Source organism: Heterocephalus glaber, unplaced genomic scaffold, assembly GCF_053883595.1.
Source record: "Heterocephalus glaber isolate CG9 unplaced genomic scaffold, H.glaber_assembly_v1.0 deba00001097, whole genome shotgun sequence".
Classification (NCBI taxonomy): domain Eukaryota; kingdom Metazoa; phylum Chordata; class Mammalia; order Rodentia; family Bathyergidae; genus Heterocephalus; species Heterocephalus glaber.
In genome coordinates this window covers 3384391-3646413 of record NW_028258191.1, presented here as the reverse complement: position 1 = coordinate 3646413, position 262023 = coordinate 3384391, and the positions used below count along the sequence as shown (strand labels likewise).

At 39.1% G+C, this 262023-nt stretch overlaps 1 protein-coding gene and 2 pseudogenes across 4 annotated transcripts; all 3 read left to right on the top strand.

Annotated features, from left to right (window-relative positions):
- Window positions 1-24894: 24894 nt before the first annotated feature.
- LOC101714173 (TAR DNA-binding protein 43 pseudogene) lies at window positions 24895-26715 on the top strand (annotated as a pseudogene).
- Window positions 26716-46666: 19951 nt separating this feature from the next.
- LOC110346753 (tRNA-splicing ligase complex subunit ASW pseudogene) lies at window positions 46667-48203 on the top strand (annotated as a pseudogene).
- A 50972-nt stretch (window positions 48204-99175) lies between these two features.
- Window positions 99176-241955, top strand: Lypd6 (LY6/PLAUR domain containing 6). Of its 4 annotated transcripts, none has more exons than XM_087210056.1 (6): window positions 99262-99394; window positions 133523-133626; window positions 212580-212774; window positions 219226-219324; window positions 236756-236886; window positions 239052-241955. In XM_087210056.1, exons 3-6 carry the CDS (start codon window positions 212657-212659, stop codon window positions 239217-239219), a joined length of 516 nt encoding a protein of 171 aa, XP_087066182.1. In that variant the 5' UTR covers window positions 99262-99394; window positions 133523-133626; window positions 212580-212656; the 3' UTR covers window positions 239220-241955. The 4 variants fall into 4 exon arrangements, with proteins under 4 accessions (XP_004870057.1, XP_087066182.1, XP_087066184.1 ...); XM_087210058.1 differs by lacking the exon at window positions 133523-133626 and adding an exon at window positions 217942-218019 and having other exon boundaries at window positions 239052-241433; XM_004870000.4 differs by lacking the exon at window positions 133523-133626 and having other exon boundaries at window positions 99176-99394.
- Window positions 241956-262023: the final 20068 nt, after the last annotated feature.

Below are 262023 nucleotides of genomic sequence, written 5' to 3'. Positions count from 1 at the left end.
CAACCTGAGCAGACACCTGCCTGTTACATTGGTCTTTCCGGTGGAAGAGTGGGAAGCCTCCAGCAACCTGAAAACGACATAGTGCTGAGAGCCCCGGGGGACCCCACTGGGGAATGGTTTTTCCCGTGTGTGGTTAGCCAGCTGCAGAGATCTCCAGGAGGCCGGGTCGGCTGCAGAAGAGGCCCTGCTGAGAGCACCCTAAAGATTGCCCCAAGATCAGAGAGTGAGCTTGTTTAGGTTTAGACTTCAAAGTAGTAGTTTTTATTACATTTTAATGACCAGAGTCATATTTTATTCATAGAGCTCAAGCTGAGCACCTTGGAGTTAGTAACACACAAGGTTTCCATTTCACATTCAGGCCAGTCTGCAAAAAAGTTTGAGATAGGAGGAAGATTTTGGAATTGGGCAACCTTATTAAAATTGAGTATAGAGGATTTGCTGAACACTGACAATAAAATATTTAGTGTAGCATACTCATTATGAAGCCTCTGATAATTTGTGTTGACTATGTGAATAAGTCACATGTCATTTGCTAGAGAACTAACCTTTCATTAACTTGCATTTCAGACCTTTACAATGCACCTCCGGTGGAAATACAGTTCTCCGGGGAATTCATTTTCAACTTGGAAAGTTCTAGACCATCCTCAGTTTTTGCTTTACCTTTTGCTTTTTGGAGAGAAAGGGAAAGGAGGTGGAGTGGGGCGAGGGGGGGCATTGAATTGTGCACTATTTCCCCATACAATGTGGAGGAGATTGAGTGAGGCTCCAATTCATTTTGTAGGAAAGAATGAAGAAGAATTTAATTTCCTCTTTACTCTGCTGTTAGATGCAAGTAATGATAGGAGGGGATTAACTTTTATGTTTCTGAAGCATTTTCACATGAAAGTCATTTTCAGAGCGATAGCAAGCAAGCCTGGTAATTTAGTTTGTTTGAGGCACTTTCAAAGTGACCTCTGAATTTAGGGAGAAATTGGAACAACACTAATGGGAGAAGATGAAACTAGCTCTGACACTGGCATCCAGATGTGCAAGATTTATCTGAAATCTACCTCTGGCCAAAAGACAAACCAAGGTATGGCCAATGTTGACTCTTTCTTTTTCACTTTTAGCAGCTGTACTTGAAAATCAAAGGACAGGTCTGGAAGGAGGTCTCAGGTTAATGATGATGACAGTTACTCATCATCAATTCAGCATCATAAATTTTTCATAATCTGCCTTAATTCATGGCCATATTCCTGTGTGCTTAGTAGGTTTTCTCTAATTATGGAGTGAATAAATGCATGAGTGGGAGAGAAGGAAACATGAACAAACTACTTCCTAATTAACAGATAATCCAAAAGCCATTTTCTTGGCTGTTTCAGAGCATACATGGTTGGTTTTTTTCTGCTATAGATTTACTTCCTTAATTACGTTTAGCTTGATTTAATACTAAAATTCACGTTCTTAGGACTTTTTCACTGATTATGTGAATTTACAAATGCAGAGGGTCCTGAGACATCAAGAGTAAACTAAAAACATTCTAGTGATAATTCTTAAGTGGATAATATAACCACAGTTAATTTTTCTTAATGAGGGAAAATTATTACTGAGGTGTTTAAGCAATTCTTCAGCTCCCTGAAATTGAGACTTTAATAGAAGAAGTGACCTTATAGTTATGGCTTGCATATTGTCAATGCTTTGCTTAAGAAAGGAGGAGTTTAATTTCAGATATTTTCAAACTAGTTTTTGTAGACTCTTTGATTCTTAAAACATTTCAGTTTGGTAGATTCACCAACTCATGATGAAAAGAGGTTACATTCATAAGTTTTAGTTTTTTTATTGGATAAATGGGAAAAAACCAGGCTGTTGTGAGGATTAAAAGGTGTAATCCACATAAAGATATTTGGATGGCGGCTCACCAAAGGCTCACAGCCCTGTTGGGCATTTTCATTATTACTACCACTGGGTGCTCCGGGAAGTCCGCCAGCACCAACTCCTGCTGTCTTGTGCAGCTGTTTGTGATTGGGATAGCTTGGCTAATACTAAGCATCCAGATCAGTGGTTTGTCAACTTTGCAAGACTAAGGAGCTCTCCATGCTTTGTCGCACCCTAAACACAGTCCTTTTATTAAGTAATTTACAATATTAATCAAAGATGTTAAACTACTAATTTAGCTTTTGATTGATGTGACATATAAGTTCTATAATAGATTAATATAATTCCAGCTGTTTGGAAAATTAATACATACTTTCCTTTTGATGTTAAAAACTATGACCTACAATCGCTCAGAGATTCTAATTATTACCTTCAGTAGATGCAGCCACTTTTAAAGACTGATTTATCTGCTCTTTTGCATTTCTCTAGGGCAGAATGTTGGAAAAGAGAATAGTAATAAGTAGTTCAACAACTTTATTTAACAGAAGAACAGAATGAGGTCCAGAGTGGTCATATGACTTCTAATGTTACTTAGAGTCCGAGTTGGAACTGGGATCACATCTCCTGGTAACACATACTATAATTTTTCCAATATACCACATGAATACCCACATAAAGGCAAATGAAATTATCCTGTGATGTTTTAGCACATTTTTATTCAGAAGGCAGAGAATTGAATCCTTTGCACATAATAAAGATAATAGATGATAACTGAGTAGTTCCTGTGTATCAGTCACAATGCTAAGTCTTTATAGGTAAAATATTCATAACAACTTTTGAAGGTGGGTAATATCCCTGTTACAGTTGGGAAAGTAAGGCTTAGAGATTTTTTTTAAGAACTCATATTGTAAATTTGAGTCAGGATTCAAAATGAAGTAGCCATGACTTTAGAATAGTCCATGTCCTCTCATTAAAAATTTTTATTCTGCCTCGCAAGCCCAAGGTCCTGAGTTCAATCCCCAGTAGTGCCCCCAAAAACAAAATTATTAGTAGTACATGTTTGCAGTACATAATAATTACTTTCCTTGAAGGGAGTTGGTACATGCACGTAATGAATCTTAATCCTTTTTTCATCCCCTCCCTGCTCTATGTCCTTTTTGACCACTCTACTGAACCACCCCCATACACTTTGTGTTTGCACAAAAGAGATGGAAGACAGTGTTTGGTGTCTATCACTGTTTGTTTTACTCCATTCAGGCTGCTATAAGAAATTACTTAGACTGGGTGGCTGAAAAAACCACATTTAATTCTCACAGTTCTGCTGGCTGGAAGTCTGAGATCAGGGTAAAAGTGCAGTCAGGCTCTGCTGAGGGCCCTCTTCCTGGTGCGTAGATGTCTGTCTTTTTGTGTCCTTGTGGGATAGGAAGGTAAGAGAGTTCCCTGATTTCCCTTTTATAAGGGTATTAATCCCAATCATGAGGGCTCTACCATCATGACCTAATCATGTCCCTAAAACTTCACCTCCTAATACCATCATTTTGAGATTAGAATTTCACCGTATGAATCTATAATCTCAAAATCTATTTATCTCAAAGAATGTAAGACATTTATGTAGATGAAGACAAAGCCATGGATTCCAGGATATAAAGCCAAGGAACATTAGTTCAGGCCTCTTGTATTGTGTTATCTTAGGTTAATGGAAGCCCAATGTAAATATCACTTCCTCAGTGAAAATCTTTCTTTACTCCTGCCAAATGTAACCATTCGGGAATCCAAAGGGTTGGGAGAGGTAAGAAAAGCATAAAATTACCCAGAGAATAGTCACAAAGACCATGTCCATATGTCTCTTTTTTTAGGAAGGTCCCCCTAATAATTGACAGACATATTACTTTCACGAATTGCTCTTACGTGTTATTTGCATTTTTTATTTGGGTGATTTTTAAGTTGGAACTCTGCATACTAAGCCGAATACTCAGGCTGTCATAAATGTATAGCTATATTTTTATTTGTTGATTGCCTTATTTGAGTTATTCATTCTTTTCTTATTTTATTTTTAATCATCATTAATTTATTATTAGTATATATTTGCAATCCATAATACTTATGTTTGTTCTAGGGAACTGATGCATGTCTATAGCATATCTTGATCATTTCTGATCCCTTTACCTCCCTTCCCCTGATACCCTCTGCATCTCCAATGAGTCTGCCTTTTAGTTTCCTATCATCTCTCTTTTATTTTAACTCTTTTATTTATGATTTATGTTTCTCATATAAGAGAAAACATATAATGTCTTACTTTCTGTGTTTGACTTACACATGTTCAGGTAATACTGGACTGTGGTAGTTTCTAGTGTATTGGTCCTTGGGAAAATACAAGAAACAAGTTTGAAGTCATTATAAGGGAGCCTGACTATATAAAAAAGTGACTACAAGATAGGAGATGGAAAACACTACAAAGTCATCTTGAAAACTCAATCAAAGTGATTACTGTATTTAAAAAGTCAAATTTCTTCCTTTTTTTTTTTGAGACAGAGTCTTGCCATATAATTCAGGCTGGATTTGAACTCATAGCAATCCTCCTCAGTCACCCCTGTGCTGGGATTATAGAAGTGTACCACCACAGCTGGCTAAAGTCAAACTTCTTTAAAGACCTCAAAAACCTCTGAGATTTTCACTGGTTCATATTCATAAAGAACTCAGGCTATAAAAATATATATGCACACACTCATAGAATCAGCCTTGTCCTTGGACTGAACTGGGTCATGGTGAAAGATGGACTCTACTCCTCTGGCAGCTGGATGTTATATACTAAATTTCAGTCCTATTTATGATCTGTGCCGAAGATAGAAGAAATAATGAGAAATACAAATTTAAATCAGCTTGTAAAATAGTTGAACTAATTATTTGGCAAGTGTGCATTCTTCTGTCTGGCAAACTGCTTGTGGATCATTTAGACTATTCTAGTGCGCATCTAAAGAGATTATTTTATCTTAGGTATGCTAGAGTAGCTGATGTAACTGAGCTTTGACATCTCTGTAACAACGAATTCCACCCTTTCTGTAAAGTCCTCTTTCCCCTCCCAGACCCTCTTCATACATGGTTTAGGAAAAAGTAACGACATGTCATACGTTTTGGGAGGGTCACACTCTGCTATGTGCTCATTCAGCTCCAGCCAGTGTTGGGAGAACAGGGAGCTAATCCCTTCTTGTGGGAGAGGAGAAGCCAGTTACAGAGTTCTATTTTAAACGTGGGAAGTTAGTTTTCACTTGATGAAATATGCAGACCTTAAGTGAAGAGTTTGTTGAGTTTTCCAAATGCGTGCACCCATGTAAGCACTGTTGTCACCACAGAGAACGCCTTCATGTTATTTCTGGTCACGTTTATCTCACCAGAGAGCTAACCATTCCTCTGATTTTCCAACAGCATAGATTAGTTTTCTCTATTTTAAAAGTCCATATGAACAAAATCATATTATTGTACATGCTATTTTTTTAACCAGCTTCTCTCAGTCAGCAAATTGTCTTTCAGGGTTTGTTTTTGCAGTGCTGAGGATCAAACCCTTGGTAGGCAGGTGTTCTATCACTGAGCTACATCTTCAACCTCAGCAAAATGCTTTTTTTTTTTTTAAATGCATCTGTGTTGTTCCATGTGTCAGTTCATTTTTATTGCTGAGCAGTGTTGCCTTGTATGCATATGCCAGCAAATGTTTTATACATTCACATATTAAAACCACATTTGAGTGGTTTATAGATTTGGGCTATTGTTAACAAAGCTGCTTAAACATTATTAACATGAGTTTATTGTACATGTGTTTTCATTTCTTTCAGATATCCTAGAGCAGGGTTGCTTTCAAATGGTAAAGGTGTATTTAATTTAACAAAATGCTGTCCTAATTTCTCTAAGGGGTTACACTACCTTAATGTCTGAACAGGAATGTGTGAGAGTTCCAGTTGCTCTACATTTGCATTATCAGGCAAGTTAATACATGCATCACCTCACCAACTCATTTCTGTGTGCATGTGATGCAAGAACGTTAAAAAAGCTATTCAAAAAGTATTCCTGCAGCAATTTGGAAATATACATTATTATTAACTGTGGTCACAAAAACTTATTCCTCCAATCTAACTGAAACTTTGTATCCTTTGATCAACATCTTCCTCTTTCCATCTCTTCTCCTCCAAGCTGTTTCATTTTAGCCACTCTGATGAATTTGAAGCAGTATCTCGTAGGTTTATAATTGTGCTTTCCTGACAACTAATGACGTTGAGGACATTTTCAGGTACTTATTATTTATTTTGATATCTTCTTTTAAGAAATGACTAAGATTTTTTAAAGCCATCTGTACATATTTTCAGTGTATCTTTGATCTAACATATTTACAAATATTTTCTTCTATTCTGAGATTTTTTTTTTTTTTGGTAGCGGGGATTGAACCTGGGTCCTTGCGCTTACACAGCAGGGGGCGAAACCACTGAGCTTTTAAATCCCCAGCCCTCTGAGACTTATTTTTAATTTTATTAATTTTTAAAGACCAGAACTTTTAAAATTTTATGAATTTTGATGTCGATCTCCCTTCCCCAGTGGTTAGTGCTTGTTTTATGCAGTGTAAGAAAATTTTGTCTGTTTCAAGGTGATACAGATTTTTTTCCCGGGTTTACTTTTTTCCACATTAGTATCATCAGTATCAACTTCTCACAGCATTTATGGAAAAGATTTTAATTACTTTATTACATTATCTCAGTGTCTTTGTACAAAATTGATAATGAATGTGAGGAGGGATCATTTCTTGATCTGTTTCCAGAAGCCCAGACTCAAATACCCAAATACCCTCCTTGGTATTTTCATGCAGATGTCCCACAGACATGCAAACACAACACACCTCCCATGAACCCCTTCTTCGTCATCAGACCTCTTCTATGCGGGGTCTTCTCCATCTCAGTTGCTTACACTTCCATTTTTCCAATCATCCAGCCCAAAACCTTGGTGTCATCGTGGATGCTTTTTTAAATACCTGAACCAATTCTATCAGCAAAATACATTCAACCTTCAAAATACATCAAGAATCTGACCATTTCTTGGACCACCATCACCTCAACCTGGATGTGTGCTCGATTGCTGTCCTTACCCTCACCCCAGAGTGTATTTGGAACAACCAGAGTTTCAAGAACATTTGACAACTTAGTCAAATCATTCTTCTTTTTAATTCACTGCAGAAACTTTCCCTTTGTTTGGAAATACAGTAAAAAACCTGAAAATGACCTCTGTATCCTAAGAACCCTCTCTGGCCTCACTCCTCCCACTCACCAGCATTCTCTCCTGTCTTGTTGATATTCCTAGACGGCAGGTGAGGCCCTACCTCATGGTCTTTACTACTGCTATTCGGTCTGCCTGGAATGCTTTCCCGTAATTCTACATTCTCTGTTTCCTTTTTTCCTTCATGTCTTTCACTTTTGTGATGTTTTCTCATTTGATCTTAGGTCTGTCGCTTGAGAGTGGCCATTTAGCCAAGATGGTCACTTGCTAGCAGAGGCTGGGGTACAGGGGAATAGGTTCAGGTGTGTATGTCAATTGAAATGCAGCAAGAAGGTGAAAACCTAATGCATGAAAGGGAAGAGATATATTACAGCTCTGGACAGGTTAGGGGTGCTGAGAGAAGGCTGACAGGTGCCCCCAAAGGGGCTCAACCAGTGGGTGGGAGAGAAAGGGAGCGGGCCTGTGAACGAGGCTTTTACAAACGTCTACAGTGCTGTCCCTTGGGGGTTGTAGATTGGCCAGTCTAAAGAAAACATGTGTGAAGGGGGAATTTATGTGATTCTCTTGTTGACCATTAGTTTTTATCTCTGCTAGCAGCAGGGGTGTATATTGGGTTTGGGACCAGTGGAATGAAGATTAAATGGACTATATCATAAACAAGCATAGCTGGGGGGGAAGTTTTAGTAGGACAAATGTGACTGGATATGACCAGCTTACTGATAACTGGGATTAGGTCTAAAATAGAATGTTGAGCTGGGTGTGGTGGTGCACACATGCAATCCTAGCACTCGGAGGCTGAGACAGGAGGATCACCACAAGTTTGAGGTCAGCCTGAGCTACATAATGAGTTCAAGGGCAACCTGAGTTATATAGTGAGATCCTGTCTCAATCAATCAATCAATAAAATTGAATGTGGAGACAGAAAATATATTAAATAAATTTTTGAAAGTGATCAAATATCACATTATTTTTGAAGCTGTGTCTAATTTATTCAAAAATGCAATCCCTACCCTTCCAATACTTGTCTATTATTGTCATTTAATAGAATGTTTTATAAAACTGCTTATATAAAACTGTGTGCTTTTGGTTTATTATCTGAGTGTAGGTTCCTACCAAACTGTAAGCTCAGTGAGAAGAGAAATTTTTATGTTTTATGTCCTGCACTTTTCTCATCATCTAGAACAATTCTGGGCACATACTAGATACTCAATAGATATTTATTAAATGAAGAAATCAAATATTTTTGTCCAGGACTGGAAAGACAAATAAAGACCAAGATTGAAACAAATTTGGTATTATTAGTCTTGAAACTCTTAGATCAGGACCAGTGTCTGTCTTTTGGGTCTAATTTTCGAAAACATACAGCAACTGAAGATCCAGCGATGAAAGTAAATATACACTATCTTTCCTAGAGAGCCCACTGTGTTCTGTTCCTAGGATAGACCTTACCTCAGTTTATGTAATTAAGCAAACAAATACATGTAACACATTTTAGAAAGATTTTCAACTAATAAAAATTAAAAATGTAAAGTTTTAATAAAAATTAAGCTTTAGTTACTTGTAAAATACATGCTATTTCCAAGCAATGTTGCAAAAAAGGCGAGTATTATATACATTTTCAAAAAGATTATATAGCTCCTCATATTCTAGCCCATGTACTTTGTTATGTAGTGTGTTTAGGGCTTTACAATCATGGTCTAATTGAATACTCACAAAAATACTGTAAGGTAGACTATGGTACTGTAACCATATACATTTTGAGGTTGGAGACGTGAGACTTCAAGCAATTTGACAGCGATGATCGGCTTGTCCATACGTTTCCTTAGGACCATCACCACATTGGAAAAATAAATCTTTTACTGAATTTCCAAGGTTGATTGTATAAGCAGGGGCTCTTTCAACCTCTTGTTGAAAGTTACAATGTGCCCAGACCTAGACTGGTTAGGGCTATTGCTGGATATTTAGTATTTGCCGACAAACTTTTAACCCCAACTTCCTACTATTAGAAAACACTGTCGGGAAGTAATAGTAATACAGCTTTAGGGTTATCTTGCTACCATCCAGCCACTCCATAAGGAAGTCTCCTTGTCACTGTGGAGCCAATAGGAAGACTAATTTCCACCCATGGATCTCCAGACTCAGCTAAAGTTAAATGAAAAGATGCCTGAGTTTCAAGACAGAGAGGAAAAAATTCCAAAGATGTGGGTCTAGTCTAGCTGGGTCTGTCACTTTTAGGATTTATAATAAAGAATCCCAGTCCCACCATATGTTCACATGAGCAAAGAAATAAGTTGCACATTAGCCTAGAGACAATTCCTGAAGTTATGCATTGTAAGACTGAGCCAATGTGGCCTTTGTGAAGGAAGGAGTTAGTCTCAGTTCTGGTTCAGTAGAAAGCTACCAAACCAACACTGGAAGGTTCAATGCTGCGGTGCTTTTTGGTACCCTGGCAGTATTATTTCCTGATCTTTGAAGCCCAGGCTACTTTTCCCATGGGGATAGGTAAACTTCTCTTCAGAATCTGCAAATCATCTGATAATGCAGAAGAAGAATAGAAACCTGTTCACATAGTTCATTGACATCTGATGCTCTCTAGTATTTTCTTCCCAAAGTCTCAGAAAAGAGCTAGGGCTTTATTTTTCTGAGGTCCTAGTGCCAGGAAGGGTAACACTTGTTTAAATGTTTTCATCAGTTTCCTCTCTTCTTTCCTCTCTTTTCAATTCCTCATTCCTCCTAGGTCCTTTGCTGAACTCAATTTGCATGGCCATACATTTCTACTGCCTTTTTTTGGCTTTCTCTGGGCCACTAGTGCCAGCATGATCTTCAGGTTCTGGCTGTGTACATATGAGCATCAAATATTCTTCCATTATATGCATATTCTATTATGCAACATGAGAAGAATGTGCAAAGGGGTTCAGATCAAGGCAGCCACATAGCCATCAGCACAGACTTGGGCCTCTGGCTGTGCGGCACGGAATCACTGGGCCTGATCAGAGTGATGGTGTCATGCTGGGGACAGTGAGAAAGAAGCTTGCTGGGACTAACACTTGATTTCTGAGAGCTCAGCAGTTAGGCAGAGGAATTTTATATTTGATGAAATAGGCAGAACCATTGGAAATGCTCTTACAAGGGGTGAAAGGATGAAAGCAAAACTTTAAAAAGATTCGTTTGGCTATTATGGTATGTCAGATGAATTGGAGGCAGAGAGCCAGCATTTAGCAAGGTTTTATAACAACAAAGAAATAAAAATCCATGGACTAGGTTTATGGGAATAGACAGAGGCAAAACCAAGAAATTCTTTAAAGGAACAGCAAATAAGAGATGGTGACAGAATTTATATGTTTAACAGCTGGGAGAAAATAGAGACATGTAGTTGAAAATCCAGATGTTCTGAAATACATATTCAAGCCTTTAGTATTATATGAGCCACACATTTTAAATTCTTGGAGGTATTTTGCTTTCTGGTGGTCGATAGCTATTTTGTTGATACAAATATGCTATGTCTACTCACAGTCAACAATCTTAAAAAAAAACTAATAAATTTTGATGAGATTCTGGAACTTCTTCATGATGATATTAAATTGTAAGGGAGATGTGAACAGAGATCTAAATATACTTAGGAATTCAGGATAGTTAATGATTTTATTAAAAAGAATTCCTAGCGTTAGTACTCATGAAATGACTTGCTTATCCCCACCCACTTGGGAATAATATATGATGGGCTATTAACAAAGAATGTGAATTCCTTTTATTTATTATTCTGGCTTGGAGAGAGGGTGGGTCAATAAGGCTTGTTCTGTTTCTCGAAAGAGTAGAATTTGTTTGGAGACAAAATGTATGGTATATTATTGACAAAACAGCTATTTTGGAATCAGACTGACCTGGGCACTAATTTCATCTTTGCCATTTAGCAGCTCTATAATTTGTGCATAGTCATTTCACCTGTGAGGTGGTCAACTTTTTATTTGCAAAGTAGAGATAATGGAGATAATAGTACATAATTCATAAGGCTGTTTGCAATAATTAAATGAGTTAATGTAATATAATGACAGACGCATAAAAGGCATTCAGTACGTGTCAGCTCTGTTCCTTGAAGGTTCCTTTGCTTAGCTAAGTACTAGAAAGGTTGCCTTATTAAACCTGGGGTGAACTAGTGCAAAATTTATTGGGTACCAGAAAAATGTATGTGTAGCCAATGGTCTTATCAAATTAGTGTAAGGTGTTGATTCCTGTGGACAAAGAAGGACAAGGAAAGGATGTAAAAGTCATCTTTTACTCTTAAAGAAAAGGGAGAAACTAATCAAGGAAGTCAACCACAGGAATAAATTATAATCCCATTCCAAGTTTAGGCAGATTTATTTCCATTTTTGATGGAAAGTAATTGTATCAGTGAATAGATGGAAAGGTCAACAACAGAAAGACGAAGAAGGGACCAAATCATAGTAATGGGGCAATAAATCCGGAGCTTCTGAGCAAGGCAAAAACTAAAATATAAAAATCAACTGCAGTAATATATCTAATTTTGTGTTAGAAATCAAATGTTATTGTGAATATGGTAAAATCTGAGCACAATGTGAGTGATTACATCTTTTGCTACATAAATGCTGATTTAGTATTAAAGAGATTTTTATTAAGAAATTTAATCTAAGTTTGGTGGAAAACAAGGACAAGTGATTAATAATCAAACTGAAGAATGTAAAAAGAAACAAAGTAAGTTTGAATAAAGAAAGAAAAATGAGGCAGAAATGTATTTAAGGAAGCTGGGCTAAATTATGACTTTCATAATTAAGCCTGCATAAGTAGATCTTCACAGGAGTAGCAGTTAGTGAGGTAATGACCTAGCATTTTGTAAACCAATAACTTTTCTTCTGTATGTAATATATATATATATATATATATATTCACATATATATATTCTTCTGTATGCAACATATATATTCTTATATATATTCTCCTGTATGTAATATATACATATATCTGAAAATGATACAATGATATGAAATAATTTATTGTTAAAACTAAATGAGTTTTAAAAAAAACTAAATGAGTTTTACCTTAAAGCAAGCAAGAACAAAATAAGCCAAATACCTCATGCCTGTGTGTATAAATTGTACCATTTAATTTGTGCATGAATCCAACTTGAGAGAATGAAAGAAAGAAGCAACACTAAATGAGAAGAGGAACTTTGGAGAAAACTAAAGAAGCAGAACACAAGAGGAAGAGTGAAGACTGTGAAGAGATTTAAGAAGGAATGATTCTTTGAAGGTTTTTCAAGACTGAGATCTCCATTTAGCACAGATCAAAGGATCATCTCCCATTCTCATTGCCCTGAATATAAATAACCAATGAGGGTCAAGGAACAGAAGAGAATAATTTGTGAAGTTTTCAAGGACAGCCGCGCAACTAAGTGTGTCTCAAGTGCAGAGATCAAACCTCTTTAGTAACCATCCATATGTGTCTGGGACGCTCAGTACTAGTTCCAGAAATTGAAACTAAAATGAGATGGTACAGAAGAAAAATTCCAGCTCTCTATAATTTGCACAGTGCTGGTCATCATGGAAACACAAAATTAAGCCAATTCTTAAGAACACTACTCTGATATTCTGGATCCTTGCTTCATGCTAGGAATATGTTTCTTTTTCCTACTTTTTTGTCCCCTTGAAACTGAAAATTGATTAACAGAATGACTAGCTAGACAAATGTTTCTGGATTTGTCTGCAAATACAGTATCACATTTTTGATGTTTATCTCTAGAATTTAAACATGTACTTGGTAGAGGGAAAATCTGGAAAATACTGAAGAGTTAATCACAAATGAACTTAGTGAACCTTAAACAAATGGCTATCAGTATCTGCCTGGGTCATGTCATGGAAAAGACATTGGATGACTGGCACACACATCAACCTCCACTCCCTTCACATTCTCACCCTATGCTCCATCTAGCCTCCTTCTAGTGTTTGATGGGTTGACTCATCAAACTTTCTACCTGTGGGGAGGTAGGAACTAATGGGGGAACCACAGGTGAACCTCTCTCAGGTAATGGAGGACTATCAATCAGTGTCAACTTCTAGCTCATAAAGTTTATTGTTTTTAACCTCCTCTGAGGCCAGAGTCTCAAGATAATTTAGCTGAAATAATCTCAAACATTATTTCAGAGAAGTTAGGAAGCCAGGTTTTAGGAGATTTCAGGATGGATTAAAAAACACCAGGGCCTCTTCTGCACATCCCTGAGGAAGTAAGAGAAAAATCTGGCATGACAACCAAATATCATATGTATTTAAAGGGGAGTAACAACAACTATCCCTGCAAATGCCAGGAGATTTAGATTAATAGCTTGTTTATGATGTCACAGAGCCAGCCATGTTTACTCTGCTTCACAGTGAGTTATGGCCACTGTACACAGAAACTCAGCAAAGGAATTCTTTCCAGTGGAGAAACAAATTTCCTTGTTATGTTAAGATCTATGCTATGTGGGGTAGTAGTTTACCTGTCATCAGGTTACTGAAACCAATCATTATTTTTGGGACTGCTGAAATTATTGAGGAATCCCCTGTCCCCAGGCAGACAAACCTAAAGCTTTCGTCTGACCTTCTGCTTCTGCCATTAGAGCAGTAACTCTTCCCTGGAGGCAGATAACATTTGGGTAATTTCAGAGAAGGCAAAAGAGTGGAATTATAGGTTGTCTGGGAAGAGTTGAAAGATTAAACCTCTGAAGAGAAAAAATAAAATGAATCATGTTGAAGTGTAACTACTTCTTAGGGTCAAAGTTTAAATGTCTGTAACCAGTGTTTTTGTTTTTTCTTGCTGCTGAAATAATTAATGCTCCTGGTCTTGAATTAATTGAAAATAAAGTATTACATTTAGGACAGATGAAATTTCTTTCAACAAACAAAAAGAATATTCATTAAAAAAACCCAAACTGTACCTATCAGTCACTGAAAACATGCACATACAAATCTTATTTTTCAGAAATGAGTAATTTCTTCTTTTAAAATATAGAAGGATATGATGGTTTTCATTAGAACAAGAATGGTGGACTAGGCTGTGAAAATAAATTTACATTAAAATAAATAAAAAGAATGATGGAAAAATGTGAGGGGAGATCCACAACTTCCCTCCTACAAATGATTTTGCATGTAGCTTAATTTATATACTCTTTAAACCTTTCATTTAAAGATCTACAAAAAATGGTAGAAGAATTAAAGGTGTTTGATCCGTCTGTCGATGAGGTCAATATAGACCCTGTATTTACGGCAGGCAACTAGCTAGAATATATGACATGAGCTGAGTTTCACACACAGGCTAGCCAACTGTGTGGTGGTTAATGTTGCTTTTCTTCTCAGCAGCAAGTATGTTAGCAAGGTATGTTTAACAATTCACTTGGAAAGATAATAAATATTTGTTTTATTTAAAAAATTAAAACAACACTTGATAATTAGAAAACAAGAATACAAAATGTCTTGTTATATTGGAAAACAGCCAATAATATAAGCACTTGAGTCTTACTGTTATCTGTTAGTCTAAGTACTGGAAAGATAGAGCTAACATTCATGCTTGGCAATGGGAAATTTTGGATATTCAAATCTTTCAGATATCACATTTGGAATTCTGAAAGCATTTATAATCAATTTGATCCTCTATAAATGAAATATGCAAAGCAGAGGTAAAGTTGAAAGCCCTTGTAAAGGAAGATGTGTGAATCATGAAGAGGTTTCTAACACTGGTCATTATTTGTAGATGTTTGCTGAGAATCAGCTGAACTAAAGGACAGTGAACATCATTTTGGATGGCTGATCTCAAGCACTTCTACTGGCAGAGATGCTCCACTGTCCCTGGGATGGATTGCTCTATCCATTTTTCTGACTTTGGGCAAATCATTCTTCTACTCTGATTCACTTTTCTCCTTGTCCACCTTCTCAGGGTGGTTCAGCTTTTCAAATGTCATGTGGAAAAGTACAGTGCAAATGAAACATCTTGCTATTATTATTCTCTAAGGTGATTGTATACTTCCTTCTAAGGCAGAATAGTTGAGGAAATATGTGTCCCTCGCCATGCTCAAGATGGCTGCTTCTGTGTCAATCTTGGGTTCTAAGGAGGTCCCTCTCAGGAATCTGCGAAAGGCCTGAATGTCACCACCAAGACCAGGTAGATGGGATCAGATGAATTTTTCAGATAACACTAAAGAAAACAGAACCAATGGCCTCACCCCCCCCCCAAAATTTCAAAAACCAAAAGATAAAACAAAAACAATATCAAAAAGCCACACACAAACAAAAACCTAAAAACAAAACAAAAAACCTGACTCCAAACAAGCTCAACAAAATACAGCACACACCACAAAACAAACAGCCCACACCACAAAACAAACAGCCCCCCACCTAGCTAATTTCATCAGATATCTTGAAAGGAAATAGTTTCAATTTTTTTTCTTTTCTGCATTATTACTATATTATTTTATTTCTCCACCTTACTTATATCCACACTTTTATAAAAGTAAACTTCCTGGAACCTTCATCTAGTGGTTTTAGCAAATAGAGATTTTTAGCAGCAGCAAAGCGGATCACTCTTTCTCCTTGTGCGAAAGCTGCTCTCCAGGGAAAGACCTAACCCAGGCACACTGCAGCAGTCAGATGAGGGCAGTGATTTCAGTCCTTCCACAGGTTTAACTCACTGCTTGACTGTGTCCATTTGGCAGAATATGGTAGTAAACTTGTGCCAGCCAGTATGCTGCATCTGCTTCTTGTTCCACTAGAGACCTTGCTTCATCTTGTTATTAAAATCACCTTTCTGAGAGAGTAATAACTTCCAAGAATTTAACAGTTAGAGCTCTGGCTCTGAGGGACTTGAACAAGTGGCAAGTAAAGTTTGTCTGAAGCTCACAGAGTTAAGCTCTCTATGCTTATTAGAGCTAATTGTATACAGATACCTTCCGTGTGTAGTGCCTGAAGTTCCATGCCAGGTATGGGATGGTGTTTAAATTAATCCTTTGATAACATGATTATTGAAGATTAAAAAGTAATTAAAATGACTGGCCATGAAAATCAGTTCATCAACAACACTGACGGAAGCTTGCATCTTAAAGCATATAACTGTGTGGAAAAAACTTGCATCTACTTGGTGTTCAGACATTTGAGGGAATGAGGAAATCCTCTCCCTCCCAGAGCAGTAGATAATTTCATTTGGCTGCATGTAGGCCTTTAATTATGGTGAGGCTGTTCAGTGTACCCCAGTGGCCTTACTGCCTGCTTATTCCCATTAATTTGGAAGTTGTAACCCAAGTCCAGAGCTACTTCAGTATGACCCTGAGGTTACTTGAGTTACCCATTTGTGTTTAAGTAAGTAATTGTGATTGGTGATTTCCCTCTGGAATCTTTGGAGTACGGCAATCACATGAAATTTGCTGGCTCTTTCATGCATGCTCAGAGGTAGAAATAAGTACATAAGGCATTTGGAATGATAATTTCCAAGATATGCCTGTCCCCCTCAGTAGCTCTGCATTCCTTCTGTGGCCCATCAATATTCCCATTGTCACTTTTAACTGCAAATTTGAGAAAATGCTAGAAAAAAAAGATATATTCTTTTAAGCCAGAGAGATGAGATGGTTTCTATTCTCTTCCACTAAAATGAAAACTATATTTTCTCTGCATATAAAAGCTAATGCTTAGAGCAGTACTTTACTTTTTTGGCTGAAAAATATATTGATATTTCTAAAGAAAAGTATGCTGTTGTTTGTTAGGGGACAGGTTGAATTTTGGAAATGAATTAAATGAAGTGTTGTGTCAGAGTACTCATTTAGAAGAGTATTCATATGCTCAACAGTTCTTAAGGAAAGGCAATACATAATCAATAGTGATGTACAATGTTTCTTCTAAAAACCAGATCCTCAGTGTAGGAAATCCAGTTTTCTGAAAAATCAATGGGCATTAATTTTAAAGAACTGCAAGTCAAATATGTAACTCGTGGAGAGAAATAAAAATCTTTATATATCAACTTCATAGCCACAGGCTAAATGTTTAATTATGCAGCCTATTTTGTTCTCTCATAGAAACTCTAGAAGATCCTGTATTCCTGAATACAAATGGCACTACAGAGTTTTATGATGACTAAATCATAAACTGATGTTATAAAGTCTAATAAGTTAAGAAATAACAAAAACACAGTAGGTTGGAGAAAATAGGCAATAAAGTAGAAATAGTCTAAATTTGCTTATAAAAAACTGTCAGATATTCTCTATGCAACTTAATAATAACTAGACTTTGAGAAAGTCTTTTAATATCCCTGAACTTCAATTTCTTCATTTTTTTAAATTAAATTCTTTTATTGGTACATTTTAGGTACACAACACAATTACATTTCTCATTGGGAATTGTACCTTTACATAATGCATCTTGGTTCTTATTGTTTCCCCATTCCTAGCCCTCCCTTCATGCCCTCCACCCTTCCCTATTTACAAAGACTTTATTTCCATTTTTTCCATTTCTCAGGACTTTTCGTTTCCCTGCTTTCCTTTCTCCTGCCCCTCCCACTACCCCTACCCCTTTGGACCTTTTCTTCCTATTTTGCATTATCGATTATTCATTCTAATCATTGGTACATTTTAGATATACAATATAATGACATTCATCATTGGAAATTTGCACCTTTACATAGCCTCTCTTGGTTCTTATTTTTCACCCTTGCCCAGCCCTCCCTTCAACCCCTCCATTCCTCCCTATTTACAAAGATTTTATTCCCATTTTTCCATTTTCTCATATTAATCCCATTCCCTTCTATCCTTTCCTCTAGCCCTCCCACTTCCTTCCCCTTTGCCCCTTTTCTTCCTATTTCACATTACCTATTACACATTTAGTCCTTATTTACACTTTCAGTTTCTCACACCAGAGAAACTATTCAGTATTTATACATGTGTGTCCTATTTATTTCACTTAACAGTATTGCCTCAATGTGCATTCACTTAGCTATAAATGTCTCTAATTTCTCATTTTTTATGGTTGAGTAGTACTCCATTTTATAAAAAAAACACATTTTCTTTTTTTTTTTTTTTGGTACCGGGGATCGAACTCAGGACCTTGGGCTTGTGAGGCAGGCGCCAGAAACACTGAGCTAAATTCCCGGCCCAAAAATCACATTTTCTTTGTCCAGTCTCCAGTTGATGGGTATTTGGGCTGTTTCCAAGTTTTAGCTATCACAAACTGTGCTGCTATGAACATGGGCACACATATATCACTGTGGTATGATTCTTTTAATTCTTTGGGGAAGATCCCCAGCAGTGGAATAGCGGGGTCAAATGGGATTTCCAGTCCTAGTTCTTTGAGGTATCTCCATACTGATTTCCACAGTGCTTGCACCAGTCTACACTCCCACCAACAGTAGAGCAGGGTTCCTCTTTCCCCACAGCCCTGCCAGCATTTGTTATTGGTTGACTTCATGATAGCAGCCATTCTTTCTGGAGTGAAGTGGAATCTCAGCGTTGTTTTCATTTCCATCTCTCGAATGACCAGTGATGTTCAACATTTTTTCATGTATTTATTTGCTATTTCTACTTCTTTGTCTGAGAAATGTCTGTTCATTTCAGATGCCCATTTTTGGATTGGGTCTTTAAATTTGGAAGGTCTGATCTTTTTAAGTTCTTTATAGATTCGAGATAGTTGACTTTTGTCTGAGGAAGAGCAGGTGAAGATTTTTTCCCACATTGTGGGTTGTCTGTTCACACTGCTGGTAGTTTCTCTTGCTGTGCAGAAGCCTTTTAATAAGAAGAGATCCCACTTGTTGATTGTTTGTGCTAGTTCACGGGCAACTGAGGTTTTCTTCATCAAATCTTTTCCTACACCGATGTCTTCAAGAGTTCTACCTAACCTCTGTTCCAAATGGTCCTATTTTAATATTTAGATCTTTAATCCATTTTGATTTTAGTTTAGTTCATGGTGAGAGATATAGGTCTAGTTTTAATCTTTGGCAAGTTGAAACCCAATTTATCCAGCACCATTTATTAAAGAGGCTATCTTTCCTCCGGTGAGGGTGTTTGGCTCCTTTATCAAAGATGAGATGGCTGAGTGTGTCTGGCGTTGTTTCTGCATCTTCTAATCTGTTCCACTGGTCCTCAGGTCTGTTTCTTTGCCAGTACCATGCTGTTTTTATCACAGTAGCTTTGTAGTAGAGTTGCAGATTGGGGATTGTGATACCCCCTGCCATGTCTCTGTTACCTAGAATTGCTTTTGTTATTCTGGGTCTCTTCTTGTTCCAAATGAATTTTTGGTTTGTTTTCTCAAGGTCTATGAAGTATGCTGCTGGGATCTCAATTGGAATTGCATTAAATCTATATAGCAGTTTTGGAAGTATGGCCATTTTCACTATATTAATCCTTTCTACCCAGGAGCAGGGTATGTCTGCCCATTTTCTGATATCATCTTCAATCTCTCTTTTCAGAGTGCCATAGTTTTCAGAGAACAGGTCTTTGATTTCTTTGGTTAGGTTGATTCCTAGGTATTTCAGTTTGTTGGATGCTATTGTGAAAGGAATTATTTGCCCTATTTCTCTCTCAGTGAGTCTGTCATTTGTGTAGAGGAAAGCTATTGATTTTTATGTGTTGACCTTGTAACCAGCTACTTGACTGAATTTGCTTATTAAGTCTAGTAGACTTTTGGTGGAGTTCTTGGGGACTTCTATATAGCATATCATGTCATCTGCAAATAATGACAATTTGACTTCTTCATTTCCTATCTTTATTCCTCTTATTTCTTTCTCTTGTCTAATTGCTGTGGCTAATGTTTCCAGAACTATATTGAACAGGAGTGGTGATAGTGGACATCCTTGTCTTGTTCCTGATTTTAGTGTGAAGGATTTCAGTGTTTGACCATTTAGTATGATATTGGCTGTTGGTTTTTCATAGATGGCTTTTATCAATTTGAGGTAGAGACCATCTATTCCAAATTTTTGTAGGGTTTTTATCCTAAATGCATGTTGGATTTTGTCAAATTCTTTTTCTGCGTCTATGGAGATAATCATATGGTTTTTGTCTTTGGCTCTACTGATATAGTGTATTACACTGATTGATTTGCGTATGTTGAACCATCCCTACATTCCTGGGATGAATCCCTCTTGATCAGGGTGTATGATCTTCTTGATGATCTTCTGCATTCTGTTTACCAGTATCTTATTAAGTATTTTTGCATCTATGTTCATTAACTATAGTTCTCCTTTTCAGTTGGGTCTTTCTCTGCTTTGGGGATCAAGGTGATGCTTGCTTCCAGGAATGAATTTGGGAGTATTGCTTCCCTTTCAATTTCATTGAAGAGTTTAAACAGTAGTGGCAGCAGTTCCTCTCTAAATGTCTTGTAGAATTCAGCAGTGAAGCCATCAGGGCCCGGGCTTTTCTTAGTTGATAAGTTTTTAGTTACATTTTCAATTTCTTTGATATTGGGTTGTTCAGAATTTTTAGGTCTTCTTCGTTCAACTTTGGTAATTCATATGTATCTAGGAATCTGTCCATTTCTTCTGTGTTGTCCATCTTATTGGCGTATAGGTTCTGGAAGTAGGTATTGATGATCCCCTGGATTTCTGCTGGGTCTGTTGTAATTTCACCCTTTTCATTCCTAATTGCATGGATTTGGACCTTTTCTTTCCTTTTTCTGACAAGGTTGGCTAAGGGTTTGTCAATTTTGTTGATTCTTTCGAAGAACCTACTCTTGGCTTCATTGATTTTTTGTATCATTCTCTTAGTCTCCATTGCATTGATTTCTCCTCTGATCTTTATAATTTCCTCCCTCATATGAGCTCTGGGGTTGTCCTGTTCTTCTTTTTCTAGAAGCTTGAGGTGCAGCATCATGTTGTTTAATTGGGCTCGTTCCGTTTTCCTAATATGCGTATTCACTGCTATGAATTTCCCTCATAAGACTGCTTTCATTGTGTCCCATAGATTCTGATATGTTGTACTGTCATTGTCATTTAATTGAAGGAACTGTCTGATTTCTTCTTTAATTTCCTCTGCGACCCATTGGTTATTCAGAAGTGTGTTGTTCAATTTCCATGTGTTTATGAAATTTTTTGAGTTTCTTTTGCTGTGGATCTCCAGTTTCATTGCACTATGGTCTGATAATATACAGGGGATAACTTCAATTCCTTTGCACTTACTTAAACATGTTCTATGTGTGAGTATGTGGTCTGTTTTGGAGAATGACCCATGTGCAGCTGAGAAGAATGTGTATTCTGATTTTGTGGGGTGGAAGACTCTGTAAACATCTGTGAAGTTCATTTGTTCAAGAGTTTGATTGAGTTCTAGTATTTCATTACTTATTTTTTGTCTAGTTGATCTATTTGTGACAGTGGGGTGTTGAGGTCCCCCACCACAATTGCATTAGTGCATATATGACTTTTCATGTCCGTTAATATTTGTTTTATATAGTTGAGCGCACTAGTGTTTGGTGCATAGATATTTATGATTGTCATCTCTTCCTCTTGGATTCTTCCCTTTACAAGGATGTAGTGTCCTTCTTCATCGCTCTTAATCAGTGTTGGTTTGAAATCTACTTTATCTGCAAAGAGGATAGCTACTCCTGCTTTTTTTCGGGTTCCTGTCACATGGAGTATTGTTTTCCACCCTTTAACTTTCAGTCTATGAGTTTCCTTTTGAATTAAGTGTGTTTCTTGTATGCAGAATATTGTTGGATTTTGCTTCTTGACCCATTCTGCCAGTCTATTTCTTTTGATTGGTGAATTGAGACCTATAACATTGATGGTTATAACTGAAACGTACTGGCTTATCATTGCCATGACTTTTTCTTTTTGTCAGGTTCTCCCCCTTTACATTTAATTTCTTGTCATACCAGATGGGTTCATTCTGCTTTGCTTCCTGGGGTTGTGATCCTCAGTGTCTGTTCCTAGGATATTGTGTAAAATTCTTTGGAGTGCTGGTTTGGTAGTCACGAAGTTCCTAAGGTGCTCTTTGTCATGAAAGTATCTTATTTCTCCATCCATTTTGAAAGATAGTTTTTCAGGGTACATCAATCTGGGTTGGAGGCTGTTTTCTTTTAGGGCTTGGAATATGTCACTCCAAGCTCTTCTTGCCTTGATGGTTTGTGTTGAGAAGTCTGCTGTGATTCTGATGGGCTTTCCTTTGTATGTGATTTGCTTCTTTTCTCTAATTGCTTGTAGAACTTTGTTCTTCTGTTGAGTTTCTGGAATCTTAACAATTATAGGCCTATGTGTAGATTTTTTTTGATCAAAGCTTTTTGGAGTCCAATATGCCTCACTTATCTGTATGTAAAGTTCTTTTGCCCTGCTTGGGAAGTTTTCTACCATTATTTCTGTGAAGAGTTTTTTTATGTCATCTGGACTCTCTCCTGTTTCTTCATTGACTCCAATCAGTCTTATGTTATTCTTCTTTGCATCATCTAGCAGCTGCTGGATTGATTTCTCATGTTCCCTTATAATTTTGAAGCAATTTTTCTTTTCCTGGTCATTAATTGCAATCTTATCTTCTATATCTGAAATTCTGTTCTCACATTGGCTCATTCTGCTGTGTAGACTTTCAGTGGAGTTTTTCATCTCCTGGAAATCTATTTGCATCTGTTTCAATGGATTCCATTTGTTTCCTATGTTGGGATTCCATCATGTTCCTGAGCTCCTCTCTAAATTTATTAATCGTGTCTTGCACTAGGGGCACAATTTCTCCTGTTATCTGAGAATTTATTTCTGATTTCATTTTTTCCAGATCCCCTTTTGTTTCCAGTTCAGTGGGTCCAGGTGGTTGAGTATCAGAGTGTCCCATCTCATTTCCCTTTGGGGTTTCTGTAGGTGATCTGGGAGTCTGGTTTTGAGACTTATTTACATGTTTTCTCATTTCGACTTGGTGTGTGGGGGGACGGTTGGCACGTGCACGGATTACCTCCTCTGAGCTGGGAGAGGTGGGCCAGGGGCCAGGAGCAGTGGTAGGGATGGTGGCCCAAAAGCCCTTTCCTGTGGGCTGGGAGCAGCGGGAGGGATGGTTTCTGGGAAGCCCCTTCCTCTGGACCAGGAGCAGTGGGATGGCAGCTCAGAAGCCCTTACCTCTGGGCTGGGAGCAGCAGGACTCAGTACCATGGTCTGGTTGTCTGGTGTCCTCTCTGTCTTTGTAGTGTGGAACCAGGTGGCTGTACAGAGGAGCAGGTGTATGGGGGTCCAGTGGATTGTTGTCAGCGCATGGGTTGATTCAGCGTGTTCCGTGCGACTCGCGACCTCAGTAGGGCATCATTTATTTATTTTTCTAAAGATTAAAAATCTTTAGTCAAACATTGTAAATCAGGGATTGTGCATGAATTTATGGAGGATACAAGCATTTACTTTTTAAAAATTCTTTTATTGGTACATTTTAGGTATACAATACATTTACATTTATCATTGGGTGCTTGTACCTGTACATGATGTATCTTAGCTCTTATTTTCTTCCCCCTTACCTGTGTGCCCCTCACCCCCTCCACCCTTCCCTATTCACATAGATTTTGTTTCCATTTTTTTCTTTTCTCATAATTTTTCCTTTCTCTTCTTTCCTTTCCCCTTCCCCTCCCACCATCCCTGCACCTTTGGAACTTTTCTTATTCCAAATTATCAATTATTCATTTTAATCATTTTAATCCTTATTTACACTTTCAGTTTCACACTAGAAAAACTATTCGGTATTTACACATATGTGTCCTATTTATTTCACTTGAGAGTATTGCCTCAATATGCACCCATTTAGCTATAGATGTCTCTAGTTTTTCATTCTTTATGGCAGAGTAGTACTCCATTTTATATATTAAAAAACCCACATCTTCTTTATCCAGGCTCCAGTTGATGGGCACTTGGGCTGTTTGAATTTCCCGCATAGAACTGCTTTCATTGTGTCCCATAGATTCCTGTATGTTATACTGGCATTATCATTTGCTTGTAGAAACTGTCTAATTTCTTCTTTAATTTCCTCTGTGACCCATTGGTTGTTCAGGAGGGTGTTATTCCATTTCCATGTGTTTGTGGGTGTTCTGCGGTTTCTTATGTTATTGACCTCCAATTTTATTGCACTATGGTCTGATAATATGCAGGGGGTAACTTGAATTCTTTTACATTTACTTAGACATGCCCTATGAGCTAGCATGTGGTCTATTTTGGAGAATGACCTGTGTGCAGCTGAAAAGAATGTGTATTCTGATTTTGTGTGGTGGAACACTCTGAAAACATCTACTAAGTCCATTTGTTGAATAGCTTGGTTCAGTTCCAAAATTTCGTTGTTAATTTTTTGTCTAGATGATCTGTATATTCGTGGTAGTGGGGTATTGAAATCCCGCACCACAATTGTATTAGTGCTTATTTGACTTTTCATGTCTATTAATATTTGTTTTGTATAGTTGGGAGCATTCATATTTGGTGCATATATATTTAGGACTGTCATCTCTTCTTCTTGTATTGCTCCCTTCACAAGGATGTCATGACCACCTTTGTCTCTCTTAATTAGTTTTGGTTTGAAATCCACTTTGCAAATAAAATTGCTACCCCTGCTTTTTTCTGGGTTCCTGTCACATGGAGAACTGTTTCCCATCCTCTTACTTTCAGTCTATGAATTGCTTTTTGAGTTAGGTGTGTTTCTTGTGTACAGCATATTGCTGGATTTTGGTTCTTAATCCATTCTGTCAGTTTATTTCTTTTGACTGGTGAATTGAGGCCATTAACATTGATGGTTATAATTGATACATATTGACTCATCCTTGTCATGATGTTTTGCTGTTGTTGGCTCTTTTATTTCTTATTTTTCCCTCCTTTCCCTTTAGCTTCTTACCTTGCCTGGTCACTTCCCTCTGTTGGGCCTCATGGAGTTGTGGTACAATCAGCAACACAATAGCATCAAGTACCTCTTAGAAAATGACAATTTGTGGTAGTTATTAATCTATCACCTTTAACTGTGTGAATTAAATCAAAATCAAGGACCAACCAAACATATGTTTATCATGAATCAACTCTTCAATATAGCAACTCTACCCTTTGGGATGGGGAGTTAGAAGGAGTTGGGGAGGGAGGAATAGGTAAGTAGAAGGATAGGGGAAGGTTAGCAGTGAGGCCAGAGGACAAAGACAAGAGAAGGAAAGAGAAGAAAAGAAGGATAAAGAAGAAATATGAATTAGGGGCATAACAGGAACACAAAGGAGGATGAAGAACAATGTGGGACAGCAAGGGAGTGAGGCAGAGAGAGAGAGAAAGAAAAGAGAAAGAAAAAAGAGAAAAATAAAAATTTTAAAAGTAGCAAAGAAGAAAAAAATTAAAGATAAGAGTTCTCTGGTCTGTCCCTGCTTTATTTTCCCTGTTATGCTTCCTAGTAGCAGCCTAGCGGAGAAAATAAAAGATGTCTGAATATATTCGGGTAACAGAAGATGAGAACGATGAACCCATTGAAATACCAGCAGAAGACGATGGGACAGTACTACTGTCCACAGTTACATGGGGCATGTGGGCTGTGCTACAGGAATACAGTGTCCCAATGTATGAGAGGCGTCCATCTGGTTGAAGGAATTCTGCATGCCCCAGATGCTGGCTGGGGAAATCTGGTATATGTTGTCAACTACCCCAAAGATAACAAAAGGAAAATGGATGAGACAGATGCTTCTTCAGCAGTTAAAATGAAAAGAGCGGTCCAGAAAACATCGGACTTAATAGTGTTGGGTCTTCCATGGAAAACAACTGAGCAGGATCTAAAAGAATATTTTAGTACCTTTGGAGAAGTTCTTATGGTGTAGGTCAAGAAAGATATTAAAACTGGTCATTTAAAAGGCTTTGGCTTTGTTCGTTTTACGGAATATGAAACCCAGGTGAAAGTAATGTCACAGCGACATATGATAGATGGACGATGGTGTGACTGTAAAATTCCTAATTCTAAGCAAAGTCCAGATGAGCCTTTGAGGAGCAGAAAGGTGTTTGTTGGGCATTGTACAGAGGACATGACCTCTGATGAGCTGCAGCAGTTCTTCTCTCAGTACAGAGAAGTGGAAGATGTCTTCATTCCCATACCATTCAGGGCTTTTGCCTTTGTTACCTTTGCAGATGATCAGGTTGCCCAGTCTCTTTGTGGAGAGGACTTGATCATTAAAGGAATCAGCATCCATATATCCAATGCTGAACCTAAGCACAATAGCAATAGACAGTTAGAGAGAAGTGGAAGACTTGGTGGTAATCCGGGTGGCTTTGGGAATCAGGGTGGGTTTGGAAAGAGTAGAGGGGGTGGAGCTGGCTTGGGAAACAATCAGGGCAGTAACACGGGTGGGGGAATGAATTTGGTGCTTTTAGCATTAATCCAGCAATGATGGCTGCAGCCCAGGCCATGCTGCAGAGCAGCTGGGGTATGATGGGCATGCTTGCCAGTCAGCAGAACCAGTCGGGCCCATCGGGTAATAACCAAAGCCAGGGCAACATGCAGAGGGAGCCAAATCAGGCTTTTGGTTCTGGAAATAACTCTTACAGTGGTTCTAATTCTGGTGCTGCCATTTGTTGGGTATCAGCATCGAATGCAGGGTCAGGCAATGGTTTTAATGGAGGCTTTGGCTCAAGCATGGATTCTAAGTCTTCTGGCTGGGGAATGTAGACAGTGGGTTATGGTTAGTTGATACAGAATGGTGGTAATTTTTTCTAAACTCATGGTAAGTATATTGTAAAATACATATGTACTAAGAATTTTTAAAATTGGTTTGTTCAGTGTGGAGTATATTCAGCAGTATTTTTGACATTTTTCTTTAGAAAAAGAGGAGCTAAAGGAATTTTATAAGTTTTGTTACATAAAGGGTTGAAATACTGAGTGGCTGAAAATGAACTGCTGTTTGCCTGATTGGTAAAGCAACACAGTACAATTGATATCAAAAGGTTTCTCTTGTAATAGTTTATCCCTGGACTTAAGTAAATTCTTTGTGTGTTCAAAGTGAAAGCCATTGATTAGAACTACATTCTTTTCTCCTTTTTTAATTTGAACTCCACCATATAGAATTTTCCTTAGGAAAGTCTCCTTTTGGGAGATCATGGTGTCACCGTGTTTGGTTCTTTGGGTTTTGTTTTTAACACTTTTCTCCCCTCATATACAAAAGTACAATATGAAGCCTTCATTTAATCTCTGTAGTTCATCTCATTTCAAATGTTTTTGGAAGAAGCACTTCATTGAAAGCAGTGCTGTAAATATTCTGCCATAGGATTACTTCTGTCTACATGCTTTCTCATTCAAGAATTCATCATCACACTGCACAGGCTGCGTCTTTGACAGTGGATGCCCCATTTTTATCCACTACTCTTTATTTCATGGAGTCGTATCAACGCTATGAATGAAAGGCTGGGATATGGAACCAGAAGGCTGTTTGAACTTTTGAAACCTTGTGTGGGATTGATGGTGGTGCCAAGGCATGAAAGGCTAATTTGAGTGAGAAAAGGAGAGCATGTGCAGAGACTTGGTGGTGAATAATGGATATTTTTTAACTTGGCAAGATGTGTCTCTCAATCCTGTGGCTTTGGTGAGAGTGTGCAGAGAGCAATGATAGCAAATAATGTATGAATGCTTTTTGCATTCAAGGGACACCCACATCTGTTAGAAGACTTTAAGTGAGTTTTGTTCTTAGATAACCCATGTTAGTTGAATGTGTTAAGTGAAATGATACTTGTACTCCCCTCCCCCTTTGTCAACTTCTGTGAATGCTGTATGGTGTGTTTTCTCCTCTGTTACTGATATGTAAGTGTGGTAATGTGAACTGAAGCTGATGGGTTGAGAACATGGACTGAGCTTGTGATGTGCTTTTCAGGAGTACTTGGAAGCAGAGTTCACCAGTGAGCTCAGGTGTCTCAAAGGGTGGAAGTTCTCATGTCTGTTAGCTACCCATAAGAATGCTATTTGCTGCAGTTCTGTGTCCTGTGCTTGGATGCTTTTTATAAGAGTTGTCAATGTTAGAAATTCTTAAATAAAACTGATTTAAATAAAAAAAGATAAGAGCAAAAATATAGTGGTAATTTTGAAAATAACAAATAAAAGATAAAAATGAAGGGCCTCCTTCAGGGTATGTCTCTGTTGTCACAATAGGCAATGTGGGCAGCAGTGTGCAGTTATAAATCAATGAGTCTCAGTAAGCCAGTCATAGACTCGCGAGATTCAGGCAGATTCTGGCTGCAAGTCCCAAGTTGAGCTCCCTGTCCTCCTGCAGCGTTGAACTCTGCAAGGTTTTACTACAGGTTCCAGCTGCCTTTCCCCTGAAGATAGTCCAGGTTCCCAGAGAAGGCGATGATCCCTCCAGCTTACCAAGTATGGTGGTCTGGTGTGCCTTTATTGCAGAGATTCTCTTCACTTTGCCAGTGGGCTTCAGTTTTCATCAAGGAGCCCGAGAGAGGCCCTCTTTCTGTTCACTTCTGCTCTGTCTTCTGGAGCTCAGGACAATGGCCTTTATGCTCCCCTGTAGTGTGGATCCAAGTAGCTGTACAGCCACAAAGCCTGTGCAGCCAAGCTGGAGGCTGGTGAGCTTGCCCGGGGGTCCTAACTGGCTAGGTCTCCTGGTAGAAAGTGGGCAGAGCCCCACTTACTAAGTTTTATAACTATTTTTTAATTTATATATTAATTGGTACATTTTAGGTATACAATCCGTTTACATTTATCATTGGGTGTTTGTACCTGTACATGATGTATCTCAGTTCTTATTTTTTCCCCCATTACCTATGCACCCTTCACCCCTACCACTCTTCCCTATTTACATAGACTTTGTTTCCATTTTTTTTTCTTTCTCATAATTTTTCCTTTCCCTTCTTCCCTTTCTCCTTCCCCTCCCACCATCTCTACCCCTTTGGACCTTTTCCTATTTCAAATTATCAATTATTCATTTTAATCATTTTCATCCTTATTTATACTTTCAGTTTCTCACACTAGAGATACTATTCAGTATTTACTCATGTGTGTCCTATTTATTTCACTTAAGAGTATGGCCTCAATATGCATCTGTTTAGCTATAAATGACTCTAGTTTATCATTCATTATGGCTGAGTAGTACTCCATTTTATAAAACAACCACATCCTCTTTATCCAGTTTCCAGTTGATGGGCACTTGGGCTGTACTAAGTTTTAAAGCAAAGTCCACAGTGGTTTGGCAAAGTTCGTACACAGAGGGGCTAATAACTTCTGTGGCTTATTTGCTCGTAGTCCATACTTACCTGACTTTCTATGACAGAAAAAGCTTTTTATGAGAAAATGAGCAGTGAATTGTCATTGCTGATATTTGATGTCTCTCTTGATTTCCTTTTCTGTGCTGGTAAATGCCACCCCAGTTGCTGTTAGTGTTGCCTGCTGAAAGCTCATGCTCCCAAGGGGAAAGTGTTGTTGGGTGGTTATGCTAGAGGCTCTGTGAATCCTGCCAAAGCTAGACTTCACCTGGGGCACACTTCATCCCATTGACTCCTTCCCTTTCACTTTATCCCTCATGAATTATTCCTGCAGAGGTCTTCCATAGTTGAGGTCCCTCTCTTCATGAAGTTTTGTAAGAAACTGAGACTCAGAAGGGATAGAAGAAATCATAAAACAAGCTAATGGCAGGGCAAGAAAGACATTCTGACACTCTTTAATCTTCTGTCCATTGGTCTTTCCATTCTCCCTTGTTGAGATTTAGCAACATTAGGTCATTTAATAGCTCTCAATTTTGTTTATCTTCAAAAAGAATATGTGTCAAAAGTTTATTGAATCAACTCTGTTATCCACATCCATGATAAGCTGAGTTATTTAGATCCTTAATTACTGTGATCCTTGTGTTGACTATTGACACAAACAATAGGTGTCTTAGTTACTTCCTTGTTGCTGGGACAAAATAGGGAAAGGTTTTTTTCAGCTCACAGTGTGTAGAGGTTTCTGTCCATAGTCAGCTGGTTCCAAGGAAGGGCAGCATGGCAGAGGGGCCTGGCAAAGGAGAAAGGTCCATGGAAGGATAGGCAGAAAAAAGCATCAACAGAGACCCTCTTTTTCCTTTTTTATTCCATTCAGGCTAAAAGCCTATTGGTTGGTGCCACTTCCACTAAGGATGGGTCTTCTGTCTTCAGTAAATCCATCCAGCCATGTCTAGAACTATCTTAATCCAATCAGTGGACTACTTCAGTTACCACACACCCTTGATCCAGTCCCTCCCTAAAGCCTCACCTGGGAGTACACGGGGCTTTGGGGGACATTGTAGATACAAACCATAACAATAGGCATAATACCCATGAAGAAAAATTTCAATTTGTGCTTCCAAGACCAGTACTCTAGTGAAGTCTTTAAAGTGACAGGAACATTACAATCCTTAAAGAACCTTTGCCACATGATATTAAACATTACTAGAATAATATTTGCATTGCACATTATGGATTATAAGACAGTATCATAACTAGTTTATTCACTTTCACAATAGCCTGTGACCTCAGTAAAATATTGGGATCTTTATTTAATAAATGAAGAAATTGAGGAATCAGCCCGCTGCAGATAGGCAGGTCTGCGCACGCCCTACTAAGGTTGTGAGTCATGCGGAACATGCCGAATCAGCCCATGCCCCAGCAACAATCCACTGGACACCCCCCCACCCCCCACTCCTCTGTACAGCCACCTCGTTCCACACTACAAAGACCCAGAGGACACCAGACAACCAGACCACAGTACTGAGTACCGCTGCTGCCGGCCCAGAGGTAGGGGCTTCTGAGCTGCTGTCCCACTGCTCCTGGCCCAGAGGAAGGGGCCTCCAGGCCACCATCCCTCCCACTGCTCCCAGCCCAGAGGAAAGGGCTTTAGGGCTACCATCCCTACCACTGCTCCTGGCCCCTGTCCTACCTCTCCCAGCTCAGAGGAGGTAATCCTCCATGCAGGCACCAACAGCCTCCCGCCCCCCAAGTCTAAATGAGAAAACACTTAAATAAGTCTCAAAACCAGACTTTCAGGTCACCTATAGCAACCCCAAAGGGAAATGAGATGGGACACTCTGATACTCAACCACCTGGACCCACTGAACTGGAAACAAAAGGGGATCTGGAAAAAATGAAATCAGAAATAATTTCTCAGATAACAGGAGAAATTGTGCCCCTAGTGCAAGACATGATTAATAAATCTAGAGAGGAGCTCAGGAACATGATGGAATCCAAACATAAGAAACAAATGGAATCCATAAAACAGATGCAAATAGATTTCCAGGAGATGAAAAACTCCATTGAAAGTCTACACAGAAGAATGAGCCAATGTGAGGACAGAATTTCAGATATAGAGATAAGATTGCAATTAGTGACCAGGAAAAGAAAAATTGCTTCAAAATTATAAGGGAACATGAGAAATCAATCCAGCAGCTGCTAGATGATGCAAAGAACAATAACATAAGACTGATTGGAGTCAATGAAGAAACAGGAGAGAGAGCACATGACATAAAAAACTCTTCACAGAAATAATGGTAGAAAACTTCCCAAGCAGGGGAAAAGAGCTTGACATATAGATAAGTGAGGCATATAGGACTTCAAATAGGCTTGATCAAAAAAAAATCTACACATAGGCATATAATTGTTAAGATTCCAGAAACTCAACAGAAGAACAAAGTTCTACAAGCAGTTAGAGAAAAGAAACAAATCATGTACAAAGGAAAGCCCATCAGAATCACAGCAGACTTCTCAACACAAACCATCAAGGCAAGAAGAGCTTGGAGTGACATATTCCAAGCCCTAAAAGAAAACAGCCTCCAACCCAGGTTGACGTACCCTGAAAAACTATCTTTCAAAATGGATGGACAAATAAGATACTTTCATGACAAAGAGCACCTTAGGAACTTCGTGGCTACCAAACCAGCACTCCAAAGAATTTTACACAATATCCTAGGAACAGACATTGAGGATCAGAACCCCAGGAAGCAAAGCAGAATGAACCCATCTGGCATAACAAGAAAGTAAATGTAAAGGGGGAGAACCTGACAAAAGGAAAAAGTCATGGCAATGACAAGTCAATACGTTTCAGTCATAACCATAAATGTTAATGGTCCCAATTCACCAACCAAAAGAAATAGACTGGCAGAATGGGTCAAGAAGCAAAATCCAACAATATTCTGCATACAAGAAACACACTTAATTCAAAAGGAAACTCATAGACTGAAAGTTAAAGGGTGGAAAACAATACTCCATGTGACAGGAACCCGAAAAAAAGCAGGAGTAGCTATCCTCTTTGCAGATCAAGTAGATTTCAAACCAACACTGACTAAGAGAGATGAAGAAGGACACTACATCCTTGTAAAGGGAAGAATCCAAGAGGAAGAGATGACAATCATAAATATCTATGCACCAAACACTAGTGTGCTCAACTATGTAAAACAAATATTAACGGACATGAAAAGTCATATATGCACTAATGCAATTGTAGTGGGGGACCTCAACACCCCACTGTCACAAATAGATCAGATAGACAAAAGATAAGTAACAAAATATTAGAACTCAATCAAACTCTTGAACAAATGAACTTCACAGATGTTTACAGAGTCTTCCACCCCACAAAATCAGAATACACATTCTTCTCAGCTGCACATGGGTCATTCTCCAAAACAGACCACATACTCACACATAGAACATGTTTAAGTAAGTGCAAAGGAATTGAAGTTATCCCCTGTATATTATCAGACCATAGTGCAATGAAACTGGAGATCCACAGCAAAAGAAACTCAAAAAATTTCATAAACACATGGAAATTGAACAACACACTTCTGAATAACCAATGGGTCGCAGAGGAAATTAAAGAAGAAATCAGACAGTTCCTTCAATTAAATGACAATGACAGTACAACATATCAGAATCTATGGGACACAATGAAAGCAGTCTTACGAGAGAAATTCATAGCAGTGAATACGCATATTAGGAAAACGGAACGAGCCCAATTAAACAACATGATGCTGCACCTCAAGCTTCTAGAAAAAGAAGAACAGGACAACCCCAGAGCTCATATGAGGGAGGAAATTATAAAGATCAGAGGAGAAATCAATGCAATGGAGACTAAGAGAATGATACAAAAAATCAATGAAGCCAAGAGTAGGTTCTTCGAAAGAATCAACAAAATTGACAAACCCTTAGCCAACCTTGTCAGAAAAAGGAAAGAAAAGGTCCAAATCCATGCAATTAGGAATGAAAAGGGTGAAATTACAACAGACCCAGCAGAAATCCAGGGGATCATCAATACCTACTTCCAGAACCTATACGCCAATAAGATGGACAACACAGAAGAAATGGACAGATTCCTAGATACATATGAATTACCAAAGTTGAACGAAGAAGACCTAAAAATTCTGAACAACCCAATATCAAAGAAATTGAAAATGTAACTAAAAACTTATCAACTAAGAAAAGCCCGGGCCCTGATGGCTTCACTGCTGAATTCTACAAGACATTTAGAGAGGAACTGCTGCCACTACTGTTTAAACTCTTCAATGAAATTGAAAGGGAAGCAATACTCCCAAATTCATTCCTGGAAGCAAGCATCACCTTGATCCCCAAAGCAGAGAAAGACCCAACTGAAAAGGAGAACTATAGTTAATGAACATAGATGCAAAAATACTTAATAAGATACTGGTAAACAGAATGCAGAAGATCATCAAGAAGATCATACACCCTGATCAAGAGGGATTCATCCCAGGAATGTAGGGATGGTTCAACATACGCAAATCAATCAGTGTAATACACTATATCAGTAGAGCCAAAGACAAAAACCATATGATTATCTCCATAGATGCAGAAAAAGAATTTGACAAAATCCAACATGCATTTAGGATAAAAACCCTACAAAAATTTGGAATAGATGGTCTCTACCTCAAATTGATAAAAGCCATCTATGAAAAACCAACAGCCAATATCATACTAAATGGTCAAACACTGAAATCCTTCACACTAAAATCAGGAACAAGACAAGGATGTCCACTATCACCACTCCTGTTCAATATAGTTCTGGAAACATTAGCCACAGCAATTAGACAAGAGAAAGAAATAAGAGGAATAAAGATAGGAAATGAAGAAGTCAAATTGTCATTATTTGCAGATGACATGATATGCTATATAGAAGTCCCCAAGAACTCCACCAAAAGTCTACTAGACTTAATAAGCAAATTCAGTCAAGTAGCTGGTTACAAGGTCAACACATAAAAATCAATAGCTTTCCTCTACACAAATGACAGACTCACTGAGAGAGAAATAGGGCAAATAATTCCTTTCACAATAGCATCCAACAAACTGAAATACCTAGGAATCAACCTAACCAAAGAAATCAAAGACCTGTTCTCTGAAAACTATGGCACTCTGAAAAGAGAGATTGAAGATGATATCAGAAAATGGGCAGACATACCCTGCTCCTGGGTAGAAAGGATTAATATAGTGAAAATGGCCATACTTCCAAAACTGCTATATAGATTTAATGCAATTCCAATTGAGATCCCAGCAGCATACTTCATAGACCTTGAGAAAACAAACCAAAAATTCATTTGGAACAAGAAGAGACCCAGAATAACAAAAGCAATTCTAGGTAACAGAGACATGGCAGGGGGTATCACAATCCCCAATCTGCAACTCTACTACAAAGCTACTGTGATAAAAACAGCATGGTGCTGGCAAAGAAACAGACTTGAGGACCAGTGGAACAGATTAGAAGATGCAGAAACAACGCCAGACACACTCAGCCATCTCATCTTTGATAAAGGAGCCAAACACCCTCACCGGAGGAAAGATAACCTCTTTAATAAATAGTGCTGGATAAATTGGGCTTCAACTTGCCAAAGATTAAAACTAGACCTATATCTCTCACCATAAACTAAACTAAAATCAAAATGGATTAAAAATCTAAATATTAAAATAGGAACTCTGAACCATTTGGAACAGAGGTTAGGTAGAACTCTTGTAGACATCGGTGTAGGAAAAGATTTGATGAAGAAAACCTCAGTTGCCCATGAACTAGCACAAACAATCAACAAGTGGGATCTCTTCTTATTAAAAGGCTTCTGTACAACAAGAGAAACCACCAGCAGTGTGAAGAGACAACCCACAAGGTGGGAAAAAATCTTCACCTGCTCTTCCTCAGACAAAAGTCTACTATCTCGAATCTATAAAGAACTTAAAAAGATCAGACCTTCCAAATTTAAGGACCCAATCCAAAAATGGGCATCTGAAATGAACAGACATTTCTCACACAAAGAAGTAGAAATAGCAAATAAATACATGAAAAATGTTGAACATCACTGGTCATTTGAGAGATGCAAATGAGAACAACACTGAGATTCCACTTCACTCCAGAAAGAATGGCTGCTATAATGAAGTCAACCAATAACAAATGCTGGCGGGGCTGTGGGGAAAGAGGAACCCTGTTCCACTGCTGGTGGGAATGTAGACTGGTGCAAGCACTGTGGAAATCAGTATGGATATACCTCAAAGAACTAGGACTGGAAATCCCATTTGACCCCGCTATTCCACTGCTGGGGATCTTCCCCAAAGAATTAAAAGAATCATACCACAATGATATATGTGCATCCATGTTCATAGCAGCACAGTTTGTGATAGCTAAAACTTGGAAACAGCCCAAATGCCCATCAACTGGAGACCGGATAAAGAAAATGTGGTTTTTTTCCTAAAATGGAGTACTACTCAGCCATAAAGAATGAGAAATTGGAGACATTTATAGCTAAGTGGATGTACATTGAGGTGTTACTCTTAAGTGAAATAAATAGGACACACATGTATAAATACTGAGTAGTTTCTCTGGTGTAAGAAACTGAAAGTGTAAATATCGACTAAATGTGTAATAGGTAATGTGAAATAGGAAGAAAAGGGGCAAAGGGGAAGGAAGTGGGAGGGCTAGGGGAAAGGATAGAAGGGAATGGGATTAATATGAGCACATCGAAAAATAGGAACAAAATATTTGTAAATAGGAGGAATGAGGGGGTTGAAGGGAGGGCTGGGCAAAGGTGAAAAATAAGAACCAAGAGAGACTATGTAAAGGTGCAAATATCCAATGATAAATGTCATTATATTGTATACCTAAAATGTACCAATGATTAGAATGAATAATCAAGAATGCAAAATAGGAAGAAAAGGTTCCAAAGGGGTAGCGGTAATGGGAGGGGCAGGGGAAAGGAAAGAGGGAAAGGAAAACTGATGAGAAATGGAAAAAATGGAAATAAAGTCTTTGTAAATAGGGAAGGGTGGAGGTGGTGAAGACAGGGCTAGGAATGGGGAAACAATAAGAAGCAAGATGCATTATGTAAAGGTACAATTCCCAATGAGAAATGTAATTGTGTTGCATACCTACAATATACCAATAAAAGAATTTAATAAAGTGCCAATAAATAAATAAATAAAACTTAATAAGTAAATTTCTCTTCTTCACACACATCCACCTGATGGTCACATCAGTGAGTAGCAGCTGACCTTACAGGGCAGACATCAAAAAGAAAAGTCTATGTTGCAAGAAAAATGCTAAGTTGATTTAAATAACTGAAATCTCAGATATTGCTTCTGCTTTTCATGTCACCCCCCATTACCCATTTTCCATAATTATCAGACTTACTTTCTGACTGATTGTCAAAGTGAAAAGCTGTTATCAAAAACTAGTTATTAAGCACCAATTATGTAAATTTCAGACTAATAGACATAGCCAATAGTCAAGTAAAATTTAGAGTAACCTTTCTCCAAAAGAATCCTTCAGTCCTGAAAGTTTTCCTGAAACAAGGAACTTCAAAGTTATATAACTTCTATTTGGGGTATGCTACACATTTTATTCCCATCCAAGAGTTTCTGACCACTTTGTACAGTAATTAATTAGTTTTTTGCTTCTTGCTTACTTCCTGCTTTCTGTTTACGAGCACTGCAAAATAGTTGTCTTCCCTTCACCATGGTATCCCTAGTGCCTGGCCTACTGTTGAACTCATCATTATTCACAGCAATTATTTATTTAAAATTTGTTATGAATATTTTGCAACTTTGAAAATTGCTGGACTAGCAATACCTGTTTAATGTGTTAAGCGTGTGTTTCCAAAATGAATTTATGTACATGAATCTCTCCATATCAACACAGAACTCCCATCTGGAAAATATTTTGGGAAACACTATCCTAGAGCAAGAAAAGACAATTCAGTAGAGGCCAGCATTTTATCGTGATGTAGAATGTTGATTGCGCTGGTTGTTTACCTTTTGCCCGTCCACAAATCTCTTCTCTGTCCTCTATATCGTCTGTGCTTCATCATAATCTGGTTTCTGTTTGGATTTGGACAAGGAGAGGCAATGTAAGAGACCAAGAGGCAGGAAGGAAGAGAGGTTGAAGGTTGTTTTCCTCACTCCTTCAGCTTTACTGCTTAGGCTTCTAGCAGTACAGAACCCCTCCATGATGACTGCTCCTCCCTGGGGATGGCCTTTCACTCTTAGCTCTCCCAGCTTTCATTAACATGTACATTCTCCTCCCCAACCAGGTCTCAGGTCAGCGATAACATCTCTTGGTACTGACCTTGGAATCTCAGCTTTGATCACACCCAAGCTTCTGCCGAGTCCTTTCATTACAATCTCTCAAGAGCCCCTGTGATAGTATGCCTTCTATTGTCTGTGGCCCTCTGACTACTTCATTGATGATTTTTCTGTCTTGAATGTACTGCCACAAGGAAACCATACATCTTTCTAACAGACTCAGAGCCTCACATAGTGTTTTTGTTATATTGTTTGGAGTTTTATGAATTCCCTAAATTTCATCCACATCTATCACAGTTAACACAAAAATAAATCCTAGAATCATACTGAAGTGCACTTAAGAGTTTATTGTTGAGAGGTGAACTCTGTATTAGAGAGTTTTATTCTATTCCTTATACAGATTTTGAGCTTCAAAGAAAATAAGAACTTATTCCTCAGGGTCATCAATCTTCATTTTAATATAGTTCAGGACATGGTAGGCACTCATTGCACATTAATTCAATTCATGTATTCATTTAGATGATGGCCACAGCTGCTGAGAGTAGATGAAGTGGAAGCACCATGCATTAGCTTCAGACTAAAGGTAACATTTGGCATCACTGTGAACAAAGGCAAAACAGGATTAATATATTACTTTTTATTATTACAGCCTGGCAATAATTAGGATCTGTGCAGTGGTGTTACAGTAATACCTAACATTACCCAAAAATACCAAAGAGCATATCCCCAGTATATGGGGATGACTACAGCACTGCATGAGGTGCTGGTTTTCTAACTAGCATTAGTACCTTTATTTGTATTAGAAATCAATGAAGATGAGTTACAGAAAATTAAATAATGCTGCAAAATAAAATTTCTAAGATGCATAGAGAGAAAACTTTCCATTCTGATAATGGGTTTATAGAAATCTGATCTCTTGTAGAGGCCCTCAGGAACAGCAGACATAGACTTGTTCCACCAAGCAAGTCCCCTAAGCTGTAGCACCTCAGGGAGCCTCCAGCAGCATCAATATAAATGCCTGATTATTGACTGAAGTTGGTATTTTCCATCCAAAATGTCTGAGAGTAGTAAAGCCAATATGAATGCTATCTTTGTTGTGAGGAATTTAGCTCATTTTTTTATCCTAGGCCTTAGCCAATTTGTTCTTGGCATAGTTCTGATCACCTTGGAAATTATTTTGCAGAATAGACCAGTTTCTTTCCAGTTGGGTGGGTCCTTGATATGGATTGTGTGCTTCCTTCTGTGGAACTGATTCATAAGGTTTCAAACTAAACCTGTTTGGGCAGATAAATCTGTGATGAAAATAAATGATACCATGGATCTCCTGCTCCTTTTTTATGATTATTTACCTTAATAATCATTTGTTTACATAATTACCTTCTCACAGTGTTAGTTCCTTTAAAGCATGTCTCTAATCTTTATCTTGTCTAAAAGCTAACTCTTCCCCCCTGGATGATATAACCCAGAGGTGAAAGGTCCAGCCCTACCTATTTGTTTTTCCCAGAAAAATGATAACAGAATACCGAAGACATTCACCAGTATTTGAGTTTTGGAGTCTAAATATCATCTTTAGGATATCAGCACTTAAGGTTAAGCTTTATCCAGCCTGGTCCAGACATGACCACAGTTGCTCCTCCAGAGTGAAGATCTGGGCTTGCATGATTCTTACCTCACACTTTGAGCCTTGGAACCTTTACCTCTTCAATGTTATCTGCTTTGAACATGTAACTTTTGAACAGTTTAGCAATGTATATCCAGAAAATCTCAAAACCTTTATTTCTAATAATGGTATTTACCATTTGCATGAATTAATAGTCAATTCTGATGGTTTTTTCCAGAGCAAACCATGAATGTGGATCCAAGTCTCCAACTCTTGCCCATTGTTTTCACTACTAGTATCTGTATTAAGATTATCAGCTTCAAAATATAAATCCAGGGTACTCTTTGTGTTTCCTACACTGATTTCTGCATTTAATACACCTGTGTAGCCACTGAAAAATCTAAGTGGATCATGGTAAATTATGGCAGACAACAATAAACTTAAGTGGTAGTTTCAGTCAAAGCTGTGCTGATTGTAGTGTCTTTACTGTAACATGTCCACATAGCCACTTGCACTTGGGCATTAGTTATGTGATAGTTATTTCATGTTTATACACTTCGGGCTATATTAAGAACTAGGATGAAAAGTAGTTTCTATTCACCTAGGAGCCATAGATCTATGAAGCAGAGTCTTGCCCCAGAGCAAGATATAATCCAGAGGATTTTAGTTGTCTGTATATTGCACAGAACATCACATTAATCCACTGCTGCTTCATCATCTTGACTTCTCATGCCATAATCTAGAAGGTAGAGAAGTTACTTATTAATAGTAGGAAGTTATTTGCTTACACTGACATCTTTGCTTACACTGACATCTCTATCTTATGGATAGGTTTGCTGCTTCCACAGAGGGGCAAGGGGGGCGTTATCTGAAATACAAGAGGCTGCCTCAGGGAAATATTAGTGCTTCCCTACCCTGGTACATCTGGGAAAAATGGCCCTGTCATGTGCATGGGCACTCAACATTCCCTTACTATCCTGGAGCTTTCTACTCTGAGACCTGCTGCATTCTATCTGAGGGTTTTCTGTGGCTTAAAGCATTCATGGTCCATGCATGGGACAGGCCCAAATGCCAGAACATCAATGCTACTGGAAGAGATGGACTAGAGTTAGTAGAAAAATATACCACCTACATCTCCTTTGGGAAGAGACCAAATATTCCCATAGATAGGTAACTGCTACAGAAGTTTAAAGAGGGAATAGCCTCAATGTTTGGATAAAAAAGGCATCATGAAAGAGGTAGAAGGTTATTCTTAAAAGAAAGACTAGGGTTTGACAAGTGGCAAAGAGAAGGGAGGGTATTAGATCGGAGGAATGTAATGGGCAAAGGTCTAAAAGTATAATAACTTTATTTTACACCAAGAAGAATAAATTAATACTTCTTATCCTACCTTATGTGTTCCAAGCACAGTGCTAGGTTGCTTATGTACTTTATAAAGAAGAAGAAATAGATTCATTTGATTGAGGTAGAAACATTTGAAGAGCGGGACATTAAAAATTGGTTAGGTACAAGGCCCAGAAATGAGTTTTAAGCATACTGGTGAGATGTAAGTAGTGAGAATGAAATGCACACCATTTTAGAAGTTAGTATGACAGCATGAGTAGCAAAGACTAGAGTACAAAGATATTGGAGGGAGACCCTTGTAATAAGCCAGATAAAGTGACATCACATAAGCCTCACCAGAGTGAAGGCCAAGTGGAACAGATAAGAATGTTTAAACATGTAACTGTCAAAGATTTGCAGAGGGAAGAGAGAGAAAGATGATCCCAAGGTTTCTTCCTTGGTGTTGGATGGGTGAGAAGACATCAAATAATTGAGAAAAAATAGGTAGTCTGGAAGATGGAAGAAACAGTTAGTTCCCATCACAACTCTCTTCCTTTTTCTGCAAACCATTTTTCAGATAAGAGCTTCCAAAACCTAATACCAAATTCAGTTTTAGTCAACTAGATTCACAAAAGGACAAAGAGTTCAATCAGATTCTATATCTCCTTTGCATTCTGCATGTATCACAATATTTAACACAAGGGGAACCATATTCTCTAATTTCCATTCCAATTTTCTGTCCCCTTGGGGAATCTTAATTTTACAACAGCAAGGATTGTAGACATTCTCAATTTTGAAATTCCCAACTCTCATCAGAATAAGTCATATCCTTAATATTTATTGAATATAGCACTGGAGTATTTAATTATATTATGCAAAAATAGTAAACAACTATTTCAAGACAAAACCAATTAAAATGTATTTGCAAGGTATGATTTTATTAATACATTTTTGAAGCATGTTTAAGTTGAAAGATGAGTTACACCTAAAAAATTATATAATAAATCTGTCCTGCCACTCCAGGCCCAGGGGAAGTGGCTTCTGGGCCACCATCCATCCCACCACTCCAAGCCCAGAGGAAGGGGTTTCTGATCCACTGTCCCACTGCTCCTGGCCCAGAAGAAGGGGCTTCTGAACCACCATCCCATTGCTCTCAGCTGAGAGGAAGGCGCTTCCAGGCTGATGTCTGTCCTGCCAATCCCAGCCCAGAGGAAGGGGCTTCTGAGCTACCATCCCACCAGTCTCGGACCAGAGGTATGGGCTTCTGGGCTGCCATCTGTCCTGCCACTCCCAGAACAGAGGAACGGGCTTCTGGGCCACCATCCATTCTGCCTTTATCAGCCCAGAGGAAGGGGCTTCTGAGCTCCTGTCCCACCTCTCCAAGCACAGAGGAGGTGGGCCACAGGGGCGCCAATGGCACCCCCCCGCCCCAGGGTCGAAATAAGAAGACACATAAATAAGCCTCAAAACCAGACTTCCAGATCACCTACTGCAACCCAAAAGGGAAATGAGATGGAACACTCTGATACTCAACCACCTGGACCCCTGAACTGGAAACAAAAGAGGATCTGGAAATAATGAAATCAGAAATAATTTCTCAGATAACAGCAGAGATTGTTCTCATAGTGCAAGACATGATTAATAAATCTAGAGAGGAGCTCAGGAATATGATGGAATCCAAACATAGGAAACAAATGGAATCCATTAAACAGATGCAAATAGATTTCCAGGAGATGAAAAACTCCATTGAAAGTCTACACAGAAGAATGAGCCAATGTGAGGACAGAATTTCAGATATAGAAGATAAGATTGCAATTAGTGACCAGGAAAAGAAAAATTGCTTCAAAATTATAAGGGAACATGAGAAATCAATCCAGCAGCTGCTAGATGAAGCAAAGAAGAATAACATAAGACTGATTGGAGTCAAAGAAGAAACAGGAGAGCATGCAAATGACATAAAAAAAACTCTTCATAGAAGTAATGGCAGAAAACTTCCCAAGCAGGGGAAAAGAATTTGACATACAGATAAGTGAGGCATACGGGACTCCAAATAGCCTTGATCAAAAAAAATCCACATATAGGCATATAATAAAGATTCCAGAAACCCAACAGAAAAACAAAATTCTACAATCAATTAGAGAAAAGAAACAAATCACGTACAAAGGAAAGCCCATCAGAATCACAGCAGACTTCTCAACACAAACCATCAAGGCAAGAAGAGCTTGGAGTGACATATTCCAAGCCCTAAAAGAAAACAGCTTCCAACCCAGATTGATGTACCCTGAAAAACTATCTTTCAAAATTGATGGAGAAATAAGATACTTTCATGACAAGGAGCACCTTAGGAACTTCGTGAATACCAAACCAGCACTCCAAAGAATTTTACACAATATCCTAGGAACAGACATTGAGGATCACAACCCCAGAAAGCAAAGCAGATTGAACACATCTAGTGCAACAAGAAATTAAATGTAAAGGGGGAGAACCTGACAAAAGGAAAAAGTCATGGCAATGACAAGTCAATATGTTTCAGTTATAACCATCAACATTAATGGTCTCAATTCACCAATCAAAAGAAATAGACTAGCAGAGTGGGTCAAGAAGCAAATTCCAACAATATGCTGCATACAAGAAAAACAATTCAAAATGAAACTCATAAGCTGAAAGTTAAAGGGTGGAAAACAATACTCCATGCAACGGGAACCTGAAAAAAAGCAGGAGTAGCTATCCTCTTTGAAGATCAAGTAGATTTCAAACCAACACTGATTAAGAGAGACAAAGAAGGACACTGCATCCTTGTAAAGGGAACAATCCAACAGGAAGACATGACAACCATAAATATCTGCACCAAACACTAGTGTGCCCAACTATATAAAATAAATACTAATGGACATGAAAAGTCATATATACACTAATACAATTGTAGTGTGGAACCTCAATACCCCACTGTCATAAATAGATAGACCAACTAGACAAAAATAAGTAATGAAATACTAGAATTTAATTGAACTCTTGAACAAATGAACTTAACAGATGTTTGCAGAGTATTCCATCCCACAAAATCAGAATACACATTCTTCTCAGCAGCACATGGGTCATTCTCCAAAATAGACCACACACTAGCTCATAGAACATGTTTAAGTAAGTGCAAAGGAATTGAAGTTATCCCCTGTATATTATCAGACCATAGTGCAATGGACTTGGAGATCCACTGCAAAAGAAACTGGAAAAACTTCATAAACATGTGGAAATTGAACAACACACTTCTGAATAACCAATGGGTCACAGAGGAATTTAAAGAAGAAATCAGACAGTTCTTTCAAATAAATGACAATGACAATAAAACATATTGGAATGAAAGCAGTCTGATGAGGGAAATTCATAGCAGTGAATACACATATTAGGAAAACGGAACGAGCCCAATTAAACAACCTGATGCTGAACCTCAAGCTTCTAGAAAAAGGGGAGCAGGACAAACTGAAAGCTGATACAGCAGAGGAAATTATAAAGATCAGAGGAGAAATCAATGCAATGGAGACTAAGAGAACGATACAAAAAAATCAATGAAGCAAAGACTTGGTGCTTCAAAAGAATCAAAACAATTGACAAACCTTTAGCCAAACTTATCAGAAAAAAGAAAGAAAAAGCCCAAATCCATGCAATTAGGAATGAAAAGGGTGAAATTACAACAGACTCACCAAAAATCCAGAGGATCATTAGTACCTACTTCCAGAACCTATATGCCAATAAGATGTAAAACAAAGAAGAAATGGACAGATTACTAGAAACATATACCAAAGTTGAATGAAGAAGACCTAAAAATTCTAAACAAACCAATATCAACCAATGAAATTGAAAATGTAATTAAAAACTTATCAACTAAGAAAAGCCTGGGCCCTGATGGCTTCACTGATAAATTCTACAAGACATTTAGAGAGGAACTACTGCTGCTACTGTTTAAACATTTCAGTGGAATTGAAAGGGAAGCAATACTCCCAAATTCATTTTGGAAGCAAGCATCACCTTGATCCCTAAAGCAGAGAAAGACCCAACCAAAAAGGAGAACTATAGGCCAATCTCACTAATGAACATAGATGCAAAAATCTTTAGTAAGATAGTGGCAAATAGAATGCAGAAGATCATCAAGAAGATCACACACCTTGATTGAGTGGGATTCATCCCAGGAATGCAGGGATGGTTCAACACATGCAAATCAGTCAATGTAATACACTATATCAATAGAGCCAAGGACAAAAACCATATGATTATCTCCATAGACACAGAAAAAGCATTTGACAAAATCCAACATGCATTTATGATAAAAACCCTACAAAAATTTGGAATAGATAGTCTCTACCTCAATCTGATAAAAGCCATCTATGAAAAACCAACAGCCAATATCATACTAAATGGTCAAAAACTGAAATCCTTCACATTCAAATCAGGAACAAGACAAGGATGTCCATTGCCACCACTCTTGTTCAATATAGTTTTGGAAACATTAGCCATGGCAATTAGACAAGAGAAAGAAATAAAAGGAATAAAGATAGGAAATGAAGAAGTCAAATTGTCATTATTTGCAGACGACGTGATACTGTATATAGAAAAACCCCAAGAACTCCACCAAAAGTCTTCTAGACTTAGTAACTAAATTCAGTAAATTAGCTGGTTACAAGGTCAACACATAAAAATCAATAGCTTTCCTCTACATGAATAACAGACACACTGAGAGAGAAATAGGGCAAATAATTCCTTTCACAATAGCATCCAAAGAACTGAAATACCTAGGAATCAACCTAACAAAAGACATCAAAGACCTGTTCTCTGAAAACTATGGCACTCTGAAAAGAGAGATTGAAGATGATATCAGAAAATGGACAGACATCCCCTGCTCCTGGGTAGGAAGGATTAATATAGTGAAAATGGCCATACTTCCAAAACTGCTATATAGATTTAATGCAATTCCAATTGAGATCCCAGCAGCATACTTCATGGACCTTGAGAAAACAATCCAAAAATTCATTTGGAACAAGAAGAGACCTAGAATAGCAAAAGCAATTCTAGGTAACAGAGACATGGCAGGGGGTATCACAATCCCCAACTTGAAACTATACTTTGCCACCTTGCTGCCTTCTGCCCGCCATGAACTATTTCTTCTTTGTGATGCCCCTCCACCATGCTCCCCTTCCTTGGAGCCATCTAACTATGGACCAAAACCTCTACAAACTGTATGCCAAAATAAACCCTTCCTTCTTTAACTTTGAGTGTTGGATATTTTGTCTCACCAACAAGAAAAAGTGACTAAGACAGGGTACAAAAACAGGACTTCACTTTGAGATGAGAGATCTGTGGCACATACTTAAGGAGTACCTCTTAGAGAATTGGTTCCCTGAGATTTGATTTACAGAGCTCAGCCGTCTGGCACTCAAAGACCTCAGCAACCATGATCAGGGGTCCTCAACTACTGCTCTATCTGGTGGCAGACCTTGGTATCATCCACATGATGATGGTTTTACAGCATGAAGAATGCAAGAGTTAGAAGGTCAGGGAGTCTTCCTCTCAAGTTTCAGAAAAATATCTGAGAGGCCAGGCAATGTGCCCCTGAAAGGCCAGTGTGTGAAGTTGTAAGAGTGAAGCTAAAAGTGCTGTGGAGAGCCCAGGAAGTTGGAGAGGCCAGAACTTGTAATGTCTGAGGGAAGCTGTAGGCAGTGAACAAAACCACCCAAGAGAAAGGCCAGGAGAGTTGTGAGCAGCAGTGCCATAAGGGCAGGGCCTCCTCCCACACCCTTTGGAATTCATATCTCATGACTACCTGCCCCAGGTGCTGGAAATGGGGCAAGAGGATTTAATTTTTGCCCTGCTTGGCTTTGATTTTGTTTTGGTTTGGTTCATTTCTGTCCTCCTATTCCTCTCTTTTGGAATGGGATTGTTTACCCTGTGCTATTTTATGTTGGCAGTTTTTAACTTTTATTTTTGATTTTTACAAGTGTTCATGCTAAGAGTTTGCCTTGAGTCTCAGAGGAGACTTTGGAATTGGACTTTTCAGCAATGCTGAAATCATTAAGACTTTGACAACTCTTAGAGCTGGACTAAATGCATTTTCCATAAAAAAGATGAACATGAGTCTTTTGAGGCCAGGGACAGAAATTTATAGTTTGGATCTGGAATAATCCCCCCAAAGCCTCATGCACTCAGAGGTGGAGCTTGTCAAAGATGATTGAATTACTGGGGGCTAAAGCTGGCTTGCTATTAGAAGGAGAGGATATGGTTAGCAGCAAGTCATTGGAATTATGACCTAAAGAGGTATTTCTCCCTCCCTGGTCCTCCCTTCTCTCTTTGCTTCCTGACTGCCATGATGTTAGCAGCTTTCCTCTGCTATGCCCTGTACCATGCCATTTTTTTTTTTTTTTTTTTGGTACCAGAGATCAAACTCGGGACCTTGCACTTGCAAGGCAGGCGCAGGAACCACTGAGCTAGATCCCTGGCCCCTTTCTTTTCTTTTCTTTTTTTTTTTTTTTTTTTTTAACCAGGGATTGAACTTGGAACTTTGCCCTTGCAAGGCAGGCAGTGGAACCATCGGGCTAAATCCCTGGCCCCACCATGCCATTTTTGACTTGGAGCCAGCTGACCATGGACTATAACCATGGGCTAAAATAAAACTCTCTTCCTTTAAGTTCCAGATGTCAGGTATTTTTCTCAGCAATGAGGAAAATGACTAAGACAGGGATATAAGTTACTTTTTGTCAGTTGTGCATCTTTTTCTTTTCAAGAGCTACGTGGCTATACCATTGTCTCCCCTCTGGTACCCAGCTCTAGCTGGCGAAACCCTTTAGTCTAACCCCTGAGATCCGTGCTTAGATGTATGCTTGTGACCTAAGTTAAGCCAATGACAAATCTTCTCTGGGATTTTTGTGGCAGCTTCAGGAAAATGACTCTTTCTCATACTTTCTTGGGGATGTTAGTTGTAGAGAGTGAAACTGCTGGGTAGCTGGCCCAGGTCTCCTGGATATGATGTTGGTGGAGATGAGGACAATCACAGCGACATGGACTAGGAGCTGCTGCTGCACCTGGAGCTGCTGTTCCAGGAGTTCCTTCTCATTCTGCAACAAAAATGACATAGTTTTCAAAATAGTAAAAATAACAGAAGACAATCTTACTGATCTTTATGTTTAGCATGTGACACCATTGCCTCAGAGAGAATTACCAAAGAATAGATGGGGGAAAATGATGGAAAGGAAAAAAGAATAATAGAGATAAAAAATGAGCCTAAAAGGAGTAGCACTGTGGATGGGCTAAGGAAAGACTTATTTGACAAAATTCATCCAGAATGAGCATAAAAGTGAAGAAGACAGAGAACACACGTAACTATCTATACAAGCCTCCCCCTCAGGTGAGCTCTCAGTAATACCTGTTGAAAATTAACAATTTCCCCAAGTATTTCACCCCTAATGTTTTCTTCCACTTTGCTTACAAATGATAAAATGAATACAATAATAATGATAATAAATATAATAATATAATGATAATAATAATAAACAAAATTGTGACAACACAGGAAAAGTCCTCCCAACATTGTAAAGTCACCACCTTTGTCCCTTTGGAACTATTCCTGTGAAGTTGAAGCAAAGACACAGAGGCCCCAAATAACTTGAAGCACCTCTTTCTTGAAGAGGAAAATAAAGTTTATTACATGGTCTTGAGGAAAATTTCCAGAAATGTAAATATAACTGTAACTATAGTTTTCAAATAAATTCACATATATTGACAGTGTTTACAGAGATCTCAATTATTATTTGATTTTCTTAAGAAGTTTAAAATGGATTTTAAAAAACATTCATTGTCTCTTTCCTTCCCTTGTTTCCTTTTTAAATTTCTTCCCTTGATTAGGAAAGAATTTCTTTTTAAAATAATGGCTTGGTATATGATGTTCGTACTGGTCCTGATCAAATCATTAGCTGCAAGTCTGGCATAAAACATCTAATGGCCCTTAGAAATTACTTTCCTTAGTCATTTCAGAATCTTTGGGGACATTTACAGGTTTTACAAAACTTTGATATTTTCCTAACTCACCTTTTTATTAATTTCTTCTTTCAAGCAGAAGCACATACAGCCCATCTCAGTATGTTAGTAAATCTGGCCACATTCATCCTCAAGGGCTCACCAAGAGGAGCTTCTTGGTTTCACTCCTGAAAACGATTCCAAATATTGAAAAAACAGTACTGTTCTTCAGTTGCTGCTTGGCTTCTTCCCATAAAAAGCAAAGGGAAGCCAGTGCTTGCTGCTGCTTCTTCCCTGAAACCTAACAGAAGTGAGTGATGGGAGCTGACTGATCTGTCCCTTAGAATGTGCTGGTCTTACAGCAGTAATCTTGCCTACTCTTCATGAGCAGTCTGGGATCTCACTGTGAGGTCAGCCATTACTCTATCCTAGGTGCTTCATGTGTTTTTGGTTTTTTCCATACCGGGTATCGAACTCAGGACCTTGTACCTGCGAGGCAGGTGCAGTGCCACTGAGCTAAATCCCTGCCCCAGGAGCTTAATCTTTTAAAAAATAAAGTTGATTTAAAAATCTGGCCTGGTAATCATGTTAGAAGTTGAGAGGAGCAGGGAAGGGGTAGAACTCTAGAACATAGGACAGTCCAGGAAGTCCAACAGTGAGGGGCAATCCGTGTACTCCAGAGCAGACAGGAGAGCACCCGGAGTCAGGCACATTAGATAGAGTGCAGCACAGGGAAGGTGGACTGGCCCAACGAGCTCTCTGTGGCACGATGCGGACAACTTCCTACAGCTGACCCTGCAGAATCATGCACATGAGTTTTGTTCATTTTTGTTTGAGTGGTTTTATCACTCTGATTGCATAATAGAAGTCAGTGATAAAATAGGGTTTATATTGTAGTCACGGGTTCTGGTGACTTTCTGCTGTGTATTTCTAACAAAGAGCAAAGGATACTTTATACTTATTCCATGTATGCTCTATCTTAAATTGGGGTTTGCCTTTTTCAGTATGTTTTAGAGGATTCTTACTCTTCTTGATTTGTTAAAATGAGCATATTCATCCAGCTATTTAATAGCCTTACAAAAAATTAATTCAGCTTTGCAGTAAGTACCATACTGAGACCATAGTTTTTAATATTATTCTGCCTTTATTCCAGATTAAATCTGTATACATAACACAGAAGACATAAGACATTATGGATTTCATAAACTTTTGGTGTTAGAGTAAATTTTTAAATACATTATTATATGCAGGGTTGGTACATGTAATTTTTAAAAATTTATATATTAATTGGTACATTTTAGGTATACAATACATTTACATTTATCATTGGGTGTTTGTACCTGAACATGATGTATCTTAGTTCTTATTTTTTCCCCTATTTCCTATGCACCCTTCACCCCCACCACCCTTCCCTATTTACATAGACTTTGTTTCCATTTTTTTCTTTCTCATAATTTTTCCTTTCCCTTCTTCCCTTTCTCCTTCCCCTCCCACCACCCCTCCACCTTTGGACCTTTTCCTATTTCAAATTATCAGTTATTCATTTTAATCATTTTCATCCTGATTTACACTTTCTGTTTCTCACACTAGAGATACTATTTGGTATTTACACATGTGTGTCCTATTTATTTCACTTAAGAGTATGGCTTCAATATGCATCCATTTAGCTATAAATGTCTCTAGTTTCTCCTTCTTTATGGCAGAGTAGTACTCCATTTTATAAAAAAAACAAAAAAACAAAAAACACATCTTCTTTATCCAGTTTCCAGTCGATGGGAACTTGGGCTGTTTCCAAGCTTTAGCTATTACAAATTGTGCCGCTATAAACATAGGTGCACATATATTGCTGTGGTATGATTCTTTTAATTCTTTGGGGAAGATACCCAGTACAGGAATAGCTGGGTCAAATGGGACCTCTAGTACTAGTTCTTTGAGGTACCTCCATATGGATTTCCACAGTGGTTGCACCAGCCTGCACTCCCACCAACAATGGAGAAGGGTTCCTTTCTCTCCACACCCCCGCCAGCATTTGTTATTGGTTGATTTCTTGATAGCAGCCATTCTTTCTGGGGTGAGGTGGAATCTCAGTGTTGTTTTCATCTGAATCTCTTGAATGACCAGTGATGTTGAACATTTTTTCATATATTTGTTTGCTGTTTTTACTTCTTTGAGAAATCTCTGTTCATTTCAGATACTCATTTTTGAATTGGGTCTTTGAATTTGGGGGGTCTGATTTTTTTCAATTCTTTATATATTCTAGATAATAGACCTTTGTCTGAGGTACAGCTGCTAAAAATTTCTTCCCATATTGTAGCTCTGTTGGTAGTTTCTTTTGCAGTGCAGAAGCTTTTTAATAAGATGAGATCCCAGTTGCTGATTCTTTGTGTTAGCTCCTGTGCTACTGAAGTTGTGTTCATAAAGTCTTTTTCAATGCCAATATCATTGAGAGTTCTACCTAACTTATCTTCCAGCAAGTTTACTGTTTCTGTCTTGATATTTAGCTCTTTAATCCACTTTGATCTTAGTTTAGTGCATGGTGATAGGTGTGGGTCTAGTTTTAATCTTTGGCAGGTTGAAATCTAGTTTTTCTAACACCATTTATTGAACAGGCTATGTTTACTCCAATGAGGGCGATTGGCTCCTTTGTCAAAGATGAGGTGGCTGAGTATGTCTGGAGTTGTTTCTGCATCTTCTAATCTATTCCACTGATCTTTGAGTCTATTTCTTTGGCAGCACCATGCTGTTTTTATCACAGTAGCTTTGTAGTATAGCTTCAAATTGGGGATTGTGATACCCCCAGCCTTGTCTCTGTTGCCCAGAGTTGCTTTTGCTATTCTAGTTTTCTTCTCCTTCCAAATGAATTTTTGGATTGTTTTCTCTAGCTCTGTGAAGTATATTGTTGGAATGTTAATTGGTATTGCATTAAATCTATATAGTAGTTTTGGAAGTATGTCCATTTTCACTATATTTGTTCTTCCTAACCACGAACAAGGGATGTCTTTCCATTTTCTTATATTCTCTTCAATCTCCTTCTTCAGAGTGCTGTAGTTTTCAGTGTAGAGGTCTTTTGCTTCCTTTGTTAGGTTGATTCCTTGGTATTTCATTTTTTTAGATGCTATTGTAAAAGAAATTATTTCCCAAATTTCTCTCTCAATGGGTCTGCTATTTGCATATAAGAAGGCTATTGTCTTTTGAGTGTTGACCTTATATCCAGCTACTCTACTGGATCTGTCAATTAGGTTTAGAAGGCTTTTGACTGAGTTGTTTGGGTCTTCTATGTAAAGTATCATATCATCAGCAAATAATGACAGTTTCACTTCTTCCTTTCCTATCCTTATTCCTTTTATTTCTTTCTCTTTTCTAATAGCTGTGGCTAATGTTCCAGAACTATATTGAACAGGAGTGGTGATAGTGGGCATCCTTGTCTTCTTCTTGATTTTAGCATGAAAGTTTTCAGTTTTTGACCATTTAGTATGATGTTGGCTGTTGGTTTTTCATAAATAGCCTTAATCAGGTTGAGATAAAGACCTTCTATTCTAATTTTCTGCAGGGTTTTTATCATGAATGAGTGTTGGATTTTGTCAAATGCCTTTTCTGCATCTATTGAGATGATCATATGGATTTGTCCTTGACTCTGTTATTATAGTGTATTGCATTTATTGATTTACAGATGTTGAACTATCCTTGCATCCCTGGGATAAATCCAACTTGATCAGGGTGTATGATCTTCTTTATGACCCTTTGTATTCTGTTTGCCAGTATCTTGTTGAGAATTTTTGCATCTATGTTCATTAGGGAGATTGATCTGTAGTTCTTTTTGGGTTGGATCTTTCCCTGGTTTTGGAATCAAAGTAACACTTGCTTCTAGGAAAGAATTTGGAAGCCTTGCTTCCCTTTCAATTTCCTTGATGAGTTTAAAGAGTAATGGTGATAGCTCTTCTTTAAATGTCTTGTAGAATTCAGCGGTGAAGCCATCAGGACCTGGGCTTTTCTTTGTTGGTAAGTTTTTATTACATATTCAATTTCACTCATTTTAATTGGGGTGTTTAGAATTTCTATATCTTTTTCATTTAACTTTGGCAATTTGTATGTAGCTAGGAATCTGTCCATTTCTTCTATGTTTTCCATTTTATTAGAGTACAGGTTCTCAAAGTAGATATTGATGATCTTCTGAATTTCTGCTGGATCTGTTGTGACTCCACCTTTTTCATTCTTAATTGCATGGATTTGAGCCTTTTATTTCATTTTTTTGATAAGGTTGGCTAAAGGTTTATTGATTTTATTTATTCTTTAGACAAAGCAGCTCTTTGATTCATTGATTTTTTTGTATCATTCTCTTAGTTTCCATTGCATTGATTTCTGCTTGGATCTTTATAATTTCCTTTCTTGTACGAGCTTTGGGTTTGTTATTGTCTTCTTTTTCTAGGAGCTTGAGGTTCTGCATTAGGTTATTTATCTGAGTTCTCTCTGTTTTCCTAATATGGGCATTCACTGCTATGAATTTCCCACATAGAACTGCTTTCATTGCATCCCATAGATTCCTGTGTGTTGTACTGGCATTATCATTTACTTGTAGAAACTGTCTAATTTCTTCTTTAATTTCTTCTGTGACCCACTGGCTGTTTAGGAGAGTGTTATTCAATTTCCATGTGTTTGTGGGTGTTCTGCAGTTTCTTATGTTATTGATCTCCAATTTTATTGCACTATGGTCTGATAATATACAGGGGGTAACTTGAATTCTTTTACATTTACTCAGACATGTCCTGTGAACTAGCATGTGGTCTGTTTTGGAGAATGACCCGTGTGCAGCTGAAAAGAATGTGTATTCTGATTTTGTGGGGTGGAATACTCTATAAACATCTCTTAAGTCCATTTGTTCAATAGCTTGATTCAGTTCTAGAATTTCATTGTTAATTTTTTTCCTAGATGATCTGTCTATTTGTGATAGAGGGGTGTTGAGGTCCCCCACTACAACTGTGTTAGTGCTTATTTCATTTTTCATATCCATTAATATTTGTTTTGTATAGTTGGGGGCATTTGTATTTGGTGCATATATATTTATGATTGTCATCTCTTCCTCTTGCATTGTTCCCTTCACAAGGATGTAGTGACCATCTTTGTCTCTCTTAATTAGTTTCGGTTTGAAATCTACTTTGTCTGCAAATAAGATTGCTATCCCTGCATTTTTCTGGGATCTTGTCACGTGAAGAACTGTTTTCCATCCTTTTACTTTCAGTCTGTGAATTTCTTTTTGAGTTAGGTGTGTTTCTTGTATACAGCATATTGCTGGGTTTTGCTTCTTAATCCATTCTGTCAGTCTACTTCTTCTGATTGGTGAATTGAGGCCATTAACATTGATAGTTATAATTGAGAGATATTGACTCATTCTTGCCATGATGTTTTATTGTTGTTGGCTCTTTTCTTATTTTTCTTCCTTTCCCTTTAGTGCATTACCTTGTGTGGTGTCTTCTTTCTGTTGGCCCTCATGGAGTTGTGACCTTCATTGTCTTTTTCTAGGATATTGCATAAGATATTTTGGAGTGCTGGTTTGGTGTTCATGAAATTTCTCAGGTGTTCTTTGTCATGAAAGTATCTAATTTCCCCATTGATTTTGAAAGATAATTTTGCAGGATACAACAGTCTAGGTTGGAAGTTATTTTCTTTTAGGGCTTGAAATACTTCACTCCAGGCTCTCCTTGATTTGAGGGTTTGTGTTGAGAAATCTGCCATGATTCTGATGGGCTTTCCTTTGTAGGTGATTTGTTTCTTTTCTCTAACTGCCTGTAGAATTTTGTTCTTCTGTTGGGTTTCTGGGATCTTGACTATTATATACCTAGGTGCAGATTTTTTTTTGATCATGGCTGGATGGAATTCTATATGCTTCACTTATCTGTGTGTCCAATTCTCCACTTCTGTCTGGGAAGTTTTCTACTATTACTTCTGTGAACAGTTTTTTTATGTCAATTGTACTTTCTCCTGTTTTTTCGTGGACTCCTGTCAGTCTTATGTTATTCTTCTTTGCTTCATCTGGCAGCTGTTGGATTGATTTCTCATGACCCCTTACTATCTTTAAGAAATCTCTGTTTTCATGGTCCTTAACTGTGATACTGTCTTCTATATCTGATATTCTGTCTTCAGATTCTCTTTGTCTGCTCTGCATGCTTTCAATGGAGTTTTTAATCTCCTCAATATCTGTTTGAATCTGTTTCATGGATTCCATTTCTTTCTTATGTTGGGCGATCATGTTTTCCATTTCTTTCTTATGCTGGCCATTCATGGCTTCCAGCATGTTTCTGGTCTCATCTATTTTCTTGTCTGTTTCTTCTCTAGAGCCTCTAATCATGTCTTTCACTCTACTCACCATCTCTCTATTTATCTGGGAGATCATTTCTGCTTTGAATTTTTCTAGAGCCTCATGTATCTGCTTTGTTACTTCCTGTGCTATCAGTTCAGGGTGTCCAGGTGGTTGATTATCTAACTTTTCCACCTCATTTCCCCCAGAATTTCCTTTTTGTGGTGTGGAAGCCTGTGTTTGTGCCTTGCTTAAATGCCTTCTCATTTTTGTTTTTGGTACTGTCCTTGGTTTAATTCCTGGGTTGATATTTCAAAATTCCTTAATGCAGGTATCTTTGTTGCTTGTGTTTAAACCCCTTGTGGAATGATTGCTTTTCAGAGATGTCTTCCAGATATGGCTTGTGTTTAGGTTTTTGAGGCTCTAATGACTCTGAGCCTATTTCATTTTCCTTATACCAGGAAGGAAAACTGATTAGATCAATCACAACATGTTAGGCCAAATGTTACAATCAGTTGTATGCTATGCTAATACCATAGCATCAAGCACAGCTTAGAAAATGACAATTCGTGGTAGTTATTAATCTATCACATTTGACTATGTGAAGTATAATCCCCCATGCCTCCGCGCATCTAAGTGGAGCACCGGATGAAGGCGAGGCTCCAAGCCACACCCAGGACCTCACCGTGCTGTGGACAGGAACCGGAACCTATACATGTAATTTTGTTGATGGAATTTCTGATCCTATGGGTAAAGAGTAGTAAAAAGGGTAGATTTTAGGGTAGAATGACAAATTATATTTTCTACTCTGTTAGTCCCACTGTTTCCATGTATATTTTTCTCTTAGTTAAGAGAGAGTTGGCCATTTGAAAATTTTAAATCAGTGGGAACTTACTTTTAGTTACTCAGTGAAATTAGTTTTTACTTGTATATTTAATTTACAGAGTAGGCTGGTAATAACAGCTGAACTATGTACCATTATTGCTTCAGACTGAAGATTATATCACAAATATTCAGAATCAGTGCTCAAATCACAGCATCTTACTGAGCTGTTTCAAGTTTGGAAGGCAGAGAGCACTGAGTCACACCCTGGTGCGTGAGATGTCTTCCTCCAGGTGGACCTGGCATACGAGATTTGGGGTCTTTGGCTTTGAAATGTTTACTTTGCTTGAAAGTTCAGAAGGACTTGACTTGAGTGATGACTTTAGATAACCTTTCCTCACTCACTTGGAGGATACTGTTGCTCTTCACTCTGTGCTCCAATGAAGCAGCTTTCCTTACTGGGTTAGGCAAATGAGTGGCATTTGAAGCCATGAGTGGCTTGTGAGATACAATAAGAGGAGGCGCTCCTGGCTTCTTTTCTTCTGCTGCTGTTTGTTCTCTCTTTCCCTGTGCCCTCTCCCGGTATGATTTCCTTCTTTCCTTCCATTAAACCTGTGCTTCAAGCTTAGGTTTGCAAGGCATATTGCTCTGCCTGTTCATTCAACAAGAAGCTGAAGTAGGCTGACCCCCGGGGTTCTTACTTTGCAGGATCTCAGGGTGCTGCTGTGAGACCAAAGTGACTCCATTTTGCTTATGTGAAACCAGAATGACTCCACTTTTGCCCAAAATGGAGTAGTCTCCTTTGTCCTCTCACATTAATGATTAAAATGTGCTTGATCTAGGACAAAAGATACAATCTGTAACAAATCAAAGTTCCTAAGTTAATTACTCAGCCATCTGTTTACCCAGGAAATGAACATCCTGGGCCCACTATCTGTAGAAACCGTCTGTCAATGTGCTGACTGTCAGTGCTGAGTGGTCGTGACCATTAGTCACCGTGTCTGCTGACCATCAATACTTGACAGTTGCCCACTGACCTTTGTCCTTCTTTTCTTTTGTAAAACCTATATGTAATCACCCCTTACCCCTGATGAGTTCACCCAATCAGAAATGTACACTTCATGCATGTTAAGCGCTGACCAATCATTGTAACTGCTAAGTAGAGAATCTCCAAACCTTGCTGTAACCTCTATAAAAACCCCGCTAATTTGGAACTCGGGGCTCTCAATCTCGATCCGCTGTGTCAGTGACAATTGAGAGTCCCTGCTTAAGCTTGAATAAATGACCCTCGTGCCCTTACATCGGAAACGGCCTCCAGGTGGTCTTTGGGACCTCACAATCTGGGCACAACACTGCAAGGACCCTGCAGCCTTCAGACCCCAGCTGTGAAATGTCCAGAGTGTCCTGCTAAGTCTGGACAGCCACCTGTCACTTTGGAAAGTTGGTTCATTACAACTGTGAGGCTGTGATACATTTGGTAGTATTAAAATGTTTCAGAATTGGAGTTTTTATTTGAAATTATATTTTGGTTGACAAGTTTTGGGAGATGATTCTAACACTGATGCAGAGACTCATTTAATAGCAATGACTTTTAAATTTGCATTTCTAAACTGCGGGTAGATCGAGTTGCATAGGTATGTAAAAGAGCTTATTCTACTTAGCATGGTGGGGCCTCAGTGCTTTTTAGAGGCTACCAAATGGTCAAAGGATTTTAAGCATGCTCCTTTGTAAAATTCTTGTACACATTTTGTAATTCAGTACAGAAAAGTTTGACCTTCTAGTGTACATTTTTGTATGTAAAAAGTCTGTTAAGTAGCCTTATCCTTATTTAAATAAACTGAGTAAAATTATCTTGAGTAGGTATGTTATTCATAAAAAATAACATAAAATGGAAAAATGCTCTACAAAAAGGGAGTGGAATTTAAGATTGGCAAGAACTAGCTTCTTTGTAGCCTAAAGGAGTCAGCCTCAGAAGGACACCAGCAAAGGGGAGGAGGGGACAAAAGAGGAAAAATCAATGAATGTGCACACACTGTATGGAATCCTGGAGATGTTTTTGCCCAGACTGCCAGCCTTTGTAGCCATGTAGGCCAATAAATCCCTTTTTGTATAAGCCAGTTACAGTTGGTTTTCTGTTACAGTCTGAAAGATTTTGATCAAAAACCAAACACAAAATGCCAGTTGTAAGTCAAGAATGTCACCTCAAATAAGAAAGGGTCTTACTAGCTTTTGACTAGAAATATAATGGCATGTATTTTAAGTTATGAATTATGAATGAGAGAGACTGGAATCTGGTCAGCCAGAAGGTAGAGACAAAGAACTAAACTGTCCCCTGTTATATTACATCCGGTGGGGCCCTCTCTCGCCAGTACTCAGATGTGACTCCTTGGAAGAAGTCCCACTCATTCTTTGTTCCTTGCCATGGTGCCACACTGTGCTTCTGATGCTTTCTCTAAAGCTCCAGGATTCTATCTCCCTCTGTTCTTGTGAGGCAGGATTGGGCTATTCTTAGTTTCATCATTACTCCTCACACTCGAAAGAACATCAATTTCTTAAGTTGGACAGCACAAACATAACTAAGTAACTAGGCTCAGTTGGCCATACTCAGCCAACACACCCAGATCCTTCCTCCTTGGCCTCCACCCTGCCCAGAGGGGAAGAGGCGGGGGACGTCCATCTCTTGGGGTCACAGCCTGTGGAAGAGACGTGATACCTAGGTCCTCCAGACATGAGCTCAAATTTCCAAATGGTATTTCCCATTCCTGCAGCAAATATTTCCAAGATGGTGAATAATGGAATTGCCTTCTCTGTGTAGGGAAAGCCCAGCCTCCCACAAGAATACATCTTGCTTGCTGGGCCCACCAGGATAGTGACTTAGCCCATACTGGCCAGTGATGCATTCACCTTCACTCACATTTTGCCAGGGATAGAGCTGCTTCAGTCCTGTTGAGTTGCTTTTCCCAGTGCCTCTCTTCTGGCAAGAGGAGAAGATCATGTCTAACCCGCAGGCTGCCTGCTTAACACACACCCACTACACTGCCTAAACTCAGCTCAGAATCTGGCTCTGCTGCTTAGTAGATCTATCACATTTCAAAAGTAACTTAACTGTTTGAGTCTTTTTTCTTTAAATATAAAATAGAGGCAAATATAGTACTCACCTCAAAGATAAATCAAAAGATGACCAGAGACAATACCTAGCATGTTCTTAGATCAATGCCTGACTTGTAAATCCTTGATAATGTTTGCTTCTGTTATTGGCTTCCTGCACTCCCAGCCCCTCAGTGGGCTTTTACTTACAAATGAACATAACCAGGCTTTCAGAAAAAACAAAAGAGACAATTGTAGGCAAAGTGTAACATACAATCTGCCTGATGAAGTACATGTTTCCTAACTCATAAAAAGTAGAGAACACTCATGTTTGTGAAGATAGCTCTATATTTATGCTCAACAGTTTGGATTACATGGAGCTCTTAGCATCCAGGCTAAAATAACTGCGTTAGATCAATGAGGACTTCAGAGTTTACCCAAAGAAAACGTGGTGGGAACTTGCTTTACTTATGTGAGAGTGAAGAGCCCTTCTAATAGTTTTTCCAAATCAAGAATGCTACTTTCTCCCCAAATTAAAGCAATCTTCTACTTCTTAAAAAACAGATAACTTCTTGCAATTTTTAAAGCATTTTCTCTAATTGTTCTCCATCCCAATTTCAAAAGTCTTTGCTAATGCACTCTATTCTATTACATTTGGAGAATTATTAGTGTGAAAACACAATGATAAGCAGTCCTTTTTCTTTGAAAGTTTGGAGATAGTTTTATGGGAAAGCTTGTATTATTTGCTGACTCTGTTCTGGGTGAAGTACTGGGTTTATAGCTTATATTGGGAATGAAGAAAGTGCCATTTCTGCATCAATGAAGCCTACAGGCTAGCTGTCAAGTAAGTGGTAAGCAAGTGTATGTGTGCAGTGCTGCGAAATATACAGCCCAGGTATACAGGTAATGTGCGGGAAGGCATTTAAATATGGTAGTCAAGGAAAGGCTCTCTAAGGAGGACACATTTAAGCTGTTGCCTGAAAGATTAGAAGGAACCAGGAAGAGCAAAACAGCATGTTCCTAGATACCCAGCTGTACAAAAGGCTCAGCACTTTCAAGGAAGTGAAAAGAAGCCATGAGGAAAAAGATGAGGAGAGCGGTGAGAATGCAGGAAGGCAGAGTCAAGTCATGCACTTGTAGATGGTTGAATTTTATTTTAGATACAATTTAAAATCATTGAAGAGAAATTGAACTACTTCATCAGAATAATATTTTTAAAAGACTGCTTTGGATTCTGCCTGGAGAAGAGATTGCAGGAGGTGAAACTAAAAAAGGAAGTCAATAAAAAAGCTTTTGTGGTGGTTCGGGTGAAAGATGTGGTGCTTGGCTGGGGGAGTAAAATGTAGGTTGACTTGAGCTGTACCTAGGAATCAAAACCGACAGTTCACACCGATCCATACATTGTAGGGAGTGAGTAAAGGAGGAATCAAGAATAACTTCTAAGATTCTGGCTTATGCCACTGAGTAGTTGGTGACACCATCTGCAGAGATGGAAAAGACCAGGGGAGAAAATGTTGCTTCTGAGAAAATGTATGTGTGTATGTGTGTGTAGTTCAGTTCTAAACATGACAACTTTGAGACACTCACAAAATTCAGCACAAAGATAACACATAAGCAGGTAAAGGATTTCAGAGTCCAGAGAGAAACATTTGGGAAACATCAGCCTATCGGAAGTAGTTAAACCCATCCACCTCAGTGAGCCCCTCTAGGGTCTAGTTAGAGAACAGGCCTAGGACCAAACCTTGGGAAAGCAAACAATGATGAGGCAAAGGAAAAGAGATTGCAGAAACTGTCTGTGGATGAAACAAGGAGCGAGAGCTGGAGAATGCAGGCTTATACAGCCCAGGGAACGACTTTCTGCAGAAGACAGCTCAGCTGTGCGAGATCAAGAACAAAATCAGAGACATGAGCCTTGGGCTTTTCTACACAAGGGAGAAAATAATTCTAACTTTTCCCTACTTATCACTAAGTGGCAGAAACTGTTCTAACCCCTGTCCATTACAGGGAGATGATGGCTGAACGTGACAAGAGTGTTTTGGTGGAAGGGGGGACAGAGACCAGACTAGATTTGGAGCGAATGGAAGGAGGGCGTGAATGGCATGCATGAAAGCCTCTCCTAAGGACTTGGGAAAGGGAAGTAGGGGGAGAGAGTGGTCACTGGAAAGGAATATGGGGCCTGAGGGTTTCCGTTTTCTCAGGTAGGAAGTACTACAGGATATTTAGGTACTGCTAGGAATTAACTATTATATCAGTAGGGAAAAAGCAAATGATAACTTGGGGGAATGGGGATTATGACAGGCTCAAAATTCTCAAGAAAAGATAGTCAACAAGAGCACTTTTCATGTACATATGCAACTGAAACCTCTGGAAGGTTCTGGTTCAAAAAGTCTGGGGTGGGGCCTGAGAGCCTTCATTTTCAACAGTTTCTAGGTGATGCTGCAGCTGCTGGTCCAAAGACCACTTTGAGTAGAAGGACAGAGCACAAATGTGCATGACTTTAATGGAAACAAATGGCAACTCTCCTGTCAGAAGAGTAGGGAAGCCAGAGACGACGGGAAGCTGCAGAGGCAGCAAGGCATGGGTAACTCATAGTTTCTAGTTTATTAGTGAACTAGGAGAGTAAGGAAAGAGTCAGCAGGATAAGAAATTTGGGGGGGAAAAAAGATGAGGCATAAAAATTATCTCAGAGAATGGAGAAACAAGCCCCAAAGTAGCAGTTAGATTTGGTGGCAAAGTTAAGGATGGATTTGCGGTTCAAAATCACAACTTACATGAAGCCAGTCTACAAAATGTATCAGTTTGCAAACAAAACAAAAACAAACAAACTAAATCCTCAACCAATTAGCCCCAAAGGAAAAGAAGTTGGTTGGATTTCTCTATTGTTGGGATTTTGCCAGTTGATTATGACAGAGGTAAGACATTGTGGGGTTAAAGAGGGGAAGGTCTTTTAAAAAATTATTGTAATAGTGGCCATGGAATTTAAATTCAACAATAATGGAAGTTAACTTACTGCTCCTGCCAAATATATGTCGGCTGAGATAGGAACATTGATTTCTGTGCAGAGACATGTCAAGGTCATTCAGAAAAAAATACTGGCTCATTATAGGAGACAGGCTATTATCGTCGAAAACACTGATTCTAATCAAGAAGCGAGAGGTGTAAGTAGCTGTGGTTTAATATGATACAAGTATATTGGTGAAGAATATAGTTAAGAACAAAAGCAGATGACTCAATAAACAGTAACCTAAATAACATCTAACATAGCAAGAACTCCAGAAGCAAAACCACTGCTGTTGTTCTTTTAACTTCTTAGTAATGCCAGCATGGACCCAATGCATCTTCCCATCCTTAGAGTAATTGCCTTCTGCCCACAGATGGCCGCTCTGCTCCAGCTAGTCCTTCTACGTTCAAGTCGGGATGAAAGGAGGAGGGGATGATGATGTGATAATCCTTTTTTAAAAAATCAAAAATGCAAAAGCTTTCTCAGAAACCACTAGCAGACTTCTACCTACCTTGGTCAAAATTTCATCACATGTCCATTCTGAAAGGAATATGAATAAAATAAATATTAATTTTTCTTCTCTCAATAATAGAGGTTGATGAAGAAGAGAGGGGTTGAGAATGGGTGTTGGTCAGCCCACCTACAAGCTATGTCTCATCGTGTGGGAGAGTTTAATCATCTCTACTTTAGAATAATCAGTATCCCAACAATACCCTATTATACTAAATGTACTGGGCTCAGTAGTTAAGAGCTGTCTTCTCTTCCACTCGGTTCTTCTCCTCCTTTCATTCAGATGAAGTTTGAGAAGGAGTATAAACTGTTATTTTCTGGACTTATAATGACTCTCACCTGGTTCATGTTCCCAAAGTCATCCAGTGGTTGGTTGGGGCAAAGATAAAGTGAAGGGCAACAACTACAATTTAATTCTAGGGGAGTAGTCAATTCTGGGTCAATAAAACTTACAAAGTTTGCTTAAGGTGTATGCACATGGAGAGGGAGAAACTACTTCTTTAACTAGGTTCTGTGTTTTCATTTCTAAGAGAAACCCATGGTGGGTTTTAAGCAGGACACTGAGGAAATTCTAACCCCCCCCCCAAGAGCTACGTTATTTAAAAGCTGTGTTTTGTAATTCAGAGGCAGGGAAAGGTTTTTATCGAAGGTCACGAATAATATAAGATTCTAAGCAATTCTGAGAAAAAAATCACCAGAAAGGCCCAAAACATAAACCCCAGTGGTATCAGCAGAGTCTTTCGGATAAAATCTCTTACACAGAGCACATGGACCCTATGCGACCTGGCCCCTGACAGGGTCCCCAGCTGCAGCCCCAGTCTCTGCTTCTTGAGCTCTGCCTCCAGCAGCTCCCTAAATGAGCTGTGCCATTTCATGGCTCCTTTTGCATACACTGTTATTCTTAGGATGCTACATCATGCGGGGTCCCAATGGGGAACGGACAGTGCACCTTAAAATGTGACGGAACACAGTTAAATGAAAGCACTCCTTTTTAAGGGGTGGGCAGGGATAATGCACGTAGTAAGAAAAGGTAACTTCCCTGGGGCCAGCAGCAGCAGAAAGCTGCTAAGCTTGCTCCCATCTAACTCTTCTCTTGCTGGAACCTGGGGAGGGAGGCAGTCCTGGACAGAGGAACACAGCCTGAGTAGAAAGGGAGTGGGCAGAGTAAACATCTCTCTCTCTCTCTCTCTCTCTCTCTCTCTGATCTCTGACCTCCTGCTAGCATCTCCACTTAGTAAGACAAAACTAAAAGGCAGAGAAAAAAGGAAGGGTAGTCTACAGAAACAAACTCTAAGGGTACAGAGCAGGGAGACAGGGCCTGGAGACTAAACTGCATGTTCTCCGTTTGCCCCTACAGACCCAAAAGCTTGCTTCCCAGTTGTCAGAGAAAACTCTTTCCATTTATTAAGATCTGTGTGGGTTGTCCACTGTCTCCCTTCTTCAGTGTTCCTCCAGCCTTTCCTTTGATGGCCACACATGGCCATCACTCGGCATCATATTCTTTATTTAATAGGTCAGAGTTCCACTAAGCTATGAGGTTGTTCAGGTCAGAGACAACACCATATTTATTTTTGTATTCTCAACTCCTGGCCTAAGGCATGGCATACTATAAATATTTGCTGAATTAAGAAAGATGGAAGTATATGAATGAAAGAGGACCCAGAGACTTCTCTATTAGCACTCCACTCTGTCGGCAGTCATTTGGATTCAAAGTTCAATGTTATATGTGTAATTTGTGAGTCCCAGGCTTCACACAGTGATGTTTGTCACATTTTCAGTAATAGCTTGAATCTCAGTGCTTCAAGGCCCCCACTTACCTAACTGTAAGAACCTCCTCCTATAACCTCTCCCCTAAAAGTAGAGACTCTCCCAGAATATTTACAAGTGTCCCCTGAATGTCTCTAGTTCTTCCTGACTCCTTCTCTGGTTTTAAGAGTCCAAAATGGAGACAGGTCCTCTTCAGGGGTCGCAAGTAGGGATGCTGACTCACAGATGACACAGATTTTCAGGACCTCTGCTTCTGTCCTTACTGTCTTGATCTTTTTTCCTGTCACTTGGTCACCCCTGGACATTGGTCTCACTGCTGTCCATGTTGTTGCCTGCTTTCCTGTGGACAGAGTATATTGCAACACCACAGGAAGCTGATCAAATTTCAGCCTCTGACTCTTGTACTGGCCATTCTCATTCTCCCCTAGAAAGCTGTGCTCCTTCCTTCCTTCCTTCCGTCCCTTCTTTCCTTCCTTTTTTCCTTCCTTCCTTCCTATTGGGTATTGATCTCAGAGCCTTTGCACTGAGCAGTATGCCCATGCCGAGCCCTTTTTAAATTTTATATTTTAACACAGGATCCTCCTAAGTCACTAAATTACCCAAGCAGGGGCCAGGGATTTAGCTCAGTGATTTCGCCGCATGCTGCACAAGTGCAAGGACCCAAGTTCTATCCCTGGTACCAAAAAGTAAGTAAGTAAATAGAGAAATAAATAAATAACCAACCCAAGCTGGGCTCAAACTCCTGTGTTTGCCTCCCAGAGTCTGGGATTACAGATATACACCACCATGTCTGGCTTATATTTCTTCTTTTAAAGGATACCTAGTCTATGCAATTGACCTGTAATGTCTGAAGCCACATTGGAGAAAAGATTCTTGTTCTCTGATGTGAGTCTCTCAGGTTTCATGAAAATCAAGAGAAACTGTATGACATCAGATTTAAATACCTTTGACTACTCTAAGATAATTAAGAAGTTAATTGAATACCCACAACAAGAGACTTTCTGGTTTGAAAATTCAAAAGACTTTTAGAAAGTGGTATTAACTTCCCACTCTAATAAGCAGTCTCACACCCAGTCCAGATAAGACACTCAATAACATCTGGCAAGGATAGCACTTTTTAATCCTACTCCTGCATCATAGTGATTTTGACAGTAGTGAAGCCCGCAGCCAAGCCTACTGTAGATCTACTGATGCATAAGTTATAGAATTCACAAATGAGTCTGATGTTGCTAACAATTCCGTGTGTGGTAATAAGGTGGTGTTTGCACATGTACCTGACCCACCCCAGAGCACTGCTGTGTAGTAAACCCAAGTCTGTGAGTCTAGGGCCTCTGACATGGCAGAGTCCTCCCTCCAGTGGGCCACTTAATGTCACAGAAGGAATGGGAAAATGACAGCCACTTACTTTGTTCTTTAATCTCGTATATGTTATTTACATGCTTGTTTACTGAGTTGTTAGGAAAGAGAAGTGAAAGCCAACTTAAAATGAGATGGATTTGTCATTCTTACCCATCTCCATATTACCCCAGCTCTCCTGGTCTGACTCGGCATTGTCAGCTTCTGTTAGCTTCAGTCAAGTCATCAAAGCTCTGTGGTGCATTTTGATGAGTGAAAGAGATCATAAATATTCAGGCAACTGGATGCTTTTCAGCAGGCCAGAGCTCAGGATTCAGAACATGGAGTAGTGAGGTTCCCAACATCGCCAGGTACCATTTTCATGTCATATATGGGTTAGGGAAGCAACACTTGCCCTTCTCCCACATTTCAGGCTGTAGACAACTGTTGGTCAATACAGTAAGATCAATACAGCAAGGCTTTTTCAAAAGTAGTCACAGCTTAAGGATCACGTGGGGATATAAACAGAATAAAAGAAGAAAATCGGAAAAAGTGGCATTACTAACACCAGATAGAAATATTTGACCATTAGTCAAGACTGATAGCATGAGGAAGTGTCAGGATAGGAAGGAGCTCAGTGAAATGAGTATGGGTCCGAATCCAGCACGAATCCTTATTAGGTATGAGCAAATAAACAAGTTCTTCAAATTCTGTTTCTTTATTGATGAAAAAAATGTCTACCTGGAAAGATTTATGGTTAATCAGTGATGCTGGTGACATAAAGTACCTAAGAAATATTATTCAGTGAATAGTATTCAGTGAATGATTTGGTTGAGGAAGATGCAGTCTGTAGCATTTCTCATATACGCACTGTCCATAGGTCCTCTATGAAGTTCTGAAAGGAAGGTTTAAAAAGGTCTGTATGCAGAAAGTTGCTTTGTGCAGCATAGGAAAGATGGATAAAAGTGTTCTTATGAATCACAAAGACAATGAACATATAGCAAATATAAAAGTAAAGATTCAGGAGTCAGACTGTCTGGGTTCACTTGCTAGATATACAAATGTCTGCCACTTGCTAGATATGTAAATGTGGGCAAATTACTTAACCTCTCTACCCGTTTCCTCGTTTATAAATTGGAAATGATAATCATGTCTTTTCTACAGTGTCATTTGCATGATTGAATGATTTAATAAATATTATATAAGGAGCTTCAAGAGGTGCCTGGAACTTAGTAAATGCTGTATGCATGTTTGCTATCATTGTTATTATTACTGCTGTTACTACTACTTAATTATTATGCTTATTTATTTGTATCTTTCAATGACCAGATGGTTCCTTGGATATAAGATATTCAATAAAACATCTATTGAAATGTTTTTGAAAGGAAAATGAGAGAAGTTAGATAGTAGGTGACTAGAGTTGTGTGTCTGTAATAAATGATGCTAATCTTTACCCCCGAAATTGAGAAAGAAGGAGGAAATTATGTGGATCTGTGAGGGGCAGAGATGTTCTCTAACATAGATCATAGCTACTTGTATACAGAGAAATGAAACTGTGATGTTAGCACATGCTGGGTCACTGAAAATCCAGGAAGGTGACTTTCAAACCTCTAAGCCTGCAGCTACTTAGAGGCTCGTGTAGGCTCGTGATGTGGGAAGGGAAAGCCCTCCCCTGAGATCCGCTAATGCTGCCAGTGCAGCTCTGCTTCCAAATGCTTTATATATTGTTGTTTCACTGTTTTAAAAATTTCTTCAGAAAATCACTGTGCCAGATGAATCAAGAAAAGAGAAGATGCACCTACCTTTCAGGTAGGTCTGGGAGGTGTGATGTGTGAAATGCTCACTGATTGGAAAATCAAGTGAACAGTATGCTTGTCTAGAGACCTTCCTTTCATCTCTCTCCCATTTTTTATTTCTTACTTTTGTGTGTGTGTGTGTGTAACAGTTATGCTATGCATTTTCTGTTTATGTTTTTATGGCTGCTGAGGTTACTTTCAAAGAAATACCATAAGACAGTGAAGACATTAATGCATCAAGGGACTTCAAGCAGGAAAATCCATCTGACCTGGTGACAGTTGGTAAGCATTAGAGAAAATCTCATTTACTTGAGAACCATAACTTTGGCAATTTCATTTCAGCTTACTTCACTGCCCTTCCCAAAGCTCTGGCTCAATCAGAAAGAGGAAGAGAAAGTAACTTCACCGCGTCTGGCCAGGGAGTGAAGTTTGAAGGCCACTGCAAATCTGCCTACAGAAGGGGAACTGTAAGAAAAATATCTCATTGATGTTGGTTCAAATCCAACTTCCTGGCACTCTATTCCATTTCAATGAAAACTTTAAGCCATGTCCCAGATTTTTCTTTTTCTCCCCCAATACTGGGGATCAAACTCAGGACCTTGCGCTTATGAGGCAGGTGCGGTGCCACTGAGCTAAACCCCCAGCCCTCAGATTTTACTTTTTAACTGAAGGATGAGGAGCATGAATTCTTTGTCTTTTTCTACTTCCAGGTGCTTTATTTTTTATTTGCTGCTTTATCTCAACAATTTACTTTTGTTTTATGATGAAAGTTGTATTCCAGGTCACCTGGAAGTGGAATGTGCTCTTCCAAGTGTGCAGGGCTGAGGAAGAATGTCTCCGGAGAGGAAAGGTGGAATTTGTCAGTGATGCAAACCAGACAGGAAGGGGAAGATGAAACTCTGGTCATTCACAAAAGACACGGAGATGATAAAAAGTGAGCCTGGAGGCTTCAGTCAGCAACTGGGGTCATCAGCCTGCAATTTAGTGATCCTGTCTGTAATCTCAAGGCAGATAGAACCAGTGGCCTGCCTTGGGCTGTGAACTGTGCTGGGCTGTGAAGGTAGTGACAGACACTATGGATTTTATCGGTCATGAAGCCTCTCTGTTGGGAAGACCTTTGACCTGTGTCTTATTCTTTGTCTTTAGTCTCCCACCTGTCCCAATTTTAACTCTCGCAAATAGGCCTGAGGAAGGGCTGTCTTTCTTAATCTAATCAATCCAATTTAAGACTCAAATTAGAATGAAAACAGTGCCATTCATTTCAGCTTCACTCTCCTATGATATCACCATCTTTCTGAGGTTTTGAAGTTTTTCAGATCAGATTCTATCTTAGCCCATTTTGTGTTATTATAACAAAATACTTGAGTCTGTGTTTCTTTATAAAGATAAGAGGTTAATTACATGAAAAACTGTTCAGCATCACTGGTCATTCGAGAGATGCAAATGAAAACAGCGCTGAGATTCCACCTCACTCCAGAAAGAATGGCTGCTATCATGAAATCAACCAGTAACAAATGCTGGTGGGGCTGTGGGGAAAGAGGAACCCTGCTTCACTGCTGGTGGGAGTGTAGACTGGTGCAAGCACTGTGGAAATCAGTATGGAGATACCTCAAAGAACTAGGACTGGAAGTTCCATTTGATCCCGCTATTCCACTGCTGGGGATCTTCCCCAAAGAATTAAAAAAATCATACCACAGTGATATATGTGCACCCATGTTCATAGCAGCACAGTTTGTGATAGCTAAAACTTGGAAACAGACCAAATGCCCATCAACTGGAGACTGGATAAAGAAAATGTGTTTTTCAAAAATAAAATGGAGTACGACTCAGCCATAAAAAATGAGAAATTAGAGACATTTATAGCTAAGTGGATGCACATTGAGGCGATACTTTTAAGTGAAATAAATAGGACACACATGTGTAAATACCGAAAAGTTTCTCTGGTGTGAGAAACTAAAAGTGTAAATAAGGACTAAAATGTATAAAAATGTGAAATAGGAAGAAAAGGGGCAAAGGGGAAGCAAGTAGGAGGGCTAGGGGAAAGGATAGAAGGGAATGGGATTAATATGAGCAAATGGAAAAATGGGAACCAAATCTTTGTAAATAGGGAGGACTGGAGGGGTTGAAGGGAGGGCTGGGCAAGGGTGAAAAATAAGAACCAAGAGAGACTATGTAAAGGTGCAAATTTCCAATGATGAATGTCACTATATTTTATACCTAAAATGTACCAATGATTAGAATGAATAATCGATAATGTAAAATAGGAAGACAAGGTCCAAACGGGTAGGGGTAGTGGGAGGTGCAGGGGAAAGGAAAGAAGGGAAAGGAAAAATGATGAGAAATGGAAACAATGGAAATAAAGTCTTTGTAAATAGGGAAGGGTGGAGGCCATGAAGGGAGGGCTAGGAATGGGGAAAAAATAAGAATCAAGATGCATTATGTAAAGGTACAATTCCCAGTGAGAAATGTAATTGTGTTGTATGCCTACAATGGACCAATCAAAGAAGTTAATACAAAGAAAGATGAGGTTCATTTCCCTCACAGTTCCAGAGGCTCAAGGGCTGAATCTAGTGATAGCCTTCTTGCTGGCAGTCCAAGAAGGTGCTGAGCATCATATGGCACATTTTTCAGTTTTGTTTCACTACAGTGAAATTTCTGAGACGGCTGAGCAGAGGTTTTACAAGAGAAGAGATTTACTTAGTTCATAGTTTTGGAGGCTAAAAGTCCAAACAGATCAGGCTCTAGCTTTGGCGGGCCCAGACGTTGGACTGTGCTGGAGTGGGGAGCACCACGTGACAAGCCAGGAAGCAGAGAGAATGGGAGGTGCCAGCCTTGCTCCTCTTATCATAATCCTCTCTCAAAAACTCATGGGATCATACTCGAATGACTTTCTGAAAGTACCCCCTCAGAGACCTAATGGCCCCCCACTAGACACCACCTCTTAAATGTCCCATAGCACTTTCCACCCCAAGGACTAAGCCTGTAACCATAATGGACTTTTAGGGGCCACTCAGACCACCGCAAACCATAGTTCATGGTAATAGACAGAGAGCACAAGTGTATGTGTCTCTTCTGGTCTCTTTTCTCTTATAAAACCACCAGTGTCCAATCACGAGGACTGCAGTTTGATGACTGTATGTGATTTTAGTAATTTCCCAAAGACCTCACCTCTAAACACCATCGTTGGACTAGGGTTCCATTCTCTTAATGCCTCACAATGTTGATGAAATTTCAATACCTGAGCCCTTTGGGGACATGCACAAACCATCCCAAACCACAACAGCTTCCCTAAAAAGGCTTTTAAAAGAAAAACAAAAGACTTTATAACAAATAATCTAATGTTTTGTAGTACCTCTGCTAATTTTGGGGATGAAAAAACTAAGGCATAATCCAGTTTTGTTATATTCTTGATGTGTGTTTTAAAGCTAGCAGTCAATTATTGATTATATAATCATGTAACTATTAGGTAGTTGTGCTTATTTTAGCTATTATGGTATGCCAAAGAGTTTCAATACTGTCTATTCACAAAAGTTTAAAACTTTGTTGGTGAAATAAAATAATCTCAAATAGCAATTAGTGAGAAGACAATGTGATAATTAACTTTTTATAGTGACAAAAACGAAGTGCTAAAGAGTCAAGTATAGAGAAGAGTGGGATAGAACGAGGTGCTAATTGCATGGTATAAATTAGAAAGGCAGAAGCACTGACCGAGGGATGATTATTGTGCAGCTTTGTTAGGTCACTGCTGAGGAGGAAGCTCCTTGGCAGCATTCAGAAACTCTTGTTCTTAGTTGCATTGCTTTGCTCTGGGAATAGTCTGTGATTCTTGATATCAGATCCTATTAGTTACTCTAGTGTTTGAGGTGAAAAGGAATATACCCACAATGTGCTGCCAAAATATGTTGGGCTGAATTTCAGGGTTATTGGAAAGATTTACCGTAGGGAGAGGGTTCTAATTTAAGATTTACCAGGCATTTTTTATCTCACTGAGGCAGCTCTTTCTTCTCTCTTAAAAATATTTCTTAGCTTTTCCTAAAAAATATTTAAGAGTGATCATAAAGACTAACCACAGGGAGCTTTTAAAGAGAATAGACTTTCTGAAATGATTTTTTTTACCATCAACCATGTTTCTACTTTATATGGCATGAAGGTAGGCGCTTTGTCTCACATGCTCAAAGACCTGAGGTATGTGAGCATTTCTTCATGAGTTATAAAGACCCTTTTCAGCTGTTCTTGCACTCTGTATTGGGGAATCTGAAGCAAACAAAGATAGCAGTATCAGTGGCATTGTGTAAGGAGACCTTTCCAAGGCTTCTGCAGAATTCACATTAGTTAAAGCTTACTACCACCCACAAAGCCACCACAGACTTATCTCACATACCTGTCCTTTCTTACACTATGGCACCTCACCCCTTTGGGCATCTATTCCAGCAGAGGCTTATTGGTATACTTCATTTTGTTATAAAGGATTCAATGGGATTTCTGTAAAAGTTACAATTAAGCTTAAATTTCAAATTTTTAAATTGGATGGAAACAAAAGTTCTTGCATATTTTTATTCATGTGGAACTGTTCAAACCATGCAGATTATTTGATGGACTATCAGGGATCACCAGTGTTCTTTGGACCAGATAATGAGAAGCAGCAGTTTAGGTCCATTGAGGGATGGGCTGCATTGTGTGGAAGGAGAATGAAATGAAACTTTGTCCTGTATGAGTGGAAGAGAAAGGGGTCTAAACAGGAAAAACAGATAATTTGTTCTATTCTCACAATACTTCAGACGGCAAGAGTTTTTGAATGCCACCTGAGAAATTCCTCTTCAGTAGTGACCTAACAACGCTGCACCATACTCATCTTCCTGGTTGGAGGTAGAGGGGAGGTTCCCACACCAGGCAGTTTTCCAACTCTGGACAAAGATTGTAGCCTGCAATCCAATTATTATGCTAACTGTCTGGAGTTCGTGTGAACCCTACCTATTAAGGGCTCAATCCCATAAGACTTCCTCTACTTCAGATGTCAATTGCAAATGGTGGGTCCTTATTCTGGGCAACTTGGCTACAGATTGAGGGTTTCCGTGACCTCATCCTTAGGGTTGATGACTTGTAATAATGACTCACAAAATTCAGAAAAACGTTTACTTGTCATTTATGGTGTATTATAAAGGATACAACTAGGAATACAAATGAATGGCCAGATGGTTACATAAGGTGAGATCCAGAAGGATCATGAGGACAGGACCTTCTATCTCTGTGGGATTGGGTGGTGTCACCTTCTCATCACATGGATGTGTTCACCAACCTGAAGGCTCTTTAAACAGCATGTGTTAGGATTTATATGGAAGTTTTATCATGTAGGCATGACAAATATTATCTGAACCTTTGGCCTTTCTCCCCTTCCTGGAGGAGTGGGATAGGGAATTAAAGTTTCAAGCTTCTAATTACGGCTTAGTCTTTCTGGGGACCAGCATCAATCCTGGAAGTATCCAAAGCTGCCTCAATAGAACAAAGACTATTACTACCCACCCTCATTCCAAGGGGTTAGGAGCTCTGTGTCAGGAGCCAGGGTCAAAGACCAAGTACTAATACAAAACATAATCCTAGCATCCCCATCACTTAGAAAAAAAAACGACGAGTGTTTTAGGGGTTCTATGCCGCAGAACTAGAGCACAGACCAAACACATATTTTTCATTTCATTACAGGGCTTGACCTTGGAGCATAGTAAGTTTTCTTGCAACTGTGCAAATGGAAGAGGTGGCTGCAAAACATTCTTTCGGAGGTGGTAGAACCTCAGATGAAAATGACTCTGTGGGACTGGGAGCCAAGAAGCATCAGCTTAAGGACCCTAGTACAGATCAGATCCCCTCAGCTGAGTTCAGCAGTGTATGGTGGATAGTCTGAGGGACTGTCCATGGCAGCTATTTTGTATGCCTTTAAGACCTATGAAGAAAAAAATCACCATCCCAACTGAGTTATCTTCCATTTTTCTTGACAACATCAGCCTAGGAATCTTGTAAGATCCAAGGTGGGGATAAACCCCTGATTACCAAACTTCTCATCAACTTTGGTGAAAGAATGTTGGAAGATTTATGTTACGTGGGAAAACTAAAGAATACAAATACGATTGTGTCACAGAAGTCCTGTGGCAATTCAGATCTGTTAAAATTCTCAGTAGATGATGACTTAAAGAAACATCTATTCCCACTGGGATGTAGTTCTCTAATCTTATTTGAGAAATGATTTAATAGGCAAAGAAAAAAATTTTTTGAGACAAGGTCTCACTGTGTAATTCAGACTGGACTTGAACTCACTATATAGCCTAGGTTGGCCTCAAATTCATGGGAATCCTCCTGCCTCAGCCTCCTTGGTGCTGGGATTGCAGATATATGCCACTATACCCGGCTAAGGCAATGAAAACTTGACAAAAAATGCAAACCAACTAGGAATTATATAAACAATACATCCATTTGGGAAAATGAAAAGTAAAACCTTTAACTATGTACATATACTGTGTATTCATCATTATTTCTAAACAAAGTTGGCCAGTAACACTTTGAATACTCCTATGGAATTTCAACAACTGAAAATGAGCTATTGAAAAGGCCTTCAATGGCTCAGGGAACTGTTGCTTGTGGACACCCTTCGTATCTCATATCAAACATATTAGAAGGACCTGACAACCCACCTTTAAATAATAAAATAAATACAGAAATATACAAGAAGTTGAGTCCTAGCTATTGGTTGCCACATTGCATTTTTGGAAATAAAAACATTTGTTTTTATTTTATTTTTCTTTTTTATATTTGGATCCAATCCATTTCTTCTTGCACATCTCAAGCATTTTTACAGGCCCTTGGGAATCTTGAAGGGCCAAACAATCATACCTATGGTGCCTACTGGATTAAAGAACCTGACCAGACGGGAGTCAATGGTCAAATATCTACTTGCTGGCTTGTCCTCCTGCTCCTCATAAAAATAACAGATTTTACAATCTGTTATTAAGCTAGTGTCAGATTCTATCACTTAACATGAAACAAATCTTTCCTTTCTAAATGAACTGCAAAATTACATAATTTCAGTGGAAGGAATGTGAACGATTTTGTCCTTGAAGGGTCCATAGGTTGTTTTTTGTCACTGCACAAACAATTTAAACCACTGACTGGTTATTTGTGGCTTTTTAAAAAATTCTTTTATTGGTACATTTTAGGTATACAATACATTTACATTTCTCATTGGGAACTTGTAACTTTACATGATGTATCTTAGTTCTTATTTTTTTCCCATTCCCTGCCCTCCCTTCACCCCTCCACCCTTCCTTATTTACAAAGACTTTGTTTCCATTTTATCCATTTCTCATAATTTTCCCTTTCCCTTCTTTCCTTTCTCCTACCCCTCCCACTTCCCCTACCCCTTTGGACCTTTTCTTCCTATTTCACATTATAAATTATTCATTCTAATCATTGGTACATTTTAGGTATACAATATAATGACATTCATCATTGGAAATTTGCACCTTTACATAGCCTCTCTTGGTTTTTGTTTTTCACCCTTGCTCAGCCCTCCCTTCAACCCCTTCATCCCTCCCTATTTACAAAGATTTTGTTTCCATTTTTCCATTTTCTCATATTAATTCCATTCTCTTCTTTCCTTTCCCCTACTCCTCCTGCTTCCTCTTCCCCTTTGCCCCCTTTCTTCCTATTTCACATTGTCTATTATACCTTATTTACACTTTCAGTTTCTCACGCTAGAGAAACTATTCAGTATTTATACACGTGTGTCCTATTTATTTCACTTAAGCGTATCTCTTCAATGTGCATCCATTTAGCTAGACATGGCAGGGAATATCACAATCCCCAACTTGAAAGTATACTACAAAGCTACTGTGATAAAAACAACATGGTACTGGCAAAGAAACAGACCTGAGGACCAGTGGAACAGGTTAGAAGATGCAGAAACAACTCCAGACACACTCAGCCATCTCATCTTCGATAAAGGAGCCAAACACCCTCACTGGAGGAAAGATAGCCTCTTTAATAAATAGTGCTGGAAAAATTGGGTTTCAACTTGCCAAAGATTAAAACTGGACCTATATTTCTCACCATTCACTAAACTAAAATCTAAATGGATTAAAGATCTAAATATTAAAATAGAAACGCTGAATTGGCTAGAACAGAAGTTAGGTAGAACTCTTGAAGACATTGGTGTAGGAAAAGATTTGATGAAGAAAACCTCAGTTGCCCATGAACTAGCACAAACAATCAACAAGTGGGATCTCTTCTTATTAAAAGGCAAGACAAATCACCAGCAGTGTGAAGAGACAACCCACAATGTGGGAAAAAATCTTCGCCTGCTGTTCCTCAGACAAAGGCCTACTATCTTGAATCTATAAAGAACTTAAAAAGATCAGACCTCCCAAATTTAAAGGCCCAATCTGAAAATGGGCATCTGAAATGAACAGACATTTCTCACACAAAGAAGTAGAAATGGGAAATAAAAAAATGAAAAAATGTTCAACATCACTGGTCATTCAAGAGATGCAAATGAAAACAACGCTGAGATTCCACCTCACCCCAGAAATAATGGCTGCTATCATGAAATCAACCAATAACAAATCCTGGAGGGGCTGTGGGGAAAGAGGAACCCTGCTCCACTGCTGGTGGGAGTGTAGACTGGTGCAAGCACTGTGGAAATCAGTATGGAGATACCTCAAAGAACTAGGACTGGAAGTCCCATTTGACCCAGCTATTCCCCTGATGGGTATCTTCCCAAAAGAATTAAAAGAATCATACCACAGTGATATATGTGCACCCATGTTCATAGCAGCACAATTTGTAGTAGCTAAAACTTGCAAACAGCCCAAATGCCCATCAACTGGAGACTGGATAAAGAAAATGTGTTGTTTAAAAATAAAATGGAGTACTACTCAGTCATAAAAAATGAGAAATTAGAGACATTTATTTGTGGCTTTTAAATGCAAAGGCATTATTCTTTAGTCATTTGTATTTTATGAGCATCAAATCCTTCTTTTTTGATACAGTTGAAGATAGTGAACTACTGGCACGAATACTGGTCCTAGTGGGAGGAAAACTGAATTGGTTTTAGACCTCTCACTAAGGAATTGAGTGGGTGTCATTGGATCACTTGGCCAATCTGACCCTCAGTTACTTTCCTTCTAGGGTGAATGATTTGGAGTAGACAGGTATTTCCTAAACTTCTCTCATTTACAAAGCACTTTCACAGTCATATGACATTACATCAATAAGTTTGTAATCTTTTTCTTTATGTAAATTAAATTCTTTACTTTAAAAATATATCTGAGGAGATTTGTGCTTGTGGCCAATATGGAATATCAGGGAGTAGATTTACACTCCCACATGAACCAAATAAAAATATAAACAAAACATATGACATTGGATATCAAATAAGGAAGGTCAGTGATGCCTAAGAGAGGAAACAAATGAGATTAATCCTACAGCTGCCCCAGTTTATTGCCCTAGAGTATTTCCAAGTGTGGCACAGGAAAGGATAACCTGTGCAAAGCCTGGAGACATCCTTGGGTTGAGAAAATGGAATTAGGAGTCAGGACAGATCAAAATGTCAGAGAGGAAACAATTGTATAGTGAAAAAACTCTAGAGATCTGGAGAGGACTTTCCTCAAGTAGCCAAGGGTTGATCATTGTTTGCATGTAAGTTAACTACTTGCTATGGTTTGTATGTGGACCCCCCCCCCCCAAGGCCATGTATTAGCAGCTTAATCCCCAGAGTCATGTTTTGATGGTATTTGGAAGTGGAGCCTTTCAGATGTAATTAGAGTTTGATGAGGTCATGAGGGTGGGACCCCCATGGTAGCATTCATGAGTTTACAAGATGAGAAAATAAAACCTAATTAGCACACTTGCTCTGAGTCGCATCATAAGATGCTTTCTGCTGTTATGATGCAGCAAGAATGTCCTCACCAGATGGCAAGAGATGGCACTGCCATATCTTGGACTTCCCAGCCTCTAGAACTGAGAGACAAATAAACTATTTTTATAAATTACCAGATTCAAGATATTTTGTTATAGCATCAGAAAATGACCTAAGATATTACTGAAAGGGAGAAAAAAGACAATCTGAAGGTATTAGAGGGCACAATGAGTAGAGATCATAAAAGACTGGGAACAATGCCTATTCTTACTCGCCAGATCTCATTATTCATGGAATACCAGATATTCAAAGTATTGCTTCAATCATAGGGCAAAATTAGGGGTAGACTAAATTTTGCTTTGGTCTCATATGAAAGGTCTAGCTTGAAAGTAAGGCCTAGCAGGATCAATCTGATCCCAAGATATTTAACTGGATCCCAGAACAAAGTTCAAAAATATTTATTTAAAAAGCCAAAATATTCAGCACAAATAAAATCTGAATTTCTTCTACCCAACCAGGAATTACTAAGCATGCAAAGAAAAATGAAGAGAAAATTCAGTCAACCAAAATGGATCCAGAACTGACATAAATTATAGAACTTGTAAAGATGGATATTAAATCAGTTATTATACCTATATTTTCTGTCTTAAAAAAGTCAGAAGAAAGACTAAAGAGTGTTAGTGGAGAAGTGAAAGATGAAGGATTCAAATCAAATTCCTAGAGATAAAAACTACAAAGTTTGAGGTGAAAAGCACATTGGATGGGATCAAGGTTAGACTGGACATTACTATCCAAATTGAAACTACCCAATAGGAAATTTAGAAGAAAAGAGAATTAAACTAATGAACAGAGTTTCAGTGAATTGTGAAAAAAACTTTAAGCAATCTAATCAACATATAACTGCAGTCCTCAAAGGGGCAGAAGAGACAAAAATATTTGAAAGGATAAGACTATAAAAACCATAAAGCCACAAATATAAGAAGCACAAAGAATGTAAAATACAGGAGACAGAAATAAAATTGTACTGAAGTAAATAATAATCAAAATGTTCACAACCGTGATAAAAGTTAAACATTAGGAACAGCCAGGATAAAGGTGACTACAGATTTCTCATAGAAAGTAAGGCAAGTGAGAAAACAGTAGACAAAAAACCTTAAAGTACTAAAAGAAAGATTTCCTACTTAGAATTCTGTACATAACAAAAATTTTTCAAAAGCAAGGGCAACATGAAGGCCATTTTCAAATGTAAAAAGAATTCATCACCAATAGACTCATACTACAAAACATATTAAAGGCAGCCTTTTGGACAGAAGGTAAGAATGTTATGCAAAAATATAGATCAACATAAAGGAATGAAAAACATGAGAAATGGTAACCAAATAGGTAAAGATACATTATTTTTCCTATTTTATATTCTTAATAAATAATTGACTAAACAAAAACAATAATGTTGTGTGAAGATTTTAATACACATAGAAGTACAATGTATGATAACAAAACAAAGTTTTGGTAAATGACAGACAGACTACATAAAAGACTGCTCCCATAGGATTATATCAGCTAGTGACTTGTGGCCATCTTATATCGTATAAGTACACTCTGTGATGTCTGCACAATGATGAAATCACCTAATGATGTATTTTTCATTTCATATCTCTATTATTAAGCAATGCATGAGTGTATATTAATTCTAAGTAGTTATATAGCTAATAACAGACCTTTAAAGTACATGAAGGCAAAACTGATACAATTGTAAAGAGGAATAGACAAAGTCAGAGTTATGGAAATTTCATCAACCCTCTCTCAATAATTGGTAGATCAAGTAGGTAGAACACCAACAAGAAATTTTGAATACCACTCATAACCCACTTAACCTGATTGACATTTATAGATTGTCTCACTCGTTCACTGTAGAATGCACACTCCTCTCAAGGGCACACAAAATGTTTGCCAAGATAGACCATATTCTGAACCGTGAAATAAATCTCAATAAATTAAAAGAGCTCAAAGTCCTATATAATATGTTCTGTGGCTACAAAATAATTAAAGAGGAAATGAATTTTAAAAAGATATATAGACAATCTCCAAACACTCGGAAAGCAACAAACTTTTACATCACCTATGAGTTGAAGCAAAATTCAAACAGGAAACTAAAAAGTATTTTGAACTGAATGAACATAAAAACTCAACCTAACAAAATTTGTGGTATTTCACTAAAGCACAAAACCCTTATACGGGAATAGAAGAAAAATATCAAATCGATGGCTTCAGTTTTCCCCTAGGAAACTGAATACAGAAGAGGGAATGAAGGCCCAAATCAGAAGAAAGACAAGGGGTGGGGTCTGCTCTGGCAATAATTAGCTGTGTGACCCAGGAAAGGATTGTTTTCTCTGATCCAGCCTGGCCTATCACTTGAAAAGTGAGGAATTTAAGAAATACCAACATTTCCCAAATGCTGAGCCTGCTGCATAAAGACCACAAGGGGAGCTTGTTAGAAATACTAGTTTCTAAGATGTGCTCCACATGAAAGGATCAAAAATTTGGGATAGGGCCTGAAAACTTGTGTATTTAAACATAAAAGTGATAGGAATATCATGAGGATTATTCAGTGTCCTCCTTGGTAGCATCCTGTTTAATGATGTGATCTCTGAAAAGATGCAAGTAGGAAGGCTCAGGCCTGGAAAGGAGGTCTTTCAACTTCAGCACAATCCTTCCCCTATAACTCAAGCAACATATTCCTTATGGGGAACCATATGAGGTAGACAACAAAGACACTAATGATCAGTGTGACAATCCTGATCATCAAATTGGTTTGACAGGTGCCTAGGGGATTAGGAAAGCACACTCTGGGTGTGCCTGGGTGGTCTTGGAGGTGCGACCTTGTTGATTATATTCTGTCTCTTTACACTCTGGCATTCTAACTCCGTGCTTTGCTTCCCAGATGAAATGAGCAGCTTTGCTCCAGCATGTCCTTCCTCCAGGATATTTTTGCCTTTGAGCAAGCTGACCATGGACTGAAACTTCTGAAACCAAAAGCCAAATTAAACCTTTCCTCCTTTTAAATTGCAGGTGTCAGATATTTTGTCTCAGAAATGAGGAAAATGACTAATACACCTAGAATGGATTAATGATAGAAATTTTCCATTAACCTTCTAGTGTTATATAAACCTCACAGAGTTATTACCCCTTCGTAGGTAGGTGAAGTCTGTGACTTTAGTTTACTTCCTAGTTATTCTAGCAATGTGGAATTTGAGGATATGATTTAATTAGTCTCATTTGCATTTCATTTTTGCCTATTTCTGTTCAGTAATTTATCCTTTAATGTATATATGGATTTATATATGTATTTGAACTCTCAAAAATTTATTCTGATGTCTTTTCAGGCTATACTCTAAAATAAATTTCATTTGAAATGAATTACTCTTCCAAGTCTTTTGCTTCATGGATGTTCTTTGATAAATTAAACTTTTTTATGTGTTTTGGAATTTTGGTGTATGGGCTCATTTTGAACATCTCTTCTAAACTTCTCCCTCTGTAAGACTTTGATAGTTGTGTCTACATAGCCCAGCTCTTGTACTTCTAACCCCAAACCAGGTTTACAACTGAGCTTGGGATATACTGACAGGAGTAGACATTAAGGGGTGTGGCAGATCCGTTATGGAGTCTGCAGGCAATTGCTCAGTTCGTGGGAATAACAATTTTTCTTTGTCCTTCATCTCCCCAGGCTCACAGTTTTATCTGAAGCTATGGTCCCAGGAAGGTGGAGAGTCTTGTCCACCTCTGGCATCAATCAGTCTTGGCTCTGCTCCAGGACTCATTATGTTTAGAATTCCTTATTCCATAAGAAGCAAGCTCTTTGTCATGACTGCCTACTTCCAGAGATCAGACAATCCAGAATTTGTAAGGTTTAATAGAAAAATACTGTGTGTTTAAATTTAGCAATTATTACAGTGAAAGACACATTGTCATTAATCTCTCTCAGAATCCTTCTCCTTTCTTTGAACACTTACCCTAGTTCTTTTCACTTTCTGAAGCAATTGTGCAAGTCCTCTTTCCTGAATGTAATAAAAATGTTGGTGAATTCTGGTGCTGAATTCTATCCAATGGAAAGGCAAGCTCCTAAAACCACTGGAATGTTGGGGGCCAGGGATTTAGCTCAGTGGTGCCATTGCCTCCCTCTAAAGCACAAGGTCCTGAGTTCAATCCCAGGTACCAAAAACTAAACAAACAAACAAACAAACAAACAAAGAAAACATTGGAGTGTGTCCTTATCCACCAAATCAGGCACTATGTGACTTTTGGCTCTTCCTCAAATTCAAAATGACCATGAAAGTTCTAAATTGATTCAGAGCATTAAAGCAGCCACAACAGTACAGTTAAAGACATTCATGAAAAAGGACTTCCAGGACTCCTTCAGAAAGTGGCAAGAATTGTGGGATAAGTGTGTTTGAAATAAGGGGCAGTATTTTGAGGGGGGCTAATGTGCATTTTATTGTAGTACTTTTTAAAATTTAAATATTCTCTGTGTCTTTTTATAAGCTATTGTATATTTTCCCTTTTTTTTATGGGCCAAGGAGATGTTTCTCTTATACCAGAGCCTGGTTAGATATCTATGTTTTTTCTTTTCTTTCTTTTTAAAAATGGTTTTCATCTGTCACTGTTTGCATGTACAGATCAGAAATGTAAATTTACTTGCCTTTGTGATCATTATTATAGAAGCCTGATTAATTCATTTGAAAACAGTAAATAAATGACACTTCTTTAAAACACAAATCTCCATAGATTCACATCCCTTACACAATATTCTAAACCTTCTGAAAAACATCTGTGGTTGACTGATTTATTCCTCCACTTGACAGAGCCTAAACATTGATGTCTTTTATTAATATATGTGGTATGTCTACAAGTTGCTACTTGTTGATTTGTTGGAATTGTACATTTGTGCATCTCTGTTCTCCATATAATCTGTAGCTGCTTAAAAACAGGGACCATGACATCATTAGAGTGTTCCCCAAATGACACATTGTCTGGTAGCCACCCAGAGAAAGCAACAATATAAATATCAATTATCAGATTGATTTACTCCATGTACCTCAGATTTCCTTAATTGCTCAAGTGAACTGTGATGCTCAATAATGATATTTATATATTCAAAGGTAATGCTGAAATAAAAAATGCACAGCTCTAAGTAATATACAAATGTGTACATATTTGACATTTTCAGAGTTTTTGTTGTTGTTGCATGCTTTGAGAGTTAGTGCTGACCGACCTCTCAACTTGAAAAGCATTGTACCCTTGTCTAGTTTCAATTTGTTGTTGATGGGGAGAGAAAAAACTCCCCCTGAAAGGGGCCTCCAACCATACCCATCAGGAAGTCAGCTACCTGTGACCAGAGAGCCTGAATACATTCCTTCTGACAGCAGGTGTTAATCCACTCCAACTTTTTAAGAGCCTTCAGGGCCCCTACTTTGGTAGATAAAGAGACCGCCTGTGTGGGGTCCCTCCTCCTCCCCCACAGAGCCATTTGTTGCTGAAGATACACCCCCTCCAGGAATCTTTCAATGCTCATCAAATCATGGGCATGCACAATGCACCTGACCTTGTTCAAAGACAGGGGCTGCACTGCCCCAGGCAAGAGTAAAGAAATACAGAAAAATACATCTCTTTCCAGGCTTTTTTTTTAGATTCTGTTGTATGGAAAGGACCCTGTGTCTGTCATCCAAAACACTTATTAGTTCTCCTTTTTTTTCTTTTTACTCCAGCGAGTTAAGTAATGCACACCATCAGTTGTTCATGATCTGGGAATAGGACTCTTTTCTTTGATAAGATGCAGCCAGTGGGAAAAATGCAAAATTTTGTAACCTCTATATTTTAAATCTTTTATTTACCCCTAAAAAGAGTGTTCTTTGTGTCCCTCATTTAATCAGGAATGGACTTTGTGCAAAGCATGTTTTATCCTGTAGAAAGAATAAAACTCATCGGAGGGTGGCATTTACTCAAAGGGAACAGATGTCTGCAGAGTGTTCTCACCATAGTAGGGGTAGCTGGTAACAAGGTGTGACATCTGCAGAAGGAATGCAGGCAAGCAATTTAGCTCACCAGTACTTCCCAATAGACAGCAAACTCACAACACTATAGCAGAAACCTGGCTCATTCCTTGAAAGGCAATTTATTCAGAACTCCACCTACACAATGGTACTGTATTTGCATTTTAGTTATAAGGTAAGAAAAGTGAAGTGAAATGTGTGTGAGGCCACCAGGCACTCACACATACACGTGTAATTCCTAGCTTACAGTGGCTAAGTCTACACTCAAAAGAACCCATGGTAAAACATGTGCATCCTTGTATCTATGTGAGAAAAGGAAAGATACTTAACAAAAATGTAATTTGCTAAATGATTGAAATTATTTTCATATTCTGGTTTCTCTTTCAAGTTTTAGCTTAGTCTTACAAAGACAAACGAAATAGCTACTGCATATACCTAAATCCCTGTGAAATGGATTTAAAACTAATTGATAGATTTTAAAAACATGTCTGAATCAGGGGTGGAATACTAGGAAAGTGCTTTAATATTTTTTCAAGTAAGTACTCAAAGGGGAAATATATTAATGAATATGAAAGTATTCAGTACAGTTGAATATGTTTGCAAACAAAAGTAGATCCTATAAAAGGAAAGTTCTAGAAGGCAGAAAAGTTCAGGCTGGGCCTGACTTGGAGAAACAAGGGGGAGACATGGAGAAGTCCAGTGAACATTATCCTCCGATCTCCCATGTTGGGGGTGGAAAATAGGGGGAGATGGGTTGCACTGTATCCCCACAAAAGATATTTTGATAGCTGGCGCTCCAGCAGAATGTTGCCTTCCTTGTAGATAGGGTGTTTGCAATTAGTTGATGAGGTCATATTGGATCAGGCTGGGGCCTCATCAAATGACTATTTTCCTTACAAGAGAGAAGAAAAAAGACATTGAACACTATGTGACAATGAAGCAGAGATCAGAGATGTATCCCCAAGCCAAGTTGAGGAGCACCAAGGATGATAGGCAACTACCCAAAGCAACAGAAAGGGATGGAATGGACTCTCCTTCAGAGTTCTCCAGGAGGACACCTGGATTTCATTTTGCAAAATGTGAGACAATAAATTTCTGCCATTCTAAGCCACCTGATTTATGGCTAGCCCTGGGAAAAGAATAAGGTCTATAATCTATGTATTAACCTTCTGATTTCTGAACAGGGATAAAAAGTGGAGATTGTAGCTTCAGAATGTAGATTTTTACTTTTTTCAGTTTTAAAAATAAACTTTATTTTTAAAAGTTAATGTGCCCATTACAGGAAACAAAAATACAAAAAGCAAAGAACAAAGTCATTCATAGTCGTAAGTGGCTTAGTTGGATTATACTCAGCCTGGCAGCCCTCACCTTTAGGTTCTTCAGAGACACTAGATGATGAATGGAATAGTCATCATATTATTTTTAGGTTGTATGTATGCAAATTTTATAGTGAAATACTAAATGTATAAATATTCTTACAGAAATGAGAATTATTATATTTATGTAACAAGAATAGGTTTCTAGAAATTCAGGACAAAAGAGTAAAAACAGCTCACTAGGTTAGCAAAATTTTAAAAATCATTGATTGCAAGGATTGGAAGACGAAGTTGGAGAAACTAGAATGAAGACAGAGATGGAAAATAGGAGAGAAGAGACAATAAATTAGGATCTAGACAGAGCAGTTTCAAAAATTTAGTAGGCACAGCATAAAGTGAAAATATAGAAAGTAGGGCCAGGGATGCAGCTCAGTAGTTCTGCTGCCTGTCTCGCAAGCTCAAGGTCCCGAGTTCGATCCCTGGTACCAAAAAAAAATATGATAAGCAAAATCCAAAGAAAATAATCAAACTGATGACAGTGAGTTTTCGGACTGAGAATGCCCTATTGTCACAAAACAGTGCAATGAATGAAAAATGCTGACTAGGAAAGCACTATTATTGTGGTGGCTTTAAAACATGTTCTCAAAGTTTTTGAAACTTCTATAACAAGGTAGAATGTAGTGATTTTCCTTGAATGAGAAAACTTTGGTAAAAGTGACAAACTAGGTTACAACAAGCAGTATGTCACAGAAGTCTTCTACTTGGCTTCTTTCTCTTGAAACACTCACCATTGTTTGCCTGCAGCTATGGTGTGAGGAAGAAGTAGGACAGATAAGGGTAATACATTTTCCAAACCATCATAATGGTCATGAATGACCCATACCTCTACAGAAAAAAAAGGTTAACAAGTCAAAAGCATAACAAATTTATTTAATAAGATTTTATGTGGTCTGAGGCATTGGAATGAAGACTCAGACCCAATGGGAAGCTATTTTTATTCTTAGATTCAATGAAGAAGGAACAGCTGTATGTAAATGTGATTGAAAAACAATGACCTAAAAGTCCTTTTAGCCTGAGAGGGAAAATCCAGCAAAACCTACCTGTCCAAATTCTTCTTGGCTTCTCTCTGTATCATTCCTTCTTCCTGGGCCTGGGAAAGGACCCTTTTGGAATGAGGGTCTAATGACCTACTATCAAATGAGGTAAGTCAGGGAATTTCTTTATGGTCACCTCTCTTATAGAGAGGTGAAGGAAAGCTATAAAGATATTTTTAGAACCTCCCATCAATGATTTTGTCTCCCTCTAAACTGAAAACTCAGTGAGACATGATACCAACTATATTTTTGTTTTGTTCACTACTGTCTTTTCAGCTTGTAATATGTACTTTCAGTTTAATAGATATTTAGTAAATGGATGAATTATTCTATTAGCAAAACTCACTGTTATTCTGTTAATACAAAATTCCAGGGAACTTTAACACTTTCAGATTTGGTTATTCTATGCACTTTCACACTGTCAATACCATGACTTTCCACATTTTCCAGGTAGAATGCTGACATAGAGGCATCTTTGTATTAAAATGACAAGACAATGTCTCAAGTCTCCTGACCAGATAAGAAGGACTAGGTGATGGGATCCTAGAAGCTGGACATTTGGAGCCTATGGTATTCAAATATTTACTGAAGTAGGGCAGCCATAGCTTACACAGAGGCACTGAGAGGAAATGCATTGCTAGAGAACTGTATCATTGATTGAGGAATTCAGTTTTCTTTTTAAAAGTAATCTCTCTTTGGGAAAAAGGAGAAGAAACAGAGTTATGATCCAATTCAGTGTATAGTACTATAGTACTGTTGAGTCCTCAAAAGACCAGCTGAAAAATCTATGAATCAAGAAAGTCTAAATGTATTAGGTACAGTGTAATATGAACAATATCTCTTAGACAAGGTCTTAGTCTCTGTATCTCAAAACTGGAAAATTAAGGGAAGATATGAGAGGTGAATATATGAATGGACAATGGCCAGACCCTGTATTACCCACAATTTTGTAGAAATCAGCCAAGATAGCCAAGCTACAATCTCTGTGGTAATTGGTTCAAAACAGTCAGTACTTAGTCAGTGACTGCCAACTCTCCTAATTTTGCTCCCCTCTCAACTCAAGCCCAACTGAAAAAGTCAAATATGCTCCCTAGGTTGATCAGGTAGTGTGTGACTAGCCCCTTATTTTATTTTTACTATGCGGGGAGGGTTGATTCCAGGCCCTTGCACATGCTAGGCAAATAGTTTACCAGCAGGCCACATCCTCAACACTGTCTTCTCTGACTTTTAAACTATAAAACTTTACTGCCTTTAGTTTCTGCCAAATGCTGAATGGTGGATTACTCTCTTGCTATAGCAAGCACTAAATAAATAGCCTCTTTTCTCATCAGGGTTCTATTCATTTATTTCCACAAATATTTATAAAGCATTTAGAGCCAGGACTGTATGATTTCAATACAAGTATCTCAAAATAGGGATGGGAGGAATGGGCAGTATAAGACATATACTTTTTTAAAAAATTCTTTTATTGGTATATTTTAGGTAGACAATATGTTTACATTTATCATTGGGTGCTTGTACCTGTACATAATGTATCTTGGTTCTTATTTTTTCCCCATTACCTGTGCACCTTTCACCCCCTCCATCCTTCCCTATTTACATAGATTTCGTTTCCATTTTTTTTTTCTTTTCTCATAATTTTTCCTTTCCCTTCTTCCCTTTCCCCTTCCCCTCCCACCACCCCTACTCCTTTGGACCTTTTCTTCCTATTTCAAATTATCAATTATTCATTTTAATTATTTTAATCCTTACTTACACTTTCAGTTTCTCACACTAGAGAAACTATTCGGTATTTACATATGTGTGTCCTATTTATTTCACTTAAGAGTATGGCTTCAATATGCATTCATTTAGCTATAAATGTCTCTAGTGTCTCGTTCTTTATGGCCAAGCAGTACTCCATTTTATAAAAAAAACACACCTTCTTTATCCAGTTTCCAGTTGATGGGCACTTGGGCTGTTTCCAAGCTTTAGCTATTACAAACTGTGCCGCTATAAACATGGGTGCACATATATCGCTGTGGTATGATTCTTTTAATTCTTTCAGGAAGATACCCAGCAGGGGAATAGCTGGGTCAAATGGGACCTCTAGCCCTAGTTCTTTGAGGTATCTCCATACTGATTTCCACAGTGGTTGCACCAGTCTGCACTCCCACCAGCAATGGAGAAGGGTTCCTTTCTCTCCACAGCCCCTCCAGAATTTGTTATTGGTTGATTTCTTGATAAGCAGCCATTCTTTCTGGGGTGAGGTGGAATCTCAGTGTTGTTTTCATCTGCATCTCTTGAATGACCAGTGATGTTGAACATTTTTTCATATATTTATTTGCTGCTTTTACTTCTTAGACATATACATTTAAATCAGAAGGCACTGCAAGATGAAAAACTTAAAGTCTAACTTGAAAAGTTGTTAGTCTTAAATTGAAACAGTCTAATAGGCCCACAGTCTTATTTCTAGAAACAGGCATTTCATGGAGCAAAGAGCTAAACTAGTCATATTTAACACAGGGAGAGAAAATCATGTCTGGTCCCAGAATTGGTTAACACAATGACAGGAAATTATGCTTATTTCAACTTGAGTTTGGGATGATTGTCAGCAAGATGGTTGGTAGAGTGGGACTCTCCAAAGCTTGTTCCCTTCCTAAGAAACATCCATTTAAAGCCACAAAATTATCTTCACAAGATGTAAGAAATTACAGACCTAGGTGTATCAATTCTTGAGACTGGTGAGAAGAAATAAATTCATTTTTAAGTCCATTTTGATTTATTCTTTCTTTATTCAACCTAGATCGCATGGTCAATCGCTTAAATAATGCTGTCATTATCACAGCTTCTTTAGCTACTATCACAGAGGGCTAAACTTAAATCAACCCTGCAATTTTGTGGTGCAAATGCTTTGTTATTTCTTGTTTCAACTATCTGTTGGTAGTGACTATGAGGATCTGTGTATGGAAAAGGGGGCTGAGGCCCAGTTAGGCTCAAAAGAAATAAGTACATGATTGGTTTACAATGTCTATTGTGGACACAAGTACAGCGTGTAGAGAGTTTGAACTTTATCCTCAAGTCTCAAAAATTTATGTCCCTATTAAGCTTGGACCAGCAGAACCAACTATCTACTGGATTATGTTGATGCCTGGACATCTGCACCCACCTCAACTACATGTTTAAAATTGAAATTTTAACTTCCCTCTTCACCAAAGTTTTACTAACTGATTTATCAGATTATCCTCATAATCCTTGTCAGCACCATACCCCAGGCAACCATTGACACAGTTTAGATTAGTACCTGATTCAATATAAATGCTTTGTTTGAGTCTGTTTTGTGCTGCTAGAACAGAATACCTAAGATTAGGAAAGTTATGAGCAACAGAAATTTATTTCTTAAAGATCTAGAGACTATGAAGTCCAAGATCAAGTGTCAGTATCTGGTGAGGGTCTTCATGCTGCATTGGCCCCTCATACAAGGCAGAAGTGAAAGACAGAAAGAGTAAAAAGGGGCCAGATTCCCCTTTTATAACAAACTTATCTGTGATAATGGCATTAATTCGTTCAGGAGGGAAGAGCCTGTATGGCTTATTCACCTCTTACACCTCCCAGCCCTTAGTTCTATTTTTTTTTCTCCATTAACTTTATTGGTACATTTTAGGTATACAATACAGTTACATTCATCATTGGGATTTTGTACCATTACACGAGTATCTTGGTTCCTATTTTTTTTCCCCTTCCCTTGCCCTCCCTTCACCCCCTCCACCCTTCCCTATTTGCAAAGACCTTGTTTCCATTTTTTTCCTCTTCTCATATTTCTTCCTTTCCCTGTTTTCCCTTCCCCTACCCCCTCAATTCCCCTGCTCTTTTAGACCTTTTCTTCCTGTTACACAATATCAGTTATACATTTTTTAAATTACAATATTAAGATCTAGAAGACATTACCACAGATTTTACAGAATTTAAAAGGATATAGAAAGCATATTACAAAAATCTTTTTTGAAATAAATTTGATAACTTCTAAGAAGTAACTTAGAAGACAAATTAATGAAACTAACTCTGGAGGAAATATAAAACTTGAATATCACCTATTAAAGAAAGTATATTCCTAGCTTGAAAACCTACCTATATGACAAAAGCAGGCTCATAAACATTTTAACTGATAAATTATATCAAACAACTAAAGCAGAAAAAAGAAGGAACACTTCTCCCCTCATTTTAGGAAATCAACATTGTGCTAATCCTAAAACAGGATAAAGATAATAGAAGAAAAAAGTATGAACATAGATAGAAATTTGTTTAACAAAACAAACTTTTAGAAGTCAGATCTGGCAGTATGTAGAAAGTGGTTTTGTTATAGGGATGGCAGTGTTGGTTCAGCATTAGAAGATCCACCCCCAAAAGTCATCATTTTAACAGAGGAAAGGAGAAAGCCATATGATCCTGTCACTAGTTGGAGAAAGAGTATTGGACTAAATTCTACAGCTGTTCATGGTAAAAGCTATCAGGAGACTAGGAGTAGAACAGAACCTTCTCAACAGATCAAAGACATGTACTCCATACTTTCAACAAAAACTCCTCCTATGAATGGAGATGATACAGTGCTTTCTCCCTAAAGTGGGGAACAAGGGCATATATGCCTACTCTTCATCTGTCCATTAGACTTTGAAACATAGGTCTAAACCAAAATAGTCTGGCAATAAAATGACACAACTAGGATAGGATTGGCACGGCAGAAGCAAAATCTTTATATGTAGATGAAATGATTATCTACAGAGAAAATACTAAGAAATCTCTAGGAGCCCCTAGAACTTGTACTTGAATTTAGAAGGATTAGAAAACACAAGGTATAGAGGCCAGGGATTTAGCTCAGTGGTTTCGCTGCCTGCTGCGCAAGCACAAGGAACCGAGTTTGATCCCCGGTACCAAAAAAAAAAAAAAAAGAAAGAAAGAAAGAAAACACAAGGTATATATAAAAATTCAGGTCTGTGTATACTTGCTATAAATGAAGAACTGGATATTGAAATTTAAAAGTTATGTAGGAGTACAAAGGACCCAGAAAAGGGAAAAACAAAAACAAAAATAGTGTTGGAAGACGTTTAGCACCCAATTTTAAGACTTCTTCTAAAGCTACAGTAATCAAGGCAGTGTTGGTGTAAGGAAAGACATGTAGATCATTTGAGTAAAACAGAGAATCTAGAAATAGAAACACACATATATGGTTCACTGAGTTTTGAAAGATTATTTAACATTAGCATTTTATAGAATATAAACTCGATTCAAGAGCCGAGGAAGAGATAATGTCTTCAGCAAACGGCACTAGAACACCTGGTATCCGTATATAAAAAATTAACCTCAACCCTTTTTTTCCATAAATGAAAATAACTTGAAGGGATCTATGAACCTAAATAAGAAAGCCTAAAAGTATAAAGCTTTAAGAAGAATTATAAGGGAAAGTATTTATGAATTCAGGGTAGGCAAGAACTACCTAGGATACAAAAACCATGATGTATAAAAGAAAAAATTGATAAATGAGATTCCATCAAAATTTAGAACTTTAAATGACATCATTAAAATGAAAAGTAGTCCTTAAACAGACCATATTTACAATGCATATAACCTATGACCAGAATATATAAAGATTTCTTAGAGCTCATTAATAGACAACCCAATTGAAATGTATACATAAGATGATAAATAGCCAGTATAGCACAAGGAATGATGTGCAATTCTAGAATCAGAAAAATTCTAATCAGTACAATAATAAGATTGAATTATACACTCATTAGGGAGATGAAGTCAAAAGTTTTAAAAGCCTTGTCATGACTTTTTCTTTTCGTTGGATTCTCCCCCTTTGCGTTTAATTTGTCATGCCCAATGGATTCATTCTGCTGGGTTTCCTGGGGTTGTGATCCTCATTGTCTTTCCCTAGGGTATTGTCTAAAATTTTTTGGAGTGCCGGTTTGGTATTCATGAAGTTCCTGAGGTGCTCTTTATCATGAAGACATCTTATTTCTCCATCAATTTTGAAAGAGAGTTTTGCAGGGTCCATCAATCTGGGTTGGAGGCTGTTTTCCTTTAGGGCTTGGAATATGTCACTCCAAGCTCTTCTTGCCTTGATGGTTTGTGTTGAGAAGTCTGCTGTGTTTCTGATGGGCTTTCCTTTGTATGTGATTTGTTTCTTTTCTCTAACTGCTTGTAGAAGTTTGTTCTTCTGTTGAGTTTCTGGAATCTTAACAATTATATGCCTATGTGTAGATTTTTTTTGATCAAGGATATTTGGAGTCCTATATGCCTCACTTATCTGTATGGCAAGTTCTTTTCCCCTCCTTAGGAAGTTTTCTGCCATCACTTCTGTGAAGAGCTTTTATGTCATCTGCACTCTCTCCTCTTTCTTCATTGATTCCAATCAGTTTTATGCTATTCTTCTTTGCATTGTCTAGCAGCTGCTGGATTGATTTCTCATGTTCCCTTACAATTTTAAAGCAATTTTTCTTTTCCTCCTCACTAAGTGCAATCTTATCTTCTATATGTGAAATTCTATCCTCACATTGGTTCATTCTGCTGCGCAGACTTTGCATGGAATTTTTAATCTCTTGGAAATCTGTTTGTATCTGTTTTATGGATTCCGTTTGTTTCCTATGTTGGGATTCCATCATGTTCCTCAGATCCTCTATTTTTTTATCTGTGTCCTCTCTAGATTTATTAATGATGTCTTGCACCATGAGCAAAATCTTTGCTGTTATCTGAGTAATTATTTCTGATTTCATTTTTCCCAGATCCTGTTTTGTTGCCAGTTCAGAGAGTCCAGGTGGTTGAGTATCAGAGTGTTCCATCTCGTTTCCCTTTGGGGATGCTGTAGGTGATCTGGAAGTCTGTTTTTGAGGCTTGTTTATGTGTCTTCTCATTTCCATTGCAGGGGAGGTGCTTCTGGCGCCCACAGGGCTCACCTTCTGTGCCCTAGGACCTTGAGATGGCAGCGGGGGAGCTTCCTTCCAGGTGCTGGGACTGGCTGAGCTTCTCTGCCCTAGGAGCCTGGGATGGAGGCAGGGAGCTTCCTTCTGGGTGCTGGGACCAGCTCACCTTCTTGGCCCTAGGAGCCTGGGATGGCAGCGGAGGAGCTTCATTCTGGGTGCTGGGACTGGCTGAGCTTCACATTCTTCAGATTAATAAACCTGTCTCCGAATTTTATTGACCATTGACAATAAAAATATTGGGAGTGAAGAAGAGAAAAGTTGAGAGAGATAGGCGGACATGTGTAAGCTAACTAGGACAGTGTAAAGAATGATTCCAAAAAGGTCTAAAACTTTATTCCCTTTATTTTTCCCAGTTTATTTCACTATTCCTGAGATAATCATTTTCGCTTCAGTTTCTCTCTATGCTTTTCTTTTGGTACTCAGGACCAAAAAAGTGAACCATTTAAGATTTCAAGACATCAGGTTTCCATCAGCCCATCAACTTCTTCCCCCATTGCCATTTGTCCATGCCCATAATTCCACCATTAGAATAAGTTTCTTGTGGTTTGAATGCATCTCCCAGAAGCATGTGTTGAAAACTTAATCCCTAGTATAATAATAGAATTAAGGGTTGAGCTGGTCCCAGCACCCGGAAGGAAGCTCCCCCGCTGCCATCCCAGGCTCCTAGGGCCAAGAAGGTGAGCTGGTCCCAGCACCTGGAAGGAAGCTCCCTGCCTCCATCCCAGGCTCCTAGGGCAGTGAAGCTCAGCCGGTCCCAGCACCTGGAAGGAAGCTCCCCTGCTACCATCCCAGGCTCCTAGGGTCAAGAAGGTGAGCTGGTCCCAGCACCTGGAAGGAAGCTCTCTGCCTCCATTCCAGGCTCCTAAGGCACAGAAGGTGAGTTGTGTGGGCACCAGCAGCATCCCCTCACCATGGAAATGAGAAGACACATAAACAAGCCTCAATAAATAAACTCAATAAAATTTGGAGACAGATTTATTTATCTGAAGAATGACAACATCTATTCCATGCATGTTGGTATCTGTATTTATGCAAAAAGTGCTCCCCCGTGGAAACAGGCATAAAACTGATGTCTTAAGGCAACTGAGGGTTCTCTGCTGGCAGCCAGGATTACTGTTCCAAAGCAGAAATCTGGTGGAGAAAATTGAGTTTGTATAATAAATTCCGTAACAGCAGCTTAGCTGCAAATGATATTTTAAAAGTCACTTGACTGTGCGAACTGGTTAGAGCAGAAATATATTAATGATATTTCTAGAGCTTAATGTCAGCCATCAGTGTCCTATAAATGCAAATCACTTTTAGCGATACATCTGGAAATACGATGGTTTTTTGAGCCAAAATCTCTCAAGCTTTGCATAAAATCTGGATTTTTATTTTTACTTTGTGCCTGTTAATACAAACTTCTTATATTTGTTAGAGATAAAAAAAAGATAAATTAGACACTACTTGGGATATTGAAAAATGAGTAAAACATTAAATTTATTATTTGCTCATTAAGAGAACAAAAACAAATAATTTATTTAAGGAAAACAATTTCACTTAAAGAAAGGGCAATATTTTAATAAACAGAAAGAGAAAGGGGAATATATTTTGAGATAGAAGCACAGTCACTGGAATGAAAAATGTAATGTGCCAAAGTACCTACTTTGAAGGGGAACAAAGTGATCTGAACATAAAATTTTGTTATGTTCCTGTAAAATTCTGACTTTATCTTCATTTCTATATGTTTATACATTTAACTAATATTTATAGAGTATCCACTCTGTGTGTTAGCATACTAGGAGGCTTTGGTGATATTTCAGTGAAAATACAAGCCCACAATGAGTGGAAAGGTCAACAATTAACTCACACATTCATATATTTGGTAAAGTGAGGTTTTGATCTGTGTGGAACCCTAAAGTAACAATGGTTTCAACAATGCCTCGTGTAAATATAGATTATCAGACCTCGAAGAGTGGCTCTATCATCATGGAAAACCTCAAGTCCTTTATGTTGCTGCTCTGTGATTCTTAGAAGTGTGTGTATCTAGCCTTTTGAATCTGTTGTCTTTCACTTGGCATGATGCATTTGAGATATAAAGTGCTGTTTATATCAATAGTCTACTCTTTCTATTGAGTAGTAGTCTATCCTATGGAGGCAATACAGTTTGTTTCCCAGTTAAGGAACTTTCAGGTTGCTTCAAGATTTTAGAGATAAAATTGCCTAAAATATTTTTGTTTGTACATTTCTATATAAATGTAACTTTTTCATTTCACTTGGATAAATATCTAGGGGTGGGATAAGCTTAGGTACATATTGAACTTCATAAAAACTGCAAAATTATTTTTACTGTGGTCATACTATTTGCATTCCTACCATAAATGCATGGAAATTTTACCTGCATTCTCACCAGCATTTGGTATTGTTGAGACTTTTTATTTTTATTTTTTTCCTCCACCTTCTTTTGTTTTGTTTCTTGAGATAGAGTTTTGCTCTGTAGTTCAGGCTGAGCTTGAATTCACTATGTAGCCCAGGCTGGCTTCAAACTCAAGAAAATCCTCCTTCCTCAGCTTCCTGAGGTCTGGGATTACAGGCATGCATCACCATACCTGGCTCTTCTCCCTTTTTTTGTTTTTTTTTGGTACTGGGGATAGAACTCAGGACCTTGCGCTTTTGAGGCAGGTGCTGGAACCACTGAGCTAAATCCCTGGCCCTTCTTCTCCTTTTTTAAAAAGTCTATTTTAACAGATTTGTGGTACTAATTCATGGTGGTTTTAATTAGCATTTCACTAATGACTAATGATACTGAGCATCATTTCATGTACTGTTTACCATCTGTATTTTCTTTAGCAATGTATCTGTTCAAATAGTTTGCCTACTAAAGATATTTGGTTGGTTGGGTTTTTTTTATTGAGAATTGAGAATTCTTTGTGCATATTGGCTGAGAGTTCTGCATCAGATGTATGATTTGCAAATATTTTCTGTCAGTCTCTTCTTTTTTCCATTCTTTTAATAGTATTTGGAGATAAAAGGTTTAATTTTGACAAAGTCTGGTTTATTTACTTATTTTCTTACAGATTGTGCTTTTATTTTGTATCTTAAAATTTTCAATCTTGGATTTTTATGTTAAAAGTAAAATTTGTGAAAACAAAAAAGAACAAATTCTTCCTAGCAAAAGTAAATTATCTACTAAATATATTCTAGCTATATCTTCTAAAGTGAAATCAAATAAGATATTAGATAACTTATGCAGGAAGAGCTAAATTAGATTTATGAAAGAGGAGACAAAGACCTAATGATAACAATTTTTACAACACAGAACTAAAGATTTTTGGATCTTATACAATACCAGCCTGTAAACATGACATAACGCTTGGTGGGGGTTTCAAAAACCTATTCATTTGTTCACCCACTTATGTATTTTACATTTTTTTATTGAGCACCTACTATGAGCTAAGCACTATGCTTTACATGGGGTACATAGAAGAATACAGTGGTAGACAAAACTTTTGATAAATAAATCAATAGATCATCAAATAATTCAGTAAGAACTATGATTGACATATGTTCATAGTAAACCTTGCTTCTTCTTGCACATGCTACAAAAGTACTGGTTTCATCACACTTATCTCAGTTTGATGTTGGTTTGTGTGACTACTTGATTTAAAGTCTGTCTCTCTCATGGTTCAAGAGAAGAAATGCGATTTTGTTTTTATGATTACGCCTGGCACATAGCAGGGTCTGGATTAATAGCCATTGACGAGATAAAGTGCCTGCTATTGAAGTACAGGGGGAGGAGTTGCTAATTCTGTCCCTGGCAGTTTTGAAGATTTCATTAAAAAGGTGACATGTCATTATATTGTATACCTAAAATGTACCAATGATTAGAATGAATAATCGGTAATGCAAAATAGGAAGAAAAGGTCCAAAGGGGTAGGGGTCATGGGAGGGGCAGGGGAAAGGAAAGAAGGGAAAGGAAAAATGATGAGAAATAGAAAAAATGGAAATAAAGTCTTTGTAAATAGGGAAGGGTGGAGGGGGTGAAGGGAGGTCTAGGAATGGGGAAAAAATAAGAATCAAGATGCATCATGTGAAGGTACAATTCCCAATGAGAAATGTAATTGTGTTGTATACCTACAATGTACCAATAAAAGAATTTAAGAAAAACAACAACAACAACAAAAACAAATTTAGAGCAACCATAGTAAAGAACAGATTAATTTTAATGATATTTTAAATTGTCATACGAAGAGACAAAGACTGTAAAGGCAAAATGTCAAACGAAAGTATAATTGGGTTAAGCAGTTAATTCATAAAAATATATTCTGTTATTTTTCCAGTTTGGTAGCATCTCTTGTGAACTTTTTTTTTTTTGAGCCAGGGTCTCACTATGGAGCTCAGGCTGGCTTTGAACTTGCCTCAGCCTCCTGAGGGCCGGGATAACAGGTGTGCACCACCACTCCTGGCCCTAGTGAACTTCTATAAATTCGAAAGTTATTGTGGTTTCTTGGATTTTAAATAAATATTATTTTCCAATTTAAAAAAAAAAAAGGTGACTTTTGAAGGGAATCTTGAAGCAAAGGCAGGAACTTGCTAATGAGCGAAGGGGAGTGTTGAGGAAGGGAAGGGCAGCATTCCGGAGCTGTGCGGTCTGGGCCGAGGTAGGGAGGGGCATGGTCCGAAAGTTGCTGTGAGGAGAGATCGATAAAGCTCTGTTCAGAGGTGATGAAGGTCTCCCCACCCTGTGGCAACAGAGGTGTCAGGAAGGACAAGACCTGAAGACGGCTCCTGAACACAGAATTATAGTGATGGATAAGGTGTAAGGATAAAGTAGAAGGAGGACTTAACATTTTAGCTTTGCTGGCCTGAGGAGTACTGCTGGTAGGAAACAATTTTTAAGTCTTTCCCTGATATTATATGTGATTTACAAAATTCAGTAAATTATAAAGAAGAAACAAAAAGTATCCATTATCGCTCATACAAGGAATAATCACAGCTGACATTTCACATGCATATCTGTCTGTCCTCCAAAAATGCATTTTTAAAAAGAGAGCAAAAAAAGGGAGTAGGGATTCCATTTCTACCAGGAACTCGAGTCTCATGAGCTGCTTTAGTATCCTGAACTTCATTTTGAATCCAAACATCAAGTTTTCACAAAACAAACAAAAAAATTAGCCAGGCATGGTGGCAGATGGTTGTAATTACAGCACTCTGGGAGGCTGAGGCAGGAGGATAAAAAGTTTGAGTCCTGCCTGGGCATTTTAGACACTTAGGGAGACCCTGTCAAAAAAAAAAAAAGGAAGAGGGCTGAGGATGTAGCTCAGAAGAAGGCCCTGGGTTCAATCCCCAGTACAGCCAATAAATAGATACATAAATAAAAATAAATAAGCAAAGAAGTCAAGTTAGGTTCATAGCTGGAATTGGCAAAGACAATTTTTTCCCTGGTAAGGAAGCTAAATAACTGGCAGGATGACACTCTCCACCTCCCCCCATTAGTGACTGCTTCTAACCTGCAGAGGTAACCTGCCCAGATACTGAGGGATAAGGCCAGGTTCCATTTGATTAATTCATATTCAATTCAATGAGCTGAGCCCTGCAGAAAGACAAACACGGCAGCTATCTCCTCCTTGTTTGTCAAAAAGTCCTAAAGGAGCGCTAATTATTTTTGTCCACTTGAACCCTGAGTTTATGTAAGCTTGTGTACATAAATTAACTAAGAGAAAAGATTTCTGAGGTCCAGGAGCAGTTGATCAAAAATACCTTATCCTAGGCCCTTCCAAAAGAAAGGACTGGGGAAGAAGGTTTTAAAAATGAAAAGGTTTAGGATGCTTTCATATGAAAACACGATTATGGAGAATGGTAGCCGCATGGAGAGTCAGATGTCTGAAAATAGGCTCCAGGAATAAAGTTCAAGGAAGAGGAAGAGGGGAGTCACAGACGACCTGTGCAGTCCCTGGGGCAGGCCGCTCTTGCTGCAGGCAGGGTACTGGGCTGGGTACCCGGTGGGAGCGGGGTGGGCGGGATGGAGACCGGATGCGCGGGTCCCCACTCGCAGGCTGAACCTGCAGCCCTTCCTGGGGACCCTCCCCGGTCGCCCCAGGACCCCTTCTATGTCTGGCACTGCTCAGACGGGCAGGGATAGGGATGAGTTCCACTTCCTTTTTCAGGGTACAAACTGAAAAGTCCAGGAGCGTGAAACACGATTTACAAGAGAAAAACCAGCCTGGTCGCGCAGAGGGTAGGGGTAGGATTACTTGGGGAAACCGATTAGCAGGGTGTAGAATGATGCACTGGGCTTTCCCCACCAAAACCCAGAAGCAAATTTCCATTTCCAAACGAAGACCTACTTCCCCTCGTCTCTGACTTCCGCCCCGCAAACATTAAGTGGCTTTAGCTGGAGGTGGGTTTGGAGCTCGAGTTGATCTCCAGCTCCGGTCAGGGAGTGAGCTTGGCCCGGGCCGCTGCTTTCTGCCCCGGCTTCCGGGAAGCTGCTGCCGGACGGGACGAGACGGGCAGGGGTCGCGCACAGGAAGGAACCCGAAACCTGAGCAAACACTGCTCGCTCGGGACGTTCTCTGGGAACAGGCTGCCCGGGCTGGTCCCAAACACCCCCTTTTCCGCTCTTCCGGAGAGCGGCGCCCGGGCGCCCCACCAGTGCCGGGCCGGCGGTGGGTTTCCGCCAGCCGGAGTTCGCAGACTCACCCGGAGTTGGGGCGCGCGCGCCAGGCCAATGAGCGCGCCCCGCGGAGAGCTGGGCTCCGCCTGCGCGCGCTGATTGGGCCGGATCCCAGCAAGGCCGGCGGGCCGGTCAGGTCTGCGGGCCGCGTGGGGAGCCCGGCGCGAGGAGGCGTGGCGCGCGCGCCCCCCGCCGGCCCGCTCGCTCCCTCCCGCTCCGCCTCCTCCCGCTCCCTCCCTGAGCTCCAGGGCTCCGGCCGCGCGCTGGCGGGGCTCCGCATTGCACACTCTGGGGGCGCCGCAGTGTTCGTGGGATGGGGCAGCGGGCTGCCGCTGGCGGCCGGAATCCGCGCGCAGCCCGGGTGAGTAGAGGCGGGCTTCCCGGGAGACACAAAAGGAGACGAGGTGGAGGGTGGCAGCCCCGGCTGCTGAGGGGCCTGGGCCGGGCGAGGGAGCGAGCTGAGACGCTGGAGCCGGCGGGGCAGGGACAGCCCCCTCGGGGCGGGCGGAGCTGGGCCTCTGCACGCCGCTGGCGGGCTTTGCTCGGGACTGGATCGAGAACACTGCGAGCAGCCCGGGCGGGTCGGGTCGGGGGCGTGTGTGCGGGTGTTTTCTGCTGGGTGGGATGAAACGTCAGAAGCAGCCAAGTTCAACGCTGCAGGAAGCTTCTCCGGGGCGATTCAGCACCGCCCTGGGGCCAGGCGTGCGTCCGCGGGAACTCCAGCCGGAGGGAGAGTTCCTGGGCAGCTGAGTGGCAGCGCCCCACATGTTGCTGCGGGGGGCGGTGGCTCTGGCCGGGCTTCGCCCATCCGCAGCCGCTGCGGGAGGTGCGGTGAGCTGGGCTCCTCCCCGCCTCGGTGCGGTCGCGCTAGGCCCTTGGACCCCCGCCCCCCTACCAGGCGGGGACTGTCCACCTAAAGAATAGCGACTTCGCCGGGCTTGACTTGGCGACCGTTTTTCTCTCGGGTAACAGCAGTTCGGTTGATTCCTATTTGACGAAGCAGTCGATTTCAGCTGAAGCTCTCTGTGGGTCGATCTCACTCACTGTAACCCTCAAACACTGTCTCACTACTTCTGCCAACACCCCCTTCCCCACCAGTCTCATCTACCCCCAGTATAGATCCTACTCTGTCTTCACTGTGAGGTTCAAAACTTGATGTTTGGACGTGATTGTATCCGGAGTGGTCCCAGATAGTGGTAGTACCACAATCACTTGCCATCCTAGGGGACTCCAAATACTTGTTTTAATTCGGGGGTGCTGGGGGGGGAGGTGGAAACAAGTCTTTGATAGCCATTGTTGTTAAAACAGCATTGACCTCCCAGAGCACATGACAGAAAGAACGTTAAGCTTCTCCCTCTGGTAACCTACCCAAGGTGTGACCTCCAAAATTCAATTTTCTTTGTGGGAGGCAAGGGAGTTTGGATTCTCCAGAGGGACGCTTATTTCTTGTCAAATTGACTTGCAGTGACATACACTCTGTTCTGCTCTGCTCTGGCTAGCCATTGCAGATGCCATGATATTATTAGAGCAGTTCCCTTAAAGCCATTACATTTTCTTTCCAGTGAAAGGAACTCAAAGTAGCTGTTTAAAATTTCAGGTCTGCACCTTATTTCTTTAGGAGACACGAATGGCTACTGTGTATGTGCTCATGTGTACCAAGTTTGCAAAAGATATTTGTGCAATCATCCATGAAATGGCTTAATGCACATTTATGTTAAACCCATTTAAATGTAAAACATCGATCTGTTTTCAATTTTAGTTTCCACCTCAACCAAAGGCACTAGAGTGAAATTGGACTGAAAGAGGCTTCCTTGTTTAAATGGAGGTTTACAGTGCTGTAGTCCTGAAAGCATCCAGTAAGCTCTCTGAGCTTTCAGGAATACAAAGCCTGCTAGAAATTGGTTCCCTGGCTTAAAAAATATCAGAAATGCTTACAGACTAAAAACGGAGACACAGTTCATGGGGCTACCTTTTGAAGCTGTTGATAGTCTTTGTAAGATGAATGTCTATAGCACAAAAAGCACAAATGGGGTTGATTCTAGGCAAGCAATATCAAATAAAAAGCATACCATATACTGTATATTTTACATGGCACATTGAAATTTACTATTAAAGTAATATTTTTATCATCCCCACTGTACAGATGGAGCAACTGAGGCTCTTAGAGATTGATTTTTCCAGAGTAAATAGCAGAGTTCAAATTCACCTAGTTTCCAAATTCTCTCCTCCCTCTCTCCTTCCTCCATTTCTTAATTTCTTCATTCTGGGTTACAACTTTAGTGCTTGCCTATTTCTGTTTTCTGCACCTCTTTTTTTTTCCTGTTCAGCTTATACTTTCAGGGACCATTGTGTACTACTCCCAAAAGGTTTTGCTTTCTGCTAAATTTCATTGCAAAGGTGTATGTTGATAAAGATATAAGGAGAAATCTAATAATGATTTTAGGGAACCACCCTTTTCATTCTATTATTTTTTTACTAGTGTGTTGTTAAAGATACACGCAGTGAAAACCCCAGAGTTATGTCCACAAAGAAAGAGAGTGTTTCAGGAAAATCAAGTGATACAGTGGCAGGGACGTTTGAGAAATAAGTTTTCTACTTTATAAGCAGAAACTTCTCATTTGCTCTCTAAGCAATGAAGTCTTAAATGATTACTTCATTAATGTTATTTTTATTCTTAGTCACCACTTTTTTTTTTTTTTGGTACCCAGGATCAAACTTAAGACCTTGCGCTTTCAAGGCAGCCATGGTGCTGCTGAGCTAAATCCCCAGCCCCTATGTTATTTTTATATTTAATAGAATGGACAGAACAGATGACTTAACTAAACCAAGAACGATTCCAGGAAAAAAGCACCCATTTTTGAAAAGTCCAGAAATCTTCTGGTGAACGAGTGCAGCAGAAGACATTGAAATTATATTTCTACTTGCGTAGCTAGCAATAAGAAATGCATAGTCATCTGCCTATTTATTTATTAAAGGCCTATCATTTGCATATCCTTTCCTGGGAAGTTATTGCTCACAATATTTGTGACATTGGATCATATTTATTAAGATACATGAAATTAATTTTGTTTGCATAGGTCTTGGTTAGAGTGTGTGGGTTTGGGTTAAGTCTTGGCTTTGCGTACAGTGTGGGCCAGCAGCAAGTGACTGAACCTCTGTGTTCCAGTTTCCTTGTGTGTAACACATGAGTAGTGCACCTCCCTCATTCAGTTTTTCAGTTTGTCCATGTGGCAAATGTCTGATTTCTCAGTGTGTACCAGCTTTGCTCTAGATGGTGGCAGTTCATTGGCAAATTCAATGAAGTTCACAGGGTAGCACCTGAGATCTAATGATGTAATGCATTTAAAGTGGTTAGCATGGGACATGACACCTAGCAAGTGCCACATGATTGTTAGCTGTTAGTATGGTACATTCATTCAGAAAATGTTCACTGAATCCCCACCAGATACAACATAGATTGGAGCATATAATGAGAGTGATATACATTTTAATTCAATTCAATTCAGTGTTCTAAAGGGAGCGGGAACTCCAAAGAGAAATGTCAAATTCATAATCTTTCTCTAAAAAGGAATGTGATGCTGACACATTAGGGAAAAATACTTGAAAAAGTCAAATTGCTTAAAAGAAAGTGGGACTACAAATGTGATTTTAAAAAAAGAGAGAAAAGGTCCCGTGCTCGAGCTCTTTAAAACAAGTTCTTAGGGAAAGAATAAAGGAAAGAAAAAGAATACTTAGATAGGTGTAATAGAAGAAGAATCTTTGAAGGGTTGTGTTTTTAAGTTGAGCCTTTAAAAGGTTACAGATCCTGTGCACCCTAGACATGAGGTAGCCAAAAATGAACTGGAGGAAAAAATCCTCCCAATCGATTTCTTAATAATTAAAGACAAATACTGTGAAATGAGGATTGTGGAGCCCTTGGCTTTCATCATACAAAACATATGCTCAGAGATAATGAGAGATGAAACAGGGTGTAAATGAGTCCTTTGCTTCTGTTTTTGCTGAGTAATATTCTTGGATTCAGTCTCTCTCAAGCAGAGCACACACTGGGGAGGTAATAGATGGAGAAGTGGCAAGATACTTTAGACCTAATCAACACGGGAGATACAGATAAATCACCAGCACCGGAAGGCTTTCATCCAGGTGTTTTGAGGAAACTTGTGTGATAGTGACAGCAGTCTGCACCTTTGGTGGGAGACTAGCTAGCGTCCTAAGAGCTACTGCCAGGCAAAGGGTTTCAGGAAGGACCCTAGGCGCGTCAAACCTCCCCATCCATGTGGTTGATGGGGAGATCAGTATTCAAAGCAAACAGATTTTAGTAAATAGTGACTTGTTTTGGAGAAAAGAGGCATAATATATTTGAGTTAAAGGAGGAGAATACATCTGCTGTTAAAGTGTTACAGAAAATGTAATTTAAAAATCCTTCAAAAAGCCTAATCGAGAAACAAGTCCCAGTTCCCTCACTATTCACAATCTTTTGTTATGAATGGGAAGCTGGCCAAGAAACAAGAATCAAAAGTAGAGATCAATAGGTACTTCTGAGTAGACAAATAGGTTCTTCCAGGAAGTAATTTGGAGATGATCTTATTTAACACTTCTACACATGTTTACAGAAAATAGGCAGCTCTTATGGTAAGTAAAAACCAAGCTAGGGAAGGTGAACTGTGGGAATATCTTAAAAGACAACCTAAATGGGAAGAAAAATAATGGAAGATTAAAGTCAAAATGGAAGATTGAAGGTAAGTGTACTTGGAAAAAGCAATCCAAAGCACACTTACAGGAGATGGTTTTAAATTCTGTTCCCATCAGCACACAAAATAACTGGCTAGTATTTCTCCGTTCTCTTTAAAAAATTGTCCACCAAGTTAAAGTCAATGTCAAGAAAATAGTAAGATATAAAACTCTGTATTAATGTCGTACTATTTTTAAAAAATATATAGTTGAGTATGATTATATAAATCTATATCTGTTTATCAGCTTATATGGAGAAAAATATGTATCAAAGGATTGACAGTGCTTATCTCTGGGTATCTCAGAATTGCAAGTGATTTTTACTGTCATTTTTTTAACTTCAGTATTATTCAGAATTTTCTACAATGTTGATATAATTACTCCTACAAAAAAATGTTATGAAGAAAAAGATTTACTATTGTAACTGAAGACTTCATCAAACTTATTATAAAGAGAAGCTCATTTGACGATGATCTTTGTCTTTACAGCTTTCATGGCTAAAAATTTTATTGCCTCCCACGTCTGTCCCAATTTTTTCTCTAAAGGGCAGGATGCTGAAATGACTTTTTTGTGCTTGGTATAAGGGAAAGTATGGCTGGAGATGAACACCAAATGCTTGCATATATAGCAGGTCCTGGGAACTCCAAAGGGATTCCATTTTTGCCATCACTATTACTATATGAAGAACCAAGTTACAGAAGCATTGCTGATTCATTGCTAGAATGTAAGCCGTGTGAGGGCAGGGACCAAGCCTGTTTCTTTCCTTGCTAACAACACAATGCTTGCCTTGGTTCCTGGCACAGAGGAGTCTACCAGTCAGTCATGTTGGATGTTCTAAACTGCATGAAAGGACTGAAAGCTGTCATAGAATCACCGAAATTTGAAATAAGAAGAGTGCCTGAGGCCCATTTTATCCTTGTAGGTCCTGTGATTCAATCCTCTTAATTTAATTTTGTACCCTTAAGTCATCCTGACCTTCTCTGTTTGGTAGGGCTCCTGGGCCACAAATGTAGTTTGTCTGTCATCTAGGATTCTCTAGCTTATTTTTGACTTTTGTTCTGGTTCCTGTCACTACATCCACCTGTTATTTCACTTTGTTTCTGTGCTTGGGGACTGGTGATTTTTTTCTTCCCTTGACTCTAATTGTACCTCTCTAGCCATGGCTTGGGTTCACCACCTTTTTTCTTCACATGGACTCTAGTATATATGATCCCAGTTAGCACTGGCCCTGTGTGGTAAAACTAGAATTTTTGCATTGCATGTCTAAAACTATTAAATAGTATTAACTATTTCTTTCTTTCTTATTTTTTTTTGGTACCGGGGATCAAACTCAGGACCTTGCGCTGACAAGGCAGACGCGGCGCCTCTGAGCTAAATCCCTGGCCCAGCATTAAGTATTCTATGATCTGAATATGTGTCCCCTGGCCCCAAAATTCAGATTAAACAAATACCTAATGTGACAGCATTATGAGGTGGGGCTTTTTGAGCACAGCCCTGATAAATGGAATCCGTGCCCTCAAAGGGAGCTTCTTGCCCCTCTGTCAAGTGAGGATGAAGCAACAAAGTGTCACATACAAGGCATATGAGCCCTCACCAGATATCAAGTCTGCTGGCTCCTTTTCTTGAACTTTCCAACCTCTAGAACTGTAAAGAATAAATGTCTGTTTTTTAACAAAATATGCAGTCTAAGGTAATTTGTTATAGCAGCCTGAACAGATTAAAACAAATGTTAATGCTTGGTTCCCAGGAGGGATTTAGGAGTCCTTGTGTACCATTGTCTGACATCAACTTAATAAGGTGATATGGTCAAAATATTCAATAATATACCTGGTATTGTCAGAAAGAATCTTAGCAACAAGATATTCTATCTTGTTCTTGTCTGAAATTTGATGTGTATGTTAGAGTTTGCAACTTTTGTTGTCATTCTTCTAGGAAGACAGATATGAGGGAATCAGAGTACTCATCAAGTGAGTGCCCAGGATTGTTGACTGAAGACATGGGGAAATTAGCTGTTATCTGACGACAGTGTACAGAAAGGAACTGTAGCTTGGAAAAGAACTGTGGTTGATAGGACCTGATTACCTGCAGGAGGATCTTCCTATTTTCAGCTCATCAGAGGGCAACACTTCTGTAGGTCAACCCAAAGGATACTTAAATCTGAAGGCTGTAGGTCAGATGTTCCTCTTGAGAGCCCTGGAAACAGCTCACATCCCACTGCTCTAGGGCGAGGAGATGACATCTGTACTGGACTGGTGTGGAGCCCTATAGCTGAGAAGCCTCCTGCCCCCAGGAGCCAAGAAGTAATTCCCCTGTCTTCTGTTCTGCATTCCCACCTGCTCATCCTTACTTTCGTTTGCTGTAAGGACACAAAGTGAAATTTAAAATAGGTTAAAAAATATTTGGGTGTATGCATGAATAATTACCACATAATACGTTGTTAGGCAAAACCAATATTGGGTGTAAAATCTTTGATAGAATTTTTTAAAAGTCACAGATACAAGACTTCTTAAATCCAGGGTTATTCAGCTATTTTTTTGAAATCATGATTGCTACTTATCTAAACAAATATCTTTAAGTATTTCAAATGATTAAATAACAATGAGGTTAATGTGTTTGAGTAGTAGGATTTGGGGCAAGCATTTTCAACAATATATTCCTTATATTTTTGTGCCCTAAAAGCAAGAAAAATAAATACTGTATTATTCTCATCTTATTTTTTTCCCTTTTCAGTGCCAAATAGTATAAATTATCAAATTTACACATTATTTAAGTTTCCATTCAAGACGCCTGGAAATACTTGTTCTTCGGTACCATTAAAGCAATTTAGATAATGTATAAACTTATTTGCACCTATAATAACAGCATTCATTACCCTCCATATTTTGTTTGCATGGCTTTTCATCTACAGCCGTCTACCTGCTTGTGAGAGATTGTTTTAATTTTTCGTATCACATTGTCAGTGTGGAGATTATGGGTCTTGGCTCTCTTGTGTTGTAATTCTGGCCGCAGCAGTTGCTACCTGTGTGACCTGGGCAGGTTTAGTTTCCTGTAGCTTAACTGGCTGGCTGACCTGTTGCCAGCTGGTCACCTACAGTCTTGGCATCATTTGCCGACTATAAAATCAAGGAGCTACCCTAATTAAACTGTAAATTCCCAGGTGAGTAAGAACTAACATGTTTTCTGACATTTAAAACTAACCATCAGTGCTGATCTAATAAAATAGTTTTGATTAACCAAAAGTATAGCATAATTTGGATATATAGACCAAACTAAGTTAAATATACATCCTGCTTGGCTTCTAAGAGCAGATCAATAATAAATAATTCTAAAAGATTTAGCACATCCCCTCAGAATTTGTTCTTTTCTCACTATATGGAGTTTCACTGTTCTTTGACTTGATTATTCATGCGGAATAAATTTAATTTCTTAGAGTTTTTCAATGTTGGCGATGAAAAAAATCCACTTTCAAGTATTCTAAAAATATTGCCACTTTAAAATACTGACTTTAGTAGAAGTAATATTCTGCATTTATGTAGTAGTTTTCCATAGAAGATCAAAGGAATGGTATTAGAAATACATGGTTTTTCTTTTATGTATAACTTCATAGAAAATTTTTCTTTTATCAAATTCTTTTCATGTAGATTCCCAGTCACTCAACTGAGTGAATTCACAGAAACTTTTGCAGCAGTTCTGTCTCATCCTCCATCAGATGTATCAGGTCAGGAATGTTCTTCCAGCCTTTATTTCTCATTTGCCAAGCCTTTTATCCTTCAGGGCCTAGCTCATTGCAGCCTCCCCACAGGAACCTCTTCCCCCGATTCCTCCATCAGTCTATACTTCTCAAAGTGTGGAGGCACTTTCTATTTCAGGGAAGAAGATAATCATTCCCCTTCCCACTATCCTGATTTAATTATTCATGTGTAATTTCTTTGCTGCTGCCTTTTTCTATAGGTCACATAGTCGCTGTTGAGTTATGCATATAGACTATGTTGAATGACTTTGGTCCTTGTCTTAACAGAATAAAATAGAGGGCAATATAGCAAACTTTCTGTACATAGATACAATTGTACATTGTCCTTCTGTGCTATTGAAAAACCATTTCATCAGCCATTTCCTATAAAGCCCATGTTTGTAGAAGGGAATCATGCACATTTGGCTGGTGCTTTTTAAGCAGGGTATCAGACAAGGCTAGATCTGTTCAGTCTCTATTGCTTAGTGTTATTCTGTTCATTGCTACATTGGAATGACAAACAGGTAACTTGAAATATTGTTTTAAGGGATACCAGGTGAGATATGGCTGGATCAGCTTCAGTTTCAACCAATTCTGAGAAACAACGTTCAACTTATCATATTGCCCAGTGATTTCCTTTCCTTTTAGGGGAGGAGATGGGCCAACCAATTAAGTACAAGCCAACATGGCACAAAGATGTTGTCCCATTAATACTGTTCAGAGGCTTAACTTTCTAAATGAGGGGCAATGCATCTCATAGACTGAATAGAATTTTAAAGAAATGTGTTGTCTGTCATGGTACTTTTTCTCAGGTGTGGAACTATGTAGAAGAGACTTTTGCTAGAAGGGCAGTTTTCAGCTAGGCCATTCACATTCAAGGGATGCAGAGTGCTATAGGGCCTACAAGACATTGCAGGAATGCAGCAGACTCATTTTGTACAGCTCCTGGGCAGTTCTGACACTGCATGTGGATTTCACATCTCTTCTAGAGAAAGTGTACTGAATAAGATTGAACACCAAAAATGGAAAGAGAAAGAGTAAAGAGAAGGAGCTGAAGGACTTAGAATAGGGAAAGTATCACCTACTTTATATCTGATTTAAAATAAATCCTATCTGATCCTATCTGGTTCTAGTCCTATCAAAGGGATCCCTAAAAATAAAAAGAAATACATTTAAGGAGAACCACAAATCTCCATCTACCTTAAGTCCCTACCATTATAGCTACTTCTTTGGCAGGACATTGTCTCACTCTGGAATCTAGAAGATTCGTGTTAAAGGTTTCCCTGAGAGAAGGGCATGCACAATAATGAAGGAAGCGAGGCTAGGTGCCTTGAAATTCTGGCAGGTAAGTCGAAGTTGAAGGAAGATGAGTGTAAGTAAAAGGACTGAGATGTGAACACAGAGGAGGTTACTTCTTCCTGATGAGATGTGGGTGGAAAGGAAAGATGTTGGGCTCTTTCTTTCCCACTTTTATCTAAACTCTCATCAGGCTATTTGCTCCTTGTCACCAGCAGTTGTAGAACTTTGGTTAATCCAATTCACACCTTTGAACTTCGGTTTCCTCCAGTGTAAAATGTTAAACATCGGCACTTACTGAACACTGAACAGGATCTGAGAGGAGAGACATTGTTTTTTGAGATGTTGCAGGAAAGAAAACATGCATGATGGTCAAAGACAAGTGTGCTTGGGAAGCCAAGGGTCAAATATGCTTTTGTATTTTAAATTGCAGGACTTTTCAGAACTTGTAGTAAACTGAATGTCTACTCAAAGTATCAGATAGGAGGCATATGGGCCTGGGATTCAGCCCAGTGGGACTGCGCCTGGCTTGGAGGTACAAGGTCCTGAGATTGATCCCTGATACCAAAAAAAAAAAAAGAAAGAAAAGAAAAGACAAAAAGAAAGGAATATACTATTCAATGAACCTGAAACTTACCTGCTAATTATGAGGGCTCATCTTGAGGATCAGCATTTTGTACAATAGAAAATATAGGCTAAGCCATATTTTGATGCTTGAGGCTTTGTGCTTTTAAATTCTGTGAATCTCCATCTAGTTTGTCTCTTTTCCTGTTTCTTTTATAGCTAGCTCCTTTGCCTCTTACCTGCAGGAGTTTGTGTTGCATGTAAACCTTTTATCAAAAATGTGCTATTAGAAAATATCATCTGCTTTAAGAAAAATACACAGTGAAAATGCAAACTTGCAAGCTGCAAATTTTCCCTTTATTTTTATACTTCACATTACATCAAATCACAGGCAATGAAAATACAAAGAATGAATTTCCCAAGTGCATGCACACACATGCACACACACGCACACAGATATCCTAACAAAAATATTGAAACATTTATATTAATAGAGTGGATAATATTTCAGAAAAGAACAATTTATAAAACACCCTGATTTTATTCTGACAGACACATTTCTGGGCAAAGCAGTGTGAATAATTATAGAGCTATGATGAAAAGATAGATGCTGAATATCGACAGAGTATGTACCCTTCTTCTTTGGTCCTCAGGGTTACAGGTGTTTTCACCCCTCTGCATACTAACATCACTTTCGTACCTTCCCTTTGTCCTGTGCCAGATCTACCCTTGCCTTGATGAGGAGCAAGTAGAAGCTGGAGAGTTTTGCAGGTATAAGTGGGAGAGTAGAGGTAGGTGTGATGTCCAGGGCGAGTCACGATGATGTCTAGATTGCACCTCCACCTTCTAAAAGAGCTCCCCTTCCAGGAGGTATTGGGAGAGGCTGCAGAAAGGGTAGTCATCTGTGATCCCTTGGGCAGAAAGAGAGTAAAGATTCACACTTTTTCCCCCCATATTTCATCCTTGCACTTTTTGCATTCTCTGGAATTAGAGTAATCTAAATCTACAGATGATCTAGAGCCAGCATATGACAGTAGGCTATGAGTTTGGATTTCTTAATATGTTTGTGAAAAATGATTTGTCAGGTAATGTTAGAATGCAAAAGCTAAAATCAAAATCATTTTCCCTTTGCATTTAAATTTACATGTTGCACTGTTTCAAATATTTGGTTGTCTATTTTCTGCCCTCTTAAAATTTTTTAAAGAATCTTTGTTGAGCCAGGTATGGTGGCTCAGACTTATAATCCCAGCACTCATGAGGCTAGGTAGGAGGATTGCCATGAGTTCAAGGCCAGCCTGGGCTACATAGTGACACTCTGTCTCAAAAAAACAAACAAAAAAGAATCTTTGTTGAATTTTGTGTAACTTAAAATGAAACATTAATATTCTACTTGGTTTTTCTCTAATTGTTTAAAAAATTAAAAATAGATCATAAGATCCTGCTATCCCACTTTACTATTTAAATCCCAAAGAAATTTAAGTCAGCATGTCAAGGAGATACCTGCATGCCTGTGTTTATTGTAGCACTATTCAATTAGCTAAGACATAGAATCATCTTATGTGCCTTCCAAGAAATGAAAGAACAAAGAAAATGTGGATATATATGTGTGTGTACATATAAAGAAAAAATGAAATCCTGTCCTTTTCAGTGAAATGGATGGAACTGGAAGATATTGTGAAAAGTAAGTGAAATAAGCCAGACACAGAAAGCCACATATTCTTTCTCATATTAGAAGCTTTAAAAAGTTGACCTGAAAGTAGAACAGCAGGTATTTCTAGAGATTGGAAAGTGTATGCTTGAGTATGTATGTGTGTGTGTGGCAGGGTGGGGGTGGTAGAAAACGGTAGTTGGATTTGATCAGTGCATATATGCATGTATGGAAATATCACACTAAATGCCATTCATACAAACAATGCTTGTTAGCAAAAAATCCAAAACAATAAAAAGTTCTGTGACATAAAACTAAGTAAATGCAGTTCCAAATTGGAATTGTATCCACTTAACTATATATATGAAGCTCCAAATTGCATTTTCAAAATTGATAAATAAGTGATAAGTATGTTTTATCCAAGTGATAAAGATGTCATATGATATTGGCTTGCTTCTGAGCTTTCATGGTTCCCATGGTTCATTGACTTGTCTTGGAGAAGACCCCACACTACACTGTGCACCAGTTTGTGAATTCAGCTCTCCCATTTTTAGAAGCCACTTTTTCCATCCCCTTTAATATATAAACGATGTCTTAGTTCATCACTCATTGCAAGCTCTGGCACAGAGTAGATGCTTGATAGACATTTGATGAGTAGACTCTTCTTAATCAGTATTTGCTGAGTAAATGAACAGATGAGCTAATGAGCAGTGCTTATTATAATTGTCTCTACTTTCATGCCAGTAATGTGACCATTACCTGGTATCCCACACTATTTTACCTAACAATTAAAAGTAAAATTTTTTGTAACTCACAAGCTCTGATGCTAATTAGTGTCTGATGTTTATTTTCTTGTTTTTAAAGATGCATAGATAAAGTTAAAAGCACTCTGCATAGAAACTTTTGTACAGATTTCACAAAGCTGAACAGATGTGTCCATGTGATTGATTCTGAAATGCAGCAGCTCCATGAATTTCGAGTCCTTTCACTTAGGACTGATATACTCTTTACGGGAATGAACATAAGTTCTGTAAAACCACTTGGTAGAATTTGTTTTGGTGTGTTACAGCATTTGTCCTCTGAAGTGCTCAATCATTTAATGAATGAAGAATTTTCATAAAGCCATCTATATAACCTTCAAGTCGTCTTGTATGAAAAAAAGAAGCTAGTTTGCATTCGGTCCTAACTTAATTGTTGATATTTTACAGGCAACGCTCTGGCTATATAGAAAGATCCAGGCTTCCAGGCCGTTTGTTAGGCTTACTGACTAGCACAGTAAGTCTGTGGTTAAAGACTAGTTTGAGAGATGACAGAGTGTCTTAGTTTAGGCAATTATTACAAATGACCATAGGCAAAATGCCTCAAATAACAAATATTTATTGCTCACAGCTTTGGAGGCTAAGGAGTCCAAGATCAAGGTGTTGGCAGATCTAGTTCTTCTTCTTGAGTTGTAGGTGATCCTCTTCTTACTACATCCTCACATGGTGGACATAGAAAGAAAGAGAGAAGAAGCAAGTTCTTGCATGCCTCTTCTTACAAGGGCACTAATCCCACTCATAAGGGTCACTCCCTCATGACCTAGTTACTTACCTAAGGCCCCAGTTCCAAAAATCATCATATTCAGCCTATGAATTTGAGGGAAAGGCAAAAACGTTCAGTCCATGTCATAGATACATGTCATTCTCTTTTAGGATAGGGGAGACGGAAGTCTCCTTGTGTCTTTGTTGCAGTCCCATGATTTCATCAGTTCTTTGACAATTTGACTAAGCTATCACCAATATCATTGCTTGACAAGTTGGAATTGATTTATAAAAGCACTTGTCCATTTTAATAATCAACTTAATGGCAAAAGAATTGAAAATACTTTTGGGATTTCACATTGAAATTTATTTTATTTGTTTTAATTGACACCCAAAATGATAGTATTGAGATTTTCTTTCCTATCATTTTTGAGCAGGTATTTGTGCCATTTTTTTGGCAGCACAAAAGAAACTGGCTTTACTGGTGCTTTTGAAAATTGTTCACACTTGAACAGAGATTATAAGCTTAAGTTTAAATAGCTTTGAAATCTTTTAAAAATCGTTACATCTTTTAACATTGCTTCAACACTGTCTGCATTTAACATGTCCTGCAATTTAAATAGCCTAATATTTCATATCTTCACCAATGCAGACACCAACATGTACTTTTCCCTGGATTTTACCCAGGAATATAAAAAGAATATGTAAGACATAGCATCTATTCACATGGAACTTAGAATTCACTTCGCTTAGCTCCTCCCCTCCCCTTCTCCCTCCCCTCTTCTTTCCTCTCTCTCTCTCTCCCTCTCTCTCTCTCTCCTTTTCTCTGTATCTCTGTCTCTTGTAAGTTGAGAGCTATTAGAAAATATGGCATTGAGGAATGACCTGATTAATTACGTGATTTAAAAGATCTCTGGCTACTGTGAGAATAAATAATAGGAGAGTGAAGTTGGAAGTAGGGAGATTGCTATTGCAATAATTTGGAAGATGTTGGCTTAGATCTGTGTAGCTGCAGTAGAGATGATGGAAAGGGCATTCTTTGACTGGAAAGAATTCAGGAGATAAAATTTATTGAAGGGTATAATGTGGGAAAGCAATGAGAAAGCAGTGTTGAAGATGACACCAATTTTTGGGGACTAATCACTAGAAGAATGAGGTTGTCATTTACTCAGATACAAAAACTGAAGAGGAATAGATTTGGAAGAGGATCAGATAACCTTTGGGTGCCTAAAATTTGACATGTCTGTTAGGTTTCCAAGTGGAGATACGGAGTAGGCAGTTGGAAATTATGAATAGGAGTTCAGAGGCAAGATGTAGCTTGAAGGTACAATTTTGGGAGACTCACAGTCTGTGTAAAAGCCACAAAATGGGGACAAATCCACCAGAGTGAGGCAATCACATCTTTATGTCAGCAACAGACTGAAGATAATTAAGTTAAAATGATATGGTCCCTTGTTAGCAGGTGCAAAGAAAAGTAGGAATTTAGAGGCTAGAAGAGATGTAGACTTTTATGGAAGGTGTGGGAATTTAACTGGTCCCTAGAGATGGTTAGGGTTTGGAGGGGTAGACAAATGAGGGGAGGGCACTTTGGTAAAATGACTACAATTAAATACTCTGCAATCCCTCAGTAGAAAAATAGAAAGGGAAAGCATACCAAGGTCATGGCAGAATTTTACCACATGTGGAAGGAGTACATACACTGTACAGTCTCTGGTCAGTTTCCTGGGATTATTATATGGAAATGATAAGACAACTCCCATTAAAATCTTTAGCATTTCCTGACACTTTACTAACAGCTTTTCCTTCTTATCCTGCAGCTGGTGCTGCCTTGTATTTTGCAGTAATTTGAAACTGACATGTGGGGAATTTTAAGTACATACGTTATCAAAACAGATGTTTCACAGACTTCATAGGCTATCAGGAGGTCATCTCATCTTTAAAAAAGCAGTCTGGAATTTGAATTTAGTTCTTCTCATAATTTCATGTTCTCCAAAGTAACTATGTGGAAAATTTAAAATTTATTAGCAGCTTTCTCTTGTTCTTAGATTTGAGAGAAATGGCAATTTTAGTAACCTAAAAAAATTATATGCTGTGTTACCTAGAGGCAAATTATTGAAGAAGTTTACTTGCCTAGTGATAAATCTAAGGTATGTACTTATTTTAACACTCTCCCTGGAACTTTAATATTTTTAAAAAGGAAAAAATCTCTGCATACCTTTTTTTGGTGCAAAGTGATAATTAAATACAAAAATACCTCATAAAAATAATACAAAGCAAGCTGATCTCAGAATAATAGTTAGAGAAATTTTGCCCCTTGTTCCCTCTCCCTCTATTTTTTACTTAAATCTATATGTGAACTCATTCTTGTTTTATTCTGTGCAACAGTTCCTTATGGAGTGACAAAAGTGAAGAACTTTGGCGAAACTCTCTGAGGAGATAGGAGCAAATTAGGTGTTTCTTTGCTCATTTTCCCTAAACAGTGCCAAAAACTCAGCATGGCAGTCATTGTCTTTAATGACCAAGTGTGACGACCCATATCCTCACTTTCCCTTTGGCGTCAAGGAGGTACAGAGTACTATCCCAGCAGGACCTGACACTTTGCTTGTATCTATTGAGTTCTGTAGGAAGTGGCTGAGAATGCCAGTCAGTGAGTGGCTCAGGGATGGAGAAATACAGGTGGGTCCTATAATGCTGTCCAGCAGAGCTCTGTCCTCTGTTCTGCTCATGCATTGGCCAGAAAGCTAGGTACTAGCCATGTGTGCCTAGTGTAGTTGAAAATGTGCCCAGTGTGATGGAGAACCTGCATCTTAAATTTATTCCCTTTTTTCCTTTCTTTTTTTTTGGTACTGGGGATCAAACTCAGGACCTTGTGCTTTCGAGGCAGGAGGTGGAACCACTGAGCTAAATCCCCAGCCCCTCCCTTTTAATTATTTTAAATGTAAGCAGGTAGATGAGGCAGTGTGCAGGGTTCATTGTACTCTAGCGATGACACAGCCCAAACTGACAGCTCATCTTGGGCTGGTGCATGGGTGGGTAGATAGATACTCATGCTGCCTTCCCTGGAGCCTCTACCACCCTGCTGAGTGTCCATAAGCAGACATTCGTATAGGGACATGGCACCCTTGGTTACTTTTAGTAACTGGCCCTGGCCCAAGACTTTATGAAATCCCTCCCTGCTGTCGTCATCCATACCCTCTTGAGTTGGTTTCTGTGGGTGTCAGCTGGAGTGTAGCTGGCAGTGAGCAGCAGGAGGTTGGAGGTGGGGAGAAGGTGTACAGAAAGGTAGAATGATGTTCAATGAAATGAGGCCACTGTTACGGTGTTAAATGCTGCTTTTCTCATAGAGATATTAAAAAGTAGCCTATCTGAATATTTCTTCACTGCTGGAGAAAGAGAGTAATCCTGGGGAGTGGACTCTAGAGGTTCCCTTGGGAGATACTAATGCCGGGAAAGTAACAATGTGAGAGACCCAGTTTCATGTCTTGAGGATGACTGGAAGTCCATAAAGTCCATTTTTCAAGTGTATTTTAGTTTTTAAAAATTTAAGCTTGTATTATTGAGGGCCTACTATCTGCCTTTACATACATATAGACTGTGTGTAGCTTTGGGGTGGAAGTTACCAAGGAGAGCGATAAATAGGACAGGATATTGCAGTCACTAAGATAGGATCACCGTGAGCCAGTGAGGGGTTGGGTATGTGACACACAGTGGGGACCTAGCCGCAGAACTCTCTTGCGGAGTATTGGTGTTATGAGCACACCCATTAAAGCCATGCTTCTGGAACACAGTGGTGGGAGGCGATAGAGGAAAGAGGTCATCTGGCTCTTACTCAGTTTCACATCTGAAAGGACTATCTGACTGTTGCTTGTTAGCCATCCTCCTGGATCAGAAGCTATACCGAGGACTTGCCGAGGAAGCTATTGAAAAAGATTTGTTGATTGATATTTCTGTGGTCATTCTGCTGTTCTCACTCATAAAACTAAATGGAGCTTATGTGCCAGGGACTATGCTTCAGTTGCTATCTAAATGAGGAGAAAAAAAATATGTACATGGAAGAAGAAAACTAACAATAAAACACACCATGAGATAGATCCCCAATGAATGGTCCAGATAGTAAATACCATAGCCAATGGTTGTTGACAAATGCATAAAGAGCTATCAGGTGGAAGAGGTATTAGACTTACTCTCTGGGGCTCCAGAAGGCAAAACTGATGGTATTTTCCTTTAATTAAAGAAGTGGTTTTTGAAGGCTTATTTATGCAGAGTACTCTGGGGAGAGAGAATGATTTAAGAGGGAACAGAAAGTGTAGATTATGAAGATGTGTCAGTGGCTGCAAGTAACCGCGGAGGTTTATTTCAGTCAGTAGAAGGAAAAGCTTCAGAAAACAGGCTGGCCCAATGTTCACAAAGAGACCTGGTACACTAGGAGAGACGGGGCATACGCTGGCAGAGCCAGGGTCAGTCAGATCCTCTGGCTCCTTCCTTTTAGGAATAAAATTTTACTAGAACACAGCCATACCCATTTGTTTAACATCTGTGCCTGTCTGCTTTGACCCTACAGTGGTAGAGCTGAGTGTTGTCATTGGGTCACATCTATCACATGACCCACAAAGCTTAAAATGTTTATCATCAGCTCTCACAGAAAAAGTTGCTGGGCCCTAAAGACTGGGGCCAGTGATGTCTAAAACCCTTGCTAAGGAATTCAGAAACAAAGTAAGACTAGAACCTTGGGGAAGGTCTGGAGAAGGCTTCTTGAAAGAGGTAGATCATCAGTTGTACCTTGAAGGAAACGTGGGATGGTGCTGGGAGAAGCCTTTCCCCAAAGACCACTTGGACAATCCAAATCCTCTGGAGGTTTAAGTCATCATTCTATACTCATTCATTCCTGCATTGTATCAACTCCAGTTGATAACCCTAAACATTCTTTTCTTGCTCTTGATAACGTAAGCAATCTGAAACATTCTTGGCCTTGGTAACATAAGCACACATTCTGGCATGAGCTGTTGGCATTTTGGTAAGAACTTTGCTAGTACAGAAATACTCATTAAGTTCAATGTTTATAATTGAGTTTCATGGAGTTACTTTATTTTAAGTATAATCATCTCACCTAGACACAACTTGGAATTTATTCACGTGTTCAGTTCAATTGTAGGATGTAAGAAATGATTGTTCTGAAATGGAAACATCACTGTATGTTTAGGAAATGTCACTTGCAGAGTTAAGGGTAGGATGCACATTAGTATTCATGCCTTTTTAACTGATTAGCCTTTAAGGCTTCTGAAAGCCTTTAAAAGTTGTTTTGTCAACATTAGACCAGCTGCTGTGTAATTATGGTAGCTCTTCTTGCAGTTAAATTCTTTTAGTAACTCGTTCAATCTGCTGATGCCAAAGTGCTTTGAACCTGTGATATATACTATAGAGAGCTTTTGTTTTTACTTACAGATGGTTGGTGCTGTTTTCTGGGCAACTCTGTAGAATTTTCCCAGAAATTTTAAAGATAAATTACTTCAAAATGAGAGGCAAATGGATTTGAACATCAGGTTACTCCTCCTCTTGTAAAAACTGTTCATATGTGAGTTGAATTTTGAACTTGACTCAAAACAACCTAAATATGCTCATTAAAAAAATTATCCACCTCGAAACCTTTGTAAGGCTCTTTTCTCTCTGACTTTTCAGCTTGTGAATCAAAACTTTCTGGCACTCCACAGATTAATGGTAGAAGTGGTAGGGCTTGTGATAAGGATTGCTGCTTTAATGAGGAGCTCTGAGGAGTAGCCTTCTGTGTTTTGGGCTAAAAGTTCCCTTAGAAAACTGAATTTGAATTCAGTGATATGTTTTGATGGGTTTGTTTTTTTTTTGGCGGTACTGGGAATTGAACTCAGGACCTGGTGTTTGCCAGTGCCACTGAGCTACATCCCCAGCTGCTGCTGGTTTTTTTTTGTTTTTATAGACTACTATTCTGAAATCTAGTGTAAAAAGATATAACTGAGGGAAAAGGGCTGTGTTAGAAATACACAAACAAAAATCACGTGTGTTTTTCCTCCCATGTGTACCCTTGCCCCACATCTTGTGCAGCATGGACAGGTTGCTCTGATGGATAAGGCAGGTACAAAGTGGGGCTGGAACGTTGGTGACTACAGAGGTTGCTCCTGGTAACTCAGACCACTTTGGTAGCTTCTTTCCTTTAGCACTGTGAGAGAAAAAGGCAAAACTATTTAGGACAGAAGCCATGGCTTGTTGTCTTGTTCCACCGTTTGGCGGAACAAGAGACTAGGCAGGGTTACAGTAGCTTTGTAGGGTCCTTTCATCCCAGTTGTATTAAGGAATGTACCTGTGTGGTTGGGGAAGTCCAAAGTGAGTCCCTCAACCCCTGTGCTTCCCTTTTCCCTCCATTTTGTGGTATAAAGGGGCTGGGAGGGCAATGGACCTTTTACTGTTTGAAAATGTCAATCTGCTTCAAGCTTGAATAGAAGTTCAAGAATATGAACAACCTGCAAAATCTGGAGAGAATGCCAACCTTGGCAGTATTGGCTGAATGACTGAGCTAGCCAAAAATTGAGTCTTCTAACCACCTTCACAATGTGCAGATGTGTTTGTCTTGGCAGCTGTTGAGCCCTGCAAATTGGGGGCATATGGGGGGTTTGAGGAACCTTGAATTTGTAGGTCTAGAGTAGTTGGTGTGCTATAAAGTGGCATTGAGGTATTATTATCAAGAGAACTAGAATTTATTTAATTAAAACTTACCTAATTCATTAAATTTTTTCCTGTGGGACAAAACTTCCTAACAAATGGCTCAATCTTTCCAAACTTACATTGCGTGTTAATTCAGGATATTTCTAATGTTGCAGGCCAGTAGAATAATCTACTAAGATAGGACCAAGAAAAGAACCTTCAATCTCAGCATTCCGCCTCTAAAAATTGAAACGATATTATTGTCCATTTTGGGGGGAAATCATTTTTTGCTATGATAGGTACTGTAGTTATGGTAGTATGATAAGGACGAGATCTGTCTTCAAGTGTCAATTTTAAATGCTTATGAGACTTGGTCTAATTATTCTTATGATAAAAGATTAATACTTTCTGTGCTTTATCAAATGCATGGTATAGTTTTAACTTTTTTTTTCCAGAACTGGGAATTGAACTCAGGACGTTGCAGGCGTGGCACCACTGAGCTAAATCCCCAGCCCTACATGGTATAGTTTTAGAAAACTGTAAGCTTTCAAACCTGATCTCACAATATTTTGAGATTGCATTGAATTTGGGAGAGGAGATGTTGGGTTACCCTCTGGTTCTAAGACAAGACCTGATAATCACAAATCCATATACATATAGATGTACGTGTATCCATACATGAGTAGGCAGTTCCCAAAGAACCCCACTATTGAGCTCAGATGGCCAGGTGTCTTTTGCTTCTCAAAGGAGTCATCCCGGTAAGTCTGTGCTTCTCAAACTAGTCACCCTTCTAAATCTCCAATTACGTTTGAAGGCATAAACTCTTTGTTATCAAGTATTTAAATTCTTGTTTATGAACAGTAAACACCTAACTCAAATTAACCTAGGAAAATTTATTTAAAATGATTCTTTTATGCATGAGGCAGAATGTGGCTTGTTTTTTTGTGGTTTTTTGTGGCTTGTTTGTTCACCCTTGACTTACTTTCTATGTACTCTGAGAGTTGGTCTTTGTCCTCTGGGTCTGTGTGATTAGCTAAGAGCAAATTTTTTTGGTGATGGACTGTGTCATCCCTCCCTAATATTATTAACTGTATAATAATTGAAAGAAGAGACAGTGTAATGAAACTGCTGGAAGAGCAGGGCTGTAGTTGGTCCTTATGAGCAGAACTAGCATCTGATGCCCATCTCTTTTTTTTCAGCTTTGCAGTTTTCCTTTTTTTTTGTTACCGGGGATCGAACTCCGGTCCTTGCTCTTGCACAGCAGGTGGCAAAACCACTGAGCTAAATCCCTGGCCCTTCATTCTTTCTTGATGCAGTCCAGCCGCAAACAAGGTGGGAATGGTGAGCTCAAATGCTCTTGAGATGTGTGTATCTCACAGATCATGCCATTATGTAGGAATGAGTCATGCTCTCTCCAGTCCCAGATTCAGCAGCCTTGAGGAAGAGAGCTCATTGGCCCGGGGGGACAGATTTCACCATGGACCAATCAGCTGTGGCTAGCAGTAGGACCATATTGTATGAACCTGTTATTGGTGGCCCCTTTCCTGTGTACAGTAGGAGCATATGGGCTGGAGAAGCTTGGTATGTACAAATGAGATGTTTCTTTTTCTCGTACATAGACATATCATCTCTCTCTTCCCAGCCAGGACTACCTGGCCCCTCCCAGATTATCTTCTTTTTTCACTATTGCCACTACCTTGCATGCTATTTTTTTATTTGTTTGTTTTGGTACCTGGGATCAAACTTGGGTCCTTGGCGCTTGCACAGTAGGTGGCAAAACCACTGAGCTGAATCCCGAGCCCTTGCATGCCATTTTTATTTTAAAGGTTTGGTAAAGTATTTGGGTCAAAACATATTGTGGACAAGAGGAGAATTCCTGGGTTGGTGAGTTAGAGCAGATCAGATCTCCTCTGCCCTTTCCCTTTGAACTCCAGTCACCCTTGTCTTCCTGTTTTGTAATGCAGGGGGAAGTGGCAGTTCTGGAGGAGGCAGCTGAAAAGGTCAAATGGTGAAGTTCACCATATGCTCTTGGCCCAGGAGAAGATGCCCTTTTCTAAAGGCTAAATGTTTTTTCAGGATGGATGGATCCGTCATGAGTCCAAAATTTCATGACTACCTTAGGAGTTATTTATTCCTTTATGTAAGAATAACATATGTGTGATAGTTGGGGAAAAGGTACCTCTGATTTTTCTTTGTTTCCTGATGTATTTTTATTGTCCAAATTCATTTGCAAGCACTGTTAGGGTGAGCAAGTTTTCCAAACCCATTGAACATGTAACTCTTAAAATTAGTGGGATTCTATTGAGTGTTCACTTAAATAGGAGCCATTCCTCCCCCATCTTGTCCTCAATGAATGGTGCTAACTCCCTAAAGTTCTGCTTCTGACAGCCATTCAGAAGTAATGCATTCCCAAAGGGGTTGCAGTAGATTTCTAAATCTTGTATTTTCAGCTCCTGGCTAGTTATAGAACTCTGATTGGCATTTAACCATTGAATTATATTTTTTTCCTGCTAAAGAGATCTAATAGGAGCTTAGCTTCAAGTGCCAGTGTCTCTGTTTGCATTATATTTGACATTGAGTAAGCATTTTTTTTGCCAGCAAAGGCATTGTCTTTTAGGATTGAGGGAGGATTTGGACACGTGGTTACCTGATTTTCTTTTTCAGGTTTCCATTTAATAGACAAATACATCAATAGCAATCTCACCTGGCACATGTTAACATGATTGCTTTAGTTTTGCTATCAGTGGGGATCTTATTCCCCAGGAGCTGTTTCCCTGGGCTTGATGACTGATGTGGTCATAAATATATCCCTGAAGGGTAAAACTGTACCTGTTTCAGCACAGATGGAACAAAAATGAATGTCCTACTGCTTTAGTGTTGCAAGTTGAATCCCACTGCAGCATGAAATTTAAGGTAGTGATAATTCAATTTCTACTATTTTTTTTTCTAGTTTTTTGGACACAGTGGCTAAGTGAATAAAATAAAAACGTTTTTAGTCAATCAGTTTTTCTGACTATATTGTATGCATGATTTATTTATTTATTTAATTTTTTTGGTGGGGGTACTGGGGATTGAACTCCGGTCCTTGTGCTTGCACAGCAGGTGGTGAAACCACTGAGCTAAATCCCCAGCCTGCATGATTTATTTTTTGCCCCTAAATCATACAATACACTATACAGTATTTAAAAAACAATGACACATTTAGAAATTTTTATTACCTTTAATTATTGGATAGTAAATAAACAGCATAAATTTTCTGGACCTATAAATGTATTTTCATTGTATCCTTGCATTAGAGAGATTAAATAATGCAACTGCAGTTTCCTCCTACTATAATATTCAATCAACAAACATCAATTATTCTATCTTTAGAAACTTAAGACTTAGGTAAATACAGACATGTAACAAATTATAGAAATTCTGACAAGTTATAGTGAGACATAAAATTAGGAACTGTCCAATTCAGTTCAAAGATGGATTTACCTGGAAGATGATAGTTGAATTCAGTAGTGTGTGCAGAGAAGACAAGAACGAAGAAGGAAAAAGGAAGAAAGAAGAAATGAACCAAGGCATAGCACAAAGCAGTGTGGTCAGTTGGGGGAAGTCATTGGTTTAATTAAGGTCAGAGGGCAGAGTACAAGGGATGGGTGGAATAGGGACCCAGGAAAGAAAGGGTAGGGCTTAATCGTGGAGGAGTGGGTATATTAGACGAGGGTATACATTTTACCCTGGGTGACAGCATTTTCGTAATCTTGTTTTATGTCTTGCAATTGAAGAAGGGACACCAAAGTGATTGTGTCAAGTCTCCACCTCAACCACGTTGAAAAATTACTGGCTGTGGAAACCATGGAAGACTTTGAAATGAGAACTGAAAGTATTTTTCATATCGATGACCTTATTACAGAATCATCTCAATTTGTTACTCTTTAAGAGAAATAATATGCAATTTAATTACTTTCCTCCTGCATATCTAGGCTCCCTGGTCACCATGTAAGTTTTTAGTATCAGTAAAAAAATTTATCTGTTGCACTGTTGGCATGAGCACATTTTAAAGACTCATAGTAAAAGAGTATTTGAGGACATAAAATAGAAGATGGAACAGAAAGTGGAAGCTATTTGTTGTTTCACATCTTTGGTTTTCATGATTCAGGTCTTCTCTGGGTCCTTTATGGGCATTTCCAGGCCAAGTGAGAGTGCCTGGAACATAGTAGGCACATAAAGATTGTGTTTGCTTTCTAATGCTATAAGAGGATGCCAGAGGCTGGGATCTGTAAAAAAGAAAAGAGACCTATTTAGCTTACAGTTCTGGGTATGGTACTGGCATTAGCTCAGCTCAGCTCAGGGAAGGGCTTCATGACAGCATCACAGTAGCAGGAACATGTGCAAGAGGGAATCATGGGGTGAGATATGAAGCCAGATCACAGGTAGGGTTTCTCAAAAATTATGTTAATCTCTTCTAGGACTTACCACCAATGACTGATGACTTCCCGCTAGGTTTTACATCTTAAAGTTTCTACCACCTCTTAACACCACCATACTGGGCACCAGGCTTCCAACCCTTGAACTGGGGGAGACACATCTATACCCTAGGAGTGTTCTTAACCTTCCTCTTTAAATTCTAGCTCTTTTTTTTTTTTTAACTGAAATCAGGACCCATTGGATTTTCTCTTTGGCTCATGTCAAAAGTGTTTATAACTAAGAAGAAAATAATTACTCAGATGATAGACCTATATAAGGTTAGAATGAGAGGAGAATTTAATGCTTATCTAATACATTCAATTTCCCATTTCACAGATGGGGAAACCAAGACCCTGAGGAATTGAGGAACTGGAAATCACAAAGCTAATAAATGTCAGAAAAAGGCAAGACCAGCTCCTCTAACTTCAAATAATAGATCGTTCTGGTCTGTCAATCTCGTAGATGACATTTCTACAGGTCTTTCATTTTTCCTAGAGTTAGCACTGTTAAAGTTTTTAATAAGCATATCTGAAATATATCCCTCAATAAACTGTCTTCATTCTCTTTTTTAGATCAGTTAGCAGTAAGAGCATCCAGTGAGCCAGTCACTTTAGTATCACTTTTTAAAGTTGAAGTATTTTGTCAGTGCCTTTCCTAATACAGAATAGTGTTTGTTTTGGGGAATTGGCATGTGCATATAACATACCTCCATCATTTTCACTCCCTTTCCTCCTCTCTTCCTCCCCTCTCCCCTTCCCCCTGGCCCTCTGCCCCATTTCCAAGAGTTACTTTTATCTCTATCCTATATTCAGTTTGTCATTTTGTCCTGTTGATTTCACTTTGATTTTATTTTCTTCCTTAATTTAATCTTTCCCCTTTTCTTCTCATGACTGCCTCTGGAGTTTTCTTTGTAAACCATAACTCTGAATGATGAATTCAACAGCCTTCAGTGGCTTTTCATTTGTAAAGTTCTGCTTTGCCATGAGCCCTTTGCAATATAGCTTCAAATCTCTCTTCGACATTTTCTTCTGGACATTTTATTCTTTCTTTGTTTCTCTGCCTCTAATCCCACCAGCCCATTCAATGTTTCCAACTTTTTCATGCACTTTACTGGGTTGCTCTTCCTCATCACTAATTAAGCACATATTAGTGCCCAATATTACGCTTGCTGTATGGGAAGAAAAATGTTTCCCTCTACCCGTCATAGTTATTAGTCAGGTTGGATCCTTATAACAAAAGGCAGATTAACAAGAGAAAACCAGAAATTTGGTAATGTATATACATTGTGTATACATAGGAAATACCCAGGGAAATGAGCAGATCTCCAAAGCATGGCTTTCCATTCAGGCTTAAATATCATCTTCAATTGAAACAGAAAAAGAAGGATGTTAGGGTGCTGATTATGGGGAAACAACTGAGAAAACACACCGTACACAAGTATAATATAGGTTAGGCAGTTTTAAGTTAATGCCTCTCCTTTCGTAAGCGTTAAGTGATTTGGAGTCGTCCTTCTCTTCCTGCTTTGGAGAGGAACAAAAGATGGAACAGAAAATAGAAGCTATTATTTATAGTTTTTATATCTTTGATTTCCCCTACTCATATCTTTTCTGGTTTCCCTATGGGAGATTTCCTTTATAGATGTAAATTTACTTCACAAATGATAACATTGTTCACAGAGCTCCTCTTGTGCCTGCAGTTTTCCAAATAATTTTTTTTTTTTTTTTGGTACTGGGGATCGAACTTGGGTCCTTGCTCTTGCAAGGCAGGGGCTGAAACCACTGAGTTAAATCCCCGGCCCCTTCCAAATAATTTTTATGCCAAAGGAACATACTTTGGAGTAATATATTCTGGTCTCCTACACTCATATTATTGGATGGGATATTCTAGTATGTTATGCATGCATCACTTTATGAGCTTTCTCTTTCTCTTTTAGTTGAGATAAATGATCATCCTCGATTTCTCCCATAGCAGTTTGTTTATACTTCTCTGATTCCTTGAGTAATCTAGTCTGATGTTTCACTAGACTTAATAATTTAAAAAATATGACCGTTTTATTCAATAGTTTCTGAAAAGTTTTAAATATATTAATTTTAACTGACTCATAATAATTGTACACATGTATGAGGTTCAGTATGATTTTGACACCTGTGTACAATATATGCTAATCAAATCAGGTTAATTAGCATATACATCACCTCAAAAATTTATCATTTGTTTTTGAACTCCTTAAGCTCAGCAGTTCTATTAGATTAATTTTTGTAATCAAGAAACCTGTGGTAAACAGAGTTCTAATCCCTCCAAATGTATATGACCTAATTCCTGGAGCCTGTGGTCCTATTACCTAGAAAAAGGGGTTTCATAAATGTGAATTATGTTAAGAATTTTGACATGGGTTAGTTTTCATGATTTTCCTGGTGGCCTAGTGTAATCACAGGAGTCTTTATAAGAGGGAGGCAGGGGAGAGAGATATGATGAGAGAAGTAGGGGAAGGAAGAGGTAGTCAACAGAAGCGGAGATTGGAATGATGGAAGGAGCCATAATCAAGAATAGAGAGAAGCTAGAAAAAGCAAGGAAACAGACTCCCTATAGGGCCTCCAGAGGGAATATAGAGCTGGCAACACTTGATTTTAGCCTAGTAATACCCATCTCAGACTTCTGACTGCCAAAACTATGAGATAATAAATTCATGTCATTTAAAGTCACTAAATTGTGCTATTTGCTATAGTAGCAGACAGGAAGCTAATGTAGTATGGAGTTCAAAAGGTATCTTTTCTTTTACCCGTCTTAGACTCATGGCTAGGGCCCCTGTAGAAAACAGATTAACAAGAGCAAAACATATATTTATTTAATAGGTTTTATGTGACGTAGGAAACTTAACATGGAAACAAAGACTTAAAGAAATGATTATACCTGAGCATTTTGATGCTAACCCTGATGAAGAGTAGATGGTCACGTGGCTGAAAGTGATAGGCCATGAAGGGTGTATGCTAATGGTAATGAACTGGGGAAGACAGCAAGCCTTGTCTCTTATGTCTCCAGGGAGAAGGGCATTTCTTTTTTCCTGGTAGAGGGAATGTGCTTCTCACATGAGGGTGTGGGTTAGCTTTTCATTGTGACAAAATACCCGAGAAAGCCAGTTTAAGAAGGAAAAGTTTGTTTTGGTTCACAGTTTCACAGGTTTCAGTCCATAGTTGCTAGCATCATAGCTTTTAGGCCTGTGGTGAGGCAGAAATATGATAGCAGGAAGGTGTGACAGAGGAAAGCAGCTCACCTCATGGTAGCCAGGAAGCAGAGAGAGAAAGAGTGAGTGGAAGGGACCAGACATAGTTTCCTACATTACTCTTCCATGATCCATTCCCTTCAAATAGACCCTACATCCTGATGCCGTCATCTGCCAGTAATGCTGTCAAATTATGATCTCATCAGTGGATTAATCCACTTGATGAAATGAGAAAGAACACTTATGATCCAATCATTTCTCAAAAAGCCCAAAATCTGGAAAAAACCTTTAGCATATGAGTTTTGAAAAACATTTCAAATTCGTATCATAACAAGGTCTTATTCAGGGTAAGGTCAGAAAATCCTTCTATGTCTTATGACCTGCTTCAGAGGAGAAAGACGAGAGATCAGAGAGACCACTTTCTTTCTGTTTGCTTCAATTTAAATACTCAACATTCTGGGTAGTGAGTTCTGAGCCCCATCAGCAGCACCTGACATGGTGGACACATACTTGAGCTCAGTGTGGGAGTTGTTCTTGATCCTCAGTCATGGCCTTCCTAATGGCCATAGCTAATCTTTATTGAACCTTTTGCTCTGTGCCAGTCACTGTCACCTACACCTATATGTGAGCCTCATCATCACCCCATGACTCGATACTGCTGTTATTCTCATTGAGCTGAGAAGAAATAGGTGCACATGATTTAATAATGTATCCAGGTCACACTACCCAATAGGTAGTGGCACTGGGACTAGGAAGTGAGCCGTTTGGCTCCTAGGTTTATGGCTACAGCCCTCTGTCTCACCTAACCACATGTTCACGTCACATATGTAGGGTGTATGTGTCTTCTTGAGTGATGAGGTGTGAAGGAAACTAGAAGAGCTAGATTTCAATATTGATGCGTTCCATAATCACGTGACCCTAAATGTGGGCAAGTCTGCTAACCTAGATCTCTATTCCTGTCTTTGTTAAATGTTTCTTTTTCTGCTTAACTTATGAAGTTAATATGACAGTCAAGTGAAAAATCATATGTGAAAGTGCTTTGGTAAATATCTGACAGTACATGTATGAGGCTTATCATATTTGATTGTGTGTGTCTTTCATAGATTGCCATACTTGGCTGATTTGCTATGACATCTTACTCCTTTGGCAAGTAGGGGCTTAGTAAGACTTGATAAGTGCATTTGACAAAAATGTTTTTGGCTCTTTGGTCATTATCTTATACTTTGGGTAATTGATACCGAAAAAGAAGATCCACAATTTAGTCTCCTGAGTAGATCGTCATTCCCCAGCTTCTTTATTTAATTGCACTCTTAAGAGAATATTTCTATCTTCTTGCCCACAGGAAGGTAAGACTTTTTTTTTTTTTTGAAGACAGTATCTCGCTATGTAGTTCAGGCTGGCCTTGAACTTACTGTGTAGCCCAGGCTGGTCTCAAACTCACAGTGATCCTCCTGAGTGCTGGGATTACAGACGTATGCCACCATGCCTACTAGGAAGGTAAGATTTCTAGAAGTACAATGACTTTGGCAGGCTTTCAGGGGGATTTTAAGAGAACAATTAATCCCTTCAGAACACTAGTCATTATTGGTGGAAAATCCCAGACCAGTGATGTGTTGCAAAGGCTGGGGATTCAAGAAGACATGGAGGTTAATAAGAAAGCTAGTGAGGTAAATTTTATGCTCCGTCTCCCTGTCCTGCCTTAGTCTGTAACGTTACTTATTCCTTTAAGATGCTTCAACTGCTGGGCTGGAGATGTAGCTTAGTGGTGCTGTCCCTGCCTGGCAAGCGCAAGGTCCCAAGTTCGATCTCCGGTACCCCCACTCCTAAAAAAAGATGCCTCAATTGCTAATTGTCTGCTTGATTTTGAAATTAGTTCAGTTCACCAGAATGATAGAAAGCTGAAGCCTGACCTGATCAGACCTGAACTGGTTGTCAAGTTCTCAACTTTGTGAAAAATTAATGAGTTTTGGTTGAGATGACACCTGACTTTTTATAACATCTTGTTTTTATTTTGCTTCTTCTGTTTACCTACTAGATAGTCTCACCCATAACATGGATCTATAGAGCACAAGTGTTTTATGTGTGTTCAGAGCAAATCAAGCTATCCCAAATAGTGCAGCATCCAGACATAAATGGTACTGTGATCATTGATGTATACTTTTTTTTTTTTTGGTACTGGGGATCGAACTCAGGTCCTTGCGCTTGCGCAGCAGGCAGCGAAACCACTGAGCTAAATCCCTGGCCCCTATGTATACTTTTTTGTTCCTTTCTTTGACTATTTCCTTGGGGAAAATTCTTAGACATAGAAATACTTAATGAAAGGATGAGCTTATAAAATTAAAACTAGACAAAAAAAATTGATTTACATTAATAAATTGCTTTCCCACAGGACTGCACTAAGCTTTGTCAGTGAAATCTTCACTTATTCCATGAACATTTATGGAGTTCTCACATTCTTCAGGTTCAAGCATTTTTCAAAGTTTTCAAAAGTACTCAAATATAGGCTTGATTAATAGGAGAGAGATAAAAAAGATTTCCTTTCAGTATATTTGTGTGGTCCCAATATGTCTAATAAGCCCCTTAGAATAGAATAATAAGTCTCATTAAGTCATTTCTGTACACCCCCCCCCCCCATGATTGAACTCAGGACCTTGTGCTTGCCAGGCAGGCAGGGTCCCACTGAGCCACATCCTTGGCCCTATTCCTGGTTTTTGCTTTTGTTTTTCTCTGTATATAGACCATGATATTCATAGTGAGCCATTCCTTCACACTCAGTCTTAAAGATTAGATACCCAGCTCCTGTTGTGATTTAGATCTAAAATGTCTCCTGAAAGTCTTATGTGTTTGAAAGGTGATTGGATCAGTGGATTTATCCATTGATCAGTTCAGTAGCTCCTGTGTTTGGAAATGGGGCCTGGTCAGAAGAAAAGGGTCCCTGAGGACGTGACCTGGAAGGGTGTATTCTTGTCCCTGTGTCCTTTCCTTCTTTTCTGCTTCCTGGCTGCCATAGATAGAGTAGCTTTCCTCCACTGTGCCCTTCCACCATGCTGTTTCTGCCTTGGAGCCAACTGACCTTGGACTGAATCCTCTGAAAACTGTGAGCCAAAATAAATCTCTCCCCTCCTTTAAGTTGTGGGTATCAGGTATTTTGTCCCCACAACAGTAAAGTGGCTAACACATTTACTTGCTTGCAGCAATAAATCACAGTAGTGTCAGCTTTAGGCTTGGTAATATAATCTTCTCTCAGTGTTCAAATAATTCTGTGGGGCAATGTTACCTTCTAGCTGAGCAGCATCTTCTTGTTGGAAAAGAGCTGCACTGATATTATCTCATTCAGTTATTTTAGTGACCTTGTGAACCAGATAGTTTCATTCATAGAGAAAAATGAAAAGAAACTCACAAAGTAAAGTTGAATAACTGATAATTATGTTTTAGGAGCTGACTCGTGCAAATCTTCTGACCTCAAGTTCAGAGTTCCTAATGTTGTGTCATAACCTGCCCCTGGGATTTCCCTAGTTCTTTTCCTGTTTTAATACAAAATGGATCCAGTTATTGGACTGTTCTTTGGGTTATTTCATTTAGTGTCTGCCTGGTTTTGCTGTACCCTTCTTGTGCTCATTTTCTCTATGAATGCATCCAGAATTCTAAACATTCAGAGCAGTATTTTTCAATTTCGTTTTTTTTTCTTTTCATTATTTTCCCTTGACTTTCAGGAGAAAAAAATCAAATTAAATTTAAATTCTTCCTAATGAGATAAATTAAATACAAGAGAATAAAACCTTGTCTTGTTGGCTAGGGTTGTATTTTGAAGAGCCACAAATTATTGTAATGTCTGTGGGCCACCCTCACCCCCCCATATTAGTTGCTTTTCTCTCACTATAACGAAGTACCTGAGGCCAGGTAGCTATAGAGAAAAGCCATGTATGTAGGCCTTTCTCTGTTAAACTACGTGGCACTGGCATCAGCTCTGTTCTGCCCTGGTGACGTCTTCATGATGCAAGATGTCACAGTGGCAGGTATGTGGGTAAGTGAAAGAAACCACATCATGAGACAGAAAGCCAGAGAAAGGGCAAAGGGGCTAACCTTGCCCTTTTTGTAACAGCCTTCTCTCATGGGAACTCACTCAGGGTCCCAGGAGAACGATCTTGATCCCCTCCAACAGCAGCATCCTTAGTAACCTTCATCACCCTCCCCTAGGCCCCAGCTCTCAAAGGTCCCACAACCTCTCACAGGACCTCCTGGGCACCAAGGCTCCAAGACATGAGCCCCTGGGATACAAACCATGTCCACATGGTAGCCCCACCAAAGACCAATTTTAATCTTCCTGGGAGCTTAAACATGCCGTTCGTGGGCAAACCGATTTAGATGACCCTGTTCCTGTTTATGAGAGCAAAGAGGGTCGTCATTTGACTTACAGATGGAACCGATATCTATCAATATATCCAAATCTCACATAGGAAAATTCTCTCACTCTAACAGAAGGTGGTTAGAAAACTACAAACTACTGTTCTGAAAAACTATGCTGTATTCTGAACTACTAATTGCTTAAATATAAAAATTAATTATTTAGATAGGTATTTGTTTGTATGATCAAACCACATGAAATCAAATTTGCCCCTGCTTTGTATATGTTGTATAGTCAGATAGATGATAGCTTCCCCTGCACTCCACTGCCTGCCTCTTCATTAGCTTGGTATGAGCTTTTGTCTACTTGTGCTCATAGCTCCAGGCTGAACATTTAGATTTATTAGTTTCACACTGGTAGCAGTTATTTATGATTCCATGTATAATTTGGAGAATAAATGCTGGCATGTTCAGAGGTGGGAAAACACTATATTGATAGATAAGGGCCATCCCATGCTGAGCTTGATTGGCTGCTACCAACTCTGACACCCCCTGACCCTTGGCATAGAAAGAATGTAAATGTGGGAGAAGAAAGAGCCTAGGTAGCTTCTGTTTGTTTTTACAAGGGAGCTAGATCTAAGCGATTTGAGAGAGTGACAGACTTTCTAGACACAGAGCCAAAGAAAACAGCAAGGATGGCAGGGAGGGGCTGAGGGACTTGGGAGGTGTGCTTGCTGGAGCAGAGGGGGGTGGCCCAAAGAGAAGTTTCTTTTTATGTCTATGGATAGAATTTTTTGGATTAACGTGCTAGTTTCTTTATTGAAGTGAAGCAAGATTTTAACTCATGTCAGGGCTCATAGAACACCTATTTATAGACGTCAGAAGAAAAGTAAATGAACCATGAATGCTAACATGCATCTAGAAAATTTAATAAGATTTGAAAGTTAAATAAACCGAGGCGGCCTGCAGATTTTCTCCAGGGGCCCCTTTACAAGTTTTAACTCTGTTTCCTTTCTCTTTGTTTAATTCATACTGTCTCTTACATGAATTGTTTTAGCCTTAGCTTTTAGAATACTAAAGTGATTTAAAAGCTGTTTTTAGAAGGTGTGTAATTTTTAAACATTTAAATGTTGATGACTTTCTGTCTAATTTGCTGAAGAACAGAAAGATTTTGTTTGTTTTAAGGTGCTAGTCTTTCAATAGAGATAAACTATATTCATTATTGCTGCAAAACACACAGCCACAAGTAAAACACATACTTATTATCTCACATTGTCTATGGTGCATGGCTTAGATTTTAGCTTCAGAATCTCTTCCAAGGCTGTGATCAGTTGTTACTAGGGTGGGATCTTATTAGAAGGCACAACTGGGGAAAGATCCATTTCCAAGCTCACCTGGATTTTGCATTGTTCGGTTTCTTGAGGGCCTTGCTTCGTAGCTGCCTTGGAGGGTAGCCTTAATTCATTCTTACATTGGTCCCCACAAAGCCTTGCAGTTTGCTTGGTCAAAGCCAGTGCACAGTCTGCTCGAAAGACACCTCATTACCTTTCCTGCAATCCATTGCTTAGACAGTCACTAGACCCGTCTATACAAAGGGGCAGATTATACAAGGGCATTAATACTAGATTGGGGAGCACCTTAAAATTCAAAGCTGGAAAGATACATGGCTCCACTCCACAAGCCTTTAATAGTTTAGGTTCTTTGAAGATACCTTGTTGTTTTCAGAGTTGAAGTACCTACAGAGACTTGGGTAGGAGGTGGCTAGCACTGTCTGCTGGAACAGGTTCTACAACTCAGGTCAGCAGGGTACAGGGCAAGACCACTCTGTAAATGAATGCATGTAGAGAACACACTCCATGAGGAATCTCACTCAAGAGAAAGAAAAGGCCTCAGAGCTCTAGCAAATCAGTGACAGAAAACACACCCTTATTTTTCTCTTCTCATTTTCAATGCTGTTTCAGAAGAAAAGAAATTCTGGTTCTGGTGAGATTCAGGTTTTTTCTCCCATTAATTCCCTGCTGAGTGCTTCTGTACAAGATATGCCTAAAGCCTTTTTTGAATGGCAAGCATTGTGAATACAAATATAGTCATGTAACTCAGAACAACATTTCAGTCAATTTCTGATGGCATATGTGGCTGTGGTCCCATTAAATTATATCATCTCATGGCATAGTAGCCATCTTAGTTTGTATGAATGCATTCTATGATGTTCTCACAATAGCAAAATCATCTGATGATGTAGTTCTCAGAACATCTCTGTCACTAAACTATACATGGCAGTGAGAAAGACACTATTTCTTTCCTTGCAGAACACACAGTTGTGTGGAAGAGACTCAAAAAGAAGTGGCTTGTGAAAGAGTTTTGCAGAGGTTTTAGGGAGCACAGAGGTTATAAACCTATTTCCAAATTGCAGGTGAGTGGGTATTAGATGACATTCAAAGAAGGCTTTCTGGAAGAGGGGAGGGTGGGCTGAATTAGTTGGAGTTAACCTTCAAAGGCATGTGGGCAGACTGTGCAGAGGTGCTGGGTCATTACACGTGAAGGCTCAGATGTAGGGGGAAGTTTGGGACCTCAGAAAACTGCAAGTTGTTCAGTCTGGATAGAATTTAAGCACCCACTTGGGGAATGGTAAAAATGAGGCTGGCAAGGGAGTTAGGAGTGAAATCATCATCAGATGATTATTGTTCCAAGAAGTTTGAACTTTACCTTGAAAGAATCAAGAGATAACTCAACTAAATTTGTGTTGCAGAAAGAGAGTTGATATGTTGGGAGACAAGAAAGCCAAATAGCGTGCAGATGAAGTGATGGGCAGTCTTAAAACCTGGGATGGGAGGGCTGAGTGGATGAGTGAGATTCTTGGGAAAGTGCGGAGATCATTAGTAAATAGGACGGTGCCATTGCTTTCCCCAAGGAAGGAGGGAAAGGGTTACAGAAGTCTTTAATTTGGTGATGAGAGGGAGACGGTAGAGTGCTAAAATATTAAGTCCAAGTTCTGATACTAGGAATTATTCACTTTAAAAAAACTCCCATGTTCTTCCTTGTTCCTTAAATATATTGAATACATGCAGAGATAAGAGACTTGAATATCTTTGCTAACAAAAGAATTTGATATTTTATATGCCATGGGATATGAATTTAATCACCACTGTGATGATATTAAGAGATGAGGTGGTGATTAAATCAATGGAATTAATGACCCAAAAAGACGGGCAACCCCTCATCTTTCTATCCCTTTTGCTCTTTATCCTTTCTACCACGTGAAGATGCAACATAAAGCAGCATCCTAGAGGCAAAGAACAGCCCTCATTCAGTACCAAATCTGCTGGTGCCTTAGTCTTAGACTTCTTGGACTCCCAAACTGTATTTTGCTATAACATTGCAAACGAACTAAGACAATTCCTAAACAAGCCCAAGAGCACTCGGTAAGAACAAAACATGAACGTGTGAGCATAACTAATGAAAAAGTGGTCAAGGCTGGTGGCAACTGGCAAGTTAGAAAACTTAATTTGTCCTTCTCCTGTCTCTATATCCTAGCTTTCCTTCTCACTGAGGCTGGCTCTTGGTTGTCTGAGGACAATGCAAGGTTGAGGTTCTGTCTTGTTTAGGTAGGCTTCCTCTCAACATCTGTGAAAGTTACCAGTAAAGAAAGAACATAGGGGGCCGGGGATTTAGCTCAGTGGCTTTGCCGCCTGCTATGCAAGCGCAAAGACCCGAGTTCAATCTCAGGTACCAAAAAAAAAAAAAAAAAAAAGAAAGAACATAGGTAAGTAGTATTCTGGACTTGGCTGGACTTGTCTTTGACCCCATCAGAGGATCTGGAAGGTATTTTTTCTTCTGATTTCTTTACCCAGACTAAGTGAGATTTGCTAGTGTAGTGTTCAAGGGAAATTTAGGTATAGTAAATAAGAGTAAATTGACTTATATGTCATTAAGTATTCTTAAAAAAATGTTTCTTCCTTTCAGGAAAATCTTCTGGCTTAATCAAAAAGACGTTGGGATGATGGTGATTTTAACCAAATTAATTTACTATCCCTCGGTTTCCCAAACCCCCTCAATCCTTCAAACACTTTTCTCTTTCATATTTAGGAAGCAAAAACTATTTGTAGTAATTCCTTCACATTAATAATCACCAATGATTTTCAGTGCCTGCAATGTGCCAAGAATCATGCCATCAAAACCCATTCCTGGGATTTAGCAGGTATCTAGGCATGGTCTGCTGGTACATTTATCAGATGTCTAACTGTGATGCCAAAGAGTGGAGAGGGCAAGATATTCTAGTAGCAGTGATGTTCAGTGATGAGAACAATTTTGTCAGTTCTTCTAGACTTTACCGACATGTTTACAATACTCCTATGTACTTGATTCTAATTTTAGGACTAGAGTTTTTTGCCTTGGACCCAGAGAGGGTATATTGGACCATCCAATGAGCCTTCCCTACCCCACCCTGAAGCTTCAGGGATTTACATGTTGAGGACATATCTCTTTAGACTTCAGGTGTCAGAGTAATCTTTCATAAATGGCTGAGCATCCCAAGGGCTTGGCTTCCCTATGCCGTTCATTGCAATAGGCCCTTGCTTAGGTAGAGGGAGAGAATTGGAGACTATGTCTTGAAAATTGAGATTTGATAGCATCCTTTAGGGTGAAGTGACAATGTTGGAACCTGCCTCCCCTGTACTGCCCCACTGTCATCAGTAGCCCATCCTCATTAATTCCTGATGCCTCTAGCAACTCTTCTGAAAGACCAGATAAAAACCCTTTCCTGTATTAAGACTAACTACACTTTGCTCTTGCTGTCACATTTTTGTCACTTTGAAGTCGCTGTCTGAATCAAAAAACTCACTTTGATTTGTTTTCCTAGTAGATGAGTTATCCAGATATGTTCAAAGCTTATAAGTAGAAGTTAATAGTTCCTGTGTTGTCTTAAATGCCCAGGAACTAGTCACTGGGACAACTTAATTGGCAGTGCAATGCCCATTTCATTCTCCTTTGTTAATTAACAAACTTTTTAGACACTGGAACTGAACACCTGGCTTAGGTGACTCCATGATGTTCTTGTCTTAAAGCTATTCTGATCATTAACTTGCATGAGCATTTGAAGAGTTTGGTTTAGTCAAATAAATTGTTCATCTGGATGAGCCAATGTAGAGTTGGTTAAGAACAGACAAAACTAATTCATTGTAATGAAGGTACAATAGCAGTTACCTCTGAAGAAAGTAGAGATGTACCAGGGGCATGAGCTTTCTAGAATGCTAGAAATATCTGCCTATTGCTCTGAATGGGTGTCTTCCGCCTTTTTGTGCTGCCATAATGGGATGTTACAGATTGGGAAATGTATAAGGAATAGAATTTTATTAGTTCATAGTTCTGGAGCCTGGGAAGTCCCAGATCAAGGGCCTGGCTTCTGGAGTGAGCTTTCTGTTGTATTATCCCCTGGCAGAAGGGCAGAGAGGTGTGAGAGCGACAGAAGGGGCCCAAATGTGTCCTTTTATAAGGAACCCACTCTCTTGATAATGGACTGTCTCCCATAATAACTGTACCAGTTAAATCATGAGGGCAGAGCTATCATGGCCAGACTACCTCTTAGATGTCTTATCTTTTAATACTGTTACAGTGGAAGTTAAATTTCAACATGAGCCTGAGAGAGGACAAATATTTAAACCATAGCAAGGGGCACAAAATATAAAAATTAATAAAGGCTTGCATCAGTGATAAAGAGCATTCTTATCTAGTTTATACCATTGTATTCCAAATTTATGGGCTTTGTTGTAGGTCCTCAGTGTACCTTTGGAAAATTGTAAGATCATATAGGGAATTACACAATGAGATGTGTACTTGGAGGAGCTCTCTCTAGTTCTTGGTAGAGAAGGGAAGATGGGGATATGAGGCTGATTCAGTGGTCCAACACAAGACAGAAACTGGCGACAGACATAGATGGAGGAGTGAGTGGGGCATAGGAGAAGGAGGTGCTTAGGGGACCACAGAAGTCCCACAGCAGCAGTGATGTTTATGACAGGATGGAAGGGCCACTGCCTGGAGATCCAAAATTAATCTGGAGAAATGTTTCAGATGCCAGGGAGCCATCCTTAGAGAATACAAGCAGGTAATTAAATAGCTGGTTCTGGAGTAAAACAAATAAGTCTGGGCTGAGCTTATAAAATTGGGAGTTGCTGGCTTGGTATTTAAAGCAATGTGAATGCATGAGATCACTTTGGGAGAGAGCATAGAGTCAGAAGGAAAGGGATTCTAGGAATGTGCCCCAAGGAATTGCAAACACTTAGAGGTTGCATAGGGGAGGAATTGGAAGAGGAGGTTGAAAAGGAGTACAAGAGAGGGAGGAAGACAGTAAAGAGACTGCATCAAGGTAAGCGGTACAGGAAGTGAAGAGAGGTCAGCTGTGGTGAGTGCCATTAAGGGGTTGAGTTGAGTTGAGGTCTGAAATCCTTATTGGGATTCAGTAGCAGAGAGGGCATTGGCCACCTCAGCAAGAGTGGTTATGTCGAGTGGTAGAAGCCACCTGGAAAAAGGCAAAGATGTGTTTCTTCTATTTTCATGTGGAGCTTTTATTGCTATGGCCCTGTATTCAAAGCATCAAACTTTTATGTAACATTTAATTGTGTACCATTTATCTTTTCTACATTTTAAAAAAATAACTTCTTCTATTGGTACATTTTAGGTATACAATATAATGACATCATCATTGGATTTTTGCAGCTTTACATAATCTCTCTTGGTTCTTATTTTTTCCCCCTTCCTCTGCCCTCCCTTCAACCCCTCCATCTCTCCCTATTTACAAAGACTTTGTTTCCATTTTTTCATTTTCTCATATTAATTCCATTACCTTCTTTCTTTTCCCCTACCCCTCCCACTTCCCCCTCCCCTTTGCCCCTTTTCTTCCTATTTCACATTATCTATTATACCTTTTAGTCCTTATTTCCACTTTCAGTTTTTCACACTAGAGACACTATTCGGTATTTACCACATGTGTGTTCTATTTATTTCACTTAAGATTATGGTCTCAATGTGCATCCATTTAGTTATAAATATCCTTATTTCTCATTTTTTATGGCTGAGTAGTACTCCATTTTATAAAAAGGACACATTTTCTTTATCCAATCTCCAGTTGATGGTCACTTGGGCTGCTTCCAAGTTTTAGCTATTACAAATTGTGCTGCTATGAACGTGGATGCACATATATCACTGTGGTATGATACTTTTAATTCTTTGGGGAAGATACCCAGCAGGGGAATAGCTGGGTCTAATGGGACTTCTAGTCTTAGTTCTTTGAGGTATCTCCATACTGATTTCTACAGTGCTTGCACCAGTCGACACTCCCACCAGCAGTGGAGCAGGGTTCCTCTTTCCCAACAGCCTGGCTAGCATTTGTTATTGGTTGATTTCATGATAGCAGCCATTCTTTCTGGAGTGAGATGGAATCTCAGTGTTGTTTTCATTTGCATCTCTCAAATGACTAGTGATGTTGAACATTTTTTCATGTATTTATTTGCTATTTTTACTTCTTTGTCTGAGAAAAGTCTGTTCATTTCAGATGCCCATTTTCGGATTGGGTCTTTAAATTTGGAAGGTCTGATCTTTTTAAGTTCTTTATAGATTCGAGATAGTAGACCTTTGTCTGAGGAAGAGCAAGTGAAGATTTTTCCCCACATTGTAGGTTGTCTCTTCACACTGTTGGTGGTTTCTCTTGCTGCAAAGAAGCTTTTTAATAAGAAGAGATCCCACTTGTTAATAGATTGTGCTAGTTAATGGGCAACTGAGGTTTTGTTCATAAAATCTTTTCCTACACCAACGTCTTCAAGAGTTCTACCTAACTTCTGTTCCAGCCAGTTCAGCGTTTCTATTTTAATATTTAGATATTTAATCCATTTCGATTTTACTTTAGTGTGTGGTGAGAGATATAGGACTAGTTTTAATCTTTGGCAGGTTGAAATCTAATTTTTCTAGCCATTTATTAAAGAGGCTATCTTTCCTCCAGTGAGGGTGTTTGGCTCCTTTGTCAAAGATGAGGTGGCTGAGTGTGTCTGGAGTTATTTCTGCATCTTCTACTCTATTCCACTGGTCCTCTGGTCTGATTTTTTTGCCAGTACCATGCTGTTTTTATCACAGTAGCTTTGTAGTATAGTTGCAGGTTGGGGATTGTGATACCCCCTGCCATGTCTCTGTTACCTAGAATTGCTTTTGCTATTCTGAGTCTCTTCTTGTTCCAAATGAATTTTTGGATTGTTTTCTCATGGTCCATGAAGTATGCTGCTGGGATTTCAGTTGGGATTGCATTGAATCTATATAGCAGTTTTGGAAGTATGGCCATTTTCACTATGTTGATCCTTCCTAGCAAGGAGCAGGGGAAGTCTTTCCATTCTGATATCATCATCAATCTCTCTTTTCAGAGTGCTGTAGTTTTCAGAGAAGAAGTCTTTGATTTCTTTTGTTATGTTGATTCCTATTTCGATATTTTGGATGCTATTGTGAAAGGAATTGTTTGCCCCATTTCTGTTTCAGTCAGTCTGTTGTTCACGTGGAGGAAAGCTATTGATTCTTGTGTGTTTACCTTTTATCCAGCTACTCTACTAAATTTGGTTATGAAGTCTAGAAGACTTGGTGGCATTTTTGGGGTCTTCTATATAGAGTATCATGTCATTTGCAAATAATGACAATTTGATTTCTTCATTTCCTGTGTTTATTCCTTTTATTTCTTTCTCTTGTCTAATTGCTGTGGGTAATGTTTCCAGAACTATATTGAACAAGAGTGGTGGTAGTGGACCACCTTGTCTTGTTCCTGATTTTAGTGTGAAGGATTTCAGATTTTGACTATTTAGTATGATATTGGCTGTTGGTTTTTCATAGATGAGTTTTATCAGATTGAGGTAGAGACCATCTATTCTGATTTTTTGTAGGGTTTTTATCATAAATGCATGTTGGATTTTGTCAAATGCTTTTTCACTGTCTATTGAGATGATCACATGGTTTTTGTACTTGGCTCTATTGATATAGTGTATTACATTGATTTGCGTATGTTGAACCATCCCTGCATCCCTGGGATGAATCCCACTTGATCAGAGTGTATGATCTTCTTGATGATCTTCTGCATTCTATTTTCCAGTATCTTATTAAGGATTTTTGCATCTATGTTCATTAGTGAGATTAGCCTGTGGTTCTCCTTTTCAGTTGGGTCTTTCCCTGCTTTGGGGATTAAGGTGATGCTTGCTTCCAGGAACGAATTTGGGAGTATTGCTTCCCTTTCAATTTCATTGAAGAGTTTAAACAGTAGTGGCAGCAGTTCCTCTCTAAATGTCTTGTAGAATTTATCAGTGAAGCCATCGAGGCCCAGGTTTTTCTTAGTTGATAAGTTTTTAATTACATTTTCAATTTCATTGGTTGATATTGGGTTGTTCAGAATGTTTAGGTCTTCCTCTTTCAACTCTGGTAATTCATATGTATCTAGGAATCTGTCCATTTCTTCTGTGTTGTCCATCTTATTGGCGTATAGGTTCTTAAAGTAGGTATTGATGATCCTTTGGATTTCTGCTGGGTCTGTTGTAATTTCACCCTTTTCATTCATAATTACATGGATTTGGGCCTTTTCTTTCCTTTTTCTGATAAGGTTGGCTAAGGGTTTGTCAATTTTGTTGATTCTTTTGAAGAACCTATTCTTGGCTTCATTGATTTTTTGTATCATTCTCTTAGTCTCCATTGCATTGATTTCTCCTCTGGTCTTTACAATTTCCTCCCTTGTATGAGCTTTGGGGTTGTCCTGCTCTTCTTTTTCTAAAAAGTTGAGGCTCAGCATCAGGTTGTTTAATTGGGCTCATTCTGTTTTCCAAATATGTATATTCACTGCTGTGAATTTCCCTCGTTAGACTGCTTTCATTGTGTCCCATAGATTCTGATATGTTGTATTGTCATTGTCATTTAATTGAAGGAACTGTCTGATTTCTTCTTTAATTTCCTCTGTGAGTCCGTGTTTATTCAGAAGTGTGTTGTTCAATTTCCATGTATTTATGAAATTTTTTGAGTTTCTTTTGCTATGGATCTCCAATTTCATTGCACTATGGTCTGATAATATGCAGGGGATAACTTCAATTCCTTTACACTTACTTAAACATGTTCTATGTGTGAGTATGTGGCCTATTTTTGAGAATGACCCATGTGCAGCTGAGAAGAATATGTATTCTGATTTTGTGGGGTGGAAGACTCTGTAAACATCTGTTAATTTCATTTGTTCAAGAGTTCGATTGAGTTCTAGTATTTTATTACTTATTTTTTGTCTAGTTGATCTATCTTTTTGTGACAGTGGGGTATTGAGGTCCCTCACTACAATTGTATTAGTGCATATATGACTTTTCATGTCTGTTAGTATTTGTTTTATATAGTTGGGGGCACTAGTGTTTGGTGCATAGATATTTATGATTGTCATCTCTTCCTCTTGGATTCTTCCCTTTACAAGGATGTAGTGTCCTTCTTTGTCTCTCTTAATCAGTGTTGGTTTGAAATCTACTTGATCTGCAAAGAGGATAGCTACTCCTGCTTTTTTTCGGGTTCCTGTCACATGGAGTATTGTTTTCCACCCTTTAACTTTCAGTCTGTGAGTTTCCTTTTGAATTAAGTGTGTTTCTTGTATGCAGAATATTGTTGGATTTTGCTTCTTGACCCATTCTGCCAGTCTATTTCTTTTGATTGGTGAATTGAGACCATTTACATTGATGGTTATAACTGAAACATACTGACTTGTCATTGCCATGACTTTTTCTTTTTGTCAGGTTCTCCCCCTTTACATTTACTTTCTTTTCATGCCAGATGGGTTCATTCTGCTTTGCTTCCTGGGGTTGTGATCCTCAATGTCTGTTCCTAGGATATTGTGTAAAATTCTTTGGAGCGCTGGTTTGGTATTCATGAAGTCACTACGTTGCTCTTTGTCATGAAAGTATCTTATTTCTCCATCCATTTTGAAAGATAGTTTTTCAGGGTACATCAATCTGGGTTGGAGGCTGTTTTCTTTTAGGGCTTGGAATATGTCACTCCAAGCTCTTCTTGCCTTGATGGTTTGTGTTGAGAAGTCTGCTGTGATTCTGATGGGCTTTCCTTTGTATGTGATTTGTTTCTTTTCTCTAACTGCTTGGAGAACTTTGTTCTTCTGTTGAGTTTCTGGAATCTTAACAATTATAGGCCTATGTGTAGATTTTTTTTGATCAAGGCTATTTGGAGTCTTATATGCCTCACTTATCTGTATGTCAAGCTCTTTTTCCCTTCTTGGGAAGTTTTCTGGCTTTACTGTGAAGAGTTTTTTTTATGTTGTCTGCACTCTCTCCTGTTTCTTCTTTGACTCCAATCAGTCTTATGTTTTTCTTCTTTACATCATCTAGCAGCTGCTGGATTGATTTCTCATGTTCCCTACAATTTTTAAGCAATTTTTCTTTTCCTGGTCATTAATTGCAATCTTATCTTCTATATCTGAAATTCTGTTCTCACATTGGCTCATTCTCTGTGTAGACTTTCAATGGAGTTTTTCATGTCCTGGAAATCTATTTGCATCTGTTTTATGGATTCCATTTGTTTCCTATGTTGGGATTCCATCATGTTCCTCAGCTCCTCTCTAGATTTATTAATCATGTCTTTCACTAGGAGCACAATTTCTCCTGTTACCTGAGAAATTATTTGTGATTTCATTTTTTCCAGATCCCCTTTTGTTGCCAGTTCAGTGGGTCCAGGTGGTTGAGTATCAGAGTGTTCCATCTCATTTCCCTTTGAGGTTGCTGTAGGTGATCTGGAAGTCTGGTTTTTAGACTTATTTACGGGTTTTCACATTTCGACTGGGTGGGGGAGTGCTGTTGGCACCTGCATGGATTGCCTCCTTTGAGCTGGGAGAGGCGGGACAGTGGCCGGGAGCAATGGTAGGGATGGTGGCCCAAAAGCCCTTTCCTGTGGGCTGGGAGCAGCGGGAGGGATGGTGGCCAGGAAGCCCCTTCCTCTGGACCAGGAGCAGTGGGATGGTGGGTCAGAACCCCCTACCTCTGGGCCAGGAGCGGCGGGACTCAGTACCATGGTCTGGTTGTCTGGTGTCCTCTGCGTCTTTGTAGTGTAGAACCAGGTAGCTGTACAGAGGAGCAGGGGGTGGGGTGTCCAGTGGATTTTTGCTGGGGTGCGGGCTGATTCGGTGTGTTCCACGTGACTTGGGACCTCAGTAGAGCATGGGCAGACCTGCCTGTCTGCAGCGGGCTGATCTGTATGATCTTCTTGATGGTCTTCTACATTCTATTTGCCAGTATCTTATTAAGGATTTTTGCATCTATGTTCATTAGTGAGATTGGCCTATACTTGTCTTTTTCATTTGGATCTTTCTCTATTTTGGGGATCAAGGTGATGCTTCCTTCCAGGAATGAATTCGGGAGTCTTGCTTCCCTTTAAATTTCATTGAAGAGGTTAAACAATAGTGGCATTACTTCCTTTCTAAATAGCTTGTATAATTAATCAGTGAAGCCATTAGGACCTGGGCTTTTCTTAGTTGGCAAGTTTTTAATTACTTTTTCAATTTCATCAATTGATATTGGATTGTTAAGAATTTTTATGCCTTCTTCATTTTATGCCTTCTTCATTTTATGCCTTCTTTCGTAATTCATATGTATCTAGGAATCTGTCCATTTCTTCTGTGTTGTCCATCTTATTGGTGTATAGGTTCTTGAAGTAGGTATTGATGATCCTCTGGATTTCTGCTGGGTCTGTTGTAATTTCACCCTTTTTATTCTAATTGCATGGATTTGGGCCTTTTCTTTCCTTTTTCTGATAAGGTTGGCTAAGGGTTTGTCAATTTTGTATATTCTTTCGAAGAACCAACTCTTGGCTTCATTGATTTTTTTGTATTGTTCTCTTCATGTCCATTGCATTAATTTCTGCTCTGATCTTTATAACTTCCTCCCTTGTAAGAGCTTTGGGTTTGTCCTGCTCTTCTTTTTCTAGAAGCTTGAGGTTCAGCATCAGGTTGTTTAATTAGGCTTGCTCTGTTTTCTTAATATGAGTATTCACTGGTATGAATTTCTCTTGTAAGACTGCTTTCATTGTGTCCCATAGATTCGGATATGTTTTATTGTCACTGTGATTTAATTGAAGGAACTGCCTGATTTCTTCTTCAATTTCCTCTGTGACCCATTGGTTATTCAGAAGTGTATTGTTCAATTTCCACATGTTTATGACATTTTTGCAGTTTCTTTTGCTATGGATCTCCAATTTCATCGCACTATGGTCTGATAATACACAGGGGATAACTTCAATTCCTTTGCACTTACTAAAACATGTTCTATGAGTGAATATGTGGTCTATTTTGGAGAACAACCCATGTACAGCTGAAAAGAATGTGCTTTTTGATTATGTGGGGTGGGAGACTCTGTAAATATCTGTTGAGTTCATTTGTTCAAGAGTTCAATTGAGTTCTAGTATTTCTTTACTTATTTTTTGCCTAGTTAATCTATCTCTTTGTAACAGTGGGGTGTTGAGGTCCCCCACTACAATTGTATTAGTGCATATATGACTTTTCATGTCTGTTAGTATTTGTGTTATATAGTTGGGTGCACTAGCATTTGGTGCATAGATATTTATGATTGTCATCTCTTCTTCTTGGATTGTTCCCTTTACAAGGATGTAGTGTCCTTCTTTGTCTCTCTTAATCAGTGTTGGTTTAAAATCCACTTGATCTGTAAAGAGGATAGCTGCTTCTGCTTTTTTGGGTATTCCTGTTGCATGGAGTATTGTTTTCCACCCTTTAACTTTCAGTCTTTGAGTTTCAGTTTGAATTAAGTGTGTTTCTTTTATGCAGCATATTATTGGATCTTGCTTCCTGACCCATTCTGCCAGTCTATTTGTTTTTATTGGTTAATTGAGACCATTAACATTGATGGTTATAACTGTTACATATTTAATTACCATTTTCATGACTTTTTGTTTTTGTTGCATTTTCCCCCTTTACATTTAATTTCTTTTCATGCCCAATGAATTCATTGTGCTGTGCTTCCTGGGTTTGTGGTCCTCATTGTCTTTTCCTAGGATATTTTCTAAATTTTTTTGGTGTATTGGTTTCTTATTCATGAAGTTCCTCAGGTGCTCTTTGTCATGAAAGTATCTTATTTCTCCATCAATTTTGAAAGATAGTTTTTCAGGGTACGTCAATCTGGGTTGGAGGCTGTTTTCCTTTGGGGCTTGTCATATGTCACTTCAAGCTCTTCTTGCCTTGAGGGTTTGCCTTGAGAAATCTGTTGTGATGCTGATGTGCTTTCCTTTGCACATGATTTGTTTCTTTTTTCTAACTGGTTGTAGAACTTTGTTCTTCTGTTGGGTTTCTGAAATCTTAACAATGTATGACTATGTGTAGAATATTTTCATTCAAGGCTATTTGGAGTCCTATATGCCTCACTTATCTGTATGTCAAGTTCTTTTCCTTTGCTTGGGAGGTTTTCTGCCATTACTTCTGTGAACAGTTTTTTTTATGTCATCTGCACTCTCTGGTTTCTTCCTTGATTCCAATCAGTCTTATGTTATTCTTCTTTGCATCATCTAGCAGCTGCTGGATTGATTTCTCATGTCCCCTTTCAATTTTGAAGCAATTTTTCTTTTCCTAGTCACTAATGGCAATCTTATCTTCTATATCTGAAATTCTGTCCTCACATTGGCTTATTCTGCTGTGTAGACTTTCAGTGGAGTTTTTCATCTCCTGGAAATCTGTTTGCATCTGTTTTATGGATTCCATTTGTTTCCTATGTTGAGATTTCATTATGTTCCTCAGGTTCTCTCTAGATTTATTAATCATATCTTGCACTATGAGCAAAATCTCTGCTGTTATCTGAGAAATTATTTCTGATTTCATTTTTTCCAGATCCTCTTTTGTTGCCAGTTCAGGGAGTCCAGGTGGTGGAGTATTGGAGTGTTCTATCTCATTTCCCTTTGAGGTTGCTGTAGGTGATCTGGAAGTCTGGATTTGATACTTGTTTATGTGTCTTCTCATTTCAGTTGCGGAGAGGGAGGGGTGTGTGTGTGTTGGCACCCATGCAGCTCACCTCCTCTGAGCTGGGAGCGGTGGTATGGCAGCCCAGAAGCCCCTATGTCTGCACTGGGAGCAGTGGTATGGTGGCCCATAATCCCCTTCCTCTGCACTGGGAGCGATGGTACTGCATCCCGGAACCCCCTATCTGCACTGGGAGCTGTGGTATAGTGGCCCAGAAGACCCTTCCTCTGTGTTGGGAGTGGTGGTACAGCAGCTTGGAAGCCCCTTCCTCTGCACTGGGAGCGATGGTACTGCGGCCCGGAAGCCCCTATCTCTGTGCTGTGAGCGGTGTATGGTGGCCCAGATACTCCTTCTTCTGTGTTGGGAGTGGTGGTACGGCAGCCCGGAAGCCCCTTCCTCTGCCAATTTTGTACCATTTAAATTGAAGTTTAATCCTGCAGTGCAATGTAGAAGGAATTAATTGGGTCCTTGTTTCTTCAGCTGTTTTAGTGAAAAAAACTGAATTTAGAAAATGCTGTGGAAAATTGTTTTCAAGTTCATATATTTACTCAGTAAGTCTTTTAAAGGGATTATCTCATGGGCCGTTTGTGCCCCCATGTAGAAATATTTGATTCATGTGGCTGCAAAGGGTGAAATATTGAGTGAACTTCTTGGGAAATTTAGAATTTCTCTTGCTGGTTTTGAGGCTAAGTATCTCCCTACACTAAATGACTAGCATCTTTTCTTAAACTTTTTACAATAATTCCAATAATCGAAAGAAACCAGAGCAGGAATTCTCATGTCACATTATTTCAAGAGTCAAACATACTGTTTTGGTGACTCAAATATATAAATTGAGAAAAAGAGGAAAGTCTTAAAATTTGTGCATGTCTTCAGTCTAGAAAGTATTTCTATGAATATGTTGTATCTTATGGCTTTGGCCAATAAGTATTCAATGTCAAGTCCATGTTTGATTGACATTAAAGACAACAGAGTAGACATATGACTTTCTTATATCCAGAGTTGCAATGATCTCTGCCCTGGATCCTGAGTACTCCCCATCTTGAGAAAAATAGCAGTGATTCCAGTATTTGCTGGATAGAGCCCAGCAAGTGTTGAGTGTCTAGCTGATATTAAAGGTCGAATAATGTAACACAGAAGAAAATTCCAACCTTGACAAGCTCCTTACTCCTGTTTTCCTTTTGATTCTTAGGCTTCTAAGAGAAATGATCTGTATTAAATTTCTTATTCCACTTAGGAGGCTCTGTTGAGAATCAGGTCTCTCTTTATAGTGGTATCAAGGGGGAACATTAATGTCCTGCTAAATCAGAAAGTGGCACATATTAGGCTTTTATTATAGGATATTAATATTTTTAATTTTACAGCATAATATTTATAAAATATTATATTGTAATGAAATTAGGAGAAAAAAATTTTAATGTAAGGACATATTGCTGAGATAACCAGAGAGAATGTAGTGAAGGAAAACACCTCATTCCTACTATTTGCAGAGCTTAATTGGTTTTGGCAGTAAGTCTAAGTTTGAGGGGCAATTGGATGAATATCCAGTTTGGTTACAGTGAGCTAGAGTCTTCAAGAACCTAGGCAGACTTGGGGAAATATCTATGGCTCATCAGACCTCAGCGTTTACTTGAGTTGGAATCTCCAACACTTTGTACATCTTGCTTAGTTAGTGCTGTGAGTCTGGGAGGATTTATTTTGCAGGTGGCCAAATCAGGGAATATCTTGATTTCTTGAGGATTTTTCATCAGTGGGAAAGAACTTAATCTGTAAGTGCCCAACTGTCTCTTTGTGTATGGCCCTGTGATTTTTGACAAATTACGTTGGTCTGGGTTCTGGGGAGACAGAGTCCTAGAGCTGTTAGAGGTAAATGTGGGGAGAAACTTAAGAGATTTTTTTCCTCTAAAGGTTAGTTAATGATAATAATATCTACTGCTTATTGTTGTATTGTCAACTTTCCATTAATGAGAAAATATACCTGATTCCTGTAACTTAGAGGGGGAGATGTTCATTTTAGCATACAACTTCAGAGGTTTTAGTCCATGGTTGGCAGGCTCCCAGGCAGAAACTTCATGATGGAAGGGCATGGTGAAGGAGAGCTGCTCACTCATGGCATCTGGCAAGCAGAGAGCTAGGGAAGAGCCTGAGAGGAAGGAGTCAGGGACCAGATACACTATCCAAGGTCGTGACCCACCCGGACATACCCAGAGTATGGTTAGGGTTGGGGTTAAGGTTATCAGTCTTCTAGCCATCTCTCAAACCAATCAAGTTGACAATCACAGTTACTATAGTTAATCAGTCATGGACAGAAAATGTGGTCCTTTTCTCTGTGTTGGCACAATGAAAATAATCTCAGAAAATACATATGTTCTTTGACCCTGGGATCCCAATGGTGTACAATAAGATTTAGAAAGTATCTTTTCTAAACAAAATGAAGAAAATGTTTGAAGTTTTGTCATGTGGTCCTTGCATACTCCTCTTTTTTTGCCTCTTGGACTGTGTTTTCTTGTGGCCTGTTGCTATAATCGATCCTGTCTTACTTTTCTTGTTGCTGAAACAAAATACCCAACACCCAAAGTTAAAGGAGGAGCGGTTAAGTTAGCTCACAGTTTGTAGAGGTTTCAGTGTATAATCAGCTGGCTCCAAGGCAGTGTGGCATGCCAGACAGGCATTGCAGAAGAGAAACAGTTCATGGCAGGCAGAAGGTAGCAAAGCAAGCAAGAGATGACCACAGCTCTTTCTATACCTTATATTGTATCTAGGCTACCCATCCTAAGGTAGCACTCACACCCTTAATCCTGGCACCCTTAATCCTAGCATTGCACCATGAATCAATCCCAACATCACACACCCTAGATCCAGCCACCTCTGAAAAAGCCCTACCTATGACTGGATGGGGCTTTAGGGGGACATCTAGACACAAGCCATAACAGATCCCAAGACATTTGGAATTTTCTTTCAAACACTACACTATTACTGTTTATTGCTATACCTATTCTGTCATTCTTATTGCAAGAAGGTATGGAACTGAATTTGAGAGGTAGAAGTGGGGTATCCAGGAACAGTATGGCTGGGCTGAAGGGAAACCTGATGGCTGAGATACAGGGAGGAGTCGATAGGATACGGCCGACAAGAACAATGCCATAAATACACAAAACACATGGAATTGAATGTCTAGTTCCAAAAGTGCTGCCATTGAAAATTACAGCAGCAGCATTTTCATAGTTCCAAGTGTTATTTTAGTTGGAGAGCAGGCAACTGAACTAGAGATAGCAAACACACCTAAACAAATATTGTCCAGGAAGGAGCTGAAAAAACATAAAAGGGCTGCAGGCTGATATGGAAACAACCTACGAGCTGAAACAACAGAAGCTGAAGTTGAACAGTGTCAGCTTGGGATGTGTGGTTTGCCCTGGATCTGTTTTGGGAGCCTTGGGAAAACAGCCCAACAGATATGTTCTCCAGATTTGTAATCCAAAACCCATAAAAGTAAACACTTCTCTCTAATTTGGCAATATTGAAGAGCTTTCTGGGTGTATGCATACGGCTTTTTCACTATGTGTATCTTATTTGTCTGCCCCGTGTTTTATCTGAATACTATTAAAATAAATGGGAGCAGCAGTCCCTCCCCATTCCACACCAACCCAGCACTTTTTACTGCATTGCCTTCTGAACTCATCTCAGCAGGTGTGGCCTTTCTAGTCTGGAAAAACCACACTAACTGGGTGTGCTAGAGAAGGGATCAAAGAACAAAGGCCTGAGTCAAATAACCCTAAACACTCTGCTGTTAGATGTTACTAATAATAACTCCTTTGCAGAGTTTTTGTAAGAATTAAATGCATTTAATTGTATTATTGTAATGTAATGTAAAAACAGCATTAGTATTATTAGAGGCTGTACATATGTAAATGTTCTAATATATTACTCAGTACTCTCCATGCCCTATGCACTGCTGGCTTCATGTGTACTAACTCGTTTGAGGTGAGCGATTTGGTCAAAGGCACACAGCTGTAAACAGTAAAACTGAGGTTTGAGACCCTTAGGACTAACAGCAGAGCTCATATGTAACCATTGCTCCTGTCACCTATTTTGGAATCTGGCATTTGGTAGCAGCAGTGACTAAATTAACTTAATTATATAGAGAGCAGTGCAAAGCATGTGTGTTTTTCTGTCTTGTTTTTATACAGACTGTAGCCCCCGAACACTAAACCTTCCTATCTCCTTTTTCACACTGGTGCCAGGAGATGGCATTGAATGAGTCTGCTTGTGTACTTGGTTATGCATATATGAGCCATCTCACGACAGGATCCCACTGTCTGACCGGGCTTTAGACCATTGCTGCTGAGAAAATTGATGATGCCTCATTTAGAACTTTGTCTAACAAAAAGATGAACAGTCTGTTCTATTTTGAATTAGGCAAGTTGTTTTTCTGTGGTGAAGTAGACGTCTCTGTGCCTCTCCCTTTTTTTTTTTAAATGTGCTGAATAATGTGGTTTCTCAAGTCAGCTGGCAGGCTTAAATGCAAGGAAACTTCAGGAACTGGCCTGCTTTGCTTAATGACTTAAGAAAACCACAGTTGCTGAGCAGGTTTTAGATTGAAGTGAGCTTCATACTGGAGAGCTACGTGTGAGATCAGAAGGGATGCTGCAGAAGATAAAAGCACTTCTGCCAGCGGTGGGCACAGCAGTTCACAGAGGCCCAGGAGTAATGGGAGTACTGAAAAGTAAGGCAGAGAACTCCTAGGGCTCCTCTGATTTTCCCATCATCATTCCTGTTGCTGGTTTTGTCATTCTTCTTGACCTGGTGCTCCATTTAGCTTCATATTCCTTCATCACACATACAGTAAGTGTCTCTCCTGTACCAGGCACTGGGCTGGACCCTGGGGATTCAACAGTGAGACAGATACAGTTCATATCCACATTCTGTCCCTTTTTTCCCTTAGATATACCTAGTTTTGTTTGTTCTTGGAAGTACCTTTCCTAACTATATCTAATATATAGTAAGAATCAAGGAAGCATGTATGCTCAAGTTTTTAATAATAGTACTTATCCCACCAGTTCACTTTAATCCTCTTGTTTTTTAGTGGTTAATTTTGTGGCAATATTTTACCTTATTCTAATTTTAAAAATTAATTTTCTAACAATTAGTTTTTGAATGTATGTTATCCACAAGGCATGATGTTCATGTTTTTGATGAGTGGATGTTCTTATTCACACGGACCTTATAAGTGAGAGAAGTTAGTGCTCAGCTGTTTTCCCGGTGTTGAATGAACCAGTCACGTTATTTATGCCCCTGTTGTGACTTAGCCCCTTTGCCTTGCCACATGAAACCTTCCTTGAGTGATTCAGAGCGTCTGCATTGCTCAGGCACTCTCTCCCTCCATTTCTGGGCCCTTTTCACTCACCTTTGTGTCCTTGGTTGTCTTACCATGTCTTACTGCCCTGTCAGGAATCTCCTGCTCATATCTTTGTTTTTTCTCTACTGTGTTTTCGACAAGTGTCTTGCTTAGAGTAGATATACAGCCCCCAAATACTGTTTGTATGATTAGCTTCCATTTGGACAGAGAGTGCTTCAATTTGAGGGTGCTAAGGATTAGCAAACATTGAATGATTGTCTGGGCTATTTGGAGAAGATACTCATTCTCTGAGTTGACTGAAACCTGCACTCTGAGAGATAAATTCTTAGTTGTTTTGTAAAGCCAACTTTGTGTTGATTTGAGCTGGATGGAGGGCAATACATCTGTGGTAGGAGGCTCCCTCAACTTCAGGGGAGCGGAGAGTCATTCAGGCTGGGGCTGGTTTTGTAATCAGATGAGCAGCTATAAATTGAGAGCCAGGAGGACTCATGCCAGTGTGGAGGAAGGTGGAGGAAGCAGAGACTGCTCAGAGACCATGGAGACTTGTGCAGCAGCAACTGCCTGAGGTCTGGTAAACAGGACATGCAGAACTGGTAAACCATTGTTAAAGGGTTAAACTTTGAGACTTTCGTAAACTAACCAAAGGATGCCTAATGCCTGGGGTTAGATAGGCCTTCATTTTAAAATTAATATTTAAAAAAAAAAAACCTGTGAATTACCTTGCATTAAATTCAATCCAGATGAGCATCAGGGGATTTTATTCTCATAATCATGATTCAACTTATTTGTTCTTTGGATCTGTGTCTTTGTTTTGAGAGAAACAGCAGACTGAAAGACACCCTACCCTGAGCTCAGCTCTGTCCATGTCATCTATGCTTCTTCAGATATGCTGTGGCCACTTGGGATCTGTTCTTCCATTTAGAAAATAGAAGCGTTATCTTCTATCCATCTCAGAGTAAGGCAATTGATGAAATAAGTAAAATCCTTTATAGCTAGTGGCTGTGATCTTGTGACTTAATTCATTTATTCAACAAATGTTTCAACCTTCTAAGAGCCAATACTAGTTATAGAACAGGGAACAAACAGATGGAGTGACTACCCTTGAGAAGCATACATCTGCAGTGGAGGAGGGGGAACAGTCAGCACAATAAATTGTTAAATTATATATTAGAAGGTGAAAAGTACTGTTGAGAACTCTATAGAAGTGGAACATTGGGAAGGTGAGAAATTCGTAGTTTGCAATGAGGTCTGGGAAGGCTTCACTGAGAAGGCAGCTTTGAATGAAAATATAAGTGAGGAAGCAAACTACAGATCTTTGAAGTGGGAGCATTCCTGCCAGAGGAAAGAGCAAGTGTGAATGTTCAGAAGCAGGAGCTTATTGGCAAGGTTGATGAATGGCAAGCAGTGGAGTGATCCTGGGAGAGGGACAAGAGAGGTATTCAGAAAGGTAATGGGGGCTTAATTATTCAGTGTCTTGGGTGCTTTTTAAGTACTCTTTTATTTTATTCTAAGTCAGAAAGAGAGCCACAGGAAGGTTCTAAGGGAAGGAAGGACGTGAACGCTGAGAAGGGATTGTTGAGGGGCAAAGGATGAAAATAGGGAGCCCAGGGGAAAGACTAGTATAGTATTCTACATTAGAATGGCTGTTGGCAGTGAAGTGGTAGGAAGTGGCTAGATTCTAGATATACTTAGAAAATTTGTAGATGGAGAATGCCTAACTGTGAGACAAAGAGTAGAGTCAAGGCTCCCAACATTTTGGCTAAACAACTGCAAAGATGGGTTGCCATTAACTCAGACAGGATATCCTATGAATACAGGAGACACTTGGAGACAGATCACTTAGTCTGCATGGGGCATTTTAAATTTTCTATGTGAATTAGATCTCCAGGACATCTAATGAGGAGTAGACAGCTGGATACAGGTGTACAACTCAATGAAGAGATCCGGAAGGAAAACACGTACTGTAATTGAGGCTCACGAGGACATAGATGATTTTTAAAGAAAATCAGTCTAGATATTACCAAGATATAAATGAGAAAGAAGGTCTATTAGTCTGTTTTCTATTGCTATAGCAAAATAGCAGAGGCTGGGTAACTTATAAAAAAGAGGTTTATTTAGTGCACAGTTTTAGAGGCTGGAATCCCAAACAGAATGCTGCCAGGCCTTGTTAGGGGCTCCCTGGCTCTGCCAAATCTTGCTGGAGAGATCACTTGATCAGACAGGAAGCCAAAGAGTGGGGAAGGACAAGACCTGCTTTTTTTTTTTTTTTTTTTTTTGTAACACTTCCCTCTGGAGAGAACTAATTCAGAGTCCTACAAGAGGTAGTATCTTATCCTCTTCTGAGGGCAGCATCTCTAGTGACCTCCCACTAGGTTCTACCTCACAAAGATACCACAAATTCTCATATCACTACATTGGTTACCGAGCTTCCAAAAATAAACCTTTGAGGCAAACATTCAAACCATACCCAAACCATCGCTGAAGGCACAGAAAGAAGAGGTTTAAGGACTCATCTTTGAGATACTCAGTGTTATAGGTCTAAGACAAGAGGAAGAAATAACAAAAGAAAGTGGGGAAAAGCAGCCATTGAAAAAGAAGGAAAGCTAGAATAGAGAGGCGTCCCAGAAGCCAAATGAAAAAAAGGGTATGAAGACATAATGAAGAAAAAGGTATAAAGTCAAATGCTATGGATTGGTTAAGTAGGATGACAACTAAGAACTGATCTTGGATTCAACATCCTGGAGGTCTAGCTGAGAACAGTTTGGGTGGAGTGGTGGGCAAATGCTTCTTTTGGAGGGAATTGAAATAGAATGCAAGGAGAGGAATTGGAGGAAATAAGACAAAGAGTTTTGTTGCAAAAAGGAAGAAAAGAAATAGGCTTGTACCTCATAGGGGAACATTAGTAAAGTGAACTCTCTTTTTATGTTATTTGGTTTGTTTTTTGCTTTTAGATAGGCAAAACAACAACCTGTTAGTTTGCTGTGGGTACTGATTCAGTAGAGAGTAAAAAATTGATGATGTTAAGTGGAGAAGTGCTGGAGTGTTGTTCTGTGTAGCTGAGAAGGGATAGGATTCACTGGAGCGGCTGCCCTGTTTTAGGAAATGGACAATTCGTCCTCTATAAGAGGAGACAGGTAGCATGTATGTATTAGATTCTGTAGCTAGTTAGAGGGCATGAAGTTCTTTTCTCTTTCTTCAGATTTCTCAGCAAAGTCACAGCTGGTCACCAATAGAGAGTATCACTTGGGTAGAGAATGGTCGAGATTTGAGGGGAAAAGAGAAGAAAGTTATAGCAGTGTCATCCAGGAGAGGGGATATGAACAGACTAATGTCTAATACCGTGGACTGATTTCTAATGGTGGTGGTTTTTATCAGCCTTCCTCTGTTAGGACTTTTCCTTCACCAAATCCTTCTGAATACTTTGATGGCCTCAACAACCCTGAGGTGACAAAGAGAGTGGGGATTCTAAAATTGTAGAGCTTGAACTCAAAGTGTGAATCTTAAATCTAGGTCTTCTGAGTTACAGTACAGATTTCTTTTCCTCTATTAATACTCTTTTTAAATGACTCTTACTTACAGATGATATGTAGGTATGAAAGTACTCTGGGGATCTCTATTCCTCATCTATGTTTTATTGCTGTGAATAGTCCTAGATAGAAAAGATCAGGTTAATTATTTTTTGTCTATTATTATTAAGTTTCAGTTTCATCATTTTCAGTTCAAGTTCAGTATTGAGCAAGTTTAATGGTGAGAAAATCCTTACAGAGCTTAAAAATGAAATCTGCTTAATGGGAGAAACATAGCTTTGTTAATGGAAGCTCTGGTTTCTTTCCAGACCATAAATACATTTTTAGAAATGCTTTCATTAACATGAGAAGTTATAATTTTCTTACATGCAAAATATTATTATAAATAGGGATGAGGTATATGGAATTATTCTTCTTACTTTGCAATCACATCTCATACTATGCTAATTGTGTCATATGCATAAGTCATATTTTGTTTACTATCTCTCATTTTCCTTTAGGTATGATTAGAATTTCTAAGGTAGGATTGATTATTCCCCAATTGTATTAGAAGTAGTTTAATCAGTGTCAACTGCTACATCTCCTCAAAGTACCACCTCTTAGAATGAACCCTTCATTACACTCCACCCTCTGAATATGTGCTCATTTCCATTTACCCTCTTTTAGACCTGATTCTGTGGCCTTAAATTATGTTTGTGAAGCTCACATGGATATAAATCAGCATGTCACTTTGTATTACTGTCTACCATAATTCACTAAAGTTCCTAAATCTTTCAACAGCTTGATTCAAATTTTGTATAAGATTTAGTATCAGCAAAACTTAACTAGGCAAAAATTTTGTTTATAGATAAAAGCTATAGGAATGGAAGTCATTTCAGGATGTTTATGAAAGTAGTAGTCACTCAAATGGGTAGCCTGATGTTGTTAGCTCATTAATTTAATAGAAACGTATGAAACTATTGTGGACTGTCCTCCTCTAGAGTTCCTTAAGATAAACTAGGTTTTTTCATACTGTTCCTACTTAGATTTTGCCTGGATATAAGGCAGTAGGTTTTAACTGGAATCTGTGATGATCTGCTAAACAGTCTCCAAGGAGAATGGTAAGAATAACAACTTTGAATGTGAAGTATCTGGTTTATAAAGAAAATCTTCTAACAAATGCATTTTAAAATTAAAAAATATTCCAGTAAGGTATTTTGTGCTAAAATATACATAATATGAAGCTTACCAGTTTAATCATTTTTGTGATCATTTAAAAGTGTATATTTCAATGGCATTAATTGAATTCACAATGTTGTGCAACCATCACCACTTTTCAAGACATTTTCATTGTCCCAAGTCCAGCAAGTGTTTTTAAATGGCATGGAAGTAGTCAGAGTTTTCTTTACCAGTTGACTCACATTGAATATGGCTTGAGATTTAATAGGTCAGTAAATGAGTTTTGGGTCAAAATCTATCCAATAGGAGTATTCATTGTGAAACGTATGCATTTCTTACTAGGCTAAACTCAACCACATCTTTGGACACATTGATTATTGTTAAACTTAACTTTCTCAGGTGAAGTGATTGCTTTCATGAGCCTTCTCTTAATCCTTTTATCAAAGCACCACAAAATTACACTTGACTTCTATGAGTTTCAGATCAAAGAGAATTGACGATCATGTGTGTTGCCACATGTACAGTCCAAAGATTAAAGTCGGTTCAGTTTAAAGAGACCCCAAAATAACAGATGACTAAAGGAAACAGTATGTGAATGAGAATGAGAGAAACTTTCATCTTACTAAATCATTATGGGTCAAAGCCTCCCATGAACTGTGTAAAAACCATAAGGGAACCAACTTGGTAAATTCCAATGAACAGAGCAAATTTGTAACTTTTCAATTTAAAGCACTGATGCAATTGGTTTTAGATAACAGTGGTGATCATTTCTTGGAAAGTGATGATATATATCAGTATATAATACAGCTTAGTTTCCCCAGGTACCATATGCTTGCTATGATCTACACCTCTTTTTGTTTAACCTATAACCTGCATTTTCATCCTAAGCATTAAATTAAATTTTGTTTCTTTTGTGAAGACTTTCCCAGTTCCCATAGACAGTTATTAAATCTTGCATTATGGTCCAATAATATCCAACAAAAAATCCATACTATACAATCATCACGTTAAATTCTCATTTTTTCTTACTGTAAGCTTCTTGAGGTTAAGTGGTATATCTTATTCCTGTTTTTATTTTCAGTATAGTTCCTAGCACACACTGGAAACTTTTAAAATATTTGTTGACTGACTGAACCTATAGTTCTAACCTCCCATACTGGAGTTTTCATGTTTTAGCAGTGTCTCAGTTATAAGATGTTCAGATTTTATATCCTAAGGGAATCAACAAAAGCACAAAAAGCCTAATTTTTTTGTATTGAAGCAGTAGATATTTTCATTTGTGACATTACTGGAAATCAAAGTACTCTGCTTATGAATTCCTAAGTATTTGTTAGGGACCTTAGAAGACTTGACGTAGCATTCCTATTAATAATTCCCAGAATGTCTGTATTTGTCTTAGGGATTGATTAGACACTACTGGGGAACATGTTGCCTCCACAACCCCTGTGCTAGAGGGTGAAGTCATCACTGTCTGCTTGTGCAAATACCCCATGCTGGTTGTAGACATTGTTAGTGGAAAATTCCCACTTGGTGTTTGCCACATGGTTACTGGTGTTGGGACTACAGCTTGACCTGAAGAGGAAATAGCATACAGGGGACAGTCTGTGTCACGGTGTCACCACAGATCTCCGTGACCGGCCAGTGGGACTTCCCTTACTCCCAAGGCTCCATTCCCATGCTTATACAGCATCTCTCTACTTTTAAGTGTCTTCCTGATCCCCATCTTTCCTTTATCTTCACCCTTTCCTATGTTTTCTTTTGATTCCTCCTTTACTCTGAAGGAAGTAGAGTTCATTCTTGTTTATGAAGTTTTCAGTGGCAGGGTACAAATGAGTAAGATGGTGTTTTCACAGGTGCCTGACTTACTGCATTGTGGAAACCAGTCTCCCTATCCTTCAGACCCTATTTGCCTGGGGCACTCCTTTCAGCATGCAGCATTCAGATCTGGTGCATCTGGAAGGCACATTTATTCCACTAGGCCCCCAAAGAGGACAAACTCAGCCAGGACATATTGGATATATCTGAGTTTAACTGTGTTAAAGACAAGCCATGGTGTGCTGAAGAAATTCGCAACTGGGAAAAGTAGCAACTGAGTCCTAATGTAAGTCATGTCTGCATAAAGTTACTTCGGTCACTTTTTGTTAAGAATTCAAGGACTTAAGTGGTCTTCTTAAGCCAAGCAACTAGGCAGTTGGGGAGATTTATTTTCTTCAACTGAAATGATGAATGAATTCAGTGAAAACAATTAGACTGATATTGTACAATATCCTTTTTCCTTTCCCATGATTAAGAAACAGAGAAATCAAAGCTTACTTGTTTGTGCCCTTTCCAGAGCAGAACAGCTATAGGAAAGAGGGAGGGTAAATGGGTTTGACTTTTGTGAGACAGGGACAGAGGTAGAGCCAGAGAGAGAGCCAGAGAGAAAGAGGCAGAGAGAGAGAGAGAGAGAGAGAGAGAGAGAGAGAGAGAGAGAGAGAGAGAGAAAGGGAGAGGCAGAGACAGACAGACAGACTCTACTGGAACTGCATGTTGGATGGGGCTGGGCTTTCCCTTCCAGGAGTTGGACAGTTAAGGAGCAGAGCATTTAGATCTGGAAGACAGCCACTAGTCCCCAGGTGTGGTTAAACAGATGCATGTTGGCAAAAGATTAGGATTCCCCCTCAAAACCTATAATTACCACTATAATTGCCTATTTTTTCTGAAATGAAAATGTCCTTAAACTTAAGCCATATGTACTTTAACCCTGTGAATCATGTGTAAAGTAATACATAGCATTGGGTTTACATCTTCTTGAAGAAAGAAGACTAAACCAAATTTAGTTATAATTTTAAGGAAAGGAAAGTCTTTAAAACAGTAATGGCAGGGCCATAGGCTTTGCTTCCTATAGTATGTAGAATATTTTTGTTTCCATAACAGCTGCCTGAGCATTTCCCTCTCTTTGTAGGGTGATTTTCAGACTTTTCATCCACCAAAGGCTTTAAATTTTAATCCTGTTATTGACATGGAAGGTCCTGATTTTCTGCTTCTTACTGATCTCATCCTCTTGACTTCAGCTACTGGAAATGTTCTCACTGAAAGAAGCCTGATTGCAATGCACAGCATTCAGCAGTGAGGGCAGAAATGGGTCCTTGATTATCTGATTCAGAATGGGAACCCTCTTACCTGCTTCCCAGATGGAAATTGTGAGAGCCTTGCTTGTGGATATATTCTCAACTGCTAAAAACAAGGAGGCTATTGGAGTTTCTAAAAAGAAAGGGTTGATAAAAGGTGTGCTATAGTCAATACTGAATAGGAGGTTCTGGTAGACCACAAGCAGTGCCCCTTCCTATAGCCTAGCAGCAGATGGTTGTATGTGACCCTTATGTATCCTGTCTTTTGAGTATACATAATGAAACAAATTGAGAACAAAGGAAGACTTAGGATGTCTTCTGATCACCTTTGCTTGTAGCACCCAAGTCAAGGCTCACCCATTAGCCTTGTTCTTGCCAGTACTGTAAATACTTCGAGTATTCTGCCCCCACCTGCATCAAATCCACAGGACTGTTTCCTGGAAAGGCTAGGGGGTACCATGGACATTGACCACACTAGAGAGAAAAAACTCATGTACTCTGTGCGACACAGCTGCTTCCATCAACAGTGAGGTATGCTCTTCCACAAAGTCAACTCCTTCCTTGGCTTGAGATTCTTAATTTTTGTATTAACTCTTGGTTCCCATATGAACATCTGAATACAAGATTTCTTAAAAGTGAGTAGAATCAAGGAGGAATATTGAGATTGAATGTGAACATTAGTTGGGGAAGAAAATGCTTAGTACTGCTAGTTCCCTACATTTAGTCCTCTTGATGCTTTTCTCTCAGGCCAAATAATTTTGAGTAATAGAGGTCCTTGGCTGGGTTCCAGGTAGAAGGAAGCAAGCTGGCATCTAATTTTCTTCTTCATCTTGGCCTTTCTTAAAGTAGCACTGATTAGTGTAAGTTAATTACACTGATTCATTGTTTTATTTAGTAAATGTGAACATGAGATGTACAGCATGGGAGGCGATGTGTCAGATGCTGCAGATGCAAAGACAAGTAGGACAGGTAGCAGCTTGGACGAGCCCTTACTCATGTGGGGAGGCAGCCTGTGGACAACACTGGGATGCTGTATATGCGCTGAGAGTGGTGTTAGGTAAGGAAGCTGGGAAGAAGTGAGCAACAATGTGGGAAAGGACTGGGGAAGAGTTCTAAAGGGGGATCTGTTCATGCTGAGGTTGACAGACGAGTGTTCATTGGGCAGGCAACGTGCATGATTACAGTCCCAGCAAGGGGAATAGGTCAGGCAACCATGGGCAAGTGAGAGTATGCAGAGAAGCAGAACAGTGAACAGTGAAATCAACTGAGAAAATGGGAAGATGCGCTTTATCAAGACTTAGGCCATCTGCTCAATCATCTTTGCATGTATTGTCCAAAACCAAGGCTCATTCATTGTTCACCCTGACACATGGAAGGTGAGATCTGGGTTGCAGATGACGTCGGTGTTACACTGAGCAGTTCTGATTCCTTCTAAATATTTGTTAGGGAGCACAGAGAGATTTGAAGTTGGCAATCACATGTCCTTATTTTTATTTTGGGAAGTGTATTGTGACTATTATAAATGACTAACTTAAATCATCTTATGTCAAAAGAGGATTTTTCCCCCCTCACATAGATCAGAGGTCTGAGGCAATATTCTGGCTTCAGGTAGAGTAGAAGCTGGGATCAAAATGATGTCAACAGAACTCTGTTCTTTTTTACTTTGGGGGCCTTGGCTGTCTCTGTGTGTGTGTATCTGTCTGTCTGTGCTTTTTTTCTGTGAGTCTCTGTGCCATTCTTCTTCCTAGTTCTCCCTCAGCACTTCTTTTCTATAAGTTGGCCTGATTCTCAGATGGCCTTCTTCATGTATTAAAGAGGCCCACTGACCCTTTTAAAGTTAGAGCCCACATGGTAGCACTGTAAGGGAAAGAGAGTATCTTTCTCTCAAGCTCTGGGGCAGAGGAGCTTCGAGAGTCCTCTGGTTGGCCTTGGTTGACCACATGCCTATTTCTGAACCAGTGCTTGCAGCTAAGGATATGGGTATTCCATCTTGGTGTGGACAAGATGCCACCTATCTACTGTTGTGGGGAACTAACTTCTCTAACTGTTTGGGATGGCTATCCCACTTGGCACAAGAGTCTAGTAGCTGCAAAGAAAGGCAACAGGAAAACAGCAAAAATTCTAGCTACCATATTCCATTACAGTATAGAGGATGTGATTGAGGGGAAGGGAGAGGAAGGAATAAAATTAAAATATTCTCTTTGCTGTAAATGTTTTTAAATAATGACTTGAATTTTTTTAAAATAATTAAACAGATACGATTACCTTTCTCTAGCTTTTTTTTTTCTTTTGGACTAAACTTGGTCTTCAAAGACAGAGGGAGTTAAATATTTGAGTGAATTTCCACAGAAATAGAAAATAGTATACATTGATGCTCTGTGCCATAAATACACAAGGTCACAGCATCCTGAACTAGTCACATAAATTCAGAAACATATTGCTTTTATATGAAAGCAGATGGATATATTATGGAGTGGAATGGAATTTACACATATTTTAAAAGCAAACCAACCAACCTGAGGCATTAAGGAAATCTCTACTCTGAGCTGCATCTGAAGACCTTGGGTAGGCTCTTAACCATGCCATGCAACTGGGAAGAGTTAAGAGGTGAAGGCTGAGGAGCACTGGCATCCATCATTAAGCAAAGCCACACACAGTAGTGTCCTTAGGCAAAAATGATGTGTCATGAGGGCATATCTGGGAGGAGTTAATTCCCGTAGAGCTTGCACAGCTCAACAATGAGGAGGAGGGTGCTGGCAAAGTGGTGTGCTGGGGCAGGCAGAAAGAGGCATGGAATTCTGTTTCAGTGCTTGGGTTCTTTTTATAAGACAATTCGCAACATTTAAAAACCTGTTCTGCACATATTCTTAGCTTCACTGAAGTTGAAATACCTTTCCCTTGTCTCCGTTGTAATTTTAAGAGCTAGTCAGGTAAACCTGCTTTCAATAACATTGAAGTTAATGGTACATACTATGACTTACATTGGAAAAATTAAAAATTCCCAACAGCCTGGTGAACTTAAACTTTCTAGTACTGGGCATATTATCTTACTCCTTCCCTAGAAGGATTAAGAAAGTTCCTTGCCCAATAGATTGGGTTAATAACTCTACTGCACACTTCATTAAATTATATGGTGGACATTGTCTGATCAAGTTGCAGAACAGTATCTGAAGGTCAGTTATGCCTTGACTTTAAAGAGAGAGTGAATAGAAGTTAAAAAAAATACCTACACATTGGTTTGTTAAGATTGATGAAATTGTAGTCACCTTTGTGACTTTTGATGAAGCACTTTTCTTAATTTCCATTTTGGTAACATTCTCCCTAGCCTTTTCCTAGGAAGGCCTTTCATGATAGAGGTACTGTCCTGTGCACGCCTGAGAGGAGTAGGGGCCAGTCAGAGGCCCCTACTGGACAGTTCCACTGTTTTATTGTTGATTTGATAATTCTGTTCTGACTTTACTGAAATCATAACTCCTGAAGAAATTAAAATTTTATAACATATAAATGTTATGGTCATAGCTAGGCATGGAACTAGCTTCAGGGAAAAATGAGACTTGGGCATTTAGAGGATGAGAACCAAATCAGAGAAACATGAAAATTAAAAACAGAGAAGCCAAAATGTCCCCATTTCTTAACGAATGACTTGAGGGAACACTGAGACTTCTTGGTATCCAGCTGAATCCAGGGATATTTTCATCACAATAGCTGCATTTGAATAGCAGCAAGGACCACCTGGGATTAAGAGTTTTGACTCATCACTACAATGGCGCTTAGGTTTGGTATCTTTATTTTTATAGTCTTTTGTTCAAGGCAGAGTTCTCTCCTTGAGCCAGGTCTTGCATTTCTAATGATTCAGCTACCTGTGAGGCTGCAGACCACCCGTGTCCTGTTAGGACAGGACCCCAAGCTCTCTCTCTTTCTCTTGGAGTTCAATATAGGGGATCCACTCTGATGTGGTGATTACAATTATTTTGCATTCAATTCCCTGCCATTTTATTTTGTTTACTTGTTTCATTCATATTTTGGGCCCTGAATATGAATTGTGCTATATATTGACCTTGATAGAAGCCTTGACCAGTGTTGAAAATCTTTAACCTTGCAGTGGTTAATCCCTCAGTTCCATCTTTCGGTTTGGTTCTCTTATGTCTTACCCTCAGCATCTTCTTACTTCATCTCTCCTTTAAATCACTTATTGTCCATTTATTGGAAAGGGAGGGGGTACCCTTCTCCCTTAGGAGAGATCCCTATCTGCTGTAGTTGTGAAGCTAAGTGCTTGCTGGTTTTCTCTGGTTTAGGGATTTTTGGAGGCCTGGCTTGCCAGGGTCACCTACTTCCCATCATCCAGTGCTTCCCATGTTTCCATATCATTGCCGATTTGCATGTTTATCATTCAGACCTTGCTTAGTGACTCTACCCAGGAATAAGTGATTTTTGATTTTCTGGAAAATTCATTGAGGCATTGCTGCTTGGAATTATTGAAGCAGTACCCACCCCTTTGGCCCTGCAGGCCTTGTACCTATTGCTTATCCCAGAGATGAGGGTACATATCCTGCTCTTAAGTCTTAATGGTCTTAGGGCAGTTAATTCTGTTCTTTCCTTAGTAATATGACTTGTTGATGTCCTGCAAAACATACTGCAATCCATTAAGTCACATTATAGTTAATTAAATGAAACCATGGCTTGATATAATTTATAGATGATGAACAAGTTATGACACACATGCTGCAGGGATAATTGGGCTCATATGTAGATTCTTCTTGGAGAAATTCATAAATAATAAAAACAACCTTTATTGACTCAGCACATATGCTATATTGAATAATCTTCTAAGTGTTTTCTGTGTATCCCCTCTAACATTCACAGTAAGTCTTTATGGTGATATCAGTATCCCATTTTACAGAAGAAGGGATTGAGATCCTTGCCAGAGGCAGAATCACTATCATTGTGGAAGCTCATGTGTCTTCAAAGGCAAAACTATGTGATGCAGCTGTGTGTTCTCAAAGAAGAATCTTACAGGTTATAATTAGTGACCTACTATCAGCAGGAGAAAACATTTTCAGACATTCTCTTGAATGTGCATCGTATTTGTTCATTGGATGGGTGATAGATTGATTCTTGCTGTGTGCCAAGGAGCTAAGAAAGTCTGGAGCTTTGAAGGAGCAGAAGACTTGGCTTTTACTCCTGAGCATCTCACAAGTGAGTGGAGAGACCACTTGTTCAATAATGCTGACAGTCTGATGTGGAAAGTTCTTAAAACCATCTTGAGCTTTCTAACGTTGCAAACTTCTCCTCCTTCTTTATTGATGTAAGGAGAAACCTTCTTTCCCTGAAGTAACTCATGTTAAAGGATGGCATAGACTATTATGGATATTGTGTATATGTGTAGGGTTTTAAAAACCTGTTTATTTTGTTTTTGGAGCTCTGTGTTTTTTTTTTTTTTAATTGAGATCAGATTCTACAAAAGGTGCTAAGAGAGTGTAATTGTAGTTCACATTTGTACAGTCCCCACAATCTATGCGATGCTTTCTGCGTATGCTGTTTGATTTGATAATCATAAGGATAGATTTTTGATCCCACTTTCACAGCAATGATTCTGAGACTCAAGAGCATGTGATAAGCCAGATGTGACCCTGAGTTCTCATTCCCTGTGACAAAACAGTGTTAACTCTTTTGATTAGCGGGAGAGGTTTTGCTATAGAGAGAATGAAGCTTTCTGAAAGAGAAGGTATATTGAACAAAGGAAAATGTGGTTGTGTGTTTTCCAAATGAAGGACAACAGTATGCCTTCACCAGGACCAATGTTTGGCAGCCAGGCTCAAGTAGTAGAGCCACAGGCATGAAAGGCGTCTCAGTCAGCTCCAGCTGCCATGACAAAGACTGACTAGCTGAACAACAGATTCCAGTTGATTTAAGTCCTAGTGAGGGCTTGCTCTCTGGCTTGTAAACCTCTCCCCTCTTGCTGTGTCCTCACATGGTATGGTGAATGGAGTTTGTTCTCTGGTGTCTTTTCCTATAAAGGCACTGATTCCACCATGAAAGTCCCATCCTCCTGAATGCATTTAAACCTAACATCTCCTAAAGGCCCTATCTCCAAATGCTATCATGCTGGGGGTTCAGGCATTCACATTGGAATTTGGGGAAAAAACACAATTTAGTTCATTGCACCAGGTATGATGGTGTCTTAGTTACTTTTTCTTGTTTCTGAGACAAAATACCTGACACCTCAGATTACAGGAGGAAAGGTTCATTTAGCTCACAGTTTGTAGAGGTTTCAGTTCATAGTTGGCTGGCTCCAAGACATGATGGCATGTCAGAGGGACCTTGAAGAGGAGAAACAGTCCAAGGCAGAGCAGGACAGGCAGAGAGCAGCAAACAAGCAACAATAGACAAGCCTCTTTCTATCCCTTATCCCAGCTACCCACCATTAAAGCGCATAACACTCATACCCTTAATCCCAGCATTGCATCCTTGATCCTAGCATCACACACTCTAGATCTAGCCACCTCCGAAAAAGTCCTACATATGACCTCATGAGGTTTTGTGGGGACATCTATACACAGGCCATAACAGATGGCATAGAGTTCAGACTTTAGATCTGAGGTCACTTGAACTCTGGAATGCTTGAGGTAATATATGTGACCATATACATGTAGACCTAAAACTCACAATGTGATTGTAGAAAATGCTCTCTTGGTGCTCATTTGAACTATAAATATGAAGAGACTGGAAATTGTGAATGTGTGATATACTTCAACTTTTCTGTCAGCTCCATGGAAATTCACAGGGTGATCATCAGTTCCCTGAGGAAAAGGGAAGCTATGATTACACTATAGTGAGTGTTACTACCATTCACATAAGTAGGATGCAGCAATACAGAGGTGTTATGTTATTTATTTCTTTTTGAAGCTGCACAAAGATATTGGCTATCTGTTCTTTTGATTTTCTTTAGATCCAAATTTGAAGCTCTTGGGAAAGTTCCTTGCCCACTGAGAGGATATTGCTTTTTGCATGATTCCACTGGAAACAATAATCCTAGCACCTTGGCTCAGATGTCTAATGAAAAGTACACCTATGGTTCTTTCAGTGTACCCACCCAATTGTGTAGAAGCTCACATAAGTTTTTCTTTACTTCTGGAGTTAAAATGTGACAACTATAAAAGACTTTTTTCATGGTAATTATAATCAGACATCTGAATACATTTATGCATCTATAGCTTTGCAGTTTCACATGTAAATAGATGTCATCCGAAGTATTTTGAGGGCTGATTTAGCTTGAAGTGGTTCCATTTAAAACACATTCTTGTGTTTCTAGCATTTTCAGCATCAAGGCTAATGAAGTCAGTCTGGTCATCATGACAGTGGGTGAGTGTGTTAATGCAAAGCTCTTCACTGTGTGAAGATAACAGTGTTATTTTCATCTCACAACTACAGAAGCATACATTTTGAAAATAAATAGCCTCAAAGTTTCTCTCTCAGCGTATCTGATGGAGCTAAGTAGCCAATTTATCAAGCATTAGGGCCCAGTGAGTTAGCGGGTATGGAGACTGGAGAGTGGTGGCAGGGATGGTGCATGCTGAGTGTGGTCCTGCCTACCACATGCGGCAGCCCAAGTGCATGCAGGAGCTGCTCTTTGGACAAGATATTACTTGAACATCAGAGGTTATTATACAAAATCTGAGAAAGATTAAGGGATCTGTGTTGCTCATTACTGTGAGAGAAGATGAGATTAGTTTTCCCCAGATAACAAGACTAGATATATTTTTTAAAGTATTTAACTGGAGGATTTTTTTAAGTTTTTCTGGAATCTGTTACTTGTATTAGCTCCTGGGGCTTCAACACGCCAGCTGCTAAATGGATGTCTGTACCAGATGATTTGTCCTCCTTTGTGGTGGACTTTAAATACTCTGGTGCCTGTTGAGAAAGCTATGATCTGCTCCAGACCCAGTGATGGAGGTAGGAGGTACTATATACAAAGTGCACGGGCAAATGGGGTGGCTTGACAGTCTAAAATTAAAAATGCAGTAATCAGCCTACTCTGTCACATTCTTAGTAGGATGCCAAAAGCACAGTATTAAGTCAGCTGTCTCATCATTGGACGTAATCCCAACACCCACAATTTAAAGGAGGAGAGGTTTAATTTGGCTCATAGTTTCAGGGAATTCAGTCCCTGGTTGGCAGGCTCTGAGGCAGGTACGTCATGGCAGAAGGGCATGGTAGAGGCAAAACTGCTTAATTCACAACAGCTGGAAAGCAGAACAGGGGCATGGTGCCAGAGAATGGGGCTAGGGACCATATAAAGAACCTAAGGTCACACCTCCATGACCCATCTAGACATACCCAGAAGTGTGCTTTCCTGATCCCCTAGTCAATCAAGTGGACACAACGAAGCTTAACAATCACAAGCTTGTTTGGAAACAACTTGTGTGGAAAGTCAAGCAAATGTTTTTGATTCACCTTTTAACTCCCAGTGAAATTATCTCCTTGCACTCTTAAGTTGTATCAAGGAAATCAGCTGGTAGTCTTTGTTGCTCTGAATGGAAATGATTTGAGAGCCTTTAGTGATTCTACGCTCTTCCCTTTGCTCTAGGTTTCAGTTTTGCTACATTAGACAAGAGTTATCATTAGGTGCCCCACTAAACTTCTGGAAAGAATAATGGCAGCAATTACTATTCTGTATCAGGCACTGTGTTACAAGCTTTCATTCTTTACTTTGATTAAACTTCACCAAAACAATATGAAGGACCCTTGGCTCAACTGGACATCCATTCCAAATATATTTTAAAATTAAATTTTACCCTAAATTTATGTCATAATTTTGAACATACTTTTGGTAATGAAATTTATTTTCCCGATTATGTAAAGTAAAAATCATCTAAAATTCTATGCTTATTATATAAAGTAAAAATCATTTGAAATTCCATGCTTGTGCTGACTGATGTTATGGTTGGGGTCTAAAATGTCTCCCCAAAGTCTCAAATGTTTGGAAGGTGACAGGATCACAGGGATGTTGTACCCTTCAGTGAATTAGTCCACTGATGAGCTCATAGCTGACTCGCCATTAGGAGATCAGGCCTGGTAAAAGATGAGTCACAAGGATCATGAGCTGGAGAGGTGTATTCTGTCCCTGAGTCCTCCCTTAGCTGTCTGTTTATGTTGCCATGATCTGAGCCCTTTTCCTCTGCTGTGCTCCTCTGCCATTGTGTTTCTGCCTTGGAACCAGCCAGGTGTGGACTGAAACTGTAAGTCAAAATAAACCTCTCCTCCTTTAAGCTGTGGATGTAGTGCAGTGGGTCCCAGCAACATGACAGTGACTAAAAGAACCATGAATAACATTTAGACGTGCATCTTTTTCTATACTTCTCTGCCTCACTTTCTCTGTATCATCGTACACAGTAATGTGTGACATATCATTAATTTTTCAGCAATTCAATCATATTCATTCTATATTTATCATAGAGATCTTTTAAAAATTACATTGCTTGGGAGGTTTAGCTCAGTGGTGCCAGCACCTGCCTGGCAAGCACAAAGTCCTGAGTTCAATCCCTGGTTCTGAAAAAAAAAAAAAAAATTACATTGCTTGTTTGCTTGACATCCGTACTCCCCCGAACTATCATCCAGTGTTGAATAACTTAATTTACATACTCTACATTTCCCCTCATGTTTATGTAACCACCTGCAAATGTGTATAATTATATGTTGTTTTGTGTAAAAATGTTTTGTCCAAAGCAGTCTTGGCTGTGTGCTCGGAATCCATTGTCCACTATTCTAAATTGTGAATGAGAAATTCTGAAAGTAGTGAGATTGTTGTAAAATGTATTGCCTGCATGTTACTTTTCTAACTCAGAAATGTCTTGTGTACTTCCCTTTTGGGGGTAGGGTAGGGCCCAGTACTCTAATGGCCTTAAAACAGGATGGGAGAGGGAACCTCACCTATTTTCCCCTCTGCGTAATCAGCTGTGTGTTTAGTACAGTTGGTCACAATGCTCACTTGGTCATATTGGAGTTTGTGTCTTAGTTTTGTCTGGTATAACAAAATACTACAGACTGGGTAACTTATACACAATAGCAGTTAATCTTGCACAGTTCTGGGGGGAAAGTTCAAAATCAAAATGCCAGCTGCTTCAGTGTCTGGTGGGGGCTGGCCTCCTCCTTTCTTTCTCTGACTCCTGGCTGCCATGGGTTCAATTCCTTTTCCTGTGCCATCCTCCTCTGCAATCCTATTACTACCATGGAGCCAGCCTTTCAGTCCATGGGCTAAAACTGTGAGCCAAAAATAAACCTCTTCTTTAAATTGAGGGTGTTGACAGAGCCAGCCGTCACTTGTTGAACAGCACCTGAATGGGGGAGTGAGGATGAAGAAAAAGAAAGACAAAGAGATAGAGTCGGGAGGGCTCCCAGAGACCGAGCACCCAAATTTATTTTTCTCCTCTCTTTTATACAGCAGGTGAGTTTGGTTGTTAATCATGACCCTTATCCAGAGACACCTGCTTCCTTGTTTTCTAGTTCTTTGGGAATTCCCCACCCTCATGGGCTTCCTTGTTTCTCGGGGTTACAGAACGTTCATCACGTTCCAGGGCAATCTAATTCGGCAAGGACGTGGTTCCTCGTCACATAGTCTCCTTGCTCTATACAATGGAGGGTAAGATTCAAAATGGAGCCTCTTTGGCTAACACCACTCTCCACACACCACTCTCCACATCTCCCCCCATTTTATATATTATGATCAAGGTCCCTTGATCACGCAGATAGGCTGTGCCTGTCTTAGGCGAGGAATATAAAGAAATCCCTTACCCGTCATGGAGTCAAGAGCATCACAGTACTCTTGCTTTGTCTTAGGTTGGTGATTTCCTGTATTCCTCTTACCCGTCATTGACTACCAGCCTCTGCAGGGAATTACACTATGGGTTTAGGTGGTGTAGCATGTAATTGTAGACCATGGATACTTCCAGCCATCCTCATTAAAGAATGCACAAACATCTGTAGTAATGCCGGAAGGATCATGCATCTAAGAGGCAGCCCTCCTCCAGTAATTACTATGGAAATGAGTTACCGTGTAAATGCAGATGTAGATGGCAGAACTTTTCTAATTTGTTCAATAAAATCCTGTGCAGCCTGGGCTGCATCAAATTCCAGGGGTTCTGCATTTGGAGACCTATAATATCCAAATCTAAGAACACATTCGCAAAACCATTATCTGATTTTCTGTTTGGGTGACACAATTGCTTATTTGACAATTGAAGTAAATTACATTATAATAATCATAATCTTTCTGAACACTAATATTTCCTACAAGCAATACCTAAGAGCGCATGACATATGCAGTGACCTTTCTTTTGGGATGACAAGAATTTTCAGACCAGTCCAAAACATAAGTATTAAGCCCAGTAATATTATATCTCACAGGGGCATCTGCCACACATCTCTTCTATGGAATAGTCTTATTGGAGCATTAAAAGTCGGAGGCACTACACCAGTGGCCTCTATACCCACAGGTAGATGTAGATGGGCTCCAGTGATCCCGCCTTTGCACTGATCTACCTGCCTTCCTGCCAGGGTGCGAGCACTCAGTCTTACACAATCAGTTCTGTTGATTTTGGAGAAACATATGGGGGTTCCGGTTTCTGATCCCGTGTAGTTGAACAATCGGACCTCGTTCTTGTCAGGTGCCGCCAGGTCATCCAACAGCCTGGTATTGCTCACCCATACCATTACTTCTCCATTTTTTCAGCTCGTTGGATGTACAACAGGTGGGTCAGGTACATAAGTCCAATAAACCTTCTCATTAAGCGTCATCGTTAGATTTACCAGCAGGACAGTTGTCGGGATCATCCTGAGGGGCAGGAGAATTTCCTGCAAAACGGACCAATCTTTCAGGCAGCCACCTGGCACCTTCAGCGTCCTGCGGGAAAACACAAATGTGCCCTCGTCCCCATATTAATACCGGGTCGGGGCCACTCCATACACCCGTGAGGGGATCTTTCCACCTCACTTGAGCATATGATGATTTAGTTTTAGGATACCACAGCCGTTCTGCTGCAGTCAATCCATGAGCATCCACAATCAAAAAGTTCAGGATGAAGAGAGCATGATGTAAATAATTCTGTGGGGATAAAGGGTATAACTCCCCCTTTTTTATTTTTTGCAATTGATTTTTTAGAGTACCATGGGCTCTTTCCACAATCCCTTGGCCTTGTGGGTTATAAGGAATACCTGTCTTATGGGCGATACCCATCTGTTTACAAAAGATTTGAAAAGCTTTACTAGTATATCCTGTGCCATTATCAGTTTTAAGAACGACAGGGACCCCAGTTGTGGCAAAGCATGTTAAACCATGGGCTATCACATGTTTTGTAGCTTCTCCAGTTTGTGCGGTGGCCATAATAAATCCCGAAAAGGTATCGATACTTACATGTATATATTTCTGTTTTCCATATTCAGCAATATGGGTAACATCCATTTGCCATAACTGATTAGGTTTAAGGCCGCGGGGATTTACCCCATAATGAGGGACAGAATGATGTGTAGGACAGGCAGAACATTGCTTAACCATTTGTCGAGCGGCTTCTTGAGTTATATGGAATTGCTTCCTTAAGCTGTGGCTATTTTGATGATGTAGAGCGTGAGACTGCTGAGCTAATTCCAATTGACTGAAAGCTACTAGCCGTGTAGCCTGATCCGCAAGATCATTTCCCTTTGCCAGGGGTCGGGGAAGCCCAGAATGAGCCCTAATGTGACCCACATAACAAGGACAGGTCCGGGCACATATGCACCGTTGTATCTGAGCAAAGAGCTCCTGTATTTGATTATTGGCAGCATCAATATAAGCAACTGTTTCAAGCACCTGTAAAGCTTTAACAATACAATGACTGTCTGTATACAAATTAAAAAATAATGGACCAAAAGTTCAAATACCGCGGCGACGGCGTGAAGCTCAACAATCTGAGCGGAGGCGGGGGCTGTATGAACAATCTGTGGCTTTCCCTGAATAACATATGCCACAGTACCACTGGAAGACTCATCAGTGAAAACCACTTGAGCATTTTTTATGGGTTCCTGTTTCATAATCTTGGGGAACACCAAAGCATGAATATTAACAAATTGCAATAATTTATCCTTGGGGATATGGTTATCTGTACATCCAGGGTAATGTGCAAAAGCAATGGCCCACAGGTCCACATTTTGGAATAGCCAATCTAACTGTTGTTTGGCAAACAGGACTCCAATTAAGGAAGGCTCTGCTCCATTAGCCCGATTTAATTCAGCCGGTCTCTGACACTGCTCGGAAAATTCTGCTTTCCAAAGGAGGTAATCTCCCCCAGACAGGCATGCCCTAGCAAGCTGTTTCCAATCTCCGGGAGGCAGCGCCTCCGTGCTCAACGATTCTAACATAGCCTGAGTAAAAGGTGCAGTAGGGCCATATTGCGCACATGCCATTTTTAACTCTTTGAGTTGCTTAAAAGATATCGGCCGATGGATTCTGACCATATTCCCTTGAGCGTCAGCTTCCTCAAATACTGGACAAGCTAAATGCAACCCCTGGGTATCTTCCCCTCTGTCAACCGCATGTTGCAGGGTAGCTTGTAATGGTGACAGAGACCGAGAATTGACAGACAAAGGCCTGGGTCCTGTTGGATGTTTAATCATGGCTATAAGAGGGTCAGTTTTTTTCATAAAGACACAGAGATAGAGTCGGGAGCCTCTATGGCTAACACTGCTCTCCACAGGGTGTAGGGTATTTTGTCCTGCAACAAGGAAAGCAACACAAATAGGTAGTAATTCTGCTAGATGGGAGCCTCTTGACCTAATCACTTCCCAAAGAGCCCACCTTCCAATATCAGCGTATTGGCGATTAGATTTCAACATGAATTTCAGGGAGAGCACGAACATTCAGATAATAGCATTTCTCTTGATACTGGATTTATCTCTGAGATCATCAGTCTGTTTTGTATATATTACTGTGCCATGTTTTGAGTCAATGAACTTAACTCTGGCATGACCCTCCCTTCATTATTCTTTTTCAAAAATTTCTTGCCAATTTGGGAATTTTTTTTTTTTTGGTACCGGGGATCGAACTAGGGATCTTGCACTTGCCAGGCAGGCGGTGGAACCACTGAGCTAAATCCCCGGCCCCAATTTTGGGATATTTAATCTTACCTAAATATATATGATATCCACTTTAAAAATTTGTGGTTATAATTAAATATATATATGAATTTTGAATTTTTCTGTTTAGTGTATATGTTTTGAATTTATATATTTCTAATATTTTATTTCATTATAATGCTATTATAGTTTTCAATTTCCATTGTACAGGTTCTTTTTTGGGGGGTGGTACCAGGGATCGAACTCGGGACCTTGCACTTGTGAGGCAGGCACCGGAACCACTGAGCTAAATCTCCGGCCCCTCAATTTCCATTGTAGACATAGAGCTCTAACCTTGCCAGCTATCTAATCAAATTCATTCATTGGCCCTGGTAGTTTTTATTCTTAAAGCAGAGTTGGCATTTCCAGTAGTATAAACTTTTCATTAATAAAAAGGGAAATTTTTTTCTTTCTACTTACTGTATTTATATTAACTTTATTTTCTTCAATTTACTGTTGAATTATACTAATAGCTGTTGTCTTATTTTATCTCTGGCATTTGATTGTTTGAATGATGTTTGCAATTGATTGAGTCATTGATTTCAGCCCATTTCATCCAGGAACCAGAGAAGGAAAAGAGGAGGCAAGGACAAGAATACATTTGTCCAGGTCATGTCCCCTGTGACTCTTAAGCAGGCCCCACATCTGAACAGCACAGTCAGCCACTGATTTAGCCATTGATTTTCTATGGTTAGCTATTTTCATGTTTCTGAGGTTTCTTTATTCATAATTTATTTTATGTTTGAAAGAAATGGCTGTTGAACTTCACCAAATGCTTTTTTAAAACCTATGGATATAACCAATCACGTATGCCCCACATATATGTTGCTACCATCAATGATGGATTTGCTGATGTGAAAATTGCCTTTCTGGAGTAAACACCACTTGTTCATTAGCAGTATTCATTGGATAGACTTCTGTATTGTACCTGGTAATATTTTATTTAAAGTTTTTGCAGATTTTTACAAGTGAGATTGCTGTGTAGTTTTCTTTTATTGTGCTACCTTTATCAGTTTTGGTCTTAAGGTTAAACCAGTCTCATAGAACGGACTTAGAGACTATTCCCTGTGATTCTATAATCTTGAATAATTAAAATAACATACTTCTATTCTTTATGTTGTGTAGAACTTACTGTGAAATTAATGGTAGAAATTTAATCACTTCCCCAATCTCTCCTGTAGTAATTGCTGTATTCAATTTTCCACTTTTTGAGTCACTTGTGTTAATTTATATCTGTAGAAATTCATACTGAGAACTTCAGAATGCTTTTATTTCTTTCTCTCCTTACTGCTTTCAGCTCTGCTTCTTCTCAACATTTACATTTTCTTTCACTCTTAGCTCTTGACTATGACTGACAGTGTGTCCTTGCAGTTTATCTATTTCAGGAATCTTTTAACATTTTATTTACATATTCTAAGTTATGGCATCATTTTCCATTTAAATCTCAGAACATGTCTTACACTCTTTATGTTCTCCTTTTTCCTCTCTCTCCCTCCCTCTCTCTCTCTCTCTCTCTCTCTGACTCTGCCTGAGTTGGAGGAGCAGCATGAGCGGAGAGGGAGGAAGGAATTGTGGTAGCTACCTTTGTAGACAGTTACATAAGTGAAGTAAGTACTTAGAATAGAACTTGGCACTGAATAATTGCCGTATAACTGTTAATTCAGTGACATTACTGGACTTGTTATGTTCAATACTTTCTTTTACTTTGAGAGGTGAATGATGCCTTGTGTGGATACAGAAGTCTGGGAATGTGGTTCTTTTCATTTAGTACTATGTCCATGAAGTGGATGCCAGCCTGATTCTATGTCCTTTGTAGGTAATTTGTTTTTATCTAGAAGCTTTCAAGATTTTTCATTAAAATCAGAAATAATATAGTAATTACCATTGATTAACAGACTTTTGGAGGTTTTAGAAAATATAAGACAAGAAAATAAAGAACTAAATGTTGCAAAAGAGATATAATTTCCTCTTTGTGCTAATGATTATTCTTAGGAAACCTAAGGAATGGGAGAAAAACTAATTTAAATTAAAAGGGAATGTGATAAGTACAAAACATACAAAAATAGTAGCTTTTCTCTATGCCATAGTTTGCATTGACAAGAATTTGTTAAAATCTACCTTTTCTTTTTGTGGTACTGGAGATTGAAGCCAGGGCCTTCACATTAAGGACATCTTCAGCTCTTTTTAAAATTTGAAAATTTAATCTAGTATTATTATTTTATTTTGAGGCAGGGTCTTGCTGCTAAGTTGCCTTAGGCCGGGGCTCAAACTTGTAATCTTCCTGCTTCAGTCTCTCAGATTACAGGTGTGTGCCACCACAACTAGCTCTTTTTTTTTTTTTTTAATGAGTTCTCCCTGTGTTACCTGTGTTGGCTAGGCTGGCCTTCAACTTCTGATCTTACTGCCTCAGCCTCCTAAATAGCTGGGATTACAGGTGTGCATCACCGTGCCCATCTTTATAATCCAAAACTTACACCTCTTTCAGTGAGCTCTTTTTTTTTTTTTTGATATCAGGATCGAACTCAGGACCTTTTGTTTGCAAGGCCGGTGCTGAGCCACTGAGCTAAATCCCTGGCCCTCAGTGAGCTCTTTTAATCCACCAGTTGAAGTCTTTTCACAAAGTGGGGAAAATTTCCCCTCATTTCTTTAGCCATTACCTTTCCTCCTTTTATATCACTTTTCTCTATTATTTGTATGTTCCTGTTATTTGTATGACTGCCTTTTCTTGGAGAGATTTATCTTTTCATTATGAAGTTTGGTCTTTCCAATTTTGATCTTAGAAGATATTCCCTTATTATACGATACAATGGGAAATCAGAAAGGGGCTGTGTTTGTGTTGTGCTATTTTTTTTTTATGGCTGCCTTGAGTGCGCTTTCAGCAGGTGTCTTGAGGGACACAGCTTCCCTCTCAAGGCACTCTCCCTTGAAGAAGGTGGAGTGGCACAGGAGCTTTCCTGTGGACCTGGACAGGTAACAGCCAGCCAGTCAGCTATTTCCACCCCAGACCTAGCCCATTGTCCTGGGGTTGTTGCAATTCAAGGTGCCCCCATGCCTTGAACTCTGGAGTGAAGAGAGTTAGGCCAAACCAACAAGGAGCTCAGCCACCAGGGGATCATAAACAGGGGACAGATAAGCGGTGCCAGTCAAAATGAGTGCAGGAGGGGAAGGATGATAATTCTTTAAAACAAAGGTGTAAAGTAATTGTATTGCAAAAAATTGTATTTTTTCTAGAATTTAAATAAAGTGCGTTTAAAATGAAACATTCAGTATGGAAAAGACACCAAGAAATTGCTAACAGTGATTGTCTCCAGAGTTGGGGACAGTGGATGGCTAGGGGACCAGGGTGAGAAGACAGCTTTTATTCATTGACATTTGGTACTGTGTCCAAAATGACATATCACATATGTATGCAGTTAGGTGGTTGAATGAATAATTGAATGAAGTATTTAAAAAACCAAGCAGTGGAATCTTTTCATATAACATCACCATTGTTGCAGACATCTTGAATATCATTTATGATTGTCACTGCTTATAAATATAATTGTTAATAGTACCACAACTACAGCTCGGTGTTTCATATTATAATAAAGAAGTGCAAATGTTATGTTAGGGAGTTTGGGAATTGCATTACTTTGATACTGATATGTACACACAATTGATTTTATTGACAATTCTATGGATTTCACTATATGCTCTTAAAATATTATTTTGGGAAGGATCCATAGATTTCATTGAACTGACAAAGAGATCTGTTCCCCACAAAAGGTCAATAATGTATGGGATATAGGGTCTGTAGGGGTAAATTATTAGCCTGGAAGATCAAGTAGAAAAATATATAAATAAGAACAGAACAAAGAATTATAAATAATAAAACATAAGATTGTTAGCAAACATATAAGTAATAAAATATAAATAAGTAAATCATTAGAGAGATGTTAAGAGACATGGAGCACAGTCCAACACTTCCAAAATGGGAAGAATGAAGTCCTCTGTGATAAAGAAGCAAATCTTTTCGATAAGAGCTGTCTGGGAACATTATCTCTTTTGGCTTTTACCTTTGTTTGTTGCTTTATTTGTACACTCTTTTTAAGAAAAACAGCATTGCCAGTGCCTTGTTGGAGCACTTCTTATGTGTTCACACCCTCATCCTCTGTCTAGGAGCCTGGATACTGGTCAGGCCTCCTGTGCTCCAGGTAGAGAGGCCATGTGACTGTCACGGGGGGGGGCAGCTGCTTAGGGCAGAAGCCAAATCAGGCATATCCCTGCCCAGGTCTCCAGGTCCTCCCAGCATGCCAGTGCTGGACACAGCCCTGTGTGGCGGCAAAGAAGCCTCCCACAGTGGCCTGGTTCTCCTGCAACTGAGAGCTAATGTAGTGAGGTGTCCCCTGCAGGGGCATATCAGTAATGTACCCTCTGAGCACTTCTTGCTCCTTATTCGACCCTCATATATTACCTGGCTCTAAACATTCTTACTGGAGATAAGGCAGACATGGATATGAAAACTCTTGCGTTGTTCCCAACAGACTGATAGATCCAAGTCTGAGATTAGTGTTTATGTAGCACACTGACAGAGCAACACCAGTCTTTTAGACTAGTGATTTTAAAGAGACCACAAAAGGAAGGGGCAGAGTGTGTTTTTACATGACTCTGTGTGTGCCTGCTCATACACATTGCTGTGCTCATAGTTCAGTTTCTTTCAGGAGAATGAGAGAAGAACAAATGTTTAGACAAAGTGTCTTTAGGCTTAAGGATTATGTATTCGTGTAAACTTTATTGGAGGAAACTACAAATAGGCTAGCCATTGTAATTGTGTTTTTTATTAGCTTTTGATTACATATTGTATTTAAATTCTCTGGTAACAAAGTTATTCCTAATGTTTACTACCCGATCATTTTACATAAGTTTCAGAGAACCTTAACTGCATGTTTTGATGCAAGTGAAGGATTCAGAGAGGTTGCTTTTGGATATTAGCATTTGCTTTAAATTTTGAGGCCTTCTGCACATGGAAATAGGTAACTAGTAACTCTTAAATAGCATGATCTAGGTGTATGAGATGCATTTCTGTTTGCATTCATCTGGATACATCCTTACTCTAGGGCCCTAACCAAATAGATATTTGTTTTTCTCAGTAATAAGAAATCTAGAAGTAAGCAGTCCTTAGTTGGTGTGATAGCTTTGAGAAACTGATCTCATTCCATCTTTCTCCACTACATGCTCCTCAAAATGAAAGCCACACCTTTGGGCTTCTTGTCTACATTTCAGAAAATGGAAGGGTAAAATGGAAAGAAGGGAAAGCAAAAGCTGAATATGAGGATTTCTTGGCAATCTGACCAGTGGCTGTCACTCCTGTTTCTGACAGGAGTAGGAAGTCACAGTCATCCCTGTGGGGAATTCTGGGAAGTGTGTCTTGCATCACACAGGCTGCCACCTTGAACACAATTGTTCCATTTGTAATGAAGAAGGGTTGATTGGATTTTTCATATGACCAGCAGTGCCTGCCCCAGTGTCCTTTACCATTCCCTTCTGTCCTGTTCTAGCTGAGTTTGGCTTACCTGCAAGGCATCCATCTGCTCATGTCTTCCAGGAAGCCCCCTTGGAGCCCTAGGGGGAGGTGAAGTCTCCATTCCTTGAGCATTGATGTTGTGTTTTAGTCATATCCAGCATAATCTCTAACTTACCCATAGCGTATGGAAATCACTGCTGTTTTATAAGTGCTACCTCATTATAATTCTAAGTGCCATCAGAGTAGGGTTTGTGGACAATATTTATTCCCAGCTCCACATACAGCATTTGGTGTACAGAAGATGCTTAAATTGATCTCAACTACTGACAGTTAGTTTACCTTGTTAAAATTCAAGAATCCCAGAGAAATTTTTAGATTTTTAAATATTTTCTTTAAAAATGTTAATATTTTAGGTATAATGCATGCATTTACGACTAAATCTGTTGAATATGTTTTTAGGTGTTTCTACTCTTTTTTTTTTTCCTAGTACTCGGGATTGAACTCAGAACCTTGAGCTAGCCAGGCAGGCAAGGCACCACTGAGCTAAATCCCCAGCCCTAGGTATTTCTATTCTTGTTAAACATGCTGGTTCTTGGTATATGTGGGATGTTTGTGTGTGTATGCACTTGAGTATGAGATTGGTATCTGGGTGCAACTCATGATTTCCTGTCTCACCAAGTGCTTTTGACAATCAAGAACTAAGTAGGAGTTATAGATGGTGGTCTCAGATGTAGAATTTTAGGAATGTGACTAAGGTATAGATTACCCCCATCCCATAAGGATGTTGTTAAAAGACAAATAAGGTTCTTTACCTGAAAAGTAACTCTTACTTTCGAGAGAAAAGTCCTGTATTAATTCCTGGTACAGTTAATCCTCCATTACACAAATCTTTAAGAAGAAGAAGGAGAAGGAGAAGAAAGGAGGGAGAGGAGAAGAAGAACAGTGCAGATTGTCTAAAGGTCATTGATTCTATTGAATTATCATGTATTTTGGATGTTGGCAGCAAACCATCCTTCAGTGTGGGTATGGTTACTATGAGTCAGTTTTATGAATCTGAATTATCAGTTTCTATCCAAGCTCTACTGGGACATATGATGTGTAACACATTTGTGTTAAAAAGAACTAAGTCTATGCAAAACACTTATATCTATGGTTGTCCTCAGGTTTCATCTTTATTTTCTGATTAGATCATAAGAGAGGAATAAATTTGGCCTCAGCTTTAGAAACACTCTCACTGGGCTGCATTTCAATGTTTTACTGAGATGCTTATATAAATAGTATTTACAGTCTCCAGCAAAACTCCTGAGGGAGTCCGTGACCACTGAGAGTGGACTGGGAGGTCTTGGGTCCTAGTGGCTCAGAGGATGATTCCAGTCCAGCAGCGTCCACATCAATAGGAACCTCTAAGAAACACAAAGTCGAAGGCTCCACCTTAGACACATGGAATCAGAAACTCAAAGTTGGGCCCAGAACTCTGGTTTAATAAGCTTTCTTTAACAGGTCAAATCTGACAGCCAATGGCTGGGCTTAAAGCCATAAACTAAAGATGTTTTCAAAGTATTTTGCATAATATCTCTTAGTATTCAGCACCTGGTAAAATGCCTCCTTTGATAAACAGGCATGACATCTTTTTCCAGACAAGAATGACATCACCCATTATCTTCCCATTTCTGTCTTTTCTTGCAGGAAACTTGGAGCTAAGTTCATTGCTCAATCATAGTCAATACATTTGCCTGGATTTTTTTTATTTCCCCTTCTTTCCACGCATTTTATTTGCTTGTTTTATTTAACAGCCTTACTATGAATCTTTTATTATAGGCTTCCTCAAATCCATTTTGCTAGTAAGTAGGTTGGCAGTGTAGGGTGATATAATTTGAAATAAATTGACTTGCTTACATAGTGATTGACAGTAGAAATATTTGACCAAGAAATGCACTAGACAGTAGGGGAAGATGGCCTGGAATTAAATATGACCTGCAGGAAACAGCACATATGTATTTGAATACTTGTACATGGTAAGAAAATGCAAACAGTACAGAAAGATATGAAATGTACTCACAAACCCAGCCTTCTCTTTCCCCAACCCCCTCACTGGGCACAGTTTCTACCCTGTGATTTACCACAATATCATATAAGAAAATAGATAGACTAAACCAACCCATTTTCTCATGTAAAGAAAGCAGAACCATAGATTGTGTGTGTGTGTGTGTGTGTGTGTGTGTGAGTGAGAGACAGAGAGACAGACAGACACAGACAGAGAGTGATATACAGAGACAGAAAAGAAATTAGAGAAAAAGAGCCAGGCATGGTGGCACACACCTATAATCCCAGCACTTGGGAGGCTGAGGCAGGAGAATAGCTGTGAGTTCCAGGCCAGCGTGGACTACACAGTGAGTTCAAGGACAGCCTGAACTATGCAGCAAGACCCTGTCTCAAAAAAAGAGAAAAAGAATTGCATCTTTTTACCTTGTTACAGACACTAGTTTCTATGGCCTCAAACTCTTTCAGCTATTCATTCCCACTTATTTATTCTACTTTCCCACCTCCTTTCTCTGAGATTTGCACTTTCCATTTGTTCTTGAAATCTATTTAACAGTTAATCTATTCTCTGGCATTAGCACTTTCCCTGGGGATTGACCAATTGATTGGCCTTTTAATCCAGTTGTTAAAATTCTCCCAATTCTCAATGACATGAAGCAGGTTCAATTTGTGTGTTTTAAAGTATTGCCTAGGGTCATTAAGAAAGTGAAGCTTACATATCTACTTCGTAGAACAAGGATGGTGCCCGGCAATCAATTTGCCCTATGACTTTAGGCTTTGGGGGATTTGGAATGGTTGCTGAGTGCACTCTCATTCTGGACTCCATCCATACAAAGCGCCTGTCGACACACTGAGAACACACTGTGCAACCTTTGGGTGTTACTACACATGTTAGAAGGAAAAGGGCCAGCCAGTGTATCAATGGCTGTTTAGCAATCCAAGAATCTATGTCCAAGTTTCTCTAGAACTCCTTGGTTTTGTATTTGTGTATACTACAAATTTATATCACTAGAAATAGGACTTAATAAGAAATAGAACTTTGATAGGGCAGATGTTCAGTTGAGAAAATTGCATCATATTTTGTTTTCTTCTCTCAATGTATGTGTCCTTTCAGAAAAAGAAAATTCAGAGTGTGGGAATAAGCTACAATTTTGAGGTGATTTTTGAGTAAAGCATTTACTGAAACATTTAGTAGATATTTATTAATATTTTTAAATGATTCACACTTCTCTGATTCTATAATTTTATAATTAAAAGATATCTCAGCTATTAAAATCTTTAGAAAGAGCTAAGTTATGTTTTAAATGGAATTCTAAAAAATAATATTCTTTTTTTTTATTAAATTCTTTTATTGGTACATTGTAAGCATACAACACGATTACATTTCTCATTGGGAATTGTACCTTTACATAATGCATCTTGGTTCTTATTTTTTCCCCATTCCTAGCCCTCCCTTCACCCCCTCCACCTTTCCGTATTTACAAACACTTTATTTCCATTTTTTCCATTTCTCATCATTTTTCCTTTCCCTTCTTTCCTTTCTCCTGCCCCTCCCACTTGCCCCTACCCCTTTGGACCTTTTCTTCCTATTTTACATTATCAATTATTCATTCTAATCATTGGTACATTTTAGATATACAATATAATGACATTCATCATTGGAAATTTGCACCTTTACATAGCCTCTCTTGGTTCTTGTTTTTCACCCTTGCCCAGCCCTCCCTTCAACCCCTTCATTCCTCCCTATTTACAAAGATTTTGTTCCTATTTTTCCATTTTCTCATGTTAATCCTGTTCCCGGCTATCCTTTCCCATAGCCCTCCCACTTCCTTCCCCTTTGCCCCTTTTCTTCCTATTTCACATTTTTATCCATTTTAGTCCCTATTTACACTTTCAGTTTCTCACACCAGAGAAACTTTTCGGTATTTACACATGTGTGTCCTATTTATTTCACTTAAAAGTATCACCTCAATGTGCATCCACTTAACTATAAATGTCTCTAATTTCTCATTTTTTATGGCTGAGTCATACTCCATTTGATTTTTGAAAAACATATTTTCTTTATCCAGTCTCCAGTTGATGGGCATTTGGTCTGTTTCCAAGTTTTAGCTATCACAAACTGTGCTGCTATGAACATGGGCGCACATATATCACTGTGGTATGATTCTTTTAATTCTTTGGGGAAGATCCCCAGCAGGGGAGCAGGGGAGTGGCTGAGTCAAATGGGACTTCCAGTCCTAGTTCTTTGAGGTATCTCCATACTGATTTCCACAGTGGTTTCACCAGCAGTGGAGCAGGGTTCCTCTTTCCCAACAGCCCCGCCAGCATTTGTTATTGATTGATTTCATGATAGCAGCCATTCTTTCTGGAGTGAGGTGGAATTTCAGTGTTGTTTTCACTTGCATCTCTCAAATGACTAGTGATGTTGAACATTTTTTCATGTATTTATTTGCTATTTCTACTTCTTTGTCTGAGAAATGTCTGTTCATTTCAGATGCCCATTTTTGGATTGGGTCTTTAAATTTGGGAGGTCTGATCATTTTAAGTTCTCTATAGATTCGAGATAGTAGACCTTTGTCTGAGGAAGAGCAGGTGAATATTTTTTCCCACATTGTGGGTTGTCTCTTCACACTGCTGGTGGTTTCTCTTGCTGTGCAGAAGCCTTTTAATAAGAAGAGATTCCACTTGTTGATTGTTTGTGCTAGTTCATGGGCAACTGAGGTTTTATTCATAAAATCTTTTCCTACACCAATATCTTCAAGAATTCTACCTAAACCTTTGTTCCAGCCGGTTCAGCATTTCTATTTTAATGTTTAGGTATTTAATCTATTTTGATTTTACTTTAGTGCATGGTGAGAAATATAGGTCTAGTTTTATTCTTTGGCAAGTTGAAACCCAATTTTTCCAGCACCATTTATTAAAGAGGCTGTCTTTCCACTAGTGAGGGTGTTTGGCTCCTTTATCGAAGATGAGATGGCTGAGTGTGTCTGGAGTTGTTTCTGCATCTTCTAATCTGTTCCACTGGTACTCAGGTATGTTTCTTTGTCAGTACCATGTTGTTTTTATCACAGTAGCTTTGTAGTATAGTTGCAGGTTGGGAATTGTGATACCCCCTGCCATGTCTCTGTTACCTAGAATTGTTTTGCTATTCTGGGTCTCTTCTTGTTCCAAATGAATTTTTGGATTGTTTTCTCATGGTCCATGAAGTATGCTGCTGGGATCTCAATTGGAATTGCATTGAATCTACATATCAGTTTTGGAAGTATGGCCATTTTCACTATATTGATCCTTCCTACCCAGGAGCAGGGGATGTCTGTCCATTTTCTGATATTGTCTTCAATCTCTCTTTTCACAGTGCCATAGTTTTCAAAGAAGAAATCTTTGATTCCTTTCATTAGGTTGACTCCTAGGTATTTCAGTTTTTTGGATGCTATTGTGAAAGGAATTATTTGCCCTATTTCTCTCTCAGTGAGCCTGTTATTCATGTGGAGAAAAGCTATTGACTTTTGTGTGTTGACCTTGTAACCAGCTACTTTACTGAATTTGATTATTAAGTCTAGAAGACTTTTGGTGGAGTTCTTGGGGTCTTCTATATAGAGTATCATGTCATCTGCAAATAATGACAATTTGAATTCTTCATTTCCTATCTTTATTCCTTTTATTTCTTTCTGTTGCCTATTTGCCATGGCTAATGTTTCCAAAACTATATTGAACAAGAGTGGTGATAGTGGACATCCTTGTCTTGTTCCTGATTTTAGTGTGAAGGATTTCAGTTTTTGACCATTTAGTATGATATTGGCTGTTGGGTTTTCATAGATGGCTTCTATCAGTTTGAGGTAGAGACCATCTATTCCAATTTTTTGTAGGGTTTTTATCATAAATGCATGTTGGATTTTGTCAAATGCTTTTTCTGTGTCTATAGAGATAATCATATGGTTTTTGTACTTGGCTCTATTGATATAGTGTATTACATAGATTGATTTGCGTATGTTGAACCATCCCTCCATCCCTGGGATGAATCCCACTTGATCAGGGTGTATGATCTTCTTGATGATCTTCTGCATTCTGTTTACCAGTATCTTATTAAGGATTTTTGCATCTATGTTCATTAGTGAGATTGGCCTATAGTTCTCTTTTTCGGTTGAGTCTTTCTCTGCTTTGGGGATCAAGGTGATGCTTGCTTCCAGGAATGAATTTGGGAGCATTGCTTCCCTTTCAATTTCATTGAAGAGTTTAAACAGTAGTGGCAGTAGTTCCTCTCTAAATGTCTTGTAGAATTCAGCAGTGAAGCCATCAGGGCCCGGCTTTTCTTAATTGATAAGTTTTTAACTATATTTTCAATTTCATTGGTTGATATTGGGTTGTTTAGAACTTTTAGGTCTTCTTTGTTCAACTTTGGTAATTCATATGTATCTAGGAATCTGTCCATTTCTTCCGTGTTGTCCATCTTATTGGCTGGCATATAGGTTCTGGAAGTAGGTATTGATGATCCTCTGGATTTCTGCTGGGTCTGTTGTAATTTCACCCTTTTCCTTCCTAATTGTATGGATTGGGGCCTTTTCTTTCCTTTTTCTGACAAGGTTGGCCAGGGGTTTGTCAATTTTGTTGATTCTTTTGAAGAACCAAGTCTTGGCTTTATTGATTTTTTGTATCGTTCTCTTAGTCTCCATTGCATTGATTTCTCCTCTGATCTTTATAATTTCCTCCCTTGTATGAGCTTTGGGGTTGTCCTGCTCTTCTTTTTCTAGAAGCTTGAGGTGCAGCATCAGGTTGTTTAATTGGGCTCATTCTGTTTTCCTAATATGTGTATTCACTGCTATGAATTTACCTCGTTATACTGCTTTCATTGTGTCCCATAGATTCCGATATGTTGTATTGTCATTTTCATTTAATTGAAGGAACTGTCTGATTTCTTCTTTGATTTCCTCTGTGACCCATTGGTTATTCAGAAGTGTGTTGTTCAATTTCCACATGTTTATGATATTTTTTGAGTTTCTTTTGCTATAGATCTCCAATTTCATCTCACTATGGTCTGATAATATACAGGGGATAACTTCAATTCCTTTGCACTTACTTAAACATGTTCTGTGTGTAAGTATGTGGTCTATTTTGGAGAATGACCCATGTGCAGCTGAGAAGAATGTGTATTCTGATTTTGTGGGGTGGAAGACTCTGTAAACATCTGTGAAGTTCATTTATTCAGGAGTTCCATTGATTTCTAGTATTTCATTACTTATTTTTTATCTAGTTGATCTATCTATTTGTGACAATTGAGGTCCCCCACTACAATTGTATTAGTGCATATATGACTTTTCATGTCCATTAGTATTTGTTTTATATAGTTGGGCACACTAGTGTTTGGTGCATATATATTTATGATTATCATCTCTTCCTCTTGGATTGTTCCCTTTACAAGGATGTAGTGTCCTTCTTCATCTCTCTTAATCAGTGTGGGTTTGAAATCTACTTGATCTGCAAAGAGAATAACTAATCCTGCTTGTTTTCGGGTTCCCATTACATGGAGTATTGTTTTCCACCCTTCAACTTTCAGTCTGTGAGTTTCCTTTTGAATTAAGTGTGTTTCTTGTATGCAGAATATTGTTGGATTTTGCTTCTTGACCCATTCTGCCAGTCTATTTCTTTTGATTGGTGAATTGAGACCATTAATGTTGATGGTTATAACTGAAATGTATTTGACTTATCATTTCCATGACATTTTCTTTTTGTTGGGTTCTCCCCCTTTACATTTAATTTCTTGTCATGCCAGATGGGTTCATTCTGCTTTGCTTCCCGGGGTTGTGATCCTCAATGTCTGTTCCTAGGATATTGTGTAAAATTCTTTGGAGTGCTGGTTTGGTGTTCACGAAGTTCCTAAGGTGCTCTTTGTCATGAAAGTATCTTATTTCTCCATCAGTTTTGAAAAATAGTTTGGGCGGTACATCAATCTGGGTTGGAGGCTGTTTTCTTTTAGGGCTTGGAATATGTCACTCCAAGCTCTTCTTGCCTTGATGGTTTGTGTTGAGAAGTCTGCTGTGATTCTGATGGGCTTTCCTTTGTATGTGATTTGTTTCTTTTCTCTAACTGCTTGTAGAACTTTGTTCTTCTGTTGAGTTTCCGGAATCTTAACAATTATATGCCTATGTGTAGATTTTTTTGATCAAGGCTATTTGGAGTCCTATATGCCTCACTTACCTGTATGTCAAGTTCTTTTCCTCTGCTTGTGAAGTTTTCTACCATTACTTCTGTGAAGAGTTTTTTATGTCATCTGCACTCTCTCCTGTTTCTTCATTGACTCCAGTCAGTCTTATGTTATTCTTCTTTGCATTGTCCGGCAGCTGCTGGATTGATTTCTCGTGTTCCCTTATAATTTTGAAGCAATTTTTCTTTTCCTGGTCATTAATTGCAGTCTTATCTTCTATATATCTGAAATTCTGTCCTCACATTGGCTCATTCTGCTGTATAGACTTTCAGTGGAGTTTTTCATCTCCTAGAAATCTAATTGCATCTGTTTTATGGATTCCATTTGTTTCCTATGTTGGGATCCCATCATGTTCCTGAGCTCCTTCTAAATTTATTAATCATGTGTTGCACTATGAGCACAATCTCTACTTTTATCTGGGAAATTATTTCTGATTTCATTTTTTCAGATCCTCTTTTGTTGCCCGTTCAGTGGTCCAGGTGGTTGAGTATCAGAGTGTTCCATCTCATTTCCCTTTGGAGTTGCTGTACATGATCTGGAAGTCTGGTTTTGAGACTTATTTATGTGTCTTCTCATTTTGACCTGGGGGGTGTGCTGTTGGCACCTGTGCGGCTCACCTCCTGTGAGCTGGGAGAGGTGGGACAGCAGCTCAGAAGCCCCTTCCTCTGTGCCGGGAATGATGGGATGTCTGGTGCCCAGGAAGCCCTTTCCTCTGGTCCAGGAGTGGTGGGGTGCACGTGGCCTGGAAGCCCCTTCCTTTGGGCTGGGAGTGGTGGGACAGCGGCTCAGAAGCCCCTCCCTCTGGGCTGGGAGCAGCGGCAAGGATGTCGGCCCTAAGCTGTTCATTGTCTTGGCTGTTGCAGTTCATCTCTTGTGACCTACTAACCTTTCTCAAAGCATGTTTAAGGAATGGCATCTCTGTGGTCTCCATGAAGTGCTCCTGAAAGAGCTCAGGAGAGGAAAGTGAGGGGGAGCAAACTGTATCCTTCCCTTATCACAGCCAAGTTGGAGTCCACAGTAGGAGGTCCTCCTTTCCTTTTCATGCTGTCCATTCTAGTTCCATATAGTACATCCTTAATAATCTCTTTGGTAGGTCCTAATGGTCTACCTAGAGGTGTAAACCAGATAGTCTTCTGCTGGGGCACCTGAAGCCTGTGGACATCCTCTTCTCAGGTTGCTATTGCTGCACATATCTATTCACAGTTGCAGTGGAATAAGGAGTAGCAGGAGGAACCAAGTACATCATTTTGGTTTCCTATGTGTTCTACAAGTCTTCGTTGTGCATGCAGTCTGCCTTTTCCTGCTAGACTCAGCACTTCCTGCATTGTGGCATCCAAGGTGTCCTAATGGCAGCTATACTGTAACTTGAAGTTCAATGGGAATATTGCTGTGTTGTTTGGCAAGACTACACCCATTGAGAACCATGACTTTCAGCCTTACAGATGTTTGTGAATGGGAAGCACAGGATCACCTGGTGAGCCATTGGGAATGACAATAAGAAAAGACATTTTTGCTTCAAACTTTGGTTTTTGATTCCATGTATTCTTCCTCCTGGGTTCACAGCATCACATGGAGGACTTAGCTGTGGTGCACATGGTGCTTCCTAAAGAAAGTGCCTTACCTTCAGAAGATGGCCACTGAAGAAGCTGTGGTTCCAAGTGACTATTTTGAAGGCTGTCTCTGTATTTTGGAGGCCAGTTTCTTCTGGGTAGTACAGGGTATAATTCGGCACTGGATCCCATGGTCCTGGGTGCACCTCATTCTGGGAAGTAGTCCAGGGCACATGCTGTGTTGTATAAGATCTTATGCCTATAGAGTAAGCATTCCACAAGATAATAGTGCTGGCTGAGGGCTTGCTGGGTATGAATTCATGGAGTATTACTGAGCTCTGCTAAAGAGAATATCTGCTCATGTGATAACAAGAGACACACTAAGGCTCAGTAACATGCCAAGACATTACTGTCATTTAAGCAAGTATTATGTTCTTCACAGGACTCAGTAAGATGCCAAGAGCTTACTTTCAAAAGGGCTGTACTTCTCTACTACAGGTGGCATGACCTTGTTCCACCCTGGGGGCCTGTTTTGTGAATCTTCCACTGGGGCTTACAGTCCTGGTAAAGAATTTAAACTAGGAATTGAGCTCAGTGGCATCACACCTGCCTTGCAAGTGCAAGGTCCTGAGTTCGATCCCTGGTACCTGGGAAAAAGGAAAGAATTTAAACTATATCCTGTGAGCAGTAGGAACCATTGATTTTTTTCTAACTATAAACTACATTATTAGATCTCTGTTTTACAAAACTTTTTGACAGAAAGATTGGCAAGAAATGCAACCAGAAGCAGTGAGAAGAGTTTAGAAGTCCAGGCAAAAATTAAGGTTGGAAAATAAGGTACTGGCCATAGGACTGACTTGAAAGGCATTTAGAAAGCAGAATTAGCAAAACAGAGAGAAATTGCATTTTGAAAGAAAAATATTGTCCAGAACAATTCTGGGATTTGGGGACTTGCTGAATAACGAGAAATGAATTCATATGCCACATTTTTGCTATTACATTTTAGAGTAAGGCATTCCAAAGGATCAGATCACTAAAAGAAATTTTTATTGTGCTGAGCCAAAAATGTTAATGGGCTGTATTTTATCAACTGGATCTTGAACTAAGCCTTAATATTAATTTGTATTGAATCAATTTTTTCCAAAATTATCAACTCAGGTAAACCAGAAATACACTGAACTACAACCATCAAATATTGTTTTCATCTATTGTTTGCCCTGTAACCTTAAAAGCAGACCAATGCCCAATGCATATTAGACAGATTAGAAATTTATCAAATGGATGAATGAATTCTCCTGGCTAAATTGGTATTTAATCTGGAATTTGTGATGCATTTTTTGCTGTAAACATTGGGTAACTACATTTTTTGAACCCACAGTGTAATAAATATTGTACAAGAAATGTCTTATGGTAAGTAGAAACTAGTTATTCTATTTAGTTAAGGGCAACTCAAATGCTAGGCCCTATTTCATTAAGGGCAACATGGCAACTTAATTTTAGACTCAGTCATTTTTGCTTCATCAAATCCTATAGCAAAAAAGACTAAGACAGACCATCTTCCTTTCCTCTTGATTACAAGCAGGGGGAACACCCTAGACTGTATCACTTTGTGACACTCTTTCAGGGGAAGAGAAACCTTAACATTCCTATGAGTCCAACCAGTATAAATCAGTGTCTGATTCTTTCCTTTTTTTCCCTCATGTTAGGAATTTATTATAAGAAAATAATGGTGAATAAACCATATGCTTAGTAACAAAGATACTACTCATATTACAAAAACACAAACATTTGGAAGCACTTGCCCTGGGTAATAAGGGATTGCAGAGGTGGCCATAGCACTTTAGAATTACCTGAAGTTTGATCTGTGAGGATGATTTTGTAGTTGATTGGGTTGGACAGCGATCAACTTCTTACCTACAACAGAACATTGCTTTGCTCCATTCTCTCAAGACCTGCAATTTCTTACATCCCTACCCACCATCCTCTGCCCACCCTTAATGACTTAAGAAGGAACTATTTCTGGTGAAAGTGGACAGTTGGTAAAGTGAATCTTACAGAGCACTAGGCTTTCACCTCTCTCTTTCCTCTCACTCTCCTCCTTTTGGTACCCAGTGTCCACATTCTGTCTTTATACTAATTACCCCCAAAATGGCCATTTTCCCCTTACTGTGGTTTGATTGTCTCCTAATGTAGAGTTGTAATTGTTCCTGTGACCGTGCTGGGAGGTGGGAGCCTTCAGAAGACTTTAGGTCACAAGACTCCATTCCCCTGAGTGGATTAGTGCAGCGCAGGGACAGCAAATTCTTTTAAAACAGGTCTGCCCATGCTCTCTCTTTGTATGTGCTTCTTTGACCTAACACTTCCCACTGTGTTACAACACAAGCCAAAGGCCGCCCAGATACCAGCAGCATACCATGGTCATCCCAGCTTCAGAACTGTGAGCTAGACTTCCCTTTGTAAATTACCTCATGGGTAGGATTTTGTTATAGCAACAGAAAACAAATTAAGACATACTGACACAACACATTCTTTACTATGTCCAAGAAACGCTGAGCAAGGCATCCTCCTCTGAAAGGCAATTCTTTTAATCTCCCTAACTTCTAAATGTCCAAAGACTTCAAAATGTGGTGTATGAAGCCAGAGTGCCTTAATTCAGACTCTGACTCCACCCCTTTCTATCTGGGTGACCTGTTGTTCCTTGTCTTTAGTTTGTTCATCTGCCAATCTTGAGATTAAAAGTAATATCCTATACCACAGGATAAAGCATTTAGAATCAGTCTTGTTACATAATAAGCTGATATTTTTAACCATCAACTAAAAAACAAAGGTGAGGGCAAAGTGGGTATTGGTAGCACTCCTCAAATTCTGACACCTAGGTCTCTTTCATTCTTTTTTATGCTGTTTGGCTCCAGCACCAATGCCAAGCCTAGAGTGCCTCCCAGAGAAGCAGTTGTGTGGTATTTTCTGATTTAATTAATGCTGATATGTTGGTATTATCTGGGTAAACCATTTCTACTTCACCTTAGTCCTGACTGATTCTGAAGTCATAGCCCCTTTCATCCATTTATCATTCATTTAGGATATTCAAATCCAACACTGTGGCAAGTGACCAAATGTGTCTATTTAACTTAAATTATAACTAAATATAATTAGATGTAGTTCTTCAGTCTCACATTTCAGTTTCTCAACAGCCACATATGACTTGTGGCTCCCAGTGTGGACAGCACTGACATAGAACAAGTGTGTCATTGCAGAAAGTTCTGTGGACATTGTTGACAGAGACCCTTTATTCTACTGCCCTTGTGTATGTAGACTCACAGTGGCATTTATCATTACTACCTACTATATATCTGGGTGCAGACAGGCTGGCTGGAAACTTCAGATGCCTATAAGCAAAAGGCAGGAATTGGAGCGAGGAGTCATCTCATATCAAATCCTACTCCTTTCAAGACCTTTGATCCAGTTCCTTTGCCTCTTCTAGGATAATTCTTAACAACAAGCACTCAAACTTTTTTTTCTTTTCATGCACAGGACAAAGAACTTACAGAACACAATGTAACTGCATAAATTGTAAGGTATTGATATTGTAACTAGGTTATCTTAACTTCACAGAGTGAAATCAAGATGAATGTATCATTACTCTTCCTTTGTAGTCCTGACTACATTACTTGTATTTGTTCCCTTTTGCTTTATTCCCAGCCTTGCCTGGTTTTTCTCTGAATAACATCAGAACAAGTGGCTAGAAAGTCAGACAAGATGGAAAATTTGCCACCCTTAAAGAAAGAGGGGGTCACAATCATGCCTTACCCCTCAGAGTCATTACTCACAGTAAAAATGTCACTGTGAGTGTCCTTGTGGACTGAAAGCATCTCTGTGTGTCACTCCTGATAAGGAGATTAAACTTCAGGGAAATTATGTTGCTTGAATTCACATGGCTCTTTGTAGCAGGGCATGAGTTCAAGCTCAGGTCTTCAGTTTGGAAAGCTGTCTCTTCCCATAGGCCCTACAGTCAGCAAAGCTATCTCTTTCCAACATTTGGAAACTATTAACATGTCTCCTCCTCAAAAACTCACCCATCCCTTTAGTTACCATTAAATTAATGGCTTTGATTGCCCTTGGAGAGGCCTCAAGATTTTTTTTTAATGTCATAAATATTATGTGTTCTAAGTTGGAGAAGTAGAATGTGTTTACCTTGGAGCATTTCTAGGGCAACATAGGCAGTAACTTCATCTGGAGGGTGAAAACCACTTTAAGGAAAGTTGTTACTGAAAAAGTGAAGAGAATCTTGTCAAATTTAATGCTAGGCATTATAGAAACCAGAAGCCTGCTCTGGTAGGGTTTTTTTGTTTTGTTTTATTTTAATAGGTAAAGGCCTGCCCATTTCCTTGCCCAAAGACCAGGAGGAGCCACAGTAAGGATAGATAGAGGAGACCCAGTAGAATACATGGCTCCCAGCTCGTGTCAGACTGCTTTATAGTCCTTTACCTGAGCTGAATGGGGAATTTTCTTTATGCTAATGATCACTTTAAAGAACAGAATGCATTTCAGACTTTTTTCTTCCACCAGCATCTTGCAGAAGCATATAAACTTTCCTAAGCTCTGCAGCAAGTTAGAATGACCTGCAGAGTTTATAAAATCTCAGTGTTAAGATCACACCTCAGAGCAATGAAATTGTAATGGCTAAGAGCCAGCATCAGTTGCTTTTAGGGATCCCCAGTTGTTTAAAATGTGTATCAAGATTGGAAACCTCTTTCGTTGGACACCTCTTCTTTTTCTCCCTCATTTCCTCCTCTCCTTTCCTCACCCTTTTCTTCTGCTCCTTCCTCTGCTAAGGTTTTTCAGTTTACTGTTCTTGTTACCAGGACTAGCACCTGTCTTTCTAGGGAGTACCAGTGATGTCCGTTTCTGCCCAGCTCTGAGCAAAAACAACAGGAAACTGGTCAAGATGGTTTTCACTGGTCCCTTCCCTCCAGCAGGAGACATGTCCAGGTGTCCAGGTCTCTGTCCTTGTAGTGCCCACTGATTGCCCTAAATTCTTACCTAGGTCTGGCTCTTCCTCCATCACTGTATCTCTGAGATAGTCTTCCTTCTAGCACAGAGCTTCCCAAAGCCGTGTCACTCACTTCTCAGAAAAGGAGTCTTCAGGCCTCAGCCAGCTGTTTGGGAGATTTAAAAATGAGTGTTTGCATTTTTGGTGTCTCAGTTTCCTCATTTGTAAAATGGGGTATTCATCCTATTTATAGGGGTATAATGAGGATTGGAGTAACACTTGCAAGAGTGCCTTGCACATACATCATTCAATTCTATTGTGTTAGTGTTATTGCTGCTATTTTGCATTTTATTTAGTTATTGTATTTAATCTGAATGTAATGTGTTCATATTTGGCATTTTTATTTATCTTTAAAGCTATGCATGGGATTTATGCATTAGAAGTTCCTTCCAAATTTTCTGTGTTTATTTAATTAGTATTAATCAGTGAGCTCCAAGGATGGGAGAAGTGGTACCTGTGAGACTTTTTTTTTCTATTAGAGAGAAAGCATTTTTCAAATTTGAGAAACTCCCTAATCTTCCTCAGTTCATCTTCCCTGCATTTTTCTTCTCAGCACAGGATGCTGATGTTAGCTGTGATCAGCTAGAAAATGGGACAGAAATCCCTACCTGACTTTTGATTCCTCTTCATAGAACTTGCCCCTCATAGTGTTCTTTGGACAACCTTTCACGGGTCCTTTCTGGACTGGAAAGCAAATAATTCCCAGGCAGCCTCTTGACACACATAAAAAATTAGGTGCTTCTTCGACCACCCCAAGCTAATTTTGAGAATGGTAACAGCTAGCAAGCATAAAATAGAGTTCCAAGTGCTTTGTTCCTTTTTTATCCTTTAAATGGCCAATGAGTAAAAGATTAAATTTTGCCATTTTGTAGATGGGGAGACGAAGGCCCAGAGCAGTTAAGAACCCCAACCAAAATCATGCAGACATAGCAATAGCAGTCAGGATTCCAGCCTGGCCTGGATGACTACAGAGCCCATGTTCTCAGGCCTGCACCACACTGCCTTCCATGCACTGCATTTTTCCCTCACAATCCTCCTAGGAGGTGAGTAAAAGGGGTCTGAAGTCTGTCTGTTTTTGAGCCAGCTCCCTGATCATCCCAAGTCCTTCTCAGGATCCCTGTTATCACTATTGTATGTGGCTATATCACTAACCTTAAGGTGCTTCCTAGCCAGTCCTAGGCCTCTGGCATGGCTACGGTGAGAAGATGGAGTGGTTTCTCTGAGCTTTCTTAGAGCATCTGAAAAATTACCCAGAGCAAGGAGGCCTTGAGGGGGGTCGCGGAGAAGGCCTTGGTTTGGTTGATGGTTTCCTCCAGTTCCAGTTCCATTTCCCATATGTGAAAGGCTTGTCTTTGTTAGCATGTCATCTTTCCCTATTTTCTTTTTGTTGTTGTTGTTCCATTTTATAAAAGTAGAATTCCCTGAGGGGCTCTTCTAGCCATCCCCACCTCTGGGCCCATTTCCCCCTGAACCACCCCGCTCACCCAAGCAAGGGTGAGGGGGAAGGGCTGTCAGTTACATTAAGGTTGTTGTTGTTTTAAACAAAGTGGAGAAGCATACATAAATAAAGGGGTTTATCTCAGTTCTGCAAAAAAAAAAGTAGAACATCAGTGTGTATTATTTTATTAATCTAACCCCTCTTGGAGAAAAGCAAGTATAATATTACTAATCATAAAAATAATTTCCATAATATTCTGGCCAAAGTGGGCTAATCAAGGTTTTGAGAGCAGAGCCCTCCTTAAGGAAAAGAATACAAAATTACAGCTGTAGAGTTAGGAGCAGGACTTTGGCAGGTGCCCATGCAATCAGGTACTCAGAGGTTACACTTCACTACTTCCATGATATATGCACTTTTGGCAATGGCACTTTCAAAATTTTCCCTATTATTTATTTATTTAGTATTTAATTATATATAGTCACAGTGTGATTTTTGAAGTATGCATACATTATGAAATGATTAAATCAAGCTAATTATCATATATATTGTCACATGCTATGCTTTTTCTGTGGTGAAAACCTTTACGCTCTATCCGCTAGGCAATTTTTAAGTGTACCATACACATTTAAGAATAGTCACTGTGCTGTACAATAGATCTTCAGCACTTATTCCAAACTAAAGTGTTGGACCCTTTGACCAGCCTCTCTACCTGTACCTGCTCCATCTGTGAACAATGTCTGGCAAGCCCTTTTCTATTATTCTCTGCTTCTATGAGTTCAGTGTTTTTTAGATTTTACATATAGTGAAATCATACAGTGTTTGTCTTTCATTGCATGACTTATTTCACTGAGCATACAGTCCTCTAGGTTCATCCATCTTATCACAGTTGAATTTTCATCCCTCTTATTTCCAGTATCCTAGTACTAATAGACTTATTTGATCATTGGAATGAAACTAAAAGTTTTTCTGGGTCTTTATAATGTGTTATAAATCCTAGGTTGTTTTGACAGTTTAAGAGGAACATCAGCGCACATAACTTCCTGCCCCTAAAAGAGGATAGAAATAAAGAGTTGTCTCATAAGCACCCTTAAGAGCAGCTGGACTGACCTGCCCAAGTGCCAAACTCCACTTCCCTTTGTCATCAGCACCATGGGACTGGTGGGACATACAAGTCAGGGTATCACGTTGACCTTGCAGAGATACAGTCATACCTCCCCTATCCACAGGGATGCATTCCAGGAATAACAGTGAACTCTATCATTTAATGCCTTTCCCTTCTTTTTTTTTTTTTTTTTTTTTTTGCGGCACCGGGGATTGAACTCAGGACCTTGTGTTTGCAAGGCAAGTGTGATGCTACTGAGCTAAATCCCTGGCCCAATCCCTTTCCCATCTTAACTGAGTACTTATCACCTACTGCGACCATAATGTTTGTAGCCTCAGTTGTGAAAGCAAAAGTAGCACAGATTTCTTTCTTTCTCATAATTTCATCAATAAAAGATTCATTTTTCTGTAGATCATAGCATGAGCATATGAATTTTTTTCCTCTATTAAGTAGAGAACTTTTACCTTTCACTTAAAGGAAACCTTTAAGACTTCTCTTTGACATATCTGCATTTCCAGCATCACTATATTGCCTTTTGAGGACTGTATTAGTCAGTTTTCTCAACTCACCCAACACCCACAAATTAAAAGAGGAGAGGTTTAGTTTGGCTCATGGTTTCAGGGAATTCAGTCCATAGTTGGATGGCTCCAAGGATGTGCCTGAGCAAAGATGGTTAGTTCATGGTGGCCAGGAAGCAGAACAGGGGAAGAACACTGTAATGGGCTAGGGACCATATATGGTACCCAAGGTCATGCTTCCATGACACACGCAGGAATATGCTTTACTAACCTCCCAGGCATTTCTTAATCCTGTGAAATTAACAACTCAAGATTAATGGTCATAATTCACTCCTTGTCAACTTCACACCCAATCACATCTCCTTAAGACAATAGAAAGTTCATAATTCTGTCTAATATAATACAGATCTTGTGAATGCAACTGAGAATGCAATAATTCTTCCCCAAAGTGTCATCAGTTCCAGTGTTTTTCATAAATTCACATCTAACCTTCTTCTGAGACTCAAGGCAAACTCAGCTGAGAACCTGTGTAAAAATAAAAAATAAGTTATATAATCCCAAGGTACTGTGGCACAGAGTAAAGATTTCCAATCCAAAAGGGAGGAATAAGGGGATAGAGAAGATTTGGACTAAACCAAGACTGAAACCCATCCATGCCATATGTCTGGCTTCAGAGCACATGGTGGTGAGATTTGAGTTCCATAGGGCCTGGATAGCCCCACCCCTGTGGACCTCCTGTTGTAGCCCAGATGGCCTTGCTCACGGGCTGGATTCACTCTTCAGCTGCAGGTTTCTTTGGCAGACATTCTACATTCCTGGCATCTCTAGTCTTCTGAGGTCTTTACTACCTTTAGCTTCATTTCCACAGGTTCATGTACTGCCCTCTCAGGGGCTCCTTGGCTGGTCTCATAAGCCTTCCTTTGAAATAAAGGTAGAAGCTTCCCTGACCTCACAACTCTTGCTTTCTGTGTGCCAGTAAAACTAGCATCATGTGTACATTGCTGAAGTCTGTCAGTGAAAGCAGTAGGTAGGCCCCCTTGGATCATGGCTTCAGTGGTTTCTGTGCACCTGGATGGCTGGGCAGAGTGAAATAAATCCTAGGCAAACAATTCCATAGAAGGCCCTTCTTGAGTAGGGTCTTGAGGAAACTCTTCTGAAATGAAATGTTAATACTTTTGTACCCTTGAGTCTGCAGTGGGTGGGATCTTACTGATTTCTGAGATTCCCTCAAGGTATTTTTCTTTTGTCCCTGTAAAAAGTACTTGGTTTCTTTTTAATGGTGCTAATCTCTTTAGCAACCACACCTTCTTTGATTCCAACTTTACACGTGGTTGGTTCCTTGTAGGTCAGATTTAAAAGTTTTAAAATTTTTTCTATTCTGCCTTTTGACCTTGATTCTCACTATAAACCTGGATAAAAGCTGTCAGCAGTACCCATGGCACAGCATGAATATTGGGCCATCTTAAAATTTCCTCTGCCAGATTAATTAGTACCACCCCTAATCTCAGTTTCCTGCAAAGTCTCAGTATGCGGACAAAAGGTAGACAAGTTTTCTGCCAATGTAACACATATGGCCTCTAGTCCAAATGCCGTAAGAGTCCTTGTTCCCAACTGAAACCTCCTGAGCCTGGCTTTTACTATCTGAATTTCTATCAGCATGCTGCTCTTCTAAGCTTAGACCAGAATCATCACTACCCATCAGGTTCTTCTAATAGCACTCTATAGCTTCTCTAGCCTAATTATCCAAATCTTTCAAATTCCTTTCTGCACCCAGTTTCAAAGGCTTCTAAACCGCATGGTCAGGTATAGTCACAGCAACGAACCCACTTCTGTAGTATCAGTTTTCTGTGTTAGCTTTCTCATCACTGAAACAATATTCAACAGCCACAACTTAAAAGAGGAGAGGTTTAATTTAGCTTATGATTTTGAGGAATTCAGTCTGTAGTCTGCTAGCTCCAAAGCAGATGCATCATAAGCTTCTTGGTTTCTACAGTGCTTTAACCTGAAACCTGAAAATGTATTACCAATGAAGAATTCCTACGTCACTGATGCAAAATTGAGGTTTACTGGATACAATCCTTTTTCTTCAAATTCAATAAGGAAATCCTTCCTCCCTCTAGATTATTGCACTAAATTGTTAAATGTGCTTGAAAAGTGAAGTTATAGTTTAGGGTGTTTTCACCAACCCTGATACCCTTTCAAAAAAAATGAAATCATGATAGTCTTTGAGCTATTAGGACACATTGTGCTTAGCTCAGTGTATCCACAGTTTGCTTCTAAGTACATAAATAGATTTGTTTTTAAAACATATTCTTTATCAAGCGGGAAACATTGGTTAGCATTTAGAAGTTAGCTGCCAAGAAACCCAACCAATAATTGAAAAATAGTGGCTTAGGCATAGGGATTTTGTGTAAACCATTGTTTTTTTTATTGGCTATTTGATTTTTCTTTTTCTCAGAAAAAGAGAGCCCAGGCTGGCTTTCCTGCTCCATAAGAAATCCCAAAAGAGCTCTGCATAAAAGTAGTAGATACAGTTTATTCTTGAACCTCAGTTCTGTCAGGGTCAATAGAAACAGTGCTCAAAGCATTTTGACAAGGAACCATGGGCAAAACAGAATCAAAAAAATCAGTATGAGTTGTTTCTTCTCAATCCTGAGAATCGAGATTAGGTTAAATGACTTTTTTTTTGGTACCGGGATCGAACTTGGGACCTTGTGCTTGCGAGGCAGGCGGCAGCACCACTGGGCTAAATCCCCGGCCCCTATGTTAAGTGATTTTTGATGTCTGAAAGTGAGATACATTCTTCATGTTCTCCAATCCCTCCTTGCTAGCTAGATATAAGGACAAGTGGTTTGGCCTTTGGGGTGAAGAGAATTTGTGTGAAGAGGGAGAGCCATGACTTATAAACTATAGTGGGAGGAAAAAGAATTGTGGCCTTCTCTTGTCTTCAGGATCAGGATGGAGCATGGGAAAATGAAGACATTCTATTGTGGACAGCTAAAAGGAAGCTGGATTTTCACTGAGAGTTGACTTTAGTCGACACAAAGAGATAGAAGAACTATTTCATAAAGAGGTCAGAAATGTCACAGTTGCTTATTTACATTTGAACTGAGATAACATGATGAGGGGGTCACCAGGGGCTAAGAACCCTTAATGTAGATGAGCTTGGCAGTGCCACAGGTCCTGGGAGAGGCGACGGGGACAAGTTGACATGCCTCATGCCTCCAACAGAAGCTTCACAACAGGCCTCTAAAACCAAAGTGAAGTTACCTCTGTGCAACTGTGCAATGGTTTTTGCCAATAAAACTTGGCCCAAATAGTGCAAAATACTTCCTTCAATTTACAGTAGGCAGGATCTTCTTTTTGATTATTACTAGTACCTCCTTCATCTTTCTGAAGTTTGGAAACATTGAAAATTAGTAGAAGAAAGTTGAATGCATCACTCCAAATACAGAGAACATCCTTTCTGTGTAGTACTGAGAGACTGATAATATATGCCTAATAATCAAAATACCAGATTTGGAAGTGAGTTACTTTATACATAAGAGCAGATCTTGTTTTAATTTAATTCACTTATAACTATGATATTATTCCTGAGGGCATTTTATACTTCTATGTCTTTGGAACATCTCTGTGATAAACATCTCCAGAAAACTAAATGAAAGTATGATATTCTTAAATAGATAAAGAAGTGTAATAAAAGACACCAAACCAAAAATTTCCCACATAAACAAAAAATAGATAAACATAACAGAAATGTACGTGGTGTACCATTCCTGTTTGAAGAGGTTTTTGTTTTCTTTTTTTACTTCATTCTCTTCCCATTGTTTATACTTAAGAATGCTTTCTTTCCAGTTCTCAAGAACCTTCAAATTGATAGAGGAAACAACTAACAAGCAGAACCAACAAGCAGAATAGTTCCACAGTAAATACAGAACCCCTTAAAATGTGAACATATTCCTAGGCATACTTGTCCAGACATCAATTTATTCTTTAGGAATTGAAGCTTTTTTGATGCAATTGGCCATTAAATCAGATTGGAGCAAGGTGAAACGGCAGCTTTTTCCTGTAACTGTAGCCTCGCCAACAGGTACCAGAAAAAGAAATGAACACTTTTTTAAAGCATTACCTTTTGTGCAAGTAAATCTTTAATTCAGATTGAAAATGTGTGAACATCTGTCTCCCTGTAGATCTGGAAATGAAACATTGGTGTCTGTGAAATCCAAAAAAAGTCATTTATGGCTAGTTCTTTATTATTGACATTTTAAAAAGCCAATTCTAACCTTTTAGTTGATAAGCCTTAAGGAAGTATTGAGGTAAAAAGCTTTTGTAACATAGGGAAATTTAAACTGGTGGCTGGACCCTTTTGAAAGACTATTGAATTAGAACCATGGTCACAAGGGACAGAAAACCAACTTAGACTACCTTGGAGAAACATGGTATTTGTTCCATGGATACTGAGGCTACTTAATAATTAAGAGAAGAGTTAAAACTCTGCTGAAAGGTAAGAGTTGAACATAATTGGGGCGCTTCTATTTATTTCTTATCTCTGTCTCTCTTAGTCAGCAAGCTTCATTTTCTTCCTCCTCCAAATGGGGAGGAATGTGGTATACAGGTATTCCTGAGCCTCATATCTTGAGGTCTTGTACCATAGAGGGATACTTACCTTTTTTCTGATTATAGTTTGAGAAATACTTTGGAAGAATTTCTGTTTATTTAGTTGAATCAGATGTCCAACCCTGACCCAGACATCAGTGGTCAGTAGGACGGACTATGTGAGATCCTGATGTGCCCAAATTGCAGCACATGATTGGAACAATGGAAGACCTTTCCAAAGACCTTTCCACAGGGGGAAGTACAGGGCAGAACTATTTATAAATGCCCACTATAAATGTGTCTTCATTGTTTCAGCCTTAAATTTTTATTTGAAAAGTTGTAATGAAGTTGCATTCATTTTAAGAGAAGAAAGTCACATCATAGGTAACATGCCCTCCTTTTGGCATCTACAGTAGTATTCATTTGAGCTACCTTTAACTTCACTTTGTCCTTTCAGGTGAGTGAGTTATTTCAAATGTTATATTGTTTATAGTAGTGCACATCAGTGTTTTTTTGCTGTCCTACCATCCAAGTCTTCTTCTTGGGTGACACCTAGATTTTCTGTTGGGAACCACCACCACCCCCCACTTTCAAATCATGTGACTGCAGTGGAGTTGACTCTGTTGTTCCAGTGACAGAGGCACTAGCTAATTTTAGGAATGCCATATTCCCCTGGCAAATTGTGACTCCATGAAGGTACTTCTTTCTGCTGTTGGGGCATTTTCTGGAACAGCTGGGAAAGAGGCTGGGAATGATTCTAAAGCTGCTGATGGTCACAGTTTGGGAGGACTTGAGTAACAGGCAAAATAGAAGGCAAAGCAGAGCTAAGGTTGGAAATTCCTAAAAACAGAGTTAAAAGTCTGGGCATGTCTGAACCGAGCAGTTAAGGAGACAGTATAATTCTTCCCCTTCATTTCTAATCCCAGCTTTAGGTACAGCCTGTTTGATTTGGATTTCTGAACTTTATAACCAATGTGTCCTAGAAAATGAAATTAGCTTCATGAGTTAAATTAAAGTTCATTGTTTGCTCTTTGGCTCTGCTGCCTTATGGTCCAGGATTGCTGTTTAACCACAAAAATCACCACAAAATCACCACAAAACTTAATGGCTAGAGACAGTAAGGATCATTTTATTATCATCCATAGTCTCTGTGAGTTAGGACTGTGGAAAGGACTTGGACCTCCTGTTCTGGGAATTCTCCGTTTAGTTGCAGTCAAACTGGCTGAGCTGGAATGTGCAGAAGAGAGGTGACTGGAGCCCCTGGAGCTGGCCGGGCAGCTCTCTCATGTCATGAAGTTTCAGTAGTTCTCATGGACTACTTGGGCTTCCTTACATCATGGCAGCCCTGCGGGTGGGGCACGGAGATTGTATGGCATCTCAAGATTTGAACATGAATGTTCCACAGCATTGGGTATAAGTTGCATCATCTTTCGTGACCTAGCCTTGGAAGTTGCACAGGGTCATTACAACTACACTCTAGTCAACTGATTAACAAGGTTGACCCAGATTCAAGGGCAGAGCATATGGACTCCATCTCTCAATGGAGACACATCAAAGAATTTTCAACCATTTTTTAAAAGCACTATATTTTCTGAGCAATTTTTTAATTGTAAGAAACATACCTATGATCAGCATAATATACTTAAGTAGGCAGTTTTACAAAGACATGCCTTCAGTTTATACTTTTAGGAGCTGAATTAACTCTTTCAGGTCATTAAATCACCACCCAACAGTCTATATATATATTCAGAGTTAAGTCAAGATTTGTCATGATATTTCAGGCCCCAAGAATTTGGTTTTCCCTTCATATTAGTCATCTCTATTTGAATAGCATCCAAACATGTTTAGATTTGCATTAGTCCTCTATTTCACAATTGCTTGTATATTGACTTAACTCTGAGGCTTTATCTTTTAGTATATGGTTCTTAAGTCAGTGTGGCTTCCAGAAGTGCTTATTTTCTCCTAGTGACTAGTTTAAGGAGTGAGAGTATCTTATTTTATGGACTCAACATGAAATAGCAATGAGGGTATAGATTTGTAAAATTTGATCTGGGTTATGATTGTCACTTTGCCTCTATGAGAAATCCTCCTTTATATTATCTGATATCTTTTGTGGAGTAAAAATTCAGAATGAAACTCTCCTCAGCTTTCTCTTAGGTGGAAGAAGTCTAATAGATCACAAACTATTTTTTTTTTATTTTGGAATATAGCAAGTAATCCATTGGAATAAAACCAGCAGTTGAGTAACTCATGCAAAGGTAATTTAGAGCACAAATTAAATCTGTCAGAGTGGTATTAGATTTGCAAAAGCTCATAAATAACAAATGAAAGGTCACAGAGCTGTGAAAATGAGAATGTACTTCTTCATAAAGATAATCGTATTCAGGGTCAGAATTCATAGTACATATTCAAAAAGCAGCATCATAAAATGGAAATGCAACATCTTTTCTAAATGTCTAGAACAGGCCGGGGACTTAGCTCAGTGGTTCTGCCACTTGCCTTGCAAGCACAAGGACTCGAGTTCAATCGCCAGTACCAAACAAAAATAAAAAATAAAAAATAAATGTCTAGAACAGTCTAAAGGCACAGTCGACTCCAAAGAAAATCATCAGAGTCCCAGAAAAGACTCTTTGTATTATCTGAGCATATCCAACATCGTGTTTGTGAAGTTTGGGGATTAAAGTTCCATCTGCTACTGGGAATCTGTAGAGAAAAATACACCGTCCTCAGCAGAGCCTGTGTCACTGTTCAACCATGATGAATCCATGTCACTCATCTTTCATTTTTCAGTTCCTGAAAAATACTAATAGAATGAGTAGTGCTTCATGATTGAGTACAGGAATATAAGCACTGGAGATATTAATAAATAGGCCCACCCATCCTGTTTTTCTCATGGAAAAGAGAGGTGGAAAATATAGCTATGGCCACTACAAAGTATTCATGCTCTTTTACTGTGCAATGTTTGCAAGTCTTTCTTTTTAATGTCATATTGCGCTTGACTTTTATAGGGAACAAAATCCATATTTATAAAAACCAATGTGTAAGGTGGCTGTGGTGGGCCACCCTTGTAATTCCAGCTATTCAGGAGGCTGAGGCAGGAGGATCACAAGTTTAAGCCTAGCCTCGAATCAAAACAATAAAAAGAAAAAAAGGTCTGGGAATGTAACTCAGTGCCCCTGTGTTCAATCTCCAATCCCTCAAGATAAAAGAGTGTAGACTTTATCAAAATTGTATTTCTTGTGTATGAAAGGAGATCATCAAGAAAGTTAAGAGATGACACAGAGAATGGGAGAAAATATTTGCAAGTCACATATTGTATCTGAAAATATCTAAAGCCCAGAATATACAAAAGAACTCTTAGAACCAATAATAAAATGACAATAGCTAAATTTAAAAGTCCAAGAATTTGAATAGTACTCCAAAGAAGATTTACAAATATCAAGCAAGCATATAAAAGATGTTCAGTCTCATGAGTCTCTTGAAAATTGCAAATCAAAACTACAGTGATGTACACTTCACATTTCACTAGGTTTGCTGTAACTTTTTTAAAAAGAAAAGAAAAATAAGTGTTAGTGAGGATGTGGAGAAACTGGGATACTTGTATTTTGCTGATGAGAATGTAGAATGGTGCTCCTGCATTTAAACACTAGCAGTTCCTCAAAAAGTCAAACAAATAGTAACTTTCAGACCAGGCAATTCCACCCCTGCATATACTGAAGAAAACTGAAAACATGTACTGACTCAAAAATATGTGCATGAATGCTAATTCATTAGTCATAATAGCTAAAATATAGAAACCATCCAAACCTCCATCATCTGATGAATAAACAAATATAGCATAATTTATAATGAGATTTTTTTCAGGCATAATAATGAAGGTTATACTACTGGTTAATGCTGCAATATAGATGGTCCTTGAAAACATGCTGAGTGAAAGAAACCAGACACAAAAGGCCAGATATTGATTCTATTTACATGAGATGTTCCTGAAAGGCCACACCATAGAGACAGAAAGCAGGTTGATGGTTGTCAGAACTCAGGGAGAGAAGGGAAAAGGAAGGGACTAGTAAAAGGGTATAGGGTTCTTTATGAGAGGTGATTGAAATGTTCTAGACTAGATAATAGTGGTGATTGTACAATATTATGAATATACCAAATATCACTGAATTATAAAATGGTGAATTTGATATTAATGTGAATTTATCTCCATAAAAATTTTTAAGTAAATTAGAAATAATGTGTGCTTAAAAATTACAATTACACTGGGCTAGAGTTGTACCTCAGTGTCAGAGCACCTGCCCCCCATGTGTAAGGAACTAAGTTCAATCCTTAGTGCAAAAAAAATTTAAAAAAAAGAAAAAGAAAAAGGAAAAAACTGAAATTATTGTATCAAGACTATTTTTTAAGGGCTGGGGATTTAGCTCAGTGGTTCTGCCACCTGATTCTCAAGCATAAGGTCCCAAATTCAATCCCCAGTACCAAAAAAAAAAGAAACAAAAAGACTATTTTTCAAAAGCAACTTGTTTTTTCTGCCACCTGCCTCACAAGTGCAAGGTCCCAAGTTTAATCCCTGGTACCAAAACAAAAAAACAACTTTATGTATAATACCTGCTCATTAAAATTTTTGAACATGTAAATTAATATTAAATGTTTCCTAAATCCTACATCATGTTGCAGTCTATCCTTTCAGGCCCTTTTCTAGTCATACTTACATCTAGAAAATACCTGATTTTCATTTTTTTTCCAAAGAAGGAATAATTTTGCAAATAAACTTAAGAGAATCAAGATTCCATTATTTTACAAATTTATAAATTTTCCATTAAACACATAAAATTTATGGTAAAAGAAGAATTTGAACCCTCCTAATCTGGAAAATTGAACTAAAGAAATCAAGTCCAAGAAACCTGGTTTGTCTTTTCCTATAGAAAGTAGAAGTCAGGCTGGGGATGTAGCTCAGTGGTGCTGACACCTGCCTCATAAGCAGAAGGTCCTGAGTTCAATCCCTGGTACAAAAAAAAAGAAGAAGAAAGAAAGAAAGTAGAAGTGGATTTTGGTATAATTTGGATAAGTGCCCCCTAAGGACTATGTGTTCAAGGCTTGGTTGTCACCCTGTGGTGCCTGTGGGAGGTGGTGGAACCTTTAGGAGGTAGGGACTAGTGGGAGGAAGTTAGGTCATTGGGAGTGTGCCCTTGAAGAGAGTATTGGAACTTTAGCCTTTCCTCTCTTTTTCTGTGTAGTTCCTGATTACTATGAGGTGGGCTGGTGCGTTGTTTAGGCAGGTGCTCCCCACCAAGATATTCTGCCTTACCATGAGCCCAAAAGCAATGGAATCAGCTGATCACAGACTGAAACCTCTAGAATTGTGAGCCAGAACAAACTTTTCCTCCTTATAAGTTGTTTATCTCTGGTATTTTGTTACAGTAATGGAAAGCTAACACAAGTATGTTGTCATGAATGAAACAGTTGCTTTAGCTTCACTCATGATAATCCACCACCAAGAAGGCTCTGTGTGCATGCACTTACATGTACCTTGGAAGGAATACAAAGGGAATGGATGTGCTTCTGACTTCCGTCACACCTTTTGCATAAGTAAAGTCTAGTTAAAGCAGATGTGTAAAGATCATGGGTTTTAACAGAGGCCTTAAGGTGGTCATAATGAACCTTTTAAAGACTGACTGCCAAAATGCAATTCAAAACCCACTTATTTATCACAAAGTGCCAACACTGCAATTAACCCTGAATACTAAGGTTTTAATTTAGAAAAAACAATTCATACATCAACATCTTTTGTCTTAAAAGGAAAACAATAATATGCATGCCATAGGTTTGCCACCACTGCCTAAAAGGGCAGCCTGAGGCAATACATGGAAGGTTCTGATTGCAGTACCCACCTATGTGCTCACTGGTAAAGGTTGGCAGAAAATCACCCCGGCTTGCATGAACCTCAGTCACATTAAATGCTGGTTGGCAGGAGGTGTCTCCTACTCTCCCTGCTGGCTGTGTCCCTTGTTTGGTGACCTTGGCAAATGTTGGGATGGAGGAGACACATGAATCCTCATTTTTCATGCAGTACTTAATATTTTTGAAGGATTATATTTTTCTAAGTTAAGGAAAGTATTGTTTATTGAACAAAGTTAATTTTACTATATTTTACTTTCACTTAGAAAACTACACTGGCTGATTTTGGACAAAATAATACTAGTAAAATATTAGCATCTAGTGTGTGGCAGACACTGTCTTTAGTGGTCTACATATGTCAGCTTATTTAATCCTAACAGTAAACTTTTGAGGTAGGTAGTATCCTCATTTTGTAGATGAAGAAAGTGAGACACAGAGTGGCTAAGTAACTTGGATAAAAACTACACAGAAAGTAGGGACCAGAGGGGTAGGGGCTAGATTTCAAACCCAGGCAGTCTTAACTGTTAATGTCTGTATTTTACACATACTCGAAATAGGCTCTGAAATGAAGGCTCAAGCTGGGTGGTCATGCTTCAGAGGTTGCAAGGAGTTTAAAGTCAGATGATATCCAGATGCATAATTATTGGTGTAAGTGCTGTACAGAGAGACCTTTAAATCAATAACTGGAAGGAATATTGTGGGTGAGAAATGTTTTAATAAAAACATGTCACTTGCAGTGCTTGATATATATGGAGCATTGATGTTAACTTCCAGTTGCACATTAAAGAAAAGAACAAGTTGGCGTTTAATGTGAAATTATATAAAAATAAAACCAGATAGCTTTCCTCACCATCTATTCCATGAAAGAAATCAGTGTGAAGCATTCATCCATGTAAGTGTTTTTAGGCATGCTAAAAGATTTGGTTTCAAATCACCATTTAGGACAGTTTTGTGATTGTGAGCAGGTTAGTCCTCTTTTCTGAGCTCAACTTCATCTGTAAAGCAGGAATAGTATTGCATAGTGTGTATATCACACACACCAAATATAGACATGAAACATGAACTTCATAAATGGTGGCAGTGGTAGAAATGCAGTAATGGTGAGCCTTTTGAACCTTTTAGAGCTTTCAGTGATAACAAGCAGCCCAGTATAACATATGTGCCATAGTTTTGCCACCACTGGAGGAGTTACTGAGCCTGTTGAATGGAGAACATAAGAAAGCTATGGGCCCTACTCAAATATACTTCTGATACTCCATGAAGAACAAAATACAGGAGGTATGTGTGTGCAGGGGCTGAGTAAGAGTCTGAAGCTTGTAAATGATATTGGGGCTTTGAGGAGACTTTTGTGCAGATTGAACTCATAACCAAGGAAACAGAATTAGGAGTAATTTGTGTTGGGTTTAGACATATATTTTCATATAGCATTAGATCTACTGCTCCAATGACCATTTAATTTTTAATTTTCTTTTGTGATAGAAACACTAGCTAATGGAAGCTATAGGTTAAACTCTCTGAAGTTGCTAATATATAACCATTTTTAAATGAATAAAAATGGCAGTTTCATATAGTTCAACCTGATTTATCTGTTAGCGACTCAAAATCTAGAAAAGGAATTTTTAAAAATTTCACAAAAATGAATGCTGTAGTTTTATTTTCATTTTCTACTCATGCTGTAGATAGGCTGTACTTTGTTTTAAAAGTCTGATTTTAAAATAATTTATTAGTTTCCCAGTACTGCTATAAATAAATTCCTACAAATTTAGTGGCCTAAGACACCACAAATTTCTTATCTTTTAGTCCTGGAGACGAGAAGCCTAAAAATCAGTCTTACTGGGCTAAATTAAGGTGGTGGAGGGGCTGGTTCCTTCTGGGGCTTCCAGAGAGGGTCTAGTTCCTTACCTTTTCCAGTTTCTGGAACTTGCTGCATTCCTTAACTTGTGGCCCCACCAGTCCAACCTCTTGCTTTTGTTGTTATATCTCCTCCTGCTGACTCTGACCTTCCTGCCTCCTTCTCACAGGGACTTTTGTGATGATGTTGAGCTCATGCAGATTATCTAGCCTGATTCATCATCTCAGAACCCTTGACTTGATGAGTACCATGGTTTCTCACCATTCTGCACTTGGACATTTGCAAACACTGGTTAGATGATAAATAAGTGGAATTAAAAGAGATAAAATAAAAATGGGAAATGCTGCATAAGATTACAGTGGAATACTAAATTAAAAATTAAAGTGATACTTCATAGTATTGCAAGTCCTTTTTATAACACCAAAAAGTAATCATACTTAATCCTCATCCATTTAAATTTAAATTCCTACCAGGTGTTTACATTTGTATTTACTTTGCTATGAAGGTTAATTTCTATAGTCTTGATATTGCAAATTTTAAAATATCACCTCAAGATACTCCCCACACCTATCAGGTCATAAAATAGATACAGTTATAGTATATATGGCTTTAAATTAAATTTTATTCTGTAGCAGGGATCTGGATTTTATTTTAGGAAATGTGATGATGTTTTCATCATTCATCTCTTATGGCAAAACACTGGAATAGCTGGTAAAGGTAGTAAGCAGAAGCTAGGGGGCCATCCCTGAGGTATTAGAAGAGTTTGAGGCAAATATCCCTTGACTGCACTGTGGCCATTGAGTTATCTCTGTGCTAGATTCTGAGCTAGGGGAGTAAAGATATATATGGCATGTTCCTAGCATGAAGAACACATGGTCTTACAACATAGGAAGAAGTTTACACTTCCCTCAGGTCATTTATACCATTTTAAAATATCAACAATATCTCTGTGATGTCAAGTGTCATGTGAAATGTTTGAAAAAAACCCTGAGCTGTGGGTTGCAATGTGTTCCCTCCAGATTCCTGTGTTGAAGCCCTAACCCCAAGTACCTCAGAATGTGACTGTGTTTGGAGACACGGCCTGTAAGGAGGTAATTAAGATTAAATGAAATCATAAAAGTGGGGCTCTAATTCAATAAGACTGGTGTTCTGATAAGAGAAAGGCCATGAGAGGACATGGCGAGAAGGTGACCATCTCCAAGCCAAGGAGCGAGAGCTCAGGAGAAACTACCCTGCTGACACCTTGACTACCAGCCTTCAGAACTGTGACAAATACATTTCTGTTGTTTAAGCCACTAGTATGTTGTGCTTTATCATGGCAGCCTTGGCAAAGTTAAGCATTCTACCTTTCTTATTTATATTTTGTATTTTGCTTTCTTATCTTTTGTCTGTGTACATTCGTTCACATATTTAGAGTTGCAAACATAATGTTCATGACATTTTAATCTCTGACTCATACTGAGCTCTGTTATAGGATGGGAGGAGATGGGGTGGTGGCTATGGTGTAGTCAGGTCTCCACAGTACGTTGTGTCTGCCAGGTGCAGCCTCATGGTACCTACCCCAGTAGAGGAAAGCCAGAATGGATGTAAAGTGAGGCATTGTTGTATTCATTTAAGAAGAGCCAGGGAAATACCACTGATATTTGCTCCTCTATTTTCTGATCATGTTGTTCAACCAAGTACCTACCACTGTGCCTGGCAGTCACAATTACTGAGGGACCCAGCAGTCCACTGTCTTCCTGAATACAAATTTTCTCAGAAACCAAATTGTAGTCAAAAGCTAGTCAGGTGAGCCTGAAATTGGCAGGGTTGGCATCAAATGATTGTTAGAGGATGATAAGAGCTCTATTCTATTTTCTAACATTTTGCACATTTTTGAGTAATGAACACATTAATACATCTAGAGATAATTTTGGTGTATCTTGCATTGTTTGGTTTCATTTCATCTTTTTCACAGTTTTGATCGTTATTGTAATACTGTTCATTTCATATTGTCTTGTTCTATGATTTTGAAAAATTACTTATTTTATATAAAGACTTGGGCCTATTTCTGGGCTCCCGTGAATGTTCCATTTTTCCAAACTCCTTGTCATACATTTTGTCATTCTGTTTTGATTAATATTGCTATGTAGTACATGCTAATATCCGACAAGGATATATTGATTTTCTTCATTAAGTTTTTGATTCATAAGGTATTTAGTCATTGCCTTATTTGTTTTACAAACTAATTACGTTTTTAATGCTATTTTAAAAAATCTCATTGGATATTTGTGTTAAATCTGTAAACAAAATATTGAAATTAAGTTATTTTTCAGCTGGGTTAAAATAAAAGGAATTATCTAGCCTTGACCCTTTGCATGAAAAAGAGTGATGATGGTACTTGGAAAAATAGCAGAATGTGAGGAGCAAGAGATATAAGAAACTTGTAAGATGTTGAGCAAATAGCACACATATGAAGACATCTGTGCATTCCAAGTAAGCTAGACAATTTAACTTATTTACACTTTTATACTGTCCTCAATTTTGAGTGGAAACACAATCAGAATAAAGGACAGAGTAGACGACTGCTTAGTGCTAAGGAATAACTTAATCTTATCAGTTTTGCTTACAAACTCTGATCAGTCATAGGAAGAATACAACATTACCTAGTATTTAAAAATATGGACATAAAATCCACATTGCCTGGTTTTGAGTTGGCTCTTCTACTTATTTGTTGGACCTCAGTTTATTCAAAGTAGGACAATTATGATGTCTGTCTCATGGTGCTCTTGGGAGAATAAATTAATATTTATAGAGGATTTAAATAGTGCCTGACCAATAAACATCAGTTATATTAAGGAGATTTGTGCTATTGAGATACTTTTTTGGTTTGGAAGAGGTCACTTGCCTGTATTTCTCTTCTTTTCCAAATCTGAATGTCTACCCTGTGCAGTTCTGCATTGATGATAGGACTCTGTAAGGCTGAACTCTTGTGCCTGGCCTACACTGTTATCATGGAAATATTTCTGAGCCTTTGTACTTGACTTATTTATTGTTGCTCTCTGGCAGCCTTCTCCTGATCTCTTGGCAGAAGTAGCTAGATTTCATTAAAAGTCACCCTCTCTCGATACCATCTCTGGTGGATATTAGAAGGGTTTGGTATTAGAAGAGTATATTTGGGCTGGGATATTCTAAGTGCTCTAAAATTAAGTTTCCCCCGGGGCTCCCCACTTCCTTCACCCTGGCTCCCTGTTGCTCCCCTGCCCATGTCACCCACAGGAGCTCAGCCAAGCCTCCTGTGGCTTTCTCCAGCTGTACACTGAGATGAGTCTGTCTTCGTATTTCAGGTGCAAGTTCTCTCCCATCGGCTCCGGCTCGAGTTCCCACTCTGGGGCCCTGTGTATGAGTGACACGTCAGTCTGCCATGGAACCTGGCCCTGCCCTGGCCTGGCTTCTGCTCCTGAGCCTGCTGGCTGATTGTCTGAAAGCTGCTCAGTCCCGAGACTTCACAGTGAAAGACATTATATATCTCCACCCTTCAAGTAAGACTCTGTTCTCTTTGCTGAAGAAATGTCACTTTATTTCAAGTAAGAAGTGGGTTGAAAAGTAGCTGGGAGAAAGCAGACTTTCACGCAGAGGAAATATCTGGTAGTGTATTTAGGAGATGCCATATTTGAGCAAAAAAATGTTTTATGTTTTACTCTTGCTTTTTCACAAAGTGTTTGCTTTTCAAGGCCCGTACACAATCACTGTGACCCTAAATATCTCCCTTTTACTATCCCTCAGTAAGTTAGCAAAGTATACTGCTGTGTCCCAGGAGGAGGATTGTCTGTAAAAGATCGATCCTTTGTAGGTAAGACATAGCTGGTCTTCCTCTCTGTGCATCTAGCTCTCAATGTGGGCATCGCTGCCCTCCACGACTCCCTATTCCCAGTGCTTTTTGGTTTCCTATGTTTAATAACTCTCTAGGGAGGTCATGATGGTGTATCTATGGTGTATCAGAAACCCTTCAGTTTCTGATTTGCATATATCTGGGGTTGTACTTGGGGATTGATGCTTTGAGCAAGACTTTCAGGTCTTTTGGCTGAGGCTCATACTTGGGGAAACCCCACGTTTTGACTTCTCCTTTGGTCTGCATCTCTGTTTATCTCCTCTCTTTTTGACTCCTCTTCTGTAACACCCCATATGGTGATGAGTTCGGTATATTGTGTATATTCTGGCCTTTAGCATTTGTCTCTAAATAAATTATTTTTTAAGTATTCTGCTCAATAAATATTGTTCACATATCCACCATTTGTCAAGCATTTTGTTAGGCGTGAAAGGTATACAGGCAAATAAGACACAGTCTTACTTTTCAGGACTGTACAGTCTACAAAGTAGAGGCATCCACTCAGACTCCTTCAATCCTATGGGGCTAGAATAGTTAATGTCTGTATGTTCTGATTTCACTGAGAAGTAGTATGTGAAATTCACAGGGGCTTGGAGGCTACCTAACCCTGAGCTGCTTCCTAGCCTCTTAATTTGAAATATATTCTCTAACTTTATGAAGACTAAATAACATGATGTTACAAAGCACTTAGCATTGAATATGAACTATAGTAAATATTCAATCAATGTTAGGAAATTTTTTAAAGTGCTTATTTCATTTCTAAAATAGTAAAACAGTGCACATCTTCTCGCATTATTTTATGGACTAGAAATAACATCATAAGGGCATCAGATTTAGCTCAGTGGTTCCGCCGCCTGCCTTGAAAGCACAAGGACCCAAGTTCGATCTCTGGTATCAAAAAAAAAAAAAAGAAGAAGGTATAACAGCATGAAGCATCAGGCTCATATCTGTGACCTCTTTTAAGGCTGTGATTGTACACAGGAGGGAGGAAAATTGAGGTGAACAGGTTTAAGTGAACAAGAACAAAACAAACACACTACTTCTACCTCAGTGGGTGGCAGGTCAGTGTCTGGGTTGAGTGGGCCCCTATTTGGGAAGTTGATTTTAGCATGGAGCCTTTGAAGGATGAGCTCTGCCAGGCTACAGGGAGAATCAACTTCTCTCTAAAAGGTGTTAGAAAAGTTCTGCTTATATGACTCGTACTTATTAAATAGAGCTATGGACTAATTAGAAGGAATTCAATATTTGTAAAGAATTGATGGAGCTTTCTGATATGATCTAGAAATATGGAGATGGATAGAAGTTATTCCTAAACTAGATTATAAATAGATAATTCTCCAGCAAGGTTGGGCCCAAGTTCTCTTTAAGAGAGTCTCCGTAGTGAATCAGGGGTGATACAAACTCTCGTTGGAGTGAAGTTACACTGAATGGCTCCCTCTTGCCAGAACTTTGTTTTTCTACCTACTTCAAATCAGATAACTTCACATTTTTCCAAACTATCTCAGAAGTTTGTAGTGTGTTTTTGTTTCCACTTTTGAGTTTTTAAAAGGCCCTGGTCCTCTGCCCTTTACCACCATACCTTGTTTAGGTGGAGAGATCTTTCTACCAATAAGCAGGCTCCTGTTGAACATAAGCCATAAAAAATATATAAGGGAAGCATAGGATTAGTTTGATTTTGAATTATTTATATAATCACCTCACTTTGTAGATGGAGGCAAAACAGCCATCTTTGGATCAGTGAGTGGGCCAGATTCCATTAATACTACATGGAAAAGCTTAGCACCTGCCCAAGGAGAAATGTGATGTTGCAGGACGAGATTTCTATGCCAGACATAAACTCATTTCTCAAAGGCTCAGAACAGCCTTTATCAATAATAGTGTGTGAGATTGGAACTCAGGCTGAGAAAATTTGGTCTCCATGACAATTCTCCTTTGATTCTGCTACTGTAATCTTTGAAGTTCTTCAGCCTTAAAAAAAAAAAAAAAAGTTTTATAGCTTTCAAACTTGGGGCACTTTTCTGAAAAAAAAAAAAAAGAAATCTGTTCTATACTTTGTATGTGCTGTTCTCCTTTAATTTTCATGTGAAAAATGGTGATTTTCCCCTAGCTTATGGTTAAAACACCGAAATCTAATAAAAACCTTCAAACTAAGAGCAATATTAAAGAGAACTGGATTTACTTATTTCTTTGTCAGACATCATTCAAGATAACAAAATATGAAGTACTGTGTGGCTGCAATCTAGCCTAGGTCTCCATTTCTTTCCATAGAATGAAAACCTTTTCTAAAAATATTTTCCTCTGGATACATATTTTGAGCCTTTACTGAATCATGTGCACCAGAGATCTGTGTTCTTGCAGGAGGTCTTATTAATGCCCAGGTAGGAGCAACATGTTTACTCACAACCCTGTAGTACTGTATTACCCAACTCTTAGAGAGTCAGGAGACTTTCTAAAGAGTACCAGGGAATGCATTTCTATCAGAAATGTGTTCATAGTAAAATTACACTGACGATATTTTGTTGCCAAGTGGACTGAAAAGAAAGATAAATTTTTTAGATTTCTAGAATTTTTATATTTGAGTGTTGTTTCCCAAAACATGGAAATTAATTTGGCAAGAAGAGAAAAAGGTTGGATGCATTACACATCAGCATGCGTTTCAAAATGTCTGTTCTCATCACCTTTTCCGTAACTGAAGGCCTTTGTACAGGCAAAAGTTCCAAGAGATGGAAACGAAGATTTAATCTTTTCCAGTATCTTATGAGTGAATTATGCTAGGTTGAACTATGGCTGACCATGCGGGTTAATGCACATATTATTTTACAGGAAGTAACTGGGCACTTTGGCGTTTCTATTCTCCTTACAATCACTTTCTCTTGAGGGATCACGAACTTATGCCCTGAAATACACGGTACTAAGCTTATTAACTCTGTGATCAAGAGCCAAATTAGATTCATTCACAGCTGGGGCCACAACCATCTGAAACTCTGCTTGCTCTATAATGCTTTGAAGTAACAAAGAAGAAAACAGCACATCTCTTAGGACTCTCTTTCCATCCTTAAAAGAAAGAAAGAAAGAAAAACCTCTTTATCAGATGCAGTATCACTTAGCAAGTTACTGGAGATAGTTGTTCATCTGTTGACCTTTTTTTTGCCTAAATATTTCCAGAGGGAAAAATTTAACTATTTACTTGATTTGTACTATAACTAGCCACTGAAAGATGAGTATTTGCACAGATTTGTCACTAATCAGTGATTATTCACTGATCAGTACTACCTGCCAAGATGTCAATGAAAGTTCCTATAAGAAAATATTAAGCTGCAGTATGGAGAATGTATACAGATAGGAAGTTGTAGATTTTAACCAAAAATGAGATCCTTTGGTTTATTGCCAATGATGTATGCTGATAAGCTCATTCAGAGATAAATGATTTGAAACAAAGCTTCATTTTGCTGCCATAGTATTTTAGCTCATATTCCTGTTTAGATTTCAACATCCTTTGGGTTAATTTCAGAGTCCAAGCCTACTTACATAAGAAATGACAGTATTTAATTTAATATGTCACTATTTTGTAAAGGGTCATCTTTAAAAGTCTAATAAATAATCCAAATTTGGGAACAATACAACTTATTCATATTTGGTCCTCAATAACTTTGTTCTTAGAACAGTTGGATCATCAATCTTCATTCAGAATTCTTAATTTATCTCTTGGATGGGAAAGTTTCCAGGAATAACTAATCCAACATCCTAGCCAAAAAATTTTTTTGGCGGCAATGACAGACAGATAAAATTGGATGCTCTAGTGAATTAATCATGCAAACTGAAGTAGTAAGACTAGCTTGCAGTCCTAAACCTTGGTGGATATGATGATCATTTTCTTTGAGAAATGCCGTTCATTGTCACATCCTTTATGTCTAAAACTGTGTTCTTTCATTTCAGATTTTAGAAGCTGAAATTTTGTCTTTTAAAGTTATTTATTAACACTTTAAAAATTAATAGTGAAAATATTTTAATGTATTCAATCAGGAAAATTTTTCAAAATATTTCATATGGTTTTTCTCATAATATATATATATATATAATTTAATTAAAATATCTATAAGAATTCTGAATGGCTCTGGTATTTAAGGATGGTTTGTTTTAAATTCTTCAGGCAGGTCCTCATCAAAATAGTATCTTTTAGGGCCGGGGATTTAGCTCAGTGGTGTCACCGCCTGCTGCGCAAGCGCAAGGACCTGAGTTCGATCCTCGGTACCAAAAAAACAAAACAAAATAGTATCTTTTAGTTCAAATGTAACCCAGTTTTCTAGGTGGTGGGATGTAGGTACACAAATTACTTATATGTAATTTCACAAAATACTTTCTTCTGGTTATGAGAATTCTGTAATAGGACAGCATTATCTCCACAGTGGAATTTCCTCATGGGAATGAAGTGGCTGTCTCTCGGTCACTTTTCATTATTTTGTAAGATGATCCATGCCTTTGCTATCATTCTATTTATAAATTTGAGTCACCAAGTACTTGGAGGAACATAGAACTCTCAGAAGGCCCCATAAAAAGGTTCAGTTGCTTGACTTTTTAGAGTTAAGACTTTTGACTATGTAGGGTATGGGATATTGTCACAGCTCTGTGAAATATTGTAGGCAAGTACATGGATGGGCAACTCTTCTAGGCAAGGTGAAAATCAAAGTTATATCTGGCCCATAATTCTGGCCTTAAGTTGCTGCCTCCTCCTTCATTATTTTTGATAACATACTTAATTGGTTCCATGTGGCCAAAGCAATTTACCCTGAGTTGATTATTTCCATCTGCGGGATTCGCAGGCTCAGCCATCTGCGAGGGAGAACAGTTGGCTCCTGCAGATGAAGGGTTTGAGTGTCTGCAGCTTTCAAATAGGCCAGGTAATTTTACAAATGAAAAAAAGAATACACAAGTTTTTTTTTTCATGAAAGGCAGAACTCTTAAGTAGCAAAGCCAGCAAATGATTATAGCCATGAGACAATTAAAAGCACATTGGTGAAAAGGACAAAGGACATCCTGGCCTGACATTCCTTGTTGACCCCCATCCTTGTGCTGATGGAAGACCTGGTGTGCTGAGCACTCTTTAGAACATGACTCTTGTGTTCCGCTTCCCAGCTGAGCTTGCAGGTCTGGCCAGGAATACAAGCACCTGCAAGACAGTCCCTAAAGAAGGCAAGATGAGGCAGCTCTGGGGAGGAGAGAGGATGGCGTCAACTCAAGGGTTTCTTCCTCCAGTGCTGCCCACCACACTGCCACCCAGCACATGGCAACTGCTCACCCATACTCCATTTCCAACATTTTGTCCTTTCAGAAATGTTACCTAAATGGAAACATACAGTATATAGTTTTTTGGGTTAGCTTTTTCTGAGTAGCAATAATTCCCTGGAAATATATCCAAGTTGTTGAACATGTTAATAGTTCATTCCTTTTGATTGCTCCCTAGTATTTTATAATATGGATGTATCACAGCTTGCTGAGCTGTTCATCATTCATCATTCAGAGATATCTGGATATCTCCAGTTTTGGTCATTACATGTTGAGTATCCTTTATCCAAAATGCTCAGGACCAGATGTATTTCAGATTTTGGATATTTCTTTGGGGGGGGGTTGGAATATTTGCACACACCTCATGAGCTATCTTAAGGAAGAGACCCAAGTATAAGATGAAACTCATTAATGTTTCATATATGCCTTATGTATAGACTAAAGGTAATTTTTAGAATATTTTTAGTGCTCCTGCATGTTGACTAAGACCCATCACGTGAGGTCAGGTGTGGATTTTGGGGAGATGTCATGTTGGTGTTCAAGAAGTTTCAGACTTTTGAGAATTTTACATTTCAGATTTTCAGATTAGAGATAAAGTTTCTGTGAATATTTGTATTCAAATTTTTTGTGTGAATATAAATGTTCATTTCTCGGGAATAAATTTCTCAGAGTGAAATTGCTGGGTCATATGAAAGTTGAATGTTTAGCTTTTTAATATTCTTGACAATTATCTTGCAAATCCTTTTTTAAAAAAAATGAGTATGCCTTCACAAGATTCTGTGCCCAGTCTAAAAATCAATATTTTCTCTCAATTTTTGTAGCTACCCCATATCCTGGTGGATTTAAATGTTTCACCTGTGAAAAGGCAGCAGACAATTATGAATGCAACCGATGGGCTCCTGACATCTACTGTCCTCAAGGTAAACCCTCAGTAGACAGACTGGGGTTTTAGGGCTGTTGATGAGTGAATAGCCCCATAGAGTTTGGTGTAAGCTTGCGATCTTAACTGCTCCTTGTGTCTAAGGCTATTAGAAAATTTTTTTTTCGCTGCACCAGTAACTTATCCTCAAAGACTGTCAGAAATATGAAAGGATCCATAGGATTGCCTCCTTTCTCATGAAGCATCTTTGAAGTGCCACAGTAGGTGAGTGAGACTTTTCCACCCTGGGGCCAGCCAAATGCAGGAGAAGAGAACAGCCAGCCTGTTCACCCCTCTTTGAAGCATTAGTCATTGCATAGTAACTTCTGTCATGTAAAGTATGAATTGATGCTCATATAAAGATTCCATTTATTCCACATCTTGCCCGAGACTTCTATTCCAACGCTGCATAAAAGTTCGAATTCTGAATGTCACTATTGCACAACTAAAAGTCCTAAGCTTCTTAAACTGTTAAGGTCTCTTTGAAGGATGAGATGGTACCCAATTGAAGCTTGAAATTTTGACTGAAAGGCTCATTTCAAAATGAAGACCCATCATTTTCACATCTCTTTTATCCTAAGAAGTAAAAAATGATGTTTATATTTGGCAATGGAGTCATTATTTATTGGCTGTTTTATTTTGGACGAAAGTGGATTGATTGGGTAGTGGGGGTGATGAAGATAGAGCATTTTTACTGACATGTTTGAGTGAGTCGTTAAGGTACTTAACTATTGATCTAACTCAGTTGTTAAAATGATCGTACATCAAATCATTTTTTAACGTAATGGAAGACCTCGCATGCTCTGCCCAGTGAGTAGTATTCTGCTTCCTATGGTGGATTAGAAATTAGGAGAATATGAAGACATCATTAAAAGACAGATGTCAGATACCTGAGCTACAACAGTTTAACCAGAAGTCTCCACCTAAACTGCCCAGTAGAAAACACCTGTGGAATTTTTCAAAATCACAGACCTGTACCTCACCTACACCAGTGGCTCTTAAATATTAACATGACCATCACTCCATGGAGGGCTTATTAAAGCAGATAGCTGCTACTATCCCCACCCTCCTACCCCACCTAAGAGTCTGATTCATTAGGTCTGAGATAGGCTGAGAGTTTCCATTTCTAGAGTCTCCAAGTGAATAAAATGCTGCTGACTAGAAAGCATGCATTAAAAACCACAGCTCTTTGGGGTCAGGGATTTGGCTCAGTGTCAGCGCGCCTGCCTCGCAAGCACAAAGTCCTGAGTTCGATCCCCCATACCAAAAAAGAAAAAGGGAGAAAAACACACAGCTCTACACAAATTGAACCAATATCTCTGCATTAAGGTTGTACATTTTTGAGTATTTTTAAATATCCCAGGTGATCTAATGAATACTCAAGAGCAAGAACCACTGCAGAACCACTGGAGGCTTCTCTAACCTTTAGTAAGAAGTGTGCTGTCATTTCTAGATTCTCCTTCTTTACTTTGAGGTAAATATGTTAATAGAGGTCCCAAAATATTATAGGAAAGAGAAAAACGTGAGACCTTGAAGACTCTTAGTCACAAGTTAGATACTCAGTCACTGGGGAATCAGTGATAAATCCTGTCCCTTTTGCCTTCTGTAGTCACTGCTTATTTCTGGATGAGCCAGTGTTTTCTGACAGCTCTCTAGATGAATGTTTGTGTAAGTTGCTAATGACCTGACTGAATTGGGAATAAGAATTTTTAAAACCTCCCTTGGTGACTCTAATAGGAAGCAAAATGTGGTGATTTTAAACAGTGACTCTGAGCAAAAACAGGATGATCTGTGTGGGTTTCCACTAACTTTTGGGCTGGTTCCTGCTGGGACTAAGCTTGCCAGTTAGCTTCTGAAACTGTTGACACTAATCAGAGCTGTGTACAGAAATTGTAACTTTACTCCATTTGTGCTGCTATAACATAGGATCTCAGACTCACTCATTTTAAACAACAGAAATTTATTTCTCACAATTTTTGGAGGCTGGGAAAGCCAAGATCAAGTTGCCAGCAGCAGATCTAGTGAGGGCCCAGGCTTCTAAGATGGCGCCCTCCTCTCTGGAGGAGAACTATATCCTCAGAGTGAGAGGCAGCAGGACTAGAAGGGAGCAGACCTATGCCCTGAAGTCCCTTGGTAAGGGTCCTAATCCCACCTATGATGCTCATGCTCTCATGATTTAACTATCTCATAAAGATGCCACCTTTTGATATCACATCGATGATTAAGTTTCAACATAAGAATTTTGGAGAACACATTCAGACAATAGCAAAGTGTGACTATATTTCTCTTAGACTGAGTTAACTCTGAGATCCCTTAGTACAGATTATTCAGAGGAAAAGGAGGGAATGTGAATTGGTGCTCTCTACAGACTTTGACTGTGTACTACATACATATCCCTGTCAGAGGATAAACAGTGACAGAAGCATTCTGCTTGTATGCCTCTCAGGGAAAAATAAAGATCCATCTTGATGCTTTCTTTTGAGATCAAAATCATTCCCTTCAAAATACAGATACCTAAAGGTATCACAGAGTGATCTTTACACAAATTTATCCTTCTCCCTTTATCCCCTCCACTTTTATCTTTTTGTCCTTAAATTTATAGGGATAAATGAAAAGTCATGCACTGAGACTCGTAACATAAAACAACTATCCCAGACCCCTTGGGTGATTATGCAGTGAAAGATAGGAATCTGGTTTCTCCTTTTGAGGAGCAGGCAGGTTAGCCTTGGGGATAAGATCTGAACATATCGAATGTCAAAAATAGGATAAAGTTAAGTGCCATGTGAAACATGGCATTAAGTGCTGTGTGAGTTTAAGAGAAGTGAAGCATTTAGGGGCTAAGGTGGCCAGTGAAGGCCTCATATATTAGGAAGGCTGCAGCAGCCCCACAAATGGGGAGTGGATGTCAGTGGTCGAAAGGGGAAAGTCCCCTGGTGAAGTCACTCACAGTGATGCTGTGGAAACAGGATTTCCCCAGTGTGCTCAGTGGACACGGGGAGAACTGATCTGGGAGTAGCAACTAGTTTGTTTCAAAAAATAATAGGAGCAGGGGGCCAAGGATATAGCTCAGTGGCACTGCGCCTGCCTGGCAAGTGCAAGGTCCTGAGTTCAATCCCCAGTACTGCAAAAAAAGTAATAATAATAATTTTTATAATAATAATAATAATAATAGGAACATAATAACCTGGGACCAGGTTATTGTTGTGGGATGACTTTGGGAGATTTTTTTTTTTTTGCACTGTGGATCAAACTCCTGTGGGAGTTATTTTGTGGGGGCTTAAGCATCAGGTAAAGAGTGAGAAGTCAGAGCTACAGTCTACAAAGTGGTAAAGCATTGCTTAGTTTCCTACTTGCCCAACCCTACTTCCCAATGTCTTCTGTTCTTCTAGGTTTTCTCTGGATTTTTCTAAAAATAAAATACTACCATTTTATTATTAGATTAAAATATGAGGTGTGCTTACTAATTAGCCCTGAATTTGTTTTGTCTGTTTATCATTACCTGGAGCAGCTACAGGCAGGACCACCAAGGGCCTTAGCAGGAGCAGCCCATACACTGCCATGGAGAGGCATCCTGTCTCTCTGAGCCATTCTTGGGTTTTTGTCTGTTTTGTGACAAATTTAATTAAGTTTTAATCATCACATGATGAAACATAACTTGTTAAAGATAAAAACAATATTTCTAGTAAGCATTTGATCTAATCCAGTGGTGACAAACCTGTGGCACATATGCCACAGCAGACCATTTGTGTCATTGAAAGCTCTAAAAGGTTCGCCATCACTGATCTAATCTGTACAGAATAAGCCCACATCTGTAATGACTAAATTGTAAGACTTTTCCAAACCTAAACTCAATCAAGTGGATGTGCATGGAGACATAGCATATCATGGCAGCTGACTATTATGGAGTCAAAGACTTGTGAATTATCATTTGGGTCAGCATGCCTCAAGAAAGCTTGGCCCTGTCTAGATCCACTTCTACAGCAATGGCAGCATGAGGTTCCCTGTCATTCTTTCAGAATGTACGCTGTGACTGGGCATGCTGGTGCACATCTGTAATCCCAGCATTCTGGGAGGCTGAAGCAGAAAGCTTGCAACTTTGAGGCCATTTTAGGAAACTTAATGAGATCTTGCCTCAAAATAAAAAAGGCTGAGGATGTAGCTCATGCAAAGGCTCTGGGTTCAATACCTGGTACCACAAAAAGCAAAATAAAACAAAAAGGTGGGTTGTGTAAGTACTTCCTCCTCCATTGCACTACTTTTGTCTCTGGTACCTACAGATTGAGGGTACCATCTGTGCTCCCTACACCTGAGAATTTAAGATGCCGGCCATAACTGACTGCTTATAAATCTGTTTAATTTTCTTGATTTTATGAATCAGAATGAGAAAGAATCTTGAAATGTTATATGAGAGACCGTTTGCAGGGATGGATAAAGTAAACAAAGAGCTGAGTGTCATGTGCTTGGATCCATATCATTTTGCCAGTGACTTTTCTCTGTGCTGCAAGATTAAACGTTTTTTGAAAGAGGAACCATATAAATGTTTATTATGAACCTGCAAACTTAAATATCTGTAGAGGACACCTAAGCGAATTAATTAGGAAGTGCAATGTCCTCCAAGACAAACTTCCTTAGGAATTATTGCTGATAGAAAGTCAGAAGACAAATTCCGAGATAGAAGGTACATATCCTTTTGGACCCAGCTTCTTGTTGCTGTTTCTCTGTGAAAGGGAATTAATGAACATGTTGCTTGATGGCCGTTTCTAGATCAGTTTTCTGGTGGTTCCTAGTACAAGCAGGAAATATATGTGATCCCTAGCCCAGGGTTACAAATTTCCAGGAAAGATTTCTTTCTACTTACCAAGGTGCTCCCTGAGATAACCTTTCTGTTTTACATAACCTAGAGTGATTTTCCCCCCTTCTTTTAAGCAATTTTATACTTAGGATTTAGTCTTTTGAGGGTTCTATTATTATACCAAGGTGTCACTCAATTGTATTAGGGCCCAAGGCCTTGAAATGTCCTCTAGTTTGCCTTTTAATGTGCCCTCTTCCCTAAGGTAGGAAGGTCAGTACATTATCCAGTGTAGGCCCCTGGGATTTCCCTTTCTGGAGAGTTCATTGGTGCATTTACAGAGGTGTTGGTTACATCTTATTCACTACTTCCGACTGCTAAATAATGAGATGGATTTCAGATTATCTGCCCTGTGACATTGCTAGATGAAAGTCTCAGACTTCTTTCTTTTTAAAAGTAAAATTGTAACTAAATATTAAAATACATTCAGGAAAAGGAACAAATCATTAGCGCAGAGTTGGTAAATTTTTACAAAGATAGCATGCTGGGTGTCCACACCCATATGAAGCAGTAGAACCACAGAAGTATCCTGGTCATTGTACCCTACTCCACAAATATGAGTACTATGACTAAGCTTTACATAAATGGAGCCATAAAGAATGTGCTCCTTGCTTTTAAACAACATGTATATGTGAAATTAACTCATTTTTTGTGTGTGAGCAGCCAAGTCATTTTTTCTCATAGATGTACAGTAGATCATTTTATGAATGTACCAAACTCATCCATTCCACTGTTGATGAAGATTTGTGTTGTGTCTCGTTTTGGAATACTATGAATATTTTTACCCATGTCTTTTGATATACATATGTATGCATTTCTGCAAGCTCTACCCAGAAGTGTGATTTCCAAACATGGGACATATAGCTGTTGGCTTTACCAAGTGCTGCCTAGTAGTTTTTAAAGTGGCTATACTGATTACCCTCTTACCAGCCATGTACACAGTGCCAGCTGCTGTGCAACCTTGCCAGAACTTAGTATTGACAGAAACAATAGAAGTTAATGACATTTTAAAGTGCTAAAGCAAATACCTTCCAACCTTTAATTATAACCTGAGCCTGTCAGTCTTGCTTCCCTCCTGGCTGCTCTGCTAGCTCTAAACTCCTGTTTGTGCATCTAGTACCCTGGAGACTGATGAAAGCTCTGCCCTACTTCTCTGCCCCACTTCTCTGCCCCTTGGCAGGGCTTTCTACTTGGCTTCTCAGCCTCTCCACCTGTGCAGCCTTGGAGTCAGCAAATGCCTTGAGGAGAGAACAGGTACAGAATTTCAGGCTCCACTGACAGCTCTTTTCTCCACTGTTACCTTGCTCTTCAAATCCTATCTTGGTAGCTCTCCTATGCTTTCATGTAGACATTTATTCTCTTAGTTTATCCTGCTACTTTAATTTTATTCTGTTTCTTGGTAAGATGTTTCTTGGTACATGAAGAGCATCTAACCTACTCCAATTCATAGCAGTTTTGTCCAGATATTTTCTAAAATTACAGTGGCCACAGGTGGAACATATCCATTTGCTGCTTTTGCCTTGTGGCTTTTATTTTAACCACTGTCCACTGAGATGTCCTATTCATCCTCACTGCTCACTGCTTTTCATTGCTTTCTAACTACTTTTTTGGCCTTTGCCTGGTAATATGTATGCTGCTTTCTGAGTGTCAGTGATTTGCTTTAAAAAACAAGTTCCTGCTGGATATGGTGGTACATGCCTGTAATCAGCACTCAGGAGGCTGAGTCAGGAGGATCACCATGAGTTTGAGGCCAATCTGGGCTACATAGTGAGTGCAAGGCCATTCTGAAATACATAGTGAGTCCCTGTCTCTCAAAAATGAGGAGAGAGAGAGAGAGAGAGAGAGAGAGATTTTTCCCCAAGACACCTGTCCTTAAGAAGTATGGATGATGTTTTGAAAAGACAGGGAAGTGTCTGTTTTAGCAGTTTCTACACAAGATGCTGACTGCACAAAGGAGACCAGTCACGACTTAATCAGGTTCACGAACACTTATTTATTTTTAATTTCTGCCTTGAGGAATTTCTTACGTGGGGATGAGAGAATAAAAACATGTCCTTTTTAGGAATCTATGCAGAGTCACTGATAGGAGCAGGAAAACCAAGAGAATAATCTGATGGCCCAATGCCAGAGGCCATGAAATAATTCCAATTAGGGCAAGCTTTAAATAATTCAGCTTCTCTGCAGCTCAGTTTGTAGTTCGTCCTTTTTATAAGTCTATTTTCTTTCATGTGGGGTTCTTTTTTCATTCACTTTCCATTTTACTGAACTTTGAATTAAGGTATAATAATACATATGCAATGTGATTGAAAAATCCAGTGAATATTTTAAATTTAAAAATTATTACAGTGAAAACCACATTGCCATTACTTCCTCCAGAATATCCCCCTCACTTTGAACACATTAATTTCACCATTCCCTCCACTTTTGGAAGCAGTTCTTGCTGTCCTCTTTTGTGTCTTTACTTGCACTGTCACAACTGCCTCGATGTCCGAATTGATTCAGAACATTAACTTCTCACCATCATCTTGACTTTGGAGAAGATCCAGAGCTTGCACAATGCCAGATCTAGAGAACAGAGTGGAGGGGAACACACTGGAATGTTTTTACTAGCCTACCTTTCCATTGGATGGCACTCGGCAGCAGCATTCGTAGTAATTTTGATTATATCTTGTAAAGACACTCACAAAAGAGCACTTCCGAAAGTGGCAAGAATGGAAGGACAAGTGTGTTTCAAGTGAGGGGGCTATTCTGAGGGGCATTTGTGGCCATGTGGTTTTTTTGTCATAATTTAAAAAAAATTTAAACATTCACTGCATGTTTTGATCACTCCTTATAGAATAGTGTAATGGTTTTCTGTAAATTGAGCACAGCATATAAACAGCACCCAGATTAAGAAGTGGCCATTTCCAGGAGTCGATGATTTCCCCCACTACCAAGTGCCGCCATGATAGGCTGAGCTGTGTTCCCTTCAGATTCATGTATTGAAATGCTAATCTGTATACCTCAGAAGGTGACTGTCTTTGGAAAGAGGATCTGTAAAGAGCTAGTTAAGATTAAATGAAGTCATAAGAGTGGTGTCCTTACATGAAGATATTAGGATGCAGAGAAGCACAGAGGGAAGATGATGTGAAGATGCAGGGAGAAACTGGCTACCTACTGGCCAAGGACAGAGACCGCTGAAGAAGTCAGTGTTGCTAACACCTTGCTTTCAAACTAATAGCCTCTAAAACAGAGAAAATTCAAACAAACAAAAAACCAAAAAAGCAAAAACAAAAAACAAAAAACAAAACAAAATACCCCCACAAAAAACACAAAAACAAACAAATAGAAGAAATTTTTAAAAGGGCTAGGGATTTAGCTCAGTGGCACTGTGCTAAGCGCAAGGTCCTGAGTTCAATCCCCAGTACCAAAAGAAAAACAAAACTCAGAAAATTTTTAAGTCGGTCAGCCTGTGATAGTTTTTTATGACAGCCCTAGCAAACTAATATAGTTACCCTCCTGATTTTCAATAGCATAGATTAGTTTTGCTTCATATTGGGTTCTTTGTAGAAATTGAATACTACAGCACAAACTCTTATCTGTCTGATATTTTTCTTTTTTTTAAATTAATTTTATTGATACATTTAAGGTATACAGTATAATGACATTCATCATTGGAAATTTGCACCTTTACATAATCCATCTTGGTTCTTAATTTTTCTCCATTCCCCTGCCCTCCCTTCAACCCCTCCATCCCTCCCTATTTACAAAGACTTTGTTTCCATTTTTTCATTTTCTCATATTAATTCCATTCCCTTCTTTCTTTTCCCCTCCCCTTCCCACTTCCCCTTCCCCTTGGCCCCTTTTCTTCCTATTTCACATTATCTATTATACCTTTTAGTCCTTATTTACACTTTCAGTTTCTCACACTATAGAAACTTTGGTATTTACACATGGGTACCCTATTTATTTCACTTAAGAGTATTGCTTCAATATGCATCCATTTAGCTATAAATGTCTCTACTTTCTCACTTTTTATGGCTGAGTAGCACTCCATTTTATTTTTTAAAAAAACACATTTTCTTTATCCAGTCTCCAGTCGATGGGCAATTGGGTTGTTTCCAAGTTTTAGCTATCACGAATCGTGCTGCTATGAACATGCGTGCACATATATCACTGTGGTATGATTCTTTTAATTCTTTGGCGAAGATACCCAGCAGGGGACTAGCTGGGTCAAATGGGACTTCCAGTCCTAGTTCTTTGAGGTATTTCCACATTGATTTCCACAGTGGTTGCACCAGTCTACACTCCCACCAGCAGTGGAGCAGGGTTCCTCTTTCCCCACAGTCACACCAGCATTTGTTATTGGTTGATTTCATGATGGCAACCATTCTTTCTGGGATGAGGTGGAATCTCAGTGTTGTTTTAATTTTCATCTCTCGAATTACCAGTGATGTTGAACACTTTTTCATATGTTCATTTGCTATTTCTACTTCTTTGTCTGAGAAAAGTCTGTTCATTTCAGATGCCCATGTTTGGATAGGGTATTTAAATTTGGGAAGTCTGATTTTTTTAAAGTTCTTTATATATTCTAGATAGTAGACCTTTGTCTCAGGGACAACTGGTGAAAATTTTTTCCCACATTGTGGGTTCATTTTTAACATTATATGAGATTCACATTTTGTTTGATCTAGTTGTCTCATTAAGTAAATATGTGCCATAATTCATTTATTCAACCATTAATAGGCATTTTATTGTTTCTAGTTTTCATTTGTGCAAACAGTCCTAAAAACATTTCTAAGATATTTTATTTCTTCCTGCACTGGATATATATCTAATGGTGGAATTTCTGGTTCATAGAACATACTTAGGTTTACTTTTAATGGATCCTGAGAAATAATTTTCCAAGTGATTATACTGTATAAAAACTGCCCTTCTTGCAGAAGTGTAGTTATTATTTTATTTTCAAATTGGATCAGACCATTCAAACACAGTTATAGAAGAGATGTTATACACATTATACAGCTAAATTGAAATGTTTTAACTTGGTTCAAATTTGAGTAGAAAAGTTTGGCTAGGTGATTCCTTCACATTGATCAATGTTTATCATAAATTAAGTGCCTGCTATTTGTACAAGCATGTGTTATATGTTGAGGGAAGTGCTGGCACGCACAAGAATAAACCTGATTCTCAATATTATAATTTAGAACAGTAATTCTCTACCAGGAGTGATTCTCCTCACCCCAGGGATATTTGTCAATATCTGGAGACATTTTTGTCACAATTAGGGATGAAATGTAGTCAGAAAATGGCATGGCTGCTGCTAAACATCCTGCAGTTGCCTTAAGTAAATTATCTATTCTAAAATTTCAGAAGTGCTGAGGATTTCTGCTTCTGGAAAGATGGAGCAGAGATACTTTTCTATTCCTCCCACTAAGTACAATTAAAAATCCTGAACACTATATATATATTTTTAACCCCAAACAAATAAAAACAAAACATAAAACTCTGAAACGAGGAGATAGGGAAATTGACAGAGTTGCTATGAACTTCAGAACTCAAAGAACACATTGGTGAATTTACTGGATATTCTTTTTGTCTCATATATTCTAGACTTGAAGCTAAGGAAATCAATAATCAAAAATCTCACAGGCATGAACAAAATCCCCAAAAAGTTTGCTCTCTGCAGCTGAAGGACTAAGAAGGGAATAGCCTAGAAAAGCAAACTATTTTTACATAATAAGTGCTCTACCTAGCCAAATACCACAGAAAAAATTGTAGCCCACACACACTAGCTGAGGCTGAATAGAGAACATAGAGTTCCAACCACAGGAGGCTGCAGTGAGAGGCCCCAAGGCCCCTGCTAGGATGGTTATCAAAGAAGGGAAATTGAGGGAGAGGGGACTTAATTCCCTCTAGGCAGACATGGGGGTCTCTCCATAATGTCAGTGGTGACCATGTGGTGTGTGGAGCTGCTGCACTTCCAAGTTCCCTGGCAGCATGCAGTGTCTCTAACCTTCCCTGGAGCTGGGTCAAACGAGGCTTAGCGTAGGTAGCATCAGGTTGTCACCACCATTCATTGGCATGAAGCTGCCTCCCACCATGGCATCAGTAAAGGCCATGTGGAGAGCATTAATGAGGTACTCATACCACTCTCGAGCAGGGAAGTACCGTAAGAACAGTGTTAGAGCACAATACCAAAATACCCATGTTTCAACTTAAAACATCACTCATTGTACCAAGAAGACCTCCAGTTGAGTAAAAAATGGCAATCATGTGTTAATGAGCTTTTTATTACAGTAACAAATACCTGAAAAAATCAACTTAAAAAGAGGAGAGCTTTACTATGGCTCACAGTTCTGGAAGCTTTGACCCTGGCCTGGCCCTGTTGCTTTAGGGCCTGTGGCAAAGCAGTACATCATGGCCACTGGGAAATGCAAGTTAAGATCATAATGAGTGTGGGAAACTGAAAGTGTAAACAAGGATCAAAATGTATAATAGACAATGTGAAATAGGAAGAAAAGGTCCACAGGGGAAGGGGAAGTGGGAGGGGTCGGGGAAAGGAAAGAAGGAAATGGAATTAATATGAGAAAATGAAAAAATGGAAACAGTCTTTGTAAATAGAGAGGGGTGGAGGGGTTGAAGGGAGGGCAGGGGAAGGGGGAAAAGAATAAGAACCAAGATATATCATGTAAAGATACAAATTCCAATGATAAATGTCATCATCTTGTATACCTAAAATGTATCAATAAACTTAATAAATAAAAAAGATCATAATGAGATATCACTGTTCATCTATCAGAATGGCTAAAAAAAAACAGTGACAGCACTGAACACTGATAAGGATGAGGAGAAACTAGGTCACTCATGTTGTTGGTGGGAATATAGAATGGTACCGCCACTCTGCAAAGTGTGACAGTTGCTTGAAAGATTCAGCATGCACTATCATACAAACCAGCACTTCCCCTTCTGAGCACTTATCTCAGAGAAATGAAGACTTCACAGAGAAACTTTATTTAAAATAGCCCTATCGGGGCTGGGGATTTAGCTCAGTGGTTCTGGTACCTGCCTTGCAAGCGTAAGGTCCCGAGTTCGATCCCTGGTACCAAAAAAACAAAACAAAACAAAAATCCCTATCTGGTAACGACCTAGCGGTCCTTTCAATGTGTGAGTGGTGTACGCAACTATGGTACATTCGTACTGTGGACTCTTACTCAGCACTAAAAATCAACAAATTGTTGATACAAGCAGTAACCCAGATGGAGCTCCAGTAAACCATACTGAATGAAAATACTCAACCCCAAAATGTTGCACACTCTTATGACTCCATTTGTGTATCATTCTTTAGTGTGTGTGTGTGTGTGTATGTATCATTCTTAAAATGACAAAATTTTGGGCCTGGGATTTAGCTCTGTGGCACTGCACCTACCTTGCAAGCACAAGGTCCTGAGTTCAATCTCCGGTACCAAAAACAAACAAACAAAAACCCAAAAAGCCTATTAATAAAAGGGCGGGAAGGGCCGGGGATTTAGCTCAGTGGTTTCACTGCCTGCTGCGCAAGTGTAAGGACCCGAGTTCGATCCCCGGTACCAAAAAAAAAAAAAAAAGGGCTGGGGATTTAGGATTTAGCTCAGTGGTGCCGCACCTGCCTCTCAAGCTCAGGGTCCTGCATTAGATCCCCAGTACCATAAAAAGAAATAAAGGAGGAGGAAAGAATTATTGGGCTAGGGATTTAGCTAATTGGTCCCACTGCCTGCCTCGAAAATGCAAGGTCCGGAGCTCAATCCCTGTATCAAAAAAAAAAAAGAAAAAAAAGACAGAATTTTAGAAGTGAAACACAGATTAGTGACTTCCAAGGGTTAAGGAATGATTGGTAGCACCCTAAAGGTCAAGGGACCCTTGTAGGTATGGAAATGTTCTGTGTCTTAATGATATTAACGGCAACACCTTTATTGTGATACTGTATCATACTTTTGCAGGATGTTACCATATAGGAAAACTGGGTAAAAGGCACATAAAATCTCTGTATTATTTATTACAAATGTGAATTTATAGTTATCTCAAAAGATAGAACTAAAAACAACAGAAGAGTAACTGTCATTTTTTTAAAATGTAAAGGTTAATTGTGCCAAGTTTGAAAAATCTTAATTTAGAAGGAAAGCCAGACATATCAAAATAGGTTATAAAGAAGGACTGTGACAACATGGAGGAAAAAAACTAATGTTGACCTAGTTGGGAGGAAAATCAGGGAAGATTTCACAGAATTTCTCAATTTGGATTGTCTTGGAGAACTTCAGGTTTCCAGAAATGGAAGATAGGAAAAAGTCTTCCAGACTGAACAAAGGATGCACAAAAAGTGTTGTGAAGAACAGTCAAAAGTTTTGATACAGCATCTCAAGGTATGCAGTAGGCAATGCTGAGCTAGCCTGGCCTTGATCAAGGAAAACCTTGAGTCCTAAGTGGTGAGACTCAGATGTGAAACTCCGAGTTGGAAATGTCCTGGAAGGGACTATCAGAGAAGCAGTTTCCCCTGCAATCTGGACACACAGTTTTAGGAGCAGAAAGGGCACAGAAACCTGCCTGCCACTCGGGGAGGCCTGTTCTTCTAGCAGTGCAGCCAGCACTCTGACAATGAGGTGTTACTGTGGGAGATGAGTACCACAGTCTGACCTTGGTTTCAGAAATATATCTGGAGCTTGTATGGCACCTGTTTTGAACAGGGAAGATGGAAAAGGGAAAAAATTAAACAAAACAGGGATGTGGTCCAGAATTGAAGAAATGGATAACGGAGATGCTTCAGAGGACGTAGAAACTGGTTGGGGAGAGAAATCTCAGCTGATTTCAGATTCCAGTCCACATTACACAGGAAGATGAAGGTGCCACCTCTCAGGAGGTTCCTTCCTGAGAGAGGCACACATGAAGATAAACAGGTATGAGGGGAAGAGAGGTAGAGCTTGGTTTGAGACATGTGAGGTATGAGATGATACCAGCAGTATCCAGGAGATAGTTAGAAATTTGATTCCATTGCTAGGAGAGAGAAGTAGAATGGAGGTATAGCATTGGAAGCCTGATGAGGTCACTTGAATGAAAAGAATTTCAAGGACAGGCATGGGAGAATATCAACATTCAGGTCAGGAAAATGTTGGAAAAGAAGAAACCTGAGATGTAGAAGAAAAATCTAGAAGCAAATCTCTCAAGTCCAGGATGGGGAATCCCCCAGAAGAGATTAGACCTAATAGAGTCCAGGACCACGAAAAGATCCTCCATGGTCAGACACAAGAAAAGGAAATCCTGGGCCACAGAGAGATCCCTCAGGGCCACACATGGTAAAAGGAATCACATTTGGTGTTGAGGACAGTTGTAGCCTGGAAGTCTCATGCAGATGTGAGGAGCTGAGTATGCAGTAAATATTTAGGCTAAGGAGTACCCAGACAGATGTCACTAGGCTTTTAGTTTTCGCTATTATTTATGGTATTATTATTAAAATTCTTTTCCACCCATTCATTTTCTTGCATCTAGGGAATTGCTTTCTAGCATCAGAGCCACATGGGATACTTGAGTGGTGAGAAGACCTTTTATCACGATGAGCATTGGTATTGTCTGATTCTAACTCCAGTCATCTTATATATAGCTATTATTTAAATACTCCTTCTTTTACTGGAAACTGAATATTGGTGAGCCAATGAAAATGTGCGTTTTAGCTTTGAACTAGTTTTAAATTTCAAAAGTAGATTATTGAGTGTATGTGTGTATGTGAACTTTATGAAAATTATATTTGTGTTTTTCAATTGTGGATTAAACTCTCCCATTTTCTGATTTTACTGTGAATCAAAGACTTTGGTTTCACAACTTCTGGGAATACTATGCAGTTGCAGAATATGAGATTTTAGAGGCCGAAATTAACCTGGTAGAAATTCAAACCCGTCTTTTATCTTTTAGATAAAAGCCTTTGAAATCCTTTTACTGTGAAGTTATCAGAAGGCTTGATTCTCATATAACCTCATTACTAACCCAAGGATTATTCAAAATGCATGGTGAGCAATGCTCTGTGACTGAAACCCAGTGTTTTATCACTCCCACAGTCCAGTGATAAGCCACACACGTCCACCTAGTTCTGCTTGGGAAATTTTGCCTGCTGTCCTGAACACACCCTTGGAGATCACAGATCACAGTGCTTATTGAAGGCCCTCATCAAATAGGCACTGAAGAAACCAGTTCAACTTTATTTGAGCATTTCCAAAACTTATTTAACTGCAGAACCTTTTTCCACATTAACATTTCATAACCCACCTCAAGGTTTTGTAAGATAAGAAGTGGAATGGATATTTTTGAGGGATTGATGCCTCCGAATTGAGGTTTCTACTGTTGGAAGTAAAGGCAGTATTCTCAATCTATCCTTGTCTTTATGAATCAGACTTGAAGTATAAGAAAATAAATTCGTACCCATAATCTTTACTGATCTCCCTTCTCTCCCTAGAGTGGCAAGAATTGGCTTATTGGGTACTTAGGATTTACACATTTTCCTGGAAAAATAATTTTATCAGTTGTTGCCCGTACTTTCATTCAATGGAATAAGTTCTCACTGATAAATGAATAAGGGAATGTGTTATGGACAGAAAAGTATGAATAAAAAGTAGTAGTATCAAATTCTCCAATTGTTATTTTAAGGCTTACTGAAAACAACATAATTCATTACTTGGGAGCCAAACCTAATTTCCCCAAACTGAAACCTGGTAGTGATTTACTTATTCCATAAGAGTATGATCTTATCTGCTCAGATTTACATTTGGAGCAATAAACCTCTGGCAGCTGCTCCCAGTTGCCTGGATGAAGAGGAGACAGGAGATAAGAACATTCCTGCTTTTATTGCCCTCTAGAGCATTTGAAGTTGGGGTGGGATTGGGAAAGGTGTACCTATTGTGGCCATAAATGTCCACCGAGTGTACTAAAGAAGGAAACCAGTCCTCTTTAGAAGGAAGACGTGGTAAATCTCTTAGGCCACCGGCCTCTGTTTGTCAAAACCTGCCAAAGGTTTTAAAAGAAGAGAGCTGCCTCCTCTTCATCTGAAAGGCCATCACTCCAACTTTAAAATAGTCTAGGACTTTGAGAGAATCATTGCCAGGTATAAAATCTTCAACTTTTTACTCCCAGAATGACCTCACTTACCTTACCCGTAGTGAGTTCCATAGGACCCCGAGTAAGCTCAAGGGTGCCTTGACCTGATTGCAATGAACAAAACTCCAGCCTTGGTACAGGGTGGAGCTAGCATGTCGGGGAGGGTGTTGACCCTGCTCTCCCCAGGCACACCCACCACAGTGTAACCCTGGGAGAGGTGCTGCCCTTAGCCTCAATTAGAGGTCATTCAGGTCGCTGTCAGGTGCGGGTGTCTATGAATCCTAGTAAAACCCCTGAGTTTTATGACTCCCAAGATGTGTCAATGTGGTCCTTATTAGCTCATTCTCAGGTCCTCAAATTCTTAAGCTTTCTTCTATGAACATTAGCACTTTAGTTGAAAACTGCCCAAATCATGACAGACTCTGGTAGGAGTTTTTATTGCCTAATAAATAATATCACAGGAGGTCATAATTCCATATTAGCCACTAAATATCCAAAATGTATAAAGCATGCAAAGTTGGGTCCAAGATATGGATGAAAAATAGCTCAGTGACATTTCCAAAGAATTATTCATTTTCTTTTTTAATGTGAAAATGGAGCAGGAACGGTCTCCTAAATCCCAGGCTTAGAGAGCTGAATGCTGCCCGGAGGCCTTAAAGCATTACACTGACAAAGCCATTTTTCTTATGTTTTTTAAATTACCACTAAAACAACTCTCTGTGGAATTTTGGAAGACATTGCAAGCTTTCAGACTCATAATACATGGGAAGATCTCTCTTAATTTCCATCACAGTCATCATCTGCCGCCCCAGGAAGACCCTGAAATCGTGTGGGGAGAGACAAAGCTCTTCAGTAGTGGATCACCTGCCTTGCCGGCTCAGCATTCTTCCCACTGCAGCCTGGGATCAAGCTGTGCTCATTGCTAAGAAGCTCTTTCTTTTAGATAACGCCATCTTCTCCAGATAAAATGAATCCATTTCTGCCCTCCTGGGGGAATACCTAACCCAACACACACACACACACACACACACCAGCCTTGTTGTAGTCTTCTATCTCCAGCCATTGTTATCTACCTAACTTTTTTTCTTTTAGGCTTGTGCTCTTTGAACTTTTCACCCCTCCTTCCTGAAAGTTACCATGGGAGTTCACCTCCTAAATCGGCCCTCCAGACCGCTCATCTGCCCAAAATAAAAAGCAGGACAGTGGCAAAATTTGTGGAAAGGCAAAGAGGGATATCGCTGTCTCTTGCTGTATGGGGATCACATGGCAGAGACACCGCTGTTCTCCGGAAGACTGTCTTCTTACTGTGGCAAAGTGGAACTTTCCAGGGAGATCGTTAGTATTGGACATATGCTTGTGCCCCTGTACTTCCTGTATGCTGTTAGACTTTGGCTGGCACTGGCAGTGTCCACACTCCTGTTGTGTTCCTTTTAGGCAGACTAGGCTAACATTTCCTATCTCAATTAAAGCATATTTTCTCTGTTGACAGAGACTCGATATTGCTACACTCAGCACACAATGGAAGTCACAGGAAACAGCATCTCTGTCACCAAACGCTGTGTCCCACTGGAAGAATGCTTGTCCACTGGCTGCAGAGACTCAGAGCATGAAGGCCACAAGGTCTGGGCAAAAAAGCAAGTGACAGCACAGCATAGCCAGCCTCCGTCTACTTCAAATGGCTGCCAGTGCTCATGAGCAGATTGTCCTCCTACCCCCATATAAGCTACCTTTTGATTGTCTTTACACCACCTGAAAAAGACGCTTCCTTTCTTGTGTTCTCTAAAAGAATGAAAGTACATATGAGGGCATAGAAAAACTGTTATAAATTGTATAAGCATATACCAAGAGGATATTAAGATGATCACAAGTACTGTACTTTACTTACTCAGAAGAAAGTCATAAAGCTATTAGAAGGGAGAGGAACAGTGGCTACTTCTGCCCATGATGGGAAACATTGCAGAAGCACCAACGACCCCTTCACCAGGAACATTCACCTTTGATAACTCTGTAAAATGAGGGCTCATGTCTTTACTGGGATGCCATCTAGGGAATATTACCATTGGCTCCTGAATCATTTGATAGGCAATGAGACACCTATCTTCCTATCGATTTGCTCCCCTTAAATGCCATTTGGTGCCTGTATACAGAAGCACTCCATGTAAAATGAACTTTGAGGGCACCCTTGAAGGAGAATATAAAAAATGAGAAAGGCAGCCTGACTCATGGTAGATGAATGCCCAGCCTTTACGGTGATGGCTCAGAGCTGGTTGACATGTCAGTCCTTAGCCTTTATTTGGTATCTGCCCTTTTTTGTCAGGCCACTTTCCTGGTGGTTTAGGGAAAATCCCTTTCTCCCTGCTCTGGAATAGCACTTCCAGAAAGGGCTTCTGTCTCTTAAAGAGGGAAGCCTATAATCCCAGCACTCTGGGAGGCTAAGGCAGGAGGATTATAAACTCAAGCCTAGCTGAGGCAATTTATTGACTTAGGAAGATCCTGTCTCAAAACTAAGAAAAGGGATGGGTATGTAGTAAGTGCAAAGGCCCTGGGTTCAATCCCTAGTACCCCCCCCAAAAGGTATCCAGTTTTTAAGAAACTTCCCAAATATACTAAGATTAAATTTTAAAATACAATCTGTCTGCTTGTTCCTGGCTTGAAATATGAATGGTAAAACCAAGGTCATTACCTTTCCCCTACAGAAAACAGGGTTTGGCCTGCAGGCATTACCAAGGAGAATATTTAGGATCAGAGAAGTTGCATCATAGGTTCACATCATATATTTAGTAAGGGACAGGGACAGAATTCAAACTCATTTCTCATCTCCAGTCTCCCTTCTCAGCATTGTACTGTCTTCTCATTCAAATATGACCAAAGAATCAAATCTCTGCAGATCATTACTGTCTAGGACATTAACCACCCTGTGACGTCTGGGATCTTATTAAAAAGGAGATTCTGAATCCCTAAGTCTGGGGAATGGTTGAGATTCTGCATTTCTAACACGATCCTAGCTCAAATTGAACCTGTTGGTCTATGCTTTGTGTAGTCCTAGCCTAAAATAATTTCTGTTAGTAACTCTTGGTTTACTTCTATCTTATGATTCAGGCCTGAAGCAGTAGAAAATAGGACTCATTGCATAAATGAAAAACCCTTCAAACATTAGCTCACTCATGAGAATGGAGATAATTATGCTGATAGTGATAATGAAAATAAATATTCAAGTTTAAATTGTGTGGGTTGTTGCCATTTCATTTTTACTGTTAAAACTTGGCAGAGTTTCCTCCAGTTGTCAGAAGAGCCTATCTGAGCCGGGGCTGTAGGTCAGTGGCACTGCGCCTGCCTGGCAAGTACAAGGTCCTGAGTTTGACCCCTCGTACCAAAAAAAGAAAGAGAGAGAGAGAGAGGAGAGGAGGGAGGGAGGGAGGGAGGGGATGGGGAGAGAAGAAAGGGCCTATCTGAAAGGAAAGGCAAGTTTCAGAAGCTCCACTTCACAGGAATACCTGAGATCTGGGAGGGATGCAAAGCTTTGTAAGACCCACACGCTAGGGCATCAAAAACAGAATCCCAGTTCCTTGACATGTAGCCTGAAGAATTTTCATTTTGAGCAAGTTGCTTCTAGATGGACTATTGTCCCACCCTTTCTAACTGTAGGGTCAGTGTCTCCTTGTAGAGCAGATCATTTCCATTTCAGTCTTGCCATGCCATGAGGGAGACAGATCCGGCAACCCCCCCGCCGCCTTCCAGGACCTACCGGCTTCTTATCACCCCTCTCTCCTCTCCTTTTCTTTCAGGTCTGCACCTCCTGCTGCGAAGGGAATATCTGTAACTTGCCCCTCCCTCGAAATGAAACCGATGCCACATTTGCTACAACGTCCCCTGTAAATCAGACCGATGGACACCCACACTGCATGTCGGTGATTGTGTCCTGCCTGTGGGTATGGTTAGGGCTCACACTATAGCAGCTCGACAGTGCCATAATAGCAGTGGTCCTTGGGATCGTGATGGTCCGCAGTCATGCATGAGTCATTGACCAGACAGTAGTTCCATGTGTGAGAACACTGCACTCGTGAACATCATTACAGCCAGGCGTTACCATTACCATGAAGAACAAGCACCGTTCCAATGTTGTTATTTTGATTTGACCCAAGAACCCATCAAAACTAGCCCACCCACAACGTAGACCCTAAGTTCTGTACCACAAACCTTTGTTTTAACTCCACAAAATAGTTCTTATTTATTGTGATCTGATGTTCTTGGTTTAGAATTTATGCATGAGCTGCAGGAGGTCCTGGAATCCTTTGAGATCTTCGAAATATGTTATATGGACACATAGATTTTTTTTCTTTCAGGAGAAAGAAAAAGAACCACTCGTTTAATTACAATGATTTATTCCCTTATAGCTTTAGAGCTTTAAAACTTCAAATCCCAAAGGAATAGACTATTTCCTTTGAGATTCTGGCTGAGTCCCTAGAAGAGTAGTAAGCAATTTGCTCAATTTAATTTTCCTAGCCTTTGTCTTTCATTGCTAAGAATCATATTTTCTGTGCTCCATGTGGAGGATTAAAAGGGTATGGTAAAATTTTGGTATATTTGTAGGGATGGCTAGAGAAGGACTTTCCCCAACCTAAGGAAACTGACATCCATAAAGTAGCTATGTTTAGCCCTTCGTATAACTGGGGAGATTGGCTTTGACATGTGGCCTAATTGTGCTGTATGAGAGCCTCCATTCCACCTACACTGTTGGTGTCCAGAGTCCCAAAACACCATGGGATTATTTTCTCCAGGAGTTGGGTTCTGTTCTGGCATGAGTAATCTAGATAGAGGCTTCTGGAATGAAAGGCAGAATATGGAGGTTAGTCCCAGTTCATTTTGAGCCAGCTTCTTCCTCCATCTGCAGTACTTACTGTCAAAGAGCCCTCTCCTTCCAAATTCCTAGTGACTTTAAGGAGAAAGTTCTGCATTAAATTCTACTAGATCAATAGAGAAATACAGCATAATATAGTAGGATGAAAAAAAGGTAGTTGTAAGACTAGTAAGGAAACCCAATGGGAAGTTTTTATTTCTTTTAGATATTGCTTTTAAAATAGAGGGTAAATTCTTCACCATCCTTCCTATATTTTTAACACCCAAAGTTATAATTTTTCTTCTTTCTTGTAAATCCTTTAAACTATTTATTTTTGTATGATATAACTGGAAACTAAAATATATTCTAAATATTCTTTATTCTGAACAAATCGATCAAATTAGAATACTTATTTTTCAACAGTGGTAGAAGTAGAGCTTATAATATATGTTTGTGGAAAGTTATCTGTAACACCAATGTTACAAAAAGTTATTGTGAGCAAGAGTCATGTGTTTGCCTCAAGGATTTTGCTCACGGTTTCCTCAGTGGTATTGTTTCGGAAATATTCAAGTGGAGACCATCACCAGTCAGAATTTCTGTGCAAGGTTATAAGGCATCTTTCCATGGACCTCCGTGGAGCCATGGGTGATAAAGAGGACAGTGTTGTTAGTCTCCATCTTCCCTGCACAGGAAACCATCCCTGGCTCATAAAATGAGACTCCTTCAGGGATCAAATAGGAAATGACATCAGTCACTCTGATTCAGAGCAATTTAATTATATCACATAGCCTTAATTCAGAGTTTGGAAGGCTTATTAATTTGTTACTTATAACTGGGGTTGGGAGAGTGTTAAACAGAGAGAAAGCAAGACATTTATTAAGCACCGCCTATGTGCCAGGCACTATGCTAAGCACTTTACATAGTTGGGTTATATAATCCCTAGAAGAACTCTATACGGAATATTATTAGTATTTACAATTTTCAAATGAAGGTACTGAGGCTCAAAGAAGCTCAATAAGTGAAGCCCTTTCCTTCAGATATAGGTTATGTGAGATGAAGCAGGAATGAAAAGGCAAGGAAAGTGGAGTTACACTTCTAGGAAAATTTCCAGGCCTCACTTCATGGGAATTTGTTTATCTTATCACATGGAGTTTATCTCATCCTGCTTGTGCAGGATGCCATCTGCATGTGTTCCCCAGATGATGTCTTTTCTTTGGAAAGTGAGGGTATACCTTTTTCATTCATCCCTCTTGCTGAAAGAGGAGATAGTTGATATTGCATCAAGAGATGCTATAAAACAATGGGAATTTGATGTTGTACATATCCACAAGTATCATTTTTGTGCATGGTCACAATCCACTGACATTTTCTAAGTACTGCATGCAATTCTGAACAGAAGACGAAAAGGTTACCACATCAAAGCCTCCCTGGCAGGGGGTGGGGTCAGGTCAGAAGATCCACCACCCAGGGTGTTAATACAAGCTGCACAGATGTGCTGCATGCATCCTGCACACCTTTCAAAATGGCTTTTTAAAAATTCTCTCCAAATGAAATGGTTTGCTCACTATCCCTGGTCTCAAGGAACCAAGGAAGAGCCATTCATGTAAAAGATCCAGGGCTGATCAGCCATCTGACTTTTCTACCCATTAAACTTTCCTTTAAATCTCACCATTGGTGACAGCTTGAAGTGCAAAGAGCCATGATGTGTATGTTATCCTATGTGCCACATATTTATTTTTAGACTCTCCTCAACATTCATGTCAAGGTAACATTCATGTCAAGATGACATTAATGCCTAAATGTTATAAATACTGTACATTTTGTAAATAAATTAATAAAGGGTTTAAGTGTACCTCACCAGGCTCCTTCCTGAAAATGCAAATCAATGATTAAAACACTTAGGTTCTGTACAAGGCATTGGGCCTTCCTTGCAGGAGCTCAGTTTCTGGTTCTACAAAAAACAAATACATGCATAAAAGACACAAGACGATTCACCCATGCCACATGATTCATACAGATTATAAGTGCTGCAGAAAAAAATCAAAGAAGAAAAGATTATTAAACTTTTCAATCAGGCCTACAGCTCCTTTCAACATTTCATTTTTAAATCAGGAAATATAAAGATATCATATGTGTATAAATAGATCTATTTCCTTTCTATTTTTCTATTTTTTTATTCTTTGGTGGTGCTAGAAAGTGAACCCAGGGCCTTAGGCATACTAAGCAAATGCTTTACCACTGAACTAAGTCCTCAGTAATTTTATTTTTAAATCTTAATTTATTCTTGGTGTGAATTATGTTAATGATGATAAAACAAAAAGCATTTGTCCTGGAAGGTTTTTCCAGCAACTAGAAACAAAAGCTGGAATAGTATATGTCATTTTAATCTATGCAACACTTTTATTATATTTTTCTTAGTAAGACAATAGATTGAAAGTAACCTTGATAAACTTCAGCCTATTTGTGACTCATGGCTATTCTCTAATACCCTATAGTTTGAAATTTCCAGGGAAAAACATCTTTTTCCCAAAGTTAGAGGTTGATAAATGATTTCTCAAAGTCCTCTTTTCTATTCTCCTAATAGCAACTCTGATATTTGTATACGATTTTATCTTTAAACACTTACATAATACATTGCTTCAGTTGTTCAACATGACTCCATTCACAGTTTTGATAACTATAGCTCTGGAGTGGTTATGGGAGGTCTCCCTGGTGGTTATACTAAAAGGACTATAATTCCTGATCCACAACTCTCTTCCACACATACTTGTCATCCAGAAGACATGGATGATGGCCCTAACCTTCTCTGACATTTTCACTAAAAATGGTTCTCAGGCAACTCAGAGGTAGGTGAGTGGGACTTAGAAAACATCTAGTCCACCCCCTTTATTTTATATAGGAGGGAAAAGAACCCCAGAGAATGCAGATCATTTGCCTCTGAGAACATCACATTACTGTTGTCAGAAAAGATAGGTGTCATCAAAATGGCCCTTCTTTGATGTCCAAGATAATGAAGATGTGTGTGATGGGATATAATTTCCAAATGCCCGTGCTTCACTCTCACTATGGAATGGCCCAATGGGATGAGGACCATCATGGTAGAAAAGAGAAAAGAATAAAAGTTGGAGGGGGCAAACTTTTTCCAAGAAAGCAAGCTAGCCTGATGGGGGAAAAAAAGTACTCATTCTAATTCATGAAAAAAATATATTCTGAGAAATACTTTCAGAATCATGGCCTTCAAAAAGCAGAACAATTTGTTTCAATTAGGAAGTATCAGTCATTCAAAAACACTTTTCTCAGAGGATTATTGCATGCCCAGTGTCAGAAACCGACCCTTCTAAACCACGTGTTATCCCTGCACCCAGAATTCAGGCCTCCACTGAAGTCCCCCTGGGAAGGTGACAGGCAACATGTCAAAGGAGGAAAGTGTCTGTAAAGCAACTCTATTGAGTCTGGAAAATAAGCAAAGTACCATCAGAATGTGGTGATGATGCAAAAGTAAGGACTGAAAATAAGTCACACCCCAATAAATCCATTCATCTCTGAGAAGAATTAAAAAATCAACTTGCTCTGTCATCTACAGAGAAGCATTACTCTTGGATCCGTGATGTCTGCAGCAGTCTGAGCACATCTGTCTAGCTTCTCACTGCTGTTCACTGGGTGGTGGCTCCTGGTACAGCTTCAGAGCTGCCTGCTGGCTAGGCTTTGCCCCCACCCAGCCTCTGGCAGAACTAAACCAGGATGGTGAGCAGCGTGGGACCTGCATCGCAGGGACATGAGAAGGCAAGCTGTCTGGGGAGAGGGATTATGCTTGAATTGTTTTGCACTAAGGTACTTGGGATGAGAGGAGCTGAGTAGACCTCAGCGTTGGTAGAGGACATTATTGGGCTCATTCATGACTCATCCTGGCTTGGCTCTGGCACATGTCAACCCTGGGATTATTCCTACGTTCAAAGTCTTTTAAATTCTCAAAGAGTTGGGCCCATCCCTGACTTTACTATGTTTAATGAATTGACGACCATATATATGTTTTGGCACCAACCTAAATACACAGGGTACTGGGTAGAGACACACCCTCTTTGATTTGAGACTGCCTGAGAATGACGTGAAATGTGCAATCTGACTTTCCATGAATTCACTTCCTTCAAAAGAAAACTGAGAAAAGAACTGAAAGGCCCACTGGGGTACAGTATTTGGAACACAAGCATAGGTAGTGTGCTAGCTGAGGCTATAGTCGAAGATGTTGAGAATAGCCAGAATATAGACACTAGCTTCATTTTAGAGGTAAGAGAAGACTCCCTTGGGCAAATACAGCCTAGATATGAAAAATGAGAAGATATTAGGCTATTAAGAAAGTTAGCTTGTAGAACAGGCAGAAAAAAGTTCATGGATATTGAATTTTAGGAAAGTTTGGGAGAAGATGACAATTGACTAAATAAATATACTTGAAAATGAAGCAATCAAAAATTTATTTTTCTAGACTGGTCTTTACTAAGATTGCTTCTGTAATTACAGACGTTCCACTCTAGTGGTTGTTTATCCTTTCATGTCTGTTAGCAAGTGGTTACCCATTACTACCAGGGGACTAGGGATGGAGGGAGTTTTAAAACTAATGTCTTAAACATCCCCATGCATAATTCTTTACTTACAGCCACTGTCATTTTAAAGAAAGCAAGACAGTAAGTGTTTCTTTACATTCACCTCAAGAACCCCAGGGTACAGAGGCAGCCTAGTAGAAATCAGATTTGCACTAAGATCCCCATTCCCCTAGTCAGTGGTCTTATCTACCAAACAAATATGAAAGATAAATACTGCCACAAAGTCTCAGAAGACAGGGAACTCCCTCTTTGGTCTCTGGAAGTGAACATTTCAACCAGCACAGGAAATGTTTTTGAGCATGACTCTGGATACTTTCACTTTAAGATGTGTTAGCCTGGTGCCTGAGGCACTTTATTTATAGTACTTAACACACAGGGAATGATAAAATAGAAAGAACAGGTTTACCACCGGAAGGCCCAAGAGAGAAGGTTGTACAAAAGACTAGGTCATAGTACTTTCTGCAAAAGGATGTAGGGGAGAGAAGCAAATGCTTCTCTCCTAATGGTACTCCTAATGGGAAGCGCATGGCCAACAGACACAAAGCACTGAACAGCCACTGGGGGTGAATAATCGTAATAGCAGAAGCAGCATTAATGAAACCATGACACCCAACTTACAAGGTATATTCACGTCCACTGGGAATGGTGCCTGGAATACAGTAGGTGGATCATAAGCATTTCTTGAATAAATATACAAAATGATTAAAACAAAAGATTAAGGGACCACCTCAAACCACCAAATTGGTGATGAAATAGTTAAAACTGAGATTGTCCTTCTGATAGTTCGGTCAATTTCTGACATATTTTCACATATTAAATTTACACCAAAAATTTATAATGTCAAATGCTGCAAAACCAGCATCTCTTCCTGCTTGTAACATAAATTGTTTAAGCTCTTTTGCAAAGCAGTATGGCTGAATGTGTCCAAGACTATGCAAAAGGATGTATCATGACCCAGTGATCTAACTTTGTAAATGCCCTAAAATATAGAAACACTGCTATGAACAAATTTGTTCCTTGCAGCATTATTTGTAATTCAAAAAAATTAGGACTATGTATGTGTGCTAAAGTAGGGGAATAGTTAAGTCAATAACTGCACATCCAGTGGATGTGGTATCATAAAAAATGACTTCCCTGGGGCCAGGGATTTAGCTCAGTGGTTCCCTCACCTGCCTTGCAAGCATGGGATCCCGAGTTCGATCCCCAGTACCAAAAAAAAAAAAAAAAAGACTGCCCTAAAGACATTTTCCATGTCAAATGACAGTAGCAGCACTCATGCTGTATGTTCAGTGGGTCATCCTTTCTAGGAAGCGAACATGCTTGTGGAAAATAAACCAAAATACTTTCATTGCTTATGTTATAGTAATAACTTTTTATTTTTCTTTAAAAATATATTCCAATTTTAATGCAATGTGGTTATATTGCTTTTGTAATGAAAAGCATAAATATAGTAAACAGTTAAGACCACATCAATTAATGGTTATAATTATTTTAGAGGCTCCTTCTCAGTGTAGATGTTAACCCAGGACAGGCCTCTGACTCCTGACCCCTGACTCACTGTAGTCCGTTGGGAGCTTTAAATGCTACCGATGCCTGGATCCCACCCCCAGAACTTCAGATCATACTGGTTTTGGAATAGAAAACATGGAGGTTACAATTTTTAAAACTCCTCCCTCCCTCCCCCTCCCCCCCTCTCTTAATGGATATTGAACCCATGGGGACTCTACCACGAAGCTATACCTCTAGCCCTTTTTAATTTAATTTAATTTTATTTTTGATACCCGGGATCGAACTTGGGACCTTGCGCTTGCGAGGCAGGCGGCAGAACCACTGAGCTAAATCCCCGGCCCCCTTTTTTATTTTTTATTTTGAGACAGGGTGTTATAAATTGCCAAACTGGAATTCGAATATGTGATCCTCTTGCCTCAGCCTCCCTCAGTGCTGGATTATGGGTATGCACTGCCACTTCCAATGAAAATGCTTTTTAAAAAAAACTATTTCTTTTTAAAAATTTCAAACTTACAGAAAAATCTAAGAAGACATTAATTTTTAAATTTTTCCACATTTGAGTTATCCTCATTTCTCTCTAATAATATAACAATTGTTATTTGTTTTCTGAACCATTTTTAGAACAGTTGCAAACACTATGTCTCTTCTCCCCTTGCTATGGTTTGGATGTAATCGACGTGTGGACTCCAAAGGTTCACGTGCTGGAAGCTTGGCTCCCAGGGTGAAGATCTGAAGAGGTGGAGCCCAGGCGACGGTGGTTAGGTTATGGAAGGCAGCCTCCTTGGAGGCCTGTGAGACACTTCTTGTGGCATCTTAGTTCCTGAGACAACGTGTTGTTGTGGAAAGAGTAAGCCTGGCCTGTAAATCTGTCTGGCTTCCCATCTCACCTGTTTCTTCTGCTTGTGCTCCCACTGCCATGAAGCCCTCACCAGAGGCCGGCCTAACACAGCACCCGATCTTAGGTTTTCAGCTTCCAAAACCATGAGCAAAGTAAACCTGGGAGAAGCAGGCTGGCGGCTTGCTCTCTGCTCACTCACACCCCTAGCCTGCCAGGACTTTTTTTCCTAAAGATTTGATCCCCAGGACCATAGTCAGGTGTGATCTTCTGTGGACAGGAATGACACTGATCTTCCACCAGTTTCTGTGTCATGGAACAACTTATCTCCTAAAAAGAAAAGACAGTAATGTCCTAGGATAGCACACAAAACCCTAAAGACATCCATAAAGGACCCAAGGGTTGGAACATTGTGGCTCAGTTGCTCTGAACCAGCAGGGTCTTGGTGGGAAGCAACAGAAATTGGTCCCAGCTATCATTGAGACTTTATACTGGAACAGAGGGGGATTGGTTAGAAGAAGAGAAGAGCATACAGAACTGAAAGGAAGTTGAAAAACAGATAAAGAAGGACAAGGCTGGCTCTTGGGATAAGAGCTTCTTTCTGCTGCTTTGGAAGTCTTGACTTTTGTAGCCAAAGCAGCAAGAGACCATGGCCAGGAATCCCCAGCAGACACAGAACTTTAAAGTTTACTGCTTTTGGCTGGACAGGAGCCCCGTGGGACCTTGTCAAGCCTGAGTGTGTCATGCACACTTCCCAGATCTCAGTGAAAGGGAAAGTGGTGTCTGTGTGCCAGCAGACTCCCAGGCCCCAGGCAGGATGTCAGAGCTGCTTTTGTCTGGCATTCTGCATCTGGACACTCAGGTGCAGGGTTGCTGCAGGCTCTGTGATAAGGCAGCTCTGACTGGGATCTTTGTGTCTCAGCATGTCTGCTCAATGCCAGGTATTATGGGCTGCGTATTTCCCTGGAGGAAAAACAATACTGAAAAATGCATTTCTTGCTTCTTTGCTTCACCTTCCCCAACTTATGTTGGCTGAACACGTGGGAATGTTGTGCTCAGAAGGAAGGGAGTTTTAATCCTCCCTTTGAGAACTCTCTTCTTCTCTCTTCATTCCCTTCCTCCTTGCTTCCTTCTCTCAAAATGGTGTACCAGGCCAAGAATGATTCAGAGGATGCATTAATAGGGAGAAAGCTTAGATTCAAACTCTGAGTAGAATGAAATTGAAGGGGTAAATATTTGCTGGTTCAAGATTAGATACTAAGTGTTCTTACCACGAAAGATGGATACATATGTGAGGTGATGTATATATTAATTAGCTTGATTTAAAATTACACAGTGTAAACTGGGACACGTGGTTCATGCCTGTAACCTCACTTGGGAAACTGAGTCAGGAGTTCAAGGCCAGCCTCAGCTACATAGTGTGATCCTGTATAAAAAAATCATACGATGTAAACTTTACCAACACTTCACTTTATACCTCATAAATGTATACAATTTTGTCAATTAAAAGCAAATTTTAAATTTTTTTAAAATACTTTTTTCCTAAAATGTTATTAAACCATGGATATATCTTGCAATCAGTGCTACAAGTCCAGAAAATACAAAATATGTTACAATGAAAAGAGAATTGTAAAGTAGAATCATTACCAGGTTGTTATTGAAACAAATTGATAAGTAAAGATTAAAAATGGAAGCTTGTGAAAAACCAACTCTTTGATTCATTGATTTTTTGTATTGGTCTCTTAGTCTCCATTGCATTGATTTCTGCTCTGATCTTTATAATTTCCTCCCTTGTATGAGCTTTGGGTTTGTTATGCTCTTCTTTTTCTAGAAGCTTGAGGTTCTGCATTAGGTTGTTAATTTGAGTTCTCTCTGTTTTCCTAATATGGGCATTCACTGCTATGAATTTCCCACATAAAACTGCTTTCATTGTGTCCCATAGATTCCTGTATGTTGTACTGGCATTATCATTTGCTTGTAGAAACTGTCTAATTTCTTCTTTAATTTCCTCTGTCACCCATTGGTTGTTCAGGAGGGTGTTATTCAATTTCCATGTGTTTGTGGGAGTTTTGCGATTTCTTATGTTATTGACCTCCAATTTTATTGTATTATGGTCTGATAATATACAGGAGATAACTTCAATTCTTTTATATTTACTTAGACATGTCCTGTGCACTAGCATGTGGTCTATTTTGGAGAATGACCCATGTGCAGCTGAAAAGAATGTGTATTCTGATTTTGTGGGGTGGAACATTCTGTAAGCATCTATTAAGTCCATTTATTCAATAGCTTTGTTCAGTTCTAGAATTTCATTGTTAATTTTTTGTCTAGATGATCTGTCTATTTGTGATAGTGGGGTATTGAATGGAGTACTACTCAGCCATAAAGAATGAGAAACTAGAGACATTTATAGCTAAATGGATGCAAATTGAGGACATACTCTTAAGTGAAATATATAGGACACACATGTGTAAATACTGAATAGTTTCTCTACTGTGAGAAACTGAAAGTGTAAATAAGGATTAAAATGATTAAAATGAATAATTGATAATTTGAAATAGTAAGAAAAGGTCCAAAGGGGTAGGGGAAGTGGGAGGGGAAGGGGAAAGGGAAGAAGGGAAAGGAAAAATTATGAGAAAAAGGAAAAGTGGAAACAAAGTCTTTTTAAATAGGGAAGGGTGGAGGGGGTGAAGGACACACAGGTAATGGGGAAAAGATAAGAACCAAGATGCATCATGTTCACGTACAAGCACCCAGTGATAAATGTAAACGTACTATATACCTAAAATGTACCAATAAAAGAATTTAAACAAAAAAAAAAAAGGAAGCTTGTATTAAGAAATGGACATTTTAGCTCAGCCCAGTCCTACTGGGACCAGAACAGAGTTAGTCAGCAGAAGCACATCTAAATCAAACCTGTTGTAATGAGCAAATGAATAATTTAGGTGAAAACTGGTCATAAATTGCAAAAATACTCTGCATTTGGGGAGTTATCATTTTCATATGTTCTCTGCCCTTAGCACTGCCTGTGCCCAGATCTCTGTGGTCTGTCCAGTGTTGGCAAAGAAAGGAAGAACTGGAAGCTCAACAATCTAGAAAAATCTACTTAACTTATCAACCTTGTTCTAGTTTTGGAGGAAGACATGGTCTTAGGATAATTGATATCCAGCCATAGTGTTTTGATTGTGTGTGTGGAGTGCCTGGTGTCAGACAAAGAGTCCTACTAACTGGGCTTTCCCTGTGTCCATCAGGACAAGTCAGTCTCATGGCAAAAGTGATTATAGCTAAGGGCCAAGAAAGGAGAAAGTATTTGTACCTAATTCTGGAGAAGAGGAAGGCATTTCTTAAGCTTCTGAGGAGAAAACAAATTTTGTAATTCTGTAGTGAAATGATGCACTGGTAGACTACAGAAAAGCAACCATTTTTATTTAGCACTAGTAATTCACTAAGAAAAACAGTCAAAGTATTCAAAACTAGTCACAAGGGGAACTTTCTCAATTAATTTAATATATATGTTGAGGTTAAAGGTGTATAGTTAGAGCATGAATGGGAGTTGAAAGGGAACTGTTCCCAGGTGTTCGGAGGACAGTGTCATTGGATGTCCCATAGATATTTGTTGTTTTGTTGTATCACTGATAGTAATACTGATGCCACAGCCTTCCTTCTCTACATCAGTCATTCATGAATTGGAAACATTCTAATTCGTTGTTAGCATAAATGGATATGGAATTCTCATTTTCAGTGTCACAAAGCCTGCTCTGTTTACCTGATGTTGAGGCAATGACTTTGGATCCTGTAAAGCCCAGTAGCTCATCTTGTATTGATAACAGAGTAAGTCTTAAAGAGTGTAGCTTCCATATTTATACATACTTTATCTTCTCAAAGCTCTTTAAGATAATTTCATTCCCCTAAGAGCCATGTTAGAAAGATGAGCTCGTAACACTGGATCCGTTTGATAGATGAAAATATTAAAACACAAAGACTATAAGTACAGTAAGTGAAAGCACCAGACGAAGCAGGCTCAGTAAGCAAAGAAATAGCCTTAACAGAAGCATCTAATCCCTCTAGACTTCAAGCTAATCATCTGAGGAAGGTGCAGAGACCAAATCAGTGGTTTTGAACCTTTCCTGGCAGCTGTTTACACTAGTATTTTGCAGGGTGACTGTCATAGTCACTTACCTATCATTGAAACACAATACCCAACACCCTCATCTTAAAAGAGGAGAGGTTTATTCTGGCTCACAGTTGTTCAAGGTTTCAGTCCATTGTCATCTGGCTCTAAGGCAGAAAAGGCAGGATAGAAGGGTCTGCGTGCAGGACAGCTGCTCATTCCATGGCAGCCAGGAAGCATGTGTGAAGGCAGGAGTCAGGAAGGGAGATGTGCCCTTCCAGATCACAACCCCAGCTACCCACCTCCAACCAGGCTCCCCCTCCTAACAGCAAATCAGCTATGGAGCCGCCATGATCCAATCACCTTCCAAGAGCCCCACCTGTGAATATGTCAGGCTTTGGGGGCATTCTAGATCTAAACCCTAACAGTGACCCAATGCACACATTTCTATGTATATAAAAATAAAACTGAAATGTTTCACAGAAACACATGGACTTTCATACTATATAGTGTTATCTTATTGTATAGATTCCATTCTAATTCTAATGTTGTTTAGATTCTATTCACTCTTCCTTTTAAATCTTGATTTTAACCCACTACATTGATTTCATGACCCACCAATGGACTACAAATGATAGTTTGAAAATTAGTGAACTATGATTACTAGTGACCTCTCTAGTGTTTATTCCCTCTTATATATTTGTTTGGTTGGGGGTTTTTTTTGGTACTAGGGATCAAACTCGGGACCTTCACTTACAAGGCAGGCAGTGGAACCACTGAGCTAAATCCCTGGTCACCCCTGTTATATATTTGAAGTGAAGAAATCAAGACTAAATCCCTAGCCTGGAGACCACTCCCCTGCTGCTTAAGTGTTGTAATAGGGTACGAATTTCTTTCCAAATTATGAGTTTCATATTCACTCCTGTACCAATTCATTCTGCTGTAGTTCTGTAATCTCTCTATAGTTCATTTCATCATTCATTTGATTGTTGACTAGTTTACTCCACAAATCTTTTAGTTTGGGAAGACAAATCTGGGTCTGAATCCAAGCTTCACTGGTTAAACACCCTAATCTTCAATCTTCTTGCTTGTAAAGTGGGGATAAATGAGCTTTTTATGACGGTCCTCCATAAGCCATGTAGCCCACAGCATAACACAGGCACGTGGTGAGCATCCAACAAATGGCCCTTCTCAATGGTTTGCTGGCTGCTGTGATGGTTTGCCAGCACCAAAGTGACAAAGAACAGGCCTGGAGTCCCTAAGCAATGGACGGCAGTGGTTCTCATGCTCACACACTCCTGCTTTTATTTTCTCTTGTAAACTGCATTTTAGATTTAGCAATACATCACCAACATTTTTCTCAGCAAGTAGAGTTGTAGGAGGTGATTTTTAATGGTTGGTTACTACTACATTTCATAGTTGTGCCATAATTTATTCCACCATTTATTCCTCCTTTTTGAAGGTGTTTCTAATTTTTTATTTGAAAAAATTTTATATAAAGTGAATGCATGAGCATTGAAGTATAAGTAGTTAAATAAAGAAAGGTAAAATCTTCCTGTCATTCTACTCCCACCTCTTCTAATTCTGAAGCAAAAACCAGTATTAATTTTTTGACCATGCTTTTGCATATTTCCTAGTGCATATAGAAACATTTTTGAAATGTTTATGCAATTATGTAAATTTATATATGCATGCAGAAAGCAAGTTCTGCAACATGCCTTTTGAGTGGTTCTGTGTGTTCTGTTGTGTGAACGGATCATAGTTTATTTAACCCATTCCCCTACTGATCCAAATTCAGCATATTCTAATAGCTGTTTCTAGATTGTGCTGTCACAACCAATTATGAAATGAACACCCGTGCACTCCCTGGAGCTAATGTTAGGATAACTGGTAGAAATGGAATGGTTTTATGCTTTTAGAATTTTGCTTCTTGTTGCCAAGTTACCCTCCAGAAGAGTACGCCAATTTAGGTTTATACCTACAGTGTATGAGTCTCTGCATTCCCTCCTTAAAATTAGTGTCTAGTAAATATTTTACCTCTAAGTTCTCTCTTTTTCTCATTTAGAAATATTAACAAGAATATTCACATTAACTCAGTGGAGGAAAGTAGATGTATGGAGAACATAAGTTGCCCTCCTTCTCCATCTTCAAATTATTTGGGAAGAAAGCTTCTCATGGCACAAGTCATTTTACCTTCTAGGAGAGGTTTGATGCTTGCCACTGGCTAGACCTGCAGGACATATTTTTTTCCTTCGGGGTTTAGATGCCTGCCATGTGTCAGATCATGACTCAAATGGTATGCAACACTGTGGATGTCATTTCTCAGCCCTGCTGAACACAGAGTATACTGACTCTGGTATGACTGCTGTCATTCCCTTTGGTTTGCCAACTGAAAGGTAGCTACGATGTATCACCTTCTGTTGTGCAGGGCTTGCTTATGAAGAAAAGACACTAGGAAACCAAATATCTTCAGTTCTTCTTATGTATGAGGACCTGGAAACACAGAGACTTATCCCAGGCCACACAATATATTGGTGGCACTTCCAAGACCTACAGTAATAGCAAATAAGAATGACATGTAAAACCACAACAATATACATGTTCACTGTTGAAAGAGAATTGTTTTAATATACAATATGCTCTTTTGTGTGCTAATGTATTGAATCTACTAAAGTCAGATGAATTCAATACCTAGCTCATTCCACGTGTAGTGTTTATAGGATTATTATCACCTTCCCTTTTTCATTTCCTCTAGAACAACAACAGCACTGTGTACCAAGAAACTCTAAATTTTTGTTTGGTTTTAAAATATTTTCACTGTAACTATAAAAAAACAACTCTTGTTTTGGTTCTGTAAAATAGGATGACCACAGGCAAGTTCTTTCAATAAATATATGATGAAAGGCTCTTTATCTTTCTGGAGAAGCCACTAGTGTCACTAATGGCAAAATCAATAGAAAAAAATCTTTAATTTGGGAAATTCTAGTATTTCCAACCAGTGATACAGACAATAAAAGTTAGCAATCTGCTCTGCTCAAACAACAAAGATCCTGTGTGCCCACGTGAGAAATGTGTAAGTTCTCCTTGGGAAATTAAGGTGGACACTGGAGCTTGTCTTGGACTCAGAAAATCCTAGACCTTTGAGATGAGGGTGGGCAAAAGACCCAAAAAGCTTCTTGTTGGCTTGTGTACTAGAACAGAATTTGCTGCGACTAGCCTTGCACAAGAAAAGAGCACAGTCCGATTCCCTGGGACATATTTTAATATCTTACTATCTTAAAATTCACTATCTGTCATCTCTCAGAAAGTTATGCCATGGTAGCCAACACTGAAATCATAATGGATTCAAAAAGAAAGTTTTTTGTTAATTGTTTCCCTCCTTGTTCACAATACGTATCAACTGCTAGTTGGCTCCGTGGCTTTCCCTCTGTTAGGTACGCAGGATAAAATCACAGCCACTTTCCGGGACAAGCTATTCTTTTTGGCAGAGGCAAGGAGAGACAAAAATCACTGCAGGAAAGCTGAAAGGCTACTAAAGATTTCAGCCAGGGACCGCACCTCTTCGCTTCATCTCTTATTTCATTAGCCAACACGAGTCACGAGGCCAAGAGGCCATCTGTAGGGCAGGGCGAGGAAGTGCACCCCTCACCTGGGGGTTCTGCAAGCCACAGGGTGAGGGCTGAGCGTGGGAAAGTACAGGGACCACTCAGAAACAATTGCACAACCTACCCCAGGGGCTTAGATCCAGCTGTGTGAGTCCCCAAAACATTGTGCTTGTCAAAAATCAGTCAGACATGCTTCTTGACATGTGCTGACTGGTTCCTCTCAAGTCAAGGAGCGGCAATGTTAGGTTATGATTTTAAAATTAAAGATGGGTTAAGGTCAAGCTAAGGGGAGTGTGATTTACTCTGTGACACCACTATCATTCCCACACATTTTTCCCCATTGCTACAACAGGTAGGTTTGATGTTTTCCTGAGTCAAACAAGGTGGCAACAGCAGGAAAATGTCCATAGCATTTTTTCTGTAGGCCTGAAACGTGTGTGTGTGTGTGTGTGTGTGTGTGTGTGTGTGTGTGTGTTAAATGGGGCATTTTGAGCAGAAGTTATAAAAATAAATTGTAACTTCTTCTTTTTTTTTTTTTTTTGGTACCGGGGATCGAACTTGGAACCTTGAGCTTTCGAGGCAGGCAGCAGAACCACTGAGCTAAATCCCCGGCCCTAAAATGTAACTTTGAACAATTTCTAAGCCAATTTTCCCTACTGTGTTTAGATTAAAAAAAAAAAAAAAAAAAGAGGAAAGGCAGGTCTGTAGATCAGCTGCTTTTAAAAAATTAAGTAATTTCTTTTTTCTCTGCTCATTTAAATCAGCTTTAGAAGATAATGATTCTGAAATGCAAGACCAATTCCAGCGTAAGTTTTTAGGCTATGGTTAGTCGTGACTATGGTATCCTGCTGGCATCTCCAAGTATTTAATATCTCATTCTACTCTCTGCCAGCATAGATCCCTACTGCAGAGCCCTGTCTGAGGCAAGAATCTACTAACCTCAGCAAAAATGTAAGGCACGTGTACTCAGGACTAGGAACGGTGCCAGCTGGATTATAAGGATGCATTCCATAGGGTCCCTCCCTTAAGGAGTCAGAAATTGGGGAGGGGAGCACACATAAACAAGAAGTTATACTAGAGCAATAAATGCTGCAAGGTTGAGGTACACAGAGAGTTTTCAAGTACAAAGGAGGGAAGTATGCCTCATTCTTAGAACATTGGAAAGATGCTCTGGATAGAAAGGTGTGTAAACTGAGAAATACAGGGTGAGGTGGTGTTCATCAGTGAACTGGCAGGGGTCGACTGGCAGACCCCTCTGTAGGAAGCAGGGTGCAAGGCCATTTTTATTCCCAGCAGTGCCCCTGATCTCCGAGCTTTTATAACACTGTTCCCCACCCTGCTAACAGTCCTTAAAAACTCACCTCAGTTTCAGTTTTTGTATTTTTACAAAGCATTTAAAAACTGGGTTTTTATAAACTTGGTGATTTTTTTTTACTTTGAAAAATAATTTAAATACTAAAATGTTAAGGAGAGAGAGAGAGAGAGAGAGAGAGAGGGAAATACATGTATCAGTCAGCTTCCCATCACTGGGACAAAGTACCTGACATACACAATTCAAAGGAGGAAAGGTTTATTTTGGCTCATGGTTTCGGTCCATGATCAGCTGCTCCATGGTAGAAACAACACGACAGAGGAAAGCTTCTCATTCATGGCAGCCAGCCAGGCAGCACAAAAATATGGGAAAAGCCAGAGAAAGAGGAAAGTCTACAAGCAAGGTACCTTTGAAAGGGATGCCCTTGATGGCCTCCTTCCTCTAGCCAGGCCCTTCCTCCTAAGAGCCCCTTCAGCTACGAGCTCATGAATGGACCAGTCTATTGATGAAGTCAGAGCTCTCATGATCCTCTCACCTCTGTAGGCTCTGCCTCTCAACATGGGAGATCATGGGCCAGGGATTTAGCTCAGTGGTTCCGCTGCCTGCCTTGCAAGCACAAGGTCCCGAGTTCGATCCCTGGTACCAAAAAAAAACCACATGGGAGATCAAGTTGTCAATACACGAGTGGTCTGTGGGTGTCACTTCATAACTGAACCATAACAATACCCTTGTGCCTACTAAACAAATTTAACAAATATTACGTTCTATTTTATTTAATCATTTAAGAAAGAAATTACTACCTAATCCCAGCACTCAGGAGGCTGAGGCAGGAGAATTTCAAGTTTGAGTCCAGTCTAGACTACATATCAAGACCACATAGCCAAATAAGTAAGTAAATGAACAGACAACTCCTGATAAATTCAGTTTCCTAATAACCTCCTTGATGACATTTTTCTTCCTTCTACTCTCTTTCTCTTGGGGTTAACTGCTCTGATGAAGTCTGTAATGCTCATCCTTATTTTTATGTGTTTACCAAACCTATATTAATAAACAGTTTTATGTATGGAAATTTTATGTAAATTACTATCTATAATATTTTACAAACAATGTTTTTCAATGCTATATTTTCAGGATTTATGTATATACCAATAAGATCTATCGTATAAATATACTGAAATTAAGTTATCCATACCACATCTATTAACTTATAGACTTATCAATTGTTTGCTCTAAAAATTGATTGCAGTAAAAGTATTTGCATGGGGTTATTTATTATATTTACATATTTAACTAGGGCATCATCTGAAAATGCAATTGCTGGGTCATTGAGAATGTATGTTTTATGTTCTGGCAGACATTAACATCTCATGATGAATTGTTGGTTATAAATTATCCTATTTATTTTCTTGTCGAAGCCTTGGTGAGGATATTCCTTTCCTCTTGGTCTTCAGTGATTGAAGTAACATGTTCATTTGTTTTCATTTGATGTTTTAAAATCTTACCTCCCTTGAGGGAAGATCTATGCAGACGTGCTCTTTGTTTAATAATTGGATACAGCCTTCCTCACTTGCCCTTCAGTTGGCACTACTGAATTCACTTCTGCCTTCAGATCCAACACTCTCTTCCCTTTATACACTCTCAGTGGCTGCCCCCACTTCTTATTTCATGGAAAAAATATAAACAATCAGAAGAAAAGATTCTGATAAATGCCCCCAGACTTAGCAATGTACTATTTGTGCACTCGATCTGCTCTCACTCCATTTACAAAGGAGAAATGTCCTCCTTCCTGCTCAAGGCCAGTGCTTCCATTTGTACATTGACTCACACCCTTTTCATTTCTTCAAATCCATTGTTTCTCCAATTTTCTCCCGTCTCCACTATCTGAGGAGCATGCTTTGTGTGAAAGAGTACATAATAAGTATTGCAGGCTTTTGGGGCTTCATATCTATTACTTGTTCCAACAAGATTTTATTTTAAAAGGTAGGCCAAGGTCCAAGTTTGGCTTGCAAGAATAGTTTGTCTTTCCCTGTTCCATTTGTCAATAATTTCTCCGGGTCTACAGAATTTTCCTCCATATACACACACATACATACACACACACACACACACATATATATATGTGTATATACACATATCTATGCTATAACATAACCTATTTTAATTAATGCTGTTCCAACGGCAAAGCTAGTCATGATTTTTCATCTGAGCCCACATGAAATGAGAATCCACATGGTAAAATGGAGTTCATTGTGACAGAGCAAAGAGAACAGAGTATCTGCTTCTGGTACAAAAAGAAAAGGAAAGAAAAAATATTGACCCAGATCTGTGCTCCCCTCTAGCTGCTGCTTTAACGTCTTTACTTCCCTCTACAATAAAACTCCCTACAAAGGGAGTCCACGCTGACCGTCTCCACGTCCCCCTGTCCTTTTCTTTGTGGAACCCACCCCTATCAGTTTTTGGTCTGCTCACCTGCAACTGTTTCTTCCAAGGTTAGCAGCCTCCATCAGGCCAGCTCCAAAGGCCAATCCTCAGTGCTCCTCTTCATCTTTTGGTATTATTTGGAGTCTTTTCTTCACTTGTCTTTCCTTAGTGGACTCCTCTCATATTTCATACCAGTTCTGGTTTCTCTCCTCAACTAAATCCTGGTGTCCCCAAATCCTAGTGGCCTTCTCTTCCAAATCCACCTTCATTTTCTAGATGGTCTCATCTAGTCCCATGACCTTACATTCCAACTCTGTGCCAGTGACCCCCAAATGCATATCTCCTGTCCATATCTCTCCCCTAAACTATATACAAACCCATACCTACACACACCCTTTAGATTGGAAGGCTAAAGAGCTCAAAATTCACCTATCCAAAACAGGGTTTAGATTCTGACTTCTAAACCAGTGCTGCTGAACCTTTTAGAGTTTTCAATGATAAAAACTACCCACTGCAGCACATGTACCATAAGTCTGCCATCACTGCTCTAAACTGCTCACTTCCCCCCAGATTTTCCCATTTCAGTAAATAGTACTGCGACTCACTCAGTTGATCTGCTTTAGAACCAAGGAATCATCTTTAATATTGATATATCTTTCACATGCCATATCCAGTTCATCAGCACTACTTCTGCCATTTGCACAGCTAATACCCAGTCCCATAGCACAACTGTTTTTGGACTGGACTCCTGCAATAGCTTCCTAAGTGGGCTCTCTCTTCCACTTTTGTTCACTTTCCATAAATTCTCCCACTCAGCACCTGCATGAATCTTTAAATACTGTAAATCTGATCACGCCATTCCCCTTTGCAAAATCCTCTGAATCACACTGGAAATAAAGTCCCACCTGCCCCTCCCCTGGCAACCTGTCTTATCTCTTCTGCCTTCTCTCTCTCTCCTCCACACACACAGGCTGTGCATTCACTTCTGCCCCCACAGTTTTGATTTCTTAGTCTCTTCAAGACTTCCCCCAACTTTTACCTTGGCCCTCTTGCCTCATTTCCTATGAGTCTGAGGTCACCTCCTCAGGTCTTTCTGTGCTTCATCCCCACATCCTAATCCAGATTTATGTTTCTTCATAGCACTTATTGTTAAATAGCAACACTTGCTCTTGAGTCACCATTTAAAATTAAGCTCCTTAAAGGAAATTCTTTGCCCATTGCTGCGAATAATGTCTGGCATATAGTTGCTGCTCAATATTTGTTGAACAGAGGGATGATTTTATCCTTGAAGGAAGAATTTTAAGCCAGCTCCAAAACTAAATCCACTCTCATTCCCTAGACAGTCTCATCCAGTCACATGACTTTAAATTCGAGCTCTATATGTATGTTTCTACTGTGGGAATCTGGAATGATGGCACTTTGGAGCCCCTGGTTCATATATAACACTGCCACTCCCAGCAGGAAATGCTGTCAGGGCTTTCTCCAGCATCATCCATTCCTATCCTCCCCTGCTTCATCATTAGTCAACAGTATTCCTCCTCACTCACTCTTGCCACCTCTGTGATCTGGCTCGGGCCTGACCTCAAGCCAGTGACACCCAGTGCAATGGTAGAAGGGCTGCCAAATTCACTAGAGGTGAAGAATGAGAAGGCTGAAAAATGTGCTTCTTCGATTCAGTTCCATCATTTTTATAGTTCTTGGAAATTCTCTTAGATTTGGGCAATAGCCTGAGTCTAGGAACTAACTCTACCCAGTGTTAAAAATGTACGTTGTCTTCTGAATTTTCTGATATTCTTAATGTGAAGGTAGGAGAAGATGTATCAGTGCCTTTAAACTATGCTGTGCTGTCAGACACAACTTCCTTTCTTTTTCTAAGTGGCTACAGCCAATGAAAGAATGAATTTTCTTTCCTCCCCAACTCCCTCATATCCAGAAGCTAGAATTCCAAGGGAATGAGTAGTTACGCAGTTTATGATTTTCATTAAAATGTTTTGTCTCATTTCTTGAGCACTACTTTCAGAAATGTGAGGTTCTCACTAAAAAGGAGTTAATTCTGAGCTCACTTCTTTATGATTTGGGGTTTGATCTGAACACACTTGTGTGGTGAGAATGGGAAATGGTGGGTGGCACCTCTGGAAGACAGCCTGGGTTTCCGCCCTCCAGTCAGTGCCTTTTCACCCAGACCCTCTGCTGTGAATCCAACAGCTCTCTCCTGAAAATGTACATGACAAGCAGAGACATGGCCTTTTCCAGGGCTTGGCACTGCAGCTGGGGGACCCCACAGAGGGAGAGGCGGCTCATTCAAGGGGAACAACGAGTTCCCCTGCTGTAATGGGTCTGGAATGTAGACCCGGGATCTGTCAAAGGAGCTGCTCTGTTCTCCGTATTGACAGCTCGTGCTCGCTCCATGACACGCGGGCTGCAGAAACATGGCCTGGAACTGATGAGTTCGACAGGAACAAACTGCGAGGTTTTAGGCTCTTTTTCTCCCTCTCGTCCAGATTCTCTGTTCTTGCTGGTGCAGAACTGTTGGAGGGGAGGGAGGTATGGAGCTGTCAGAGGAGGGCCTGAGCCTCACCAACACAGCTGCCCGAAAACCCTGCTCCAGCGCCCTCCGAATCCACACGGAGGCTGCTCCTGGGATTCTAGAAAGATGATGCTGTTATCGGCATGTGGGATTTTACTACATAGAATAAAACTGCATTGGGATGTCTATAAAATAAGGCCTGGAAAAGTGGAAAAGAATAACAAAAATAACTTTGCAGCCTGTATATAAATATGATAAACAAGATTTAAACAAAAAGTAATCCAGGAAAAAGGTGCCATGACCTGTTTAGTCATTTCAATGTGCATAGTCAGTTTTGATTGGGAAGATAAATAATTATTACGATCAAGCCTAATGGCTTATATTAATAAAATTGAATTTTCTCTGTGTAACTTTAAATTTGCTTTTTGGAACTGGGAAAAAATCAGATTGTTTTCCTTTTAATTCCACCTAGGTGATTAAAGTATTCTATTTATCAATTTATTCAACAAATATTTAAAGAGTATCTATTATATTTAGGTCCTAGGGATCAATGTAGAGGAGAAGGGTGAATCTCCTGGGCTTTATTCAGAGGTTTACTGATTAAAAACAAGTATACAAATAAAACAATCACAAGATCTGCTAAGTATGTGAAGGGAAAAAATGAGCAGCTTAGAAAGAGACTATAAACAGAGGTTAGAGTACTTCTCCAGCTGACATTTAATGTGAGATCCAAAGAATGAGAATGAGAGGTCATGTGAGGCATGGGCAAAGAGCACTAAGCTAGAGAGAAAGATGGTAAGGAACAGGATTTGTTCAAGGAATTGAAAGAAAACCAATTTAGCAATTAGGAGTGGTGAGAGGGACAAGGAGGGCTGGGAAATGATTAAAAGCAGAACTTGAAGGAGTTCAGATTTTAGTCTAAGTGTGTTGGAAATCCAGTAAAGTGTTTTATGTAGAGAAGGGATTATCCATGAAACACAGACACACACACACACGCACACA

Bases quoted from the DNA above. Each gene is read 5' to 3' on its own strand.
- Lypd6 (XM_087210058.1), top strand. From the start codon at position 212,657: ATGGAACCTGGCCCTGCCCTGGCCTGGCTTCTGCTCCTGAGCCTGCTG. The intron at 212,775-217,941 runs GTAAGACTCTGT...CGGGATTCGCAG, and splicing joins TATATATCTCCACCCTTCAA to GCTCAGCCATCTGCGAGGGA. The intron at 218,020-219,225 runs GTAATTTTACAA...CAATTTTTGTAG, and splicing joins GCAGCTTTCAAATAGGCCAG to CTACCCCATATCCTGGTGGA.